Source organism: Columba livia, chromosome 2 (assembly GCF_036013475.1).
Source record: "Columba livia isolate bColLiv1 breed racing homer chromosome 2, bColLiv1.pat.W.v2, whole genome shotgun sequence".
Taxonomy (NCBI): domain Eukaryota; kingdom Metazoa; phylum Chordata; class Aves; order Columbiformes; family Columbidae; genus Columba; species Columba livia.
The window spans coordinates 44520630-44737689 of NC_088603.1; the positions used below are offsets into that span (position 1 = coordinate 44520630).

The window sequence follows — 217060 nt, forward strand, 5'->3', positions numbered from 1 at the left end:
GCCTACTATGCCTTTTTCTCTTTGACTGAAATTCTGTGGCAATACTGCTACGTAATTTAATGGTCCTTTCAGAAAATTCTTCTCATGCCACATAGCAGGTCATCGTATGTTGCCATTTGTTGCCACCTTATTTTTTTTCTCATACTAATATATATATCTTTACTTTTTTTTTCTTTTCTATTTTTCTTTTTACTCTTTGACAAGAAACACTGACCAACTGCTAAAGTATCAAAAATTTTGAGTAAGTAAATGAAAATACCCGAGCAGATAACCTGGAAACAGTTTCTGTGACTCTCCTTGCTGTTCTTTTTCATAAGTGCCCTATTTACAGCAACATAGAGCAGAAAACAATTTGAAAGCCCAAAAGTCTGCTCTTTGTGGATGAAGATACATATATTCACTCCCACATAAACTGCTTTGACATTCATACAGAGGATTATTCAGATAAAACCATATAACAGGCAGTTACAACGTTATTAATTTCATATTGACTATTTTTTATTTCTTTACAATGTCCAACTTTGGCCTGCTTTTCAGCCCCATACCTTCAGATGACATATTTTGTGTTTGGTCAGAAATGGGTTGCTTTTTTTCTTTTTAATGACCTCAACTGAGCATGCCTCAAAGGCTCTCAGGCTTAAGAGAACAAGACATCCTTCTCAGCTAGAAATCCACTGTCAGCAGAGTCAGTGATGGTTGAGGTTTCCTTGCCCTGCCAGCACAGGACCGGTCCAAAGGACGTATGTATCAAGGGACTTCATTGTGGGCACTTTGAGTGAAAATACCTGCAGAATAAGGTACACACACACAGGGGTGCTTGATCACTGGGTCTCCTGCCAAGACTGACTTAACTATGGTTTTTGGAAACCAGCACTCAGATTTTAATTTGGACTGACATGGTAGATATTTAAGGATACAACCTCTTCTGTTCCCCTAGAGGAAAGAGAGTGCTCTATTTCTCCTTTACCTTCTGAGATACCACCTCAGATAGGTAGCAGGCACCTTCCTACAAGTTTTAACCCCTCTTAGCAATCCTGTGGGAAGCCAAAGTTCTGCTGCATGCAGGGTGAACACAGCTGAGACCTCAGCATTGCGGTAGCAGCGAGGGGAAGCACTTGCTAAGGACTGGGGCTGGAGCCTGAGCTTGTTCTGAAGAAAAGGCTGTTCCCCCTCTCTGCTGGAATCATGCCCCCTCTCCTGGCACCATACTGGCATCTTTTTATCAGCCTGACACATCATCCTGTCACTTGTCACCACATAGGGGAAAAAAAATCGGGGAATTTCATGCAATCTAACAACCAAAGAATTTCTGAATTATGCTCTGTGATCATCCAAAGAATATGTTTTGCTGCAGGTGTGCTTGCTTATACTGGATCAAGACAAGTAAATTAGAAGTTCCCTTTTGTTTTTTGGGCCTATCGACAGGTCTAATGTGTGCCTGAAGCTTTTGCTGTTATGACAGTGCTGGGTCCATAGACCCATCAGATGCTTTCATAGACCCGTGGGATGCTTTCAGTCTGGAAAGCTGACATCTCTGCTCCCAAAGCTTCCTCACTCCCCCCAAATCATTCTTGTGAAACTTGTCTACCAAGAAAAGCACAAGTTTTGCTGGTATCACCAACTCTAACAGCATCTGTGTATGACAGCTCTGTCTGGCAGGGACTTTGGCACCTCACTACTGTAGTTCTGCCAGCAAAAGTGTTTTAAGTTTCCTTCAGTGTCAGCCTGGTTCTGAAAGCTCCATCTGTCTGCAACTTTGTCAAATGTGGGATTCCAGCTGTTTTAGAAATAAACTATATTTGCTATTTGGATGATGTAATGGCTTTGAGAATCAGATTGTTGTCTTGCTCATTTATTTTCCTTCCTCTGCTAGAGCAGTGACTTTCTCTCTGGAGAGTATCAGAATACATCCTATAACCGGAGGACAAGAAGTAGGAGCCACAGAAAAAACTGTTCCCCTGCTATTGTGTTTGGATGTGCTGGTCTGCAACTAACCTATCCAAAAGTTGCCCATCCCCTTCAGCTCCAAGATGAGTGTAGTATGTACTTTGAGACAGCATAGGTAGGGTTTGGGGTTCACTTTTACTGAAAAGTTGGGAGAAGAAGATAGGTGGTATAATACAAACTGTTTCATACTGAGTAAAAAAAAGCAGCAAACCCTGATATTTGAGCTCTGTGGGTTAAAGAGTGAATAGTGCTTTTGTCAGGTAGAAACTGGAAAGATGAGAAGAGGAAACGAAACTTCAAAAAAAAAGAGGAAGGGTGGCTTTGAAAAGCTTGAGGGCCCCAGTGCTGGATGAGGACACTGCAGGTTATGTGACAGCTTGCACACTTTTTCTGTTGCTCTGAAATGGTTGTATTTTGCATTGTGTGAACTACGAAGGAATGGGTTCTTGGCTGCTAAAAGGCTTTGGGCACAAATTGCTACGTATAGAGGGGATAGCAGGACACTAGGATAATGATAACTTTTCATGAAGGTGGGGGGGATATGCAGGGTGTTAAGTGATGCTCCGGGGTAGAGGACTAAGAGCTTATTAGGACAAAAAGGAGCAGGAGACAAGGAAGAGCAGGTGCAAACATTAGTAGAAAGCTTATGAGAGGAGGAACTAATGTGAGCACATTACGCACTAATAGAAATGCTGGCAGATATCAACAGTTTCTGGCTGTGTCAGTACTTAAAGGGCAGACCTGCCTGGAGTAATAGGAAAGTCTCTTTACTGCTTATCTGCTATGTACACTTCATACCATGTGTCTGGGATTACCATGTTCTGTGAAAGCTGCAGGATGATGCACTAAACCTGACCCAGAGGCTGCTGTGGAATATGGCATCAAGTTGCCACATGTTCTGCACTCTTAAACTTAAAATTGCTCAAGGCTCCACTGTTCTTTGAGACATCATGGAGCAACACGCTGAGCTCTGGCTAAGGGCAGAAGTACAGACCTGCTTAGCCTCAGTGTCACATGAAAGCCAAGGAGGGCTGGAGTTACCTATCCCTGGGCCCTACTGATGAGGTTGACATCAGGCTGGCATCCAGGAGGTGCTGCTGGTGTGAAATGAGGAGAAGTGGGTACCAGGGGAAGGGGCTGTGGGAGGCCTACATCATGTTCTTTCTGCTTGCAGAGATTTACACCCAGGTGACAGGAGAGAGCTCTCACAGCAAATCTCTAGGGTATTCTTAAGAAGCCCTCCTGCTCAGGCCATTTCAGTTTGCATACCAGAGTGCAGGTGCCGTGCCCTTGTATAACCTCTCGGTCCGCTGCAGATGCAGAGGGCTGCGTGCTTGTGAGGCCATCCCATTGGGAACAGGCAGCTCATGGTTTCGGTCCCTGGTCCCAGGGCTTGTTTAACCTCACTATGTGGAAGCAGGTTGGAAAGTTGCACTGGTGTGTGTCATCTTCCTCTCCTGGAGAAGGATGATTACTATTTTTCAGCACAACAGCAGCTGGAAAACAGGAAAAGCAGTAAGTGCTGTTGGCTGCTCCTTTCTAGTGGTCACTGATCAGCCACAGCTGGCTACTCCAGAGTTCATTTCTGTTCTATTAGTACCTGTCCCAAAGTCCATCAGCCTCAGCCAGTCCCCTGCATCAGCACTCTGATTTCTCACGGCCAGTATGGTAAATATGTGCCATTACTGGAGACTGACCAGTATAGAGTGAGTACCCATGATTCATTCATTATCAGCTTGCATTAAAAAATAAATAATTAAAAGGCCATATTTATAAAGAACTGATGAAGTAGCTTTATGCTCTTATCATCTCACAACCGTGCTTGTTTACTGGGTTAATGACTTGCCAATTTATTAAGCATCAAACAAACTCACATCACCTGCCCAGACCAGCCCCTCTGCCTCAGGACAGTTGGCAAAAAGAAAAAACTGTCTGTATTTTTTGCCCTCTCCCAAATTTCTGTCTGAGCTGCTCTGACGGTGAACGTGAAGCTGTCTGGCCATGCCCAAAAGCAGTGCTTCACACAGGTAGGAAGCTTCAATGTTAGAAAAAATAATGAAACAAGAGAGTTGTACCACCACAGGATATTCCTGCCTCAAGGGTGAGATGGCTGCCAAGACAAGCTTTCAGTTTTACGTGGAGGTAGAATTTAGACATCAGAATCATTGGCATGGTTTTGGCTTAGTGTTGTGAAAGCTTGGCTTTAAGAAGCCAGTGTTGAGTACCCAAAGGCATGATATTGTGTCTGCTTGTTATGTGCTGGGGTGGGCAGTAAGATGATGGGTGGGTTCATAAGAAGGAGGTTGAGGGGGCCCTTCCCTTTTGGGGTGGTGGGGAATAAGGAGGGCAGAGCTAGAAGAGAAAGTGCAGATGAGGAAGGTAAAATCAAGGATCCACCGCAGAGTAGTGGTGCTACCCAACATTTTCTGAGCCAGCAGCTCAGAACAGTGCTGTTCCTCAGCTTTATGTTTTCATATTGCTTCCTGAACACGATAAGACCTCCAGCAGCGCCTGTTTTTCGCATATTGGTGAACTACAACTTTACAGAAAGCCACATAAAGACAAATATTTTCAAAAGCAGTTTTGTCACTAGGCAAGTGCTAACTGGTTCTCAGGTGAGACCTGCAGAGCGTGTGCTTCAGAGTACCAGCTGGCCAAGAAGGACAGAGCTTTTGAAGCAGAAGAAAGGATTAGGACATAGATAAAATGACTTCAATGAAATGGCATTTTCATGGATCCTGGCTTGAAGCGAGTTAAATTCAAAATGCCCAAGATGTTTTAGATTTCATCTATTACTCCTCTTTAGATGTTTACAGACCTAGAAAAAGAGCAATGCACAAAGCAACCATTTGAAAGCAATAAACTGCAACCTCTAAAGCATTAGCGAAAAGGCAGCAGCGCTGCCCTCCTCGCTGTCACAGGAAGTTCAGCCAGCAGTGTGCAGTAACACAGGAAGGCACAGGTGTCCCGCTGCTACAAAACCCCCAGGTTACTCTGGCCCTAAAATGATTTCAGCCATGTCCTGGCACACGGAGGTGCTGCCACGTATGTCACCTTCGGAGCCCTCTCGCCTGTGACTGAGAGTTGTCCCCACAGGCAGCAAAGGCAGACAGGCAGCTGTGCGGCATACCCAGCACCTGGGGAAAAGAGGGAATGGCACAGCGGAAAAGGAACAGACTGAGTGCTCTGTGCTTTGCATGTGTGAGTACGTGTAGAAAAAAAGTGATATCTGGTGGTGAAGGAAACACCTGCATGGTTCTGTGGCTGACAAAGGGGCTACCAGAAAGTCAACAGTACACCAGCGTTTGAATCGGAGCTGATGTGGGTGCAGATGATGTGGTAGGGCAAGCAGAGTGGTGGGGCATTTCTCCCCACAGAGGTGAATATCCCTGAGCCACTAATACAGAGTCATTGCTACATTGTGCTTGGAACACTTGTTCTTTTCTTACATGTTTGCACTGGTACAGGAGGGGCAACAACAGACAAGCAGCCCTCTTGGCATAGGAGGAATTTTAGCAAGGCTCTAGAAACCTTGGCAGAGAAAGCCCACAGGTGTAGACTGAGAGACACCCAACCTTTAGGCATACAAGGACAGACTAGGAAATTTGAGACAGCACTCACCCTGCTCCTATTTTTACAGCCTAAAGAGAGTAAATGCCATTCTGCCAAGGGAATACCACAGTGTCTCTTGGAGGCATTTACATGAGACTAGCCTTAGTACCTAACCGTTCTCAGTTGCGTATTCAATGAAGAAACAGAAGGGCAAGGGTGAATCACGGCAGCAGTGACACAGAATGCAGGAGCTACTGTTCCCTCTGATTCACCCTCTAGATGTGCATCCTCCTCCTTCAGCTACATCGTCTTCCGTCAGCTACGAGGGGAGCACGGCCTCCCTGCTGGAACATCTCAGGGAAGGGCTGAGGAGACAATACCCCTTCTACTGTCTCATGTGGAGCTGGGGCAACGCCCACATCTTAATTCCAGCACTTAACAGAGCTAATGTGATAACAGGGTGGATGGGAAGAGACCAGGTTAGGAGTTTTCAATCGTCTCAAAGCCTGGAGCTAGCCAAAAACATCCATTTGCAGCTTCCTTTTATTACATTTGCTAGCCAGCTGTGATGGTAGAGTATGATTTCCCTTGCTCCCTCAGTACAGCACTGGCAGAACACACAAGTACACTAACATGACTTTCTTTTATTGAGACTGTTAGGGGTTATATGCGGTGGACCGGTGCTGGTTACTTCGTACCACCACAAGTACAAATCACGGCTCTGCTTTTATAGTAACTCCTTTTAAATCAGAAGTGCTATGTCCATCTAGCACAGTCTACTGTTATTTCTACATCTGTAAATCACTCTTAACATAAAACTTAATGATCTGCATCCCCCTTTTTCATGAACGACAGCCAAACAAGAGCACAATGCCGCAGCTGTAGCTATTAAGCTATGGTGGCAGCAAAGCACTCCATTAATACCTCATGTTCAGCAGTTTGTGATGCATGAGAGCTGAATAATTATGCCCTTGTTACCCTCAAATGAGAGGCACAATTGCCAGAAACAAGCATTTACAATTAAAAAAAAAAACCTGTATCAAGTCAAGGACAACATCTGCTCATTCATAAAACAAGCCTTTTTGAGTAAGAGGATTGTGAGGCAGAAGAGAGACAGGCTTATGTTAACAAGACAGTTGTTTCTAGAGCTGTATTGTACACCCTCAGATAGACCTCCGTAGTTGCTGTATCCCAGCTGGGTTGAGAAACTGGAAGGCAGAGCTTTAGCTAAAGCTCTTGTTGGCATCAATTGCACTGATAGGGAGGTTTAGGTTTGAGGGACAGGAATCGGAAGCAGGGCTTTAACCACGTGAGTGTCAATAATGTGATCTACAGCCTTCGAAAACAGACAGGCATAAAAGGGAGTGAAAATGGGTATTGTGTTAACAGTCAAAATAGAGGTGGTGTGAGTCTGTCCTCCCTTCTGAGGATGCTGATTTGCTTGCACCAGGGTAGCAGCTCCATGTCTTTAGTTAGTGGTGTGCAGACACTACAGAACAATTAAGTAACAGCTCCTTCCTCATCTACAGTTCAACAGGAATGGGGATTTCAGAATCATGTCTGCAGTGATATTTTTGGAAGAGCGACAGCTGGGCCAAGGGAAATACCTAAAAGGAGGGCTGTAGTGCAGACAGACTTCCATTATTTTGAGCAACATTCCACCATTCTCTAGGCAAGGTTTGGGCAAATGATAGCAAAAAACTTGTCATGCTTTTGTCTTAAAACATTATGCTTTCAGTAAGTCCAAGTGAGGACTAAAAACAGAGTTCTGAAGTACACCCCAAACTTTGCAGCACATCTAGCAACAGATAGCTGCCTGGATTTGGCTGTCCTCATCTTGGCTGCACATGAGTCACGCTACAGAAGAATGTGCTTATGTTGTCACCTCTTTGTGAAGCCCTGACTCTCACCTCAGGACTTGCCAACTTCAAAACAGCCAAGTCTGTTTTATTTTCCCAGTCCTGTTCTAATATTCAGCCAAGAGATAATAGCTCATAAGAAATAAATGGAATGAGTGATCAGGACACGTGGGCTGGTCAAAGCAAGTTTCGCTGGGGTGCCTGGGGAGGACCGGAATTGCAAGAAGCCCTGTCTGGCATGTATTACAGCTATGTTTGCAAACATGTCTGTTTGTAGACCCTGAACTTTTTCCAGCATGACTAATTTGCATTTTTTTGATAATAAGCTTCTCTCATTTAACTTCCTAAGAGTCCAGGAAATGCTCAGGTACTCCCCATTCCTTTCTTCTCCCACCCATGACCCACAGACCTTTCATTGAATACCACAGCGTAGTACTGGCCACAAAAATCTTCCAAGCCATGGTACAGCATTATAGGTGCAGATGTAGGCATGCAGCTGGAGCTTCACTTTGTGATATAAAGGAATTTTAAAAATATCTCATTAACAGGTTACAAAACAAAAAGAATAAAAACTAAAACCCTTTCAAACTGCTTAGGTAAAGGATCTTGAGACAATATTGATCTGATTATATTATCCCAAAACCTTCAGGCTACATTTTGAGAAATAAGCAAATGATTGGAAACAGCATCACTAAAATGCACAGTTCCGGTTGTAGCCGCACCGACAAAAGAAAAGGGGAAGGGGGCTTCAATTCCACTGAAAATGCAGGGGGGAAGAGGGTGAAGTCCTTCAGTGTACGTAATTTCAATCACAAGATCATCTTTGCCCTCTTGTGGGCAAACTATTCTCCTGCAGCTTCTCAGTGGATTCCTGTGCCGCCAACTGCATGAAGAGAAGGCAAAGAACATCACCGGCCTTCCTTCTGCTTCCTTTAGCAGGCAAAGAATAGCTATTCTGAATCCAAAGCGAGGTCAAACCCAAACCCCTGGCGAGTAGTTACTCTTGTTTGATTGCCCACCTGGACACAAGGAAACGCATCTTTGCCACCAGCGGCGACCTGGTGGTGCCGGTAAAGCCGCAGACTGCCAGCCCGTCTCCTGCCCTGCCATTCCGATCATTTACAGTAACGTAACTTGGATTACACTCCTGAGAAAGGAGTTGTCACGCTTCTAGAATTATTAAATCTTCATTAATCTTAGGACTTCTGAGCTATTTTCTCACACCGTGAAAATCCACCACTTACATACACTTACTTAATGTAACATTTTGCCTCAACTGTTTTCTTGCATCTAGTTTTCAAATGTAATTAAAAGTGTTAGAGGCCTTTTCCCGTTATGAATCCTTACGGTTATGCTCATCTCTGCCAATTTCATCAAAGAGACAATTTCACCTTTAATGTTATAAAGAAAAATATACTTTGCCATTCCAATTCCAGTGCCAGTAATGAAAAGGTGCCATTCTCCCCCTGTTTACAAGATCACCACCAGGTCATAAGCAATCTGTAGGATTAGGAAACAAAAAAGTTACCCCACCAGAAAGCATGCAGGTTTATTTCCTTTTCTTTGCCCCCTCTACCACTAACAATCAGACAAACATTTTAAAGGATCCAGCAGCTCCCCCTCAACCAAGTAACTCAGTCTACACCGGAATAAACTATTTGCTCTTAACACCTTTTGCTAGTTTGCGCCACTTCCTTTAACAAGTTTGCCACTTTTTATTTTTCGGCTCCAACTAACCAAGGCAATAGGAAAGCAGCGCTTGAATTGCGCTTGTCACAGTAACCTATAGACCATGGTGGCTGTAAAAACTATTAGTGGAAACTAGTTTGGTCGGACCCTGTGGTATGAGGCAATACTGACCTTATCAGACCTTTCCTCCTGGAAACCTGCAGTGAGAATATCCAGCTTTGCAAGTTGGACCCTCTTCCCCAGTAAAAGACAAACACAATGCAAGCTCTTTCCTCCAAATCAGGAACAAAGAATGATGTTATTTCCTACTGTTTGCTCTGGGAGAACTACAGAGCGACACCAAGTCAAAGCAGCAGAAACGAGAAAGATTTAAGTTATTTAGTAGTATTTTATTTTATTTTTAAAAAATGATTACAAAATACTTTAGAAAGCTCTTAAGACAAAAAAAAAGCATAATACATTAAAAAAGACCACAGGTTTAGAATGGAAAAATATTTAAGTATTTCAAAATTATTTAAGGGGAAATTCAAGGCAACGCTGGCAACAAAACTGTATAAAATGTTTATATTTATAAAATTACTGTATTATCATCCTTATTTAATAATCATTAAGTCACTTAAAGTCTCAAAGTGATAGACAGTTCTGAATAGCACAACATTTAATATCCACAGAACTGCCTAGGTTTACAGAAGTAGTAGACTAAACCAAAGATGAGTCTCCTTCTTAAAGGCACCACCAGCATCCTGATTCTTTACAATTTTATATGACCTTTCAAAAATTTCACAAAGTATTTCCCTTCAGTGTAGAAAGCTTGGTATTTTTATTGCACGAATTGGAACGAGGCTCACCATGATGGCCATTATGCAAAAACACCTTGTGCAGAGCTCTCAGAACTGTGTGAGATGGCTCATTGCTCTTTCAAGTTGGAGGGTGCAAACATAGAACTGTAACAGACCACAACCTTTCCCTGCTATTTTTAAGCACAGAGTGCAAGCACTACGGCACAATTCCTTCATGTATTTAGGACCCAAGGGCACTGGAAGCATTGTGATTTTAACATGGGCTAAACGCCAAACACAAAAATCAACGGTCACCATCTACACAATGCCTGTGCAGATCTTCAGAGCAGAAACTCACAGTCCAGCCACCTAACAAGTCCTCACATGTCCTGGGGAATCCTCTCCACTGATTCTCAAGGCACCATAAACAAAGCCTGAAAGTGGGTGCAGAGCCTTTAAATATTTTTGGACAGGCTCAGCTGGAGAATACAAAGCTTAGAATGTGTCTGAGCAGGCTCACAACACCACTGCCAACCACCATGGTGCAAAAAGGAGAAGAAAATCCCCAGACAGACATACTGGGCCAGTTGCTTCCATCCACAGGTCTTACTAGCAGTTAAGATTGTACAGAGGTGGTTGCTTTGCAAACAGAGGCAGAAATTTAAGACAGCACTTCTGCCAGAGCCCCCACCACTCTCCTGAACAATCCTGAATCCACTTTAGTCAAAATCAGTCACCTTAATGTAAGCAATTTAAATAGCTGGTTTAAATAAAGCAGGCTGATTTCATCAGAAGCAGGCTGGGAAACAAGCAGACTGCTTTGCTGACAGAGCATGGGAGGGGTAAGAGACATCCAGCCACAGAGCTCCTGCAAAACCAGACATTTAATCCAGCTCCAAAGCCATTCTCTGGGATCAGTCTAATTAAAAGACAGACACCAGAAGCATCAAAGGGGGCACGTCAAGACTGCAGGAGAACAGCCTGCTCAGCCACTGCAGCAAGGAAGTCACTCCCCACCTCGCCTGGGAGGGCCCCACACCTGCCCCTTTATCTTAGGCAGCTGCTAAAGCAGTTAAGGAAATGACCTTGCAGCAGCAGAGACCAGCATAACACACTAACAAACCTGCCTCTCGGCTCTTTTAAAACAGAACATCTCATACTTGTAAGCCTTGGATTAATAGTACCACCATGCAGAAACTGCTTTGTTGGCCAACAACTGGTTTAGAAGCAACAGTCTAGCAGCTGCCTTAAACTTATAACCAATATGTGACTTGCTTGTAGTATTTAGCTACTATGTGACAGATTAATGCCAGATAAACAGTATGAGGAGCGGAGCAACATGTATTGTAAAGAATAGCAGGACTCTTCCTATTAGTAAGCTCCATACGGGAAAACAACTCACCAGTTTTCCCAAAGTCTACTGTGAGCTGTTTTCCTTAGCTGATGGCAACACCTGCATCCCTTTCAGTCACAGATGGAATCGATTCCTCAAAAACTATACACGGATCAGTCAGTTGGTGAGAGAATGGGTATAAACTTGGAACAGCTAAAATGAAAACTACAAACACGCCAAAATCCCCTCACTCTAACATTCCAAAACATGCCAGGGATGCCAGCATGTACATAGTAGGAGAACACATCAAACTATTCTGCAAAGCTGGGCAGTATTTGTTTAAAAAGACCTAATGGTCAGATCATGGGAGTCAGGAGAACCCGGTCTGTCACTTCTTCTGACACCAACTCCTTGTGACACCTTTTCATAAAAATAACTTGCTCTGTATTTCAGTTTCTCTGTGAAGTATCAGTAGTAGGTATCATAGATAGGGAGGTCAAGGCAGAGAGATGACATTACAGATTCTTTTCAGTTACAGGAATGGACACCAAGAGCAAAGCACTTAGGTGGCGAAAAGTCTATAGAAAAAGCAACCAAAACCCAGAACTCTCTTCATGCATTTTCAAACTGAAAAAAATTACACGAAAAATCATCTCAAGAGAAAAGTGCCATCATGGTGCTGCATTGCTTAATAAATACCAGCAGCACATTGTTACTCCTACACTATATTTACAGCTTTTAATTATAGACCAAGATTTAGAGACTACAGACATTTTGATGTGAAAACAAATTCAGTAGAATCCTGGGCAACAAAAAAACAACAACAAAAAAAACACCCTTAGAATGTTCATCATAGATATGGGCACAATTCCCAAAGTAAGACATTGCAAATCACAGCAGGGAGATGGCAAGTTTCATATCACCAGTAACACTGCTTGTAAACAAAACATCTCTAATCTACCCAGTTTTCAGAGACAGCTACAGCAAGCTCTGTACATGTAGACTGAGATCAGGTTTTATTGCAAATGGACACTAATAAATACAAAAAAGCCAGTTCAAAGAGCATTTCTTCGCAAAGCAGGAAATTTGATGAAGGAAATTATGGCTTTTATGCATGGCTCTGAAACGGAGATACAGCTTAAACCTGATGCTTCATGTCACCTGTCAAAATTTTATATCCTCCAAGCAAAGTGTAGTGTTAGGCTTAAGTCTCAGAGCTTAGAGAGAGAAAATCACAAACTCACATTCACCAGAAAGTGGCAGCACTGGAAATAAAGAACTTTGACCTTCTGTTACAGTCCTTTGTCTTACAACAGCTTCCTCATCTGTTTTCAAATATGGCTTGCTCAGCCAATTTCTGAAGGGCTTAGTCTCAATGCTGCCACAACAGGTTACAGGACTATAAATCTGTCAGAGTAGGGTATTGATGAAATGGAATTAATGCCTGGAAGACACAGAAAATGTCATAAGCACTCAAACAAGAATTGTTTTTGCATAATCAGCTTTTTTCTCATTTGCTTTGGTATTTTGGAGCATCTCCTGGCTTACAGCAATTTGCTCTGCCTTTAAAAGCTTTCCTCTTAAGCGAGGTCTAGCAGTCTTGTTTCTACCTCAGACATCTGAAAAATGCTTTTTCATGGCTCCATTTATTTTACAACCATCAACATCTGGCCTGATACGTCTGTCGCCTGTCTGATGTGCATTGCATCAGTAGCGTTTCTTGCAGTCCTACAGCTGGTTGCTTTTAAGACAAAGGGTACAAGTACTTATTTACCTGTTTACCAACTGAGCTAGTCAGTAGCAAGACATCTCACGCTAGTGCCATATTTATTAAAAAAAAACCAGAAAATGGTGGGGTCCATAACCATTCTGGCAAAAATTACTGTTAACTATGCATAAGCAAGCTCCATACAGTATTAACATTGAGAGGAATATTCACCAGGATAGTACCAACATGCTTTAATGTTCTCCCCATTGATGTTCAATTGCTACTTTTGAGATGACTTTTTGAAAAGATTTATTCTTAATCTTTTTCCTCTCACAGCTGGCTTCTCAAGTTTCTTTTCGTGACCTTTATAGAGCTTGAAACAATCTGAAATAAGATTCTGGCATGCAAGTCCAAACTTTGACAATTATGGGGTGAAAAACTCTCTTCTTAATAGACTGTTACACACCCCATAAAACCCCTACACTCACTATCCCATTGAACTGATCTCCAGAGACAGATCTGAGACACATGAATAGTAAAACCAAAACAAAGCCCTCTATGTAAGGACAAGCATTTCTGTAAGGCCCCAGTTAGGCATCCCTTTTACATTCACAGTTTGACCATTAAGTACAAGAATGAATTCTGCTGAGCTAATTTATAACTTGTAACAGAAGTATCTGGTCCATTTATACAGAAAATATCTTTAGGGTATAGCTCAAAATTTAAGCATTACACGTTAACCTTTATTAGTCACCTCTGTCAAAATCAAATCAGCACCCTCTTGTCCTTAAGTTATTCTATTTAGACACAAGTGTTTTAGTGGATGTCACTTGGACAGGTGGCAAGACCAGTTATTAAGCACGACCAGTTACCTTAGAACATGATGCTCAAGGTGCCATTACTTGATCTAAGGATCTATAAAAATTTGTGATACAAAATTGATTAGAGTGAAGAGACAGAAGTTGTTACCTACGGTGCGCTGAAAAGTTTGTTTTAGTTTGCTCCATTAAGAAAAAAAAAAGAAAAAGAACTGCAGAAAGTTAGCTTTGTTTATTCAGGGGCTGATTTTCTGTGGCACTCTGAGTGTTGCCAGGATTTTCAGTGTGTCCATTGATGTTTTGTTTCTGACTGTGAAAATGCTCTGTAATAACTTCAGCTAAAAATGCAAAACTTGCAAGAAATCCAAATGCCTGTGAAAGTGAAAAGAATACATGATTTTAAAATGTACAAACATTAACAGTATTCTAACATTGTTTGGAGAGATTTGATGAACTGCTTACATATGTTAAGAACGCTTATATATTAAAATTACAGTCCTGAAGTCAGTGGTTCCATTTAAATTAGTAACAGATCAGAAATCATAATTCTAGCACATTTAATGCAAAAGTTTTAGTACATTTAAGGCATAAGTTTTTACAGTTCCTATTCCCTTGAACCATACAATATATTCTGAACAACCCTTAAGAGTAAAAGTATATTCATTTTATTGCAAAACTTAGTTATTAAAGAAGCATGGCATTGGTGGTATAGCAGGGTATTTATCCAAGAGGTGACTGCTGATTCACAGGACTAAGTGAAGAAGAGTAATACTTGGAAGGTGAAGGGAGGGAAGATCTGCAGAGCCCAAGCAAGTCCTTGCTGGGTCAGCAAGGGAGGGTGAAATGACATTTTGTCAGTGACATTTCATTATTAGTCATGGCAAGATAGTATAAGGAGAAGGTTGGGTTTAGCAGCTTCTTTCAAACAAGGAACCACGCACATGCATTATTGTAACTTTTACCTAAATTTAACAGAACTGGTTTGCCCCAAAGCAATTTGACACTACTAAGTCTTAAATCAAAATAGGGGTTTTTTTTTCAGCTGCATTAGGTTTTTCAGCAAACCATTAGGTTTGAATCTATCAGCATCACAGAAGATGACGAAACAAAAGTGTGTCTCTCTAATAGCTTGTGCTGTTTGCGGAACAGAATTATTTTGCTTTCTTTTCTAACTAATTTCTTCCTCATTTGAGAATAAAATCAAAATTTCATCTCTCAAACTCACATATTCACAATTCCAAGGTTATTCAACAGAAGTGCCAAATGAGTGAGGAATTACAACATCCACAGCATCCCAAATCCTCTCCAGTGCCTTGCCCTGAGCCTCGAGATGCAAGTCCTGTTGCTCTTCTATTTCTGTCACTGAGGAAACTGCTGCTCTTACTGCAGCCTTTGCAAGTCAGCATTCTCCACATATGCTTTATAATGTCTGGCAAAAGACGTGGTTTCTTGCCGACTTTGTGAGGGGGTGGCATTATGAAAGGACAATTGAGGAAAAAAGCAGGCATTTCAGAGAAAGGGTATCGGAGAACTGGGGAAGCTGTGAGAGATAGCAACGTCAAAACAGTGGCAGATGACAGGGAAGAATGCGGAGCCAAGGCAGGGGAGTCTGAGGAACGCAAAAGCAAGCCAAAAATGCTGGGGAGCCACAAGTAAGTGCACAGAGAGCTTCCCAGTAATCCTGAGGAATGCCTGCTCTTTCAGTTTCCTACAGGAATTTTCTGGAAGGTCAGAAATAGCTAATTCCTCCAGAAACACCGCAACACACTGAATTCTGTTCTCTGCTCAGTTTCTTCTCTGCAAATGGAGTGAGGTTTAGAGGGCAGAGAAATTAACACACAGGATAAATACAAAGTAAATTATGCAATTTTAAGACTTACACATGCAGCTTTTTCCAGAGCAGACCCAGAGTTGGTCACAACAAACACTATTGACGCTATCAGAAAAAAGACACCTATGGCTGACATGGCCCAAAAATTCTGCAAATGTAAAAATAAAGAATATTATAGAACTGTAGATTATACTACCTAAAAAAAGAACAAGCATCACAATAGCAGCTGAGTTAACCTGCCAGTGAATTTATGCTTTGAAACTTTGATGCTAATGGGAGCTTCAGGAATTATATTTTACAGCTATATTCCAAACAACATTTAGTATTATCAACTGTTTAAGAGTCTGCATTACATACTCCCCTGTTTTTGTTTTCTTTATTTATTTCATTCATTTCATGTCACTTCTTTCACAATCAAATTCAAGCTTAGGTCAACCATACTAGTATTATTCCCTATGTAAAACATTTAGGAAACCAGAATTAAATGTGCTCATTCCTATCTCTTACTACACTCCCTTATCTGTACCTCATGTAAAAAAATCTGCTGTTAGCTTTGAAGACAAATAGGAAGGACGCTCCTAAGACACTATAATATTCTTACTGACTTTACAGAGCAACTTTGTGCCACTGCTTTATCTTCTGAAACATAAAAGCATGAACTGTAGCAAGTACGATTATTACCAAAAATGAGGTAAGATACACCCAGTAGAAAAACAGATAGGGTAAACACACAAATGACAAGTATCATGCTGGCAGCGAACTGGGTTCCGTGTATGTACATATATATGCAATGACTAGGTAGTGGTATTAGTCTGTGTGAAAGACTTTCACCCAAGTCCCACAATCCTGCAGGTAACCCATATGACAATTTTGGAAAAGTTGTCAGTATAAAAGAGACTTCTCTGGAGACATTCAAAACCCACCTGGATACATTTATGTGTGATCTTCTCTGGGGGAACCTGCTTTAGCAGGTGGGTTGGACTAGACGATCTCCAGAGGTCCCTTCCAAACCCAATCTGTGCTTCTATGAAAGTTGTCTCATTTTTTAACTATAGGCTACTTTAATATACCCTTTAAATAGAAAAGGAGATTCATTCTGCGTAGCCTTTTTTACTCTACCATAGTCTTTAAGCACTTAAAAGAAATGGTTTTGCTTAAAAGAAATAAAACCAACAACGCACAAACAAAACTAAAAAAATCCTTACCACTCTCTGTGCTTTATCTTCTCCAAATGTTTCATATACATCAGTGCAATACACACACAGGATGAATAGGCTCAAAAGAAAGGCACTCCAGCTTATGAATTCAAAGAAGTAAAGTCCACCACACTTGATACAATCCTCCACAATTTCTTCAAAAATAACAGCCAGAAGAGAGAGAATCTGCAAACAAATAACATGCTTGAGTTGGATCAAGTCTCTAATATCTTCAGCAAATAGACATCGCTGATATGAACATTAATAAACACAGCTGTAAGGAAAAATCCTTAACCTACAATGAACCTGGTAAAATTCTGCACTATTTTTTTACAGGCAACAATAATTATATAGTGACACGGTTTACACTTGATGTTAAAGTTGGTCAATAAACTACACTTGTGTAAGCTGAGCACATATCGCCAAATACAGGCTTCTTGAATAGACCGTCAATATTCCTGATTTGTGGTTTTGTGCAATTACCATTTGGAAGCAGACGGGGCCGCAGCGTGGCAAACATGCACCCTGCTCAGAACGAGCAAAATGCTATTGCTTACTACTTATAATTGCCCTTGTATTTGGGTTCAGGGTGGAGGGACAAACTGGATGGCATTGACACAGTCGGCTCTCTCCCTGAAGTTTACAGCTGATGTTAACCTCCCTTGATAAACTTCCGAGAAAGAACATGTAGCTAATAGCTCACGTGCTCATGACCCATTAATGGCAGCTCAGCTCTACGTGTAGGAACCAAAACTTTATGTTTAAGCTATGTTGGACAGTGTTTAGTCTACGCAGAAACTTATGTTCACCTTCCTGCCACAGTATGTTTCGAGGAAATAAAACATACCTGTACAGTCACCATACATCTGCTGCTAGATTTTCTACTATTTCATTGCACAAGAATATTGCTTTATTTAAATGTTCTCTCATTTTGGCCACTTCTTGCTGGTTTCCTTCATCCCATAAAGCTGACACAGGATTATGGATCCTTGTAAAGAAGGACTTCACCAAATCAAACCATTAGTAGGAATCAGACTCGGTCATAAAATTGAGACTGATATAAGGATGATGATCCTATTTTTAAACAGAGTATATGGGCAATAATGAGGTTGACAGTTTTTATTTAAGGAAAAAAAAAAAAATCTAAAATTCAGAATTGTTCTTGGAAAATAACCTGACGGTAAAAGTAAAACCAGCAATTTAGCACATGGGAACTGTAAACTACCCCTGCTAAGCCAGACCTCAGAAGGGCATTTCAAAGCATCATGTTTTGAAAACACTGCACTTGTATAAAGTAAACAGGATCTCAAGAAAGGGAAAGAACCCAAGCTGGGGAACTGCAACACAACTATCAGGCCTCTGCATACTTCCCTTCCCTCCTGCAGAGGCTGGCAAGGCAAACTTCTCAGCAGCCCTCGCACCTAAAACAGTGACAACAGCAGCTGTCTAAGGAATATTTTGAACTCTGAATTTCCAATTTTTATGTACTTTTTTGCATTTCAAAATATGTGCTTACAACTGTGTCCAATGACTTTCAGTTTAACGTTTTTCTCAAGGTCAATTAAAGTGCAAGATACACTTTCACATATAGTTCTAGCTCTTTTTATCAGCACTGAAAACTGAATGCCATCATTTTCACCTGGGACGAAACAGAACAGAAAGGAAATAATCCTGCCTTTTAAAGAATTTATAAACCCAGATAACCATAATATGATCTACATAAGGGAAAAAAACCCCTCTCCACTGAGTGTACAAAGAAGTAGAAAAAAATGCCACTTGAAGAGTAGCTATAAAGGGTTCAGTGTCACATAAATGAGATTTACCAAGTAGAGTCCTATGTGACACTCGTCCAAGTCAATATTCAATTTTTTATTAATAAGCTGAATAGCAAAATAGATTACATCATTAAAAAAGCTTTGGCTTGAAGAATTTTGATTAAAGCCGTGTATCAACAGCACATTTATAAGCTGCCAGAGAGTTTTGCTTAGGTTTCTTGCTTCCTGGTATCACTAAGAGAAACAAAAGGGATTACTCTCATTCTGCTATCAAAAACAAGAGTTTTAAATACCATTTAAATGCCATACAAGTTTATATAGTAACAGCTGTGTAACATAGCAAGAAGTTTTTTCACGTATTAGCCAGATTATTGTCTCTATTATTCATCTGCATTTTCATAACTTCGCGCTATTACATGCGGTGTAAATACATGAGCCACTTTAAACAAGCCAGGAGATGCCGCATTTTTTCATTCCCTTCCCCAAGAACTGTTCTGCCAGAGATCCACCTTTGTCTGTCAGCATTAATCCCGGGATAAGTGCAGACCTCTACAGGCTCACGTGAAGCTGCCAAAGCTCCCTCTGGTTTGTTTTTATATCTGCCTTCTCCACACTGATCCCATGGAGAATCCCCAGCAGTCAATGCCCAGATTATCCCTGATATCACTGCTGCTTTTGTTTGAGCTGGCAATAAGGAGCAGAGAGGGGCACCTCTGTAGTTCCTCAGTTTCTCGAAAGCTAAACCTTCTGGGCACCTTCCTGCACTTTGCCATATGCATGCACTGCTTGCTTTCCTATGTGCTGTAAAGGGAAAAGCATCATTGGAGATGCAGTTTTTAACTTTTTTTTTTTAATTATTAGCTCTATCTGTCTGTAGGTACACCAGAAATTAAACATCTTCATCTGTGCCTTGCCAGCAATAAGTTATTCATCGATACTGACATTACCGTTAGAAGTTCCTACACAAATGTCAAGTTTCTAAAGTAGATTTAATAAGTGAATGCTACAAAAGAATGCTATGAAAATAAAGCAGATCAATGGACTTCCAAACAGGCCTGTGAAAATACTCAGCAGTGGTACTTCCAGTACAAAATCTTCTAATTCAGATGGCTGCATATATTAATCCTCTAAATCTCCACAATCAAGGCTACTATAGGAAGTGAACAGTTGAGGAAAAGAGCAGATGTTTAAGACTGAATTACAATTTTCCTTTCCAGTTAGGGCAATTTGGGTAAAGTCAAACAATAGTTGATGACAAGTATTTCTGCTTTAGATAAGAATTTGTTTCTACCTCAATCTTGGCACCATATACACTGTGCCATTTACCTCTGTGCAGAATTTGAACCAGTCACGGCCTAAGAAAAACATTTCAGCTACTAAAAACAAAGCACAATACAACAATCTCAAAACCCATGCAATAAGCATGCCTCCCAGCATCCTTTTGGCAGCTACATTTTCCTTATTTCATTTGCCCACAAAGCTTCAAAAAACAGGCTAAGATTACAATGTATGCCATTATTATTCAGAAGAAAAGGATTTCTAAAGTCTAGAAACCAGTTTTCTGCAGGTGATTTCATGGTATTTTGTAAAACACTTGATCACTTCTATAATGAGGGCAGTTGACTTTCTGAGTGCAATACCCTGTTTAGCAGACCACAGGAGGGATTATCGGTGCATAATCCCAATAACAACCACTATCGTAACACAAGGCTAATGGATTTTAATGACCATCACCAGCATTTCCAAAAACCAACATTTTCTCAAACCGGGAACATTTTTCTTACTGCAGATACTGAGGCTACCACCCTCAGGAATTTCTGGGGCTTCTTCAAAGTATTGTGACCAAGAACTCAAAGATATGTGCATTTTCATAAAGGGATATAAAAAGGGAGGGAAAAGATGTTGGAAATTAAGAGGGTGAATGACTATAACTCCGTTTTCTTCTTCCTCTCATTGAAGGACAGGCACAGGCCATAAAATGCTAATTCTTTAGGAGCATATCAAGCAGCTATCCATCCCATTTAGGAGAATAATAATTTTCCTTTTTGCTACCTAGAAAGCTTTTGCAGTAATGCCTCTGTTCAGATAAACAGTTTAAGACTGGTACGCAAGTAAATTTGCATATGTAATAGTTTCTTTTAGCCAGTGAACCTACTTATATAAATTGTCTACTCGTCTGGGAGCAACAGTGAGCAGATCTTACTTTATTAATCTCCAGTAGATGAAGTACAAGTTTATGTCCTATTATATTTACTTATTTAAAGCACTCTTGGGTGTGATTTTTTAAAAATACTCTTAGAAAATATTATTTTTGGCAGCATGACCATAACATTTACCAGCACTCAAGAATCTTATGTTTCTGGTTGAGGGTTCTGACTGTGTACGAGATGAAGTTTAAAAACCCTATGTCCTCTTTTTTTGCAATGGTAAAGTAATGAGAAAGGATTGGAAATCACCTACAATTCCCTTGAGCATAAGACATCTGACTAAAAACCCACTTTGTTGGTGGGGAAATGTACCCTGACATACATTTTTCAGTCAGCTGCCTTTTCCCACTCTTGGTTTCACTACCTCTCCGCCAGTACTGAAGAAGGATGCTCCTCGTGTCCTTATCAGCAGCCGCACTGGCACGTTTTGGAAGAGCCCATGACTGAGCACAGAACAAACAGGAGTCTGAGTCACACGCCCAAGGGCTGAATGCCTTCAAGTATAAGGCTACATGTAGCAAAAAAGCAAGCAGAATATAAGCCTCTTATCTCCTGGTGGAACGTGTCCAACATGAAGTGACACACTGCGATGCCTTAAACAATAAGTCACCACCAACGCTGCATGTTTCTGATGCAACTTTCTACCACGAATCACAGGGGAAATGAGCGCCCCGGTTTTAGCACGGACAGAGCAGCATGACAGGCTCACAAACGGGCTGCAGGGGCGGCAGGACAGGGAGGCCCAGATGACCCAGCAAGCCCTTCTCAGTTCTTCTGCCCTACTCTGACTTTCAACCAAAGGTTTCCACCTCCTGTTTTCACCCAGCGTGGCTCTCAGTAGAAAATGCTAAGTTTCCTGTGAGGCTTCCTTCTGATTTTAAACCATAAGGACAGCAGGCGGCTGAGCCTTGGTTGCACAACCATCAGGTGTCAGCACCTACTCTTGCAGCTAGAATACGAAAAAGGAACGGGCCAGTTACTTCCCCACCATGGAATAAACTTTAACTGTACAGTCGATGCTGTTATAAGACACTGTGTCCCCTTTCCAGCTGAGTCACAGGTCTGTGATGCCTCAGTGACCCAGAGAGTGACCTGACTTAGCTCAAGGCAGGCTTTCTGCTGCAAGGAGCCCTGTACAACAGACAGACAGACGGACATCATTCCCCTGAAGCCTGTGTCCGGCCATCTCCCCAAGCCTGCGCTTTAACAGTGAAGTGTTTAAGCGGCAGGGGATTGCCCTAAAGCCGAAGGTCATCATAACTCGCTCGTTTCTGTACCGAAGCTGCATCCTAGGCAAGGAGGGACACCTGTAAAGCACTCAGGCGACAGTCGGTGACACGGCGGGAGCGGGCCCAGCGCCGCGCCGGCTGCTCACCCCACAGCCCCCGGCCGGTCGCAGCCCTGCGCACCCGGACGGGGCCACCTCGGTGAGACTTTCGGCCTCTCCTCACCCCCCAGGTCGGTCGGTCGGTCGGTCGGTCAGTCAGTCAGCAACCGCCCTGGCCCTGCTCCTCCCCGCTCTCCGCCGGCCGCGCTGAGGGGGCAGAGGTGCGGACTCACCGCTTGGAACGCTTTGGTCGGCAGCCGCCACCCGCGCAGGTGCTGCAGGGTGCAGCCGAAGGGGCGGCGGGGCGGCTTGGCCTGAGGCTCAGTGGTCTCGTTGTAGACGGCGCCGTTCTCCATGGCCGCGCCGGCTGGCGGCTGGCGGTAAAGCGAAAGCAAAAGGGCGGCGGCGGGAGGGGTGGGGAGGGGAAGGGAAGGAGAAGGGCCCGCCTGGCCCCGGCAGGACAAAGGCGCTTCCTGCAGCGGGCGCCATCTCTCCCCTCGGCGGCAAGCGGGAGCAGCGGCCCCGGGCGGTGCGAGGGGCAGGGGTCGCCTCAGGCTTGGGGCTGTTCTCAGGTTTTGTGAGGGGCGCTTATTAAGAACAGTTCACAAGGTTTTTTACTTTCCTCCTGTCACATGAGACCGTGATATCTGAAGGGTATTTTAAGCCAAAGCTTTTGGTGCTAATGTTCCTCATTATCAGTAATCTACCAATATACTGCCGTACCTTTGTCCAGATCAGCTTTTAGGAGAAGAGGCAGATAGATGATGGCAGAGCGGTGGATGTGGTCTGTCTTGATTTCAGTAAAGCATTTGACACAGTCTCCCACAGCATCCTTAGCTAAACTGAGGGAGTGCAGTCTGGATGATCGGGTAGTGAGGTGGACTGTGAACTGGCTGAAGGAAAGAAGCCAGAAAGGTCGTGGTCAATGGTGCAGAGTCCAGTTGGAGGCCTGTATCTAGTGGAGCGCCTCAGGGGTCAGTACTGGGGCCGGTATTATTCAATATATTCATCAGTGACTTGGATGAGGGAATAGAGTGCACTATCAGAAAGTTTGCTGATGACACTAAGCTGGGAGGAGTGGCTGGCACACCAGAAGGCTGTGCTGCCATCCAGCGAGACCTGGACAGGCTGGAGAGTTGGGCGGGGAAAAATTTCATTAAATATAACAAGTGCAAGTGTAGAGTCTTGCATCTGGGCAGGAACAACCACAGGTTCCAGTATAAGTTGGGGAATGACCTATTAGAGAGCTGTGTAGGGGAAAGGGACCTGGGGGTCCTGGTGGACAACAGGATGACCATGAGCCAGCACTGTGCCCTTGTGGCCAGGAAGGCCAATGGCATCCTGGGGTGTATTAGAAGGGGGGTGGCTAGTAGATCAAGAGAGGTCCTCCTTCCCCTCTACTCCGCCCTGGTGAGACCCCATCTGGAATATTGTGTTCAGTTCTGGGACCCTCAGTTCAAGAAGGACAGGGAACTGCTGGAGAGGGTCCAGCACAGGGCAACAAAGATGATTAAGGGAGTGGAGCACCTCCCTTATGAAGAAAGGCTGAGGGAGCTGGGTCTCTTTAGCTTGGAGGAGAGAAGACTGAGGGGTGACCTTATTAATCTTTACAAATATATAAAGGGTGAGTGTCAGGAGGATGGAGCCAGGCTCTTCTTGGTGACAGCCAACAGCAGGACAAGGGGTAATGGGTTCAAACTGTAACACAAGAGGTTCCACTTGAATTTGAGAAAAAATTTCTTCTCAGTGAGGGTGCCAGAGCACTGGAACAGGCTGCCCAGGGGGGTTGTGGAATCATCTTCTCTAGAGACATTCAAAACCCACCTGGACACATTCCTGTGTAACCTCATCCAGGTGTTCCTGCTTCGGCAGGGGGATTGGGCTAGATGAGCTTTTGAGGTCCCTTCCAATCCCAAACATTCTGTGATTCTGTGATACAGCTTTTGGTGGCAGCATAGGAGTAGATCCAGCCCATCATATGTAAGCAAAGGTGTATTACATTCACTTTTATATTATTAATGTATTATCCACAGAAGCATTATGGTCCTTCATAGTCAAGTTCAGATATACTTCACTTATTTGAATTCAGGCAAATACAATGTATTGATAGAAAGGATGGCTATTTGCTTTTTTAACCTTAGACTTATACATGTGTAGGGAAGAGAGCAAGTTGTTCAGACACTGTCTCTCTTTCAGAGCCACACAGTGAGGTGGAAGGATGTGTGCTACAGTGACAGGTAGGCGCTATTTTTAACTCTCCCAAAGGCCACCGTTAACAGGTGGAGTAGTATGGGCCAGATAAAAGCAGTTGGGTCATACTCGTTGCTGAACATGTACAAGTAAGCCATATGCATGACCTCTCCTGGTAAGACAACACAAGGTGGGAGAACATCATGAGGTCCCCAGGCAGGTGGGACAGACTTGTCTGTGCCATGAACGATGTTCAGCTGCAGGAATTGGCTTGAGAGCCAAATGAGTAGGGCAAGCCCTGTAATTCCCAGGGCATGGGAGTTTCCGCTAAAATACTTAAGGTATGGTCATGGGTGTGCCCTAGCTCTTGCCTGGGGTTGGGATGAGTCTAATGTAGCTCTGCTGGCAGCATCCCAGAGTGCAGGACTGAGCAGGTAGGTGTAGTCAGTAACACTGACTGTTATGACTTCTGAGTCCCCTGTGCCTTTATTATATTTTTTTACCTTAGTACATTATAAATAAGATTACATTACAAGGCTGGCATCTTTCTTCTGAAGGAAATTCCCTTTTTGTTTTGTTACTTGATAATATCTTAAACCTGGCTGAATAACTCCAAAGCCACAAAGTGTGTGACTAGGCTGTGGTCTGTTCTAAGGGAGACAGGACAGGGATAGAAGCAGTTGTCAGTTCTCCTTTTAATGTGTTCAGCAGCATCTAAAGCTGTTCTGTAGTTGTTGTCTTTTAAATCCTGACCGATGTCTTAATGCAGCATTGCTACATTATGAACACAGATGTTAGTATTGAAGACAACTGTCTTAACAGACTGCTTTTCAAGAAGTCATGGAAACACAACACAAGCCTCAAAGAGAAAATATAGAGCAACCTTTTGCTAGGTACTGCTGTCTGTAAGACTTGTTTTACCTGTTCAGGCCTTTTCCAGGAAATACATATCATTCAAAGCCTACTTTGGCCATTTTATTTATTTATTAATATAAGGAGGTGTGTGAAAAGCAAAACAACAGCAAAGCTACAGGAACTATAAGATTATGTGACAGAGAAGGAATGAAAACAGAGCAACAGCACAGAACCTGGTAGTTTCAAAGTACTTCAGACATTATGTTAAGACGTACAAATGCTGCTGTTGACACAAACGGGTGTTCTTTACCCTTTTCATCAGAACTGTCTTTTAAGTACAGTATCCTTCCTTTAAAGAGGGAATGCAAATCAAAACAGTTATGATAAATAACAACCCTGTTTAATGCAGATAACTGTAATTAACTGGCTATGATGTAATGGAAATCTCATTCTAGATGTACCTCTATGCATTTTCTTCTGTTGATGGGCTGCACCTGACAGAGTTTTCCAAAAAGATGAGTCTTTCTTACCTGTCACCATGGCCTCTGCTGCAATGGCAGAAGCAGAGCTAAAGGCAGGACATGGTGGCAGAGAAGCAGCCCTTGGAGTTAGATCCTGCGGTATGGTAACATCCCCAGACAGCCAGGCAGAGAGTGGGAGATGGGTGGAAGCAGATTAGTGATGAGTGACCTAGTTTTCTCCCTCATTACATCTTCTTCAAAGATACCCACCATAGTGACCGAAAAGCAATACCAATTAAGTTGGGAAAGCCACCTCATTAGGGGAGATTAGTGTACACACTATAGCTGTACAGCACAGTTACCACTCAATGCCACTTACATTGAAATAATTTACAAAGAAGTGTGACTGGAGCTCCTTGAAGCAGTTCAGTAAATGTCCTCCACTGGAATAAGGGAGATACAGGCCAGTGCCGCATCACTGTTTTCATAAAGTGATGCCTCAGTGGCTCTTTGGCCCTCACTTTGTGCTGCATTACAGTGCAATGCTGAAGCCTGAATCCCTTACACTCAGAATCAGCAGCAGAGCTCCACTGATCGGACTTGTCCCTAATGAATATTCTCCTTTTCACATGCTCACAAATACAGTTGTGGGTTTGGGTTTTTTTTTTTTTTTGCTTTTCTTCTCAGAGGGTGAGGGAGAAGGAAACAGAGGAATAGGAAAGCAGCGTAAGAGCCCAAACCACTGAAGGAGTCAGACTGAGTTTCACCTGAAGGGTGGTGAGGTTAATTGGTACTGCACAAGTTCAGGAGCTCCATTGAAGTCAGCCAGTTGGAGGCACAGCTCTCTCCCTGGTTTTGGCTCTGTTGTTCCCATACGGGCATCTCAACAGCTTTTGTTCATTACTCTAGCCCTGTGTATTAAATGAAATAAATACAGAATGATGAACTAGCAAATGGAATATACCAAGTATGGTGGCAAAGAGCTCAGAAAAGACTTGAACATGCCACATCTTCAGCTCTTGAGGCTCTATTTTTGGTCTCGGTATTGCAACTGAACTTCACAAACTCTGATCACCATACTTATGTGCAAGAATGTGTGATTTTTAAACAGCTGAGGAAGAAGAATTAGCATTTTTATCAGCTATTTCTGAATATCCCATACGGCACAACAGAAAAAAACCTTCAACTCTCCACATTTCCCAAATGCAGGGTTAGGCCAACTCCTGTCAGTGGTTTTCTGTGTGTCTGCATGGCATAGAAAAGCATAAAGCCATGAGGTGCTTGATAGGCAACAGTTCTCCAGCTGCGGGTGTCCTGCTGCACATGACATTTGTTCCCCAAGAAGAGGCTGCAGCCCCGCAGGCTGGTACTTGCACTTGAGATGTTTCACTAGAAATTTAAGGTTAGTATACTATGGTACATATCCAAATAACCTAAAAGCCGGATGCACATGTCAAAGACTGACATTTTAAGCTGAAAAATATGAACTGTCTGGAAATAAAGTGGCCATTTACTCAAAATTTTCAAGCTTAAAATCTGTAGAACAGCTTTATTACAAGCGGTATACTCAAAGAACTGACATAGGAACATGGTAGAGAGGACGAGGCTAGAATTCCCCCCAAACAGTTTAGTTTGAAGCTAATCAGCTCCTTGCCTACACAGAACTAGCCCTCAAAGTCCAAGGGAATTTATTTGGTTTACTTATTTTGTAGTGTTTTTGCAGTATTTATACTGCAAACCATTTTAAAGGTATTCATTTTTCTTTATGAAAAATCATCCCCTGTAGTTCTCATAGATATCTCTTTGGTTTCTGCATCTGACATTGTAGTATTAAAGGCACACAAGAGTGATTAGAAGCCAAATTCAAATTATTTGTGCTTTTATTGTTTTTAAAACTGGGGGCATCATAAAACTAACCCACCTACAGTTTAGGGCATGGAAGCACAATAAAGGATTATGCAGAACTATTGTTGCCAAATTAGCTTCATTGTTTTACCGAATTTATTTCTTACTCAGTTTTGGTGCCTGACTTGATGGTGAAGGAAGAACAGGAAGTAGGATTCACTGGCACTACATTCTGTGAAAAGGGCTTTCTGTCACAGATTCCTTTTGCATGATAGTTCTGGTAAATCCCACCTTCATTGTCTACTCTCATCAAAGTAGTGGTCAGGGGAATTACAAGTCAAGAGGACGGAACAACAGCCTAGTAGTCTTGGTCTCATCAGAGTGGAACAAGAAGCCAAAGCCATCAGGTTATGCAGAAACACATTCGCAGATGTTTTTCTTCTGTGGTACAATACCTTAAAGTATTATTTTTTCCCCCCCAAACAGCTGAGCAGGCTGTAGGTACATAGTGACAGCAGCATTAAGATAGTTTGAACTTTAAGGAGGGGAGCAGGCTACTTTAGTCTTATAGAATGAACAGGCACGGTAGAGACAGACACCAAATTCATACTTAGCCTTTTTTGTAAACAATAGTAAAAAATAAAACAGCTATCAGGGTTTAGGGAAGAAATACATTTTAGAAGCTTTAAATATGCAGAAGTGATATTTTGCCAACTTTAAGAAGTGAAATTATAGTGAGTCACCAGTAAGGTTTTCTGCTGTGTCAGCCTCCACAAAAAACGGCACCTAGTGCAATAACTCGTAATATATTACATCTAGTAATAGATTTCGGTTTCAGAAAGCGTATTGTGCTTTGACAGATGCTGAAATTAACTAAATTAAAGATGTCAGGAGCTACAGTTTTATTTCAAAAACTCAGACAATGCCAACTAGTTTAAGAAATTGCCCTAAAATCCAAAGTTTCATCCTACTAACACACAGCACCACAGTTGTACGAGCAAGTGGACTGGTGATGTAGGACCCATTTTCTTTCAGGAAGTTTGCATACAGAATCTACAGAAATGTTCTGATCCTGATGCATGCCATGCATCCATTATTGGATGCCTAATTTTTATTTTCTTCAAGATGTAATTTATTCAGTATAGTTGTTCATCAGCAGGTGATGCATTTCTCCATGTGCCACCTTTACTGCATCACTACCATAAGCAACATTTTAAGGACTCAAATTTGAACAACTGATCCGTAGTTAAGAATCTCTTCTGAAACTTGTCAGTCCACAATTCAATATTCTGAGTCTATTTTAACAAACACACTTTAGGGAGTTAAATGTGCAACAACATATGTGTTGTTCTTAAGTAAATTTAGGTATTTTGAAAATATGGAGGCAATTCACTAGAACCACTTTGGAATGCAGGAATTAGAGAAGAGTACCAACATGTTGAAAAGAAAGAGGATTTATCCCCTCTTTTTCAGTGTTTCAAAAGTTTTCTAAAGTAAATTAACAAGATTTAAAAAAACTGAACTCGTTAAAGAAGTCTCTTGGCAATCATTTGATCAGGCTATACTTTTTACACTTACTATTCTGTGGCTGGCAGTAGAAAGTGACCACAAACTTGAAACAGAACAATAAAGTGATGCTCAGTGTGTGTGTGTACTGAAAGCTTAAGTCCTCACCTTGATCAACTACTTCTTAGGGTGTTGCCCAAGACTCCTATTACTGGAGTCATCAGCAGGATCCTTAGTGTAACTACTGTGCTTTTAAAACACATTACAGCAGAAACCACCCACGTCAGATAAGACAGTTTTACTCCTAGGAACAAACACTGCAGACTTACCCACTTCCTTCCAGAAGCTATGTTTTAAGGAAGTTTAAATATCTACCAGCGATATTATTCACTGAGGTAAAATGTAAAAGCACATTTTAAGACTTTTTACACCACAACCTTTGATTTAACTGTAAACAAACAAGAACACCATGGCTTCAATGAAAGTTATTCAAATTTGAATGCAGAGAATACTTTATTAACTGATTACAGTTTTGATGACCAATTTTAAACCAGAACTAATGTAGGAAACATAGTGGGGGACATTAAGGCTGAGCCATATATATATAGACAAGTCCAGATACTGATAATCTGTACATTTAACCTCTGCTTTTTCTTTATACATCTTTTATTCAGTGTCTGAAATTAATCAAAGAAAAAAAATCTGGCCAATAATTTAGTCTTATATTTTTGCATTGGTTTTTGACTGCAGTGTAGATCTCAGAGGAGATCCAACAGTTTTTTAACTATACTCCAAATGAAGTGTTCAAGTGTAATTGGAGCTCGTTGTTCTTATAGTTTTGTGCAATTAATTTTACTCTTCCCAAAGTGAGCAGTTCTCTCCTGTAGTTGTTAATCTATTTAAGATGGCATTAAACTTTTCGCACAGGTTGGGAGAGAAGCGCCTGTGGTGTGTGTCAGTTTTCCTGCTCTAAAAGCAACCCCTATCACTTAGGTGAACATACTTGCAATTTTACAGAATTACACTGACTTTTCAACAAAACCCAAAAAAAAAATTAATTTACTATTCTTGCACTGTGAACAGTACCCCTACATGTGATAACCGTTTTGCAGCTGTACAGCTCCCTTTTGTAAAGCTGGGCAACACATATGAAAGAAACAGACATCAACTCTTTGTGTTCTGAAAGACATTTCAGTTCTTTAGTTCCAGTCACTGAAGGAAGAGGCAGAGGCAAGTTTTAATTATCCCAGAAAACTGAACAATTGATTTTATTTGGTGTCTTCAAGATGCTTCACCTTCTGTGGGAGATGTAGGTGTTGTAGGAGAGACCATTTCAGGTTTTCGTGAAATTCTGTCCAATTCTGCTTGAACATCTGTTAAAACCGGCTTCTGACCTACAAAATAAATACATATCATTTAGTCATGTTCATGAAACAGTTTTGGGAAATCCTATAGTATCTTTAATTCTCAAGAAGCACCTGTCAAACTGACCAAAAAAAGGAAACCAGAAGAACTGTTTTTGCATCATACGAATCCTAAAAATTGTTACTGCACACTTTACATGCAGAGTAAAGGCATAAGACCAAAACCCAAAAGAAACAGAAAGGAAACAGGAGAGAGAAAAATCACATCCTTCTATATTTCCAATTTCTTAAAGAAGCTTCCATAATTATATAATGTCAACATATGAAGAGTTAATGTAAAGTACAAGATACAGAAAAGTCTACCAAGGCTAGCAGTTATGAATACTTCTACATGATCTTCTGCATCATATGTATTTTAAATAATTCTGAATGTAGTAAATCAAGGGTTTCACCACAGACCAGTGAACTCAGTTCTACATACCTGCTCAGCATAAACCTGACACTGCCGCAGACAGACCTGCAGATGGCAAATCCCTTTCTCTCCTCACTTACCTCCTCCCTAACTTGGTATAGCACAAATGTTTGTGCAGTCATATGTAGACCTGATCCAAGCTTAACACACACTGTTTTTTCCCCCCACCATTTTACCCTTAACTCTTACTCCTCTGTCTAGGTTTCTGTTCTTTCATATTCTACCACAAGAATGGAGATGACAATATTGGAAAAGGAAGCACAGAATATTAGAGTCTAATGCCATGACAAGTCTGCATAGCATCTCAGGCTGTAAAGGAAAATTCTAACAGTGTAGTTTTAGCCATGTCCCAGCATCCTTTCTGACAATGCAAATCAATAGGAACTACCCACAAAGCTAATTTTTGCCAGATGTACTGTGCTGTTTTGCACATCATTTAAAGCGAGCTACTTCAATATCTGAATCGAAGCGGGGAATCTTGCAACAAATAAGCAGAGGAATTTCCCACGGCTATTGAGAAAGAGTAATTCTCAAATCACAAACTACCATCTTAGCAGCCAATTTTCAGATCTTAAAAGTGAATTTTATAGACAACACTAAACACAAGACAGGAAATAACAAGTAAGGTGAAGAGGCCACATCTAAGCCAAACATTTTTATTTATGGGAATTCCTTCAAAAACCTAGTCTTTGCCATGATAAACTGGCTGCACCCTAAGCCTTCACTTGTTGCACAGCAGGCCATTTCTGAGAACTTTTTCCTCCTCCTTAGTAGTTTAATTCTGTTCTTGAAGTTTCTGCCACAGCCTCAGACACAGGACTTTTCTGGAGCACTGTGTCCATCTGCCTGGCATCACCCAAACCTGCTGACAGCCACTCCCCACAGGATTTTTCAGTGGGTGCTCTCTGCATCTCATCTCATCTCATGTCAGCTGCATTTGTGTGAACCGTCTCCACAGGCTGCTCAAACCAGTGCTGCTGACTTGGCCTGCAGCATGTTAGGAAATACTCAGAAACTTTGCTCAGCCAACTGTGCTTTGCATGTAGAAAAGGGAAGTGCATGCATCTAAAATAAATGCAGGGTCAGTCCAAACAAAATGTTAGTGAGAAGTGAGGTGGTTTTTTTCTTGCTACGTAAAAGTAAACTCTAATGTCAAGTACCATTGAAACACCTAAGCACAGCACTACTAACCTCTGAGAAAGGGGGGAGGGAAGATATAGGTAGGTTATTAATTTATACAGAAACATTTTAATCTGGAATAGCAAGAAGCACCAGCATAGTCTTGCATCTACATTTAGAGCAGTCACTATTAGAGATTTTTAGACAAATACAAATTATTAGTCATGTCATATAAAAAAATGCATCAACAGAAAACACAAAAGTAGTTTTATAGGCTGTCACCAAACTCAATGAACTAAAACCTTCATCACATCAGAGCTAGATCACTAGCAAAAGAAAATTTAAAGTTATTTTAACTCTTACAGTATTGTTAAAAAATAAACTTGAAATTAATTTCCAATATACCTGAAAAATATTAAAAATAGCTTATAGCAGAAGCCATTATTGGGATGGTAGGGAACAAAGGAAAAATGAAGAAGTCACATGGACACAATGCTTAAACAGCTACATGAAAATTTTTCTTTAATCCTCAGAGCCATAAAAAGGCAATACTAAAGTGCACTGAAAACAAGCAAAAGTCATATCCAATAAAACATTCACTTAAATATAGTAGTGTTCATACCTCTGATAAACTATACTAATAGGAATGATCCACCACTCACTCTTATCATTATTCATACCTGATTTTTTTACTGATGGTGGTAAGTTGCTGCCAGCACCTCCAGTGCCACCTCCTCCTGGGCTGCCACCAACACCACCAGGGCCACCAGGGGAACCAGTTTTCTTGCTCAGGAGACTATTGAAGAAGTTCGCCAGGACTCCTTCACTAGTAGCTCCAGCTACAAGGGGAGGGAAGGGGAAAAAGATCACAACACAAAACCAAACCAAAACTTCTTCTAAGTAAATACTGATTTAGTGTATTAGACAATCTCAATAATCATATTAAAGAAAGCAGGCAAAACAGCTATTTTACTTCCCCAACTCTGTTTGTGCCCTCGTAAGAAAAGGTACCTTTCATATTGGGATCAATTTTTTTTGACCCAGTAGGGATAGGTGTAACACTGGCAACATTTGATGATACGGATCTATTTGGTGTCCTAGGAGATCCTCCAGGAACTCTTGGAGAGGCATCCTATTAAAAAACAATAAATCCAAAGCTGAACTAGTCAATACTCTACAGAATTAAATAATGCAGTATAAGAGATACATGAAATTAAGCACTTTGTTATTTCTCACAGCTCCTAATATATTTTTTTAATAATGCAGAGTCCCATGCAAGTGAAGTGACATACGATTAGATTTTTCTGATTGTGTATGAGTTTTTTCACACTTGTGTAACATTCGTACAGATACTAACTTTAGTGCAGCTAAAGCACTAACGAAGCTTTTAGTTTTATCTCAATGGGAAACCTGAAAATTTATCTGTTACTCAGTTGTGCTTCTGATTGTAATGAAAATTCCACGATTAGATTATAGAGGAACTACACCAAATTTCTTGGAAAGACAACACATATCACCAATACTGTAGAAAGGACTAAACGCAGCCCAGGAGAGAAAGCATTATTCATAACTTCAAAGTTAACAAGTCATGTTTCTGCAAAATTGCAGTTAATCTAAAAGGTAAAACTGCTTTTATAATATCACGTGCTCCCCGTTAAACTTGTGTTGTTACTTTTTAGTTATTTTATTTGTACATTTAAATGTGGATGATGTCATAGTTTTCATCTGACCTTAATTTTATGCCAGTCTTAATATTCCTACAGAGATAGTGCCAAATTTAGGATATAAAACTCACCAAGGCAATTCAGCCAACATGGTTTGCTCCCTGACACATTCTTGGGACAGAAAGAGGAGTCAACTAACTGTTTAGATGCATTCTAACACATGGAAAGTAAAGCCATGACATTTAGCCCTTTCTGTCAGTAAAAGTTGTCGTGACTAGCTGTAAAGAAGCGTCATAGTTTTAGAACAGCATACAATGTAGACTTTAAACAAAACGTAATTTAAAAAATTAGGTCAAAGAATGTTTGATAGCGCAATTTAAACAAGCAACCCTCTAATACATGAGAGTGAGTAATTTTCATGTGATGACCTTTAACATTTTTATTACTAACCACTGGCCTTCCTGCAGCAGTAGGTAGCTGTTTCGCCAACTGTGACTGCAAAAAACAAACAAACCCATGTAGTGTTAGATACTACAGTAACTAAGAATACAGAATCAAGCTTGTATTGAGAATGTTGTTAAATGAAACACTGGCTGCTTGTTTTAGAGACAGAAATTTACCTGCTGCTTCATAAGAAACACTTGGTCATCTTCTGCTACAATTTCTTTTTCATGAACAAACTGCAATACAAAAATATTAACATAATTTTGACTAAAAAAAAAAATTCCCTTTTATCCCTCCCCATGAATGTGACCAAGGCATTCAATAATGAAGTCAATGTGTAAAATACCATATTGACTGCAGACCACATTTTCTGTATGTATTTAAGACCACTACCTCAAGATTCCATTACAGCTAAGTTAGACATGAAATAGAAGTATCATTAACTCCTTTGACCTGGCAGACAGAAACAAGTCTCTAGATGTACTTGTACCATTAAAAAGTTCATTAATTACTCTTTTACTGAACTCTTTAAGTGGTTACAAGGCACATTAAGGGGTCCCAGGAACTGTAACAAATGTTCACACATGCACACATTCTGCAGCATGCTCATGTCTCTGTTAACTTATCAAGGCTCAAACTTGGTATTGTTTTATAGATAACTATGGCAAAAGTGACTCTGCACCTGCATTGTATCACACTTGTATATGAACTGGACAGAGACATCTTAGATCCCAGGTCTGTGCACTGAATTGCAAGCACTTTCCCTCCAAATACACTCGGCCGCATGCCCTTTGCCACAACAAGCATGGCAAATACTAATATCAACCTTTATAATCCATGCCTGAAGATTATAAGCATGCAAAAAACCTGTCAGTTAAATCCTAAGTTTCCAAGAAAAAAATCTAACGTACTGCTACTGTATTTTTTTCTCTAAAGATTCCAGGAAGGACATACGTTTAGTTTTCTCAGCTAAAATAATTCACACTTGGAAATATGACCAGTCCCAAATTCTTAGCTTTGTTAGAAAAAGCCATAGAAATATTGCCTTCAATAACTTCTGTGTGCATGTGGTCCACTGCTGTTGGCATTTTGTTCAACAAGCCCACGTGTTTTCAGATATTTCTCTAAAAGCCTTTTGTTAAATAGTATGAGAGAGAAAATACACATTTTCACATATTTATTTTTGGTTCTGCATTGTCTCAAGCTTTCTTATTTTAAATAGTGCAATAGAAACAGAAAGCATTATGAAGTTACAAGCAACTCCAAGCAACATGGAATGTCCTTAAAAAAACCTCAACCTGACCAATAGTTAAATGACACCTAAACTTCTCAATACCAAATATGCATTAAATGCAAAACAAGTGCATTTGTAGTCTTGAACAACATCACAGTGGCAGGAAAAAAAGATAAACTGGAAGCTTATGATAAGCTTAAGCTTATGATAAGCTAGAAGCAAAGTTTCAAAGAAAGAGAAACAGTCAAAGAGTGACATGTAAATAAACAGATAAGAAGTTGAACGTAAAAAAATATCTCTGCTTACCTTTCTGACTGGTGGTTTTGTTATGATATCTTCAAAACTGTCATCTGCTTTTAGTGTCTGAAAGTTCTCGTGCAATATTCCTATCTTCTTGTCATTATCCCAACCTGCAGGACTAGATAAAGGATTATTTGGCTTTAAATTCTGTTGTTGCTTCAGGTTATTCTTGCGTGCAATCCTGAACGGCACAGAACTGAAAGCCAGGAAAGTTGTCAGAGCTCCCGGTCTCCTGTGCAAGCTCTTTGTTGACTAGTACAACTAGTTAGAGATTGGTTCACCATAACAGAGAAGAGGAACATCTCTGGGTTTAGCATTTCTCTTTGGGACAGCGAGTATTTGTAATCTCAATCCACTAGCACTCACCACACTCCAGCTCATGAGAATGTTAAATGGAACTTTAAAAAACATAAACAAAAAAGATTCTAAATGCTGTTTAGTGTCTTGCACAAATACATTTTGTAGTCATATAGACACAATAATGCAGATAACTTACATAAATACTGCATCTTTTTCCACAACCACAGCTGGAACATTGAAAGGAAATCCATACAACTTCTGGACTATATATTTATACACTAAATCAATGTTTTTGTTCTCCTTCACTGAAGTGTAAATAAGTGCTGCCCCATCTGAATAAACTTGTTAAAGAAAACTCAGTTTAGTGGTTAGTAAGAGATACTAAAGTGACTTTTTTTGTTAGCATAAAGGTTGTCTACTTCCTAGAATTTAGAGGGGGAATTTAAAAAAAAAAAAATCAAATGGGCCAAACAACTTTCAACACTTAATTCTTTAAATAAACTATTCAGTAATTTACATCTTTCTGCAATTGTTTGAGACTAACTCAGCTATTGCTTTTTCAGCAAAGTACAGGCTCTTTTTACTTTCAAAGCCCACAATACCAGTGGTTTCACTACGATGCCTTCACAACTGTCTTCTGCTTTTAGTGAACAAATATTTTCATGCCATTATCCTTATATATCTTGTCATTATCCCATTCTACAACACAGACACTACAGCACTAACAGTAGTAGCTTCAAAAAGGCCAGAAGATCTTCCACTCCCCCACCTGGATTTTTAAATTAGGGGAGCAAATTCTCACATTATACACTGATCTGCTTTAGAATGAAATGAAGGCAAACAAGTTGTGCTATGTGTCAGTTACTAAAAGACCAAGAAAGTGCTTGGTATGCCAGCACGGTTTGGTATCAAATTAACACAGTTTATACTCAGGATTAATAAAAGCAGTGAGGGACGTTTTGAGTAATTTTAACTTTGGGATTATAAAAATGCCAACTCCCCTAATTTATTTCTACATGCATGCAATTCAGATTCTAGAATAAAGCTACACAATGGGATCTAGTTCCCATTGAAGTGAAATTTAGAATAGAATTCCAAGTTGCACATGGTATATACAATCACACAGACTAATTCCTACTAATCTTTCATATTCTTCCTCCATCTACATGACTTACTACAATTATCCATAATTCTGTTTTGAAAAATTAGGTCTTGGAAGCCCTTTGAAAGATGTGCCATCTTAGTATTCAACTGAGGTCAAGGTTCTTGAAATAATTTTTCCATCTGCTAACTGCTGTCTCTCCAATAGCATCTAAACTTCTCTTTACCACAGCACAAGTGATGACAACACAATGTAGGCATGTTACTGGCATCTAAAATCTAGACCTCAGCATGTCTAGCTGACTGAACAACACCAAACAGTATTTTATACACTTCTTTAAGAAAAAAAAAAAGTTTAAAAATAATAATAGTACAGCAAGAGCTTATGTGCATTGTGTCTGTACCAACACGAGAAGCCATTGGATCTTTCCTACAGCAATCCACATTTCCTACCTTCCATCCATCCATCACCTTATGCTGTGGAATTACTGTACCCTGAAGAGACTGCATAATTGGGTCAAAAAGACACATTCTTTATCTGTATCTAAAGCAAGATCACACTTAAATGAATTATCTTATTATTTTAGGGAGCCTGTCAGTTAAGATGAGCTGATTTGCGAACTAATTCCTAAATATGGAAACAAAGGCAAGTAAAGAAATTCATGGTAAGGGAACATGCTAGACTTTTGCAGCTCTGTAAAAAAAAACAAAAAAAACAAAAAAGAAAATAAACCAGAAAAGTTTAATTCTACATTGCCTGTAGGGGTAGCTGAAGCAGACTGCCAGCTACAGTGAAGGAGTTGCATCCCACTTCGGTATAGATGCAAATATTCTTTTAAGCTCATAGTAGAAAGATTTAGTAGAGTCATTATCTTCTTTCTGATGTGTTAAAGGATACATTGTAAGCAAAACCGTCTAATATGTGACTGAATGAAGTCAAAGTGTTCATCTCTGTAGTCATGCTCTTTTTCCAAAACGCCAATGGCATCACACTGTCAAAATAAACACAAAATTAATATACCACTTCCAGTTATCTGTTGAAATAGCAGTGCTGCTACACATTCAAGTTTACAACTGGGCAAGGGGGATGGAGTGGCGTGGGTGGTGCAGAGGAAAAAAAACAACAACACAAAAACCTGCTAAGATAGTTTAGAAATATAATTGGACCATTTTTTTTTTAATATATAACTTGATGTGCATGTACTGCGGTCACCACTAACTTGGGAGTTAACGTGATTGCCATTTTTCATGCACTCTCCCACCCCCTTCCAATGCAATAACCCCAAGTCTCTGTTGAAGATTGATTCACTCAATGACACCACCATTTGCTGCCCAGTGGTGGGGTTTTTTTGTGTTTTGTTTGTTTGTTTTACACACTGTGGTGTTACAGGACATAGCTTTTTATTGAGTTACTAACTAGCCCTTTTCAAAGGGAGGCAAAATCAATAAATGTGAAAGCAGAAAAAAAAAAAGGTGGGGTGCAGGAGGGGATAGAAGAATAATAGAGAGCCAGCAGGTGAGGAAAAACGTGCTTTTCAAATGAGGGGATTAGCCTTCCAGTGAAGGAACAGTATATGCATCAAAAAGTTTATTCTTTCTCTGTGGACTAGAAGAGGCTGCTGATGTGGTATGTTTAATGCCCGTGAGAACTGAAGAGCCAGGGGCAAAATTAAAAAAACAAGCCACAAGAGAAGCACACCATTTTTTTGTTTAGACTAAGAATATAGTTACATATCTAAAAGAAACCAAAACAGATCACAGAAGCACTCTAAGAACTGAGGAAAGTTAATAGAACAGCACTTTACTAACTAGAACCCTCAAATGTATTAATCTTCAGAAAAAGATCAAAAATATTTTAAAAAGCTACCAAACCATTATTTGTGGAATAAGGAGGACTGTGGAGATCAAGGGGAGATCTAGTTTTTTACTGACTAGCTCGCTTCTGTGAGCAAAACCAGGTCTGAGGTATTCCTCAATTCCTTGAAAACTGGTAAAACTGAAGGAGAAACTAATCCCAAAATAACATGCAATGAGGGCTTCCAGAAGATAACCAACCTTCAACATTAACATTTTTAAAGAATTCTTATGCAAGGTATTCAAAATGATTTAAGAACCATGTGCTTCCCACCCCAAATCCACAACTGACAGAGATGCTTAAATAAAATATGCAAAAAAACCTGAAATGCGAAACAAACCTTTGTACAAACTACTACTACTGGAATGCCTAAGTTACATGTTAGTGTATCTGCACCCAGGGGTAAAATCACACTGTCATCTTTGTCTTCCTGTAATGAAGTATTTCTTCTCTGTGGAGAAGCCGGAAAATCCTCGCCTGGTTCTACATATTCCTGGAAGTCTCTTACCACTGAAAGTAAAAAAAGTTAGATTAAAAGATAAGCTACTTTATTATTTCAACAATGATTTCCACTGCCATTGATCTCTAGCACTGTTGATTGTATAGTACTTCTGCTTCTTTATGTTGAAAAGAATTGAACATGCACCAGGGGCTGACTATTTGTGTGCTCTGTGCAACACAAGGGAGAACTAGTAAGTTTGACATCTGTTTTATCAGTGGCCAGAACACGATCAGATGAAACTGTCCATAGGTACAATATTAACCCATTTTTATATGATCACTGTGGAACCACTAGGCAGTTACTATTAACTATTATTGCTTAATACATTTCCTAAAAGATGTAAGTTTCCTTGCATTCTTCTTGGCAAAATTAATGGAATAGTCTGCTAGAATCAACATAATTAATCCTTACACATATTGCTTAGCTGCTACCTTACACCAGGTTTTACCCAAATCCCATTCGTCCACACTTTGCTCTCTCTGTACAGTGAATCTACAGTAGTAACAAGCAAAAATAATAGAATACACAAACATTAGTTATTAACTAGCTTTAAAATTAGTTAATAGGATATTAAATCTTTGGTATGCTTTTAGAATAGATCAGATACTATAAAATTTAGCACAGAGAGTCAGAATATAACAAAAATAGAAAAAAAAAAAAGATAAAGTTACAAGTGTAACTCTCTTGTCAGGTTCAGATGCATACACCCAAGCCTCTAATTACACAGTCACTTACTATTCTATGGTTAGAGATGCAATATTAGGCATCACATGTCCTGTTTCACACAACAGAAACAAGATTCTACCAAAACCCACAACTGATTACTTTTCCATGAGCAGCACATCCTGTTTCAGCCAAAAAAAAAACCAAAACCAAAACAGGCAGCAAGTCAATTGAGCTGAATCATGCATGCTAACAGCTAACTACTCCAGGACATTCTTACTGCTTTGTCCTGATTTGCAGGGTGTTTCAAAAAGATGGACCCAATTTCAAAGCAAATAAATATTAAATTTGTTCCATCTTTTTGAAATACCCTGTATGTTAATCTATCCCTACCTTCACTAAACTGATTGAAGCCCTTTGAGTTCATATCTAGAAAAGCATTATTTGAATTAACAGAGCAAGACTTATTTCAACGCCCTAGAGAAAGAGATGTATTAGGCCAAGATTATTCAAGTTTTCTGCATATCTTGGAGCTCAGAATAACAAAAAGCACAAGCACAGATTATCACCTGTGCTTGAATAGTCAACTCAGGCTCTTATCCAGGGAATGCTGCTACTTCAATGTGGTCTGAGAGCCTCCCCAGTTCTCACCAAGATACACCAGCCACTCAAGTGAATCTTTTGTACACAGCATGCTGTCTGTTCTGGGATAATTGCATGCTAAAATAAAAATCACACTGCTCCAGTGCTAGAAGTCCTCCAGTAGCTTCTTAAAAGTCCTGCTGTGATCATAACATACTAATCTTTATACAAGAAAACAGTAAAAAGCAGGACCGATGTGCTATATCACAGCTCAGAGACTGTGGAATACCATCTCAGGTCTTCCTTAGAGACACTATTAAAATGACCAGGCCACAAGGCTTCATTAGAAACAGTGGAATTCAGTGACAGGAAGAGCTATTCCAACCCTTCACACACAGCTGCCATATACCCCCTAGTGCCTTCCCATACCACTTGTCCTCACTGGGTCTTGGAGTGAAGTTGCTAGAACTGGAAGACAAACACAGCAGCATGCCTCCAGAAAACTACACACACAAACCAGCAGCAGATTTCAGTCCTCCAAACAAGTTAAATCAGCTCACAGGGGCCTCTCAGGACCACTAAGATTGACACAAGAATAAAGTAGGACCACACAGCCAAAATTCAGGCAAGCAAGATTCCTCCCTCCTCCTCCTGGCAGTGTCAAGCCCAGCAATGCATGAAGTCACATCCCAGGAGGTTCAAAACATAAACAGCTTCCAGTCCTATCTGGATTTTGTCCAGGGCTTCTATTATAGCCAACAGGCAGACCGTCAATATATATATAAGAATTAGACTAGATGATAACAGAACAAGAGATCAGACAAAACTTTATATGAGTAGCTACTCCTCTTGAGTCACTTCATCACTTAAATTTTCCAGATTTTGTGGAGTTTCCCTATTCTGTTCACTCAGTGAAGAAGCTAAACTATCAGCCTACACATTTTTATTAACAGAGATGGCGTGTCCTTACTACTTCCATCCAGTAAAATCCTATCCTGAAATTGTTTGGGGTGGTGCTTAATACACACACACACACACACACTAACACCACCTCCCAAAATCAAAACAAAAACCACACCCAAAAGAGCTCAGCTCCTCCCTCCTAAACAAGTTCTCATTGCAGAAGATATGATTCTCAAGGATGTTACTTCCCTTAAAATAATCTCTCTCTTAAAAGAATAAACAAAACAAGCAACACCTTCTCCCCCATTCCAGAGTATTTACAACTGTCACCTTATGGGCTTCTCAATCACAGCATGGCTACAAACTGTATTTCTTAAAAAAAAAAAAAAAAAAAAAAAAAAAAAATCTATCTGGCAATCTGGCAGTCAGTTGCTAAGAACATACCAGTTCCAGAGGGCAACTTCAGACTTTTAAGCAAAGTTTAATCATGCCATTTGATCGTAATACACAACCTTCTCAAATGTTCTTCCTTGTACTAATTCACTGATAGATGAACAGGAGAGACTCATGTTCTGGTACCCCAACAGAAATACAGGGGCTACCCAAAAGTAATACAGAGCTATGATAGTGAGTTCAGTCAGATAATTTAAGGAATCCTGCAAAATCTTTATGTTCTGCATGTTTAAAACTAAAAAGCCAGGACGCTTATAGAGCTGTATCATATCCATGCCAATGCAAACATATAGCTTCATTAGTGTCAATAATAATGATGGAACTTTCCAAGTAGAAAGGGCCCAGAGATTACCATGTTGTCATGAATCCTTTCAACATTTACACTTTTGGTAGGCAGGGATCAGGTCCCAAATTCTCTAGACTGACTAACTACAGGAACAGTTAAGAAGCTGATACAGTGATCTGCCTTTTAAACAAAGAAATAAATTAAATAAAAAATTGAAAGCTAAGAAGTTTTGTCTTGGAGCATCTTATTTAAGAAAGATCTGTAAGAAGCAGCCTGTAAACTCAACCCAGCTGTGTTCATTCTGAAAGCTTTTTTTTTTTTCCCCTAGAATAAGATACTTTTGTTAGAAAGAAATACTAGTATTGTTCATATAGCAACTTGAGGCTTATCAGAAGCTTGACTTGCTTGATAACTCCTAATTTTAAGTAACATTTCCAAAGAATGAAAAAGACTGCAAGGGAGAGATTAAACAGTTCAGAAAGCATTAAACATATTCGATTTAAATGGATTTCTACGTATTTGCAGAATACTCACACTTTTGTTCCATTTCTTTCATTTCTTCAGGAGGAATTTTTAACTTGTCAATATGTTCTCTTACAACACTTGCCCATTTTTGTAAAGAATCCAGTGCAGTCCAAGGCCTAGACATGTCCACTACCAACATAATTAGAGTGTCCTTTAGAGAGCTTGCCTCCATCGCAAATTTAAGAAGACCTTTGTGATACAGATCACCATCCAAAATCCATACATTACATCTTGTTTGGTCTACGAAAAAAGAAAAAAATATTTTACAAGACTCGTTGAAACAATCCACTATGTAATGGCTATCAAATCTTCTTTGGACATGTAAAATACAAGGAAGAAAGCAGACTACACGTTAAATCAACTGATAAAACATACATAATAACACAGCAAACTGCAGCTTGTGGAGACTCTTCCCCCCTTTCAAACCCTGATGTTTAATGGCTGGTAAACGAAGAACTTAAATACATTATCTGAAAGTGAGAATCCAGAGATAGCATTCAACACTTCCAAAATTAATGTTCACCATTTTAGAGAGGGAAAACGCTTTCTTCAAGATGCAGCTTAGAAGGGGGGAAGTGGGTGAATTCAGCCATTCCTTCTCAGCCCTTAGTCTGCTCAGCTCTCAAGGACTGCCATCTCCCCTTCAAAACTCCAATGTGATATACCTATATAACTTTTAAAGTACAGGAAGTACCTCAGTCCTTCAGAAAACTGGAGCAGAACTGCAAGTTTTAAAATTATTTAGATCACCCTAGCATGCAAGAAGTTATTCTTCAGATTTGCAAAAGGAAAATCACCATACCAATAGACCATTCCACTGCTTTTTTTTCCCCAAAAAAACACCACTCTCTAATATTCAGAGACACTTCTGTGGTAAATGAAGAGCTGGTGATACAATATTAGATAGCTTAATGTAATTACATTTTTCCTTCAGGAAAGTTTTTATTAGTTCTTACAGAAGTTCTGAGGAAGACATTTAGACCAAACTCCCAAACCTCTTAACCCTGGTCAAGTCATTTTTGAGACCAATAGCCAGACATGGAACTCGGGGAATTAAGCGATTTCAGAAAAAAAGAGGCCAACTTCTTCCAGTTCTCCTTCTATCTGTATTTGTCCTTATAGAATGGCCAAGACTCCTCATTTTTCCCCACAGCTCTGAGCGTGCCCTTATTCACACTCCACTCACTCTACAAGTATTGCCTCTAGATAATTCATTGCACCTCCACAGTGCCCAGTCATACTCTTTTCCTTGTTCCCCCCACATATAAGCATCAATTATCCATTCCATAACTACAGGTATTTGGGATGTCGATCTTACACATCTTGTTTACCCTCTAGCCATCAGCCAACTCAAGCCAGTTGAAACACAGTTTCTACTTTACTTTCTTTTTCTTCCAAATGCATTTGTTATTGTTTTTTTGTTTTTAAAATCTCCTTGAACATTGTGCACATTTTCCTACCCATCAGTCTTGCAGATTCTGATACCACCAAGATAAAGGCTCCTCTGTATGGCAAAAAAGATAAATACTAGCTACAATAATTGAGATGCAAGATAAGAGCCTAGGCACCTTTTTCTCTAGGCTTGAGGAATGCACTTTTGCCTACCATCCATTCAGAATGTTGCAGCTAAGACTGCTTCCCTGGTCCTTTCAGCCTTTTCTTTTGACTTGTTCCTCTCTTCCTCTAACACTTAAGTGGTCATTCATGGTATTTACTAAAGGAATTACACTGAGAAACTTCATGATGCAAATAATTCATCGCTTAAATTAGACTCCTGCAAATTACCAAGAAAGAAAAACATCCCACTGTCATTCCAACTATCACACCACTGAACCACTGCTTTCAAAGTTTAAGGTATTATTAGAAATACAAACTTACCATCTCTATCTTCATCATGAACATTTAAATACAAATACTCCATTCCTCTTCCTTTTTTGTACTCCTCTATTCCTTGAATTTTTCCTATTAGGCTAGTTTTACCTGCTCCATCTTCACCTGGAGAGACAGAAGTTGAATACCACTCAATCTTTAATTACAATTACATATTAAAAACTACCTGGGGCAAGAAGAAAATCATATACTAACAGGCTGACTGAGCTCATTAAAGTTTTGAATTATGGTGGACTTTGCCCAACTCATCCATCTGATCAAAGTACATGCCTCAGCTGCAAATCTTATATCTAATTATTGATAAATGCAATTATGCCACTAATGACCCTATCTGAAATAGGGTCTTACACATATCTTTAAGAAATTATCTTAAGGAGTAGTTAAGCACCTTAAACAACTCTTGCAACTGCAAGCAAAGTGGTAATAAAGTCTTTCTAAAGCAGAGTTCAAGTCACAGTAAGCTCATATTAGAAGAGTATGATTTAGAACTCTCTCAAGAGGGGATTTTACTCAATGGAATGCAAAGGTGTTAAAAAAAAAAAAAGGAGAGAAAAATAAGACTGGAACCGAAGCTTAAGATCTGGTTAAATGAAGTTAACTGAAAAAGGAAGTCATATCAGTTTAACTTTTTCAACATTTAAGAGTTGGTTTGCTAGGTTCTTAACTTTATTAAACCAACACACACCTAGGAAAACAGTTATAGCTGATTTTAGATAAACACTGGAAAGCACAGCTACTTTCTATTCATACACCAAGATTTTCCTCTTCTTAGGAAAATATTCTTTGAAATAAAAGTTCTGCCCAAGAAGTGAAGAGTTCAAACTTCTTTACCAGAGGTGAATTACAATTCCTTCTCTGTCCTCACCCAAGTACCTATTCAAGCTTCTAAAATTTGTCATCTACAAATAACTGAGGAGAATTCATTAAGAGCTGCTGCACTAACATGTTATGCTGCTGAAGTTGCTATTACTTTTGCCAACAACTTCTGTATGATTCATTCTGTTTTACCTTTTTGAACAGGCAGTTTCAATTCATTTGTGCCAGCAGAAGGCCCAAAAGGTAAGACAAAGTAAGACTTGTTTTTCCTTTTAAAGAGGGATTGCACTTAACAGCTTCCCTAGTTGCATTTAACAGCTGGCCTCTACATTCTCTTGCATACTAGTTTGTTTCACATATGTGGCAATAAAGATTATAACTAGTTTGCACCAGGAAAGCTTAGCATTTTCTGCAAAGTACATCTGCCATTTCTTAACAAAAGTAGCTGCAACTTAAGTCTAAGAAACATCTGTGGTTATAGAAAGTTCTACAGATGACAAAAGATACACTTAACCAGTCTAAACTAAAACATACAAATGCTATTATCTATGCAACTATATTGTTTGAAAGTGCCCTTGCTAGATAATATGGGCAAACTTGAAATATACGTCCCCCAAACCCGTATCATGGCTGTGTGTTGTGTGATTTCCTGCCCACCTCTGGATTTCCAAATGCCTGAAGTAAACTGCAGTTCAGTACTGTTAAGGTAATGTCTTACGGCAAAAATAAGAGCTGGAATTTTATTCCCGCCCCCCCTCAGGTTTTCTAGTAATTATCTTCAGAGTCTACACAGAAAGGAATTTTATCAGTACAGCAAAAGAAAAGTTTATTTGCTGTAAAATTAGTACCTTTCGATACATGTATGCACAGTAGTCATTTCAGCCTTACATCATGGAATTACTTCATTTTAATCTGTTCTGTGAAGAAGATACTCCACTCCCTTCTCCTTAGCAAGCAGTCACCCATTTCAAAACACCAAGATCAGGTAGGTGGATCACTGACATATATTATATAACTATATCATACAAGTTACTGCATGCAGAGAGCAGTGCTCATAATTCACTAGAAATCCACAATGATGCATCAGTGGAGTCTGAAGGGTTTGGAACTACTTTCATTAATTACTCAGGTAAATGAAGAGAATAGTAGAGTTTGCAGATGATAGAGGAGAAACCAGAAGATCTGTGGACAAAAGAATTAGAAGCAATACTGACAAGTGGTCCAAATTCTTATTGCTATGCATAAATCAAGTAGTCTACAAATAGGATGACTCGCTTGCAAGGGTGCAAGGTAGCTGCCTAGCCTAATATGCCCTATGCCACAGGAGATCCAGAGTTCTCTAAAAGATTTAAGCCAAATTAGAGTCAATATTATGGAAAAAACTGTCAGAAAGTAAAACTGGGACCACTGTACATGACATAAGGACTTCCTCCTTTTTGCCCACACAAATAATGATAAAAAGTTGGCTAAGTTCTCTTGGATAAGAGAACATCCTAGAAAGTAGAGGTAGATGGAACCTCAAGTCCTGTTTTTAGTATGTTGCATATACCTTTTAAAATTGTGACAGCTGCAAATGTATCTGTATCCTTGTTATTAATTTATTTTTCCAACCTAAACTCTTCAATATAAAACACCTGAAAAGTCAACACACTTTGAATATATCGAGTTATGCTAGAAAAGAGCAGCAGTATAATTTTGCTTTGTACTTACTCTTCAGCTAGAGCATCAAAATACAAATCAATCTTAAACCAGTGCTTATCTAAAACTTCTGAATAGTTGTTACAAATCTCATTAGGAAATCAATTCTAAGTATATGCAATGCTAGCTTTTAAGACTTCTCAAAACTCAAACATTTTACTGTAATGCCTTTAGTACATATAGAAACTTCTCTTCACCAGAAAAGTAGGGAAATATTTGTGAGAAAATTAAAGTCTATTAGCTATTTCAGGTTTGATCAATAATGTACATTATAGTAATGCAATTAGCATTAAGTACTACCAGGGACATATAGAAAGTATATTTGCTTAAAAAAAAAAAAAATCCAATACATACACACACACTATATGACATCTGAAATTACAAACCCCAAGATGTTTAAGCGTATTTATCTTTTTTAATTGTCTCTGAATATCTCTAAAGTATATTAAAATGTAATGCTTAGTTTCAGACAAAAGGGAAATTTCATATCCCTCTGACTTAAACATCATTGCGTATTAAAAAAATAAAATCTGTTTCATAATATTAAGTGCTCCTGAAGCACTATATAAAATAGGGCCTCAGGCACCTTCAAAGAGAGTCATCAGTATCCTCCTCTTCCCTCCAAATGTTGAGATAGAAACTCCTTTAGCTTCTTTATTTCTAACCATGTGGTAATCAAATCAACAATTGACTTCCATACATAAGCTCACAAAACAAAACATTTCTAACACACAATTTTTGATATAGAATTGTGAGGTAGAATAAAAAAAAATCAAGTAGATTGTTGCAAATTTAAGATTTTGCATCCTTCTTTTGCAAGTAACATAAAAGCTCCTCCTCTTCCAGAGTAAATTCTAGAGAACTAAAATTCTCCATTACATCATACTGTACTTATACATTAGTACTACAGTGAGGAAACAGAAGTGATGCTGTCACCAGGCAGTGCTATACACCAAAGCTGAACACAAGTAAAAGAGGGATTTAATTTCACAGAAAAGTCAGGCAAGGAAGCAGTTGAAACAAAGCCAAACCAATCTGCTTGCACACAGTATTTCACCATCTTGTCAACAAAATGCTAAGTCTTATACGCAACTAAACTAAAGCCGTTCCATTTTTGTCCCCACACTCCTATCCTTCACTCCTCTGCTGAGCTCCTCAGGTTTGGGGTTGTGTTCCTCAAAGGTTCTCTGTCCAAGGTGCTGCTCTGCCTACAGCAGAGGTTGAGGACACCCTTCTTGTTGCTGCCCCCAAAGAGACCGGAAGCTGTAATACACCCCCCTGCCCAGCTCCTCCCTTCTCACTACTGCAGGCAAAAAGTATATTTTCTGAACAGAAAATGGAGCATCACTAAGTGGTCTGCTACAATAAAAAATTTAGCAGAACGGTCACCCATACATGGGAAGTATGGGCAATGAGTTGAATGAATTGCCTTCTGTGAGTGTGGGCAAGCAGGCACTGATCTACAAACTGCTACTTAAACTGTTCAACCATAAACTATCACATCAGAGAGAACTTAGGCTCTCTATTCCAGACCTTCTCTAAACTTTTAATTAAAACATTTTAGAATATTTACTACTTATGCTATTTCCACATTTATTTCAGTTTAGAAAATGAAAACTGAAATACATTTTCACTTGTCTTAAGACATCTCTTTCTTCTCACAGAAATCTGTACACGGAAGAGCAATCAATGTGTTATCTCCAGGACAGACAGGAGTTTTGACTTTCTATTTAAATAATTTCTCCACTGTAAAGTGTCAAGTGTGTTTCAAATATGGCAAGGCAAATAAGCAGGAGGCAAATGTTTCATTTGTGTCATCAGTATTATTGGTCTACTTCATTTTCCATCCCGGGCTCTGATTTTTTTTCAAGTCTTTGAAAAGCCCTGGATGCACTTAATTGCATGTAATCTATAATCCTACTTGTTCCTTAAAGAAGTTTTTTGTTTGCTTTTTAAAGCCAGAAATTAAATTCAGCTTGATGTGGGAATTATACATCTCTAAAAAATATTTTCAAGCAAGGCCAAGCAAAACTAGAGATAATGGTTCTCATTAATCCCTTCCACCCCCCCCAAATACATATTTTTGGAAACTAGCTTTATACTTTTACAAAACAAAGCCAGCTTTTGGGTAGAACAATTCACAACATCTAATATTTCTAACATAAAATATTGAATATTTGTATTAATAGAAAAAACCCACCTCACTTAAATATGATAGAACAAAGATCCAAATCTGAGTTATCAAACAGGTCAAAGATGCTTTCCCAGAATCACAGAGCAATCTCTATTCCACACCATTATGAATGTCTGAATCCTAACACAGTGGAGACATAACAGCCTTCTTCCTACTAGAACCAAGCGCATGTGTGCTATAATTATTTTTGAGATAAAACACTTCTCACAAGCTAATAACTGCTTTTTCCACAGCAGCATATTAGTGAGAGACTTGTTTACACAAACTATAGTAATTGAAGAATGCCTTTTGCAGAAGAAGACCAAAATAATCAGAGTAAGACAAATTTAGTTTGTTTTCACAGAACTGAAGAACAAAATTAATTATGCTGATGAGATCCCTCTCCAGAATCCCTCAAAACAACATGGTGGTTCACTCTAAGTAGGTCATATAAAGTCTTCAAATAACTTGCCACTAAATTATAATTTACTCATTGGACAAAAGCAACTTCTCTAAGTTTGTTTTACTCCACCAGATAAGTCAGATAAGTCTTTCTTCTCACACATGATTCATTTGGTATCTTCGTGGCACCGAAAAATTAAATAAATTTTCTGAGAAGCACCTTAATTGCACTTCTGCATGACAACATGATAGAAAGCAGATGGTAAGACAACTGTTCCAGCATGACTTTTGCCAAGTCCTGCCCCAAAAGAATACATGGTCTGACTGTGGAAACAGGTACAGCAGTTACAGTGTTACTTACGCTTGGAGAAATACATGGTCAGAAAAAGCCAAGTACTGCAGAGAATTCTGTAGTGAAAATGAACAGCATACGTCTCTAACACAAGCCTCTTCCTTTAACACAGCAGTAAGTCTGTATTTTACCCAGGTTCACTACCAGAATAGAATAATCCCATGTTCCTATCAAAGAGCCATCTTTATCGGTACTCCTGCCTCTAACCTGCCTGAAGAACACAAAAGCACAATTCATTTCTCTGTTCCTCACCTTTGGGGTTATTTCAGAGACAGATCCAGTAATCAGCAGCACCTCCACCAAAGCAGAGACAAATTAAAATAAATGCGACTCAAAAAACTTCAGAACTTCCTGTGCTATTCTAAGTAAGCTTTACTATAATACACAACATCCATGCGTTTCTGGCTTTTTGGAAAAGCATTTATAGTAGGAAGGATACTACAAAGAAGTATTTCTAAAAAAAGCTGCAAAACAAAGCAATTTGAATTTTATCTAGGTCAATGCCCCATCAAAACAATTGACACTTTAGAAGTATAAATCTGCTGACTGAAACAAAACTTGGCTACATTTGTAAGGCTTTTATTGCCTGTAAAGGTGAGAGAGTTGCAAGAAGGGGAGGAAAATAAGCTATCTGAATTAACTTCTGCAGTACTAGAGAATTGAGAAACATTTGGGATGAACAATAGGGCCAGTATCAACATGCAGTACTTCATCACCTGTAATGACAAAATGATCACAGCTAAACTTTCAGCTGTTTGAATAGGAAAAAATAAAATGGACAAGTAATTTTTTATACTGTTGAGTACAAATTTAAGTAGGCAGATTTAATATTAATTTTATATACTCTCATGACAACTTGCTATATCAGAAGTTCACTAAATTCCATGGGTCCACTGAAATAAATCGGCAAGCTAAAATAGCTCTTCAGGATGTACCGTTTTCTGCAATAACAGCCATTCCCAATACATGTACACACAGAAAAGTGTACCTGTAAATTAGCTGTAGACTGTGGAAACTTCTTCTCAAGCATCCTGACAGCCACTGGACAGGAGCAGAGCTCAAACATTCAAACAAAGAGGCCTGGCCCTGAAAAGTGAGATGTCTGGGGTAAAGAGAAAATGTGGACACAAGGCAGTTGAACACTCACTGCCCACTAAACTCAAAACCTTTATCACCAAGTGGGATAAAATACAAAGAAAACCAAAATGCTAGTGGTTCATTAGAAGCTTTAGGGGTGCAATACAGACACTTGGAATCAGGTGTACATCTGTCACTGGATGGTTTGACATCATTAGAATTACAGACAAAGACTCTACCATACTTCAGAGACAGAGAATGTAAGAAATACAAAGCCAGATAGAAAGCAGCTATTCAGTTCACTTGCAAGCTGGGAGCCTGTTTTCTTGCACATCCTGGAATGACTTTGAACATTACTGCTTGAAAGCGTGCTGCAGTCTATTGGATAAATTATTAGTTTGGGTCTCTGAATTCAAGCCTTCACACATTCTATAACACTAAGGATTGCCTATGTAACCTGCAATGGTGACTTTTTAGCTGCTGGCTCTATTTCACCTTCTGGTTCAGGTATAGTTAAAGTGGAAAAGGAATGAATAAGAGAGCTCCGAGTCATAAGCATTGGTTTTCTCATCATACTTAACAAAAAGTGATCTCCCTCTGATCAGCTACCTTTTTATTATACTAGTGAGCAGAAGAGACAGTTCAGGAGGAGAAGAATTAAAAAGAAAAAAAAAAAAAACCAACAGCAACAACAGCAAAACCATGCTCCTTTGGTTATCTGCAAAAAGAAGCTAGAAATGTCACTGCAAGCACCCAGTCTCCTTAAGAAAGCAGGAACATCTTACGTTTTATGCTGGTATAGTTAGCTAAAAGAGGTAGCTGTGGTCACAATGACAGAACTGCTAAGGAATCAGAGCATACTTGCCTTATAGAACTGTTTAGAAAAGCATTTTATTAATAGAAAAAACCCACCTCACTTAAATATGATAGAACAAAGATCTAAATCTGAGTTATCAAACAGGTCAAAGATGCTTTCCCAGAATCACAGAGCAATCTCTATTCCACACCATTACAAATGTCTGAATCCTAACACAGTGGAGACATAACAGCCTTCTTCCTACTAGAACCAAGCGCATGTGTGCTATAATTATTTTTGAGATAAAACACTTCTCACAAGCTAATAACTGCTTTTTCCACAGCAGCATATTAGTGAGAGACTTGTTTACACAAACTATAGTAATTGAAGAATGCCTGTATATTTCTGTATACAGGCATACAGAATGTATATTTCTGTATACAAGAATAGTAAAATGCGTTTATACTACATGCAGTGCCAAAGTTTAAAGTCTTCACAGAAAAATAGTTATTGAAAAAATGTCTGTAAGTGAAACAATTTTGAAGAAGTAAAATTATTTTTTTTTCTGCTTTTGAGTTGCGAATTACCAGTATTATATGTTAACCTTCACTTCACAAAACTGCGTGCCATATCTAGAGATTAACATTGGGTATTCCAGTTTCCTTATTTCTGTGATGTCTTGAACTGCTTTCCAGGTTATCAAAAATGAGATGATAACATAGCTAAAAATACATACTGAAATAGCAGAGTTAGCATGCCAGACATATCCAGGTTCCCAGAACAACTAGGAATACAAGTATACACAGTGTTTGTAAAATATAAACACTTCAGGCAAATTAGGAAACTTGTTCTAGCAAACAAAATAACACTAAATGGTAGGGTTCTTTCTTATTTGATTGGTTGTTGGTTTTTTTTTGAGAGGGGGGTGGTGGCTAAGATGATTTTTTCAAATGCAGTTTGTATTGAAAATAAGCATGCATTTGTCACGATATATCATGTTTCAGCTAGGAAGTTTTGACCAATATACTGTTTGTACTGCAAATATTTGCCTACCACAAAAGGAGTGAAAACCATCAGGACGCTGGCCAGCTTTACAACTTCTGCTTAACGGTATTGGAAGAGCTATGAAACTAAAACAGTCATGGCAAGAAGTGATTTGTATTAACAATAAAAACTAGTACAAAATTCCTTTAAATAAAGGAACAAAGCTTAAAAATAGAAGAAAGGTGAGATAAGAGGGAAATTGCAAACACAGAGCTTGAGAACCTGAAGGGGCAGAACTTCACATACTGAATCTGTCCGATACAGAATACCTAAGACCTCTCCTTTTCCCATGTCAGTGTGCTTCAGGAGCAGCATCATGACTTGCAAGTGAACAGCAAAGTGTAATCCATGGATTAGGTATTCTCACAAAGAACATGACCATGGTCTTCATTGGCCAGTCCCCAGATTTGATGCTCTTTTTCCTACATACATGCCAAACTTTTTTTTCCTTGGACCATGGCCTTCTAGAAAACAACTCCTAAGAAAGAACTAGAACGTCTTCTACAAACCTGCACATCTTTTTAAAAAATGCACCAGTAAAAAAAAAAGTTTACATCAAGTAGTTCCATAAGCTCTACATAAATGAGTAAAAATAAATTTTCATACAACAGATTAAACATCACAAACTAAGCGAGCGTTTAGAAACAATCAATGATGCCCTCTCTGTTTTTTTAAAAAGCACAGTCTCCAGTTATTGAGTAATAAGGATTGCCTGAGTACTGAGAGAGGAAAAACAAGAGTGTAATCTTCTTGGCAAAGATCACAGCTTGAAGAAGAATCTTCCAACTCCAACAAGGACAGTCATCCAATTTAGCTTCAAAGTATCGCATAAAGAGCTGTCGGTCACTACGAAATATATCCTTTCTTTAGTATCAATAGGAGTTCCAATCTCTATGTCCTACTTAATTATGTAACATAAAAAGCAACAAATTAAAGGGTAGTAAGTCCTGTAACAGGTTCACTAGATCATACCATCATCCTTGCACAATCTTCTCCTTCATAGTCAGTTTTAAGCCACCACTCAGCTCATCAACACAGGAAGAAAAGGGTCACGGTGATTGTTTTAGGAGTATGGGGAAAAAAACCTAACTCAAAAACACCAAGAGCATACAAATCACAAGACTACACAGAATCACAGGGTGCATAGAGTCCATATGAATATCTTTACCGGGTTTTAACCATACTTCCAAATACTAACAGACATTTCTTTCTGAAGACAGAGGATGGCAAAGGAAGGAAGAAGCAGCTAGTTAATTAATCCGAGTGGATGCGCTTGTTAAATTACCTTACTGCTAATAGTATTTAATAGTCTTTCAGCCAAAAATCCCCAACTAGTAACAATAAAAATATATACACACGCACACATTTGAAAGCATCCATTTCTCCCCCTCCCCCATGAAGTTTTTAATTTTACTTGACATATAATTTTCCTTCTTTCTCTCGATACAGAATAATTGCTGGGTCTCTTATCGCCCTCTCAAAGTCCCATTCTGTAACTTCTCATAATTACCAAGCGCCAGGTTGGACTAACGCACTGGGTGGAGAACACAATGAAAGGCGGCAGCAGTGCACGATGCCGCTGCTGCTGCACAACTTGGCGATGATATTGCTGCTGACAGGCTCGGTGCGTGTGGGCAGGACACAACCAACACGCCCATCCAGCCTACCCCGCCTTCCGGCCAGCGGGGAGCAGCCGTCATTGATACGGCACGGGCCACGGAAGCAATTTTTGTGTCTGCATGACACACCATAAGGACCAGCAGGCAGCACAGGCTGAACGAACGGGGCAGAAAAGGCTGAAGGACCTGCACGCATCCCACTCATGGAGGCAGAAAGACAATAAAAAACACCCTTCCAAGCCCTCTCTACCTAAGGAACTATTCTGGGGAAAGGATAGTAAGGGTATTACGGCGAGGTACCCAAGATGAGTGGGATATTTAAAGCATCTCTAGGTACTGGATACCAAAAAATGAAGCAAAAAAACATGCAAGGGGAGAAGCGAGAAGGTTAAGTCAGCACTTTGCCACCATCAGCCCACCCCCCTGCCCCCTTCGGGCACTAAACACCAGAAGCTCCAGATGCCCAAGAGATGAAGGGGATCAGGATGCTTTTCTCACCCAGCAAGAGGACGTTCTTCCCCGAAGGTAGCTTAGAGCGGGAGCGTGTGGACACCTCACTGAGGATGCAGGACCTGGCGCGGAGAGACGGCAACGCTTAGGAGGTGGGGGGTCCCGCTTCCGTCCGGCCCCCCGCCACCTCCTGGAAGGGGGAAGGGAAGGCATGGGGAACGGGAACAGGCAGGAGTTGACACCGCCAAGGGGAGGAGGCCCCGTCCCCCCCAGAAGCCCGCTGACTAGAGGGACCGAGGGCCAGGAGGGGGGATTAGCCAGACCCCCCCTTCTCCCCCTCGCGTCTTCCAGAGAACAAGGAGCCGCTGCGAGGGCGATAACGGTCAGCGCGCGCCCCGGTCCCCGGCCGCGGGGCGGGGCGGGCGGTTACCAGAGGTTCTGCCCATCGTCCTCGTCGCCGCCTGCCCGCAGCTCCGCGTTGTTGTTGGTTGTGGACGTCGCGGCAGACGAAGGAGAAGAAGAAAACGCAGCAGCCGAACCGAGCCCGGACGAAGAGGAGCCGAAAGAACCGGCTCTCCCCACCGTCGCCGCCATCTTCGCTGCCTCCTCCCTACCCCGCCGCCTCCCCGACACACGGAGCGGGCGGCGGCGCCGCGGCAGCTGACAGGAACCCGGATGTTGGGAGGTCGCGGGGCGGGGCCCGGGGCGGGGACGCGCGGAGGGAGCGGTTGGGGACCCGTGCGACAGCGCTTCCCCTCAGACGCCCCCTCTGAGGATGTTGAGCGTGTGTCTTCACAGCCAAAGCCCGGGGGAACCGGCGATCCCACCGATCTCTCAAGTCTTTACCAGCCGCCTCAGGAGAGGAGAAGAGAGGCTGTGAGCGGGAGAGCGAGTGTCTTTCGTTCGGACTGTCTCCGGTGGTGGTCGCAGGGCCGCCCCGGTGAAGGGAGGTGAAGCAGCCGTCGCCTGCTGTTGTGCCGGTGTCTGCTGCGAGGAGTTCCTGTGGGGCAGGGAGTTGCTGCTGTGTGCATAGTGCCCTTTGCTCCCCAGGCGGCTCCAGCCCCGAGGGAAGCACCTTGCATCCAAGAAAAGTAAGTGCGGCTAGGGGTGAGACGTGCCTTTGGGGGGACTTCATGGTCTTCTCTAAGAGGCCTGCACATTAGTTGTTCTTCTCGCATAAGTATCGCTTTCGAGTTGGAAAAAAAATCATAGAATTGTGGAATGTCTTGAGTTGGAAGGGACTCACAAGGATCATTGAGTCCAAATGGGTAAAATCACCATCATTTTCACAACTCACCTCTTGTTGGAAGTCTCAGAAGAAGCAAGCAAGCAAGCATGTTGGTTCTCTTCTTTCACTTTACAGAGGTAACATGTTTGCTAGGGTAACACGTGAATTACTTCAAATGCCATAAAAATTCGATGGGTCATCTGGAATATTGTGTCCAGTTCTGGGCCCCTCAGTTCCAGAAGGACAGGGAACTGCTGGAGAGAGTCCAGCACAGGGCAACAAAGATGATTAAGGGAGTGGAGCACCTCCCTTATGAGGAAAGGCTGAGGGAGCTGGGGCTCTTTAGCTTGGAGGAGACTGAGGGGCAACCTCATTAGTGTTTATAAATATGTAAAGGGTGAGTGTCATGAGGATGGAGCCAGGCTCTTCTTGGTGACAACCAATGGTAAGACAAGGGACAATGGGTGTAAATTGGAACACAGAGGTTCCACTTCAATATGAGAAGAAAATTCTTCACGGTGAGGGTGACAGAGCACTGGAACAGGCTGCCCAGGGGGGTTGTGGAGTCTCCTACTCTGGAGACATTCAAAACCCGCCTGGACACATTCCTGTGTAACCTCATCTAGGTGTTCCTGCTCCGTCAGGGGGATTGGACTAGATGATCTTTCGAGGTCCCTTCCAATCCCTAACATTCTGTGATGAGTTTTGTCCTTTTGATTCAGGAAAAACTTAACACAGGATGTTTCCTTGCGTGCCTCTCTTTCGGACAAATGGTGCATGTTCCAGAGCCTCTGGATGTACAGAAAGGTAGTGGCAGTGTTAGTAACTTATGTATGCCAGCAGTTTGTACTTAAGTTATTTCTTGCTGCTGTGTTCCTTCAGGTATGAAATAGGTGAAAAGTGGTAGCTATATACTGAATTACAGCTACTTGTCATAACAGATGCACAGTTATTGGTCAGAAGTATTATGTTGTGGACAGAATGTTTTGGTGGGGATGTGTCATCTAGTAAATGGTGACCACTAAATAGAGAAATGCTGCTGAAAAGACACCAAGGAGAAAATGTGCTCCATGACCCCACAAGGCCTCCTCATGGCCTGCTGTGAATTCACTTCTTCTGTTATCTCTGGTTTTCATCACTATTGGGTCAACTGATTTAAATGACTAAAATAGCAGAAAATTGATTACTACAATGGTGGAAGAACTCTTCCAATTTAGTGAGTTGCATCAGCTTGTGGAAAGGAAAAGAACTGACCAGAGAGTAAGAAGCGAAGGAAGAGCAGAAGGAAGAAAGAGTTTGAATTTGAAAAGCAGTGAGATGGGAATGCCCTGTCAGTGACAGTGAACAGTTAGGTCATCCCAGCTGTAGGTCAAGTTAGAGTTCTAAGAGAAAGTAAAAAAACAAGTTAAAAACCCCCAAAGCTTCTATAATATGTTACTAGCTGAAACAAATTTCAAGACTCCAAACTTATCAGCCTACTTCAATCAAAAGGGAGAGCATTGGTTTTAACACAATTTGACAAATAGATTGCTATTTAACTTATGTGGCCTTGAGATTTTTGTGAAGCTTTACTAAAAAGTGAAAAATCTCTAAAATTCAATGAATTAGCATTTGACACCTCACTCACAAAGGCACTGAAAACAACAAGAGTTTTAAACTACTTCATGTTGCTTGTTATTTTAAATGATGTTCCATATCATATTATTTTAATGTGAACTATATTAAATAGAGGTATGTAAATTATATTTTCCTAGGACTTTTTGAAAACAGAATGTGTATGACAGCAAGTAATATTTAAATATGTGAAAGTAGTAGGACATAAAAGGCTACATGGAAGAATGATAATAAGAGCATATTGCTTTATGCTTAGTAGAGAACATATTGATGTTAAGAAAAGACATGCAATTTTCCTGCTTCTCTGCTTTTATAGAGGCTAGTGTTGCTAGCTGGGGAAAAAAAAAAAAAAGTATGTATATATATATATATACTTGGTGATTGTAAATCTACTAAAGATTATTCACGGTGAAAGAGAGACCACGTCTCTTCTTTCTCCCCTCCTCCTTCCCCTGACATTCATTCACTCTAGAGTCTTTTTAAGGTGGCTTTCACTGTCTCATCCTCTGGTAATGGAGGATTTTGCAGTGTCGCTTTGACAGAGATGTGTACAATCAAAATTCTCTGAGGATTCACTTACTAGGGTCTCACACCTGACAGTTCTGATGATGGTTGTGTGGTATATTTGCTACCTTTAGCAGAAGCAGTCCTTCCCTCCTGTTCTGCCTCCTCTCCATTTTATTTCTGTCTCGGGAGCTGCAAAGGAGAGGGTGAAAATGGAAATGCTTGGTCATCATGCTCTCAGGTTAGGTTAAAAAAAATCAAGATGGAAACAAAAATGTTGAGAGAATCAAGACTTCATCAAATGCAGTATGCTGATATGGTATCTCAGTTAAATTATTCATAGAGTTAACTGTGCAGCATGATAGGAAGAGGAAATTTAGGAAAAGCCTGTAACGAAGATGAAGCAGCCATACAAAAGTGGGGGGGGGGGAAATCAATAAGACATTATTTCTTTCCTCCCCTGTGAAATAAGTTTCTGTCTGGCAAAATGATCTTTTGAATGTAGGGGAACAACCATTCCATGCAGCCTTTTCCAAAAGGTAGCAGTGAACAGGAACTGGTGTTAATGATGCCTAGCAAACATAAAAGCCTTATTTTCTCCAACCTCACCCAACCTGTAGCTATTTATCCGGACACATTAAGTATAAGATCTTCCCTGACTATCAAATTGTAAGTTTTAAAGTCATTATACAAGTTTAAAGTATGTTTTCTAACTTAAAATTACCATTCTGATTTGATAGTATCTTATACCCAGTCACTGTTATGCTTGCAGAGGTATGTATGACTTATACAAGACAAACAAAGATAATTAAGAATCAGGCCCATCAACTATGATGAGAAATAATATTTTTTCAGCTGTTTATTGTTAGCAACAGTTTTAGCTTGAAAAAGCATTGCCAATGGCTTAACTACATCCATACATAAAGGCAAACTAGGACAACATCTCATTGGCAAAATACTGTCATTTCCTAATATAGGCGAGATCAACATCGCTCTGTGAGCTGCCCTGGGGTGATGGTGAAGTGCAGACCCTGAGAGGGAGTCAGTTGTGTAGCTGAGAGCTACCTGTGCTATGCTGGCCAAGGAGGGGCCAACAGGGAAAACAACCTCCTGTGAGCAGCTGGTTAGCGATCACAGTCTTGATTTCTATCATAGTCTGTGACTTTTTTTGTTTTCTGATGTGCTTTGATTATTCTGTACTTCTCTGCTTGGTCTTAACATAGGGCTCCTTGTTGGCTGTCCCTCTGCACATAAAACGTCTTTTCTGAGTTAGCATTGTGTCAAATACAGAAAGTAGTTGGCCAGCTGTTCTGTCTGCATGTATTGTCATTGGCCAAATATTACAAAATTGGTTGCAGATTTAGAAGGTATTTTTTTTCGTGAGCTTGTGGAAGTGAATTGTTGTAGTTCAATTATGTTTAGAAGATCCGTTTTGGGTTGTTAGAGAGATTTTGCCTTTAAGGCAAAACTGGCTTCTTAGCAATGCTGACCTTGTTGAAACCAAAATCGTAAAGGTCACAGTGCTCAATACATACTGTAGTTCACTGTGCAGAAAGCATCTGTTTGAAAAGACAGCAATGAAGAAGCAGAATACCTAAAATTTCCAACAAGATGTTTTGTTGTCTTTGGCTGTAGTTTATTAAGAAGTACAAAACTAAACTTTAAAAAGGGAAAGACAAGTGTGATTTGCCATTATTTGTTGATCTGAATTTATGTGCAATTCAGAAAGCACTCATCGTGCCTTTTTTGTAGTATTAACAGCTAGTCATCTGAAACTTAATCTTGAAAGTGAATTACTGATTATTTTCTTGTGTACAATGCTCAAGTTATTCTGTCAGGAAATGAAGAAATATTGTATGGCTTAGCTGAATAGTTGACAATGGCACAAATTGCAAATGGATAACATTGACATAGAATTGATCTTTCAATCTGTATACTGAAATTTGTTAATAGGAACTGTATGGATAATACTTATTCATAAAAAAACATGTCTCAGGAGACTTAACGGGGAGAATCCATAAGAAATATTAGACTGTGACCAGTTTCGTGTATCACATTTGTGTTTTTCATTTGACCAAATACAAAACTTATTATTAATCCAATAATGGTTTTTGCTGGTTGGTAATAGAAGCTTTGCAGACCATGCAGCAATATACCACTTCTAAATTTATTTTCTACATACTGCACTGTAAATTTTTAAGAATGTGCAGAGCTACCTAATTTTATGAAGCAGAGTATAATGGCCTGCTGCAAAGGATACGAAACCTGTTATATTTCACACACACAATGTTTTATTTCTTTAATCTAAATTTGTGACCATTCTGTAGCAGAGCATCGTAAACGTATGTTTACATATACCCTTACATTTGCTTGCAATCAATAGGATTTAGAATGTGCTTTACATGTCTGGCTGATGATTAAAAATATGTGTTTGCTATGCATTTATGGAAGATAACTATGCAGGATCTGATCAGCCAAGAACCGTGTGCCCTCACTTTCCATTGGGAGACCAGGTATATTTCTGCTCAAGGTATATTCAGCTCTTTCAGGGCCACACAATGTGAGTGTTCCTTTGGTCTGAGTAGGATTGTTTCTTCGAAGAGGGAAATACCTTGGTCTTTTTCTTTTTTAATGCAATACTGTTTATTCAGAAAAAAAGACATACAAATGAATAATTTCTCAGATAACTGTAGAGACAATCAGCAACAGGCATGTCCTTGAGCATTATTTACAATTATGCTTCTTTAGTCAGTTCTTTACTTCAGGGAGCTGAGTGACTGCTTCTCAAGCAGCCCATGTGCTTTATACTGGCTTTTTGGTTGTCAGATGGCATGGCCACTTGGATAGGTTACCATAGAACAAGGAAGGGTGTGTGTTTGTGGTGTGGTAGCTACGTCATGAGTATTGTCTCCAGGTATCTGTGAAGAAATTTGTATTTGCACTGTCTTTGGTAGGAATAAGGTAAGATAACTTCCGTTTACTGCAAAATAAGGGTGTTCATACAGACAATTACTTCAGAATAGCTAAAAAAGTATAAACCTGTACTCAGGCTAACTTGCAATAGTTTATGTAAACATGTCTTCCTAAGCAGGGGATTCCAAACTGTCACCTAATTGCTCTGTTGTGCGGTCTGAGGATCTTTCATCTATAGGACTTTGTTTCTAATTGGTTGTTTCCCTCTGGCCCAGTCCTTGAGTGGTGGAGGAAAATGGCCAGTGCTTTATCTCTACACTGACTCATGGATGGTGACAAATGCCCTGTGGGGGTGGTTACAGCAATGTAAGCAGAGCAACCGGCAGCACAGAGGAAAACCCATCTGGGCTGCTGAATTATGGCATGATGTTGCTGCCGGGCTTGGGAACCTCCCTGTAAAAGTGTGCCATGTAGATGCCCACGTGCACAAAAGTCAGTCCAGTGAAGAACATCAAAACAATCAGCAGGTGGATATTGCTGCCAAGATTAAAGTGGCTCAGGTAGGTTTGGACTGGCAGCATTTTGGGTGCAAGCTGCAGTTCCAGGAGGGGTTCGGTGTGAGCTGCAGCTGGTTTCAGCAGGTGGTTTTGGCATCAGCTGCAGCCAGGGCAGCAGCCAGTTTCAGCGCAAGCTGCTGTGGGGGGACTGCCACGTGCTGGGACCGCCATGTGGTCGTGTTGCACTGTGTGTCCATTGCTTTGTAGGTTCTTTCATTATTGTTGTTATAGTTTGTTCAGTTTTCTTCACTGTTCTGTTACACCGTTCTTATCCCAACCCACGACTTTTGCCTTTGTTTTCTGATTCTCCTCCACATCCCACCAGGGGCAGGGGAGGGGTGAACAAGTAACATGTGGTTTTAGCTGGTGGCTTGTTGGGGCTGGGGCTAAACTACAACACAAGGCACATAAGCTTGAAAGGAATAAGTTAACACATCCCTACAGCTCTTAGAATCAGGAACATGGGGGTATAGTGTCCCTGCAGTGTGCTGTGCTGGCTGGCATGATGTCCTGATCAGCCTGAATGTCTTCACATTGCGTACCATTTTGTAAGATAGATGTGCTGTAAAAAGCTTGACTTGGTTAGCCAGGCAAAATTCATATCAAGAAAAGATATTATTTATTTCTTTTAATGTACCACCAGAGAGGTAAAGCTCTGTTTAAACTAAGGACCAGTGTTAGTAGAAGAGCATAAGTCATTGACTGACTAGGAGTACGTTGAGTCTAAAAATCAGAAATAATTTTCTTCCAGGGCGGAGGCGCTCTGAGACTGCCATCTGATCAAGTAGTTATAAAAGGGAATTTGGTCAGTTTCTGAAAGGGATTAAGTGATATGGCTGCCAGTGTAAGAGTGGGTCATTAGCAGTGATTCAGGAGTTCCCTTCTAGTCCTATGTTCCCTATGTCTCACAATTCTGTTTAAGTGGTAGAGTCAACAGTAAGTTCCACGACTGAAAAATCTGGGAAAAGCAGTGTCCTAGTTATAACCTTGTGGAGTAATAATCTGCTCTTGTCTTTGTACATGTATTTCAACTAATATATATATATTTCAGAGTTAACAGAGGTTAGGGGTGAAAGTAGTGGGTTCTCTGGTAGCCAGAGTATATAACGTTTAAACTGTGTAAGCAATTAGACTTCTTCAGTTTTGAACAGTTAATGAAACAATTTTGTTTACTCTTTATTCTTTTTAAATAACAGTGATAGAAACAGGGAGGTCCTTGTCAAATTTCTTGTAAAAAATATGCTAAACAATATACATCATGATTTCAGTCTTTCTAGTCATGAGGACTTGAGAACTGATGAATTCAGTCAGATGAAAAGTCGACCTAACCTAGTATCCTGTCTTAGTAAGTAGATACTTATGGAAAAACAGTACGGAGGCAGTCATGCTTACAGTGATTTTTCCATCATGTTCTTCTAGCCTTCAGTAGCTAGGAGACTCTTTTGTTTAGTAGTTACTGCTGACCTACTGAATAGAACTGCTGAATTCATGAAGTCATGATTTCTTTGATCCATTTACACTTTGGGCCTCACAATATATAATGAAAATGAGTTTAGTTCATTATTACCAAAAAATGTGCGTGCCTTCCAATATTTATATTATGAAAACTTGTGAATAACTGTTATGTAAACTAGTGAATAACTGTTCCCAGTTCACCTTTTTAATAAAATCCATGACTTAATATGTCTTTATCATATCCTTCTTCAGCTATTTTTCTAATTCTACCATAATCCTTTTGATAATGGAAAGACTAAAACTGCATGTAGTATTCATAATGGGTCTTGTGGCCTGAATATATACAGGGCAGACTTTTCACGTTTGTTCTCTGTTCATTTTTAGATAATCTTTAATTATTTCTGTTTGCTTCTTTAAGCACCAGATATTTTCAGATTTCTTTCCTGGTGAGAGTGACTAACACCCTGTGTATATACATATATGTGTATTTTCCCTTCCTCTCTTGATGTGCATTACACTTACTGACACCAAATAGCCTCTGGCATTTTATCACCCAGCCAGTATTGAACCATCCTCTGAAGCTTTTCATAGCTTTAGATTTCCTCAGCCCAATAGTTTTGTGTCATCTGCTTTTTTTCTTTGTCTCATTATGTGTGTACTTTTCCACATCATTTGTGGATATATCAAAGGGCCTCAGTTATATCAAAGATCTCTCAGTTGAGCCTATGTCACTGAATCCTGATACTTTCTTAGTATATTTCCTTATGAAGAATATGAGCAATATAAAATATAACCTGTAAAAATAATTCATATTTTTTCTTTTTTTCTAAAATTAATTTCTACCATTTTAGTTTCATCGTTTATTTATTGCATAAGTAGATGCATTTTTAATTCGTTTTCACATTGTAGTTCTGCTTTTCAAAGGATTTGTAGAATAATGGAAAAACAAGACAACAGAAATTCACTGCTATTTGATGATTTTATCATCACACACGTTGAGTTTAATTGCTGTAGTTAACATTTTTATTTTATCCAAGTATGGGATTCTGGCACATAACAGCAATTGAGAGTGATTCTCAGGAAAAAAAGTATATAAAAGACACTGTTCTTTTTATTTTTTGTATATTAGCATGTAAAGGTTGTTTTTGACTGTCTACAATCTTCTATTGGCTTAATCCACTATGCTTACTTATTAAGCTATGAATACCTGCAAATCCTTTAAAGGATTAACTGTATCTGCCAGCTAAGCTTTCCAAGGAAGTTAAAAATAACTGCAGCCTGATTCTACTGACACACTAAAAATTAGACCTACTCTACATTTTATGTTGTATTTGCTGCTGTGTTGACACATGTGATACAGTCTGGAGGTACTCAAACCTTCTGTGAAGATTCAGGTTGACCAAGTGCTCTCAAAACCCCTGTTTCAATTAGCAGCTGTTTTCCCGTACAGCCCATAAAGATCAGCATTTCCTTTGTCTCATGAAAAATGCCAGTGACCAAGGACATATAAGATGGAAAAAGAAATTCAGCTTAATACCAGTGCATGAAATAAAGGTATCCTTCTCTGTAGAAAAAGCCATGACTTATGCAAGGTGGTCCAACCAGTTCCAGCAGTGTTGTCCTTGACATATGATATGGCTTTTGCTAGCTGCAGTCATTGATTTCAGAAAATGTGGGTCTCTTCCACATTTACAGAATTGTTATGTTCTAATGCACTATGAGCATATACGTGGATGCTGATATTATTAGGAAGAGAGCCAAACAGACGAGATTCTCTATAGTGCAAACCTTCCAAGGAATGCACACTTTCTCTTGGTGCTCCAGAGAGTGCATAAGACAGCAGGACTTTAAAATGTTTACTGACTTACCTCTATGCACTATTATTCCTGCTGGTTATCAAGGAAGAGGAGTTGGCCTTCAGCTTCTTCCTTGGTCAAAGAAGTTAAATTGAGGAATATATCAAACGGAATTCTTGAGACAAGGCTTTTCACTTCTCATTGTCTTTTGCCAGATATTTTCTCTCTGAAAATCCATTGCTTGTGATATTTCAGCAATGTCTCTTGAGAACTGGTTGCGGGTTTTCTACAGTGCACTGTATTGCACAATGCAGGCAATAGATGGTGCGAATTTACCAGGTGGGTTATATGGTTCTGCTTATTTCAGTGCCATTTTTTCTAACTGTCTGTTGCTTAATGTGTATCTCTATCTGAACATCATGAAAAACTGTCAGCTTAAATTTTATTCAATATGTATTTTGAAGGTAGAAAATGGACTAAATGCACTTCCTATTGTAAACTATTTAATACTTTGGTATGAATGGAAACTAGCATACCTATGTTTCAAATAAGAAATCCTGTGGAACCCAAGCTTGTCAGATTTTTGCCAGAAACTTGCTGGTTCCCTGCCAGCTCATCTACCCATCATCCACTTGGCAGGTTGCCCAGCCTTCCAAAAGCTGCAGCTGCCTCTGCATCAGGAATGGCAGCACTTCCAGGGCTGCAGGCTCCAGAGCAGGTGGCCAGATGGACTTCCTCTCAGGTACAACCCAAAAGGTCCCTGTCATTGTGGGGTGATGTGTTGTGCAGACAGCCTCCTGCCACGGTGGTAGGCTAAGGAACTTTCTGGTCTGGAGATGTTTCATCTTGTGCCAGCTTTTAGCAGTTTTTTGAGAAATTGTTTTCTAAGTGGAAATCCTATTACTGTCACTAAGGAAGATCTTGTACCTGAAAAGAGGGATATATGCATTTAACATATCACTTTGTAGCAGTCCTGCTTCCAAGGTTCGTGTAGCAATGACACAAAAAGCAACAGCCTGTGTAGAGAAATGTTGATTCTGGAATTTGGCTTCTGACAGCATTAGGTTTTGTTGAGGGTTTGGGTTTTCATTTTGTTTTAACAGATGTTCTTGTTTCTCTTACAAATATCTAATCTTATTTTGGATTCAACCAGACCTCAGCAATATCTTGTGGACTAACATGCAATTTTTTGATCAGTTAGATATTCACGGTAGTTACGGCACCCTTAGTATTAATAATGTATTGTAGAAGGGCCATAGTAGTAAATCAAAGCGGATAAGCTTTATGTTGATGTGTACATGGTTGTTGACTTCAACAGTTTTTCTCCTATATTTTTAGTGGTGAGAACAGTACAATTTAATAGCACAGAGCAATACTAGTGAAATTTCGAAGTTTGTAACTCTTCATGTTTGTATAAAAGTGCTAACCATTACTCAAAAGTTTAATAAATTTTAAAAAGCACACAGAGCAATTTTGCTTTCTTTTTCTGATTATTCTTTAATGGTTCACTGCATTTTAAATAACTTGTTAGAAAACTTACCTTTCCTAATGGAGCCCTATTCCAAAAATAAATCAGTTCCACAATAGGAGGCGTGGTTGGAGAAGAACTTCTTTTTCTGCTCCAGCTATTGCTTTGTAGATTGCTACTGGATGCCATAGAAATAAATAAATCTCTAGTCTACTGTTACGAAGCAACTATGGTACAGCCAATATTTTACAGACTGTTGCCTGGAGATGATACATTTTTTTTATAGTTACCTAAAGGAAGTTTAATGAAGAAGTTTTAATTAACCTAATACACTAGAGCATAAGATAATTAATGCTTCTTATCATTAATGTGTCAAACAGAAACAACGGTACTATAAAAGATGACATTCTGATAGATATTCTCCAGCTTAGTAACTTTTCTAGCAATTTTACTAAGTAACTTTACTTTGTACCTTGCTCCACTAAAGCTAGTAAGTTCATTCCTGAAGTTCCTAGTCAAGTTTGCTTATACAGTGTTATCTAGCAGTGCAAGAACTGAAGAACCAAATGTTGCATTCTTTGATTGGACCAATGGCTCATCAAAATCAGTATGAAGGATAGAAGCACTATAATTAAAAACCAAAAAACCCAAACAAACAAAACAAAACCCAAACACCAATCAAATTCCTATTTCTCAGCTAATACAATATGTTGGTGTGGAGAAGCTTGGCCTTGCACATTTAGCAGATACTTCTGATGTCCAAAATGAAACCAAGCTCAATTGATTTGCCTCTGTTCTATTCCAACTCTATGTTTATTGAAAGCATTGGAGCTATGCTAATAGTAAAATTAGAGTGAAATAGAGAGAAATCATACACATCGTTTCTTGTTGAAATGACGACAAATAGTTTCTCTTTGATTTTGTTATTCTTTTGCACCAGTCAATATAAAAATTTTGCTTACATTTTTCACAACATTAACAGATAAAAAGTAGTTGCCTAATTGCCTTTCTGCTTACAAACTTAATTACAACATGTATAAAATAGACTATGATAGTCATATCTTCAGGCACATACATAGCTCCAACTGCATAAATGTTGACTTCATGGGAGTTTAGATAGAAACTTAAAGTTAAGCCCATGCTTAACCGTTTTTTCGGTTTGTCTCCATCCTTTGTTGCTCTTAATATCATATAGAATCTATGAAATTTAGTTCATGCTGACATATGAATGAATGTTCAGTTATTTCTATATGTTTTTTGTAGCCAAAACTGTGTACCCAAAACTCTTGCTCCAAGCCTGAAGATTGTATCCACTGTGATTTTCATAGTGGTATGGTCTGAGTGTGAGTGTGTATGTGTGTATCTGTTCTCAAAGGTGATGTATGGGCCTCTTTTCTAACCAAAACTTCCATAATCAGGTAGACTGCATTTCAGAATAAATCCTTTCTAGTGAATCTGCTCTCAGACTCATGCTTTTTGCAGTAGGTATAAATGAAATCCTCTTCTTTTGTGGCTTGTGATTTAAATCACTTAATGTTTATCACAATTATTGATACCTCGTTTTTATTGTATTTAAAAACATTTACAGCAAAATACATTAGTAACACTAGCAGAGATTTAGAAAGCGAATTGCACAAGAGCTATTTTGTAGCCTGAGACTGTCTTCTCATATAAAAACCATAAAAGTTATTACACAAAGGAAAGTATAATAAAATTATGGCTGTAGGCAGTGGCTTTAATAGACATTATAGTTGTTTTTTTTTTCTAGTACTTAATAATCTAAGAGGTTTTGCCAGAAGTGTAACCTCCTTTTTCTGTGATTTATGTGCATTCTTCCCCAAAATAGCATTCACCTACAGTAAAATTTATTTGGACATTTATGCTTGGCCAAACCAGTGAGTGTGATATTAAACCATCTAGAGAGGTATGAATATATTTAAATGAAAGGATTTGTAAATGCTCTAATTATCTTGATAAATCAGGAGCTAAGTGACAATATTGGCATAGGTTAGAATTAAAAAATTTATTTTAAGCACACATTTCCTTAAATTTTAGTTCCTAAAAACATTGACAGCGTGCCTATGTATCTCTTTGTATTTTTTAGTATTTGCTAGATATGCTGTAGTTTCCCCTGGAATATGTATCCTGTAAGACAAGGGACAACAGAATCAAGAAATAAACATCTGACCATGTCACAAATCCAATTAACTCTGACAAGGCCAGTAAAGTCAAGTGAATAACAAAGCAGTGCTGTCTGGAAGCAGCTTTGTATTTTAGATCGTACTGGAGATGGGAGGACACCAGCTGGACAAAGCAAAAATACTTCAGGCAGCCGAATTTTCTGCATCCACTAAGACCATCTTATACCCTGACGAGGTCACAGCACTGTAGCATTTTCAAGTGTCAAATCTCATCTCTTCACTGTTTCTAAGCAGTAGAGAGGAGTAGGAAAGCATTCCCGTCGCAGAATGTAAAATGTGCTAATGTCATTACAAAGTGATGCAGTGAAGCAGAAACCGCAGTTAACACGGCCTCTCCTCAACCACCACCACCGTGTTTGGTTATGATAATACCCTTCAGTAGATTTCAGTGCAACAATCCTTGGGCAGAAATTCTGGTGATTGGCTAATCCCAGGACCTATGCACATTAAAAGTAGCTTTCCTCTTTCTAGCTCTTGACACATCTAGTTATCCTGTTTAATGAAACCAAATGATTGAATGGTTGCCTCATTGATCTGCTGCATTCTTTCATGCTCAAGATTTAAAAATATGGGTGAATTTCTCATTTTGAGTATAGCAGTGTCAATCTAGCCATACTCCTTTGGCAAAATTATTTTGAATTTATCTTGACAGGAGAATCCATTCCCTGACCTTCTGACTAGAAATCTAAGTTCTTCAATGCATGTGTCTGTGGAGAGAGGAAACATGTACTTCATTTACATTATCTGTGTAACTCAAACAACACTGTATTACTCTTGGAAATTCTGCAGCTTTGTCTCCTTACTCAAGTCTGTTTCATAGTCATGTAGTACCCTCAAGTGAAATGCTCACTTTCCATTGACATTTGAGCAATGAGAGAAATTTCAGATCCATCAAGTTTTACACAATATTCACTATTATTACTGTTAATTGTTTGTATTATTTGCAGATCATAATAACCTACTTTTCTAGTTGCCAGAATAGTCAAACATATAGTTTATGAGCTATAAGATGGGCTCTAAAACTGGAACAAACAGCTGTCCTCAACTTTGTGAAGGAGGAAGGAATGTATCTTTGAGAAACAACATGAGGATTTGATTTAGCTTGTGTCTCACAGCTAGTTTGCAGCTGACTAGCATTGGAAATTTCCCAGCACTTTTCTAATAGTTTTGTTTCATTGAAAGTGAAACTGTATTAATTTCAGCAACATTTTCCAAAGGGGGATTTCTCAGGTTTAGAATGGGATTTCTGATCTTGAAACCAGAAACAAATACACACAATGACTCAGTGGTTAGGTTATTCAATGATTAGGTTTGGAGCAGGGAGCTGAAACTGTTCCTAATTCCACATGAGTTTGTATGTACTGCATCTTTTGAGTGTTTTCTACCTGCAACTTGAAGAGATCAGAGTTTTGTTCTCATATAGAGGTCAAAAAAAAACCCAACAAACAACTTTAGAAAGCCTATGGTGCCTGTTCTCTAGTTAATATTAGTGTTGGTCCCATCTTTCCTGACACTGAAAATTTAGCATGGGGTGAAATAGGTAAATTTATTTTAACTCTCAGGATGGTCTCTGAGGTCAGGGAAAGGAGCAAGGAAAGAATAAATTATGTGCAAGATTTTTATACAGATAATTAAAAATTAAACATATGATCATGTGTCTACATTTTTCTAACAGTGTTGTAACTTGATCTCCTTGCTACAGCTTTGGGCACAAATAGAATTTAGCAAATGGGTATATGCAGTAGATGCAGCACAGGCATATGCTGACATACGATTACCATATGTCAGTCCACAGTGATTCTCTAGCTCCAGAGACATGTTTTGTTCTTTAAATAGCTTTCCATCTTTTTAACATTTTGAAATATGACTATTTTCATTATGCTTTTTTTCTCCTTCCTTTGAAGCCACATGCATTTACAAATGACTTTGATTGGGCAGAAAGGACCGATAGAAAGAAGCTGAAGTAGAGATTACTACTACAGTCAAATGTATTTGGAACTTGAAAAGCTAACATGAACTATTGAAACAGAACAAAATCTACATTAATCTTTAAAGAAAACATATGGATTGGCATTTTTGTCCTGGATTCATCCAGGATCATGTACAATATTTTATTTCTGGTAAGTAACACAGGAAGTTTATATATATAATAAAAAATAAAAAAAACTTGGGTTTAATTATGTATCATTAAATACCGAGCTTTCAACTTGGAAATGGAGACAGCCTGAGACAGAACCTTACAGTCTCATACAGAGAACAATGGCAGCTGCCAACAGGGTATTTCCTGTTCGTTTTCACAACAAACAAAAAAATTGGATATCTTAATATGATCTGCAGATGTGCAGTATGAAAGCACTTAAATGCAAGTTTTACAGAGGCCTACTATTTTAGGCAAATAATAGATAAACAAACCTACTATCTCTTAAAAACAAAACAAAACAAACAACTCCATCAGAATAGTCTTAACATCTTTCAGCAAATTGTGTGACACATAAAACATACTCAACCTTATGTTCTTAAGTTCGTAAAAGTTTTGGAGGAAAAAATATTTTAAAGTTACTTATCTGCCTGTAAAAGCTTAAAGAAAAAAGCATAATGAGAACATACAACAAAGGTTCTACTGCACTGTGTGAAGGCAGAAAAACCATACTGAACAAATTCTTTAGCTGTTGCAACATCTCATCTAGGCTTTATCAGCAAAATACTCCATTTGTATCTTTACTGAAAAAATAATTGCTTTATACTTCTCAAGAGAGAAACCGTCTCTTTCTGAATGTCTGGAGTAATGCTGAGAATAATAAATACCACAAATAAGTAATTAGTAAGAATTTAGTTACCTTTTCTTTTCTGATTTATAGATTATTCTTGCCTGGAGACCTAATTTCTCAATAAACTCCAGCTTCCTATCTGTTGCAATACCAAGGACATCAAGCATTATACTTTCCTACAAAGTATATGTGTCACCTTAGGCCAGCACAGGAAGAATTCTTAAAACTGGGCTGAAAGAAACAATGTTTACTCAAAGCTTCTGGTTTGACACAGGTACATTCGCTTTCTATTTCTGCATCTCAGGAAGGGTCAAAGTGCTCTGCAGTGCAGAAGGGCATAAAGTAGTGCTTGACACGTTGGACATAAACACATATGTCATGCAGACATCCTACTGTTATGAATAAATCAGTTTCTGCTTGTGCTAAAAGGCACTGATGTAATCACAAAATGTTTTAGAGACCTGATCCTTTTGCTCTTAGTTGTGCAGCACTCCAAATTCTGCCCCTCTGCAAATCAAGGATTGAGCCTTACTAAAGTTCTGTTGAAATAAAGGCTTTTCTGTCAATTTGAGTGTTTAAGTGTAAGTCAAAGTTTCATAAGCTTTAGGGTAGCCTTCTCTACAGGACAGTAAACAACCCCAAATGTATGGTAATATGTATATAATTTTCCTTCCACAACCACCTTGATTTCCTGAGTAATCGTAATTAGGTGCACAAATTTCTTCTTGATGATACCGGAAGGGAAAAACAACAAAGACTATGTAAAGCCATTTTTTGTTTCTTATCCTAAGAAAGCTGTACGTGGCACAGTTTGAGTGATCTCTCGATTTAAGCCCATTAACAGGAAAAGATAATGGTGCTGTTATGAAAGTGGAGGGAAAATACATAACAATACCATATACAAGCAAAATCAGAGCAGATCTAGAATAACAGAAGAAGGAGGAAAGTGATGTCACGAAGGAGCTATTTTTCAGGTACTATAATGTGAGGAAAAGATGAGCACCTGTTTTCAAAAGGGAAAAATATAAATTTATTGAGGATATTGTGGCATCATTCCTCTAAATCCCTTATGCTCCATTGTTCTCTGTGTTTCTCAGTGCTCTCAGAGTTTTACACCCGCTTGTTCTCTTTCCACATCCCAATGTTGATGAGGTCCTGTCTGTCCAAGCTTGTCTCCCAGGCTCAGCATCTCTACTTGACTGTGAGCAAAGTTGTCACAGTGGTAAGCACTGTCAGAAAGATATTCCACCTCTCTTTTTTGTCTGTGAAAGCCAGGTGTAAGAAAGCCTTACTCGAGGTATTTTTCTGGCACCGCTGCTGTGGCTGCAGGGTGAAGGGTAACGTTCTTTCCCTGTGCCACTGAGCAGTGCACGTTCTACCATCAGAGCGAAGAGCAGGATCTGAAACAAGTAAAACATGTCAGTGAAAAACTGCAGGAGTGAGAAAAATTAGAGAGCTTCCTTCTGCCTGTGATGTTTTCATGTGGGCAGTGGAGGCTGGTGTGGACATGTCTGTGTGAGGCAGGTGAAAGGGGAACTTGCTACTTCCTAGAGGTCCCGTGGCTCAGGAATTTTCATGAGATAGCTTTACTTCTTGGAGTTTCAAAATGCATAATGGAGACGTGTGGTACTGGGCCAGTTCCCACCTAATGCAAAATAACCTCTGTGTGAAAATATACCGGAGATGTGAGGAACCTCAGCACCAGCTGTTTACAGCTGTCAGTCTATTCCTGCTGCTCCAAGTGAATTGCTAAAGTAAACAGCCTATGCTGGTTTATTCACTGCTCACAGACAGAACAAAACCAGCAATATTCTGTGATGCACTGTAATTTTCCAGGAAAATATATTCCATAGCACTGTGAAAGCAAAAAGACTGTATTTAAATGAGATTCACAGCGGTATATTTTATTGACTTCAAGAGACAGATTCAGAAAAAGAGAATTACCAAGCTGAGACTAATAGCTGCATTCAACATACTCAAATTTACACTGGTTTGCATTTTAAGTAAGAACTCCATCTGTAGTGGAAGAATAGTACTTAAACACACCTTGCTTTATTTTGTAGTGCCACCTAGGGGTTAAAGGCTTTTAAACTTTAGAGGGGCAGAAGCTAAGAAGCCCTATTAATAGCAGAGGAAGTATTTCTTATATTAAATCATCTGCATTTTGGAATTTACTAGGCAAACAAAGAACTGCCGAGATTTCCATGGTGTTGTATCTGGCAAAAGAATTGTAACTGTCCAAGTTCCCTTTGGAGCTGCTCATACTCTTCTCTCTCTTCTGTAGTCTGGAAGCAACTTGGAATGTCACAAAGCCTGATTTTCTCCTCTACTAGCCAGGTCTCACTTGTATGATCTGTGAAGAGGTTATCTACATCTGCTGCTGCAAGGCCAGGTAGGAGATTGCTGTCTTGCTGCTTTTGAGTCTGCAAGAACTTCAAATAGAGCCTAGAAAAGTTTGCTTTGTGAGGCCGAAATCAGAGAGGAAACCTTTCTACTTAATCTAGTCTAGTAAGGGAAGGTACTGTAAAGGAATTAATGAGATGCCGGGACTACACTCTCCCTGTGAGCAGGTATTCTTTATTCCTTTTGAAACTTCTCCCTCCTCGCCTTGCATATTACAAATTACAGTTGGCTCCTTTTGACTTTTGATTTAGCCTAGAAATGGGTAAAAGAAACCTAGGGAAAATCTGGCTATCTTTGTACCATGTTGGTTTTTTCAAACTGAGTTTTGGGCTAAAAGGCTGAATTGTGGCCATTTTTTTTTTTTCCTGAAAAATCAAAACTCCAGGAGTCGTAATATTTTAGGACAAGTGTTTTTTTCGCACACTTTTAAAATTCTCTCAAGTGGTGTTTGATTTTATTCTGTATCTTCCACAGCAGATGGCATACCTGCCTCACTGAGACCAGAGGCTCTTTCTGTGATCTGCTCACTTGGCAAGATCTACAATATCTCAGTGTCCTGGTTTTGTTAAGAACAAGTTTCTCTTTTAGTGAATTTTGCCTGTCAGCTAAAGCCTTCATATTAACTGCATTTTCCTGGAGAACCAGACACATGTTTTGGTAAACCTAGCAATGGAATGCAAACTTATTGATAAGCACGGATGGACATCTCGCGAGAGGGGCGACGAGAAACAAGTGAGCAAGAAACTGACCAACTGTGTATAACATTCCATTCACGTGAATACTTTATATAAAGTGGGAGATCACGAGGATCTCGTCGCTTTTCCCCTTTTGCCCTTTTCCCTTTTTGCTTATGGCCGACATTAGGAGAGGACCTTGCTAGTCGTCCCTGCGAACTGAGGCCTAGTGACAGACTGAATCCAGCTCTTGTTGGCTGCAGAGTCTAATCCAGGACTTCAGGTGTCGGCTCTGCAGTTGCTGAGACTTTCAAGATTGGTTTTGTATATTTTGTATTATTTTCTCTATTCTTATTAGTAGCATTAGTAAAACATCTTTAATTTTTTCCAACTCTCTTCACTCTGTCCTTCTTTTCCTCCCAATTGCCTCTCCTTAGTGGAAAGGGGAGAGAGGGAGGGGGAAGGGGGGGGGGGGGGGGGGGAGAGGGGGTTAACAATACATCTGCCAGGGTTTTATTGTCACCCCGCAATCTTAACCCTCGACACTCAGACAGTATGCAAATTATACCTACATGTAGTCAAGAAATTCTCTCTCCTGTCCTTGGAGGAAGGTAGTGACGCTATCATATTTTTGAAGGAAAAATCCCAACATTTTTGTTTGCTTGTCTATATTCTTGAACTGTAATAAAGGGCCAGTGTCTCTTCCCTTTAGTACCCTCCACACACATAAGCAATTAAGATTTGCTTATTAATATGAAGGAGGGGAAAGACCTGATTTTTATTTAAGTTCCTTTTTAAAAGCATCTATACTGGGAAAAAAAAAAAATAAAGGCCAACTGACAAAAATGGCCTTGCATGTCCCTTAGAAATGGCAAAAAACCCCATACATATGGAACTTCAAGCCACAAGCTTGGTAAATTAATGTTGGAAGGGATACCAAGGGTTGTTGTAAGTACCCCTCAGGTAAGCAAGTCGTGCAGTAAAATCAGAGCATGGTGGATAAAGCAAACTCTTATGACCATTCGCTAGATGTCATGAGGTAAAAGATATGAGAAGCTGGATACCAGGGCTGCCATACTTGAAACTGAATGAACTTTGACAAGATTGTTGAAGAAAAGCTACAGTAGGGAAGAGTAAATTCATTGTGGTGCCCATCTTGACACTTCATGCTCCAGAACAAGCAGACTGCTGCTTAGATAGGGGCAATAAACACCATACAAGGCCTGAGAGGGAGATGTACATTCATGTCAGGCCCACGTTAGACATTCTTGCTCTGTCACTCTGTGTGGATTTTTGGTGACTTTCTTGTTTTAATAAAGTCAGAGAGAATATGCAGTTACAGTAGTAGTACAGTGCTTTTGCCTTTATAGGTTCTATTGCTTACCAAACAGCGTGTTTTTTTTACACATATGTATACTTTTTTGTACACACAAATAAATAAAATGCCAGCATAAATAAATAAATACACTAGTAAATATATACACATTAGGAGGACTTGTTATTACAACTTTTCTTATATTAAATCATCTGCACTTTGTAATTTACTAGGCAAACAAAGAACTGCCGAGATTTCCATGGTGTTGTATCTGGCAAAAGAATTGTCACTGTCCAAGTTCCCTTTGGAGCTGGCCATACTCTACTCTCTCTTCTGTAGTCTGGAAGCAACTTGGAATGTCACAAAGCCTGATTTTCTCCTCTACTAGCCAGGTCTCACTTGTATGATCTGTGAAGAGGTTATCTACATCTGCTGCTGCAAGATGTATCGGCAGATATTCTCTAATACAGATATGGCCTAATGGTCCCAGCCAGCAGCTGTTTCTTACAGAAGGAAATACAACAAATTCAGAGACTTGTAATAAGATACTTAGGAATAAGGATGCAGGATTCACTCATGTATGTCTGTCTAAAAGAAAGTCTGAAGACCAGAGTCTAGGGAAGAGGAATTGGAGAAGTCCTGATTGACATGTCATTAAACATAATTTGGAATATTCAGAATTCCAATTACAAAATAAAAAGAATCATCCTGCTCTTCAAATTCCTGAAATAATGTTTTCAGAATCTTTCATTTTACAGGGCCTGGTTCATTAAAAGCGGTGATGAATTAAAGGCTTCAGAGCTGGTGTGTCTAAAAGCTTGTCTCTTTCTTTCCAACTGTATCCCTCTGTTAAACAAAGTATCCCCTCTCCTTACAGACCTTACCTCTCTGAGCCACCTGACTGTAGAGTTCAGGCAGCTCAGGGAGAACCACATCTGGCGACATAATACAAGAATGTGTTCACATATTAACAGACAACAGAATTATGGAAGTCGTGTGTTACCGGAATCCCTCTGTGACACAGAGGAGGCACATGGAGAGCTCACATTCACAGAATGGCAATTAAGGGTAACTCCTTACGCCTCAGGAGCTTGACTCCAAGGGACAGAAACACAGGGAGCCTTTGGGCACCCGAGATGGGACACCCTGAGGCCTCTTCTCCTAACCTCATTCCGCCTCTCATTGTATATAACCATGGGGGCTCAGAGGAGAAGGTGGCTCCTCCACACTCATGTGCAGAGTCCATGCCCAAGAGCCAGGAAAATATGTAGAATCATAGAATAGTTTGGGTTGGAAGAGACCTTCAAAACTCATCTAGTCTAGCCCCCGTGCCATGAGTAGGGACATCTTCAACTAGATCACGTTGCTCAGAGCCCCATCCAACCTGGCCTTGAATGTCTCCAGGGATGGGGCATCTACCACCCCTCTGGGCAACCTGGGCCAGTGTTTTATCACCTTCAGTGTAAAAAAATTTCTTCCTTGTATCTGACCTGAATTTCCCCTCTTTTAATTGAAAGCCTTTATCCCTTGTCCTATTGTAACAGGCCATGCTAAAAAGTCTGTCCCCAGGCAGACCACTGAGCCTATAAAGATACATCTTATTAAAGGTGAACACTTAAATACTATACAGAATATATCCAAGTCGTTATGAACATAATATTTATGATGCTGCCAGTGTCATTTATGCCATGTCTGGTACTTCAATGACAAAGATAATGAAAACAATAACAAATGCTGTCTAATGAGGTTTACTTTGTCCCCCAGTACACTGAATTCCAAGGACATTTCAAACTTGCACAGTGAAACCGGGCTCCCTCGAGAACTCAAACATCCCCTTAGGAAGGAGCTTAGGATGCGGACACCTTGTGTGCCGCCACTGCTGTGGTGAGGAGCACCGTGACAACGCTGGACATCGTCAGGCTGATAATCCGCATAAACTAGTGAGTATTTTGAAGGTTTCCTCATCACCTGAAGGAAACGCTCCGGTCACCGCTACCGGCACTGGCTGCTCCGGGGTGGGATCCTAGCACGTCCCGGGCAGAAAAAATACATTCGAGACAGCGGCCGACACCTGCCAATCTACTCGGTGCCGCCGAAGAATCGGAGAGCAGCGTCTACACAGAACCAGCCCCCGCCCGCAGCCGCAGCCGCTCCCGCTCACCCGCCCGCCACACCAGCACACCGGCCCTGCCCCGCCCGCCCCCGGGGCGGGACGCGCCGCGCATGCGCCGCACCGCCCTCCCCAACCCCTTCTCGAGGGGAAGAGCTGCGGCGTCATGACGTCAGTTACGCGGTCCCCCGGCAACGGCCGGACGTGGCGAGGCCGCCGGGAACCCGGAAGCAGCGGGCGAATAGGAGCGAGTGGTGCAGTGAGCGGGGCGGGTTCCGCGCGCGGAGGGTGGTGGCGGCGGCAAAGTAGTCCCTGGGGGCAGCGGCCGGTTGCCGGTAGTGCGCTCGGCGCGGGGAGCCTCGGCCCTATCGACTCGCTCGGACGGCGCGGCCGCACCGCGCAGCAGGGGAGATGGCGGCGGACAAGGCTGCGGGTGAGTGCGGGGGGAACTGCCGCGGGCCGCTGTGTCCGCCGTGCCCGCCTCGGGCCTCGGCCGCCTGGTGCGGAGGGATACGGTCCGGCGCGGGGGGCGATGAGTGCCGGTACGTCCCGGACGGAAGGAGCGACCGGTGCCTGACCTGCTCTGCCTTGTTTCCTTCCGCCGAGGAAGTTAGTGCCCCCGCAGCGGCAGCGCTTGGGCCACCGGCGGCCGGTGTGAGGTGCCGGTGGGGCCTGTGTCCCGGCGGGTCACCGGAAGCAGGGCCCTCCGTGTCCTTGGACTGGAAGGGCTCGGTGGGGTAGTCGTTATGCACGTACTGGCAGGGGTGCGTGTCTCACAGAGCTCAATAACTACTACAGAAGTTGAGCTTCTGGGTTAATTTATTAAGCTGGGGCATTCGGAAGGTGCTGGGGAGGTTTGAGTGCCTCGGGTTGCTACTGAATCTCCGGGGTTCAGTCCAATTCCCTCCAAGTTGCCACTTTGCTTTCAGGGGATGAGCAGGACTTTGCTAAACTTGGGCCTGGAAAGACTCTGTTCAGAGAAATTACCGAGATTAAAAAAATAAATCATATTCTGGTAAACACTGAAATAAATCTCAAGTACAGTTGCTCTGTAATTTATTAGCATTGATAAGCTAGTGCTTGTCCCTCTCCCATGAGACTGCCCTTCGTGTGGGAAGCCCACTTGGCAAGAAAGGTCCTTCCCAAGGATCCCTCAATGGGCATGGAGAAGAGGCCAATGTGGAGGAAAGCCAAAGGCATCTACTCGTGTCCTCTGGTTTTTTTCAGTTGGTTTTACGTGGTTATTTCAAATCACCTCAAGCGCTTTTTCTCTGGGTGCTGAATATCAAACTCCTCACTCAGTAGCTGAAAAAGATTGTGGGAAAAAATAGTGTACTGTGCTGAGTGATGTGTACTAAACTATCCTATGTTTATTTATAAGCATTCGAAGCTCTCTGGAACAACAAGAGAAAAAGAACAAGGCATTATGTTTTTTGTATTTTTGTTGTTCTTGGAAGAGTTGAAGGAACTTTCAGTTGTACTTAAAGGAAAAGTATATGTACCCAAATGAATCAAAGACATGAGCTATGGCAAGATATTCTACATACCATACTTGTTTGTAGCAGTAAGTTACAAATAACTTTCTGCTGAAAAGTGTTTACTTTTTATTGTACAATATTTAAGGAGTCTATTATATTTCTACCAGTAGTGTGGTGCTTCATAGAAAAATGTAGTCTTGGTGCCACGAACTGTCATTATCTTATAAAGGCTGAAAACTCTGGCTGGTCTTCATAACATTCAAAATGCTTTTGGCACAAGAGTCTTGTGATAGATTCCTCGCCTTCAAAGGAAGAGATTATTCCCCTGCCTGTAGAGTTTGGAAATAAAAAGTAATTCCAGAGATGCTCTGGTATTCCACAGTACGGTTCATGCAAGATGTAATTTGCAGGCCCTAGGAACAAGAGCTCAGGAACAGCAGTCTTTGGAGGAATGGAGAACAGGTGTGAGAAGGATGATGACTGCAATTGCTCTCCAAACATCTTTGGGTTTGTGTATATGGGAGATGTGGCTTCTCGTTGCTTATATGATGTTGTGGTAGCAAGCTGATGAGGAGAGCAATCTCCCTTTTCAGGTGGCAGTCTCATGCTTTTTCTTGTTCTCCTGTTGTAGAGCCAGTTTTCCCAAAGTTCTGCTGCCCACCACGATGTAACTTCTCCAGCAGGACCAGCTGCCTGCTTGTGCAAAGCAAAGAAGCCGTGACAGTGTTTCTGCTGCTCAGCCCCAGGGTTGCTAACTGAGAAGATAATTCCCTGACTTCCTTCTTTAACTTCAAACTCAGTGCAGCAGCTTCCTCCGGATCAAAATCTGAGCAGTTGATTTTTATGTCCTTTGCCAGGTTGCCCCTTTTGTCCCTCATCCCCTGAAAAGTATTAGTTTTAGAGTTGTCTGTACTTGTGAAAGTTGGAGGAAATGAAAAGTTAAATAAACAAGTTCATGTGTACATACAGTTTACAGAGATAAATCGAGTCCTATCATTTGTAAAGCAGAGAATCTGTGCTGTTTCAGATATTTCACCTGATAACTGTAGCTACGGTATGGATAAGAGAATATTTGTAATAACTGGTGTGCTGTGCTCACATCTGAGTGAGCAACTGGTGTGCTTTGTGTTTTGCCAGGGACAATGCACCTTCGTGTTTCATTTTCAAATGCCTCAAGAAATACAGATATAATAGTTTTATTTGCCAGCACTTGGTAGCCATTTGTAGTCACAAGAGTACTTTTGGGTTTTTTTCCCCATTTAAGTGGCATTGGAGGGTTCTTTTCAGCATCTTGTGCCAGGCAGCGTTAGGTGACTCCAGTCTGTGAGACCTCTCGGTAATAAAGGTCAACTGAAGCAGTAGATCCTGGTCTAAACAAGTGCGTCAGAATTACGGTAGATTAGAAGGACCTCTAGGTCTTTAATAGGTTTCAAGTATGTTTGGGCAAAAAGGGTAGACAGTAGCCAAAGCTTTGGGATTTTTTGGTTTTGTTTTTCCAAAGGAAAGACCTATGCTGTCAACTACATCAGGTGGCCTTAGTTTTATTTTCTCTTGGTAAGCTTTTATTCTTTCTCGATAAGCTTCCAGTTCAGGTTTTGCAAACCTGCTTTGTTTACCGAGTCATGGTAGTTACAGTTGATCAGATTACAGCCAGAAAACTGACTTCACAGGAGAAGGGACAGCTCTATTTTTTGCTTAAAATAGTCCCCAGTTTCATTTTGTTTTGTTTTCTTTCTAACTTACCAGCAGACATAGTGAAATCTGTAGATCTGTTCTGATTTTTCCCTGGGAAATATATCAAACAGCTATAGAACTGGTGCTTTTATTACACAACTTAGACAACAGTCTCTGCAGTTTATCTTTCATTTCAACCGAAGACGTTTTACTTTGGGATTCAGATTTCCATAAGCCCACATTGATTTGAGATGCTTATTTTATGAACTTGCAATGGCAGCAATTAGTAATGCACTCCGTAGTTGATGGCATACTGGGAAGTAAACTGGGATATGAGGAACCTCTTGACCAGACTGAGCATTACCAACTTCAAACGTTTTAGTCTCAAGTCTCTGCACTATGGTTATTTTTACTAGCATAGTCTGAAAGGCATGCTGAGCGAGTAAATCAGGTAATGTAACTGTTAGCATGGGGACAGACTTTAGCAGGGCCTGTTGTGACAGGACAAGGGGTGTTGGTTTTAAACTAAAGGAGGAGAGATTCAGGCTCGACATGAGGAAGAAATTTTTTTACACTGAGGGTGGTGAAACACTGGCCCAGGTTGCCCAGAGAGGTGGTAGATGCCCCATCCCTGGAGACATTCAAGGCCAGGCTGGACGGGGCTCTGAGCAACCTGATCTAGTTGAAGATGACCCTGCTCATGGCTGGGAAGTTGAACTAGATGACCTTTGATTCTCTGATAAGTTTGAGAGAAAATGCATTTGCTTATTCACTGCTGTTCTGTAGGTCCTTGGAGAGTGATAGCTTTCTGTTCAGCTGTAGAACCTCATGAGCAGGATGAGAACCTCTAAAGAGCAGGATTCAGATCTAATCTGCATTTAGCTTGGAGGAAGGGTGCTTCTTGATCCTTTCCTCTTTAGCTGTGGAAAACCACGGCACAACAAAAAATTTGAGCTTTTTTGTGTTTTAATTTTCTCTCATGTTTCCCTTTCAAGGAGAAGGCAGTGCAAGTGGTGTTAATTAATACCTTATGCACAGCCAGATTCTGTAGCAGGTGTATGCAGTTCTGTGGCCCCCTGGGGACCCAGCCCTCCAGAGTAATGAAATTGCTGAATCCTAAATTTTGTCTAAATCACTGTTGGTTACTTTGTAACTTGTAAGTGTAAGATTGTTGAGATTTTGAATGCTCAGATTCATTGACATCTTGATGCAGGATGAAAGTCACAAACAAATATTTACAGTTCTTGCTCAAATGTGTTATTGCATGGGGCAATGGAAGGAATCTTGCTATTTTCCCAGCAACAAGCACAAACTATGAATACATTAGTAAGTCTGCTTTATTCCTACTGTGGATGTTAATTGATGAATCTGCTGAGGTTTAATTGCCCCTTAGTGTTGTTTGTCTTATATTTGGTAAATATTCATAGTAGCAGATGATCCAGATATATTGGTGATGATGGGGAATTGATTTTGCAGTGGAGCTCACAGATAAGTGTTTTCCTGTGTTCAAAGTGGAAACAAAATGAGGAAAGTTTGCATTACATCTGTGAATTCCAGGGAAGAGACCGAAGACATTGAATTTACAAAGCCTACCGAGGCTGTTAAGGTAACAAAGGGTGTTTTAGAGCAAAGCTTCCACTGTGCAATTCAAGAAATAATTTTCTGCAAACTGGAAACTATTGCTGGTTTATAGTCTTTGTTTCAAAAACATTAAATGATTTTTGTATATTCCAGCACATGCGTTAATGCTTCTAGAAATAAACTGTCTGGTGTGGTGGTCCTATAGTGTGTGTTTGTTGTGTTTGTTTGGGGTTTTTTTGTTTGTTTGGCTGGTTGGGTTTTTTCAGTTTGTGTTCAGTACAGGAAAGGGTTTGGTGAATGGGGGTTTCAGCTTCTTTGACATGGAATATCTGTATTGTTGTTTTTAATGCAACTTCACTGAATTCTTAATTACGTGATGACAAAACTGTTCAGTAGACTCCTTTCTGAAAAATATGCTCAATAGTAACTGAAAGGTAAAACGTTAGGACTTCTGTATAAAATAAATTGAAGACAATGAAAACCTTATTATCTTGCTTTGTAAATGCTCAAAGGGGCCACCATCATAATTGCCACATGCTGTGCATGTTGTCTTAATTGGAAAAAAGGATATAGTGTAACTGAAGAAGAATCTGGGAAAAAAACATGTGAGGAAGATGCAGAATAAACTGTGCCTGCTCACCTTGGAAGAGACATGATTCAAAGAGAGATCTGTAAGATCAGGAGTGAAGCTGAAAAATTGAATAGGCAGCATTTGCTCATGTCTTGCCCTATAATCACTACAGTGAAGAATACAAAAGTACAGAGTTATAAGAATATCTATCAGGTCTGTCATTGGTTATTAACAATGAGGGTTCAATTGCAGCCTCTTACGTAGGGAGATTTATTCTTCCCAAGCAGGGAGCTGGGTGGAAGGTTCCAGCGTTTGCTCTGTTTTTTATGTTGTTCTCTAAAGCATCCCTTGCTTGCTCTTTAGGAAGAAGCATAGAGGATGCATAGGGTTTAATCTAACCCAATGTGGTACATATTTTATGATGTGTGGCCTTCATGGCTAATTTTTGTGCAAATAAAGGCGATCCTAGTGTATGGTTGCAGCTTTAGAGAGAAATCTGAAATGCGTGCATTGTCAGTTAACTTACTGGACTTTGGTTACTGATTGAAGCACAGTAATTTAGCTAGGATTAATGCATGTACATTTTATGGAGGAATATTCACTGGGAGTATAAGGATAACTTGAGATATTTTAGTGTACCAGGGAGACAGTGCTGCAGTTATCTGGAAATTTACTTGTACTGGCAGGAGGATGTTGAGAACTGGAAACAACAAATTCTTAAACTGAATAGCTGTCTGCACATTTGCAAACTTTGTTTTAATCTTCTGTCCATTTTACAGATCAAGGTACCGAGAAACATGAAGGAGCGGGTACTTCTGGGATTACTGATCAGGAAAAGGAATTGTCGAGCAGCGCGTTACAAGCTTTTCTGGTAAGACGAAGCCAAACTCTGAGACTTCTAATTTACCACATAGCTGCTAAATGGGCTTGTGTAATTGTGTTTTTTTTCTGTGTTCTCAGCAAGGTTGTAAATGTATTAATGGGATATTATAGCAAAAGTAGTACTAGTTCTGTTATAAGGACAGCATGTGCATTTTCTGTCTTCTATGATAAGAGAAGACTGAAGGGGATACTTGAAGGGAGTGCACAGAGCACCTTTAATCTTGATTCTCTAAATTTAGTAGCCTTAAAAGCTGTATAATGAGTTCACTAGAAGAAGCAGACTGCTATTCTGTATAAACATTGGAAATATATGATCCCTCTGAAGGATTTATCGCTTCAAGCTAAACGTATTATTTTTAAGGGTTTAAAGGAAAAATATGTATTTAAAAAACAGCAGCTGAACGAACCTCTTTTGTTTTAGTATGTTGCTGTATTCTTTCACAAAAGGTGTTGTATACTGTTCTGTTACTTTACGTTAAAAACATATTCTTCAAAACATAACACTGTATGTATTTACTACCTGTTTTGTGTTTCTTGGAAGATTGTGTGTGTGTGTGTTAGAATTCAGGTACCGGGTCTTTCAGTTTACTTCTTTCTTTGTATTGTCTCAATTCTTTGTATTGTATTGTATTATTTAGTGTAGCAAGTGACAAGTAGTATAATTGCTTTTCCTTTTAATTATTATATCTATGTCTCCACAATGCCTTGCATAAATCAGTTTTGGATGTGTTAAATAGATCAAGGCAAGAATTGAAACACTGTCTTTTGAGATTCCTGCTCGTATGTTTCTCTCGCTACTTTTATTTTGTCTGGAATGTTGCTACATGAAGTGCATGAAGTTTGTTATTAAACTGGCCACAGCTGATGTTCACTGATGTTTTCATGAGTGCTTTCTTGTTCAATTACACTTTTTTTCAATAGCTTTTTGCTCATCATCATTTGACCCTGAGAACTGAAGGCACAGGAAAGGGTTGTCTCTTTTCCACCTTGCCCACAGATGAACATGCTCAAAATACTTCTGATTAGCTGATGACTTTGTCTTTAGTTTTATACTGGTCCAATGAATCTTGTTCCTCTCATGAATTTTTTTTCTTGCTTTAAGAACTTTCTAAGGTCATGGAATTGTGAGGTGATGACAGATGTCAGCAGAATTAGTCTGGTGCCTTGTCTGCCAATGTTGCTTGCTGTTGAGTTGCTGTAAATAGCTTTGTTGGCTGCCTTGCATGCTGCTTTATCATATTGCGTTTCCAATTTTAGTCAAGATAGAATTACTATAAAATTATATATTCTATTCTATTGACAGGATCTAGAATATATTAAAGGACTATTGGCTAAGGAGAAACATTAAGCTGAGCATTTAAGGGTTCAAGGTTTTTAGTCCAACTATACTTAGAAGCTTTGTTGTGGTCCGAAAGCTAGTCCTGTTGGAAAGAAGCTCCAAGTGTATGACACATGAAGAAAATTCTTGGGAGATGAACTGTCTCAGTTAAAGAACTTGCGAACAGTTGAGTTGCAAGTTCCTGTGTTTATGCACATAGTCACTAGGCAATCCATGCTGTTGATACTTAGTTGTGGAAATGCTGCGTGTCGATGTCCTGATATGTTTCTCTGTAAACTGTAGAACTGCTTTCACAGGAGGCTGAAGGAACTGGGATGGTTCTGTTGAGAGTAGCCGCAGAATGGCAGCTTGCTTAGGAAGAGCAGAAGGACCACAGAGCCCGTTGTTGTTCTAATTCTTCCCTAATAGAGGAAGTTAGGCAGGAGCCCAGGAGAAGTTCCATGGAACAGCACTTAAAAAGGAGGAGGAAGTGGAGAGTGGTCGTGGTACTCAAGAGCACAGTTTTTGCTCGTGAAGCGTTGACAGAGATGGAAACAAATCTGTCACCAGATTGGAATTAACCCTGTTATGGAAGTGGTAAAGATGATTATTCCTGTATAGGAATTTGAACAGTAGAGAGTAAAGGATCGTTTAGGCTTAACATAGTTGAAAGAGTCTGGAGTTCTCTTTCATTCCTCCATGCCAGTAAATTCCTCCTACACAAACACAGAAAAGACTGAAACTGAAGGCAGAAATGTGAGCCATTCTGAAGTCCTTGCCTATTTCTGAGGTCAAAGAAAGGGATTTTTGTAATTAAATCGCACTTCAGAGGAGCATCATGCTTGGGCCCTGGTTTCTGTTTAGGCATGCCTAGATGACTGAATACTTCAAGCAACTGCTGAAACATGGAAAAATATTATTTAAATGTGTACTGGGAAAGTGACACCGTCTTTTCCAAACCCATCTTAAGCTGACTTCCACAGACTAGACGTAACTCACAGTCACTCCAGATGAAGTGAAGAATTAACATAAAACGATGGGCTGGGACTTAAGTAAGCAACTGCAGCCACTCAGTGTATGTGTGAAACATCATGAAAACTGAGGCAGTAGAGAATCTTGAAATTCAACATAATACAATGAAGAGAAATCAGAATAACGCTTTTCATGGAAACATCTGTTGATAATAATTAACTACTCCCTTTGTCCTTCCTCTACAAAATTATTTTTGAAGATTGGATATGATGTCATCTTTTAGACTTCTTACTTCATTATTTATGTAGATGATTATCTGTGTTTGTAGACATTTAGTTCACTTGCTTTTGATAGAGAAAAATACTACTTTGCTCTATAAATTTACAGTGGATACTTTCATTAAAACTTAGTAGCCTGCTAGTTTAAACTTTGTATCTTCTAACGGTGTTTCTGGTACCTGTGCAATTTCCAGGCTGGAAACTATGATGCTTGTTTACAACACCTAAATACCCTTCAAGACATAAACAAAGATGACTACAAAATAACTTTGAATACTGCTGTTGCGGAGTTCTGTAAAAGTAACCAGACCACAACAGACAATTTGAGACAAACCCTTAACCAGCTGAAGAACCAGGTAATGCAAACATATTGACATGGTATTTGATTTTGAGTACTGTTAATGGTGGCAAGATCTTCTAGTGAAATAAGAATAAAACTTCTGCCCCTTGCCCCCTAGATTAAATAAAGGAATAAGAAAGTAATATTAGTTTTAAACCTCTGAGTGTGTTTAATCATTTAGGATGCTGTTTTTATAGCTATGTTTTTAGTTTTTGTTGACATTGGCCTGAAGATGAATTTCAGAGACTGTAACTGTAGAAAGACCTGTTATAGAAAGTTCCTTACCCTGAAACAGTTTGTGAAATAGTAAAAAAGTGAAAACGTTACTTTACTACTCAATTGACAGCTTTCTATTTCATTGTAATTCTTTGTTGTTCAACATACATCCAGAAAAAAAGTTTATTCACTTATAACTCTTACTGACCTATCTTTAGACCTTTGAATTATTTTTTTTTTAATAATTGTCACTTTTAAAAAACGTGGGTATCAAAAGTTTAATGAAATGATTGGTTTGTTTTCTTTTCAGGTTCACTCTGCTGTTGAAGAAATGGATGGTTTAGATGATGTTGAGAATAGCATGCTGTACTACAATCAAGCAGTTATTTTGTATCATCTGCGTCAGTACACTGAGGCTATATCAGTTGGGGAGAAGCTGTACCAGTTTATAGAGCCTTTCGGTATGTAGACAGAACGAAGAATTTTGTTCATGCAATAATTACGGAAAGATCTTTCCATCTTTCTCACTATCAGACAACTGATTTATAAACTGCCTAATATAGTTCTAAAAAAGGAGGTAGGCTTCAGAATGAAAAATATGTTTTACTTATATCAAGGACAACAATTGAATTTGGGTGGAAGGTGCTTCAGAGGCATTTAGCAGACAAGTATAAGGAAGCAGAAATTGATTTTTCCAAGTTTAAAAAGGTATTTATATAAATAATATGTACAGCCTTATTTAAAATCTAGTATTTTGAGTCATCATGCAACTTCATGGGTGGGTGTCTATTTGTCAGGACACTCACATTTTTAAAGACCTGCATTAGGTCACACATAATTGTATGTGCTCATACCTAAAAATGAAGTCTCCAGCTTTTATGAGCTATGGCACCCTGTGTAAGTTGGATTGCAATGCTTGTATGAAATAACCTCATAATCCTTGTTGCATTTTGGGGGTGGCAAGGCTGAAATATGTATGTGTGTGTCAATAAATTAAGTAAACACTACTGTGTTTCTACTTCAATTCCTCCCAGTTTTCAATATGCCTGTTTGGGACTTTGTGAAGCCAGCCAAGCAGAGATGTGTTTGTACAAAATCCTTTCAAGTTCTATAGAATACGCATGTGATTCCATCTGTCTGTTTAGATGCTGAATGTTGGGTGCTGATCTGCTTAAACCAAAAATCTATAGACGTGAAGTACATGATAAGCTGCCTTTAGTCTGTGCTTTTATGCTGATGCCATTTGAATGAATGCCTTTTTTCAGTATACGTACTTATCTCCATTATGTAGATGTCTGCATTTTTTTCCTTATGTGATATATTGATTTTTCTTATAATGTTGTAAAGATGCACTTTATAACAATTTTTTTTCTTCAGTCATGTTTGGAAGGATTGGTGTTAGAGCTGTAAAACACTTTTTCCTTCTTTGCTTTATACAGAAGAGAAGTTTGCCCAGGCTGTGTGCTTCTTGCTTGTAGACTTGTACCTGCTAACTTACCAAGCTGAGAAAGCCTTGCATCTGCTTGCCGTTCTGGAAAAAATGATTTCACAGGGCAACAATAACAGCAAGAATGGAAAAAATGAGGTAAGCATAGAATTATACGGCTGCCACTAAGTCTTTACCAGCACTATGCTTTAACTCAATCCAAAATTACTCTTTTGAATTATAAAACTGTTAGATCGCTTGTAACTTCACACGGCGACTTATACATCTTGGTAACTGAGTTAATTTTGTACAGCAGCTGTTTATTCCCTCTCTTTCACCCTGTTCTGTTACTCCCATGGGGCTGAGAAGTATTTCTTAAATCAGAGACTTGCATTGGAAAGATGCTTATCTTCAGGGCTGAATATATGTAGTTTTCCTTGTTTGTCTTGGCTTATAACCATATGAGATCCTAAGTTTGAAAGGGAACTCAGTGTCAGAGAGGAATTGCACTTGCATACCATAGTATGGGGAATCAAGCATCTCTTGCATAGTATTTGAAAGTAGGAGGTGTACTTTCAAATGAAATCTTTTGCACGTGTCTTTTGGAAAAATCAGTAGAATGAGTAGTGGCTTGGAAGTGAAAAGGGTCACACTTTATTTAAAATGTTTTATCATTGAGTATATAGTAATTCTACTGAAGAAAATATTCAAGAGAGACTGTAGAATGTGCATATCCTCTTAAAATACCTCAACTGCAGAGCAACATAGCATAACACTAATGTTAATACAGGATTCTGCTGTTCATAGGCTGGTGTGGTTGTTCTTGGATTTGGATTGTTAAGCTCAAGTTACAGTATTTGGGATGTGTATCTTTTTTACTGTTAAATATTAATTTTCTTCGTGTGAGACTGATGAAAATAGTTTATGAAAGAACCTGTGAACTGAATTTAAGAAGTGACAGTAACACTTTAACACTTCCTTTTTTTTTTTTTTGTTTGACATTCAGTCAGGTAATAATACAAATAAAGATTCTTCGAATCAAAAAGCTGAAAGTGGAGCTCTGATAGAAGTTGCTAAATCTAAGATACATCAGGTAAGTGTCTGCATATGATTTATAACAACAATTTTAACCTCTGCAGTTTATAATATTTTTTTAAACTGCAGTTAGCTGCACTGACTTGATACCTGTTAGACCTCAAACACTCTAAATCAGCTGAGGTTTTACTTCACTGTAGTGTTCTGCAGAAAAATATCTGAAGAAACAAAATGTTTCTTTATCAACACATACTTTATGGTGTTTTCAGTTTAGTAGGTAAATGTCTGGAATTAAGATATTAATTAGTTTGTGATTATAAGTTCTAGTATCTGTGTTTGAATATAGAGTAGCTGTTGAGCATTGAACAATATGTGCATCTGCCTTCTGTAAATACGAAACCTATAAATTTTTTGTTGAAAGTCTGAATAGAATTTCTTTTTTAGGAAGTCTTTTTGGACAGCTTTTTACTATTTATTTTAAAGACGTATGTAAAATACTCTGTAATAAATGTCTAGATATAGTTTATCTTGCAAACCTGCACTATTGATTGTTTTTTGTTTAACAAATTTAATTTTTTAACAGTACAAGGTGAGAGCCTATATTCAGATGAAGTCACTAAAAGCATGCAAAAGGGAGATCAAGTCTGTTATGAATACAGCTGGGAATGTAAGTATTCTTAAGGTTCTAGTTTTTCTAATCTAGATCTGTTTTCAGTTTTAAAACTGAATTTGCCAACTTTCTTTGCAAAGAAGGGTCTTACTGAGGATGGATGTCTGAAATAATGCTTTATATAGTCAGTTAGGTTTGTAATCTCTTCTGCAAGTGTAACCAATATAGAATTTTCTTATTTGTACTGTTTTCAGTTGCTCAGAAAAATGCACTTTGTTGTTAATGATACCAAAATAACAATGAAATACTACAACAAACAGGTTCTGTTTGCTTTATAATTTAAGCAGCACAAAACAAGTTTTAGTTTACCGTAAATGTTACGAGTATTACAAGCTTCTGATGTCATTGGTGGTTTAAACCAGTTCATAAAATTATTGATTCTGGGATATGCAGTTTTGGTTTTGTGTGTTGTGTGTTGTTTTTTTTCTTCTTGTTGAAGTTTCTCAGAGGCTTACTTCTTGCTAGAAAGCAGTTTCTTTTTTTGTATAGGAGTTCTCAACTCAGAGTTACGTCCACCATCCCAGATAAATTCTGCATTAACTGAGGAGCAGGGAATGGGAGGAGAGCACTTCCTTTTTGTTGCCAGTCTCAACAGCTGCTAGTTTGACAGAAATCCCTCTGGACCATGCGGTCTCAGTTGGCAGACCAGGAAGATCACAGCCCAGGAGGAACTTGTTGAACTCCCCAGGGAGGGAAGCATGGGGAGGAGTGTGCTAGAAGACAGGTTGGAGAAAGATCCTCTTAAAAAGGAGATCCTCTATGTTTAGCCATGGCCATGACAGAGTTGTCTAGAATAATGCTGGGTTTTAGAGCAGTGACAAAGAGTGTGCGTAGTTTTGTAGTCTGGACGAGGTGAGTACTCATCATGTGTTCAACAAAGAAACGCTACTTCACGAGAGCATTAAGGCCTAAGTCCATGTATTTTTAAAATGGCAGCAGGGGCAAGGTGTTTGTGGAGTGATTTAGCACTAGCAGCAGAAATCGTGAAACAAGAGATGATTAACTATTGTTTTCTCCTTCACAGTCAGCTCCTTCTCTCTTTCTTAAAAGTAATTTTGAATATTTGAGGGGCAATTATCGTAAAGCAGTCAAACTTCTAAACAGTGCAAACATTGCTGAACATCCAGGCTTCATGAAAACAGGTAAAATTGAAAACCTTCATCCTGCAAGTATGTAAATGTATAGAATAATAGGACTACTCATTGATATTGATTTTAAGCATATTAATGATTACTTAAGTAGGTCCTGAATATCATGGATTTGTATGCTGGATATGTTTTCATCTTACTTGTTGTGCTCCTTCATGTGACACTCTGCTAGACAATGCAGTGGTTGTCTAAGAAAATGGATTTGTGAAGATGTAAGTGTAATGTTTGTAAGGTTTATATTTGGTACTCTAAATCAAGACATGAAACAAAGCAAAGTGCTAGATCTAGAAATGAGATTTCAGGTTGTACTTGGGGAGGAAACAATAGCAGTTATAATTAATATTGGGGGGAAACAAATGTTTCATGAAGTGTAAAGGTTTGACTTACTGTATGCCGTCTTAAGTTTTGTATTTAGAAATGGTCGATGTGTACAGATGCACGGAGATATAATAGCACATAAATATGTATACTTTTAGATACATATTTTTAGTACATAAATAACTTTTGTGTGCTGTGTGTGTGTATATATATTCACTGTATATGTTATTAGTTAAATATATTTGAGATTTTTAGTTTACTGTTAAAACATCAATTGAAAAATCAAGAGAGAAAGTTCTGTCTTGTGACAATAGAGAGTTAGGATCTTAAAAAGTACTTGCACTGTAAAACTACTGAATTTCTTTACTGCTTTGTTCAGTGCTGGTTTTGTGATGGTAGTCTTAATTTATTGTGCTGTAAGATCTTTTATTTAGCAGGTATTGCGGCATAGATTGCAATTAGATGATAGAAGTCACAGATTTGGCTCTGAAAATCACAAGACTGAATAAAAGTTGTAGACTTCTGTATTTACAGATAAATTTCATAGAAAACGTTAAAAATATTTGCCATAATGCCTATTCTGGCGTATTTTGACACTTCTAGAATTTACTGTAACTTATCTTTTCAACAATTTTTATGTTTAAAACTCTTTCTATAACTTATTTTTCTGGAACGTTTTATTATCATATAACTCTTTTGCACTAGCTTTTTTGCACAGTAGAATGTTTACTTCATTGTCTTCCTAGGTCATGATTAAAATCATGTGTGGTTAATTTCTTAATGGTTCTTTTCTTTGTTGTTTGAATTTTTAGGGTGGTGTTTTGTTTTTTCCTTATCTAGTGGTAACCTTGTAAAGCTTCAGTTACCAGCAGATAAGCCAGCAATTTAATTTTGTCCTTTATTGTTTAGAAGGAGCTTCTTACAGTGTTACCTGAACACAATATATTTAGGAAGGAGAGTGTATTTCCTGCTTGTATAGTTAGTTGACAGATGTGTTTGTTTTATAAAACTTAGGCAGGTAATATAATATTAAATTTTTCTTTTTTACAAGAGCCATCTGTTACAAAACTTGAAGTGCTTGTATGTTAAATACTAGGAGAACCTCCAGGTGAACTTTCTTCAACTTGCAGTCTATCAAATTGGCTTTATACGTGGCTCTCCTAGCATCTGATGCATAAGATCTGGAAATCTGGATGCCTGTATATAGGTAATTTCAGGACAACTGTCCAAAAGAACCAGAATGGTTTACAGAAATGTAGGTTATGAAAATGCTTGTGAGGCAGGGATGTAACTGTATAATCCACGAACATCTTGCTGAAGAACACGTTTAATGCACTACGATAATGTGCTGACCCATGAAAGATCAGGGGGAGCATTTTATGGGCTCAGTGACATTTTTCACTTAATGAAAATGATCTTTTTGCTGTTCTCTCAGGTGAATGCTTAAGGTGTATGTTCTGGAACAATCTTGGCTGCATCCACTTTGCAATGGGGAAGCACAATTTAGGAATTTTTTACTTTAAAAAAGCCTTGCAAGAAAACGATAATGCGTGTGCACAGCTAGGAACGGGCAGCTCAGATCCAGGTAAGGCTTTTAAGAGATGAAAACAGATGGTAGAAGAGGGTGGGTGAACTAATAAAACAGAGGATAGAAGCTTTCAGTAATTTTCAGCAAAATTCTTGCTCTGTATCTTTGCAGAGGACAGGATAAGGAAGATAAGAATTTTGATTGTAACTGGATTTTAGAGTATAGTTGCTGTTGGCAAAAACAGATGATGATGAAATATGTTCTTTTTCTGCTGTTTTCTTTGATGTGCTGTGGGGCCGGGGCAATTACTTCTCTCTCATTTGTAGTCTTTGACCATCGGTCAGGGAGATATGACCAAATTTTCTGTGACCTATTGCGCATCCTTAAAGATGTTATTAATAGTCCTGCAGACAGTAGGCCGTATCATCAGGACTTGAAGTACATGTTTTTCTGTATCTCCCAAGTTTAAAAAAAAGTGGAGTGCAATACCATTCAATTGGCATTTGGAAGATAACGACTTTCTCAGACTTTCTTACTGAAGGATGCTCGGACTTGTATGAGAAATCTTCATCTATTGTTTAGTTTTATGGTTAGTTTTATTGATATACTTTTGTTGTAAGTATACAAAAGGCAAAAAAAAAAAAGAAACATTATAATAAATTTTCTTAAGGTTTTTTTCTTTTCCAAGTAAATGATTTCATTATGAAGTGTTATTTTTTTCATTTATTGTTTGCTTTAAAATCTAGTTATTATCACACATTTTATTGTTTTCCTATTCCTCCCCTGGCCCTGTACCTAAGTGCAGTCTTAGGTACCAATGTGAAGACAGAAAACTTTTAATGCTTTTTAACAGCAAAATTATTTTCTTTTGTAATTTCTATAAGCAACAAAGATGTGTATTCTCACAAATCTAGAATTCAATTATTATATAACATTTAGCTTGAACAACAAGGAGTAAAGTGGCTAGCATTTACTGTACTTCAACCTTTACTAAGAATACAATTAGTCTTTGGTATCAGCTTTCATGTGGTAGGAATTTATTTACAGAGGGAGACCAGTGAATTTCTGCAATGAAAGGTGGGTCTTCGTAGTTTTGGGGTTTTCATACAGCTTCCCTCCTCCTCCTAGAGTTTTGTCGTCTGCTCCCCTGAGCTGCACATCCAATGTGATGTAATTGTTTTCTGCAGGTAAAAAATTTTCGGGGAGACCCATGTGTACGCTACTGACTAACAAACGGTATGAGTTGCTCTACAATTGTGGAATTCAGCTCTTGCATATTGGGAGGCCCTTAGCTGCCTTTGAGTGCCTGATTGAGGCAGTCCAGGTTTATCACTCAAACCCTCGTCTTTGGCTGAGAATAGCAGAATGCTGCATTGCTGCCAATAAAGGGGTAAGTAGCTTTGCAGATTCATTATTTTTACTGTAGTTATGAAATACATGTGATCAGAGAAAGGAAGAAATAATACCTTGGATCGAACTCTGTGTTTTAAAGGCCTGATTTTGCAACACCTCTGTGGAAAATCCGGATTAATTGTTTTTGTGTATATGTGTGTTTGCATGTTTAATCTGAAGCTACAACAGGTGGAGGAAAAATGCCATAGAAACAATGTCTTGAGACGCAGTGTTTAGTTGACTTTTCTAAGTTCAGAAAAATTTGAGTCAGCTATTCCAAAAACTGATGTGAGATGAAACAAAAGCACTTCAGTGGCTGTTAGAGCTGCTCTTCTATAAAGTTACACCTGGGAATTTCAATGGTGCACATTATTTTGGTGTCTCTATTTCAGAAAATTTTAAGAAATATATTTGCAGATCTATAGCTTTATAGATGAGTTTTGCTTATATCCCCATTTCACAGCGCTGAAGTTTCAGGAGTGTTTGGTCAAAACTGCACTGACTTCCACTTCCATTATGTATGTGCTAGGTGTTGTCAGGTAGTTCTGAGTTTTATGAAGCATGGCAAGTGCAGGAGGAACAGCTTTCTAATTTTGCAATTTTCTGTGTCTATCCCACTGGTTACAAATCACACATAGGTAAAGGAGACACAGCTGATCATCTCTAGTGGAAAACTGGGTATGAGGGACTGGATTAGCAAAAAACAAGCTAGAATTTTCTTTAAAGGGCAGTGTTTAGCGGTCTGGAAGAGGAAAAAACAGACCCTTATGGGGCACTTGGTTTACTACAGACCAGCCAAAGCAGTGGCTCACACCAGGCTCTTTGAAGCAGAGTTTTCTTCTCCTACAGTTGTGATGTTGTGTCGTATACCAGGGAGCTTGTGTTCAGGTCACAAAACAAGCTTGCTGTTTCCTAAATTTGTAATCTTACAAGAAAAAAAAATAACTTTGGATGCTGTTAATATTAAAGGCAAAGGGGAAGTGTCTTTATAAGATAGATATGCAATGCGACAAGTGGGGCCCTAAAATCAATAGTGTGTTTAATTTGACCTTGTAACTCAATTTGCAATGGTATTGCATGTTATCTAAGTATGGGTTCATGTATACATGCTGTGAACACCATATAGAAAACTAATTTCACTGAAGCTAATTTTCATCTGCTTTAGTGTTTTAGATTATAAAATATAGATGAAAGATGATTCCCTTTCTCAAATATTCTTCAACATCTTTTCCAAAATATGTGCTTCATATCCAAACTCATTGTGTGTATTTTTGGTGACAGTAAATGCCATCAATGTTCTTCACAATAGGTTCCAATAATTTTTCTGAATAGTGATAGCTATTTAAAATACAGATTTAGAATAAGTTTCTCCTTATTGCTGTGATTTTTTTCATCACTAACTTTACTTACCAACAAAGGTAGTAAGATGGCTCATGGTAAAACAAACAAGCCCCGGTAAATATGCTGTAGAGAGAGTTCTTGGAACTGCCAGTTATGGTGCTTTAAGTTCATTTGACCCCCAGAATGTCTATATACTCAAAAATCTGTTAAACACAATTTAACTTCACGTATGTTATAGTTCAGCTTCATGCTCCCCGTGGAAGGATTTGAGAGCAGCTTTTTCAGAGAGTGCTTTGAAAGCTGTGTAAGCAGGGAGAAAAGATGGCAAGGATTACAGTGAATATTACTTGGCTGATCATATGATTTCTTTTAGATATCCTAGCAGTTCTTTTAATATTACTTGGTTCATTGTTCTGTTGCTTTCAAAACAGAGGAGAAACTAGGTCAGTAGGCTATCGGACAAGCTGTCAGCACTAATCTGCGGTTACACTGTGTGCAGTAAAATCCCTCTGCAACACAGAGACAATAGAAGGTGCCTAATCCTTCATGGTACCCAAGATTTAAAACTGTACCCATATAAACTATTCATTCTTACGTTTTAGCAGGGTTTAAAGTCCTCCAGCTTTCACTTATTTTGTCAGGCTTTCATTCATGAGCCTTGATATTTTAGTCTTTTTTGTTTTGTTTTCCTTTTCCTTTTAGACATCAGAACAAGAGACTAAAGGTCTTCCCAGCAAAAAAGGAATTGTGCAATCTATAGTAGGTCAAGGCTACCACCGTAAGATAGTCCTAGCATCCCAGTCAATACAGAATGTTGTTTATAAGTAAGTATGTTTTCCATCTGCTCTTTATTTTGTTATCATAGCTTTGTTAAGGATACGTATCTGCTTGTCAGGAGTTTTTTAAACTGTAATGGAATAACTGTTCCTTTTGGAATTATTAATGTAGCAAAGAGAGAGGCACGCAAAGTTTGATTAGCCCTACTTAAACATCATTTGGATGCCTCCTCTATGATGGCCAGCAGAGGGCTTAACTGTGTATTCATTGTAACCAAAAAGGCCATTAAAGCTTAAAATTTATTTCTCTGAAATTCCTATTTCCAGTTATCAAAATTTGTCGTATTTTTTCTCACTTAAACTATATATATATATATTTTATGTCTTCACTTTAGAAAAGTATGGGAAGAATCTAATTGCTCTGTAAAACTTCAGGAGGTGAAGTTAAGTAAAGCAAGATAACTCACTGAAATTATGTAGTTGAATCTGCCCACTCTATTTGGGCATTGTGGTGTACTTTCCATATGTAAAAATAGCAAGATACAGAAGTCTTGATAAATTAGATGTATATCTATTAAAACATTATTTAACTTTTTCTAGGGTAAAGTTTTTTTGCTTTCAGGTCTTTCTGGAGCTCTGCTTTCATTTTTTAAATTTAGTAGGTTTGCTACTCACTGCCTAACTTCTGTGTCTCTTTAAGTGACGGGCAGTCCTCAGCAATACCTGTAGCCAGTATGGAATTTGCAGCAATTTGCCTAAGAAATGCCTTGCTGCTACTGCCAGAAGATCAGCAGGAGTCAAAGCAGGAAAATGGATCCAAAACCAGTAATCAGCTGGGGGGAAATACAGAAAACAGTGAAAGCACTGAAACATGCAGGTAAACACGATTGCATGTAAACCTTTTTGACCAAAGTAACTCTGAGCTCACAGTCTGTGGCTGTTACCTATCCTGTTTGGGCAGCAGAAAATACAACGTGTTTGTAAATTCTCTTAGCGTTGTTGGGAGATCCAAGGAAGCTGGTTAATTGTTCATTGTTTTAATTGCTGCTATGCTAAATTTAAGAATGAAGTACTGAGTTGATTCCTACCATTTCTAACAACTTTAATAAATTAGACAGGGAAATTCTTTTATTTCACTGGCCATCTTATTTTCTGTGCTGCATATGTTATGTTTTCCCACACCCTCCCGCAGTGCATATTGATATTTCTCTAATTATAAGTGAAGTTTCACATTACAGTGATTTTGTGTGTGTGTGCATGTGCGCCATGCACTTGATTCAATACATAAATGTCTAACAGCTCAGTTGTAGACATTTCCCCATGATCAGATTTGATGTTCATCAGCCCTAGTATGTTTTGTTGTGTTTGTTTTAGACTAGAAAAGGGAAACTAGTTTTAGAAGGAGGAAAGCAGCATAAAGCTATTGCTTAATAAGTTGTATTTTACAAAAAAAAGAGTTTAAGAAAAAATATATTTTTTTTCTTAAAGCTTCAGAAAAAGTAACTTATAGACAATTTATGTCAAATGTTAAATAGCAGGAAGGTGTTTTAATTTTTTGTGTTGATCCCGATGTGTTCTGAGCTTCCTTTTGAAGAGTCAATTTGGCTGTAGCCTGCATGTTCATTAATGACCATTTTGAGAAGGGAAGAGTTACAATAACTAATCTGGAAATAGTGGCAATATTAAAATTTTAACTGCTGAGAGAGTGAGAAAGCACAGTGTCTTTGTCAGACCCAAGTACAGATACATTTTAAGATCCATTTGTCAGGATTTACTGCACATATGTTGTGTTGTGTAGGCACAAGGTACATCCCCATATATTCTGGTTGGGAGTCAGTGGCTGCAATATTTGAAACAGTATTTGAAGGCTGTTCTCTGTAACACTTTTTTCCAATGACAATCTTTTCTGTCAAGTGACCAAATAATTTATAAAAGTCTGGAGTTTTTGTATGGTGAGGTGGTGTTGTTGTTGGGGGGTTTTTGGTGGTTTTTTTTGTTTTGGTTTAAGGTTTTTTTTGTGGTTTTGTTTGTTTCTTTGTTATTTTTTTTTCTCCTTACTGAGGTTGAAGATTGTGAACCAACTTTCCCTAAGAAACTGTATGCAGCCTATTGAGATGAAGCTTCTCTGGTTTAAGTGAGACTTAAAATTTAAGCTTATGGGACCCACTAAGGTTGCCCTTACTCAGACAAGACCTCTTTTTGTTTTGTTTTGGAGAGGTTTTCATTTGCTTTTATAGGAGTGGGAAAAGGAAAACATGCTCTGTATGGGAGGATCCTCTACTACCTTCTGCTTTCAAAACCAGATGCTTCTTCAGCTTGAAAGAAAAAAGACTCCCTCATCTCTCCCAGTGGTCATTGCCAATTTCAAAATGTCCAGCAACAAAGCAGGCTGTTCTTGAATTTGTGTGTCATGTTCTGAAATCTCTAAGGATTTGTCCCTTCTGACATGGGACCTTCTGTGAGAGAGCAAGTAAAACATATAAGCCATTTGAAGAAAATCACACTAATTGAACAGGATAGTTTTGAAGCAAATCCCACTAATTGAGCAGGCTGACTCTGAGGCAGATTCTGCTCGTATTCACAAGAAAACAGTGAATACTTTCAGTGGTTAAGGGTATTTTTTTAATCTAATTTTTGTCAGAGGCATGAAATATATACACTATACCAGTATTGAGTACAGGTCTGGAGTAGTTGCTATCTGTTTTGAAGGTCTAAGTTGGAGTTATTGTACCTGTTTGCAATGAACAGATATGAAACACCATCAATTAAAAATTTCTTGTTAAGTGGACAGACTCAGTTTCAACTCCAGTTTTTTTTGTGGTTGTTTTTTTAATCTGTTTCTAAACTTTAGTGTCTCTCTCTGCCAGGGTACATCTGTCAGCCTTCAATTCTCATTCTAGAAGGAGTTTTTCTCAGCTTATTGGAGAGCAAAGTTGCATACTTTTTAAATAGAGCAAATGCCTGCTCCTCAAAAAAAGCCAAGCATAATTTTTTAAAAGTGGAATTTTATTTAAAAAAAGGCATTTTGAAACAATAACTTAAAAAGAAGGGGAGCTGGAAGTCTAAAGAAGCTGTAGCACTTTGTGGGTTAGTTCTAGAAGATGTGTGTAATTAGTTTTCAAGATGTCTAGGGAGAGAACTAGTTTACTGCTTTTGTTACAGGCTAAAAGAAGAGAGGCTACAAATGCAGCAAATTCGGTGTCTCTCCAGTTTAAAGTTCTCATTCTACATTAAACATCAAAAATAGCTTAAGGTTGTGAAGAATGGTGTGGGTTGTTTGGTCTGTCAGTCAAATCCTTCCCAGCAAATGTTCTCCTTCTTCCTTCTCTTAGTTTCCCTGTTTTTTAGGCTATAGAATTTTTGCTGTCCTTTTAAATGGGTTGAATAAATATCAATGCTTATTACACTGAGAATTTCTTAATTAATTATTTCCAGTCACTCTTAATAATTAATACTGTTCTTATTCTAGCAATAAGAGTCATGAAGGGGATAAATTCATTGCAGCTCCACCTTCTTCACCTTTGAAGAAACAAGAATTAGAAAATTTAAGGTAAGTTAAATAATATAAAATATTCGTCACTAAATGAGCCCCATCTTAAAACTGTGCTATGATTCTGGAGTCATTTCTAGCTTTTTTTTTCCCTAGGCACTTGCAAGATTGAATTGTAGCTGTTAATATAAGGATAATAAAATAAAATTCACGTGCTTTCTTTCTTCTGGGCTTTGAGTCCAAACAAATAGAAAGCATCCAGAATTTCAATTCAGAAGGTAGATCAGTCTGTTCGATCCCACTCTTAGAAGTTTGGTATCATATATTGGGCAAAACCAAAAAAATCAAGTCCTATAAATGGCAAAGCTAAAAACCTGAGAATGGCCGTTGTGATTGGTGGGAATTACTGTATGGTCCCTTTTCCCTTTAAGGCCTGGATAAGGCTAGTTTGGAATTCAGCCCCCACAACATTATATGCTTGTTGTATGGAAAGAAAAATGAAGAGGTAACAGCAGCTATGCTGCTTTCAAATGAGAATGGTGCTCCTTTCAGCAGGACTAAGTCCACAGTTTTCATAAAATAGAAAGAAAATAAACTGTCCGGGCATTTGACTTTCTCACCATGGAAGAAGATAGATAAAATTTGACTGTAGATATTTTTGTGTTCTCAAAGGTCCCTAAACTACTTGTTTAGCAGTCTGAGTGCTCTCCAAACAGAGCCTATGTGTCTAAATAAATATCATGTTATCTGGAACCTCTTTACTTTTCCCCAACAAGATTATCATTTGCTGGCAATGTTAATTATTTCAGGTGGCTGCCACCCCACTGAAGATCTCTCTCACTGTAAAGCTTCCACCTGTTTAGAAATAAGAAATATGATTTAAGCTTCCATTATGGACAAAGCATACAGTAATTTCCCACTTAAACTCTTGGGCAAACACTCAGTTCCAGCCTAACCCCAGGTAACCTGTGTTTTATAATGACCAGCTTAACCTTTACTTTGCTTCACTATGTGTAGCAAATCTACTTGGATTCACTTAAAAGCAATTTAGCAGGAATCTGTGAGGAGACGTTACTGAGACCTTGATCATTTATTCTGAAGTGGTACAAGGGTTTGCTACTTGAAATAGAAGGTACTGAACTGAAAACAGTGATGTGGGTTGGTTGTGGTGGTTTTTTAGTTTTGTCTTTTTTCTTTTTTTCCTCCTGGCTGTTGTGTGGTTGCCACATGTCAAAATTACATGGTGTCACATTATGTTGGTTTTTCTTAAAATACATAGTCTTTTCTTTCGCAGTCAGCTGTTATCTACTGATGACACCTGACAATGTGTCAGGAAAAACGCTGCTTCTGGTAAAGAGCATCATATAAAGAAAGGAAAAGCATTGCTTTATTTTTTTTGGAAATACTTGCTTTGGTGGTTAAATCCAGAGGACTAGACATTCATAGAGAGTAATTCTGCTAAACCTACTTCCAGTTTTTCTGCAGATAGCCATGAAAAGCAAAATACATTACATTCAAATGTTAATATATTCCACTTGCCTTGCTCACTAAGGATCTAAGTGAAAAGATTAAAATTCTTGTCTAGTCAGAGAAAAGTAAGAAAAAATACTGAATGTTGGCAAGTATTCTCCTCAGGAACCAGGTGTCTATTCAATTCAGTTTTTCCATGTTAAGTCACTGGATTGAAAAACCTCTATTGCTTCTAGGACGGAAATGGGGAGCTTAAATGCTTGCTTTTTTTTCATTATTTTTGGAGTTGCACATCCTAATAAGAGTTTAAAAAGACTGACTGACTTTGCCTCTCAATAGTTCTTAAATATTAAAAATACCATGTAGAAAAGGCTTGTCTTATGTATTGTTTGGTACCTGTGCACAAATTAGTTGAACAGACTATTCTCATAACAAGCAGTAATTCAATTGCAAGGTTTTAAAAGCAAAAAGCAGAAGTCTGAGGATGTGAAATGTTGCTGAGAATTTATGTATAGGAAGTAGAAACTCCAGATTTTTCTTCTGGGTTTCTTTTAAACAATTCTGCTCTTTGCTTTTTCTCATTCTCTGAGAAGCCTGTTCCCCTGCTCTGCTCTCAGCCTGTGGTTGTTTCACCACACCAGAAGAGCCCAACACCGTTACCATACACCAAGAGTAAAGGAGTTCTGGTAGATCACAGTGCCACTTCTGAAAAATTTTGTGGATGTTATTGTAGAAGTTGAGATGGACAGCACCAGACCTTGTTGTAGCCCTTTTCTCCCTAGATTGAGCAACTTCCTGTGAAAATGTTTATTTTCCTCTTCAAAGCGTCTACAGGGATAGTTTGATCAGCAGCTTTGTCCTGAATAGACATGAACTGCAAGCCCTTACTATAAGGCATGTGATCAACTTTATCTTTTTTTCTTTTGACACTTCCATTGGCCCTCTCCAGCCCATCGCTATGCTTGAATTATTTTATTTACTTACGTATTTTTGAAGCGTGCATATCCTAGTATTTCCAGGAGCATCATTGACATTGCTAATAATTTCACAGGTAATACTGTTGGGACGACCATTGCTCACCAATATACCTTGTCTGTTCTCCACACCTACCCAGTGTTGCCTTATTTGTCCACTTAAAGATTGCATTGGTCTGTTTGGCTCCGTCACGATGCCGCGAGCATGTTTAAAATGATTATCACCTGTAGCTGTTTCTTGTTCCTCACCGTCAGCCACTGCATAGTTCTCCCCAATTTCCCATTTGCTGGTGCTGCGTTCCCCATTGAGTAAGCACAATCTGCATTCTGTATTTCTTAATATTTTGGATTGCTTTGTCTGCACCGAAACGTGAAAAGTAGAGAGCTTATATCCATTGTTGTGTTCGGTTAGCTATTTTAAATTATTTTAGATCAGTTATTTTCTCTAAATGGTTTGGAAGTGCCATGTTTGGTGCCTTGATGGTAAGTTTTGAAAAACTGGATTTGCTCTGGCTCGCCCTTTGCCTGAGAAATAAGCCAAGTCAGATGTAGAGTTGGGGTTCTGTAAATGTATGGTCAGTGTGGGCTGACAAATCTCGTTGCCCAGACCTGCACAAGAGGCTGTTTGACATAATCTGGCAGTTAAAAAAAACATTTTTCTTTTTCCTAGTGCAAAGGCAGTTTTATTTAGGGCATGCAGGGGCTCAGTGATGCTGGAAGTCTGCTGTGCTCAAAGGCGACCTGGGGAGTTTTGTCAGAATCCTGACCGGGGTGAAAAACTAGTTTGTCTTTTCCCTTGTGGTGCAATTCTTCTGCTCCGATTAGCTGTCAGCTCTCCTGAGCATTTGGTTTAGCTGGTTAACAATGGACCCAAGTGCACAAGAACAGTACTGCAGGGAAGCAAACCTGAATGTTTTCCTTTTCTTTAGATGGCTGTTGCTGAAGAATCTCACCAGCTCTTACACAGCTTAAATAGCGAGTCCTTAGAGCAGAGGAGTAGGTGTCAATTTTGCTGGACTTACCTATTATGTGTTTGGAGTGCATCTTGTGTTTGAATTTGTACTTTCAGAAGTAAAAATAATGATGTAAAAGGGCAGTAGCAACAAACTCCACAGGCCTTGACTTGTGTCTAAGTGTATTTAGCTGGTGACGCTTCGCCTCTCTGCTGGTTTAAAAGCCGTGCTTCCTTAGGCAGAGATGAAAAGAGGCGAGTTAGAAGCAGGCTGTCATTACAGAGATTTTCTTCTTTTTTTCCCCATTCCCTCCCCCTCCGCAGTCGCAACCTTTCAGAAATATTTTAGGTTTGGGATTTGAGCTGGAGAAGCTTTCCTCTCCTTCTCTCAAGCTTTTGTATGTGCTCAGATTTGATGTGACATCTGGGCATGGGGGAGAGGAAGTGGGGGGTAGGGACAGAAACACTGGAGACGTTTCTTATCCTCCTTGCGCATAATTAAGGAGCATGCCTCCTGGGAAAGGGGAATAAAGGCACCCCAGGTCCTGCCATGAATTACATGACTTACTGCTGGACCAAAAGTGGGCTTGACAGTTGCCAGAAGGTTGGCGTGGTAATAGCCCACTTACCAGCGGCAGAGTGGAAGGCTCTCCTCCCATCGCGCCAACATGAGACCCCGCTAAGAGGACCTTCCCGGAGAAGGACAGGGTCCGTGCTCACAGCAAGGGGTCGTGGGCAGAGGCTTGTGCCCAGAGGGCAAGGCAGCCTGTGCTGGACAATGTCTTACGCAGTGGAAAATAGCCCCAAGGGCTGCATTTGGGGAGGAGGGGGGAAGTTACTGGGAAGTGTGAAGCTTGGTCTAATGATGGTATCCTGATGTGGGGTTATTGTTTGAAGATGGAAAATACAAGTAGTTCAGATTTCATTACGGAACTGTCAGTGATTTTTGTGGTTTTGGAAAGATAAAGTCTGTGACAGCAACAAAATGCCACATGTCAGTCAGAGTCTTGGCAGTGGATTACAACTCTCACTGGAACACAGAACTGGAAATTCCAAAACTCTGCAGTGTGTTTTGTCCTCCTGTGTGCAAACGTTGTACAACATAAGAGTGAAATGTGTTACAACTTAATTGATTGCTACTATGTGTTTGTAGATTGTATATCATAGAAATCTACAAATCTGCTACCCCTTGCTGCAGCAAAAGGGGAGTGCAGGGAAGTACAAACGAGAGTGCACGACAAAAAGAATAAAAAGAGGGTGAGAAATGGAGTCTTTCTATGAGAAGTATGACATGTGGGGAGGTCCATCTTTTTAAATCTGTTATTTATGGTCAAAATTGCAAAATCTTACTGAACACAGCACAGTGGTCGTTGGTTTTTACTGGTAGAACACAATGTATTTATCTCCTAATTCAGAGAATGCAGTTGAGGCCATAGACAATGAAACACTAGCTCCTTTACTTCATCGTTTGATGCAAATACATTATTGAAAGTTTATGATGTATTTCTTCAGCACTTAACAAGAAATAAATTGAACAGCTGCATTTGGAATCACAGAACTCTCCATTTAACATATTGGCTTTCCCCCCCATCCCTTTTTTCTTTCTTTTTTTCCCTCCAGGTGCTCAATACTTGCGTGCAGTGCCTACGTGGCTCTGGCTTTGGGTGATAACCTTATGGCATTGAATCACGCAGATAAACTTCTTCAGCAACCAAAGCTGTCAGGGTCTCTTAAGTAAGTCTGATTTGGTCATTTCTTCTTTCTCAGCCCTGCTTTTTGCTGGTAAGTTCTGAGTTGAAGCTTCCAATGTCTGTAGCTGCTTGCCAATTCTGTATCTGATCCAAAGAGTTGCTTGGCCTGCTTCTGTTCTTGTTGAAGCCCTGACTAAGTGTTCATTGACCCACAGGAACGTGAGTCCCCTCGTTTGTGTACAAATTCCATGTAATTTGGACTCTATCGCTGCTTTTGGTGCTGTTTGTTAATCTCCAGCTATGGGTCCCATGCAGGACCATCCGTTCTCTGTTCTGATGTGCTGTGGGGCTGCCCATGCTCTTGTTGGCACAGCAGGAGGGCCATGAATGAGCAGCTGGGGGTGGACAATGTCAGCCCAAGCCAGCGTGCTGCTGAAAGCTTGTGGAACTACAGCCTTGGCAGGGAAAGTGTGCTCAGTCAGTAGGGAACCGCTCTTGGGGGTGCCAAATTGTCTCTCCACCCGCTACTGTTGCTTATATAGGTTCTGGTTTTGAGTTTCTCTTCTTCAGTTCTTTATTTGGTACTGTATTTTTTTGGAGAGATACTCAAAGCTTATTCTGTTTCTGCAGTTCTCAATAAAAAAATAAAAGCAGCTTTAGCCCCATCCTTTTGACCTTGTTTGTACATCTAATTCCTATGTCATACAGAAGATAAAAAATAGCAGAGGTTTTTATGGTAAAAATGATCTTTTTCAGAACTGGTAAGGTATTGTAGAAAGCAAGCTCATTTGTACTTATTTGTATATGCTGGCAGCATACTCTAAAGTGGTCAGTGCCAGTTAAATTCTTTGGCTCACATGCTTCGAGCTACTGCAGAAGCTCATCTTTTTGCACAGTCATTGTATAAGCAAGATTTTGGAGGAGTTTGCAAGGTAACACAGTTTTGTGCAGGCGGTGTTACCATCATGTAATGCAGGTGACAGTTTTTTGCAAAGGCAGAGTACTATGTATCTTGTCTCAGGAAACTAGGATTTTGTATGGATTGGGAGCATTGTACTGTTCCTGTTTTCTAAAGTGAAATAAATTGCATGTAGAAAGTTATGTTTGCTGTATCAGATCTAAATTGCAGCAGTTACTTTGGATGATTGGCTAATATTTTACCTGATGTTTTGTAATTCATTACAACCAACTACACGGTCAGTTTGGAGTGTACTGTATACAGCTGCTTAGAACAAGTGTGAAGTTTTCATTCAACTTTTGCTTCAGGTTAAATATTTGCAAACTAACTACACTCTCGATTTGACAGGATTCCTTCTTTTCCAAAGTTGAAAAGGAAAGCTTGCTTAATTCTTTTGCAAAACCTGCAGTTGGAAAGGTGTTTGTGCCCCACGGACAGGCCTGTATAGCTGCTGTCCTTAGACATGCAGCTATCTCACAGAATTAGTTTGACTTTTATTGAATGTCAAGTCACTTAACGCCTCAAATTATACATGTATCCAGATCCCAGGGTAGTTTTTTAAGTATTTCTTTTTTAATTCTCAGAGATAAAACCATACCAAGGTACTGTCTTTCTGGAATGGCAATTCCTGTGCATGAATTGATTGTCATTACAGGTGTAGATTTTTTTCACAACATCAGTGCCTAAAAGCATTCATGGCAGAACTGAGTATTATGACAACACTTCATAAGCAAGCTAGCATCCATGCAAGTGTTTCAAGTAACAGTTTTCATGTGCTTGTGTTAAAAACTGCATTCAGTTTGTCTTGCATAACAAATTGAGGGGGTTGGTACACTGACATTTGTACCTACCCCTTTGCTGTTGCAGGTTTCTTGGGCATTTGTATGCAGCAGAAGCTCTCATCTCTCTAGACAGAATATCTGATGCCATCACTCACTTGAACCCCGAGAACGTCACTGATGTTTCCCTCGGGATCTCTTCAAATGAGCAGGATCAAGGTTAATGAATCCATACTTCATTAGAACTGGTTATGCTTTCAGCTGTCTTCCTGCTATAAATTTCTATATACAAACATAATGATGGTTAAGACACCTTGTTTTAAGACTGTAGGTTGCTTGGGTTTTTTTGTTTGTGTGTTTATTGTTGTGGTTTTCTTTTCTTGGCTTTAGTTCCTACTTTGTGTTTGGTTTGTCTTATGCATGTTTGTCATTCCTTTGAAGTGCCTAGTTCTGTAACATAAATACAACTGTGTATTGTAGCGTTCTGGCTTGTTTGAAGGTAACTTTTGAAAGCTGCTTTTGCTAAATATGCAATTATGGTGAAGTTTGGGCTTCATACCTTCCCTTCCAGCTTTTTAGTCTCTAAACCAGCTTTGGAGTACCAGTGAAGTGTACTTACTGCATTTAGTGAAAGAGATGAGTGGGGAGAATTTAGTCAATCTGTATCTTAATCTTCTTGCAGTGCTTCCAGTTGGCAGTGAGTGTGTTCTGTTACAGGAAAACACTTCAGAGCCCATCTGTATAGTTAACTCTGATTTCAGTGATATGTCTTCAGTTTAAACTTCACTGTACTCATTTGCAAAGCTAAAAGGAGAACATTAAAGATAGGAAGTCTTAAGTGGCATAAGCTCTTGAGCAGACTACTGTGTTGTCCCTCTTTAATGTCAGACCGTGAAGAAAAAAGTAAATTTTATCTTTTAAAGCTTATCACAAAAATAGTACAAAAAGCTCATGGCTGATGATGGGTTTTGTGGCTTTTTTCTTTGTAGGTTCTGACAAAGGAGAGAATGAAGCAATGGAATCTTGTAAGTACCAGCCACCGCGTTCATTGGAGTACAGGAACTTATTTGGCCTATTTGGAATAAAAGTGCAAGAAAAAAAAAACGATGTGTTTTTGGTTTCTTTAATTGCAGCTGGCAAACAGACCCCACAGTGCTATCCTAGTTCAGTCACATCGGCACGAACAATGATGTTGTTTAACCTCGGAAGTGCTTACTGCTTGAGGAGTGAATATGACAAAGCTCGAAAGTGTCTTCATCAGGTATGAAAAACAAAGCTTGAGACGGTTTTAGGAACAAATCTACTTCCTTCCTCAAATGCATTGTTGAGCTGCAAATTGAAACAGCAGTCTTCCACATTTCTTCTTAGTAGTTGTGTAGGTGAATAGGTTCAAATTCTGTGAAGTTCTCAACTGCTTAAGGCAGTTGTCTTGCTATTTTTCCTCCTGAAGCTGCTTAGGATTGGGCAGGTGTCTGTGCTTGGACTTTATAGCACAAGTGTAAAGCCCAAAGGAGTCCAAGGCCATCTGTGGATGTAAAGTATAGTAGGTGTCTCCATCTACAGTAAACTCCTTGACTTCATAACTGAAGAATATTTCTAAATGGAAAGCTAATAAACAATCCTTGGAGCAGTGGAGGTTACTTTCTTCACCTGTCATCTCATCAGGAACCATCTCATCAGGAGCCCACCGTAGATTGGCCCAAGAATTACAGACTCCTATTAACACAAGTATACAGCAGATGGTGCTGCTAATTAGTGTGAAGCAATCTTGCAAGGCAGATAATCTTTCAGTCTCTCCTTGCATGCATAATTAGTTTGAAAAAATTAATTTGAAAAAGCTGATCTTAGTTTATTAATTGGGGTTTATTTTGTTAGCTAAGATGGCAGTAACAATCTTGTCAAGTGGCACTTTCTTTGAGCTGGATGTTTCTCTTAAGCACTTTTCTCCTGTCTCTCCTTTTTCAATAAGGCTGCTTCGCTGATCCACCCCAAAGAGATCCCTCCAGAGGCTATTTTGCTGGCTGTCTATCTTGAATTACAGAATGGTAAGGAGTTGTTTGTTTGGTTTTTTTGTTGTGTGTTTTTGGTTTGTGTTTGGTGGGGTTTTTTTCCCAACATTAGAAACCCTAATTTAACATGTAAGCTGCAAATGTGATTTGGTACTTTTAACATTTTAGGGTTTTTTTTCCTTGAAGTTTGCAGCTAACCCTCATAGGCAAAATGTTAGAACAAATTCTTCAGTTCCGTGACCTAGATTTGGGATACAAGGAGAGGAAGGCGGTACTCATCATTTCTAGTCTTTATAGAGTTGTGCCAACATTTGGAATAACACCCTTTAGGCCCCATCTCCATTTTACACTGCTATGGACCCCTGTATCCGCACCTTCATTTCCATTGTTTATTGCCATCCTTATACACTCCAGAAGTCCGCAAAGTTCATCCTCTGGGCTGAAATCTTATACCTTTTGCCCAGAAATCAGTAGTTGTTGACAGGCTTAGGAAAACCCTTGATGAGGTTTATAGTATGAAGAGAGCTTGAAAGGCTTTTTAATGAAAAAACCTGCAATCCAGGTTTCCCAAAGCAGCTGTGTCAAGGCCTGTGTAGCAAGTATTGTAACACAGCTTTGCAATATCTGTAACTCTGTCTTCCAAACCCCTTCCTTTGAAGGTTCACTGTGTCTGCATGGAAAAAATTCTCTACAAAATGGGTAACTGGAAAGATTGGACTCGAGTTCTGCAGCATGAGCAGACTGGTGCAGCTGCCGTGGTTGCAGACCTGTGCCCCTTGGGCCTTAATATCTGAGTGTTGTGAAATGCTCGGTGTGCTTGTTCCCCTCCAGTTGTCCTGTGCTGCTGGCAGAGGACTTACTTGAGCATTTGTATTGAGAATGGAGACTTCTACAAAGCTTTGCTTAGAAACATCTTTAAAAGTTGGAATTTTGGAAACCTTTCTTTCGGCAGCAAAGTAGTAGAGAGCAGAAGGGAGTAGAAAATGGGATTTAAGTCTCTTACTCCCTTCTAGAGGAGCTAAAACCTTTTTTTTTTGTTATATAAATGGCAACAAAAAGATGCATCTCTTTGGAAACTAAAACTTTAGTGAAATAAAAGTATTTGATAAGAGGGAAAAATAATAGTATTTTCAGAACTTAGTTTTCTCCCACAATGTTATAGGTTTAATTTTTAGCAAAGAATAAGTTTTGTTTAAATTGGTATTTATTTGATGGGCCATGCATACAGTTGAAAATCAGATTTCTTCTTTTTAAAACATGTTTTATATAGACCCTTGACAGTTGCATTACCGTCTGTGATGTCCCATTTCGTGGGGATTTTGTGTGAGACCTAGAGTCTTGCTACACGGATGAGAAAAGAGGTGCCCTTCAGGAATGCAGAAGGTGCTCTGGCATTTTCCAGCTCTGAGATAAAAGGTCAATGTCTCCAGCTATTTGTTTAATCCAGAGTTGTCTTGTAGGTAACACACAGCTGGCACTGCAGATCATCAAGAGAAATCAGCTTCTCCCTTCTGTGAAAACACTCTCGGACGTGCGGAAGAAGCCTGTTTTCCAGCCAGTCCACTCGATCCAGCCCATTCAGATGCCAGCTTTCACCGCTGTGCAAAGGAAGTGAGGTTGTGCTTCAACCTGCTGCTGCCCTGCCTCTGAGGGCTTGGGATTTTGTATATTTTTTTTAACCTAGGACACCTGCATACCCCAATTGCTGGAGTGTGTTCGTTTCTGTAAATTTTTAATAAAACACATAAATGAAAAGGTATGCTTGGATGTGTTTATGAAATAACTTCTATGAAGGGAGGTTGGTACCTGTTTTGAATGCGAGTGGCAGCTTATTTACCAAAAAGAAGTGGTTAACCAAGTGTGTAATTCTGTTATTTTTGAAGAGGATATAATGGAGGGAAGTGACTGGAAGTGACCCATTTACCTGAAGGCCTGCTGTGCTGTGTATGATCTATGGCTGCTGGGTTTTGACACATTATGAGCAATGGGTTTGTATTTCTCAAAGAGGCTTTTGCCCAACTGTGCCATGTTGATGTAGCTACTGTCCCCTGTCCTGCAGCAGCTGGGAGTTGAAGGTTCCCCTGCCCTACAGCATGGGGCAGGTGTACAGATGGGCAAAATAAGCAGGTGAATGACCTTAAGTTACAAGGAAAGGAATATTGTGTATTTTGTTGTAGGGTTTTCTTTTTGTTGTTTTGTTGGTCTCTGTTGTTGTTTTCCTACAGGTCTTAGCCAAAGGTGTAAGGCATTTGTGTTCTGCCTGCCCCTCCCAAGTTTCCAGTTGTCTCCTTATTATGATTAAGTGGAAATAGCACATCTCTAGTGTTAATAGGGCAAGACCCCAACGTTAGCTGTGGCTTTCAAATAATCTTTCTCTTTTCCTTAAAAGTTAGCAGGTCACAGGATTGAAGAGATTGTGGTAGGAGATGCTTAGACCCTTAACAGCCCCAGATGTTGTGCTGCAGTCCACTGACAAGCTGTAGTCACTTGTCATTTAGTTGTTATATAATTAGTACATACCGCCCTTTGCAAAAAGCCAGTCTGTGCCCCTTTTTCATTTTTGTGGTCAAGAGGATAGAGGATGAGCCAGTTACGGCAACCTCCTGGGGCCACGGTACAGCTGTTGTCTTGGGAGATGCTGCACTAGGAAGTGAGGGGGGTTGGTTTGGGTTTTTTTGGTGGTGGTGGTTTTTTCTTTCCTTTGCCCTAGTTTTCCTTTGTCCTAAAGGAAGGTGTAATGGTGGGGGTATACAGGGCAAGAGTGCTGTGCTTTAAGAAAAAGGATGAGTAGTTTGTGGGTTTTTTTTTTTTTGGGGGGGGGGGGGGGGGGGTGTTTGTTTTTTAAAGCAGTTTCTACTTCAAAGGAATACTCTCTTTTATAAAAAAGTTCTGCCTTTTAGCTCAAACTCCAAGGCTGTAAGACAGCAGCATGAGGCAAGGACCCTCTGGTCACTTACAGTAGGCCTAGGAAAAGAGATGAGCCATTCTGCCCTGGGACTGCACCCTATCACATTAATCAGAGCCCAGCACAGAACACAGGCACCTCACCTAATTTCCACTCCCTGGCCCTTTCATGCCATTCCAGCTGTTCTGAGACTTTGCCCAGATAATCTTGAGGCTAGAGCTGGGATAACACCTTATCTCCCTGTGCTGCTGGCACTGTACTTTGCCTCCAGCCACCAGAAAGAAGGTCACTTTTCCAAGCAGTCATTTAGGGATGCAGGTCCTGCAAGTTCTGCTTCTCAGAAATGTGAGCAGGAGAGGGGAGGCAGCAGGACAGTCCTGGGTTTGCCCCCAAGATCTTGAACAAACAAGCAACAACTGACAGAAGAACAATAGTAAGTTGTTTAAACAACGTGCAAGGTGTAGAATGAGCACAAGCATGCAGCTATCCATCATGAAGCAGTGCAGCAGAAAGCTTGAATTACTACTGATCCATCTTCTGCTAGTTAACTGGCTTGTCTACTTTTCAAGGCTTTTGGAGTAACGACTGACTTCTTCCATGACTGACTTTTTCAATAACTTTTCTGTTGATGGAGAAGGTGGCACCCCTCTCTCTTCAGGTAGGAGCAGGCAGTTTAAAAATAATTAGGAATAAGAAAAAAAGGCACAAAACAGGAAAGAGTGGGTAGAGATCACCTTTCTGAAAGAAGGGAGCTGATACATCCCTCAAGTCAAAGTAGATTGACTGATTAAATACAAAAAAGTTAAAGATGCTCCCTGTGTGGTCCTGGGCCCTGAATAGAGATTCTTCTTCCCTGCCCTTCCCCCCCACCCCCTCCAGGAATGCAGGACATTCACATGCAAAAGATGCTAATGCTTTGCTCCAGCAGCTCCCACCTCCACCCAGAGGCACCCAGGGCTCCATGGAAGATGCAGCTGTTGTCCCCCAGCCCCTGGACCTCTTATCGCAGCTGCATTTGCATGGGAGCAGCAGCGCTCAGCCCCAGCAGTGACTGAAGCCTCCCCTAAGGCAGCTGCACTGACCAGAGCAACTTGAAGAGAGGGGTGGGCAGTGGTGACTTTTAGCAGTTGGGCTTCATGGTTTTACCATTACCAGAAGGGAAACAAATATCAAACCACATGCAGGAAAGGAACAGTCAAGGAGTTGTCTTCCTCTCCGGCATTGCCACAGAGTCACAGACCACTTTTGCCTTTAGGCTCTACCTGTAAAGAAGTGAAGGTCAAGTAAAATGGCAAGCTGTCCTGTGATAAAAGCAGCAGAACAGCACAGGCTGGGTTGTGTCTTAAGTCAGTGAAGTCAATAATGCTTATTATTTGGGTTCGTTCCTCTCCTCCTGCTCTTCTCTTCCCTCCAGAATCTCACCCCTGCAGTCAGGTTACTTTCCCTTCCCCTAAGTGGAGCTACTCCTGCTGCTATCTCAGCCTCCTTGCTCACATGCTGGCAGCACTTGTTCAGCAGTGTCCAGAGCCATCTCACTGTGCTCAACCAGCTTCTGGTTGTCTCCAGGTAGAAAGAAAGCAGAGAGAAGTCAGGGAAATACAGACTGAGTAGCACACAGAGCTGGCCAAGGTGGTAGCCTTGAAACTCACCTGAGCAGCCTCTTCCCCCTTCTCCTCGGGATCTTCTCCCTCCTCACAACTCAAAGTGACCTCTGTACTGCTGCTGTGTTGCCAGCTGCTCCAGCAGGAAGGAGAGCCATGATGGATTTTGATGGATAAAGCACAGCATGGTGCTGAGGAGCCCTACGCTTGTACACAGCTGGAGCCAGAAAGCATCTCAGCTTTGAAGAGCTACTGCAGTCAGCACTTCCAGAGACTGGAATCCACCTCCACTTATACCCACACTGGGAATTTAGTCTGTGGCTTTGATTCTCAAACCCTGTTTGCTGAAGAGCATCTTCCCCACAACTCACCATTTCTTTTCAAACCTTTTCCACAAGTAATAATGAAAAAGAGCTGCTTTTCTGCTTTCCCAATTTACATTGGCAGTCTGCTCTGCAAAATGACAGATCCACTACGAAATGTTCTGGTGGCTTTGCTTTACATTACCTCTTAGAAAAAGCATTACTTTCACAGTGCCAAAGGTGAAGAAACGGAAACCTAGAAACTGACCTAACAAGGTTAAACCAGGAACTTTCTAGCAAAATACTGCAGAACCTGCATGGAATACAGGTGGCATTCCATGTATTCCAGTACCAAAGCCACTTCCTCCAGTCATGACAGTGAGGCTGTTTTGCCTTTTTTTTTAATACACCAGACAATTAAGAATGACACTGCATCAAAACTACAAAAAAATACCACACACCACACACTTCTCTCAATAGCACCCCAACATTTCTCCTCTCTGCATTCAAAGCAGGTGCCTTGGTTAAAGTTGTCAGTAGTCAGTCACCACCTGGATGCAGCCAGGTTCCAATCAGGCAAGAGGCTTTTCTTGTTGCATCCTGACAGAAGAGAAGGGTTTGGCTGCCTAATACAGAAACACACATACACAGATTTGCCATGAAAAAAACTCACATTTATTTGATTAAACAAAAATAAAATAAACTGCATAGGAACATTTTAAAGTCCAGAGAGACACTGACTTTGTTTTAAGGCTGCCAGTAGCTGATACATCATCTCCTTGCTACATCCTTCAGCCTTCCCTATGGACCACAAAGATACATTCAGAAGCCTCCGTTAAACACAAGGGTTCTAACATTTTGCTCACTTATTCTATGTAAAAGTTTGCACATAACCTGTCATGCTTTCTTCTCTGCAGTACTTAACATCTGACATCTAAAAATGTCACGTTTTGTCCAAGCAGAAATGTGATTCCCTTTTTGGAGCATGGAAGTTTCTTGTCACAGCCCGTTTCATTACCAATTACATAGAAAAGCTCTGACCAGCTCATTAGAAGCTGAGCACTGTCTGTCCTGCTGAGACACATTATTATTAGGAGAGCAACACAATTAATCACTAAAGTAAGAGAGAAACAACTGCAACAGAAGAGGAAACTACAAAACCAAAGAACTCGAGAGGCCCAGCATTCGAGGACTGCCAAAAATCACTCTGGATCCCCATGCAAACCTGCACCAAGACAATGCTACACTGGTAATGAAGTTTTATAAGATGGGGCCATACATCTACAGTCAGTTAAACAAGGGGGAAAATAATGCACATTTGTGCCATTGGTTTCATGTGGATGTCCTCTGTTTTGTTCAACGCTTCCAGTTGTTAACTTGACTTAAAAATGAGAGGCGTGTGTTCAACACCCTCCCTGCTCCGAGGGATTGTGCATGAACCCAAGCAGCGCATGACAGGTAATGCACAGTACAAACCAGAGTCACAGACAGTAAGAAACCCCCACCAACTCCGCTGACTAAGCACACCTTACAAACTAGTTAAAAAGCTTTTTAGTCATTTCAAGAAAGAAACTAAAACCAAAACCCAGAAAGACATCTCTCCCTCTGAAGGAAAAACCACTACATTTCTGAAAAGTACTCTACAACCTATAAAAGGACTTCTTTTTTTTAAACTAGTCTGGTAGTTCAAAAGGAAGTTACTTAACTACATCACTACACAGACACTTAACATTCAGTCAGTAAGGCTCCACAAAAAGAGCTTAAAAAATTATCTACCTGAGTTTGTAAGTTGATACAATCATTAATAGAAGGTCTAAGACCATGCAGGTACACAAAGCATTTTTAGAACCATTATTGGTTAAACAAATGATGGAAAAAGATGCCAGTCTGGCTTGTTAACCCGTAAGATCACTTAGAGACATCAATGTACATTTTCCACCATAACATTTACCAAACCGAACACAGCCTATCATTATTAGGGGTCTCCTGTACCCACTTCTGTCACCCCCTAATATGAGCAGGGGAGGAAAAAAAGAGACTTTTTCAACATAGTCATCTGAAAATGTGCTTCTGCAACTTTACTCCACAGGTAAAATAAGGGGCATGTTGCATGTTACTATTAAGTTGCATAAAACCCCAACACAGCCGTTTTAAACTGCCTCTCCTGAGAATGTCTGAACCTAAACTGCCCTCCAGGAATAGGAACTTGGTTGCTTTGTCATGGTGGAAAAAATCCCATTGAGTCAAGAAAGCTACGAATACAATCACCAAGTCAAAAATAAAATAAAATAAAATAAAATCAGGATCTTATTCCCTTCAAGCATTTGGTATAACATTGTGTTTACAGCACTCATAACATCAGTCTTTCCAAACAGGACGTATTTGTAGGCATGCAGAAAAGTTTTTCTCTTGTAGAGAGAAGACCTAAAGGTCTTACGGACATAAGAACACTGCAAATGAAGCGTGTGTCATGCCAGCTAGTAGTGTCATAATACTGAAGAAAGCTTACATTTCCATACTCCTTAGTGAAAACAGAACAAACTCAAAAGCGTTTCAGGTATCTCAGTCCGGTTTGCCTGAACATTTGGTTGATTCTCTGGTAAGGGCAGCTTAATATTTCCATGGGCAGGCAGCAAAACCAAAAGCAACCAGTCACCACATCGTACACACACAGGATCTCTGTTTCAATTAAAATGCTTGTCCAACAGGCAGGATGAACCCTTCCCCCAGGCAGATTCTCTATTTCTCAAACCTGTCTGATGCTAAATTGAGGTAGATGATTTACTTCTGCAAAGCGAGGTAGAACTTCAAGAAAACGATTAGTGGCATCTCTAGTTGTGCATTTTGTACCACAGCAAACTGCGTTTCAAACTCCCAAGGACTCAAAGACCAAAGGTATAATATTTGTCTAACGCAAGTACCAGTGTTCTTTTTTTTATACAGCTCCAAACTGTTTGTCTAAATATCTCTACTTTTAAATACCCTATTACCTTTTGGCACCATTTGGCTTACACTCCTTTAAAACAAACAAACAAAACCACTTTGGCACAATCTCTTTTTCTTTTAAACCAGAGCTGAACAAAAATCTTATGATCAAAGTTATGGCAAGATAAGCCTATAAGCCCGCTCTTTGCAGAAATTAATTTTGGTTTAACTGTAACGTAACAGACCAGGCCCATTTTCCTGCAATTCCAAGGGAACGCCACGTCCAAGTGCCTTGTTTTTTCTCCCAACTTGGTTCTCTCTGGTCCCAATACGTATTAGTTTTCGGGTGTTGTCTTCCTTCACTTTCCCTACAAGTCCAAGGTTTATGGGCTTCCTTAAGTAAGTTACATTTAAGAGGTACTAAATAAAAAGGAGCGAATTATCTGAAGGACCTGCATTATCAAGTACTGAGTCTGCTTCAGTTTGCTACTGAAGTTCCTGCTTAGTTCTGAGAAAGGACAAGATCTCTTCACAGGCTGGACCAAAGCAGCCACACTGACTGCCAATTAAGTGTTCTGTCAGGCAAAAAGTGTACTGAGAGCCAATGGTTTAACCTGGCACAGTGAAATTCCTTTGGGAGTTCTAGCAGACAGGTCTGTCACCCACATCAGTTTTTCCCCAGTGTTGGAGCTGAGAAGAAGAGGCCTCAGCCCTTCTCCAGGCCGCTTCCACTAGTTAAGACGATTACTCTGAATGCTTGTTTGGTTTGCAATCCAGCTTCAAAGCCTTGCTTTTTCTCTCTGCACGCATGGATGTTGTGATACTGGGGCATTAACCTGAGAACGTGCATAGCCTGAGAACACGCATGGAAAAAAACAGAGCAAGGTTTGAATCTTAAGTATTGCCTTCTAAAAGCCCCTATGGGGCATCTGATGTTGGCATTGTGTATTATCACGACTTATTTTCATTGCATATAAAACACTCCATTTTATAAGCTACACTACCACTTCTCAACGAGATCAAGTGTGCTTAGCACTATCTATGACAAAGATTAGGAATTATTTTGGGTAGCTAAACAGTTGTGTTTTTAAAACAAAAAAAGCTCCCCAACACATGAGGTCAAATGCTTGAGGTTTGGTTTGTAAGCAAATCCCACTGAATTAAATAGAGAGCAACTTAGAAAGAGTTAAAGTCATTCCTCTTCCTGACAGAGCTGGACCAGGGGGGTTGTGCAATGGCTCCGTAAGAAATAGCAAAGGGCAACTTCAGTGTCTGTCACTTTCAACACGGTGCAGGCTGGGGAGGGACAAAAAGGCTTCTGCAGTTCAACACAATCCTGAATGCACATTGGTTCATTTTTTTTTTTTAATGCCTGGAAAACAACCCCCTTCTAGCCCCAGAGAAGGGGGGATCCCAACAAGCATTAAAGCACAAACAACATTTCTAGCACACTCCAACACTGTCAGCCACTCCGGTCAAGGTATTAAAGAGACCTGGCTTTTTTAAGACATGATAGGGTAAATGCAAGGACAATGCCAACTAAACATTAAAGCTTTTTAAACCAGTTTGTTTCTTTGGTATCTAGATCTTGCAGGCTACTAGTTTTCACAGCCCAAGTTGCAAATAATTCTTGGACAAGAATACAAGACAAACATGGACACGTCACAGCTGTAGGCCACCCCCAGAAAAGGAGGCATGTACACAAGCAGAACTTGAGAAAGCTGCAGAGGTCAACTAGCTTTCTCTCATACCCATATTTTGAGTGGCAACAGAAATTTAATGACAGACACCTGTATAAAAGATTATCCTTTAAAGACTATTTTTAAACCGTGCTATCCTAAGATTAAGCCTAACTGAAACATACTGCTTTGAAGTTTGCTTCCTCAAGGCTTTGGCTGAAAGGCAACACAGTTATCTTATTTGATTTAGGTGTTTTTTCTCATCCTTCTTTCAAAAGAGGTTTTGCCATCTTATAAATCCGTCTTGTCTCTTCCTGGTCCTTCAGTTTAAGCATCCTCTGAAGTGGCAGCAATCTGTCTGCACGCTTCATCAGGATTTCCACAAAACCCGGAAAGTTAAGACTCCTTGGAGGGGAAAAGCAGCAAGAAGGAAAGTGCACCTTGTGATTTCTCACAAACTCGTAAAGAGCCTTTCAGCCTCAGGTCACTTTTGTGCACGGTGGCTGGCAGAGAGATGAACCCTTTCCTTGGAGGACGGTTAAGGCTCTTCAGACTTTTTGATAAGAACCTTGTTTAAGTTTCAGAGATCTTCTCTTGCAAAAAGAAAGGTAAATACCACAGCATTTCCAAGCCTAAGAGTACTGATACATTGATTTTTCCATTGCAGAGAGAGACAGAAAAGCCCTCTGTTCCCTACTTTAACCATTCTTGTTTGCCACCAAAGGCCTCATCCAGAGGGTGAAGCGACAGCTCCGCAGAGACCGCATCTGCATTAACAGCTAAACTGGAATGCAAGAAACTGAAGAACAAAACCAAATACTTTCAGGGACTCAAAATCATCTCCGTTCTCCCCAAAAAGTTTCCGCTTCTCAGAAAAGTTGGTTTTATATCCCTGAAAGGGCTAACTTCGCCCAGACTCCAAGCTTCTAAGGATCATACACATTTATTTTACATGGAATTCTTTGGTACTGCCCCAGGAAAAAAGCAGCAAAGTTTCATTTTGATGCAGTTTGCCTTATGCTGGTACTGGTAACTTTTGACTTGGATCTGTAGCAAGAGATACATGGAGCTACAGGTCCACGCCAGCCTAAAAACTACAGCAGACCTCTCTGAATTTTTCAGTCCAGCTCTTTGGGGAAGCCAGAAGATGAAAAAAAAATATATCTTTTTGTCGCTGATATAGTTATTGCAATCTTCTATAAACACAAGTAACTGTTGACTTCTCCAAAACACACCCTGAATCTCCAAAGCTGTGCTTATTTCTTACTTTTGGAAAAAGGTACCACTTCTGTTCCAAAAAATCCAAATGTTATTCCCTTAAAGTCTCTCTATGGGGAGGGGGGGGGGAAAAAAAGCTAGTCATTTCACAAGAAAGTAAGTCAAAAGGGTTTGATTCTCCCTGTTTCAATGCTCCTTGTAACCTCTTCTGTTTTTAGGTGCATTGATAAAAGAAACAGTAACTTTTAAAAAACTTATTTAGCTTTCAAGCGAAAATGTAAAAAAAGAAATACTCAATGACAGGATACATTAAGGAAGCCTTGCTTTTTTAATCTAAACTTTACACTAAGCCACTAAAATGAACAATTTGGTTTAAACTTAAAAAGGAATTTTTGTGCATTTTCATCAGCTTCACTTTGTGCTGTTGGATTACTGTGTTTGAGAAAAAATACACAGAAATGCCAAAAAATAAACCCCATGCAAACTTGCTCTTCCCAGCGAGTGAATCCCACTCACTTTCACAAAACGTTCAAAGTCTTCTGGGAACAAGACGCTGTGTTCACCAGTAAATCAAACACACTGAGGTATAAAAAGGAGAACAGGAAAAAGTTCTCTGCTGCAGCAGCAATTCAAAACACAAAAGTCCCCCCTCCCATATCCCCACCCACAGAACTGCAGTATGGTCAAGAACACAAATTCTCTACAAACACCTACTACCATTTTCTCCATTTAAAAAGTTACATAAAGCCTTTTTTTTTTTTTTTGGCTTAAGTCTACAGAATTCACCACACAAACCACCTAATGTGCACAGCAACACTTGTTTGTGCATGAAACCCCATCGGGGAAGAGGTAAAACGTTCTGAACTGTGAGTGTGTGGGGATGGGGAGGGGGTGAGAAACTGGGGAGGGAAGGGAGGACAATGAGGTAGATAGAATTTAACTTTACAGGCTCACTCCCTGCAGAAAAGATAAGTACATTCATCTGTAAAAAAATTAAAGATGAGGTAGGTTTGAATTAACGTTGTATTTTTTTTCATTTTCTCTTAGAAGAATTTCCCTGAGACAGTTTCTTCCTAATTCAAACACAGATTAGAAGACGAGAATTCGATTGTTTCCAAAGTCGACCACCACAATCATGCCATCAGGGGTGACGGCTATACCTGAAGGACGGTCCATCTGACCAAAGCCGCTTCCCTGAGTGCCAAACTTGCATAAAAAGCTACCATTTGACTCGAAGATCTGCACCCGGTGGTTCCTGGAGTCGGCCACGATGATGCGCCCCTCTTGATCCACCGCCACCCCCTGCGGGCGCAGGAACTGGCCGTTCCCGGTGCCTTCCGAGCCCAGAAAACGTGCGGACTGGCAATCGGGATGGATGACCAGAAGGCGATGGTTGTTGAAGTCGGTCACTACCAAGTGGCCCTCGTGATTGAAAGTCACACCTCTGGGGGAATCAAAGTGCTTCCAGAGTGCCCCTTCAAAGCCATACTTGTTGAGAAACACACCATCGGGCCCAAAGAGCTGAACACGATGGTTCCTCGTGTCAGAGACCAGGATCTTGCCCTCTGCATTGACGGCCACATCCCATGGGTAATTGAATTGCCCGTTCTTCGTTCCTTTCTCCCCGAACTTCAGAATGAACTGCCCCTCAAACGTGAAGATCTGGATGCGATGATTGTCCTTGTCAGCCACAACGATCCTACGTGAGATGTCACAGGCCACACCAGCAGGACGATCAAACTGGCCCGGCCGGGACCCCAGCGTGCCAAACTTGTGATGGAAGGTCCCGCATGGTTTGAACACCTGGATGCGGTTATTACTGCGGTCAGCAACAATGATGTAGCCTTCTTTGTCTATGCTAACGCCCCAGGGGCGGCAGAGCTTGCCCTCGCCGTCTCCTTCACTGCCAAAGGAGAGCCCCGGCAGCCCAATGCCTATGTAGCTGCGCCCAGATTTCACCACGACCTTGAAGGGGCTGTTCTCAATGTGTTGGTTGCACATCATCACGGACACCAGGTGCTCTCCCTCTAGCTGTGGACGGTAGCTGACCACATAGGTCCCGTTCTGCTGATCACTGACATCTGCCCCAAAAAGGTTTCCATCTGGGCCCATCACCACTGCGGAGATCATGTCACCTCCTGAAAGGCGAGGCTCACCGTCGTGGTCGTAGCCTATCACTGTGAAAGAGGCCACTTTGCCCTGCAGTGCACGCTTGAGGCCTTCCCCGGTGGCTTTGGTCAGAGGCGCAAAAGCCCCACTGCTGACAAAGCCCATAGATTTAATGGCCATATACAATGCCTGGTCAGGGGGGGTGAACATGATCCTGTCATCTTCCTGTGGCTGGAGAAGGCCTCTGACACTCTTCAGCTCCTGCACCTGAGCCAGCATGCGGTCCCGAGCCAGAAGAATATCCATGGTACGACCTTCCTCCAGGACCTGCTGAACAGCACTAATGGTGTTGTCCAGCTTGTTTAGGTTCTGACGTAACTTTTCAACTTGCAAGTAGAGTGACTTAGCCTTGACTTGACGAATCTTTTCCACCTTGGGGGGTACAGGGAGGAGAGAAGAGCACACTTATATCAGGAAAGACAATCCATGACACAAACACTTCCTAATGTCACTCTTCTACATAGAAAATGGTTGTGCAGTTGTTGCAGCATGTTGACACAGAACTGCAGAACAAGCCTCTAAAAGCTGTGATGTAGGCAAGCAGAAATGAGGAAAAGTAATTACTTATCTGAATTCGGGATTATTATTCTCTTCCACCCTCCAGCCAAAAAAAAAACAACCCCAAATCACACAGGCTTACTCTGCAGATGGGCTGCAGAGTGCCATTTGAAAGAAAGAATCATGTGCTTACTAATAATGATTTGCTTCCTCAAATGCTGTTCTATTTTTCAGTTGCAAGGTACTTGACAAGTCATCTGAAGGTATGTCTTGTTTAAGACTCCAGGGAGGACAGAGGTTACAGCAGGCGCTCAGGAAAGAGCAGATGCTGAGGCTTCCTTCCCTAACCAGAATTGAGACCAATTTCAGAGAGTAGGTTGTTATCACACAAAGCTGAGGCTGAGGGTCAGCATCAGCTAATGTAGACGGGCTCTTGTCATTCCCCTGCCTGCCAGAACTGTTTTCGTGTGACTGGATAACCCCAGACAGCTATCTCCAGGGATTTCTAGGGTCCAATTATTTTAATATTTTCTTGCAAATACTGACAGTCATGCTGAGCTAGTGCTTTTATAACAGGATGCTTTATAATGTCACTTCAAATGACACAGATGGTTGCTGCCAGTCCCTGCTTGGGGGACTGAACCTCAAGCAAAAATGGTTTGTTTGTAACTATTTTATATAAGCCTGTGTTTATCTTTACTTGTGAAAAACCACCTTAGACCATCTGGCAATGACACCTGCCTTGTAAAACTAATGAAACATGTAATTGCTTTGCTGCTGCAAAAATACATTTCCTTATGTCTGAATACCTGCTTGGCTGCAGTACAATAGCAGCAAATATATTTTAATGAGGGACAACTCCTTGGTTGTATACTGACTAGATAACAGATGTACAAACATGCAATTTCATTTAAAGTTGAGGCATGCAGGTTTTGCCAGACTGTTTAAAAAAATACTGTCAGATGCTTCCTCCAATAGTTTTCCAAAAGAGATTACTAATTTTAGGCCACATCTTAATTAATCCTTGGTTTCAGCTTTGGTACCCAAAATTATTCACTAACACTCTTCATATACCAGGAATACCTCAAAAGAGAAGGCTAACAAGCTTCCTGCAGAAGGCTAATAGTAGAAAGTGAACTTATCTCCCTTGATCCAAATTCCCCAGAAAAAAAAGCAGCATTAGAAGTACAGTAACAATATAAAGTGCATTTATAATCTTGCCACTGACACAAAAGAACTACAGCAAAACAAACTTCCCTTTTAGGGGATTAGTGTCCATACAGTAAACTCTTACCAGAGTGATCATTTTGCTGGCAACAGATACTAAACCAGAAGATTACCGTTCCAATCAGTGTTGGTGAAAAAAAGGTAGGGAAGAATATTTTAGCAGGATGGCTCTGCTTCATGGCAGCCTCACCAACCACATGTACATGCCATCCTGCCTGCCTCGCTAATGCAGGCAGCAGCCACACAGCACCTGGCTTCCTGCCATACTTTATCTGGTGTGACTGTGTAGTATAGGAGCATTCCCAATGTCCTCAACTTTTCCCATCTTGACCACACATTTCTGCTGCCCTATACCAGTACCAGCAACCACACGGTTATAGGAGAAGTCAGTTTGACCCACTCATCTAAAAGACAATCCAACAGCAGAGAGTGGCTTTCTGCTCAATTCTACAAGTAGGACCCCAAGGTCCAATCTGAACTAATCTGTGTTAAACAACCAGAGAAGAGTCACAACCCCTGAGATGCCTTTCTGGAATATAAACCTTTGCTGTTAAATCCTTTTCTTCTCTCAAAATACCACAGACGTATTGTGGCTGAAGCGAGTGCAGGAGTTTGGGATCATGAAGATACTCTTGCTGGAGAGTATTCTTTTCTTCTACTTGTAGTAAAAACAAAAATATTCAGAGGGACACTGCCTTGATTGAGATTAAATCAAGTTTTTAGGTATAAGGACAATGAAAGTTAACCTTACAGAATTTCTAATAGTCTTTCTAAAGAAAGACACAGAATATACAGCTTTATTCCTTCCCTTTGAAGAGGATCAAATAAGGAAATCCATATACTGCACACTCAATTCTACAGTAATATATTCAAGAGGCTTTGAAGTAATTATTTAAAGAAGGTGTTTAAAGGCAACCTCTTCCCTGTTCGGTACAGAGATGCAAGGCAGAGCTGTGGAGCCAGCAGAGGGAGCGCCCACCCCACCTGTGGGGCTGAGCTTCTGGCGGGACCCCGCAGTCCCTACAAAAACCCAGCCAGTTTCCCAGAGATACCTTCAGCACAAAACCAAGCAGGGCCAAAATACAGCATCCTGCTACCTGTAGCAAAATGAGTTCACAGTGAACTGCAGTGTTTCAGCTCAGTGCTCCCTGGGTGGCTACCAGAATCTGGCCACGTATTAGTGAGAAAGCATGATTTCAGTTTGAAAGGGCACTTGCCATCAGTTCAAACGACAAATGTAAGGTGCATACCTTCCAGAGCAGCTCACACTCCCGCTCTTCCAAGGCCTTCTTATGTCTAGTAGTCACCGCTTTTACTTCAGACTGTACCACCTTCGCTTTCATCTCAACCTGCTCTGCCACAGCCTGGGCCTGTTCGATACTCAGCTGGGGAGGAAAAAGAAACAGACAACACAATTAGGGCTCAACCAAACCAATTAGAGACGCATCAGAGGACTGCTGCTTACATGTCACCAGATCTCCAGGAGAAGGCACAAAATGACAATGCATGGAGTTTTTTTGGTGTTTTGTTTTTTAACAAGGCCTTCACCTCTTTATCGGAGCCTGCAAGCTGACTTTTTTTTTAATACATCTATTACATGGACTTTATGCCTTCATTGTACCACGCACCAACACCACAGGTCTGAATTCCTTGTGCAACTCCAGCAAGCAGCTACTATAAACTCAAGAGACTCACAGAAAGTCATGTTCATGTTTTCCTACATACAGTTTGTCTTGTCCCTCAAAATGGTTCAGACTCTTGTTGTGTGATAGTTCTGCTTTGAGTAAGAAACGACACTGTAGCGAACAGACTGTTTTATCTTTGCATCTGAGCTGCACAGAAATACCCCTAACAGAATGCCAAGTTAATCAATTTAAAAGGAAAACACAAAGATTAGATGATTATAAGTTAAAAGCATTCATACAGTTATTCACACCTTGTACGGGCCAAATTCTTTCCAATATAACCTTGTAATACTAGTGTTTAAAAAAAAAAAACATTCTGTAGTAGCATTCTGCAAATACACAGAACGCATCTGGAAGGAACATGTAGACCACCCAAACCTATTTTCTACCTTTAAATTTAAAAAACAATATTTCCTTTAAAAATCCTTCCTGAACTGCCCCCCAGTTTCACAAAATATTACAAAAAAGGGTAAAAAACCAAACCAGATAAGGAGCAGGAAAATTTGAACGGTCATAGTTTCCAATTAAGAGGTTCAATAGCATCAGTTACCTGAATCTTTTCAACACGTTTGTCAGTCATACAGTGAACCAGCCTTAACATGCAGGTGAGGCTGTGGAGCTCTCAGTCAAAAAAATACTAGTTAATTAGTTATAAAATTCTAGAACAAGGTGATAGTAATTGCAGATATTTAGCCTAGAAAGGGGAGAAAGGGGCGCAGGGGGTGGAATTGTATCAGTGTATGTAAGTGCTTGAAGGGAGGGCACAGAGGACAGAGCCAGGCTCTTTCCAGTGGTGCCCAGTGACAGGACCAAAGCCCATGGGCACCACCTGAAACACAAGAGGTTCCCTCTGAACATCAGCAAACACTTTTTCACTGTGAGGGTGACTGAGCATTGGCAAAGATTGCCCAGGGAAGTGTTGCAGTCTCCATCTTCAGAGATATTCAGAACCTCACTGGACAGCATTGTGGGCAACCTGCTCTAGGTGTCCTTGCTTAAGCAGAGGGGTTGGACAAGACCTGCAGAGGTCCTTTCCAACTTCATGAACGCTGCAATTCTATAACTGTTCCATGCACCACTCGTTTTCTCTTTTCAAAAGCTTGGCAAATCACAGTATTTTATTTCTACAATTTTAATATTAACCAATACACACAAGACATCTAAACCCCTACCAACACATTACACACAGCTGTTGCAGCTCAACAGGCAAGAACAGAAATAGTCACGGGCTTGTTTGCTTTGTTTGTTTGTTTTAAAAATACAGCATTGTAGACAGACTTCACAGCACCTTCCCCCCACTTCGGAACTTCTGAGCTGTTTCAGACCAGGTAGTCAGGGAATCTGGCAGAAAACATCTTTAATCTTCAGCAATGCAGGCTTGATGGAGTGGGCAAAGATGTATTCTAAAGGCTTTACTGTACCATTTCGGGCCTGACAGAAAATATCCTCAGTTTAATTATGTATATGATTACGTACCAATCTAAGAACCACCTGATGTGACATTATACGAACTACTCGATGTGATCCAGCTTTGTCTAGAAAGTCAGACAGGCCTTTTGATACCTTATATGGAATTAGTTATTAGTCTTTTCAAACGTCTGATCCAGCAAGTTCAACAGCATCTAGCTTATGCCAACAATGGCAATGCTAAAACATAAAACCAGAAGTGTACTGTTACTTGGACATCTGCATTCCAGGTAGTTATTTTAAGACAACTCATTTGAATTAGATAATACTCTTCCAGGTCATGTGGGAGTAGAAAACTGAAAGGAAAATGAAAACTAACTTGGTCAGGTGATTAGTCTCTGGAGACAAGATGAAGACAGACAACTCTGAGAAAAGACAAGGCAATGTTTCTGATCATTAATCCAAAGAAGTCTCTTACAGGAATGCTACTCACGGCCCCTCCAACAGCACAGGGCTCAGTGAGAGGAGCATGCCTTCTTCATGCAACTCCCAGATCAGAGTCATCTTTCCTACATTTTTAACAGTGTCTCCACACAGCCTAAATACCCCCATCCCACTGCAAGCAGAGCTGACTTGCCTTCACACAAAGCTTCTGGCAGACAATGTGATTCAACACTTCAAGCTGACAGAACATGAAAAATCTGATTACAAGAATCACAGAATGTCCTGAGTTGGAAGGGACCCACAAGGATCATCAAGTCCAACTCCTGTCCCTGCACAGGACAACCCCACAGTTCACACCGTGTGTCTGAGGGCATTGTCCAGTCTCTTCTTGAACACTGTCAGGTTTGGGGCTGTGACACCTCCCTGGTGAGCCTGTTCCAGTGCTCCACCACCCTCCGAGGGAAGAACCTTTTCCTAATGCCCAACCTAAACCTCCCCTGGCACATCTTCCTGCTATTCAACAACTAGCAAAGCAGACAGGGAGTCACAACTGGCCATAGATTAAAGCTTCAGAGAAGCCAGTAAATCTAGCTAGAAGACTCCACATACAAGAACACTGTACCTCTCATCTCTGCCTCTGAAATACAGAAACAGCTTCTACCGCAGGGAAAAGATACGCATTTCTTCCAAAACCAGACCTGTACACTTTTAAGTACAGCAAAACACCCTCATTTTCTTTCAAACAGAAACAGGTATCTCCTTGAGAAGCATTAAGGAAACTATGCACTATCCACTCATTCCAATTCTAACAAGCATGTCTGTGAAAGCAGGAATGTCTTGCGGTTTACTTGTTTGAGCTTTTTCATACAGCAGTACCCATTAGGACTGTGGTATCTGTGTGTACACTTTCCTCACACCTGATGGCTAAGAGCAATCTCAATTTCCCTCACAATTCTTCACTAAAACCAAAGTCCACCTTTCAAGAACACCATCATAGCAGGAGAGGTATTAACTCCCTGGGGATGCTGTGAAGTTTCATCTGTAGGAACCAGATATGGTAGGGCAAGTAACAGTACTCAATAACACAAGGTTGTCTACCATCAACTCGTGTCATGATCTGGATTTATTTTTACTTGCCCCAGTCTGAACAACTCAGATCAGTGAAGGATATCCAGAACACTAAGGCTCTAATATTGTCCAGGATATCAGCAAAATTTTGGTCAACTTCACACGATCCTGCACTCTGCCAAAAGAGGCAAGAGCAGCCAAGGAAGAAGGCTGACCAGCATCACACAGCAGCAGACAGTGCTGTGGGGAAGGAACAGCAATAAGCAAGTTTTTTATCTATCTGAAGCAAAACCCAAGAGCTTTAAGTACAACTTTTTGGAGCCTTCTTTACATGGAAATCTCTTGTTCTCTTTGATTGCTGTAAGATATCACAGCTCTGCCATGATAACTCCCTCCTGCTGTTCTGCAGGCATTTCCTGTGCAGAACTTGTCTCAGAAAGGTCAGCCTTTTAGGGAACATGTTAAGCAGCAGCATTTCTTGTTCTGGTCAGACACTGCACAATCTTTTTAGCAACAAATCCTTTTAAAGAACAGCAGCTTTTATGATGCACTCTCTGTATGGCATGGCATATTTATTCCAGTGCTAGTGAATGAGATGGTTAACCAGTTCACATGCTTGGGAAACAGAACACAAGATCTATGTTTAGCAAAGAATCACATTGTGTTACTAAATTTGATATGGAAAACCATCTTGCTTCCTTCTGTTGACCAATACAGTAAATGGCCTATTTGCAGCTGTACCTATTAACTCGTGACCTCTCAGAGGCCCAAAGGTAGTCAATACCACACTTTCTATTGTATTAAGGATGTCACTGGTGCCTTGTGTTTAAAACAAAACAAAACAAAAAAACAAAACAAAACAAAAAACAACTTTGTGATCTATCTTGTAAACTTCAGGGTTGAAACTGACACTTCCAGTTCCTCAGAGTAAGATTTAAGTAACCCTGTTTGTGCAGGCAATATGTACCAGAGGGCCACAACAAAAGGAAATCTGGCACCCAGAGCTTCCAGTGGGGCAGACAAGCATGTTTTTTCACTAAGGAAAGAAATGTAGACATCCACAACTAGCTATTGCTACCAGCACATTTCAGCATTACTTGCTCTTCTCTATAAACCTACCCAAATAGCAAACAACAACATTCAAGACATATCTCAGGAGAACATGACAATGGCATGCAGTTTTAACTGTACTTTCAGATTTCAAAGCATTTAACAAGGGTTATTAAGTGTGCAGGTCTCAAAGCTTTTCTTCTCTGAACATCTTGTACAAACTGAAAAGGCTACTTTGTTAACACCTCAAGGTAGTTATTCCTATAATTCATACAGCATTTTACACCTGATTAGACCTAGCTCTGCATAAACACACCCCTTACATAAAGTGTCACTGGCACCCAGGGTACCAGTGCCTACATACATGCTGAACCAAACACCCCTTCCCAGGAGAAGATGGTAGACCCAATGCATGCCTGGTGAGTTTACACATATTCCAGCCAGTTGAGTAAAAGGTGAAGAGCAAAGTCCTGTTGGACCCCAGGTGTGCTTCACAAGCCCCCTTTAGGTGGGCACCTCTGTGAGCTCCCCTTTACCTACATTTAACCACTTTGAGAGAAAAAAGAAATAGTAATGAGCTTACTGCAGTGGCTATGACAAGGGCACTGGTGCTATAATACAAAGCTATAAGGAAAGGGACTGCAAGAGCTAGGAGTCTAAGTAGCATCATAGAACTTGGTTGCACTTCTGGATATATGGGCTGACTGCAGAGGGGCCAACATCAGGACTTGCCATTTTGCAGACTGTCAGTTTTCAGCCATTTTTCATGTTTTCTGTCTTCTATTGGACGTAAGGAACTGGAGCCTCAAGGTAACAAAAATCTTTCTACATTTAAAATTCACTTCACATGAATATTCCTATGGAATATTTGTAACGTTCTCAAAATATCACTCCTCCAAGTTTTCACCAGTGCTGCTTTTTTCAGTGAAAAGTTATGATCAGAAGCATACAACACTCAAGGGAAAAAAAATAAACACGTTACAAAGCACGTGTTCTGATGGACTATAAACAAGAAATGCAAAGCTACTGTACAGGTGCTGATGCCCTCACCACATGGCTTCCACAGTCTAAGACCCAGATTAAATCAGTATGTCCCGAGTTATGTCCACACAACACACAGTTATATTTAAAAAGGCTAACTTATGTAACTGAAATAGCAGAGTCTGTTAATCCAGATGCTGAGCCATGATGTTACATGATGAGGAAAGGCTGAGAGAACTGGGCTAGTTCAGCCTTGCGAAAAGGTTTAGGAGAGACCTCATCACTATGTTCCAGTATTTAAAGGTTGGCTACAAAGAAGATGGAGACTCCTTTTTCACAAGGAGTCACATGGAAAAGTGGTGAAATGTACAAGTTACTCTTGAGGAGATTCTGATTGGACACAAAAGGAAATTTTTCAGGATGAGAACCACCAGCCATTGGAATAATCTCCCCAGGGAAGTGGTGGATTCCCCAACACCAGACACTTAAGATTCAGCTGAACAGAGTGTTGGGCCATCTTTCTAGACTGTGCTTTTGCCAAGAAAGGTTGGACCACATGATCTTTGTGATTCCTTCTAACCTGGTATTCTGTGATTGTATCAATTCAGTTCAGAAAATTATCCATTTGAACAAACAGCAGCACAACATGATACTGTGACAAAACAACAGGGTGTAAAGGCTGCTTATGGTAACTGCATTGCAGCTCATTGACACAAGCTTGTGTGAGCATTTTTAGAAGGTCCTTGGGGTTTTTAATTCCATCCATCCAAAGCTGGGACGGAAGTATAAATATTGGAATTAATTCCTGAAAAAATAAGTTTGCTAGTCTAAGTTTTCCAATGAAGGTACAAACCACTGGAGAGAAAATTCAAACTTGAAAGCAAGCTTTGTTTTCTTCAGAGGAATCCTTCAGTATTTCAGAGGTCAATGGACCACAGGTAATGGCTAAAGAACCTTAAATAACCACTTCCCTACCTCAGTATGGAGGATTTACCCTTTAAACACCAAGAAATTTAAGAGGAAGTTAATCCTACTTAGAGGAAAAAAAAACAAACTTCAAGATTATATATATTCTCTGGCAAACCTCCTCTAGCTTTTAAAAGCACATTAAATACAAAAAACTTGAGATATATGTAAAGATTTCCTTAAGTGAGCCATCTTCCACCAAATGTGAAAGGTGTACCATCCATTAATCACTTGGTTTTGGTTCCTCGTGGTAACAAAAAGCCACAGAAGGCTTGTTTCAAAAAAACTCTTCCAATTACTTATCACTGTTAAATCAACCAGGACATAACAGCCAGCTTTGTCCAACATCAAGAACTGGATATAAGCTTCCTAATGTTCTTATACTAGAAGAATTAATTAGAAGGCCCTATACAAAATATAGTTGCAGTAAAGATACTAAGATTAATAGGTTTCATAGTGGCTTTGCACTAATATTGGTGCAGCCAAAGCACAAACCACAGTAGTTGGACCTATTTAAAAGTTGCATCCTACAGAGTGTAAAACACACAAAAAAAAAATCTCACTTAATAGAAAAAATTATCTCAAAGAGAACTTTAAAAGAAGCTTAGATAGAGGGAGGGCTAGGGGCCAGGTTAACTCACATCAGAAATGGACTATCACTCTGGTTTGTATTGCAAGAACAGGTTTTTGCCCAAAGTTTTAGGCAGAACAGTAGTTGGAGATTGATACATGTCAAATGCATCTTTCTCAATAAACATCTGCTCATATGTTACACTGAGTAACTCAGCGAAACACAAAACAAAACAATTACTAGAATTAAAGAAATTCAGCCTCTGTAGATATAAATCCTAGATTTAAAAAAGCACAATTGACTCAATTTTATTTACAAAGCTTCATTTCAGATTCTCAAACTTACAAGCCTGACTTCAAAGCCATGCATGAGGGTGCCTGAGCTAACTTGATGTGACAACTCCAGAACGATCCAGCAGTGCCATCCTTCTCAGGTATCGACCTCCCGGCAGCACGGATCCATATGGCAACCCACAGGGACGCTTCCACTGAAGGGCAGAGTCTCAAGGCAACAGATCAGCTTCCTCCTCCAGCTGGCCAAGTTTTGTACAGTGCTTCCTTAGAATAAAAGTTCTAATCTACTTCATATCACCTCCCCCACAATTTTGGAAAGAGAAGGCATTGCCTCAATGGCTGACCCATCCCTACCACCAACCCCTAAGACTTTCATGCTGGTAGATAGAGAGGTCCACTCTACGTTCTGCACATGACCAGTCTCACCACATTAATTTAAATGTGGAAGTCTGCACTGGCAAACGCCCCAGAAAAAAAAAAAACTATGGACTCAGCTCAGAAAGAATTTATTTGTGCTCCAATAAAAATACTTTTAAGACAACCGACATGAACAGATCAAACAGTATTTTAACATATTCACCTGCAGGGAATAAGCACTTGTGGCTTTACCATTGCGCAAGTGCATTAGATTACACATACACATACATACATATATACAATTACACATGTATAGATGTATTTTAAGATCATGACATTTTGAAGAAGCCATCTATCTTTCATCATAACAGATTTACGTTCACAGTTTGTGGCCTGGTCCTTGGAAAAAATTCTGAAATAAGACAGCCAAGCGTGCACTTTCATGAGGTAAAACAAGGCAGCAGGACAAGCTCCTCCATATAGAAAGGCAGCAGCCCTGTTTCCCCCCACCCTATTAATCCAATGTCAACTTTAGCTTTCATATCATCCTGCAAACCAATGCAAGCTGCTGAAAATGTTGGCAAAGCATCCCAGCAAGGAGCATACAGCTTTCCACTGAGACAAGAAGGAGGTCCTACAAGCAACAGAGTTGGGTGTTCCTGCTCCATTCCATGGCACCATTGACAGTCCTTGTAGCACTACAGTGAATCAGACTCGGGGCTGACACAGCCAAAAAGTGATACTATGGAAAGGTTCCCCTTTCAGTTCCATCACCTCACCACTCAGGCACAAGCTCTTGTGTTAGGGATAAGCTTAGAAATAGGTGATCTAGGCCAGGACCAGCACAGCACAGGGAAGCAAGGGAAGCTTTCCCTTGCTGTAAAACCTCAATGAGGGGAAAAAACCCAAAAACCTTAACAAAAACCACAAAAAAAAACCCAAACAAAACCCAACCAAAAAAACTCCACAAAACAAAACACACAGAAACCCCAAGTCTCCTGCTGCCAGGCTTGCTATTTCTTACAGAGGACTTCCAACTCCTTTGAAAAGTGAGGTTTGGACTTTTCAGGAGCGACAGACTAGATCGGGCTTCAGTGGATCCAAGAGGCTGAAATGTATCCCAACTCACAGCATTTTTTAAGTCTGAAAAACAATCTTTCCTCCAAAGCCGCAGGAAGAGTTTAAATAAACATTTATTCCTAAGAGCCTTCAACTTTGGTTAACCAGATACTCTCCAGCCAGTTGACTCATGGCTTGATTTCCTCTGTCCTGCAACAGCCTTCAAATTCCACCTTTTCCTCTTTACTCAACTACCCCTCCTCATATATCCTTAAGATCTCAGTCAGAGCTATAACTTTCAAAGCCTATTAAGAAAGAGTTACTAGTACAGCTGTATGCATCAGTCCCACTAAAAGTGTTACCGCACCATATTACTTTTCAAGCTTCTTAGAGTTCCAGTCTATGTTCCTCATGTTAGAGCTTGTACTAGCATTTAATTATCTGGTGACTATTTCCAAGCTTTAAGAAAAGCATTCAAGCCAGTTTCTCTTAATTCAGAGCCTAGTTAGAGTTTGTTTTAAATTCATGCTGACATGCTGTCTCCTCCCTAGGATAAACACATAGCTTCACAGCCCTATCATCCCAAGAACAAGGAGAGCTTGCTTGCTTCATAAAAACTTCCTTATGCAGCCTTTGAGTCAGCACCCCTGCTTTTAACTGCATCACATGCTCTTCTAGTTGTTGCTGATGTTGCTTAGGTAGCAGGTGTCCTGAATTGTACAGTCTTCCCATTCCTGCATATGCACACACACACCACCTCCTGAACTTTATCCCTGTTCTGCTCACTCACTACCCTTTTTCAGTCCAGCAGCCCAGATTAAAAAGCCCACTCAACTAATAAAACTACTCAGCTCTCAAAAAGCATGGTAAATTTTACAGAATCTTTACACAAGCTGCCCAGTTAATGCTTCCAACATAGCCTCTTAACCTGGATGGGATGGGCTGAGCTGGACCAGGGTAAAAATGTTCAGACTAAGTTCATTGTAGCTGCTTGTTTGAGTTACATGAACATAACCAGTACCACCCACCCTCCACCCATACCACCATAAAATAGTCAGCTCACCACAATGGCAGGAGCCTCCAACATAGAAGTCAGAAGAAAATGGAGGGAAGGAACAAAAAGTAAATCCAGGCTCAAAAGCATTCATGCAATAGTAGCACAGTGGTACTCAATGATATTCTGCTAATTTCTACTCCAAGAGACAGTTCCTCCTTAGATGATTTATCCACACCAGTTAGATGATTATGAGCCCTGAAGGTCAAAAGCAGTAGTTTTATTACTAACAGACAAGTGGGCCTGTCTAAGACAGCCTGGAGAAATTCAGAACATTGTACTAGTGACGTTCTGTAAACTTACATAATCACTTCCTTCTTATTTTGGGGACACGTGAAATGTTTCATTATGGATACTGCTGATGAGTCTTGTGACCCAATTTAAAACCAATCTTGATAAAACCTAAGATTTGCAGGATTCTGTCTTAAGATGGAGTTTTAAATTTAAATTTTAAATTCAGCTCCAAAAACTTGGTGTTTGCTGTTCGTTGTAACAAGTTAACATCACAAGCTTAAAGAAGACATCAAAAAGTTTACTATCTATAATATTTATTCTGTTCTACAGGTACAGAGACTCAAGGAGAGAAAAGTTAGCTGTTCCTGTCCCACTGAACAAGCTTACAGAAGTTACAATTATCTGCTGACAGGCTAAAATTTGTGGCTTATTCTCACTAGTGAGGCAGAAAAATTGTCGTATCACAGAAAGGGAAGCAACTTCAAAACAGTCAGTCCCCAAGACACACAAGCCCTAGATCTAGTAACATGCCCAGAGTACACAGAAATTCTGTAGCACTGGCGGAAAGCGAGTAGGAGAGACTGAGGGAGTAGTCACTGCTGACAGCAATGGAAAAGATTTAACAGATTTTATTCAGTAAGAAAATTTGAGACACCCACTCAAGCCTCATCTTCTAGAAACAAGCAATGATGGGTGGACAACAGCAGTTTTTGTTAATTTTATTCATTACTGTTTACAGCATGCATGTGCCAGGATAGCACACCCAATTCAGAAATAAAGTTTACTTCCTATACATGGCATTCTACCAACATCTACTCAAAAAAAAAAAAAAAACAGTTAAATCACACAAGTGTTGATTTTAAGAATATCCAGGTCAAATGTAGAGTATTTGAGGCTGAAGTGAAGCTTCCCACTATGCTTTCACCATCCAAAGTTTCTTCATGCCGGCAAAACTACCAGTAATATCATATCTAATGACTGTATAATCATATACAGTAATATCACTGAATACTAAGTAAGTTTGCTGATGACACAAAATTGGGAGGAGCTGTCTACAGTCTTGAAGGCAGAGAGGCCCTGCAGAGGGTTCTGGACAGATTGGAGAACTGGGCAATAATGAACCAACATGGGCAAGTGCCAGGATTTTGCACCTGGAATACAGCAACACTGGTTGTACATACAGACTGGGGGACAAGATGTTGGAAAGCAGCTCTGCTGAGAAGGATCTAGGGGTTCTGGTCAACGGCAAGTTGAACACGAGCCAAGAGTGTGCCCTGGCAGCTGAGAGGGCAACTGTGTCCTGGGTGCATCAAGCACAGCATCACTAGCCAGCTGAGGGAGGTGATTGTCCTGCTCTGCTCTGCACTGGTGCAGCCTCACCTGGAACACTGTGTGCAGTTCTGGGCAACACAGCATAAAAAAAAAGATAAAGCCACTGGAGTGTCCAGAGGCAGCTACAAAGTTAGTGAAGGGTTTGGAGGGGGAGCTGTATGAGGAGTAGCTAAAGTTACTTGGTTTATTCAGCCTGGACGAGACTGAGCTGAGAACTCATGGCAGCTACAGCTGCTTCTCTCTGCTGACCAGTGATAGAACCCAAGGGATTTGCAGAAAGATATGACCAGAGAGGTTTAGGTTGGACACTAGGAAAAGCACTGGAACAGGCTTCCCAAGGAGGTATCATGGCCCCAAGCCTGACTGTTCAAGAAGAGACTGGATAATGGCCTCAGACACATGGTGTGAACTGTTAGGTTGTCATATGCAGGGACAGGAGTTGGACTCGATGATCCTTGTGGGTCCCCTCCAACTCAGGACATTCTATGTTTATATTTGCATTATAAAACATAGTTGGGGTAGAACACAATAATAAGCAGTTATAGTATATAACTGTGTGTGCAGAGTAATCCTCATACAGAAATACCTCCAGATCCTCTGCACAGACAGATTAGAAGTTTCACACTAATCAAACAGCTAATTAGTATTGTATATTTGGTGGAAACACTGAAGACATAACCAGAGTCATAGGTAGTTACAGTGCTAGATGCTGTAACAAGCACGAAAGTAGGTCTCAGTTTTAAAAACAAAACCAGGCTTGGCATTTCTAAACAAAATCAAAACATTCTTCAAAATGCCTCATGCTCAAGTGCTTCATATATATTGTGATTTACATGACAGGATTATGCTGCAAGAATGCAAAATTCATATAACATCACTTTGTTTTCAGCTCCACAGCCACTTCTGTCAGAGATCTGAGAGAACAGAAGGGGTGAGAAGACTGACAGCAGCAGAGAGCTTTGTGCCTTGACACCTTGCCCTGTAACAGACAAGCTTGGGGGGAAGGGGAGGGAAGAAGGAGGGGGAAATAACGTACTCAAGTTGGGAATATCTTACTTGAATAGCCTGTCGTCCTTGCTGAGCATCTGCCAGGAGCTGAATGGTGAGAGTCCTGGAATCCTGGAGGGCATCTTGGAGGTAGATAAAGCTGTGACCCACATGTCGTCCCATGGTACATTCCCGACATATGGGGACAGAACACGTATCACAGTAGAAATGCAGTACCTAGAAGAAAACAAAACTGTATCACTATTTAATAAAGAATTAAAGAGAAATAGCGCCATGATGAAAAAAAATCCAACAACTCAACTACAAAGGAGATGGCTAGAGGCAGTAGCAATAGGCAAAGACTTCACAATAGTTTCTCCACAGAGGAAGGGCTATCCCCTCCCGGTAAGCTCCGAATCATACTCTAACAGCTAGATGGAAGTATCATTGTTTTCTTTGCAATACAATACTAGGAAGAGTGTCCACATCAGCTCCTCTTAAGAGCGGAAACCATCTGCCAACACTTGGAGATTGGAGATGTCATCTATGGCAAGATTCAGGTGAAGACTTTTCCTGCATACACAAACACCACATTCTCTGAAGCGGGTCATTTAATAATCACTGCACTGGAGACCTGGAGCACCAGCACACCCACCCCAGAAGGGGAAAACAAATTATGCATGCTGAAAAACAACCCTCTGTGTTTTCAAAATATGCAAATCCCTTATGTTCAGCACAGTGACAATATTCGGCAAGACTCCCTTTTCTGCCACTCTCAACAGCAAAGCCAAAAACTTTTGCTACGACATAGTGTTTCTATGCTAGTGATACAAGACTGGAACATCAGAATAAACAGAGAATTCAAATGCTACAGTGAACTGTGGGTAACCACTAAAACCCCTTTCTATTCACAAAGCACTTCAAAACCCTACATTCAAATCACAATGAAAGTCTTACACAAGATGTTAGCCTAGGAAGTGGGATCCATTCATCAGCCACAACTGTTCCCATTCCACCCAGTAGGGGGAAGCAGCACACAGAAATAGCATCTTTCATCCAAGTAGAGGCAAGCAGAAATCAGGTTGGGGGCTTTTTTCTTTTCTAAGATGCAAGTGAAGGAGTACCACACTTCAACACAAGAAAGTTCTGTATTCAAAATCTTGCTCATAACTACATTATTTGTTAAGAGTGCAAAATCTAGATTATCATGGGGAAGAGTCCAAAATGCACTGTACAATGGCAAACAAGGTTTCATACTACAATTTTCCCATCACCAGTGATTTGAAATCTACCTCACAGAAAGGAGCAAGAGTGGAAAAGAGATTGGACAAGTATTTGATACAACTGTCTTCTCACAGCTGTCATCCAGCCCTCCAGATTCCAACTAACAGTTCATGATATGGTGCGTAACATCTCCCTTTCCCTTCTCCTTCAAAAGGAAGGGGAAGGACAGGACAGGTGATTCCCTCAGATCGCCTGTGCTGCATAAAGTGACATTTTAAGCTCCTGTAAGTGCAACAGCTGAAGCAGTATACGGATTAATTTCTCAAAGGGGTATGTGTTTTTGTGCACACATGTCAGATTTTACTAAAACATTTTTTAAAAAAAAAAAGTTCTGTTTCACTGCAGGGAAACTGGAATAGACGTTTTGCTTTTGTTCAAATACTAAACTTTCCAACAGTGTCTCAGATACTCAGTCTTTTGTAAAGATGTAAAAAGCTGCCTTGGTTCTGAAATGCATTATTCAAATGAAATCATCTTCTTTCAACTAGAGTGCTTCTTGTCTTTACGCTGTGCTTGTCTAAATCTGTATCAATGTTCACTTGCTCATGCAGTTCTGTAACTCTGATGTTGAAATTACAGGGAATGTTTATTACATGTTGCTGAACGACTTCACTTAAGCAACTGAAAAGTTGAGAGAGAATGAAAACCAAGACAGGGTATCAAGTTAAGTCATATGAATCCGATATACTTTAAAAACATACAGCAGGGATTTGGGGCCTCAATCACACACAGCAGCTGAAAGGAAAATGGTGACCATATGAACAGAAGTCCAGAAGCAAGTAAAATCTGTTATTAGCCCTCCAAAATAGCCAACACCAGAAGCAAAAGCTTGGTAAACCACCACAAATCAGTCCTGTCACCCAGGCACTCCTGCTGCAAGGTAACATCACCCAATAGTGAAGAGTCACCCAGCTGTTCAAACCAAAGAGAAACTGAATTTAAGCTGTTCAATTGCCTCTCGTCACCCACCAAAATGTCACGTAAAGCATCACTCCCAAATTTATAATGGAGACAAAAGCCACAATCTCACTTCAGAAATATGCAGATTACATAGGACATAGCAGGGGAAAAGCCTTTTGGGTAAACACCACAAAGACATGATAAAACCTCATCTATTTCTTAGTAAACAAAATGGTGGAAACAAAGATTTAAAGTCTGAGAGCAAAAGTGTTTACAGGCATGAGCAAAGAAGAAATAGACAGTGACAGACAACAGTTACCTTAAATACACACATGAGAAAGCACAAATGTATAAATGCTACTGCTCTCAGTGTGGAAGGGAGCTGGAAGAACCTGCCAGCTTCAGGATACACTAGGAACCTTCCAGAAACTGCTTTCTGGACACAAAGGCTTCAACAGTAACCCCAACCTGGCAGAGGAACAAGAAGGGCAATTCTCCTCTGGTGGTTGGTCTCACATATTGGCCATCAGGAGCACCCAACAGTACATCCGCTTGACCACAAGCAGGAGGACCACACTCCCAGAGAATTAAGCTGCAAAGTACCCAGCTGTGCAGGGTGCAAGAGTCAGGGGGGAATTGTGCCAGCTGGGCTAAGGAAGCTGGGAGCACAGCTTCCATCTTGCCTGTGCTCGCAACCACAGCCAGGCATTTATTGTTATGCTCAAGCCTGCTCACATCCCAGTCCCTAGGTCATGGCCACAAAGGTCACATACTGCTAGATTAAGTTTCCATGCCTGTTTCTAAATAGAAGGAGGAAGGGGGGAAAAAAGGGGGGGTGGGGGGGAAGCAAACCCCCCTTTTTCCTACCCTCCCCCAACAAACAAGCCCCTGCAAACAGCTCATACCAACAATATATTGTCCTATTGAAGTAGGATGATAGAAAAGCATGTTCTCAATTCAGATTTGATGCACTTGTAGTGTACCTAAAAGGTGGGCAGAGCCTTGCCTTCTTCCAATCTCAGCAAAGTGAGAAGGGCACCCCAAATTTCAGTTGCACTGTCAATACAGTGACATACTGCTCCTCCTGTGCTCATTACATGACAAATGATAAGATCCTTGAAATGTGGATAAGCAGAGGTAGTGGTAAGGAAGAATAACATTAAGTTTTCCATTAAGAAGATCAGTTTGTGATACTAAACTTAAAAAATCCTAACCAAAACAAACAAAAAAAAACCCACATCACACACACACACCATACAAAACAACAGCAAAAAACCCCCTCCACAGTACTCAAGAGGAAAGTCCTAAAACGTCCCCCCCTCCACCTTAAGAGATGACAAAGTCAAAGATCCAGCAAGCTGTAAATTAACTATTGTCCCATTAATTTTGCTTTTCCATTGAGTTTTTTATAAGCAAAACATTCAAACATGTTTCTTCCAAACTACACAAATGTTCTTGTAGACAACAAAAGTGAGAAGTAGAAAGATTTGTCCTTTCAAAGGAATTCAGAATTATGTAAATTGCATTTCAATGATTTTTTTTCTGTAGTAATTATTAAGTAATTAATTATGTTAACTGGTGCCTTTCCAACATCCATTTTGGTAACTTCCTAGTAAAGGAAAAAAATATTGATAAGCAAGTTAAAAGAAAAAAATATCTACTAAAGAACTGCATCACTACATTAATTAGTATCTTAGAATTTCCATCAAAATTAAATGAAGAAGTCAGAATTCAAGACGGGAATAGTTTCAGAGATAGTGAAAAGTGATTTATTTTAAAATAAATCAGCTATGGGTTGATTATTTCCCAAACAGGAAATATTTCCTGAATTGGTGGCATACAATTTTAGACACAAAACAATAAAGAGAGCCTACTTCAATTTAAACAGAATCAGTGAACCATATTACAGGGCTATTCATCTTTTACGGCCACAGCAGCCCAAGAAATACAACAGCAAGGCCATAAATGTGATTGCTTCAGGAAAGGCTGTACAGTGCACCGTAAAAAACATTTTACAACAGCAGGAATTCCTGGGTGTCGCTCTCCCCATTTTTTGGTCCATCTGCTTTCAAAGGGGGCAGGGGGATGGGTGGAGATGTTGTTAAACGTCCCCCGGGACTGCACAGCAATCAATCATCATCTGATGAATGGCCACTAAAGTTAAACCCTGACCCCACTCCACAATTCCCACACCAACCCTCCTCTCCTTACTGCTGACCAGCTTCCAGCGTGCCCCCCCACCCCCCTTCCAGCCCTCACCAAAATTTCCCAAATACCAAGCCCAGACAAAAGCAATGGAATGTAGTAGGCACCATGACAGAGGAAAATTCAGCAGAGACAGCAGTTGAGGCAGCTTATCCTTAACCTGTGTTTATATAAATGTTCCTTCAGCAATACTCACAGTGCCCTTCTCCTCCCAGCTTGCAAACACTTGATTTCTCTCATTTCAGAGCACATTTAAGAGCACATATGCACACAATCGTCAATACAGCATGTGGAACCTAACCATGTTTAAGAATTTGTTTTCTGTCATGACATTTTAGTGTCTTGCAATGATTTTATTCAAGCCTACAGCATTAAGAATTTGTACAAGGTAGCAACACAAAGTCACATTATTTTAAAATATAAATCTGATGCTCTAAAAGCTACCCTATAATCCTAACCAACACAACCTTAACCAACAACAATAAATTAAAATAAAATCTACAGACAAAACAGTAGCCTCATTTGTAAGTTAACCTAGCTTGCGTTTATGACCAAAAAACCCAACCATAGTCAGTCTAAATTTTTCCATTACTAAAGGTGTTTTATTATCTAGTTCCCTTGACAGTAACTCAAACACCAGTGGCTTTGTTAGGTAGTGTGTAAAGCTTAGATGACTATGAACTTTAATATAAACTAATTTTCCAATGAATTTTGGTCCTCCTGCCTCAGTACTGTGCTTGTTTTTGTTCCCCAGCATCTCAGAACTGGAGAAAAAACTGCTTGCCTATGTCGTGCATGCAATTTTTTATTTTTATTTATTTAAATTTTAGCAGCACATAAATACACCACCCAGGATGACTGGCCCATAGTTTGCTGCAGATAATTGTTGCAAGTGTAAGTAGAAAGTAGTCATATTTTTACTCTGTAGGAAGCTGGTCCTTCGTTTCCTTTTTAATAGCAATCTGTGACAATTACCTTGCTTCACACCACAGAGTATTAGGAACCTTATCATCTGCATTTATATAATTTAAATGCAAAATATAATGACTGAACATGTGAGCAAACCATGTGATACACATCAGAACTATAGGCTATTTCCTAGTATACCTGAAACATTTCACTTGCAGAGATAAACTAATGTTTCTGTATATCACATAATGATCAAATTACTCTTGGAATCTGTACTTTGACTTAATGCTCAGGTGTAGAAGAGACTGGCTTAACACCAGTTTTTCCCACTGCATCCAGAGAAATGGTACAGCAACTCCAGAAAGTCTTCACAGCAGACAAAAAAGATCATTCTCAAATTCAGGTCAATATTCTAATGAAAAAAGTTTCTGCAAGAATATGGTCACCTTGAAGCATCACAGCCCATACTACATAGGTCACGCAGTATGCACAGGAAACTGCACCAGTTGGGATTAGTGAAACCAGTTTGCTATTTATTGCCTTCCTTTTTTGCCATCTGGATGAACAGAGACAGGTTTTGGTCCATTTATAAGTTTATCAAGTGCAAGAGGATCATTCAGCTGTTCTGTTAAATTCAGCTTGATTTTCCTACCCCACATGGAATAATAAAAGCCCAGCTAACAGATGACTTTAAGACTCATGCAAGTTTGCCTGTAGGAAATAAAGCTGTAATTCCACATACATTTTCCCAGCACTTTTCCCACATGCTCCAGTGGGTTCTGTTCCTTGCTGCAGCTTCTCAGCCACACAGGTATCTCTGAGCCCACCACATGAAGGGAAAGGAAGCTCACTTACAAAACCCCAGATCTAACCAGCATTGCTCCCAGTATGAATGACACAGCACAAGGCTGTTATGTCACTCTACAATTAAACTGATAGACACTCTGCAAGAGAGCCCTACATCTCCTGCCTTCCTCCTTTCTGTCCCCCCACTTCACTGCTCCTTCAGTCTCCGTGGAGAGATCTGGGGATCTTTATGAACAGCAGAAAAATAATTTCAGAAAATAGTTTATTCAATGAGCTGACCCTGGGATCAGAAAAGCAGTAGGGCCAGGACCCGATGACAACTATCTGTTAAATATCAGTCGAGCCCCAGTGCTAAGGTACATGGTTCAGTTCTGGTACTTGGCCAACCTCACGGCTCAAAATCACTGTAAATCCTCTCATTGATAACATTCATCTCAAATTGAGTGAACAGTATCTACCTGGAGTTGAGTCTGATAAGCTAAACAGGCTGTTAAACAAGACTATCATACTCTTAAAATTCTTTATATTTACCATCTTCAATCCTGCTGTGATGCCATGAAACCAGTAAAAACAGCTGCATATTTTAGAGAATGGTGACATGAACAAGCTGAGTCAGTCAAATAATATAGGCTAAAGGCAAAGTTTTTTCTGGAAGACACATAGTTCCATTAATTAAGTTTAGAAAACCCAGTGACTATTAAAAGCCAGCTAGGAGTGAAGCAGAGACCATTTAAATTGTCACAAACAGCATCTGCAAATTCAAAAGGACTGGGATTAGAAGTGACAATCAAGATCCACTTCACTCTGAAGGCCAGATCATCACTGTAAGTGTGACAACAGGCTGCAAACTGGGGCTAGGAGACAGGAATTCACACCTTTGACAAAGCTGCTTTAAGCATCTGCTGGCTCCAAATTCTTTCTAAATTCAGATAAGCAAAGCTTAATATTCATACTGAAGTGGCACAGGTACAATTATCCTATCATTTAATTACTGTATAACATTAAAAGAAAATTGGGGGATGTAGATTTAAAGAAAACGTGCATTTGTGTTTTAAAATAAAAGCCACAGCCTCTGCTTCAGCACTAAAGCAAGTAAAGTAGCCAGTCGATGGAAAGACGCAATAGTATCAGTAGCTCATAGATTGCTTAGCCAGTGATAAATCAGCTCTTTTACAAAATTCACTAGGGGAGACCAGCTTGTGCTTCAACATGCAACTCATTAGCTGTTTAAATGCAGCTTCTGTGCCAAATCTACATTACACGAGTAGCAGCAGGGTGGTCTTGGCACAGGGGACAGTGGGTGGATCTAAATATTCAACAGTTCAAGCAGCAAGCTAACAGCCTGCTGAGGAAGCAGACATTGGAGTGGGACAGGACCCAGTTGCACTTTCATGCCCATCTGTCCAAGTCACTGCTTTAAGGCCCTGCAAATCCCCCACTGAGCCTCCTTAACTCTCCAGCTCTCTGAAAAGCTACAGTGTCTTGTAGTTCTCAGCCAAAGCTTGGCCATGATTTCAGTGATGCTGTAAATCGTAATGGGTTGATGACTGCTTTGCTATTGCACACAGCATTTTGTTTCTTAGAGATAACCATGCTTCAACATGTCTATGAACTCCTGATGTAACACATTTTCCCTTTTCCAGCACAGCTCAGCATTAGAGCTTTCTAAATTTCCCCTTCTACACACAGAAAGGGCCAGAACAGGAGTCAGTCACTCAAGGCTCCTGCATCCCGCTCTGTGACTAACATCAGTGTAGGCCTCACCTCCCAAAATCCACATTCCCCAACTCCACCAGTGTTCCTGCACCACTGCAGAGAACAGACTGCCATTCTGGTCCTTGGCAACTGTTGACCTTCACACAGAAAGGTGACAGCAAGGATGCTATTATCTGCCTTGCAAGTAGATAACTATCACATGTTTTTGTTTCTTAATATACTGGAAACAAACCTTACTCCTTATGGTTTGATGGGAGGAGTGGGAAGAGGAACAAACCCTAAAGTTCCCAGATTTCACTCAAGGACCATCTAGTGCTCATGCCAAAGAGAAGCCAATTGTGAGAAATCTTCAGCTGATGAGTTGTGTGGAATTTGCCAGAGCAGTTTCCTGATCTCAGCATAAACAGGTCTTTTGTAGGATTAATTTTCTTATATAGCTGTTCTGTAGTAAAACCACCACTACCTAAGAAAGTTTACTTTAGTGCAACAGATTCCCATAAATGTTTGTAGAGGACTTCTCTAGGGTTTCAGAAAGCCTATCAGGCTAGACATCTTAAATTCATAATGCTCAGTTGTTAGGGGAAAAAAATAGTATGAGGAGGAAGAGAAACTGTGGCTTTACCTATTTTAACTTAATAGGTTGTACTTGATAGGTTCTACTTTAGTTTTTGGTTTTGCATGGGGTTGTTGATTTTTTTGTAGGTATGTTTGGTGTTTTCTTTGTTAGCTTGTTTGGGTTTTTGTTTTGTGTTCTCCCCTTCTTTGGTTTTCAGTAGTACTAGAAATACTGGTTCAGAAAAAATGTTCTTTAGAACATGAGTTTGCACACATTCTTTCACATAGTGTGGATGCTTTAATTATATCATCTAGAACTTATTTGTTACAAGCAAAAAAAGATTTCAAGTGCATATTTGGAAACCCCAAGTTTAATCACCATAGGAATTTAACCTCCAAGTCAAACCACAGTAGCTAGAAAATACTAGAAAACTAACCAACTATGAATTCTGAGCTCACTTTACAGCTTTACTGTCTAGTTGTTTCCCCTTACTTGTGTGGCCCTTACTGCTAATAATATGGGGAAGAGCACAAGAACCCAGAGTCAAAACAAGTAGTACAGAACAACACTTTAAAGCCATTTTTATATGGAAGTAACATTATTATAAATAGAATTATGAGGTAGCTCAATGTCTTATTTCTATCTTAAAACATTCTGTGATGTTTCTTTGTACTAATTATTTGTTTAAAATAATTTTAATAGTATTTGTTTAAAATTGTTTTAATAACATTACATCATTTCTACAGAAAGAAAAAAGCATCTAACTTTTTTTAAAAAAGGAAGATTTGTGTTGGGATGAAGGAAGAACTAGATCAACTTTTAGACTAACAAATCTCAAAGCCCTTCTAACAAAGGGGGCTATTAACATCTAGCAAAATGAAGCAATTCAAATTTCTAACACCACCACTGCTAGACACTGGTGATTCCAGTTTGTGTAGTAGTCTGGTAGGCAAATCACTCCACATAGTTGTAAAAGACACTGTCCCTGACCTGTCCCCATCTGTCTTGCCACCCCCAACCCTCTTCCCAAAATCAGTTTTTCAGAGATGTACGAAGTATTATGCAAGCTAATATCACTACAACAATAGCAATTACTGAAGGGATTAGGCTGCTTGCAATGACTCCTTGTGGTAAAACTTAGACTCTTGCATATAATAAAAAATTAAGTACCTCTATAAGCTTAAATTTAGAAACAGAACCAGTGATCCTACAGCCATTTAACCTGCGTACAGTTAAAACAAGGAACAGTAATATAAATTTGTGCATCGGGGCATAAAATGTTCACCTGGGATATTATAGGAAAGAATTCCTCCTTCGTGGGAAACCACCCAGTTGGCCAAGGGTGTGAGGCAGACAGGGGACATAGAAGAAAGTGTCATCCTTGTTTCCTCTCCCCCCACCACCTCAGCATCAGGCAGCAGCTACTAACTGCAGCCTGGATGTCTGATGGGAACAGCCCAGCTCTGCTGTTCCTCCCACTTCTGCCTTGCACCTCTTGTGTCCTCAGAGGAAAGCTGTAACAAGAACAGCCATAGTACTGAACCCCCACAGCAGGAGCTGTTAATTTTTTTTCCCCTTCTTTAATTGTGAAACAACCCATGCCTATTAAACAAGCCCAGTTACCACCAGTGCCATATGCACATCAAACTCTGGTCAAAGTGAAAGTTACCAACTATAGCCTTTTATTAGGAAGCACAGGCAAGATTGTTGTCTGGGAAAACTGACATAAACCCATTCCAAGTGTTTTATACGGCAATGTTTTTTGTTACTGCTTACGTGGAACAGGTTTTGTGGAAAGCACAAATGCAGCACCACTCTGTTCTTTGCCTTCCCTGCTCCTCTTGCCTTACTGTCTCCCAAACACTATTTCTGCAACAACTAGGTACCCACATACAGAATATATTCCTTAAATAATAAGGCCTTAGAAGGAACTTCTCTTCACTGAAACCCCCAAATGGCTAACAAGAACATTTAGAAGGTATCCTTAAAAAAAAAAAAAAAAAAAAACAAAACCACACACACAAACATTCAAGTTCTCTCTCTGTACCATCATCCTCCCAAATGCTCACACACTAAAAATATGCAAGTGTAAAACTTTTACTAGCTTAAGTACACATGTTCCAGAGCAGGAAGAAAAATTACAACATGTTGAGGTTTCAGTTGGGATTCCTCATAAATGAAGAATCTTAATTAAGCAAAAACAAATTTGCGTTGCATTGAAAGAAAAAATTGTTTGCTCCAGACCCAGGCAACAACTCCTAAAAGCATATTTTATGTATACTATATCAGGGTTTCTCAGCTAACACCATCAAATTGTACCTTGCATGTCAAAAATAATCATTACCTGCTCCCAGCACAAGAGTTGGCACATATACTGAGTATCTTATTCAGAAAAACAATGTTGTCCCTGAGGATCAAAGCTTTGCTTCTTTTAGTAAAGTACCAGATTAAATTAGTCAGATTAATAGGCTTGTTACAATTCTGCTTAATGTTAAGGAGAATTGTACAGTCACATTTTATGAAAGACTCCTCATGAAAGTGTTAGCCTATGGGTGCTAGTGCACTATTACTTCCAATTGAACTCTAGTATTTAATGTTTGTTTTGGAAGACCTGGCTGTCTCAACAGCCACGGGGTATTTCAATAATCATACAACAAACATTACTGCAGGTTACTCTTTAATCCCTTGCAAATGAATGAGTAAATTCTTATCTATCACAATGACACAGCTTTGCAGTTGCTGCCAAAAAAGGTACTGTAAATCATAGAAACATCCAAGAACACAGATTGTTTTCTACAGGGAATCAGAAGTGTTTTCTATAGTGACAGAGAAAAAAATTAGAGGTATTTTTATTATTTCTATCTGAAGATTTAAGACAAGTCCTGATCAACAATTTAAGCATGTCTCCATATATCACCAGCTGTTTGTCTCTTTAGCAACAAAACAGTAGCAAGACCTCATGCGTTTCAGAACACTAGATTAATCACTTACCTGCCTCACACTAATTTCCAAATGTGTGAAATACAGGTACAAGCAAGTTTAAAGCCTATCTTTCCACACACACCCACCTCACAAAGTAATCTCTATTTTAAACACTGCCCCATCCCCCTCTCCCAATACATTCTGCCTTTCTGTCATGGATTTAACTGCTACACAGTGTCCTACTCTAATAGCCATTTTCCTTATGGAAGGAAAGGTTTGAAGATTGCTTTATTTTGAATTCAGGAGAAGTGGGAAGAGATAAGCATTCAGGGAAGTGAAAACTAAAGGAGAACAGAATTACTATTGCTTCAAACTGCAGGGCAGATTTAAGGTGCTTACAGACAATGATTAAGAAACACTAATAATTGCACTTTGTCATTGTGCCATAGACACCATTATTGAGCAGCAGGTTCAGTTTTGGAAGAGTGAGGACAATCTTCCACCCCAGTCAAGGTTTAAGTTATGATTTATATACACGCTGCATTTTTAACCCATTCCATGGGGCTCCTTGGGTCCAAGTATATAGTGTATGTGTTCATACATCCATCAAATAAGTTCTGTTGCAGAGCATTATCATTTTGGTCTAACCAAACTATAGTGGTTTGGTGCCACCCTCTTATGGTTCAGTGAAGTATTTTGAGGACCTTTCAAGGATTTTAAAGCATTTTGAATCTTTAGATAATGTTTAGATATTTGAACTGCTGAGTGAAAGCACATGTCTTCCATTCCACATAACACTAGCTTTAGGTTGCTTCTGTATTCTACAGGCAAGTTAGCCTTACCCTAAACTTTAACTGTAGCCTTGTTTGAGCTTCAGATCAGGATAAACGCAAACCCAGGCAGCTTGTTCCATCATCAGCAAAGAGAAGAAACACTACCCAGGCTGAACTACATAGAGATGAAGAGCCAGATTTGACTCACTTTAATAAAGGAAGAAGGGAGAAGGGAATGGCTGAGAAGGTTAAACCCTTGCCCAGTTCTTGAAGAGAAAAATACGCACTAGCCTTACTACAAATGAAGGCATTTTGTAATAAAATTCATGCTGTTTTGTTATGTACAACACATATATAAGATACCATTATTACAGTGAAAGCATGTGAAAGTGCACCATGGACTTCTATATCAGAAATATGCTATTTCTAACAAGCACTGTCAAGGAGTCTGACTGCAGTTAAGGTACATCAATTCACTAAAAGTGTGGGTTTACACAAGGTATCATTCCACTTCCCCACACCCTGGGAAGGAAGAAGCAGGCAGGCAAGACAAAAATTTAATATATCTGAGCAATCAGCAGGAAGTTTTTATGAAGACTCTTGTACACAGAAGTCTTGCATGTTATGCTATGATCATTAATTTTTTATGTATTGCCAAACTAGTCCTACATGTCCCCTGCCTGCTACGAAAAGAGTCTGAGGGGGTCATAGATTAGATTTATCCTCTTTAAAACAGACTTTCTGCAATCCAAGCAGAAAAGAACAAAACACGCTTAACCAGATTTGAGCACAGGACAATTAACCTATTGAGCCAAGTTTGCTTGATCCAAAAGCACTTCAAGGAAGCTACCTGCCTGCCTTAAGAATATTCTTCTATGTAGTGTTTTCTAGCACATGAAATCTGGAAAACAATATGATGATTTAAAAAAAAAAAAGTAGGACAGGCTTTTGGATAGTGTCATCAAGCAGTTCTTCCAGCAACCGTGTGCACAGTGCTAAGCAAATTATAAGGTTAATTTATTCTACGACAAATGACTTACTGGGACAGTGTAATGGGTGCATGTGATCAAGAGTAAGAGAGAATTAAAACTACAATACAGGTAATACCACAAGGATTTCAGGAAAGGCTGCTTCTCTACCTTTGTCCTGTACCAAAAGGTTAACTTGCTGCACCCCACACACCATTTTTGCTACAAGAGCCACACACAGGCACATCCATCCCTCTGGTCCCTTACTGCCAAGACAGACCTACTGCATGGGGAACATCGCTTCCTGTAACTCTGCTTTCAAGTAATAACCAGATCCACTGATTCACTTAAGATTTAATGAGATTACAGCTTGAGGTGATTTGACTGGAGACCATAAAAGTTTTAGGAGCCCATCTGCTCTGCAAAACTAACCTCTCACACACATGCTGTATGAGCTGACCTTTGAGAGCTGCAGAGCAGTTTAGGCGGGAATAAAGTCCTGGCTGGTACTTGTGATGGGCAGACAGACCAGACAAAACTAGAGATTTGCACTTTCAGGCAAAGAGGAGTTTCCATATGCAACAGTACTCAATGGGGATCTTTCTAAACAATCAGCAGTCTTTCCATTAGGAAAAGATGAGCCACCTTAGGGTGCCTTCCCCACCATTATCACACCATTAATAGCAAATTCAAACTCTACTGGCAATGGCTGCAAGATTACAGTTTTTGTGAAAACCTAAAGAATATTTGCCTTGTATGTACACCAAAAATTCATGACAAGGTACTCCTAGGGAAGTGTCACAGTGCTTTTAAAAACACAAAAAGGAGCTTCTTAATCACACTAAAAGGCTAAGTCACAACTGCTTTCCATCTCACTTTACACTTCTATTCCCCTACCAATAACAGGCACATGCATTTTTAAGAATCAACTGGTTATTTTTCTGACATTTCCCAGTATCAGATGAAACATGGACTTTTCCCCCTGCAATAACAAAAAATACCGTTTTGGAGAGAGGGAGGGCAGAAGGGGAAAAGAGCTACTGGTTTTACTCCAATGCTTTTTACAGACCTGTAAAAAAAAAAAGCAGCATTTCAGCAAGATTACCATTAAAATACTTTAAGTCTAGATGTAAACACTAGACAAATATTCACATTTTGTTATTCCTAACCTGACCTTACTAGCTGTAGTAGAGTCTGTCTCACAGGACAGCTGTATTTTGTAGTATTAAAAAAAATGATGCTGTTATTTTTCCTTCCCCTTTGTAGGCCGAGATGTTTTGTTGTTTTGTTCTCACTTCAGTAACAGGCCTCAATATGCAAGTTACATCTGGAAACAGACAAAAGCCAACTGCCCAGCAGTATTGGAAAATTAAAACATTGGGTCAGACTCAAACGGACTAGGAAGCCAAAGGTCAAAGCAGCATTAAATCATTAGTTTCCCAGCTGCCACCAAGGCATGGAGTTGACCTTTGATTTTGTAAAGAAGTGGTCCAAGCAATTTTCTGGTGGCAATATGGGCAATCTGGCACAGTGGAATATTATCCTTGAAATGGGTAGGTGGGAGGGAAGGAGGAGTTTGAGATCTTGCAGGCAAAGATTAAACTAACTCTTTAATCTCTTCAGACCAAATTTGCACTGTGAAGCTGTAAATGCAAATAATGAATATGAAATTACCAAACTTTAAAGCAAAGACACTCAAGAATTTGGCTCATTCAAGTAGCTTTTATTCATCTAGCAGAGAAGCAAGTAGTTTAAGAACATAATGAATGCACTTTAGAGAATACTAGAATATGGTGTTTCTTTCCTGTAACGATTTAAGTTCTCAGAAATTACAGCTGAAAGCAGTTTACTTAGTTGTGTATTTTTTAAAACAATACATTCGAGATCACGCTTCTTCAGACTGAGAAGGACCAGAACACCACATTAGTCTGTGTCCCCATCAACAACTTTTTTTTTAAAAAAAGTATATATATATATATATATTTAAACATAGCTGAAGCAGCAAAGACAAAGCAAAGGCCAGTTTCTCATTTTGTCATTCTCTAGCTGCCACAACCTTTAATTGCATGTGCTACTGCCCTCTGGTAATAGTTCCTGACTGGTCCCTATAAACGGCCCTGCTGAATGGACATGTTGTACGTGCCAAGTTCTAGTCTGGTTGCTTCCAAGTTCCTAGAAAGGGATTGGTTTTACTGCTACTTGGCAAAGGGCAGCACAGGTATCAAAGGGCTTTCCCACACAACCAAGGTACATTTGAAGACTATGTTTGATCCTCCATTAGCAGCTGAGCACATGCACACACATGCAAAAACAGTTTGCATACTGTCAGCTGTTAAAAGACTTCTATGTGTATTTAAGACATTTCTTTGTGTATTTTTTTAAAGCCATTTCAAGTAATTTCCTTAGTCGAAAAGCACCAAGCAGCCCACCTTATTGTAAGGACCACAAAAATAAATTAAAAGCTAGTGCTTTCCTTTGTGTTTCAAAGAACAGCAAGTTGTCCAAACAGAACACTGAGTTCCCTCCCCACCTCATGTCCCAGTGGTTCAAGGATTAGTCACTTATCAGCTCTTGACACGAGAAACTAAGTCACAGCAGTGACTTTAGGCATGGACCTGAAAGTTACATATCCACAAGCCCTAACAGGGGGTGGGGGAAGTAGTATTTTTAGAAAACTGCAATTAGGTATTAATGACTTGAGTAAAAATACACCCCCTCTGCTGCTAACTACCCAGATGTGCTGCATTTTTTTAAAAATACAATCAGTATTTTTACTGGCCAGGTGAAAAGCATACTACCCTTAACAAATACCTTGGTGAATAATGATGGGCAGAATAACCTCTTCTCCCACACCCTTTCTTTCTAGGAAAGGTTCAAGATCACACAGCCAACATAAACATAACACATTCTGAGCACAGATTGTTACATACAGGTCACAGAGTTTACCACAGGAAGCACAACTCCTCTCTCCAAAAAACTTAATGTTATAATGCTCAAATCAGTGGAAGAATATTAGTCTGCTTTAATAACAAATACTACCAAAACAGAACACTGTTAAGACCACACTGGTAATTTCTTAGAGGAAATTACTTCAAAGTTCATCCTGTTGGCAAATTAAGATATACAGATGGGCAGCTGATCTTAATCCCTTCTGCAGGTACCCAGTTCAGGTAGCATTGAAGGAGCTAAACAAAACACCAGAAGCCATTAAAGAGACTTGGAAGGCAAGTACTTCCTCATCACAACCTTTCAGAGGAAAAACAAACTAATAAAAAAACAAACACACACAACAAAAAAAATATCCCACCAAAACAACAAGTCCCCCTCCAAGCACAACTGATTTTTCTTTGGTTAGCATCCTGGCTTACTCACATGAGCATAAGCTCAAATTCACTAGAGACACCATGGAAGTGTCACCCTCACTTTCTGCAGCCCACATGTGCCCACTGTTTCCTATATACAGTCTAGATTACACTACTGCAAATTTCCCTTCAAGAGAGAAAGACTAAAGCTTGCATCAGGTCTGAAAGCTACAACTTGAATTAACTCTTACAGTTCTTGCCACACTACCTTCCATGGTCCCAAGAGGGATGTAAGATGTGCAAAGCTCAAAAGAGGCCTTGCAAAAATAGCTAATCCTCACATTTCTAGTTTAAAGACTTGTTCTCATATAAACAGGCCAGTCATCAAGTTACATTGTTTCAGACTGGACAATAAAGTTATTCTGGAATTAGGGACTACACTGACACAGCTTCTGCCACAAATTTATGAAATCCAGCTACTTGGAGGCTCTCTTTCCTGAAAAGATAGTTCTGTTTATTGCTTGAGCTAGAAATAAGACAAGATTATACCCTAGAGCCCCTTAGGGGTTCAGGTTTACTGCCTGGACCATAACCAGCAGCCAGATGCTGGACCAGCACTTACAGGTAGTCATTTGCTCTGAAACAGAACATGGCATGGGAGTGCAGCAAGATGAGAATCATCCAGGTGACTGACAAGCCCTGATCCTGCCCCAGCCTTATTCTGGCTGCCATGTGAAACTGAAAAATAGATTTTCCTAGTATAAGCAGAAAAGGTTTTCCATTAGATTTTGATTCTCATATCTATAACTGGACTAAAGAAAAGAAACCAAAAATTTGAAACATTTCACAAGAAACTCTGAGAGTCACTGATGTAATGATTTCTGCAAGCACCCAGTCTCAATGATGAAAACAATCATATGCATGCCCACACATCTTAAGTTTCAGAAATAAGGCAATAGGCCATTTTTTTGATTGAGTAGGGTAATAATTGCCAATACAGTCCATCACAGTAACACATGAAAAGACTAGTGTTATGCAACTATCCCCCCTCCACACCCCAACTGAAGGGGCCCATTTGAAAATCACCTAATGACAGTAAGGGCCTTCTACAAGAAGGTTCAGGAGAAAGACCTTTGGGAGTTAGTTAAACCAGGGGTGACCAAGGAGGCCCCCTTCTATGACTGCTTGTTCTTCCTCATCTTTTCTACTGTGCCTCTTATCACTAGACCCAGATGCTAGGAGGGGGCTGGTAGAGAGCACAACAGCCAGCAGCAGAAACCAGGGACAATAGCCTGGATGTTCGGGTGTGGTGGCCAACAGCAGCAACTACTTAATGCAAAGTCTTGGGCACAGCTGAAAGCACCCCCACCCCATATGTACTACACAGTGAGAGGAGAAGCAGTCAATATGTACAGCTTCTCTCACCTAGCCCCAGCTCTCCTATGCACAGTGCCAGAACTACTAGCCTGAACCCTCTCTTTCAGTGCAGGTGCTTTGGTTAATTCATCTGTTTACCAAGCAACAGGCCCATTTCCATCTCCATGGAGGTGAAATGGCCTCTTGCCTCCACAGCCTTTGTGATGCACACAAAGCAATAAAAAGGTATTTTCTTGTGATGGGATCTGTTTGTTCGGTCCCAACATGCTGCTCAAGGCAATAAGACATCACTAGGCATCCTAGATTTCTTACTGAGAGGATGATCCCATAACCCCATCTCAGGGCAGGAAACAAAATGAAATTTGGAGATTCCTCCAAAACAAGTAGTTAACAAAAGCAAATAACCCTCACAGCTTCAAGAACAGAGGGCTATTGTGTCTCAATCTCTGACTCTGTGGGCCCAGTGGATGGGCCTTCTAGTCACACTCGTGCATTCCATGGGACTATGAGTCTTACTAGAGGCAGAGCTTCCAAACTGTTTGCTTTTCCTAGGAGAATAACATCCAGTTTTACTTTGCAGTTCATGGTCCACTTCTAGCTTTGTTATTTCTGATGTTCAGAAACACAGGTTCAACCCTGTGTGTTGTCAGTCACACAGCTCAGTCCCCTTTGGGGCCATTCCAATACTAAACTGGGGTGCAAAGATGAATCCTCAGGTAGCCCCAAGTAGCACAAAGTGCTCCCAAGAACAGGCACAGACATGTAGCACTCCTTTAACCTGAGCAAGGCTGTGAACCTAGAACAGATCAGCCACCAGCATTATTGTTCAGAGACAAGTTAAATGATCTCCTCCTAGAAGATGCTAGTCCTACCACTTGTTTCTTTCCTGCTTGGAAAAAAACAAGGGCTGAGAGTGGAAGACTACCCGCCACACAGCCTCACAGAAAGAGGTTCTATGAAAAAAGGAAACAGCCCTTTGTTTTTATGCCATTGGCTTTCTTAAGCCTAACTCTCTCCCTTGGAGCTGCCATTAACACCTTCGGAAAGGAAGCTGAGGCAGCCTTCCCCAAAGTCAGATCACGTTTGGACACAGTGGGTCACAACAACTAGTTCAGGCAGAAGTGAAATTCTAAGTCTAGAGAGGCCTGCTCCTGTGAAGTTTGGTTCAGCTGCCAGCCACAGGCAGAAGGGGAATACAGAGACTTGTGGGCAATTTGAACAAGTATTTCTTTCTGCTGCTGATACAATCTGAGACTGGGTGGCAGCAGACCCTTGTACCTTAAAGTCAACAGCTCCCTTAAAGGCAAAACAAAGATGTTGTCAGCAAAGACAAATAGAGTTCTCTTTTAGAAGGTGCCCTGTATGATCTCATAGATACCCTCTGTTGGCATAAATAAAATAGAGCAAAATTAAGAGTCACATGCAGTATCTTGACACTGCCTTAGCTATGATGGAAATACTGCAGATCGAGAAGATTAATATAGTGCTCTAATCTGGTAGATCAGTAGCTGAAAGCCCCAGCTAGGTAAAGCTTTACATGCGACCTTTATAAGCAAAGCTGATCTTGCAGGAAGTTGCATGTTCAAAAAAAAAAGTCATTCCAGTGAAATAGAGGCACTCAAGATGTTTGAGATCTGGAGCTAATACACACCAGGAAGGGATTTCTTTTCTTGGGAGAAGGGAGGAGTCAAGAAGGAAAAAAGCTTACTAAGAATGTTAACAGCAGACATTATATCTAATTTCTTTGCATTCCTTCCCCCCTCCTTTTCCTCCCATTTTTAAAAAACAGGAGCGAACTTGCGAGTTAAGGATTCTGATCAATGCAACATGTTAGGAAAAGAGAGCAGGAGGTCAAGAGGAAATGATTAATCCTGTGCAGAAGACTGGCAGGATGGGTCCTGGAATGGCTTACCAGAACAATGCCCCCACTAATAAGCAGGTCAAAAGACCCTTACAGTGAACAGAAGCCCCAGTTACACTGTACATTAATATTCTTCCCTTAACCCAAAGTTACATTTGTTCATTAAAGCCAGATTCAAAAAACAAGTATTGACTTAGAAGACAGGTGAAAAGTTGTGGTGCCAGACACAAGCAGCACATCTGAAAGATAGAGTTACAACTTAACAACTCTAAAAGTGTAGAAGCTCCATTCTAAAATAGAATTTTCAGAAGGCTTCTGTAAACTGAGGAATGAGAGAAGAACCCACTACTACAGATTTTTAATTGTAACACTGACTTTGTGTTCAGCTCATGCAGCAGACCAATGTCTCCTCTTGATAAAGACTGCTCTTCTGTTAGCAGCATAGTTCAATGTGCTGAAGAAAAAAAGAGCAAGCAAATTCACAGCAGGCACTACTTTGGACTTGAAGACCCATGTGGTTTAAGGCTTACAGTATGAGATAGCTGTTCAGTACTGTGGTTTCATGGCATCAAACAGAAGCAATGCAACACTGGAGATCCTCAGCTTCAGGTAATGATCCCCATCCCACACCATTGCCCCCCTCTAGTTTAGCCGGCATTACAAGTCCCCAGCGCTGCACTGTGGAAACAGTCAGGAGAAGTCAGCTCTGCTTCCAGAGAGGTTACAAACTCTTATAAAGCATTTATTGATTCCAAGATGCAACACAGTACGACTTCACAGATTTATGTTTGCAAATACGCAGCAGGGGTTTAACAACTGCTTTAAGGCTGACCCAAGCAAACCCTCCTATGAAAGAGCCACCACCTCATCAGCATCTCCACAGTTTATTCAACTCCCTCATGCAAGCATTAGCACCTTGTGGTGCCACCAGATCTGCCTGAAGACCACCCTGAACGTGCCCATAACGTTGCTCACAAGTCAGCTCAGTTTCTTAATACTGCTTTTTGCATCAATGTTGAGGAAGTGATACACATACTACTACAGGTGTAAAAGCCAATGCTGAGGTAAAAGCAAGTGGTGGGAAGAGGCAGACGGAGAGGGGCCGTCTTGCCCCTCCTCCCCGCGGCAGCGAGGTGCCCTTCGCTCGCTGGGGCCACCACAGGGCAGAACCGCCTGAAGGAGCCAAGTGGTGGGGAGGGAACGCCCTCCGGCAGCCGTGCTGATCGCCTCTGTACCGACACACAGCCTCCATTTTGAGGAGCTGGAAGCATTCAGGGCAGCCTTGGAGAGGCCAAACATCAGCTTCCAGTGATGAGAAATAAAAATGGCAGATTCATATTAGCACTTTCCAACATGCACTATGTTTAATGCCCTGAGCATTTCCCCCCAGTCATAAGCTATTTCTGAGTATGGACCATTTGTCCTTCGGGCCCGCCTCCCCAGTAAGGTGGGCACTGAGCAGCCCCCTCCCGCCCCTCGCCAGAGGAAGAGGTGTGCGTACAGAGCTATGGGCCAAGAGCAAGATTTCCGCAGCAAGACCAGTCCTCACAGCATTATTTTGGGAAGTCAGAAGCCCAATCTCTCAAAAAAACTTTTACTAATTTTAAAATCATTAGCCTCTGCTTCCATTTTAATTTACTAATCTGCATTCCTCTCCCCCACTCCATTTTTCTGCAGAGGAAAAGCAAACTGTAAAACAGTATACACAGATTTCAAAACTTTAGCAGGTCACTTCAGCCAGGGAAATCCAGACCTCTCAACAGCAGTCTGCAGACAAAGCTATGGTTTATTTACAAGAATATTTGGACTCAGTGGGCTCCACAACTCTTTTGGTTCAAAATTCAGCCAATGTGTGTGTCAAGTTTATGCCAGCACTTAAATCCCAACAGTATAGGTGCAAGCGCAGCCTATTCCAGTTTGTGACCTCTTTCTGGCCTGCTGAGAATCAGATGTCCTACTAATTTTTATTAAATCAGTGAATGAAACTGGAATTTATCCCTTCAAGTCTAGAGGAAAGAGTTATTAAATTCACTTTTTGCAAATCTGTATCCCTGTTGAATCCATATTTACACGGTGAAACATTTTAGAAGCATTCCTTTAGTTTTAGGCCTAAGCTATCCCATCTAGAACAAATTCTACAACATGTATTAAGAGACAACTTGCCTTGAGGTAGAGCTTGTCCTTATCATGCCTTCAAGACACAAGCTTCAGAATATTTTGTTCCCCAACACAAGCTGGAAAAGGCTCAGAGCTGGGTTAGGTTACATATCTCCGAGCACAGAATCACAAGCCAGTTTTCAGCAACACACAGGTAATAAAAGCTAAAGCTCCTGTGAGCTGGCCAGGTTACTTTCTGCACCTCCTGCACAGAGGACAACCTTATGTGGCAGATTCAACATGCCAAATACAAGGATATTAAAAGGCCAAATAATTGTTATCTGAAGCTCAGCGCACGTGCTGAGTTCAGTGCAAACATCCATTTTGCTTTGACTCCCCACACAAAAGCCGGGAAAGTGGATTCCAAAGTTCAAGCACTGTTACTACATAGGAAACGCTGAAATGAAACCCAGAATCTCACTCTAGCTGTGCTTCCACAAAATTTAAAGGACCAAGTTCTCGGGCACCTCTGTCACACTAGTAACATGCAAGCTATTTCCTAAACCTACATACTTTTTCTTATTCCATGGTTCTAAAACATCACAACAGTAAAATACAGCTCATACTCCTACAGTTATTCACTGCGAGATAGGCCTATTAAAAAATGAAATGGCTAATTAGTTCTTAAATGGATAATAGTAGCAACCATTATTAAAACAAGGGGTAACACAAGTTCTTACAAGAGCTATTTCTTCTGCTATTTGTTTCTCCTCTGTTCCCTGCAGTTCATTATAATACACATTATCCAGGGTGGGGGGTGGTAAAGGGACTGCTAACCAAAAGCTAGCGCCTCAGAACGGCCAACCGCACACAAGTTGTGATTTAAATGCAGGAGAACATGCTGATGTTTTAAGACAGTTTCCTCCTTTTCTGTGTGTAACAAGATACTGTCACAAGGGCAATTCTATTTCAACTATACCTAAATTCTATGAACAGGATCAAGTCACATTGCTTCTCCCTCCCACCTCCTGCAAGCTGATTAACATTAAAAAAACACCACAACTTCATAACACCATTCTGGACTGGCATAGATTGTCATTATCCCAGCCTTCATCCTGCACTTAAATACCACCAGAAAATTCTCCCAAAAGAGGAATTGCACTGTCCTCTATCTGCCCCCACATAATTACTTTTTCCATGACAGTTACCATCTTTTACACCACAATCCCCACAAAACATCAAGCACTGCTCAGAACCAAAATCAAGTTTTTAATGCAAGTACAAAAGCCCAGTCTGCTGTCAGTGCAAGCATTTTATGGAGCTGAAACCTCCAAATTCCACCCAGAGCAACACTATCCCTCTTTGAAACTTTTCCCAATGGCTGCCTCAAAGCAAGAGCCCATAAAAAGAGTTTATTTCAAACTGGAAGTTGTACAAGGGGAAACAGTCCTGTGAACACCATCATGTTTAACCCATTAGACTTTTCAAATATTTTGGAGTGTGACTGTTTCAGGGAGGGAGAAAAGGCATTTACCAGCCCTAGCCATGATTGATTTTAAAACAGTTTAGGGAAACAGGCAGAAGCAAGTGCAGGGCTTCCTTTCAAATTTGAAGAGAAACATATCTTCTTGTTGGCCCTCCGGTCACATTCTGTGTTGTTTTTCCTTAGGACCATCTAAACAAGACAGATGTAGCCAGTATCCAGGCAGCAGCTGAAGCCTGAGCACTAGAGAGGCACTCTGGGGTGGGGGATGGAAGGGGAAAGAGGGAGAAGAGGAAGCCATTTGGCTATAAAAAGGATCTTTCTTTCCTGTTGAAATGCAATGGTAAAGAGTGCCAAAATGGCTTAAGGGTGGGGAGGTCAAACATGTTTTGAGATGTTAAAGACTCTTAGGCTTTGTCAAAAAGACTAGAAAATAAAGAGATAATCTTAAGGTAGGTTTTTTTGTTCTTACATTCAAAATACTGAGCCATCACAATAGCCACAAGCAATTGTGAAATTTCCATTATCTGATCACTTTTACCAAAAATTAGCCAGAACTATTCAGTTAATATTTTAGCTTAATGAATCTGCCACTAAAAAATACACTTCTGAAAATTACTGTTTTCTAGTAATTTTCAGATGCACTCTGTCAATCCTTGCTCCCTCCTGCAAGCCTCCATTTTAAAACTCAGTCACTACTGCTTATATAGCATGAACAACTCTGCAATAGTAAGGATGCTGGAAAACAGACACCAAACAGCAGTTTTATTAATGACACAGCATCACCACTCCACACAATACACCTTTAATCTGTACACCATCAAAACTAAACACAACATAGGGTTATGTTTTGTTTTAGGTTTTTTTGCTTGTAAATAAATGTTTTTAGGAAGCTCTGCAACTGTCATGTAACTTGGCATTTAAATGCAATAACAAAATTTCACTACACTTATCTAGCCAAAAGGCTGAGCAGCAATATGATTTTACGAACAAAATTTTGGAGACCTTCTCAACTTTATGATTCACAAAGCTAGACAACTAATGGTGCTTACAAAAAGCCAAGATGTGAGAGGAAGCTTAGTTAAGCTTGTATAGTATCTTTCACCCTTTTCTATTTCCTCTCAAATCTGCAAAAAGGAAGCATGCAGCTCACACAGTAAAACCTTATTTGCTATGGCTACAGTATATCTCCAAGCAACTCCAAATTATTTTCTAGTTTGTACTGCAGTAATACAAAAGTCTGAGTCCTCTTTTCTTTTAAACTTGGGATAAAGAATTTAGTGACATGAAATAAGAGCCAGTGGAGCACAACCTGGCATCCCAACCCCTATCCCTCCTTCCTGAAGAAGAAAGCCAGGCTCACCCTTGCTCTCTCTTGGGCCAGTCACTCAGGTCCTGCTCTATAAAGCTCAGTGGCTCCCACAAGAGACTCCCAAACCACAATCCCAGAAGTTAAGACCTAAACTCATTCACAGGAAGTTGGATTTACAGCTGCCTCATCTCTGAGAGGTGCGTACAGTAGGGATACAACAGAGCAAAGACACTTCACCATGACCTCCCACCCCCACACTTGAAGGGGCTGTGGGAGGGGGTGTAAGAAGGAGATTGACTGCCTTTGGGAAAGAGTTCTGAGCTACAACTTCTGAACCAATGCTAGAAACACAGATCCTCTATCCCCATCATGGAGCTTAAGTTACATATCAATAAATTAATTCCATTTGCTAATATAGAAGTCAGGATGTTGTTAGCATCCTGACACTCCCACTCAACCACTGAAGCCCTCTCATGTTCTATAAGCACCTTGTCTCCATCTCAAGCTTCTACATTCCAATAAAACTTGCTGCTTGGGGTGGGGATTGCACTAACTGCCATTACAGCCCTTAAGCACCTTTTGGAATATGGGCATCCCTGCTTTGCACCAGAGTGGTTCTATGGGAAATGTCCTCCCAAGAAGTGGCAAGTCAGACTTCTCTCTCTCACTTGGGCAGGTTTTAAGTACAAAGTCTCCCCAGCACCCCATTGGATTGGCTTGTTAGAGTAAGAACCAACAACATCAAGGGTGCTCCTCAAGGCAGATTTCATACTTGCAGGCTGACTGGGCTGAAGAAGTCACTTCTCTATACATCTTCAGGAATATGCTTCACTGTGTAACCAAACACTTGGCCAGCACAACAGCTTGAGTTTATAGGAAAAGACAAGGCTGCCTACAGAAAGAAAAGGCATTTGGGTAGAAGCCTGACCCACCTCTCAACAGGGGAAGTTTTCTGGAATTAAGGGTTAACTATTATAGCCCACACAATGTAGTTGCAATATTTTAAAAAATTCAAGCCAGCTTCACCAAAACTGCTATCAGAAACATGGTCAAAACCAAACATGAGCCTCTTTCCCCAACCCTGCAGAATTCCATATTTGATCAACATGGTTTATTTTAATTTGTTCAAAACTAAGATGACAATCCCTTTCTAGGGCATCAAGACTGAATCCCCTTGTGCCAGACTACTTTCAGATGCCAGCACTATTGCTAAATTATTTGGTCAGGTAATCTAGCAAGAACAGAAACCCATCTTAGCTTAGTATATTTTTTTAAGGGAAGAATACACAGAGATGGGTCAGAAAGAGTTGAGAGTCACTGAACAAAGTAGTACACCCTCTTCCTTTTGTTCCAGGATGGGATCAGTAAATTAAGATTTCCATACAAAATCTCAAGCCTACAGTATGTGATATTAAGACTTTCACCATACAACCGATTATTGAAAAATGCACCATCAGAAAAAAAATCACAAGAAACTAGATGTTTCTTTTTTAAAGGTCAGGACAATGAATAACCAAGAGATGGCAGTGTTTCTACCTGCCAAACAAAATACTAATTACTTACAGCATTCTAGTAGGGTAGGGAGTCCAGCTGCATCAAACAGTGATACATTGCAAGAGGCACAGATTTTAAACTGCTCTGCTCTCCCTTTCAGCTGCAGCCCAGCTAAACTGAATAGCCTCTTCAGGTGCTATATTCAGTTCTTGGTTTAGAGCCATTTCTTTAAGTAGCAGTAGTCATATACTACTACAAACATCCAGATTAATAGTAATGGGATGCTTCTGAACAAGGTGCAATATCTTAGTGGTTTAGTAAGCTCCAATAAATGAAAGCATAAGATATGTCTATGCAGGTTTCTTTCAACTTGACAAAGAATTCTCAACTTTAAAATACTTAAGATTTTAGCTTTTTCAATTTACAAATTTACACAAAAGGAAGAGTAACTGTATAAATCAGTACTTAAATTTCACTTGGCATTTAAGCTAGCCTAAGGAAATCCCAAGACTGCCTCACCTCTGAGTTTTTAACACGGTTATTGAACACTGGAAGATGAAGTTTCAGTTCACATGTTCAGTGCAAAGGTCACAAGCTCTGCAAGACCATGATCAGAAACATTCCAGGGCAGTGTTGCTTAATTCATGGCAACAGCTTTATTTAACAAAAGCACTCAAGGAATGATTTCCCTCTGTAACTCCATATGGGATCAAACATGAAACAAGTCAGCTTACTCCAAGAAGTGGCTTCTTTGACCATGAGAGCTGGGTGTTTTGAGAATTTGCTTGGCTGATTTTTTTTTTTAATTGTTTGTTTAAACTTTTATTTATAAAGATCTTCCCTTCTGAAAGCATTTCTACCTAGTTATAGCAGAAGAAGGGCCATGACATCCATATTTAGCAGGAATGTCTCCCCTGCTTGCAGAAAAACAGATACATGAAATGAGGAAAAACAACCCACACACCATGATATTCTGACTCTCACCAATTTAGGAGAATATCTTTCAACAACAGCCATTTGCTCCTAGCAAACTGCTGGCAGCATTTTCCCTGGGTCAGACTAAGGTCTCTGACGAGGAGTTTCCTCTCTCAGATCGCAAGTATAGTAATTTATACCTTTTCCAGATCATACTGCTCAAAACCATGTGCCACTTCATCAGTATATGTGCATCCAAACCAAGTTACTAGATTTGCAGCTGTAAAAGTCACCTTGGATTATTTCCCTCCTTAGGGCAAGGGACTACAGCTGTCTGCCAAAGGAGCCAAATGGAAAACTGGCAATCTGTTTTCAAAATGAGAGCCCACTAATACAGGTGGCAACTATTTCTTTACACACACCCCTTAGGAAAATTAATACCAGCAAACTTTGTAGAAAAATTATAAGCCACAGCAAAGAATGAGATAACTGTTCTCAAAACAGGGAATAAACTAAATTCTGTCAATTTCCCAGAGTTATGAGAATATACTAATTATCATGAGTAGTTTGTCATATTTCAATCCCAATGTAAGCCATATACAAATGCACTTGAATTCTGCAAGGTACAGTTCTCTCATATGCCAAGGAATTCCTGGAAGATTAAACAAGATTTCCAAGACAGCACACTATTTCAATGAGTATCTCACCTGCTGATAGGATATTTGGACAGCACACAGTAATCTCAGCTGGGAGGTACCACTTTTTTTATTATTATTTAGGCCTTTGTTTTAACATGGAACACTTCCTCTCCCCAATCTATCCTGTAGCTTTAGAGAAGTGTTTCCTCTTGTGTTTCCTCTTTGGATGTTAAGATTAATTTAAACTTCAAACACTAAAAACAATGATGAAAATACTGTCTTATTGTCTAGTCAGGAAGATATTAAATTTCATGCATTATGGTATTTTCAGTTGAGACAATGTTTTTTTCTATTGATCAGATTACAAAACTAAGGTTAAAGAGTATAAAACAGGACATTTTTAAGGCTTCCCCACAATAATTTTAGACATGAATTAAAAAAAAAAATATATCAAAGGATACTTTGTGGACCAGTTACTCTGGAACTACATACTCTACAGCTTTCCATATTTTTTTTCTGAAATACCTCTATTGAACATACTTGAAGACAAAACAACAGTTCTGACTGGATACTGGTTCAATATATTATTCCTAGATTAACTGTCAAAACATCTTTCATTTAGGAAAAAGACAGTCTTACTTTGCTACCCAAATCCTCATAAATACTCTATACAAAATGTTTATAGGTATACTGACAAATATAGAATGAAGACAAATGAACAATAGAAAAAGCTTATTACTAAATAGTTCAGAGTAATGTATACACACTCCATGTTTAGACAGTGACTTGCACTAGCAAAAAAAAAAAAGACAATTTAAAAGTGAGATGTTTAGACACAGCACTGCTTTATAATTAAAATGAAACAAGCTTTCAGAAAAAATTCATTCAGACCTTTCAAGTTATTTAATTCTCTTTCAAAGTTTGGGTTGTTAGATTTAAGGCAGAGCTAAGGAAGGAGAAAAGATGAACCAGTCCGGACAGGCGAAAGGGAATGAAAAAAAAGGTCGTAGGTAGGCGCTGGGTAGAGACTCGAACTCTTGTGGGTTACTCTGAGCAGTATTTATTGTAGAAGATTCACAGGAACAGCAGCGTTGGGTCACCTCCTCAGAGAGTGACAATCATACAGCAGTATAACTAGTCATTATATAGGGTTCTAACAGGTATTATGCAACTAAACGAAATCTATCACTGTCTATCACTGTCGATATCTATCACTGTCGATATCCTCAGGTTCCTTCCGTTCCAGTGGTCTGCAGGTTCCACTTCTTTCTTGGCAAGTACAGAACGACAGGTCATCAGTCGCAGGGCTAGCTTCTTTTGAAGTTCCACCTGTCTCATTTGTTATCCATAGTTCACCAGTCTAGCATAGAAATCAGCAACCCTAAGAATAGTATTTATCAATGTCTTAACTAAAGGTACAAAGCAAGCATAAGGTAACCACGCTCGTGGTTCTGGGTAAGGACTGTACAGGGGACAAGCTGAGACTTTCAGCCTTAGCAGCACAGCTTATAACACTGATATAGGCCTAAAATCCTAATTTCCTATTTTCCTACAACAGGGAACTTCAAGTACTTCATCCTTACAGCATCTTCACTGCAGGATATTGCTACCTCCATCATATCCTGATTTCAGGCAGCCTGGCACTAGTTTCCTTCCTCTTCATTGGAGCCAGTAAACCCTGCCACTTGTTACTGATCAATATGGGAAGGGATTGGACATAGAACAGACTGTCTGAAGGAGGCTGAAGTAGAGAAGAAATGTAGATTTAGATGACATGGGATCCCTGTGCAAAGGCGCAAAGGCTAATGAGTCAACTAGCTCAGTTTTTTTTGTAAGCTACCTTGCTTTGCCTGTGTATCAAACACTATATCAACTCTCTGCCTGGACCCTGCTTGGAGTCCACACCATTGAGGGGCTTCATCAGCTTCAGCTCCTCAGCAGCCCTGTTCTTTGCTGAATGGCATAGGCTGGCATTAAGTAGCTTTCAGAAGTGACATCATATACAGGGTGAAAATCCTAACTTCATATCATATTTGCAAGGTTGCTAGTTAAAGGTATGACTTCTCTGCAAGAAACCAGCTGCCAAATGAGGCAGCTGAGCAAGTCCTCCACACAAAGTTTTCATGGCTAGATGAGCCAATTAGAAACCAATGAAAAATAAAGCTAATGAGCAGTTTAACACCCTAAATTACTTCTACAACAACTATAAAAGTTATGTCCTTCCTGTAGATAAATAGAATGCAATTGCTGTGCAGCATCTAAGGACTGAGATATGAAAATGAAGCTATTTACTGTAAGAATGGTTCAGGGTGATTTTTTTTTTTGTTCCAGTTTGTAAAAGTAAGCTTAATTGACATCTGCACTTTTAAATTAAAGCTCTCCCATTTCTATTCTCAATGTAGAAGGTTTTTTTGGCATTGTTGCCTAGAGACCAAGATAGGAACACTAGTAAATACTATCAGTAAGCACGTACTACTCGAACTCACTTCAGTGACTCAGAAGCACAAGAAAATAAATGAAGAGAACTGACAGTGAAGCATCCAGGTGAAAGAGGAGCCTCTGGATCTAATCCAAGCCTGAGTATATAGTGTGCCACTACAAGCTTAAGTGGCTAGGCAGAGACCCCAGCTACTCCAGCCTTTGCAGAGACATCCTGACATTACCTATATCCAGTCAATACCAAAGGCTCATGCAAAGGGAAATGTATACATCATGTTAAAATTAACTGCAGTGCTTCAGAACTTCCAACAGAATCTAATAGTTATCTGGAAGGCCTATCTTTCCTGGATCATTAAGAAAATTTTAATTAACTAGCAGCATCCCATGCAATCGAAGGTTACAGCTGGCTCCCTGAAAATATTACCCACTCTGCATGGAAGCCCTCCCACCCCTCCAGGTTCACATGAACATTGCCTGAGAGGTTTTCCACTTGTTTTTGGTATAAAGGCAAAGTTGTTACACTGGCTTGACACAGCTTCTACTGTTTACAGAGCAACAGTTCAGACTCAGAGGTACTTACTGAACTACTTTTTGACAAGATCCAAAGATGGGATAACATCACCTCTGCGAGAAAGGCAATAATGTGAAGATAAAATCATGTTTGTTTTGACAAGTCACAATTGTCTAAAACTTATCCCATCAAGTATATCAAATGTGTATGCAGTCTGTCACTGGGAAGAGCACCTCTAAAGAGTAGCCCAAGGTTTGGAGAAGACAGCCCTCCAGCAGCATGCCAGGTACACAGAAGACATCAGCTCAAGATCCTCCAAGGCTTGCTTCCACTCCCACCAGCCTGCTTAGACTGCTCACTAACCACCACCCTATAACCATCTGGCCCAACCACCAGACAAGGTAACTCGAGTGTAATGGAGCTACAAGGTAACTCTAGTAATGGAGCTGTGCTTCAGCAACAGAAAGCTCAAGAGTCACACATCCATTATTCTCCACTCTGGTAAGAGGCAGAGTCTTTGAGAAAATAGGTAATGCTGGAAGAGAACAAGAGCTACCAAGAAACAGTACTGTCAATGAAAACACATAGTATCTAGAATGGAGAAAGACAACATCTTCACTCCAAGGGCATGCTGTTGCCTTCTGGGGAACTGTCAACAGCCACCATTTATAATTCTAATCTAATTCCTAATTTTAATTTGTCAGTGCTTCCATGATGGGGGAGTAGGGGGGGAGATTATTACTTAATACAATTGTACCAAGTACAAGAGAGGAAGAAGAAGAAAGAGTATTACATCTTTGCCTCATTAACATTTTATTAATTAAAGGAGCAGTGCTGGGACCTCAGCATTCCAGTAGTTCTTTCATACTTGATCCTCTCTAATTCCCTCATGGGTTTTTTTTGTTGTTGTTCTTAGTTTGGTTATTTCTTCCAGGGTAAAATCCACTCCAGAACACTACCTGATATGTCCAGTTCTGAATTTGTTTTAGTTTTTTCATTAACTGTCCCTTCTCTCTTCCCAAAATATTTGCCTATCCATTTAAAAGCCTTTAACAGAAGTTGACACAAACCACATTTTGTTGGGACACCACTGCAACATTACAGCTGCTTCTACAGTAACTAGAGGGGGGGAAAAAGTATATTTGTCATTTTTTCAGTCAATTCAATGAGAATAAAGAATTTAGTTATCCACACAATAGTTTCTATAACTTGCAAGCACTTCAGTGGGAGAATCACAACTTTCATTTCCCCTACAAGTAACCATTGTTCTCTGAAAGGAGATGGTTCTCACAACAGCTTTGGCTGGCTTACTTATCAGTCATCAATTAAAGAAAAATCTGGTTTCCAATTTACTCATCTAGACCCAAAAAACTGTGTTTAGGACACACTCAGCTCATTTGGCAACCAGTTTCTTACTGAGAAGTCATGCCTTTCTCAAGTAACATCCTTGTATGGATCAAGTGTTCTTGAAATTCGAGTGACTTTGTCTAGCAGCCTGCAGACCCCCTTCCTTCACGCTCCAACTTCAATGTATTAAGTCTCCAGTGCCTTTGGGCACACCAAATATAGCAGTGGGGGCGGGGTGCTCTGCAGGGGGGCGAAATTTAACTCTTTAGCAGCATTGCTTTTAAAGGAAAAAGGCAGCTTGTAGGCACGATGATTCTTTCCGTTCTCTAACAAGTTTTTCCTCGATGCAACAGACTCAGTCTGCTTCAGATACACATGCATTTACTAAAATGTTTTAGAACTATGTAGTTGACTTCCAAACCACAGAAAGACAGAGCAAGCCCCCAGAAGCTACCTGATCTTTACCTCTTACACCACCTGGCATGGCATTACTTCAGGTTAGAGAAGATGAGGAATAGTAACCTAGTCAGGCAACATGGACCAGTACCTAAGGACTAGTTAACTGGCAATTCGCAAACCACACCACCAACCTTTGCATAGGAAAGCAGCATTCATTCTCTAGTCCCTCCATGCAGCCCTAGGTTGGATTATAAAGCTTAAAAGCATCCATAATGCAGAAATCTCAAGCTTTGCTTGCAAATATTTAAGCCTACACATTTTTATGTTGTACACTTAACCGTCTGACATCGTCAATGGCACGAGCAGTAAGAATCACTGAAGTGAAAGGGGAAGGGAAGAGGGGAGGATTTGAAGTGTGATAGCTGACATTTTCCCCTAAATAACAATCTGCCTTTTGTTAAGCAAGAGCAGCTGAACAAAAGGCTGTATAAAATTAAGTCTTCTGGCATATGCCTGCCACTCTGGGCAGTGAGCACCTAAATATGCAAGCAGAACCCACAAAACCCAAGACGACACTGGTCAAGGGGAAGATACAGCAACAAGCTCCCCTTGAAGTTTGATTTCTGAATTTCAGGTCCCTGCCAGCATTTTAATGCAGACAAACACAGCATTTGGTAGTTCTGTACATTTACAATACCTTAACTACAGAAAGGAAATATTTACAGTAGATGGTAGTTTATAACAAGATTGTCTATCCACAAAATGTATGGGATAGGCATGAAATACAAGCAAACAGCTAGAAAAGATAAGCTTCAGCAAACTCAACAAAATACCTTTAAATATTTTGCTCATGCGTGGAGACCAACATTAAAGGGAAAATGATGCAACACTAGTTTAGCTACTACCTTTAGCTAAAGGACCCTTTTTCCCCCAAAGCACTGAGATCCAAGGGCAGGCAGTTGCTATTTTGACAGTCCTTTAAAGTACTGGTACTGAGAGAAGCCTTGCAGATTACTAGTGTTAGTGAAGATCACGTCTTACTCCTGTTGGTTACCACAGTATAACTATTGAGGCAACAACAGGGGCACAGCAGTCTTTGGATTAATCTGTTCACTTCAGAAATTACTTCAAGATATCTCACATGTTTCTTTGTTCAGTACACACCACTTTCACTACAGCATTGAAGACATACCTCACCAACCTCAGAATTTTAAATATTCAACTGTGAAAACTGACTTTTACCCGTGGCTAGTGAAACAAGTTCAAAGACCGCCTCAGGCTGCCAACCTACTGCTGGAAGGCAAGTAGTTTTCTCCAAGTCAGCACCAGTGCAGAGGCATAGCACAAAATATGCAGAACTGTAAACCAACAAGGTTCTCATTTAAATTTTCCAATTCAAGTCTTAGTCACTTCAAAAATATTTCACCTACATATGTAGGCAAACTGCTGACCAGACATCATCCTATCCAACAAGCTCACCATCTGAGGTTTTAGAAATCCATGTTATACACTCAAGTGAATTAACAGGAATGGAGATCTTATTTCTTACAGCTGAACCAGTCACTATGAATTAATTCTTGAGGAAGTGTCAGTATTGCACACATATCCAGGAGGCAGTACAGAAGGGTGACACAGAACATTACAGTTGTGAGCCTCATCTGTGGGTAGCAAGTTTTAGTCCTTTTCACACTAAACAGCTAGAGCATTCAAAGCTGGTCAGCATTTTTAGTTCCTAAATAAGGGGAAGTAAGGAGCTTGGAGTTAGAAGAACTTATTTCCTAAAGTACTTCTCCTGCATTAGCCACATACAGTTTCTCTTCTTTAAGATAGAAGGAAGAGATAAATTGTCCCAAGTGATATTGCATAATAAAGAAACTCTTGAACTCAAGTTAGAAAACAGTTAGCAGACCCTATTGCTCTGATTCTTTAACATGTTTTTGTTCTATTCCTGTGACTGTCAAGATTTACTTCATGCACAAGCATAATTTGTTAGATAAGAGGACCAAACCAATCCCACCCACATAGCCCTTCAACAAGCACAGCCAGGGAAAGCAGAAACCCATGGACAGAGCTGCAGCTGATCCCATTATGAGACCAGCTAAAACAAGGACATATGCATAACATATTTTAGATAGAGACATCCATTCATTACATTAACCAATACTCGCATTGCTAAGAGTAGTCCCATTCCCATCCAGTATTGCTGCACTTCAATTAAGACTTAGAATGATAGTGTAAATACATTACTAAAAATTACTACATAATTATTATCTAAGATTACATCAGTAATTGAAAGTGGATTACAGCTAAAGACAATAAACCCCTTTCGTGAAATTTTATCTGTGGTAACATTAGTCTTGCATTCAGTGCATTGCTCACACAGCTTAAGATCTGTGCTCTCAACACATCATGATTCCTCATCTGATGGAAAGACACCAACAACTTCACAGGAAGGAAGGGAGCATGGGAGGAGAACTAGGAAGAGATAGGGTCAAAACAGTTTTGAAAGAGGAATGATACATTCTTAACTCTAAAACAGAGGAACTAGGTAGTTTTCCTCTAAGGAAGCATGGTCTAGCAAGCATGTTTACATGTTCTGAAGATTTAGGTGAGGAGAGACTCCTACACGTAATGTAAGATTTCTTCAATAAATCAAAGCAAAATGCAGTCAGACTCTCTCTCCAAGTAATGAGACACACTTCAAGACGTTGGTTTTAGCAAAACTGAAGTTAAATTAAGTTCTCAGTGTACAGTAGCCTAGTTTCATGCCTATTACATGCACATGTCCAGTCGAAAGTTATAACCTCAGAAGTCTATGCTGCTGCAGCCTGCAAGTTTCTATTGTATTGATACTGGTTTTTTTTCAAAGATGTTCTCAAAGTATAAACCGTCCATGAAAGTTGCCTGAACAGACAAGGCATTTCTGGTTCTTCCAATTTTTACTCACCAGAAACTATCTGAAGTCCAGTTTAATTAGACCAGTAGTGTAACAGTATCATAAAAACAAAAAACTAAAAAAAAAAAAACCACACAAAAACCAACCAAACAAAACCCCTAAACAAGCAACAACCGAAAACCAAACACACACACACACACACAAAAACTTTGCTGTATTTACTCTAAAACATTAAGAGTATTTGAACATCAGTCATACCAAAACAGGGTAAATGAGAGGGGGTTTTGAGTCTGCCCAGTATAGTATTAAAGCTGTTTCAACCCCAAAGTTCTCCTTCTCTTACAAAAGAGAAGCAGATAAAATAGTTTTACAGAGGAGAGTCAGGAGCTAAATAATGGCATGCTGGGGAAGAGGCAGCTGAAAGGAAAGTGAGGCAGTGTAAGCTAAAGTGACCCTGTTTAACACAAGATACCTGAATGTCATTTCTAATTTTTTTTAAAAAGTGTGAAATTAGAGATTATGAAAACCCTTCAGCATTCCAAAGATGCTAAGTCCACATTACATAAACCATGTATGAACAAAGTAACTCACTGCCTTGCTTTCTTCATCAGGAAAAAGTTAAAAAGGAAGACAAGTGACAGTAACTTAACCCAAAGTATTGTCTTCAGACTGAGCACCTGCATGCACATTTGATATCAGAAGATAAAAGACATAGTATGATAAATGAAGGGCGCACATCATTGTGAAGTACATGCACAGTTTCTTGCATATACTGGAAGTATGTATTTCTCTAGCTTGTGTGCACATTCTCCTGTAAAGCTGAACCTATAGCAGCCACAAAGCTGCAACACAATGAAGTATGAAGTATATTAAGAAGTATATTAAGTATATTAATGAAGTATATTAAGAACCATGCTTCCAGGATGCAATTCTGAAAGTTTTGATTGTTTTGTTAGGAGGTACAAAACCCTCACCATTAGAAAAAGAAACAGCAAGAGCCTGCATCACATTTGTATCACATGCTGTGGTTTCATATAAATAACCCTTGAGCAAGATACCAAAAAGAGAAGACACTGGCATGTTCCCTTTGTGTTAGCCAACAGTCCAACTGTTTTGGTGAGGCATGTGGGTGGACAGCGTTAAGAGCACCAGGGCTCAGTGCCTGGTAGTGGTGGCAAGTCATTCCACAAAAGGAACCATATCCCTAGCCATCCTTCCTAACCACACTATTCCTCCTTTTCCTCATACCAGGTAAGTTTGTACCAGATTCCTCCACAATTCAAATGAATTTATATCAATGCTAGAAGGGGGAAAAAAGCTTTCTACCATACTGAGTTAAATTGGCTCACAGAAGCATCTCCTGATTGCACACAATGAAGGCTGGTGAGAACAGAGTGAAAATGCAAGCTCCCCTTCTTTGAGCAGCCATGAGATGTTCAGACAGTTCACTCCCCACTATGAAATCAGAGCTTCACTCTACATTAGAGCAGCTTCGGTATAAATTTAATCTGCAAATTCAGCCAAAGCACTAGATGAGTGTCTTTCAGTTCAGCTAGCAGTTATGTTTCAATGTCTTCCCCTATATATACACAGGCTTTCAAAAACTGCATCTTTTACAGTCTGTAAGACGGTAAGAAGTGTACTTTTTTGTAGTCTAAAAAGACAAATCAAGGAACATATGCAACTCTGTAATTCAACATAGCAATCTAACTTTAGCCACTCTTGTCCGCATGCACCAATACCCCCATGAGCCATTTCAACTCACTTATGTGGCAAGAAACTTTCAAATTTGTGAATTAATCTGTTCAATAAAGAATCTAACCAAAGCCAGAACTGATGCAAGTAAAAAGGAAGGAACAGTGTGGCTAAGGGCAAGTGGGAGAACGAACTTTAAAATCTTTTCTGGCTGTGGGGGTGAGCCGTGGTGCTACAGGGTTTTGCCTCACAGTCTGTGAACCACTTCTAAAATGGAATCTGTAAAGCAATATGAGACTAAGGGGTCACAGACCATTAAGTTGACTGAATTTGGCAACTCCACACTTTCCCTAGAAAGTGTTGGAAGTCTGCTATTGAAGTGTTTTGACCATCTGACACTATTATCACCAAGTGATACTAAAGCATGCAGCAGCTGAGACCGGGCATAACGGAAATCCCGCATTATTTAACTTGAGATTTGAAGCCCTTTCCACTTTCTGCAACAGTAAAGTAATTTGAATTCAGGTAGTTTATCATGCAAGCCAAGTATCCTACAGCTGTTCCAACATTTTCTAAGCATCTGTTTTGGTTTGCAGCCTATTACTGAAAATTTTATGAAAAGAAAAATAGAGGTGATCTTTTGGTCTGAGAGATGAGACAGTCAAGCACACTTCCACTTCTATCAGTTAGTATACACAATATACTTATGGGTAAGACTAAGGTAAAACCCTTTTTCAAGTTTAAAGTCCTGTTCTAGTGGCTTTTATCATTACAATAACATTTAATTACTACTGTAACATTGATTATTCCATCCATACAACAAACACGGTCATAGTTAAAAATCTTCCAGGGCTGCAACACATATTGCTACATTTGTAGAGTGCGTTAAAGCATTTGACTGAGATTAAGCATTTTTCTTGCTGACCCAGCAGCAATTTTACCTCAGACAGTTAGGTTCCAAGTGGTAAGCAACCAGACTGGGTTTCAACAGCAGCTCCATGACAAAGAAAGATTGGCTTTCGCTTTTTTTTGCAGGAATAGTTTACTTTTTCCTTTCATGCATCATTGTAGCATTTGCAGGCACTAGCCACACTGAAAGCAGTCTTAAGAGTTCCACTTTTTGTTTGCCACTACATTAAAACTCAATATTCTCTGTTAAGCTGTCAGTGACTGCATGTACTGTTGTTTTACACTTAGTCAACAGCTCAACTGAGACCAGAACCAACTCAAGAGATCGCTCCAAACATCCTGGTAAAGAGCTGAAATCTGCACTTTTCTGCACTGAAAGGATGAGCAACAACATCAATCTTGTCTTGCAAATACATATCTGTAGTCTTGTTTTGAGACTTAGAACACCCAGTAAGTAACCACCCACATTGCTATTTCCCTCCTCACTTTAAAGAGTCTTGAAATAGGGGTAGGAGGAAGGAAAATTATGGGAAGTGACAGTGCTTCCCCAGGAGGAGGGGTGGAAAGACCAGAGAGGAACAAAACCAAAGGTAACAAGTGAAGTAGTGATGCTGGAAGGACAGGAATATCATGTTCTAGGTGAGGAGGCAGCTGCTTTGGCCCAGAATAGTCTCAAGGACAGGGTTTGAGTAAAAACTCTCTATAACTTAAAACAGGGCGAAGATTATACATCCTGTGGAAAGATAACTCCACATCTGGGAGGGCTACTATTCTAGCAGCTTACAGATGAGATCTGCTTGAGCTCAAACTTACCTGCATGACATTGGTCTGAGGGAATATCCTGCTCTGTCACCAGCTTTTTCCACTTACATACTTAGCATAACCAGAGTTTATAAACACTAACACTAAAAATTTCAAGCCGGCATCTCAGGCTTGCATTTTAGGTTTGTTTTTACACTATTAGAGAACGAAGCAAAGTACTTAGTGCATCACTTAAGTACTCTCTTGGAAGGCTGCCTTTCTATTATCGTTCCTTTTATGAGGCTGTAAATAGCATTCTTAGAATTAAACAAGCAATAACCCTCACAGTTTTGCAGCCATCCCTTCTCAAAATATTGTAAACCTCACCCACACTTTTAGCAAAAGCAGGAAAGGTTTACACTACAAACTGCTCCAAATAGTTATAGTCTCTCCAAAATGTTTCCCCTTCAGTGAATACTAAATACTTGCAAATACTGATCAGGCACACCTACATTAAGGAACCACCAAAACTCACTAATCAAGGTAGTAGATCATTAATTTGCAGAATAAAAGCCTTTCTCAACAGGAGCTGAAGGCTAGAAAATGCTCACTTGTTTTAAAACAATTTCTAGGTCTACAGGAGAGCAGGACACCCCAAACCAATTTTTAAGAGACATGTACTCTTTTTAAAGTATATTGTTGAAAACAAGATATTTGTTATTTAAAGTAAATTAGCAAGCTTTTTTAAGAAGTTACCTCTAGAAAAGCTGTGCAGTTTAAGCACGGCTAGAATATCTTCCCTTTGCAACTTTTAAGTCTACAAAACACCTTTGAGCTCCTGTCTCAACTATTCTGAAGTTGTTGAGAATACATCTGCTTTAGAAGCTGGATATTCTATGCTATGGTAAACAGCCCTCCATCGTTTCATTTTACACACTTCAACAAGAAGTTTTGTGATAATAAGAACACAATAACTAGAAGCTGTTTAGCCCGTACTAGAAGTATATTCCAAAATGAAAGCAGAAACAGCCTTTTTTTTAGCATGTTAAGAACACCACGCTTCATTTCTGGCAGCATGTCCTTTAGGAAGCCCACTAGTGGGGAGATACTTAAGATACCACAAGAAGCTGTAAGCAGCCCAACTGCCCTAAAGTTGCTGGGGGTCGTTTGTTTTTCTTAGGGGAAAAAAAAGGCAACTTCATTTTCCTTCAAGCACATCCCCCCACGTCCCCAAATGTCATTTAAGGTTTTTCTTTTTCCACAAAATTCATTACTTTCTGTCCTCTGAAAATCGCTACTTTAAGAAACCAGAAAACTCTCCAGAACTTTCTGGAATTGTTTTTCAGACATACAGTAGCATTGGAGGATACGAAAAGCATCCTTGAAAACTGAAGACAAAGGCCTCACCACAGTTCACTAAATGCCTTCATATATCAGTTAAGCAAGCATCCCAGAGAAAATTCTTGTACAAGGCCTGTCCTCAGGCAGGCTTTTCCCCTGAAGCAGTTTGTTGTGCTGTCCCCCCTTTCATATTGGGAGGAAAACTACTTCCCAACACTGAAGTTACTGGAAAATTCCAGCAAAATCCCCAGCGTTGACCCCACAGAAGGGGGGAACGACACAGCAGACCGCCATTTTCCACTTTCAGATGAAAATCAAGTTTCAAACTATCACAGCAAGAAACTATGTCCCAGTGAAACTTAAGACATTTTCAGCACATTTTGAAGAAGCCGCAGCCTATTTTAGATCTGTGAGACGATACTTGGGATCACTAGAAGCAAAACTTGCAAGCAAAGCGTTTTAAATGAAGACCACATAAAGCAAGTTCCCATCTTTACACTAGTAAAGCTCGTTTGCACCACAGAGGCAGCTAAAATGTTAACCAAGAGCACTAGATATAGCTGGTATAGGCAAGAGTGAACGTCTTTGCTAACTTTCTGGCTACCGTTAATTAAAAAAAAAAAAAAAAAATATATATTTAATAGTAATTTCCTCTCTACAGTTACCTTCCTTCACTATTTGTTTTCTCTTTCTTCGGTGGGCTACACGCCGAACACGGTATAAAGCACACTCCACGAAATAATTTAACTTTACATTACAAACGTAAGGGGCTTGAGGGACTCCAGACTTTCCCCGCTTGCACCTCCACGATCTCACTACGCGCCCGACAAGCTCTCTCAGACATGCTGCTCCCGCCGCGTCAGAGGCTTCCCGAGGCTCCAACGACCGGGACAGCGGCTCCACACCTCGCCCCTTCGGCTCACCACCTCCCGGGCGGCGGCCAGGAACGGAGCCCGGAGGGAACGGGGTGCCTGGGGACGCCACCGCCGCCTCGCCGCACGCTCGCCCCCGACCCCTTTGCCGCTCCTGCCCCCCTCACCGTCCGCCTGAGGGGCGCGGCTGCCCCGGCTCCCACCCCCGGCCCCCGAGGGGCGGCAAGACCCGAGCGTCTCCGCAAGCAGAGGAAACATCGCGGCCGGTCCCCGCCGCCGCCGCCCGCCCCTGAGGGCCGGCCCGCCCGCCGCGAGGGTGCGAGGCGGGCGGGGGCCCTCTGGCGCCGGCGAGGGGTGGGAGCGCGGCCACCCCCGTCCCGCGCCGCGCACTTGCTCACCTCGTCGTCGTGGTGCTGGCAGTAGCTGGCCCGGTCGGGGAAGACGGAGAGGATGTTGTAGGGAGAGGCTGGGTAGGGCGGGCTGAGGGCGAGCGGCGCGGCAGAGCCGGCGGCGGCAGCGGCGGAGAAGCGCTCGATGAAGTGGTCCTTGGTGAGGCGGACACGCTGGTGCGCCCGCACGCAGTTGTCGCACAGGTGCTCCTGGCAGTCGAGGCAGCGGGAGCTGGCGGCGTTGCCCTCGTCGCAGGAGCTGCAGCGGGGCTCGCCCTGCCGGCTGTGGGGCCGCCGCAGCAGGAGCGCCGCCGAGCCGCCGCCGCCCGAAGAGGAGGAGGAGGACGTCGAGGAGGGCGCAGCCGAGGCGGCGGGCGAGGAGCCGGCGGTGCGGTGCGACGGCGGCGGGCGGCCGTGGTGGCGGTTGTTGCCGCCGCCGCCGCCTGCTCCCGCACCGGAGCTGGCGGTGGGGCCGGCCCCGGCGGCGCGGCCGTTCTTCTGCTCGTCTGCAGCGGCGGCCACGACGACAACGTCCAGCAGGTTGCTGAGGAGGAAGTTGGAGGAGGGCAGCGCGTCCATGCCCGAGGGCTCCGAGATCACCACCTTCTGGTCGCAGATGGGGCAGCGCAGCTTGAGCGCGTCCCCCGCGCCGGGGTGCCGCTGCGCCTCCAGGCACTGGCGGCAGAAGGCGTGCAGGCAGGGCAGGACGTGGAGCCGCCGCGGCGGGCCCCCGCAGGAGGAGCCGCCGCCGCCGCCCCCGGAGGAGCTGGAGGTCTGCGAGGAGGACGAGGAGGTGGAGGAGTTGGAAGAGAGGGGAGCCGGCGAGCCGCACATCTCCTTGCACAGCGGGCAGATCTGGAAGTCGGACTCGGGAAACGAAGCCATTTGCGATGGGCCTGACTCCCCGATGGGGAGGTATTAAAAAAAAAAAGTATATCCCCTCCCTCACAAAAAAAAGCGTGAGAGAAAAGCAGAGGAGGCAGGGGACGTTTGGAGCGGCGTGGGTTGAAGGTAGTTCTGCAAGCGGCTTAGGAGCAAGCTGGCATCGATCAGTCGTTTTGCCAAGTGGGATCGATTGGCCAGTTTTGCAAATACGGTGTCATCGATCCGGCAGTCTGCAGGGAGCTGGATCCTCGCGTCGTACCTCGCTGCTGCCGGGCTTGCTGCTGCGGGGGGGACTATTTTTGGTATGAAGGTGTAGCTGTCCCGTTCTCTCTCGGCAAATGGATCCTCTCTTCCCTCACATGTACTTAACCCCCGATCCCCTGTTGCATTAGACAAATTGTATCGATTCCCAGATCGGTCAATACCTCACACAGTCTTCTCATTTCCCCCTTGGGTCAGCAGTTTGACAACGTGGTTTGGTTACTTGTCTTCTTCCTAAACAGAAAGTGCATGGGCGCCGATCGCCCGATCCCCACCGCATCCAGCGCGGACGGGACCTCTGTCCGCCGGGGCTCGACTCCGGTTCCCACGGCCGCAGGACGGGGTCGGGGCGCCGGTGCGGCAGTGCAAGTCCCTCTTGGCCGGGCGGAAAGGACGCGGGTGGGGGGCAACAGGGGGTTAAATTAAGTTTCGCTCTTTCTTGAGGTGTTGGGTTTTTCCCTCTTTTCCTTTAAACCTGTGCTTGTCGGGGGGAAGGGGAAATTTCGTTTCAGTTCCCCTCTCCACTTTTGCAATCCAGAGCAGCTCTAGGAGAGAGAGAGGCACTGAAACACAGTGGCCAGGCAGACTTCTCCGGCTCCAGTCCTTCCCCGCCGACGCCTGCTCCACCACCGCATGACTGGGGGGTGGGGATGGAGGGCGGCGTTGGTGCCCACCCCACCGGCAGAGACTCACGCTGGCGGGACACAGAGGAGGAGGTAGGAAAGAAGGGAAATAAGAAAAGGGCTCCGGGGAGGGCTGAGAAGAGCAATCCGCTCTCGCCTCTCAAGAGACCCCGCTCCCGCTGGACGCGTTCCTTTAAGCCGGGCAACCCGCGGAGGGCAGCGCCGGGGCCGCGGTGGCTGGGGTGGCTCTCCCGGCCGACCGCGGGCAGGTCAGCGCCGCGGCTCACACACGCTGTGGCGGACGCGGCCGAGCAGAGGAACAGCGGCAGGTCCCTGCCGGCCGTCCTGAATTATTCATGGGGGGTGTATTATATTCGCTCGCACAAATTGGAGCCGCTGTGCAATGCTATCCGAGAGCGCTACCCTCACCCCCTCCTCCTCTCTCCGGTTCTCGCTCGCTCTGAGCCCCTGCAGCGCCTAGGATCACATTTCCTTTGTCATCTCGCCTCTTCGCGTGGTGTTTTATTGAGAAAACAAAAATAATATAAAACCCGAAAAGGGGGGGAAGATAGGAAGGGGGAAAAAGCAGCAAAAACCAAAATGCCCGTCTCCCCAGCGATGTGCCCAGCCGGAGCCCACCGGCTCCCGGGGGTGAATTAGCAGGAATTACTCACTGATGCAGCAGCACCGTCCCGGGCGGCGTGTGATCCGGGGAGAGCCATCGCGCCGGGCGCCTTCCCCCTGCCTGGCGGGGTGCGGAGGGGCAGAGCCGGGCGGCCCGGGGCGAGGAAGAAGGGGAGAAAAAGCTCAGGGCTCGGGGCAGCGCATGGCCCGCCTCGGCGCGGCGGGCAGGGCTGGCGGCAGCGCTCGCTCCGGCCCCACTGCGGCCGCCGGCTCTGGGGCGGCGTGGCGTGCGGGAGCCTTTTAAGCTCCGACGGCGCGGGCTGACTTCCGCCCGGCTGCGGGGGGCGGCCGGGGGGCGGCGGCGGCGGGCAGGAAACATTCGCCCTCCCTCCTGCCCGACCGGCCCCCCTCCATCCGCCCCGCATCCAGCCCCGCCGCTCTCCCGCGATTTGTGAATATCGCCGGTTTCGGCACTGGGAACGCCGCCACCCCCCCAATTTGGTTTGACGCGTTTCGGCCGCGGCTCAGGCGATTTCCACCTCCATTCCGTCCTCCCCCTTGTCCCCCCCCCCCCCCCCCGCGCTTTTTTGGTTTGAGATGCGAGCGGGGCTCCAGGGCCGTTCTTTGAAAGCATCAGGGCGTTAATGCAGTTTTAAACATTAAGTCGCTCGATGAATTGTTTTCTGACGCCCAGTCCCGGGGTGATCTCCGGCTCCTTTCTGTGCCGTTGCGGTTGCTGCCGGCTCTGCCGCGCCCGGGAGGGCGAGCCCGGGGTTTGCTGCTAGCCAGGGGCAGACGTTTCCTCTCCTTTAAACTGACGCGATGAAGTTAGCAAAAATTAGCGGCGATGCCATTTGCACTGCTGCGAAACCGAACTTCAATAAAAACGCAACGATTATTTTGTTTTAATGAAACGCCTCGCAAACGGCAACTGCTAAAAGGCAAGTTGTAGCTGCAGCATGACTGAGTGGCCACCCTCTTGTTTGAGTGGGGCTTGTGCTAGCAAGGGAGGACGCATGGCGTTTTACCCTTAACAGGGAAAGTGGAAATGCTGGAAAGTTTTAAATCGTTACATTGGCTCAGGGTTTGAAAAGCCAAAAACATAGGGAAAGGAATAAAATTACAAAAAGATACAGATGTATTTGTAAATGAAAGCGTTTGTAAGTAAGAAAAATAAGCTCAAAACAAATTAGTGCTAAGTAATTATCATAAATTAAAAAAAAACCCACAGAAATGGAGAACAGGTTATTAAAATATATTGAACAATGTTCCTCCCATGTTTAGGCCTTAGACATTCAAATAACTAATGGTATTTAGGCCTTGGACACACAAATAACACTAACTTATATCATCTACTTAAAGATGTCTTTTGTCTTTTGCTGACAGGGACCAAACACAGCGATAAGCCACATGTGTAAGGATCTCTCAAGATCTCTCACCAAAAACCCTTCAGAGAACTGAGAAACTCAGGAGCACTAACATCATCATGTGACACCAGGCAATGGGAATCACTGATGAAGTCCGTGGGGCAACTAGCCTGCATTGTTGTAAAGAAGCACGAATATTTATTATGCCCCTCTGTGGTATATTCAGCTGGGAACTTGCTGTATGTGTCACTAAAGGATTTGGCTCGGGGGCTGTGTTCTTTATATTACATATCCATATATTCATATTTGAGTATGCAGGTGAAATCCACCACAACTTTGACTAGCAGAGGTTAAAAAATCATTGAGCTTTGCCTCAGCTCTGTTTGCTTGTCCTGCGGTTGCTGCCACGGAGCTTGTCCTTTTCCAGATGAAGCCAGTTTGTTGTGAAGAATGGTAACTCCCTGAACAACAAATGCACCGTTCATCTGTTCAGGTTTCCCAGATAATGCTTTCCGCTGGCTCCCTCAGTAGAAACCATCATCTTTTGCGTTCAGAAATACTTTAATTGGGCAGAAATCCCCAGATGAATGTCTCCAGGCATATCTGACATCCCTGCCTTCCTTAATGACAGCTGTTTGCTTTCCAGCTAACTGCCTGAAGAGGGGAATTCTGTGGGTCTGTGCTTCAAATAGCTCTAATGGGTTCACAAGGCTACCTATCTGCTGTAGAAGGTCCTTTTTGCTGACAGGATCCACTGTATTTGTGCCAAAGCTCCTGAACCTCATTTACAGCTTACACCCTCCCTCAGCTTGTAAAAGCCTATAAGCAATTCACTGTCCCTGAACAGTGGGTCCTTATTCCCCAGCTGTCATCCTCATATTTGGGCACCTCTGTCTTTCTGGGTCAAAGTCCTCCTTTTCTTCTCCCTCCAACACTGCCGAAGGAATGCAGAGTTTTGAGGCTTCCTCTGATTATAGATAGCTTTCTGTCTTTGTAATGAAAAACGCTGGAATAAAGCTAAAGAGAATACAATATTATACACCATTCTGAAACATTAGCTGCTGGAGCATGTGTGTGCTCAACTACACAGCAGATAGCACCGTGTGTTTTTCTGCTTAGTGCATTGACTTGATGGTTTCGATCCAATTAACTTGTTCTGCTATAAAAAAAGCCTCAGCTCTCCTCAGACAGAGCAAGGCCTCAATATATTTCATTTGTTTTCGAAACTGACAAACACATGGGTGAATAACAGCACAAGGGCGATGGGTGAGGCACAAGAGGCTCCTGGTTCCTTGGTAGACAGCAGGATGAGAACTTATTTATATGATTTTTCCCTGGGAAGCTAGTGCTTCGCATTTACCCTTTTTGTTTCTTAAAAACAAAAGAACAATAGCTATCCTGGTTAGCGGGGCTATTGTCCCTCTGTGCCAAATAAATGAAATCTCACAGCTTACGTGAGTGTCTGAGGCATTTCTCTGCATTCTGCTTGTTCTCCTTTGTGTCGCTATGCTGAGATTTCTCACATTTATTCCCTCCTCTCCAGTATTTTTCACATCCATTCCCCTCATCTTTCTTTTGTCCTCCATTCATATGCTGTTGCTGGTCTGAATTTGAAACATTGTCATTTGTACTAAAGACAAGCCCGTAATTTAAACTGTGTTGAAATCAGTCAGGGCTGTGTTAAAACATTAGCTGTTAAGACATTCTAACAATGCTAAAATCTGGGCATGACTGTCCAGATCTTCAGAGACAGTATCAAAATAGCTCTGAGGATATTGTCCAGCTTCCACCTAGTTGGAAAATCTCTATTTGGCAATATTTGTCTGTCCTTGACTAAGTGTCCAGCCACTGCAGCCATAGTACTCATTAAAAATACATTTTTTTTTTTTCCTTTTACCCGTTATATTTTAGTGGAAAATAGGACATTGGGGCAGAAGACTGCACCTGAGTCAGTTGCTAGCATCTGCTTCCAATGTCAGGATGTGCTTTCCACTGTCTGTACTTGGAAGCTTCGTTTGCTTGAAGGAAAGCATCTGCTTTCTGCCAGCAGCACTACAGAACAAACAGAATGGTGTTCCTGCCAAAAGCAATACAGCTGGAAAAGCCAGAGGTCTGGAGGTTAAAAGCTTTGTTAAATAGAACCAGGTACAGTAATTGTGGGCTTGGGGATATTTTACTGTAATTTTAGAGGCAAACATTCACATAAGGAGCTCTCCCCTATACCACCTGCGTGAAGTGGTCCAGCAGCCAGATACTGTTTGCCCTGCTATGTTGAGCACTAACTCACTGTGCAAGCTCAGAGCTCAGCAGGGCTTGTGAACAGAAGTAGCCAAGTAGCTGGTCCAAGTCACTGAACATGCACAGGTAATAATAAACACACAGCACTGAACTTCTTTTGTGCACCCAAGAATCCCCATCCTTCTTCATTCATCAGGAAAGAGGCAGGAGACTCAGCATTGCCTCTTGCTTGGATCTTTGCCTCCCATACTCAAGAATTTGACTAGTAAATCAATGTACAAAGGGAGTACTTCCCGCAGGTCTATCCCCAGGGAAAGGCGTTGGTAAAACCATGATGCTGGTGTAATCTTTGGGGTTTTCACATTTGTCAAATAGTCCCAGATAAATGAAAGAGGAAGGTTTTGCTGTCATATTTGAGCTCACTGTTAGCAACTTATTCATTACACTCAGAGGAATATCCGTCTTGTTTTTTGGCTTTCACCATGACTACCCTTCATGGACAACTGTGACACTTAAGTCCAGCTACTTTAGCACTGATTTGTGCTATTTTTTTCCCTCATTTTTCCTCTTGTGAGCACAAACTTCTAAATTTGCCTCAGATTCCAAATTTGCCATGCCTGCTCTTGCATACTGACTCTCGCTCAACCATATATCTGTCATTGGATCCATTAGTAAGTACAGTAGTAAGTTCAGCTTTCTGCATGTGTTGCTGAGCTTCCTGTACGGTGTGCTGGATTTTGAGCAGGGTGGAGGGTTGGGGAGCAAAGAAGCAATAAGTGTTGTCCCCATGGTATAAATCATTTGGAACTGGCTTGCTCAGCATATTAATTCAAGTTCTTGACACCCCCTCCTCCACCCATCCAGCTGCCCTACAGCAGGGTCACCTTGAGTTTAAAGATGTGCTTGTTAGGATGTGATGGGATCCAGAGGGGAACAGAGATAGCCTTCTCTATACACCTGTGCAAGTGAAATCTATACATTTTGTTGGTGTGCATTTTTGCATCTCTACACCCTTCAAGGTCTGGCTTTGGGAAGTGGGCATCTTGCACTCAAACAGCTGACATTACTTTTAGCCCCAGAGACACAACCAGGTTTAGGGGTTGATCCTCTGCTCTCCATTCCCAGAGAGAAGTAAACACCTACTATCTTGCCTTCCAGCACGGAGCTCTGCAGTCAGCTCATGTGAAGGTGTCATTTTTGGATGTTAAAGAAAGTTTTTTTCACTTCTACTGATAGAGTCTCCCTGAGCACCTTTATGCTTAAGCCTTGCTCTAACTCTCCTACTAACTGGTATGCCTCTGAGAGGAGACTAAGTAATCTTTCTTCTTTTCTTGTTTTTTCTTTCTTTTTTTTTTTTTTTTTTTTTTTTTTTTTTTACTGTGCCTTCTGATTCATCCTTCTTCGTTTCAGAAATTACAGCTGAAAATCAACCATTTCTAACCACATAATGGGATTTAGCATCACAAGGACTTTTAGCACCTTTGCCTCCCAATGGCTGCGTCTCTAAAACCAGTTTCCCCGTCCAGACTTCTCAAATCTCTCTCTATTCACCATCTGCTCAATCAGATTTCTTGTTAGACTAAGTACCTGTGTTGGCTTTAATCTTTGATGATGACAGTGCAACTATTGCCCCCCAGGATGGGCTCAAAGCCAGAAAATGTAAATGTCTGTTCTTCTCACCCTGATTCTGCTCTAACCCTGTCACAGCTTTCAGATGTGATGCCTACCATTTGGAATGGTCTAAAAATCCAGGCTTTGGCCCTCAAGTGATTTCACTGTTTTCATGTTGAACTTCTGCAAAAACTGATGCTGGAGTAATATTAGAAGCTCTCAAACTCATCTTCAATGAAATGTCCCATCAGATCACTTTTCCCTTCAGGGAAAAGCTTGGCAAAATAGCCATGTCTTGTAAACATGTTCTGCAGGTCAAGAAATGCAAGCTCAGAGCAGCTGGAGGTAGAAAGCAGGTGCCAACATTATGGGTTAATAATTGCAAATGTTTTGCTACTAGCCTCCCATTTCCTGACACTACTGCTGCTCTGATACCTCACTTCACATTTATCCTCTCCAGGCAGTTAACTCGGCTGTAACTCAAAAGTCTGCTCTACCTTCGTCCTTATTCACATCCGCAAGATACTTTTTCTCAGCTGGGGGAGTGCTTCTAACCACAAGAGGTGGTATATGCTACCGTTCAAGGGAGAGTAGCTTGTCAGCTGCTAACGCTTCCCCACAGCTGTGTAAACTCCAGGCGCGGGCAGCTGTTCCCCTCCAGATCTGACTGCGGGAGCTGAGAAGCCTGGCACCTTCAGCTATTCATTACCAGCCCCCAGTTCAGCCCCTAAAACAGGATGTGTGAGTGTCCCCTAACATGCTGCAGCACCGCGATGGCTGACCTTGTGTGGGGAAGAGTGAGGTGCTTGTTTAGCCTCTTCAGAGGGACACTAGTATCTTCCATCTCATTGCTTGTTTGCAATGACGTATTGTCTACATCTTAAGGCTATCTGCATCCACATGTTGCCCATCCCTTTCAGCCTAGACATGAGGAAGAAATGTTTTACAATGAGGGAGGTGAAACACTGGCCCAGGTTGCCTAGAGAGGTGGTAGATGTGCCATCCCTGGAGACAAGGCCAGGTTGGATGGGGCTCTGAGCAACCTGATCTAGTTGAAGATGTCTCTGCTCATTGCTGGGGGGCTGGACCAGATGACCTTTGAAGGTCCCTTCCAACCCAAACTATTCTATGATTGTATAATCCATTTCTGCCTCATCATCATTCCCTGGGGGACCTGGACAGACCACTTCTCCTTCAGGCCCATGCAATGTCATTTGCCATGTCAAACCATGACCCTTGGAAAGTGGCAGATGCCCTCAAATGATTTTGTGTTACATGCAGCACCAATCCTGACCTTCATTCAGGTGCTGCTCTCTCCCACCTCTGCTCTGACCAAGACAGGTCAGTTCCAGAGACATAAGTTGAATGCTGAAAGAGAAAAACAGAGGTATTTCTGCATTGTCCTTAGCGGGAAATAGGCTTTGAGCTAGTCTGGACCTGAAATGGTTAAGGTTTTATATGTTGAAACCAACAATATGGAAAAGGAATATGCTCCTTTACAAGAGCAAATGAACAAGCCAGCAGCCATGCAGGATGATAATCAAAGTTTCTGGTTCATGTGAGTATTTATTATGGTTATAATTGCATTTCCTGAAGGGACAGCTGTAAGATGGACTCTGAGGAACCTTTTGCTGCCTTGCATCATGCGATTCCTCCAAATTCAGGTTACAGGATGAAGTTGTTGTGTGCTCATGAAATACGCAAGTCATTGGAGTCTCCAATCCAGCTTCTCTGCGAAGTCTTTGGGAACGTGAAGTGGCCTGTGAAGAGGCTTTTCCCCTCCTTGGTGCTCCACAAGGGAGCCAAAGAGGGAGAAGCTCTTGCCTGGGCAGCTTTCCCTGGCAGTGGGAGCTGACGGCTGTCTCTTCTCCTCTGTGGGACCCCAATGGCATCCCTATGGTCCTTCATAAAAGTGGGCTTACAAGAGCAGCCCATCACTCACGTCACAGCCTCTCTCATGTGCTGATGAGAAAATATGTGGCTGAAACCCTTTGGGTGAGAGCCTCCTTCCAGAAAATGTGCCCCAAGGAGCTGTGCATTTCTTGGAGGCTATTAAATGTCCTTTGTGGCATGTCTCCTCCCTGTGCCCTGAAGGGCCCTGCGCCTGCTGGTGTAAATCCTTCCCCATACACCTCCACCACAGGAGCTATAAATAGGCTGGGGGATAAGACAAAGGGAAACTTTCTTAAAATGGAGGATACCACGGGTACTGTTTGCAGGAGTGGGAACTGCAAAGGGAAGGCAGGGCTTTGGGGAAACTGGAAAGCTGTTGATTTGGCTGATGCCACAGGTCTCAGAGAGGGTAATGCTGTCACTCTGAGGATCTTTTCCCTTTTTTGCTTTACTAAAGCAGGGTGTTGTTCCTTCTTTCAAATAAAACCCACGTACATTTATGGTGATGGATGGCTGCTGGGAAGAGAAGTTTGTATACCTTCTGTTTGCTAGCCACAGAGCAGTGAAGTTGTGTTGAGCCTGACAGCCTCTTTTGTGAACCACTGCCTGGCAGTACAGATACTCATTTGTTTAAATAAAAGCAGCCAAGGGGCTTGTGTGGTCTCCACAGTGCAGACCCTACCCTTCCTCCGTGTTTCACAGCTACCGGCCTTTGGATGCTACTGCAAGCTGGAGAAGTAAAAATAAGGAAGGAGGGAGCGAGCCTCAGGAAGCCAAATCAAATGGCGGTAGCAGCATCTCAGGAAGCTCGCCCAAGCTGGTGGGGTGCAGGGCAGGTGAAGAAGATCAGAAGCGTAGGAAATCAGGGAAACAGATGTGGCCATGCCAGGCTTTGGGGAGGGAGGTCCTGAGATGCGGGGCCGGCATTCCCATGCGTTCCCATCTGGCGGTGAAGGAAATTAGGTAAAGTGGAGGGGCCAGGGGCCCCCTTTCTTTTTTTTTTTTTCTTCCAATTCTTCTCTCCCCTTACTTCCCATGATGCAATTAAACAGCCATTGCTGACATCATCATGTATGCACGCTGAATGCAGCCATTGTGTCTCGACTGTGGTGCTGTACTATATATAGATTAGTTGCCAATCTCTGCTATGTATCAGCAGGGAAGACACCCAAGGAATTAAGTGAGCAGTTGCACTGTAGGACTCCTGGCTTTTGTCCTGTGGCCTTGAGACACGATAGACTATACAGTGGAACTAGAAACAATCAAAGATAAGTGATTTGGAGATTGAGCCAGGAAACTTTCGAAGGATTGATTTGCAGCAGTGGTAGGAAAGGCAGCCTTCTAGGCTGTGATGCATGAAGCAGAAAGACGATTTGACCCATGCATGTTGCTACCTTCTTTTATGTAAAAATAAATGGTAAATCTGTAATCTCTCCTTGCCAGGTTCTATACTAGGTGATGTTAGATAGCTGGAGATCCTGCTTCCTTGTCCATAGGTAAATGGAAGAGAAACATCCATCTGGGAATTGTGGTTGTGCTGTTCTGGACACCTGAGGGGACAAAGTCAGTGGCCTCCCCTCTGTGGGCAGTAAATGCACCCTGCAATATGCTATGCAGAGACCGAGCAGAGCAGCTAGTTTTGGCACTGCCAGCAGTGTGAGAGGGAGGACTGCTGCTGCATCTGTGGCTACCATGTACCAGGGAATCTGAGACCGTTCAAGTGATGTTGTCAGGACTAGGTTAGGGAGATTCTGTCTTCTGCCTTTCTAATGGCAGGGTTTTCTTTTGCAGTGAGACAGCTCCATTAGCTCCTCCTTCCCTTCCTCCCACCCAGCCCTTTGCAAGGAGGTGACAGGAGGTGTCTGAGCCAATCTAACAGCTCAACACTTCAGAAAGGGGCAAGTCCTGCTCCTTCCCTCTAGCTTCTGCTCTTTGCTGCTTGTCTATGGACACCCTGGGCAGCTGACAGCAGGGGCTGATGAGTTCTCAAGCAGAGGAGGTGGTGGGACCAGGGAGCTGGGTGAGCAGGAGAGGGCTGGGGTCCTTGGAGGTAAGCAAACCCTTCCTGTTCAGCAGCGAGCTGTTAGATTGACTCAGACAACAGACAATTCAAGGGTGTAAATTGACCCTGAAAGGAAAGCTTTGATGTCAGAGGCTTTTTTTGTTCTTGTTGACTTCACTCCAGGCCAAATTCCAACTAAACTGTGACCACTAGCAGCTTTCTCAATAATTCCATGAAGTCCCATACCAAGGTGATGAGACCAAGTGTTGCCACAGCTCCAGGCACTCACCTTCCTGCCCTTACGCTGCCCTTGGGCCAGTCACAGTCTCTCTATTCCTAAGAAGTGTTCAGGTCTTCACTCAGTAAATGGTAGTTTTTGTTGTTCTGGCTCCTGCTAGGCATTTAAGAATAAGCCAAGTGAAAGAAGTTTATTTCTTGTAGTCCCTGGAAGAGTGGCTGTTGCATTGCTAGCAGGCAGCAAAAATGCTGCCAGGGGGGTTTTGAAAATCTTTATGGAGGGACGTTCCTCAGCCTCTCTGTACTCCCACTCCTGTGTCTGACCTGCGTCTCACAACAAAGAGGTTTTTCCTTACATTCAGGTAGGATTTCCCTTCCTGCAACTCGTGACTGCTGCCTCTTGTCCTTCCAGCCTTCTCAGGCTAAATGAACCCAGTTCCATTAGCTTTTCTTCACACCTCATGTGCCAGTTCTCTAACCATCTTAGTGATGCTTTGCTGTACTTGGTGTAGCATATCCGTATCTTTCTCACACTGGGAACCCCAAACTGGACACAATACCCCAGGTGCAGTCTCACTACTGCTGAAAACAGGGGAAGGATCTCTTCCATCAACCTACTGGTTACACACTTGCAGAACCAACCCAGTCTGGAGTTAGCCTTCATCCCTGCCAGAGCACACTGTTGGCTCATGTTCAACCTGTTGCTCACTGGGACCTTCAAGTCCTTTTCTGCAGAGCTGCTCCCCAGGCAATAGGTCCCCACTGTTGCAAGATGCTATCCCAGGCAAGGTGAAAGACCTTGCATTTGTCCTTGTTCAACTTCATGAGGTCCCCCTTGCTCCATTTCTTTAGCTTGCCCAAGTCACTCTGAACAGTGGCCCTGTCCTTAAGGATAAAGAGCTCCTCCTGCTTTGACATTGTCTGTGAACTTGCTGAGGGTGTGTTATCTCGCATTGCTCAGGTGATATTGGTGTAAACCAGATCTGACCCCAGTATTGACCCAAAACTCACCACTCATAATTGGCTGCCTGGTTGACTCTGAATCCATGACCACTCCCTCTTGAGCCTAAGCATCCAGACAGTGTGTCACCCACTTTCTAGTCCATTCATGCAGCCCATACCACCTCAGTTTGGCTACAAGAATGTTGTGGGAGACCATGGTGAAAGCCTTGCTAAAGCCAAGGAAAGTGACATCCACTGCCCTCCTCACCCTTGCAGAGTAAGTCACTTATTCCATCAGAAGGGCAGGCAGGCTGGTCAGAGACACACTGCCCTTGGAGAACTCATGCTGGCTATTCCTAGTCACCCTCCTGTCCTTCATGATGTGGACACAGAGTCCCTCAGGACTCACCTCGTAATTTTCCCTGGCACTAGGTTGAGTCTGACCAGCTGGTCCTTCCCCAGATTCCTCTTTTTTTATTGAAGGCAGGAATTTTTCTCCAGTCATCAGGGACCACTCCTTGTTGCTATGACCTTCCAGAGATGACAGAGCTTGGCCTTGCAGCAACATTTGCCATCACCCCTAGCACCTTCAGGTGCACCTCCTCTGGTCCTATGGACTTGTGTGTATGCAGCTTACCTCTGTGGTCTCCAGCAAGGGTGAAGTGTCTCTCTCCCGCAGTCTGTGGAACTGGGCTGACACCTCGCCAATAAAATTGAGGCAAAGAAAGGCACTGAATGAGGCTTCTCCAAGTCCATTGTCAGGTGCCAGCTAGGTAGGAAGCTGTGGGACAAGGCACATCACAGCTTAGTGGGGTGCACATCCCATCTGCAAGCCAGGAAATTAGATGTCATTTAGGCAGAGGGCAGCTTATTACAGTTCTTGCCTGAGCAGCTGAACTCTGCACCAGGTAATTCACTACATGGGTCTCCCCCCAACACCCAGACCCCTCTTTCTGTGTACATCTGGTGGTGGGGGACACAGTAGAGTGGTCCCCAGAATAACGCTGAGGTTATCCAGTGTATTTCTAAGTCTGGATTTGGGACAGATTAATGCCCTTCACCTGCAATGATGTGTGTGCATGCGTATTGCGTTTTCCATCACAGTCAGGTGTGCTCTGCACTTACCCAAGCAGCAAGGCAAAACAGTATCATGTTTTATGTCTCACCAACCAAATCCAAACAGGATAGTACGTGGGCTGACGCTAACAGCAGACCTCAAGTCAGGCATTGACCAGCAGATCAAACACAGACCTGTTTAAAGCTGACGGATGTACAAATCAGCCTTCAAGTAAGATAAAACGAGCAAGTGAAGATCCCTGTGCAGTGTGATAGCTACGACCGCAGAAGCCACTACTCACAGCATCACAGCGAGTGTTGTGCAGCCTGGAAAACAGCAACCCTGCAAAGCCCCAGGTACTACTTAGTGGGAACAACACAGGACAGTGACAGTTAATGACTGCAATTAAAATTGCAGAACTTTTGCAGTTTGACCGGTGATCAATCCATGGCATTACAGTCTATTTTTCAAGCAATTGAAAAAAAATCACTGTATTTGGTTTACAGATGTTCCTCAAGTGGAAGAAGAAGACACATTCTCCTACACCATTGCTACAATTAGTAGCCTGATGTGTTTCTGTTTCTGTTTGTACTTGTTAGTCCTTTTAATTGCATGTATATTGCAATGTGAATGACCGGCACAAATTTGGATATGGGAATCTGGTCCAGTTTAAGCCTTTCTGATGTGTCTGTCTTCACCAGTAGAAACAAAGGCAGCATCCGAGCAAACAGAAAATACTGTGGTATTTCTGGAGGTATGAGGGAATGCTTTGTACTTCCGGGGTACAAACAGTATTTCTGCTTGGCAATAGCTATGCTAGAACTGATAATTTTTCAATTATTGTCTTTTTAAATCCCAGATATTGAAAACCTGATTTTTTAAATCGATTTTGTAACTTTTCTTGATATAGCTTGATACAGCACCCTAAAATCTTCCACCTAACTGGGTAATTATATTTTGTTTCTAAGACGGAAATGTTTTAAATTTCTCATTATGTTAAGTGCCTCCCAAAGATGCTTTGAATATTGGCCAAAAGCATGGCTGGGGGATGATTGAGATCAACTACATGACTGTCAAAACAAAACTCCCAGAGCGGTGGGTACCCCTAGGAAACTGGACATCTCAGAAAAATTAAAACACCCAACCCAGAGAGCAGGAGCTGAGAGTTGAGGCAGCATCTGCCCTGCCTTGAGTGCCCTGGGCACCTTGCCATGCTGGCTCTGAAACTGAATTAATTCCTTTGTCATTTAAGATGAAGTTTTGTTAGGAGAAAATTAGGAGAAAAACCAGTAAAAACTGTAGTTTCTCAGCAGTGAAACAGAAAAAGCGTTACCTTTTCACAAAAAATTAGGAGAAAAAACAGTAAAAACTGTAGTTTCTCAGCAGTGAAACAGAAAAAGCGCTACTTTTTCACAAAGCCTGAAGTGCTGATTCTCTCCTGACATGGCAGACTGAGGGTGTCTCCAAAAACCCATAAATAGCTATATCTGATCCCAGCAACAGTGATCTGCAAAGCTATGAAGCCATCTCTGCTTTTCAAGTTTCTGATGCAAGCTCCTTGCGTAATACCTCAGGCTTCCAGGTAGAGGAACTGTAGCCAGCCCATAAGGCTGAGCGCATATCTTATGTACCTCGAGGCCAGAAGAGCCTGACCTTTAGATGATCTTCGGAAGATGATGAATAATGCATTGCATCTCCCAGAAGGCTGATTTCTGCCCATACAGTAGCTGACAGTTTTCCTGACATCAACCAACTGTGTCAGCTTGTATCTTTTCGAAAAAGGTTCTGGGGTTATTGAGAAGAAAAACCTGTAAAGCAGAGGAAGGACTGCTTCGAAATGAAGTCAAAAACTATTGCAACCATCAAATGGGAGTGAGCTGTGGGACAACCCTGCTGTCACACAGCGCCTGCAATGTTTGGATTCTCATGAGCACAATAAAATCTATTGAAGCAGAAACATCAGCAGGGCTGGAGAGAGACAGCAGAAACTGAGGGCTGGGAGAGCACTTCTGAGGAGTTAATTAGTGTTGTGTTGGTGTTAGTGGGTGAGCAGACCTGTGAGCAAGGACATATATTTGTGAGGTTATTTAGAAGCTCCCAAAGAAGCTCTCTTCATTGGCAAATGACAGCATTGAGCCAGCACTGACACACATACTAGCTCCTATGAGAGATAATTTAGATGTTGCTTGTTACAGAAAAGGCATTATGGGATAAAGTCCAAATCCTTTGGTTCAAAGAAAGCTTCAGGGCTGCCTCAGCCTAGCTGCCTGCAATCTCCAGCCAATTCCCACTGGGCTGGGGCTGTCTCCAGGATCTCAGGGATCCCTGGGATCAGCAAAACATCTCTGCGCAAGGGGACTCCGGGCAGGTTGTGGACCAGCACCCTCCTGTGCAAGGAAAGGCTTGTCTGCCTCTGCTCCCCCATCCCCTGGGGTTGCCAATAAAAACAGCTGTTGTTCCCTGTCCTGAGTCACTAAAGTGACTTTCAAGCCCAGAGGGAATTTTTGAAGTGATTTAATGTGTAGAGGTTTACACCTGTTTGGGGACAGGTAAAGCACCCAAGCCTTGCTTTGGAGCTTTTGAAAATGCTGTGTCGTACCAATTAGCCACACACATGTTTGCAGGGTAAGAATGACGCTGCTCGATTTTCCCTTGCTTTTCTGGGCTAGACCATCTCCTGTGAGCAAGCCCTGCAAAGTGCCCCAGCTCTTGCCCTCAAAGTGCAGTGTGGATGTCGTGGTGGCAGAAACGGCCCATGGTTCCTTCTGGTGTGGTTTTTGGGCAGTGCAGCTCTTTAATGCTGTCCTGCTCCCTTTGCCATCCTTCTTGGTGTTTGCCAGTGCTCCAGTGTGCTGTCTGCCTGTTTGCTCCAGCCTGGTGCTCGCAACAAAGTTGAGGTCGTCTTAACTGCTTTTAATAGCGGGGTGGATGCTATTAAATTAAAATGCATCTCTTAAATGAGAATAATTATTTAGACATGGCAAATGCCTCAGCTAAAGGGCCTTTAGGGGAAGGGCTAAGTTGCAGGGAACCACATTTTCTGCCAGCATAACTTCTCTGAAGCCAGTGCAACATCTTCTCCTAAAAAAGATTGTGTGCAGGGGATTGCATCCATCAGCAGGATTGGGACTACTTGGAAATAAGAGCACAGACTTCTTTTAAAACATAATAAAAAATGTGCTTCTCTGTAACTTATTACACATTCCTTATGCATAAGCTGACAGCAGTTGTATTCCTTACATGCTTTGCTGAATTACAATCTTAAGCACTTGTATGATTTTAAGCACCTGAAGAGCTTAACTGACTTTTCTGGATGCTGTTTGTGCCAAATGTGATGTCAGGATTACAATGCAGACATACGCTACAGTCTAACCAGGTAAGATTACTGTTTTTTACTGAAGCATGTTTGGTGTCTTATTTCTCTTGGAGCTTTATCTTCTGGGATGGCTCTCTGAACTAATCATTGCTCCAAGGTCTTCTCCATGCCTTTGGAAGATAACATCCCTCTTGTTGGGACTTGCTGCTTAAACCACATGGGAATAAAGGGCCATTTGACTCATCAGGCTGCCTTAGACCTGCTGCGGTCCTCCAAAGCAGGAGCTGGGGCTTCCAGGGTCTGCAACGCTCTGCAAGAGGAAAGCCGGGACAAGCGAGACAGAAATTCAGTGTCTCATCACTGTGAGCAGTGGGTAGGAGAATGTCTCCAGAAAATACCCATCATTTACAGGAGAGGATTGCTGAATGTGGCTCACTGTGTTCCTCTGACTGGCAGGTCTGCACTTGCAACCCTAGGTGAGGCTGGGCTCCCTGAAGGCTGCACCCACCTGGTTGAACTGGAGCAAAGCCCTTCCTGGGAAGGGGTGAGATGGACACCAAACCTTTCTCAGCTGCTCTTCAGCCAGCATCTTCTATCACAAGGAAAGATGACAAATTGTTTGTTGAATTATTTAAGATATTACTGACTGGTTATGAATTATTAAAGGGTTTATTACTTACCATTTGGATGGCAACTCAGCGCAGAAAATCACAAGCCTTCAAGAAACCCGAGGCCGGCCATGGCTTACCAGACATGCTGGGGACACGGGGGTGAGCCGAGGCGGTGGGCGCAGCAGCATCTGGCGTGAGAAAAGGCACGGCTGGAGCCTGGAGTGTGTTGCAGCCCGCACTGCTGCAGATGGCTTTGCCACTGCAGTCTCACAACCTCCTGCCACTCCCTCCCACACTGCTTTTATTTAATATTTGCATTATGGCAGTGCTAGGAGCTAGGACCCCTTGGTACCATGCACCAAATGAACGTACCACAGAGACAATCCTTGTCCTAATGGCTTGCTCCCTATTACTGTGATTTTCTTATTAATTAAACTATCTTAATGTAAGAGATGACATCACTAAAGCAAGAATATGCTAATTCTCATCAGTAAATGCATAGGCTTTTTTAATGGTTTTGCTCAGTTGATGATATATACCAACCCTTTTTTCCTCCTTTCCAGCCTCGCCCCATGTTTGGAGTTTTTCCGTTCTCTTTTAATTTTCCCATTCCTTGAAACTGTAATCATGTGCTGGTCATTAGGACTTCTGTTCAATGCATACTTATCCTTTGTGGTCACCATTCAAGAGTCGGAGATTAGTGATCAAAGAAAGAGTCTACCTTATCTTGCAATGTTATTTTGAGAAAGACAAAGCAAGGAGATAAAAGTAGCCCCGTTTGGACATGCAGCTCTGCTTAACAATACCTCCACATCAGTGTCGAGACAGTCAGGATTGGGCATGTGGTTAAAATATAACTCATTGGAGCAAAAATTCTGCTAATGAGTTCTGACTATATAACATAGCTGCCAAAAAGAAGAGGTTCACAATTGCACTTTTGGCTGAGAAAGATGAGTTTGATTTGCGGGTATATGTACATCATGGAATCCAGCATCCACAGGGTAGTAGTCAGTGATGGCTGGAAATCTCTCAAAGTGTTTGAGTCCAGTCAGCTGAATATGTTTGTCCTTAAAACGCACTGTTTTTTATTTAGTATCCTGTGTTCGTTTTTCCTCCCTTGCAAACATTTCAGTCTTTCAGCCCAGGAACTGATTAAACCACCCAGTAAACACAGTACAGATGTCAAAGTGAAAAATTCACAAGCTATTCATAACAAGCCATCTGCTGAAAATCATTTGTCTAAACTATTTGGGGAAAATTTACGAAGTAATGAAAACACTCAGAGATATTTGGGAAGATTCTAATTTCCAGAAATCAAGAGAAGACCTAATGATATGTTTTGGATACAACTGAAATCTTTATAGCTTGTTGCAGGGTTTGGGATAATAAATGTTCTTTGGCCTGCCGTGCTAAGTACTGGCCGCTCAGTTTTGAAGCACAAAAACCTTTTTCGTGTTTATGATTACCCTACAAGAACGAGCAGTTTGGGGATAGTCCGTGATCTGCTTTATATTCCCAGGGCGATAAATGGCTGAACTCCCACTCAGGCTATATTTGGACTATATTGGAAATCCAACCTTCAGAAATTCAAACCACCCAAACCATAACATACAGTTTTGCTCAAGAAAAGGCATATCTAACCTTCAACCATTTTTTATTCAGGCAAATAGTTGTTTCTTTGGCCATTAAAACTGTTTTGCTAGTGCCGTATCCTGTTTTTTTCAGAGGTCCTGCTGAGTTCCAGAGATGGGCTGTTTCATTTGCTGTGGTTCCAGGAGCACGCTTCTCCGTTCTCTGCATCTCCACTTTACGCTAGTTTACACACTGGTGCTTTGACAGACACCTGAGCTGGCTAAAGTGTTTTTTGTGTGTGAAATGCACACTTGGGCCCCTGGGAGATGTATTTGCTGGTAGATCAGAGATCTCACTTTAAACCACAAGCAATTTCCTGAATAAGGCTTAAAGTGAAATAAGAAAGAAGGGGAAAATATTGACATATTCAGAGGACATTTTGCAGCACATCACTTAAATCCTTCTCCCCAGCATATAGGCTGAGTAAAGGTTAATCCTACAGCATATAAAATCCCATCAAATCTGCGCTCCCTCAATATATGCATTTCCAGGAGGAATTCCTCTGACTGGGCATAGCTGGCAGCCACTTGGAATGATGTCTCAGAGCTTCAGTGGAGATCTGGGTTCATCAGTCTCCAGTGGATATAGAAGTCACAGGGGGACATTGCTGCTGTGCACATGCAGGATGAGGGCTTCCTTTGTGGGGCAACCATGTGGACCAAGAAGAAAGACATCTCCAAAAGCCCACACCAAGAGGCAGTTGTCAGTGATTTCACTCTGGAATTAAAGGACCTGAGGTCAAACAGATAGATAGGTACTTAATGATTTTTTCAGTAGATGTTACATCTGAAATCTGTATTTACCGAGTTGTTCCCATGTCCTGTTTCTTCTTTTATTTGGAAAATATCAGTGTAAATACTCTAAATAGACTGAAATGCCCATAAGTACACCTGGTTGCTGAACTTCACCAGTGATGAACACGGGAAAGTTTGTTTGATGTTTGCAGTAAGAACTTGGTTCCCATTTTTAAGAGACTTCTGATATTTGTCCCAATTATGTACTTTTAAATAGTGATGAGCTGATGCATTGTCTAGCTGCTCTTGCCACTATCCTGTGTTTGTTGATAGTTGCCCATCTGCTCTTTGCCAGCTTAAAAATAAACATACACAAGTAATATGAAAATATGTAAAATTAAAATATTATCCCAATGCTACATGATTTAGTGTTTTACATCTAGAAGTTCATTCCGTTTAATAAAAAACATGAAAAAATGAAGTAACTAGTATTACCAGAGTGACAAAATTAACTCAGTTTATGAAAATATGCTGTAAAATGTTGCTGCCAAATTATGAACTTCAAAATCTGTGCTAACCTACTTCTCTTGCACTTACCTTTTATTTGTGTAATTGAACTCAAAGATATATGAGTGTCAAACTCTTATTGAATCCAATGGGAGTAAAATACCTAAATACTGTTACAAAGGCTTGGTCTGAGGGTCTCCAGCTTTGCATTGTGCATAACCCTGATAGGACTTTGTCACATAGTTTAGATGTCCAGGTTTATGTCTAATCAGCACTGCCCAGTGCCATAGCCTGCATTTTTGATTGGGAAACAATGGGAAAAATGGGGACCACTGCCATAGGTCGTTGGGCAGAGCCTCCTGTGCCTTTTCTGAACAGTGGGACTGGGAGATCATGGACTCCACCACAGTGCAGGTCAGTGATTGTGGAGTGCTCAGACTTGTTTAGGAGGAAGAAATCAGCCAGACAAACAGAAAACACAAAGTGTGAACTCAGCGGTGTTTTCAAAGGTCTGGCTTGGAAGGGACCTTCAAAGACCATCTGATCCAACCCCCCTGCCATGAGCAGGGTCATCTTCAACTAGATCAGGTTGCTCAGAGCCCTGTCCTGCCTGGCCTTGAATGTCTCCAGGGATGGGGCATCTACCACCTCTATGGGCAACTTGTGCCAGTGTTTTACCATCCTCATTCTAAAAAATGTCTTCCTCACGTCTAGCCTGAATCTCCGCTCCTTTAGTTTAAAACCATTACCCCTTATACCAATCAAATAGTTGTCCGTTGCCGGGCAGCGATCGGGAGCACCTCCCCACATCGCAAGTGCTGTCTGTGCACCTTCTTGAGGAGAGGGGCTCCTTTTGTGCCCAGTTTCGCGGGTTTGCTTGCTGAGGTGGAGGCGGGCGGGGAACCGAAGTGCGGGCGGGCTGAGGTCCGCACCCGTCGGGCAGGGCGTCCCCGGCCGCGGCTTCTGGCGGCTCGCTCCTCGGCAGCATTTTTGGCGGGGTTTGGCGGGACAAGAGTGTCACCCAGCGGCTGGTGACTCCATCACAGGGATGCTCCCCTCGCCGCGGTCCCCGGGCTGCGGAGAGGGGCCGGAGTCGAGCGCTGCCCGGGTTTGGTTCCGAGGGGAGAGGAACGCCGGCGGGGACACCGGCCAGGCTGGAGGTCAGTCTCTCAGCCTCGGGAAGGACTTGAAACCGGCTTTTATATATATATATATATATATATATATATATATATATATATATATGCATGCACACATATATATATCTGTATATATATATATACACACACATATATATATATGAATACGCACACACACACACACACGAAGGAGTGGCAGAGGCCTGATGAAGCTGGAGGGAAGGTCTGGGCTTGCTGCTGCTATGGTGATGGAGGAAAAAGGGAGCTACGCGCTTTGGGACCTTTCTCTTGCTATTAGGAATATCAGAGAGAAAGATTTCCCCTCCCACCAGTTTTGTCCTGAGGAAGCCCTCCAAAGATGCAGACAGTTGTGCTCCAGGGCTGGATTGCATGAGGCAAACCTCAACTTTCCCTGCCAACAAGATGATTGGAAGAGAAGAAAATCTGTTGGATGTAAACCCCAATCCCAGTCAGTGGCATTTCGGTGGAGTTGTGGAGCCCACCATAGTGCCTGGGTTGGGAGTACTGCATTTAAGATCAGATTTTTGGCAAAAATAATTTAATCCACTGCCTTAAAGTAACAAAGATTGCATTAATCATGCCTAGCAAGTAATGGTTTGCATGCTTGTGTGAACCAGCCCCAGAGACCACAGCAAGCATGGGTGGTGTATGCTGCAATGCAGCCATAGGAGCCCACAGGCCACCCATGGAAGAGCAAACTGGAAAGCAGGAGCCAGCCCATCACTCACCTTCCTTCTCTGGGTCTGATTCAGAAGACAGTTCCAACAGAAATGGTGCCAGGCTCTGCCAGTTCTACTCCGGCTGAACTGCTAGGGTGAGCAGATCTTAACCCTACCCCTGTTTAGGGTGTTGAAAATTGCTGTCTTTATAAGAAGAGACTGTTGATAAGGATGATCCAACTGTGGTTTTAGAAATGTGATAAATAAATAATGCTCAAATGGCTGCATTTCAATAGAAGTGGAGTTTGGGGGGAAAAAAGTATTTTAAGAAAAAACGCTGTATTTATTATTGGTTTTAATCTTTTTAGTATGATTACAGACTGGGCAGGCAATCTACTTTTCTTGTGGTGTAAAATAATCCTCTGTAATGGATAAAATATGGAGTATGTTAGAGCTCAGCTTCAAACCTAGAAAAAGGAGAAAAGAAAAAAGCAGAGAGAACACAGGCAAGTCCCTGTCTCAGCTCTCATTGCCATCTGAGACTTCATAGTTGGGATCCTATGAAAGAACAGCTCCTGGTGGGATGCGAATTAAAATTAGAAGGAGGAAAAAAAAATACAAAGGGACCCATGAAACCTAGCCAAGAAAGAAGGAGGGCCACCAGAGGAAATGAAGTTAAGGATATGTTCGGAGGGAGTTTGTTTTCTCAAAGCCTTCCGTTTCACTGCAGCTGATTTAAAACGAGGGTTGTTTTTCAGCGGCAGCATTTGTAGGAGTGCAAGAGGGGAGCCTGCTGCCTTGGCCTCTGCTGCACGCTTCACACAGAGTTGTTTCTGTGACCAGTCTCAGAAGCTGTTTCTGGGAATGGATATGGAGGAAAAGCTGTCCTTTGCTTCTGCGGCCCAAGCGATTTTGCACAGGGGCAGGCAGAAGCATGAGATGAGTTCCTTAGCTTGGCTGCAGACAAACAAGCAGGTTTTCCCTGCTTGCAGAGATGGTCAGCAGTGATGCAGGCCAGCACCTACCAACACAGTGATTTGAGCAGTGCAAGAACTGAACCAGATTTCACATGCTGAGGAGCCAGTGCCATGCCATAAAACCCTTTGACTTGTGAAGTCGTCATTCCCCCATCAACTCAACTTCTTCCCACTCAGATTAGTGGCCTCACAGATATGCTTATTTGCTTATATTATTTACTTCTTGCCTTCATTGTAAAGACAGCAGATCATCGAAGAACACTTTTTTTTTTTTTCCCCCAGGATAATTTACATATTCGGCTCACTTACTGTCTTGGAAACCTCTCTGGAGGACACCTGAGGAAGCCATTATAGAGCAGAGCTGACCCAGAGACCCCATGCCAAAATAGGTAGGCCCAAGCTGGTCTTCAATACAGCAAATTCCCACAAAAATATTGGAGATGGGTGAGAAAGGGTTTGCTCCAGAGGACATGGGCTACCAGGACAGAAAGCCAGGCATGCTGTGTGGTGGAAGTGGGGACACAGCTCTACTTCTAGTAGTAACCTCATTGCAGTCGAGATTTCCATGTTGTGGCTAAAGTAGCCTTTTTCTCATGGCCGAGTGTTGGTTAAGCGATACCCTGACTGCTTGTTGCCTGCCTCTCCTAAACATACTGCACAATGGGATGGGCAGGATGTCAAGCCAGGCTTAAAAGTAGTGTTTCAGCAACTTCAGTGAAAATTTCACTCCTTCTGCAAGCATTCTTGGACACGCAATGCACTCCATTCCCCCAGGCTGCCTGTTTTCTGAAGCCTGAGGAGTCACAAGCTGCTAACAGCAGCACTTTTCATCTCAAAGTGCTTCTCCAAGCGGGCCATGTCTGGGCTGCCCTTTTCTCCAGGCACGGTCTGGATGCCCATCACAGACCTGCTCTCCTCAGGGCAATCCCACTCCAGCCAGTGAAGCATTATTCCTTTGCACACTCCCTCTTTTACCTTCTTCTTAACCACAAAACTCTTTCCTTCTCTCCCTCAATCAAGAAACTCTGTGGGGACCATGGCAAAAACAAATGATCTCTGGAGATTTTGTAGCTCTTTGCTGAGTCAGGAGGCTTGGACTGAGAGATAGTCCTGCAGTGGTGAGTGGATGAAGCTGAGGTGTTTTCTACTGCTCCATCTTTCCTGGTTGATGGCAAGAGCAGCCACCTTTGCTTCCTGGTGACCCAGGCTCCAGGCCTCCTCAGGAGGATGGTGGGGGTCCATGAGGTCCAGCAATATCAGCTGGAGTTTGCTGACACCATTAAGCAAACACATCACAAGGGATGGTTTAAATAATAGATAAACCGTGGGGAGGTTTCTGCTTAGCAAGGATCTTTACACTTAAAACACTAGTACTAACTATGTCTGAAAATAGTGGTGTGGATGGGGAAAAGTAAATTACACTGTCAAAAGCCGAGCTGAGTAAATGCTGCAGCTGGGATGTTTCAAGTTCATTAGCTCTTTACAAAGCCATCCTTACACCGAATTGCATAGGAAAATATCTCCAGCGAAGGGGTGCAATCCTGCCATCGTGGTCCAGAGACCAAAGAGTCTGGTTGTCCCTTGCCACAGTGCAGGTATCTGGGTGCTGAGCTGCACTTTGGAGCGCAACGTCTAACTGCATGTCATGGCTGAGGACACTTTATTGCTTTCTGTCAACACCCTAGCACTGAGCTGGGAAGCAATATGTGCTTCTAGTGATGCGATCTCTCAGATGACATTTTAAATCAAGCTTCTGTCTGTGGGGAGGCATGAAAGATCCCATGACACCATTTTTATTTCAGGAAGAATAAAGGCATTCATCTCCGCAACATTGGCTAGATTCACTGCCTTATCCCAATAGGGCATCTTCACATAAACAGCTGAATTAAACTGCAGTCTGGAATAGCAGTCAGGGGTAGGAAACTCAGGACAGAAACTCAGGAACTAATTTTACTTCTTCACTAAAACTATCTGTGTTTTATTGCTCTGAAGTAGGGTAGCTGGCAGTTTGTAGTATGGCTCCCAAATAATAGTACCATTTTTCCTCGGACTCCAGAGTAATTTTTATTTGAATGCTGATGGCTAGTATTTATGCTTTCATGCCTAGTTGTGGTCAGGAGTGTGAGATGAGAATCAAAAGCAAGCTCCAACCCTTATTTTCAAGGAATCTGGCCAAGCTGTGGAGGTCAAATTCCAGTTTAAAGCTTTAAAATGCAGATTTAGTTCTAAAAGGAGAAAGATTGCACCAAGACAGCCAAAAGGCAAACAGTGATAGCAATTTTAATACCAGTGGGGACAGCTGATTTGAATTAGTGTTTTCTCTCCAGAGAAAAAAGCAGCCCTTATAAGGGCCACATCCCTGTCATGGTGGAGCTTTTCATGACCATTAATAGTCATGACCATCCTGAAAGCCATGTAAGCTTTGAAAGCATCATCTCCATTTTATAGATGTAGAACTGTGGCTCAGAACTTGGCCCAGGACCTCCCCGAGGGCACTCAGCCATCCTACAGTTGAGCCAGTACCGAAACTCGTGATACTCACTCTCATGGCCTGCTCACCTTCTTTGCCCTGTGCCAGCATCCTCCAGGCTGGACCTCAGCCCCTGCCCCTTGGGCTGATAAGAGCCCTGTGGTGGATGCTTATGCCCTGGTGAAAACAGGCCAAGCTGCTTTGTGCAAGGGCAGAAGAACCAGGAATCATCTGATTTCATTGACCGAGCATTAGAAAATAAAGATAAGGAGGAAAAAATAATCAGTGTGAATTGCAGAAAGCAAAGTCAATAAAGCTATAGGTATGTATACTCACCACAGTCTATGGTGTACTTAAATAACGTAGCAAGGATTTTAAAAAAATCCAATCTTGATACTCTTATTTTAAAAGTAAGCATCCCTTGTGAATATACATCTGCATGAGTTAATAACTTTTTGTTATTTTTAGTTCTTTGATTTTTGAAAGTTGCTTCAGCCTCAGTGGGTCTTAACAACTCAAGAGAACAGGGAAATGTGAAGTATACTGTTCTTGTATCTTTTTTTCCTTTTTAGATGTTGCATCAATCTAAATTTTTCACGTCAGTTTATATTATTTCCCATCCGGGTGTGTGCATCACCACATTATAAAGATCCAAAGCTGGAAAGACACAATTCACAGGTCATAGCTACTTTATAAGCATACATTTTAGAACCATTTTGAATTTTTTCATCTCACCTTTTCACAGACTCAACAATTTCACTTGTTGTCAGCAGCAACTGAGTATAAAATCTCTACATGAACTGTTCCAAACATGACCTGCGCTATTGCCCCAATGAGACAGGACTTTCTTGCCTTGTGTCTGCCTGCCCTTTGCAGAATTTTCAATACAGCACTGGTAAGGTGAGAGCTCTGCTCCCTGCAACCATGTCTCTCTCTTCTCAAGCAATGCTACTGGGGAGACACAGAAGTTTAGCATTTCCCACCTGGCAACAGAGATGTTTATGTGACATATCCCCCCTCTTTTTGTCCCGAAACCTTCATCACTCCCTCCCCCGATCTAGGGCGACCCCTGAGGAGCAGAAATCCCACCCTGGGGCATCCTACCTGCAGAAACTGTACCTTGCTGGAGACAAGTACTGCTGATGACTGCAGCTGCTTGAGCCAACTGGGATGGCAGCCGCCAGCCCCCACACGCCAGCCCTGCAGCTCAGGTGTCCTCAGGAAGGAGAGAATTAGTGAAGACTTTAATGCTGGATTAAGCTGCCTTAAGTTTTCTCTTTTTCTCCTACCACCAGCTCAGCCCATGGAAGCGGGCGGTCTCCGGTGTGGGTTACAGCCTGGGACTGCCCCTTGGGATGGCCATATCCTCTCCTTGACCTGCAGCCTTGCTGCCTCTACAAGCAGCTCAAAGTGGTTGATTGTCTCAGGGTGCACCCCCAGACACCCCGACAGCATGGGGATGGGAGCTCCTGGGACTTGTGACTCACAGCCCACGCTGTCCTTTGCCATGTGAACAACCGGGGCTGAAATGGAGCATTTTGCAAAGGCATCCTCCATGTTCCATGAGCGGGGTGGACATTGACTGGCTCCCAGGAGCCTGTCTTATTCAAAACCTGTTCGCTAGACCATGAGTAGAGCCTCCTACACAGACAAAATGTTCTTCCCTGTGTTTTTAGGTGTTTCCCTTCTCCACAAAACTTTTGGGATGGTCAGACAAGCCATAGAGAAATCTGCAGCCATCCCGGCAGATCTTAATGGCCCTTTAGTGCTAGAGGACTGAGCAACACAATGTTGTGGCCTTGCTTTAATGCCGCAGAGGAATACACACCATTCCCCCTGTGGTCAGAGCTGCAACCATTAATGTAACCACTAGGAAACTAGAGTTGATGTGACTTGCTGAGTGGTATTTGGTAGGCTTCCTGGCTGGATTTAGATAGCCTGGCAGGCTGCCCTTTCACAGCAGTCATGTGGAAAGCCACACAGATGATCTGGCTATTGCGATAATGCTGTCTTTCTGAAAAGCCTGTTGAATGGCTGAATGAGCTCACGTGGATTCAGGACAAAAATCCCATAGTCACGCATGGCATAAGTAAGACTTAAAAAATATCTCAGATATGATTTTCCCCTGGGATTTACGGATTAGTTGAAACCACTGTGTGCTGGAAGGCGGGAGGATGTATAAGAAGACAACATTGAATTTACCCTGTTTATTATTTTTCCTTGAATATCTGCTACTCATTGTTGCTAGAGAGATGTTTGGCATGAGGAGACACACCACATCTGACCCACTGTCATCATTCTTTTACTTTCTGCTATATAGCATTCATTTTCTAATTCCAGTTGACTTTGAACAGCTAAGCAAGGCTCATCCACCACCCTCGTTGGCAGCTGCTCCGGACCTTCTGAGGATGCTCAGCTGAGAAGTTTTCCTCATCATCGTTTCCCAAAGGGTAATTAAAAAACTTTTGCTAGAATATATCAGGCCTATCCTGCTGGACTGATCACACCTTGGAGACATTAGTTTGCTGCATTGTGGATTACAAATGTGTCCATGCCCAAAAGCCAGAGCATGATGACACTTCTTTGGCCCTCAGTTTTAGCGAAGGCGCCGGGTTCTGAGGAATCATACGTCAAAAGAGCAGATTACTCCACTGTTTTGTGTTCCCAGGTTAGCAGTGCTGAGTGCATGATTTCAGGGAAGATGATCCCACTTCTATAGACTGGAAGAAAGTCCCCTTGTGTCTAAGCCAAATGGTAAAACAGCAGAAAGAAATGTGAGCTCCATATTTCAGAGGTATCACACTCCTCCCATCAAGCATTGGGAAAAGTTAGCCATGCAAAATGGATATTTGGCTCTGGTTCCTCTCTTAAGCACATTTCACTACTAGATCCTTTCCAGCCTCGAACCAGTTGTCCAACATGAGGAACTAAGTACACCAAGTCACGTTTTCATTTGCTGAGCAAGGGTCTAGGCACATGAGAAAGCTGAATCTTCTTCAGGAGGGCATGAAAACACGACCAAACAACCTGAGCAATTTATCACTGCTTGATAACTGCCCATGGACATGTCACATACATCCCCTAGTGAGAAAACCAATCTAGTCAGGGACTGGGAAGAACAATATGCTATATTTGCTATGGGTAAAACCAGGCATAGAGGGATTAGCAGCATGATTGACAAGCCAAGAGGAATTCAACTGGCAACCATTCTTTGTGTGGACACAACCTTGGAAGACAAACCTCTGGCCCTGGAGATTTGGGTTTATTTTGCTAGTCTACCACTGCCAAGTGTTGAGTAGGGAAACTGCACCCAGGCTGATGGCTCCTGACCCTCCTGCTTGAGGTAGAAGGCAGCGGGAGCCCAAAAATCACAGTTGCAACACATCAACTAATTGAATTCCATCTGTCACAGCAACAGCCACATGCTGTGCAGCACCACTTGGCTGCTGGGATATGAAGTTTCTCAAGGACAGTTGATGCAAACCTCACAGCTTGGGAAGCTGGTGGAGCTCAAGGAGTTCATGCCAAAATGCCACAAGGAATCACTGTTTTTTGCAAGAAATATTTCAAAGTGAGTCCAATTCTCCTTTAGCTAGTGTGATTTATGCCTTGGTATTTTTAGTCATGTCAAACCAGGCTTGTCTCAGGAAGTTTTCACTTCTAACACACATTTCTCTTTGTAGGACGAGTAAGAGGAGGTGGGACAGTCTCGTGGTATAGACGTTGGGCTGAACTACAGGCTTCACAGGGTCAATTCACAGCTCAGGCCACAGATCCTATCTGCATGTAATTGCAACACTGGGAGCAGAAATTCGAAGCAGATGGGGTACATGTGCATTGGGCTTCTGTTGAATGTGCCAGAAACCCTGACACAGGATTTGCACCAGTGCATGCCATGGGCACATGCTCCATGTACCAGAACCCACTGCACCTCATGCTGCCATGTTCTCGTTCCCCTGCCACATGCTCTGCAGTGCTGCTGCTTGTGGGTAAATGCCTGAGGGTCTGGCCAAGGTCAGCCAACGTTGTGGAAAAAAACCTCAAGAAAAACATCCAGAGCTTGGCTCGCCATTGCGACTCTTTGTCTGCCTGGAGAGGTCATGCTGCGCATCATGAGGTTTGGATCCAGCCTCCTCGGGTAGGCTCAGTGCCCATGCTCAAGCTGCTCAAGATGCTCAGCTAAGACAGACATAGAGGGAAGTTCTCCTTGCACAGGTAAGTCAGCTTTTGGGAAAAGTTTTCATCATCTTTCAGGAGAAATTGTGATCTGTGCTCATACAAATCCATAGAATTTTTTGGACCAAACACGAGCGCTGACACAGCCCCATGCACTTTGGCAATCATGTGGCTGACAAGATGCAGTTTGGTGGACAACGCTCCCTGGCACTAGTGGGAAGAGTGAGCCTGGGACAGCTCCCCCAGCTTGGTTATAGCATGATTTTGATCCCCAAAACAGCATTCCCTGTTCACCAGCAACATGGGACTGCTATGCCAGGGTGTGCTCAAGACTATAAAACCAGTCATCAAAGTCTTCAGGGTGCTGCTGTCCCTGAGGGGGTCCTGGGAGCCCACAGGGGTCTTGCTGCCAATGTCTCCATCAGCTGGGGCACAGTCTGTGGGAGGCCTGGGGGAATGACACCCCCAAAGCCCCCCTGTCCTTCCCTGGGGCTGAACGTGGTCTGGCACTGAGCAGTTTTATTTCTGTTGTCCCAGAGGTAGATCTGGGGAAGCGAAGGGGAGGTGTGTTGGCATTTATAGTTCTAGCAAGAATTGATTGGTATGAATAATAACAAAAACAATCAATGGATCCCATTTTACAAAACTTGGGTCAATAGAGTGTGAGTGCATTAAACCACTGGTCTCGTAACACTGCCTTGCCTTTCCACCAGCAGGCCACATACAATGTTTCAGAGATGATGGCACACACACATCATTTTGGACCCCAAGCCGGGGTACCTGCTGCCTGGACACTGCTTACAGGTCTGAGGATGCCCTTGACCATGAACTTTCTTGTGCTTAACTGGGACTGGCAAGAGCTTGTGCAACACTCAATGTCTCCAAGTACCACTTGGCATGACCAGTGGGGCTGAGACAGCCTCCTACAGAAATACTGTCATCAGTTTGCGTGACAGATCCCATTGGGACCAGGGAAATTTCTTATTTTAAGGGCTTGGGTTTAATTTTTTTTAAGCAACTCTTTGATTTATTTGCCAAGCTGAAGTTTTTTTAAGGACCCCGAGGCAAATCCCACCTCGGATGAAGGATCCTGCTATCACAGATGAAGCAAATAACCAATACATTGACAGGCACCAGGTTTTCCACACATCGGTACAGAGGAAGGCACGTGCCCGGAATAGATTGAAAATGTACAGAAGCAGAAAAATGCAGAAATAATGAACATTTTAAAGCAGAGAATACGCCTATTTAGTAGATATTTTCTCTTGTATAAAGAAAAAGGGGATCTTATTCTGAACAGACCTTTCTGAGTTATTTTCTAGTATTAACATATTGGATTTTAAACAAGTATCAGCTATATTGTTGATATATTAATATGTGATCTGTATACTGATATATTGACCTATTGTATCAATACAATTAAAATATCTAGTTGAAAAGCAGAATGAGCCAATCCTTTGTTCATCAGCTGCAAATTCAGTTCTAACTTGCCAGCTTCTTCACTGTTTTTAATTGTTATTTTCCACTGCCTCTTCTTATGTGAGATAACTGTTTTATTTACTTACTTTCATTATAAACTTAAGCAGAACTTCATTCAGCTTTAGTAAAATGGTGGGAGAGGATGGGGGCAGCTGTGTAGGATGGGGTTGGTCGCCTGTGGATGCAAAAGAGGAGCCAAGGTTTTGGCAGGGGGGAAAGAGGTCTCTGCAGGGAGCTGAGCCCTGGCAGGAACAAGCAAAAGGGGAAATTTGGCGAGAGCCTCGTGCATCCACCTGGGACTCTTGCTGGCAGGATGCTTGTGCAAAGTGTGTGCACAGCTACTCGTTGCTCCTGGAGAACAGTTATTTTCTGTATGAAAGCCACCACCTCCCTGTGTGCGATGGTTATTTTGGGCAAGGATGGGTGGACTGGTATGGAGTTGACTGGCTTTGAAATCCTCCGCTGTGCTTTAAAAGGATCCCAGGTATGCAGGATGCAGGAGGAAGGCTGAGGCACAGGCAAGCACTGGTGGTGCAGCGTCTGGAGCATTTTAGGATAAAAGCAGGGGGCAAGGACAAAGTGAGTGGACAGCAAAGCACCAAAGACAAAGTGCTACAGTGCTGAATATTTCAGTTGGTTAGAATAACCATTCACACCTCAGAAATGTTGAGGTTTATTTAATATGTTGGGGTTTTTAAAATTTTCCCTCTTGCCCCCAGCCCTGGAGAGGAGACACCTGTAGTGCTTTGCATACCTGGCAGACAGTGAGGGGCTCTCCTCCCCCCACACTGATGCTGTGTGGCATCCCCAGAAAGTCCAACCCCCCTGTTCTCTGCAGAATAAATGTGTTATTGGAGCTTTGCCTGTGGCGATCACACTTCACCAGCTTCTCCATCCACAGGCACTGGCCAGGACATGAGGCACATTTTTTTCTGCCCCCAGGTTGCGCTCAGCTGAAAACACCCAAGGATTGTTTTAGCTGAGCTATTACATCCTTCTGCTGCAAGAAAATCAAACCCTTGAGTAAAATGCTCCCAATGGGAAACATGAAGATCTGCAAATGGAGAACAAAGAGTGTTACCATGCCAGCCCGGTACCCACAGATAAATGGTGAAATGTGGTGTCTTTTGCTGCAGCTTTCACAAATGCAGACTGCCCGGGCAGACTTGCTGCTGGCAGAAGATGCTCTAAGTGGTTCTTTGGTTGGACCCAGAGGGCAGATATGCTTATCAATGCACCAAAAGGAAAGACAAGCTGAAGTGTGAGTCCTGACTCATGCCTGCACAGAGCACACACACATCGAATACAATTACCCAATATTTTCAGAAGTCATTTGAGCAGGGGAAAAGCAAAGGAGGATGGAGGGATTTCTCACCAGATGGGAAAAACAAGACTATAATTGCAAAGACAGCATATCCTATGCCTTCCCTGCTCTGGGTCTTGAGTTCCCAGCATGAAATGCGCCAATATACTATAGTATGATTAAACAAAATCAGAGCTAGCAGTGTGGCCCTGTGGACTTGCCATGGAAGCCCAACACTTGTGGGCTTGTGAAGGGAAAACATTGGGTGCCTGCCTGCACCCACTGAGCACAGAGTGGGGCTCAAGCACCCCAAAATCAATGTGACTCTGCCAGGAGCTCCAGCAGAGCAGGAATATTTTAGGTTGGAAGGGACCTTCAAAGGTCATCTGGTCCAACCCCCCTGCCACGAGCAGGGACATCTTCAACTAGATCAGGTTGCTCAGAGCCCCGTCCAGCCTGGCCTTGAATGTCTCCAGGGATGGGGAATCCACCGCCTCTCTGGGCAACCTGGGCCAGTGTTTCACCACCCTCATTCTAAAAAATTTCTTCCTCATGTCTAGCCTCAATCTCCCCTCCTTCAGTTTAAAACCATTACCCCTTGTCCTGTTGCAACAAGCCCTGCTAAAAAGTCTGTCCCTATCTTTCTTACAGGCTTATGAGGTGACTGCAGCAAGGAGCTGGAGATAGAGCCCCAAGTGCCTGTCGGTGCTTTTCCCCAGGCAAGGAAGGAGCCAGTCACAGGCAGCAGGAAGGTGGACTGGGATGGATAAAAAGGAAGAACCGCTCGACCAGAGGCCATGGCTGATGGCCGTGCCCAGGGCACGCGCTCTGGCTGCTTCTTGTCCGGAAACGCCAGCAGGAGGCCCAGCAAAGGCGAGCCATGCGGGTGGAAAAGCAGCCTCAGAGCAAGGCTAAGGTCGTGACACTCAACCTTTTCATTTCTTTTCCTCTTTGAAACCTGATTACATCTATTTTTAGGCCCATGCTTGAGGAAGGAGAGGGGGGCAGGGGTGGCCTGACCCTGCCTGACAGCGTGGCTCTGCCGCTTTCCCTTCCCGGTGTGTGCCCTTGTTTGCACAGCACAGCAATGGCCCCATGTGCCTGCATGCACCCCATGACACTGAGCAAGCTGGGTTTGGAACCCAGGGTGGCTTCACCATCCCAAATCCTCCTCAGACTGACATCTGCCCCGTCTGCTCAGTGTGTGCAAGGAGGAGGAGGGTGATGTGCCTCAGGCGGTTGGGACAGGGAGCAGCGTTCCATCACCAGCAGCTTTGCTCTGGGTGGTGGGGGGAAAGACAAGGTTTGGTGCAAAGGAGCGTGGCAGTTGCCAGGTGCTTGTTCCGTATTGGGATAACTCTCTGTGAGCTGTTGGTGAGCGAGGGACTGCTGGGAAGGTACTGAAGCGGAGGAGTGACTTGGGGTTGTCAGAGGCAGAACACAGAAATCGTCGGTTTAGAGGCTGATTAACACAAACCAATGTGGGCTCTGTTTGTTTTTTATTTTCCATTTAAAACAGGCAAAATCATGCTAGCAGAAACAGGGAAAAAGGGATGAAATAATCATGGGTGGTGATAGCAAAGGTGGCTCCCAAGACAGCAGCAACTTCACCAAGCATAGTACCTATTTTATTTTACCACTATAACTTAGCTGGGCAACAAGAAAGCACCAAACAAACCCCATAACTTTCTGGCATGTTATTTTGCGAGACATACTAGTTTTCTCCCACTCCAGCTACCCGACTGCCAGGAGTGCAAAGGGGGAAAGTGGGGAGCTGAGCAGGACCTGTCAGCATGGGGGGTGTCCCCATATGGGGCTGGGCTCTCCCATCCTTCCCCAGGGCTGTTGGGACCCGGTCAGTGGGTCTTTCCCAGTGTGAGTTTGCATCCTGCCTTTCCCACAGCTCTGACCAAAAGCAAGCTGGGACCAGCGCCAGTGGGATTGAAAGGTGAGGGCTCTCCAATGCTTCGCACTGTTTTATAGATCAGTATTTTGAAAAAAATAATGCTGAAGGACACTTTGGTGACAGTCTCTGTGAGAGGAAGGATTTAGCTCCCTGGGAATCTGTTGCTGTGACCCATCAACACGCAGCTTTTCAGGGGATGCAAGATCACACCCTAAAGGGACAATTCAAAACCCAGGAAAGTGCTCCTTGACCTTGCTGACATGGCAGAATCGCTCTCTTTCTCCCTCTCTTTCTTTTTATTTTAAAGCAAAGGTTACCCTGTCCACCCAACTTTTTTCACACCACCCATGCAGCGGTGCCTCACAAACACATTGAACAAAAATAATTTTGAGGCTCTGCATGTTAATACAATATTTACGCGTTATTTCATATACCCCTAACACACACACACACACACACACACACACACACACACACACACACAGAGCTTTCTGCCTTTTTTTTTTTGAAAGGCCCAGGGTATGGTCAACCAATTCTCTTGGCTGCTTAGCAACAGGCAATTGAGACTGCCTATCAATTCTTGGTTTATAATAACCTGAGGCAGACCTAGATTTTTGTTTTCCCTTGAGCTTTTGTCTTCCCTTCCCTCTATAATAAATACCAGAAATGTAGGGGCAGCGCGTGTCAGAAATCCCCTGGTGCAATATCTTTCATCACACTAGCAGGCTGCTCCTCTGGCAGGACAGAGCTCCAGGTCTCAAACACCCCCTTCCCCTTTGTTAAAACATTTTAGAGATTAATTCTGCATTAGACCACACCTCGCATCAGATTTCTCTTTAAAATAGATAAGTTAAAAGTGGACATTTTCTATTTTATGTTAAAAGGAAAACCTGAAGAATTCTCCTGGACAGACAATTTGAATGCAACCCTCAAGATACATTAATAACCTGGATATTTCTGTCTATGTGCTATAAAAAACAAAGACAATAGAATTAGTTTTAGTGACTAATGGTACCCTAAACAGTGCATTCTGCACTGCTATTTAAGGGGCTGGAGCCAAGGGGCCTGGCTGTGTTCCTGGGGGTGTGTGGCAATGCCCAAAGGTGCTGGGAGCACGGTGCTGTGCACCAGTGAGTGCTGGGGAGCTGCTGCCTCACGTTTGAGGAGGGCAGCACACCATGATGATGGAGAGGTGGGATGTTCAGCCCATTCCGAGAGGTGCCTGATGGGCAGTGGACAAGCGTGGCAAGGTCTATATGGCCAGCTTTGGTGCTAGGGCACACTGTCTCTGAAACCCTTTTGCTCTTCACTGGTAGCACCTTACGGATGCTGCTTGCTGACTGTCACTGCTCTTACTCTGGAAGGAAAAGCAACCTGTCAGGTCTGGAGATAAGGCAAACCTCTGGAGATAAAGTGTGTGTGAATGGAGGGAGCCTGCTCACCCCCCTCTGCCCCATAAGCAGCCCTGTCCCCAGATTTTGGGCCATCCTCAGGTTGGTGGGGACTGTGTGGTCTTTTCTGGTGTCACCCCTCCATACCGAGAGGACTACAGTTGTCATAGTTACCCTGTACCAAATCTAAGCATTTCCATTGTAAGGAGTGTTTCCAGGAGACTGACTCATGGTTTCTACAAGAGGCGAGCAGGAGGAGCCTGGCCACCCTGCGTGCCCTGGATCACCCCACCATGGGACTGGCAGCACTGGTGCTGGTCCACAGCTCTCCCATTCACACAGTATGATGGAGAACAGCCACCTCCATCAGCTGCCCACGGCAGTACTGTCTTCCCTGCCTGTGGTGGCCCTTACCCCATCTCCAGGCAGCCTCCAGCTCTCCTGGCTGGACTCCCCACAGAGGATGAGCATTTTCCCCATGTGTGAGCCCCATCTCTGCACAAGAGGTTTCACACCAACCAGCCCCTCATCCCACCAGGACATACCTGCTCACTGCAGGTCCTTGGGCTCTCCATCTCCCCTGGCACTACCAGCCCATGACCCTCAGCAGCAAGTGTAACATCAGATATAGCATCCTAACTGCAGATGCCCAAGGTGGCCAGGAAAGAGAAGTGTCCCTCACAGCCAGGCTGCCTGAAGGTGACCCACAAACTGCTGCAGGGACAACTGAAATGCTCTCCTCTCACTGAGGTCTCCACAAGTCCTGCAGGCAAACTCTGATCCTTACCTGGTCTCCACCACATATACATCACAGGACCAAGCTCTGTTTCTCCCCAGTTCACTACCTGAATGATGGTGAGAAACCACCAGCAATGCCTCTGCTTTCTTGATCTTTCTCCCAGTCCTTCAGACACTGGTTCATACTGTTCCCAGAGGTGGCAGAGGTGATGGAGACTGGGAAATACAATAATATGCATGACTCTTCTCCCACAAAGAGCAGATTGAAGGATCATCAAAAACCTTCTCCTTGCAGCAAGAACGGAGGTGGTGCCAGAAAAGGAGGACTGAAGGTTCCCCAAAGTCCCAGAGCAGCCTGTGAACTCACAGCCCTTCCCTCCAGCTCTGGGCTGGAGCCTGCTGAACTGTTCTGAGCTGCTGTGTCACATAATACCATCGGTCATCTTCACCTTGCTGGAAATATAGCAGAGGGTCCAGCTATTTAAAAACCAGAAGGTCTGGAGATGAATCACAGGCAGGGCATACACAGGGACCCACTTAGGTGTTCACTTAACCCATTGGCTTTCCTCACCTCGAGTGGCAGCAGCGTGCTGCATGCATGCATTGCCCCCGTTGCATGGCTTTGTAATGCGTGGCTAGCAAACAAATACAAACATATTAATTCAGGCTTGGAATATAAAGGCACATCTAGAAAATGCATGCGTGGAGACGCAGCACTTCAGATTAACCTGTTGGTCTAAAAAAATATGGTTTTGTCTCAAAATGAGTTAATGGATTAGTCACAAGAAAGGCAAGTACAGGAACTATTGTTAACAGGACATTCACCATCCCAGGAGGTGGTTGATCAGCTCCCTTCAAGCCTGCAACACAGTGTCACCAGTTGCTCACCCTCCAGGTCACACATGTGCCACTGGGAAAGGAGCTGGCACTGGCACGTACCACCTGGGCTGCAGATCAGGTGGTTTTAGGGTTGTGATCAACGGTGCACAGTCTAGTTGGAGGCCTGTAGCTAGTGGTGTTCCCCAGAGGTCAGTACTGGGTCCAGTCTTGTTCAACCTGTTCATCAGTGACGTGGATGAAGAGACTGAGTGCACCCTCAACAAGTTTGCTGATGGTACCAAACTGGAAGGAGTGGTTGATACAGCAGAAGGCTGTGCTGCCATTCAGCAAGACCTGGACAGGCTGGAGGACTGGGCAGAGAAGAACCTGATGAAACTCAACAAGGGCAAATGTAGAGTCCTGCATCTGGGGAGGAATAACCTCATCCACAGTACAGGTTGGAGGTTGACCTACTAGAAAGAAGCACTGCAGAGAAGGACTTGGGAGTTCTGGTTAACAACAGGTTTACCATGAGCCAACAATGTGCTTTGGTGGCCAAAAAGGCCAATAATATCCTGGGGTGCATTAGGAAGAATGTGATCGGGAAGTCCAAGGAGGTGGTCCTCTCCCTCTGCTCTGCTCTGGTGAGGCCGCATCTGGAGTACTGTCTCCAGTTCTGGACTCCCCAGTTGAAGAAGGACAAGGAATTACTGGAGAGAGTCCAGCAGAGGGCTATGATCTTGCATCATTTTATGAAGAGAGACTGAGAGAGCTGGGTCTGTTTATCGTGGAGAAGAGAAGGCTGAGAGGGATCTCATCAATGCTTATAAGTATCTCAAGGGTGGGTGTAGAGAGGATGGGACCAGACTCTTTTCAGTGGTGCCCAATGATAGGATGAGGGGCAATGGGCACAGACTGAAGTACAGGAGGTTCCATCTGAATATGAGGAGAAACTTCTTTACTCTGAGGGTGCCAGAGCACTGGAACAGGCTGCCCAGAAAGGCTGTTGGAGTCTCCTCTGGAGACATTCAAAACCTGCTTAGACACATTCCTCTGTGATCTGCTCTGGGTGAACCTGCTTTAGCAGGTGGGTTGGACTAGATGATCTCCAGAGGTCCCTTCCAACCCCAACCATTC

General features: G+C 41.6%; 4 protein-coding genes and 2 long non-coding RNA genes across 9 annotated transcripts; 3 read left to right on the forward strand and 3 right to left on the reverse strand.

Annotated features, from left to right (window-relative positions):
• Positions 1-9415: 9415 nt before the first annotated feature.
• CMTM6 (CKLF like MARVEL transmembrane domain containing 6) lies at positions 9416-22521 on the reverse strand. Of its 2 annotated transcripts, XR_010470130.1 has the most exons (5): positions 22255-22520; positions 16722-16898; positions 15566-15664; positions 13837-14057; positions 9416-12603 (listed from the first exon to the last, which is right to left on the reverse strand). XR_010470130.1 is itself a non-coding variant. In XM_065051625.1 (4 exons), exons 1-4 carry the CDS (start codon positions 22375-22377, stop codon positions 13908-13910), a joined length of 549 nt encoding a protein of 182 aa, XP_064907697.1. In that variant the 5' UTR covers positions 22378-22521; the 3' UTR covers positions 9416-13907. The 2 variants fall into 2 exon arrangements, 1 of the variants encoding a protein (XP_064907697.1); XM_065051625.1 differs by having other exon boundaries at positions 9416-14057; positions 22255-22521.
• Positions 22522-24186: 1665 nt separating this feature from the next.
• Positions 24187-54476, forward strand: LOC135578473 (uncharacterized). Its single transcript, XR_010470132.1, has 3 exons — positions 24187-24258; positions 45556-45594; positions 54343-54476. It is a non-coding gene; the product is annotated as an uncharacterized LOC135578473 (long non-coding RNA).
• On the reverse strand, positions 29367-55659 carry DYNC1LI1 (dynein cytoplasmic 1 light intermediate chain 1). Of its 2 annotated transcripts, XM_013370990.3 has the most exons (13): positions 55393-55659; positions 55011-55084; positions 44524-44640; positions 42655-42885; positions 39072-39241; positions 37775-37868; positions 35972-36107; positions 35482-35593; positions 34118-34177; positions 33948-33992; positions 32845-32965; positions 32514-32672; positions 29367-30272 (listed from the first exon to the last, which is right to left on the reverse strand). In XM_013370990.3, the coding sequence occupies exons 1-13, from the start codon at positions 55554-55556 to the stop codon at positions 30160-30162; spliced, it is 1596 nt and encodes a 531-aa protein (XP_013226444.2). In that variant the 5' UTR covers positions 55557-55659; the 3' UTR covers positions 29367-30159. The 2 variants fall into 2 exon arrangements, with proteins under 2 accessions (XP_013226444.2, XP_064907692.1); XM_065051620.1 differs by lacking the exon at positions 33948-33992 and having other exon boundaries at positions 55393-55652.
• A 20-nt stretch (positions 55660-55679) lies between these two features.
• CNOT10 (CCR4-NOT transcription complex subunit 10) lies at positions 55680-110990 on the forward strand. 2 transcript variants are annotated; one of them, XM_065051619.1, is made up of 20 exons: positions 55680-56053; positions 77623-77798; positions 84052-84143; positions 86917-87078; positions 87589-87739; positions 88718-88863; positions 89711-89797; positions 90323-90406; positions 91434-91551; positions 93311-93460; positions 94591-94793; positions 96839-96960; positions 97613-97789; positions 100382-100462; positions 105419-105532; positions 107315-107445; positions 108216-108251; positions 108360-108487; positions 109196-109271; positions 110696-110990. In XM_065051619.1, the coding sequence occupies exons 5-20, from the start codon at positions 87610-87612 to the stop codon at positions 110848-110850; spliced, it is 1938 nt and encodes a 645-aa protein (XP_064907691.1). In that variant the 5' UTR covers positions 55680-56053; positions 77623-77798; positions 84052-84143; positions 86917-87078; positions 87589-87609; the 3' UTR covers positions 110851-110990. The 2 variants fall into 2 exon arrangements, with proteins under 2 accessions (XP_064907691.1, XP_064907690.1); XM_065051618.1 differs by lacking the exons at positions 55680-56053; positions 77623-77798 and adding an exon at positions 78143-78401.
• Positions 110991-114695: 3705 nt separating this feature from the next.
• Positions 114696-179352, reverse strand: TRIM71 (tripartite motif containing 71). The gene is made up of 4 exons (XM_065051617.1): positions 178315-179352; positions 137317-137484; positions 125010-125144; positions 114696-122406 (listed from the first exon to the last, which is right to left on the reverse strand). Exons 1-4 carry the CDS (start codon positions 179188-179190, stop codon positions 120955-120957), a joined length of 2631 nt encoding a protein of 876 aa, XP_064907689.1. The 5' UTR covers positions 179191-179352; the 3' UTR covers positions 114696-120954.
• A 645-nt stretch (positions 179353-179997) lies between these two features.
• LOC110355610 (uncharacterized) lies at positions 179998-182334 on the forward strand. Its single transcript, XR_002408394.2, has 2 exons — positions 179998-180167; positions 182085-182334. It is a non-coding gene; the product is annotated as an uncharacterized LOC110355610 (long non-coding RNA).
• Positions 182335-217060: the final 34726 nt, after the last annotated feature.

Coding starts and splice junctions, on each gene's coding strand:
- TRIM71 (XM_065051617.1), bottom strand. CDS start 179,190: ATGGCTTCGTTTCCCGAGTCCGACTTCCAGATCTGCCCGCTGTGCAAG. Junction 125,145..137,316: donor AAGGACGACAGGCTATTCAA/GTAAGATATTCC, acceptor TTTCCTCCCCAG/CTGAGTATCGAACAGGCCCA. Junction 122,407..125,009: donor AGTGTGAGCTGCTCTGGAAG/GTATGCACCTTA, acceptor GTACCCCCCAAG/GTGGAAAAGATTCGTCAAGT.
- CMTM6 (XM_065051625.1), bottom strand. CDS start 22,377: ATGGAGAACGGCGCCGTCTACAACGAGACCACTGAGCCTCAGGCCAAG. Junction 16,899..22,254: donor CGACCAAAGCGTTCCAAGCG/GTGAGTCCGCAC, acceptor ATTTGTTTGCAG/ATTCTCTCTCTTCTGGCTGT. Junction 15,665..16,721: donor AAGATAAAGCACAGAGAGTG/GTAAGGATTTTT, acceptor TTACATTTGCAG/AATTTTTGGGCCATGTCAGC.
- CNOT10 (XM_065051618.1), top strand. CDS start 78,380: ATGGCGGCGGACAAGGCTGCGG. Junction 78,402..84,051: donor GGCGGCGGACAAGGCTGCGG/GTGAGTGCGGGG, acceptor TCCATTTTACAG/ATCAAGGTACCGAGAAACAT. Junction 108,252..108,359: donor GAATGAAGCAATGGAATCTT/GTAAGTACCAGC, acceptor CTTTAATTGCAG/CTGGCAAACAGACCCCACAG.
- DYNC1LI1 (XM_013370990.3), bottom strand. CDS start 55,556: ATGGCGGCGACGGTGGGGAGAGCCGGTTCTTTCGGCTCCTCTTCGTCC. Junction 55,085..55,392: donor GACGATGGGCAGAACCTCTG/GTAACCGCCCGC, acceptor TCTCCGCGCCAG/GTCCTGCATCCTCAGTGAGG. Junction 32,966..33,947: donor CTGCTGCAGGAAGGCCAGTG/GTTAGTAATAAA, acceptor GTTTTTTAATAG/GATGCCTCTCCAAGAGTTCC.